Source organism: Budorcas taxicolor, chromosome 3 (assembly GCF_023091745.1).
Source record: "Budorcas taxicolor isolate Tak-1 chromosome 3, Takin1.1, whole genome shotgun sequence".
NCBI classification, from domain to species: domain Eukaryota; kingdom Metazoa; phylum Chordata; class Mammalia; order Artiodactyla; family Bovidae; genus Budorcas; species Budorcas taxicolor.
In genome coordinates this window covers 100,709,211-100,953,003 of record NC_068912.1, presented here as the reverse complement: position 1 = coordinate 100,953,003, position 243,793 = coordinate 100,709,211, and the positions used below count along the sequence as shown (strand labels likewise).

Genomic DNA, 243,793 nt, shown 5'->3' with positions numbered 1-243,793 from the left:
TGTTCAGCATTAGCGTGGCCTCCAGAGATGACAGGAAGCTTATGCCCTCAAGGACAGAGGCTCCTTCCAACTTTCTACTCTGCCATCTCTGCTGTTGGCTCCATCCTCAGCTGGAAGCACACCAGTGCAGTAGGTCCAGAACACATCCAGACTTGTCAACATTTCCAGAATCCAAGCTCCTGAGGAATGTCATGTCCAGAGAATGCTTCTCTCCTAGGAGTGAGAAAACCTTTCCTAGAAGCCCTGCAGCAAATGTCTTCTTAGTCTCACTAGGCAGATACCCATTCCTAAACCAGCTACTGGCAAGAAGGAAGGAATTTATATGATGGGCTCAGACTAATAATCTGAGGTGCAATAGAGGTTAGGGGGTCAACCACAATGCCTTCTCTCAAAGACTTCCTCCAGGAGGTGGGACTAGAAGCTAAAAGCAGGGATGAGGTCACCCAGGGAAGAGTGTTCAAGAGGAAGAAGCACAGAGGACCTAGGAACTTTAGTATATCCATGTTATGAGGGCTTCCTCACTGATGGAAGAGACTCATCATTAAATACAGTTGCAAATGGACTGGAATGTGAACACTCCAGCCTGGGTGTTGGAGGCCCAGGTGTATGTTAAAACCTGTATGACTGGGTAGGTTTCTTAAACTTTCTGCCTCAGGTTTCCTCTCTGAATAATACCCTACACATAGTAAATATCAAATAAATTCAGCTATTTTTTTTTATGGTCATCCACATTAGTATTATATTTAGGTGATGGGAAGACACTGGAAGGGAATTGACAGGCAAGTGTCCTGGACAGATTTGTGGCTCGGTTATATGGCTTGGGCAGGTTGTGCTCTGCACTGGGTTTCCTTTTCATGAGATCACTGCCAGCAACTCTCCAAGTTTCCCTCTGGCTGCCCCCAAGGTTGAACCCCACCAGAACCCTCCAGGCCCCAGCAGCATCTCTATAAAATCTGTGCGTTGGTTTTAGCTACACTCCTGTGTCTTGGAATCAGGATAAATTACTATCTCTCCTTTCACCCCTGTCTGCTTGCATTGTTGTCACTCAAAGAAATTAATCAGGTTTATTAAGCATGACCTCCCTTTTGTGAGCCTTGCTCCTGGTCCGCGGATCTGTACCTGTCTGCTGCTCTCCTAGCTCAGTTCCAGCTGGGGAGGCCTCAGCCTTTCTTGGTGTTCTGGTGGGGGCAGGGACAAGCAGCCGAGTGGCCACATCTTTTGTTATTTGCAGAGATTGACGCACTGGGCTGGATTGGACAAAGGCAGGATGCTCCGCTGTAGTGAGCACAAGGCTCTTTGTTGCCATGGCTGTGGAAGAAATAGGAATAGAAAGGATAAATGTTGCATCCAAATACACTAATAATTAACACTTAGCACCATGGATATAAAAAGCACTTAATGCTAAATTACTGTGATCATAATAGCTATTCTTCATTCAGCCTGACGCCATATGGCATCATGGTTTGGTAGTTAAGTGTGTGTGAACTGGAGCCTGACTGGGTCCAAATCCTGGCTCTGCTTTTTGCCAATGTGGGCCAGTTACTCACACTCCTTGAGTCTCAGTTTTGCATCTGTAACGCACAGACAGTGGAAGTACACAACCCATTGTGTTATGTGAGTTCACACTAAAAGCACTTAAGCATGACCTGCCACATAATAAGCACTCAATAAATATCATATTTTCATATAAATTGGTGGGCAAATTTAGACCTCAAAACAAACTTATGACATAGATGTTATTATTACCCCTATTGATTGATTGAGGATTCCAAGACTCAGAGAGGTTGAGTAACTTTCCTGAAGTTACCCAGCAAGAAATTAGCAGGACCGATTCTGACTGACCCTAAAGTCATGTGCTTTCTACCACACATGTCACTGTCTTCCACGAGCTCCTGGCAAGAGGCCCCACATCAATGTGATGGTGCAGTATTGGTGACTTTCACAACACTCTCTTTCATCACAGGTGGTACAGACCAGGTATTTTCAGAATGAAGGACAGAGGAGTCTTGTGGACAAGGCAGCTTAATCAAGGTTTCTCTATTCTTTAGCCTGGCTTCATGCCCAGACCCCCAGGCTTCCATATGTACAATGCCCAGTTCTCTGGTGGAAGGTGGAAGGCCAGCTAGGGAAGAGCAGAGACATAGCCCAGGTCTGTCTCAGGCACCATCCATCTGATGGCTTGGCTTGTAGAGAGGAGCCACAGGGCAGAACTTGGCCATGGGACACAGGCTACACCAATACCAGGTCTGAGCCCAAGATGGTCCAGGACAGATCTTGCACCCCAAAAGTAAATAAAGTAAAACAGCACAGCGCAAAGCACCTTCATGCCAAAGCACTTAAAATTCTTGAGGGATATCTACATTTTGGTTTTTTTTTTCATGTAAAAGAATCCAAGTCTGGCTTATCATACCTTCTGTGGAGTGGACATCTGGCTGCCAGACCAAAAAGTGCCCACAGGGCTCTGACCACTGTCTAGCCTAGTCAGGCCTCTGCCCATTCCTCCACACAACCAAAGTTAGGCCTCTGCTCATACTTCCACACAACCAACTCTTGTTATGTATTCAATAGCAGCTCAATTCCTAAATGACCACATGGGCAAAAATAAAACAGCCTTACAAATATCTCTGAGAAAGAGAGGCAATTGGCTATATCATTAATTGCAACCATTCACTGAGCCCAAACTCTGGGCAAGGCACTGTACTTACCATGACCCTTATCACAGGTCCTACCCATCCCTCACTTATCAAGTTTAAGTTTATGGCTAGCTCCTGATGGCTCCTCCTCTGTGATTCATGTTCAGATGTCCATTTGCAAGCAGGTAAGATGTGGCTGGGTTTACCCTTGACTCTGGGAAACACAGCCTTGAATATACAGCCTGGTGTCAGGAGAAGAGCCTGTGAAGGGGGCTCCCTAGAGTCCACAGGCTATGCCCACCTCTACTTCAAGACAGCAAAGACTTCTCTTGTGTGGACAGGAAAACTGTCAATGCTATGCGGATTCCCCCACTCCTACGCAGGCTCTGATCACAGACCCTCTTCCTCAATCCCTTCCACCCACACCTGCCTCTTGCCTCCTCCTCACACCCCAGGGGCTCTCAAATGGTGACCAGAGAAGGAAGGAAATGGCCAGGCTAAAGATTCAGTGAAAATAACAGGAGCTTTATACTTGGACAGACATGGGTTTGAATTCCACCATGTTATTTAATAGCTCTGTGACCTGGGCTGGTCACTTGACTTCTCTGAGTCTGTTTTCTAATCACTGAAAGGAGAATAATCTTCTGTACTCTTAGGGTTTCTGTGAGGATTAGAAAAGGTATATATCAGTATGTTATGCTCAGTGGCACTCAATAAATGGTAGATATTGTCAGATATAAATCGGTCTCTCTTTTAAAATTTGTCAGAAGATTTTATTTATTTATGGCTATCCTGGGTCTTTGCGGCTGTGCGGGCTTTTCTCTAGTTGAGATGAGCAGGGGCTATTCTACAGATGCACTGCGCAGGCTTCTCATCACAGCGGTTTCTCTTGTTGCCAAGCATGGGCTCCAGGGCACGCTGGCTTCAGTAGTTGAGACTCCCAGGCTCCAGAACACAGGTTCAATAGTTTTGGCGAAGGGGCTTAGTTGCTCCATGGTATGTGGGATCTTCCCCGATCAGGGGTTGAATTTGTGTCTCCCCCATTGGCAGGCAGATTCTTTACCACCGAACCACCAGGGAAGCCCTATAAGTTGGTCTCTTTCCATTCATTTAAAGTATATACACTTTCTCTCTCTAAATGCTTACAACCACCAGGCAACAGTCAGCCCACTCGTGATGCTGCTGTAAGGAGCTTGGCTGAGTTAGAGTATCTTTCCTGCTGGGCTTGGAGCTTAGCCTAGTACATATGTTGCAGTTTCAGCCCCTCTGTCCATGGTTTGGTGACCAATACTCTCGAGTTGCCTGAAGTTCAGCCTTGGGAAATCTGGTATGATTGGTCACCCTATCAAGACAGTTGACCCAGAGCAGATGGAGAAGATGTGAGACCTGGAAAATAGCTGGGATTCCCATAACCTCTCCCAGTTTGCTGGATTGATGAGCCAGACTGGGCATCAACTCCACCCTCCCTTCTAGGTTCCCAGCCAAAGCCTAGTTAAACTGAAGTCAAGGGCGACACCTAGAGTCTGTGTGAAAAACTGCAGTCTGGTAACCACCTACCTGGCCCTTGAGGCCTTAGTTGGTTAGTTCCTTTCAGTTCAGTTCAATTCAGTCGCTCTGTTGACTCTTTGCAACCCCATGGACGGCAGTATGCCAGGCCTCCCTGTCCATCACTAACTCCCAGAGTTTACTCAAACTCATGTCCATTGAGTCGGTGATGCCATCCAACCATCTTATCCCTCTGTCGTCCCCTTCTCCTCCCGCCTTCAATCTTTCTGAGCATCAGGGTCTTTTCTAACAAGTCAGTTCTTCACATCAGGTGGCATTAAAGTTTCAGCATCAGTCCTTCCAATGAATATTCAGGACTGATCTCCTTTAAGATGGACTGTTTGGATCTCCTTGCTGTCTAAGGAACTCTCAAGAGTCTTCTCCAACACTGCAGTTCAAAAGCATCAATTCTTCAGCGCTCAGCTTTCTCTATAGTCCAACTCTCACATCCATACATGACTACTGGAAAAACCATAGCTTTGAACAGATGGACCTTTGTTGGCAAAGTAATGTCTCTGCTTTTCAATATGCTGTCTAGGTTGGTCATAGCTTTTCTTCCAAGGAGTAAGCGTCTTTTAATTTCATGGCTGCAGTCACCATCTGCAGTGATTTGGGGGCCCAAAAAAATATTCTGTCACTGTTTCCACTGTTTCCCCATCTATCTGCCATGAAGTGATGGGACCGGATGCCATGATCTTAGTTTTCTGAATGTTGAGTTTTAAGCCAACTTTTTCACTTTCCTTTCATCAAGAGGCTCTTTAGTTCTTTTTCACTTTCTGCCATAAGGGTGGCGTCATCTGCATATCTGCGGTTATTGATATTTCTCCAGGCAATCTTGATTCCAGCTTCATCCAGTCCAGCATTCTCATGATGTACTCTGCATATAAGTTAAATAAGTAAGGTGAAAACATACAGCTTTGACCTACTCCTTTCCCAATTTGGAACCAGTCTGTTGTTCCATGTCCAGTTCTAACTGTTGCTTCTTGACCTGCATATAGATTTCTCAGGAGGCAGGTCAGGTGGTCTGGTATTCCCATCTCTCTCAAAATTTTCCAGTTTGTTGTGTACACATAGTCAAAGGTTTTGACATAGTCAATAAAGCAAAAGTAGATGTTTTTCTGGAACTCTTGCTTTTTCGATGATCCAGAGGATGCTGCCAATTTGATCTCTGGTTCCTCTGCCTTTTCTAAATCCAGCTGGAACATCTGGAAGTTCACGGTTCACATACTGTTAAAGCCTCACTTGGAGAATTTTGAGCATTACTTTACTAGCATGTGAGATGAGTGCAATTGTGTGGTAGTTTCAGCATTCTTTGGCATTGCCTTTCATTGGGACTGGAATGAAAACTGACGTTTTCCAGTCCTGTAGCCACTTCTAAGTTTTCCAAATTTTCTGGCATATTGAGTGCAGCGCAGCACTTTCACAGCATCATCTTTTAGGATATGAAATTCGTTAGTTCAGTAAATATTTATTATTGAGCTCTCACCATGTGCCAACCCTTGTATTAGGCACTAGGCACAAGTCCTGGGGGTCTTAGAAGACATCCTCAAACAAGTTAAATTTATGTTGAGACCTGAGGTTGGAGAAGGAAATGGCAACCCACTCCAGTATTCTTGCCTGGAGAATCCCATGGAAAGAGGAGCCTGACAGGCTACAGTCCATGGGGTTGCAAGAGATGGACACGACTTAGTGACTAAACCACAACCACCACCTACTGAGGTATTTGCTAGGTCAAGGCAGGAGAGCAAGAGTCTTCCAGGCAGGAAGAAATAGCAAAGACAAAAACTCTGAGTGGGAAGGAGCACAAAACATCCAAGAAGCTAATTACAGTATGAAGGAGGGAGCCAGTGATGACAATAGCAGTTGGGAGGGTTACTAGGGCCTATTAAAAAAAGTCAGGGGATTTTTGTCTTTCAGGGTTTTTCTTTTGGTCTTTACCCTGAGTGCAATCAGAACTTAGTGAAGGGTTTTAAGCAGGACTGTAACATAATAGGGTTTCCCCAGCGGCTCAGTGGTAAAAAAAATACGCCTGTAATGCAGAAGCTGCGGGTTCAATCCTTTGGTCGGGAAGATCCCCTGCAGAAGGAAATAGTAACCCACTCCAGTATTCTTGCCTGGGAAAGCCTACGGACAGAGGAGCCCGGCAGGCTACAGTCCACTGGGTCACAAAAGAGTCAGACACAACTTACCAATTAAACAGCAATAACATAATCAAACCTGCATTTTTCAAAGCTTACTCTGGCTTGGAGGTTATTAAGTCTAAAGCCAGGGAGGCGATTAGAAGATCACTGCAGTGTCCAGATGGTCCACAGTCTGGACCTGGATGGTGCAGGGAAATGATGAGAGATGATGGTTTGAGAGATGTTATGGAGACAAATGGGCAGAGACATGGTAATTGATTGGAGGTGAGGGTTGAGGAACAGTGAAGTTCAAAAATGACTTGCAGGTTTCTGGCTAGGATCACTGGACAGCAGTGGGACTGCTGCTGTGATGGAAGCACAAGAAGGAGGATGATGTTGGACACACGGAATCTGAGGGACCCATGGGACATCCACATCAAGATGGCAAATAAGCATGTGAATAAAGATTTGTTGTTGTTCAGTCACTAAATCGTGTCCAGCTCCGCAACCCCAAGGACTGTAGCACACCAGTCTCCTTGGTCCTCTACCATTTCCCAGAGTTTGCTCAAATTCCTGTCCATTGGGTCAGTGATACTACCTAACCATCTCATCCTCTGCTGCCCCCTTCGCCTTTAGCCTTCAATCTTTCCCAGCATTGGGGTCTTTTCCAATGAGTTGGCTCTTCACATCAGCTGGCCAAAGTACTGGAGATTCAGCTTCAGCATCAGTCCTTCCAATGAGTATTCAGGGTTGATTTCCTTTAGGATTGACTGGTTTGATCTCCTTGCAGTCCACGGGACTCTCAAGAGTCTTCTCCAGGTTAGGAAGAAGGAAATAATGTGGGGGTCATACACTTGCAGATGGTAACTGAAGCCCTGAGCAGCACCAACCTTTACAAGTGGGCAGAGGAAGACCAGGCAAGTATTATAAAAAAGTATTATAAAAGCCAGGGCCAGAGTGTTTCAGAAAGAAAAGTGTGGTCAACCCCATAAAACATTTCTGAGAGGCAGCGAGATGAGATCCGGAAATTGTTGACTAGACGACATGAAGATCATTAGTAACCTTAGATCCTTTTAAAGTGGAATGATGGAGAGAAGTCAAGTTAGAGTGAATTGTGCTGTGAACAGGAGGTGAAGAGGTGGAGAAAGTAACTGAAGCCAATTCTTTCAATAAATTTGGCTAAACTATCACAAGTTACCAGTGAGAGTGTGTGTGCTATGTCACTTCAGTCATGTCCAACTCTTTGTAACCCCATGGACTGTAGTCTGCCAGGCTCCCCTGTCCATGGGATTCTCTAAGCAAGAATACTGGAGTGGTTGCCATGCGCTCCTCCAGGGGATCTTCCTGACCCAAGGATCAAATCTTTTGTCTCCTGCATTGGCAGGCGGGTTCTTTACCACTGAGCTACCAGGGAAGCCCTAGCACTTCAGGCAGAAGGATGTGCTAGTAACTTCAAGAATGTGAGAGTGTAATTAGGTACAACTTTTTTGAATGGCAATTAGGCAGAACTTATGAAAATTAAAAACACACATAGTCTTTATCCCAACAATTTTACTTCTAAGAAGTTAGACTATAAATGTACTTTACCCATGTACAATGACTTACAGAAAGGATATTTACTGTGGCATTTTATAAATAGCTAAAGTGAAATACAACTAACACATTCATCAACAGGGGGCTGGTTAAATTAGCTGTAATACATCCATGCAACAGGATGTTATATGTCCATTAAAAAGAACATGTTAGATTGATATGTATTGAAATGGGTACATACCTAAGACTGGATTTATCAAGGAAAAAATTATGCCATATAAATGCTTGTATAAATGAACAGAAAATACTTTAAATGGATACATAAGAAACTCTTCATAGTGGTTACTTCTGCAGAGTAGTCAGTGTAAGAATTTTACTTTTCATTTTATGGTTTTTCTTATGTTTGGATCTTTATTGAGAGCAATGTACAATGAAAATTTATGTAATTTATATATCTATATAATAACTGATATAACTAGTTTTTTAATGGGCAGCAGACTTAAATAGACATTTCTCCAAAGAAGACATACACATGGTCAGCAGGCACATGAAAAGATGCTCAACATCGCTAATTATTAGAGAAATGTAAATCAAGACTACAGTGAAGTACCAACTCACATTGGTCAGAATGGCCATTATCCAAAAAATCATAAATGCTGGAGAAGGTGTGCAGAAAAGGGAACACTCCTACACTGGTGCTGGGAATGTAAATTGGTACAGCCATCATAGAAAACAGTATGGGGGTTCCTTAAAAGGCTAAAAATAGAGCTACCATGCAATCCAGCAATTCCACTCCTGGGCAGGTATCAGGGAAAGATGAAAACTCTAATTCAAAAAGATACATCCAGGGAATTCCCTGGAAGTCTAGTGGTTAAGACGGCACTTTCACTGCTGTGGGCCTGGGTTCAATCCCTGTTTGGGGAACTAAGATTCTGCAAACCATGAGGCATGGCCAAAACACAAGTAAACAAAAATCCCAAGAGGAAAAATGCACTGTAATGATTAAGAGACTAAAAAAACTAAAAAAAATTGTAAATTTAAAAAAATTTGAAATTCTATCCTCTCCATTTACCAGCTGTCTGATTTGCTGACTTGGCAAATTATTTAACTCTTCTTTGCCTCAGTCTCCTCATCTACAGTGGACAAAATTACAGTATTTTTGCTTAAATGAGTTAATGTGTGTTACAGAAGGTTTTGTTCTTATTACAAACATTCATTATCCATAATTAGATTAAAAGTAGGGCCAATGTCAAGTGTGTGTGTGTGTGTGTGTGTGTGTGTTCTTAGCAGATAGTAAAGTTCCTCATACATAGTATAACAAATATTTATTAAATAAATGAAATACTAGAAAGAAAAAAGTACTTGGAAAATCATTTTTTGTTCTCATTTTTTTACTTTGCATATGTTAGTTCCATGAAATAATGTTAAATAAAAAAATAATAATCTAGGGGACTTCTCTGATGGTCAGGGGTTAAAAATCTGCCCTGCCATGCAGGAGACATGGGTTCAATACCTGGTTGGGGAACTAAAAATACCACATGCCACAAAGCAACGAAGCCTGGGCAGTGCAAGCACTGAGCCTGCATGCTCTGGAGCCTGTGTGCCACAGCTAGAGAGTCCATGCACCTCAACAAAAGATCCCTCATGATGCAAGGAAGGTTTTGCATTACACAACTAAGACCCTCTGCACCCAAATAAATTTGTTAATGTGATGTGTATATATATATGTATACATACACAATGGAATATTAGTCAGCCATGAAAAGAATGAAATATTGCCATTTGCAGCAACATTCATGAACCTAGAGAATATCACACAAAGTGAAGTAAGTTAGAGGAGAAAGACAGATATTATATATCACTTATATGTGGAATCTTGAAAAATACAAAACAGAAACAGACTCACAGACATAGAAAACAAACTTATGGTTACCAAAGGGGAAGGGGATGGGAGGAGAAGGAAAATAATCTGAAAAAAAAAAAATATATATATATATATATAACTGAATCACCCTGCTATACACCTGAATCTAGCACAATATTGTAAGTCAACTTTACTTTCAGAAAACTTATTTTTACAAGTTTGACTGTGAAAGGGAGGAGAATTATACAAAAACAGTTGTAGAAGTAAGCAGGATAGAAGAGAAAGGAACAGTTTGGGTTCTTTTCTTTTTTTTAAGATGAGAGACAAGAGCAGTTGGCGGGGGCGGGGGCGGGGGCGGGGTGCAGATGACACATCTGACTACAGAATGGAAGATTCTAGATGACAGAGAACTATTGATCTCTTAAGAGGGAAAGAGTAAAGATATATAGGAGAGAGAGGAAAATCAGTAAAGCAAGTTCACTGATTTTACAGGGATTTCCAACTGTGCAGGGATTGTCACCCCAACTCTATCCTTTCCTTCACCACCTGTGTTGTTCATGCATGCATGTTAAGTAGCCTCAATAGTGTCCGACTCTGTGTGACCCTATGGACTGCAGCCCACCAGGCTCCTCTGTCCATGGGATTCTCAAAGCAAGAATGCGGGAATGGATTGCCAGTATCACATCAGTATCACTGATGATGTGAGTGTTGGTGGGATCCAGTGCCCTGGTTAGTCCAGCAGGTTTTCAGAGCCTGGTCCTAGGGCTATGGAAGTGAAAACACATTCTGCCACTCCCACCCTCCCAGGAAGCTCCCAATCTAGGGGTTTAATTAGTTGACCCCTGAACAACACAGGGCTTCCCAGGAGGCATTAGTAGTAAAGAAGCTGGCTGACAATTCAGGAGACATAAGAGTCACGGGTTCGATCCCTGGGTCGGGCAGATCCTTGGGTCGGGCATGGCAACCCAATCTAGAATTCTTGCCTGGAGAATCCCATGGACAGAGGAGCCTGGCGGGCTACAGTCCATAGGGTCACACAGAGTCGGACACAGCTGAACCGACAGCATGCATGCATGAACAACACAGGTGGCGAAGGAACAGACAGGGCTGGGGTGACAATCTCTGCACAGTTGGAAATCCCTGTAAAATATGCATATAACTTTATAGTCAGCCCCCCATATCTGCTGTTCCACATCCTCAGATTCAACATACCACGGATGATATACTAATACAGTATGTATTTATGTATGATGCCAAAACCATCACAAAGAAAAAGAAATGCAAGAAGGCAAAATGATTGTCTGAGGAGGCCTTACAAATAGCTGAGAAGAGAAAGGGAAAGCAAAGAAGAAAGCAAAAGATATACTCAACTGAATGCAGAATGCCAAAGAATAGCAAGGAGAGATAAGAAAGTCTTCTTAAGTAAACAATGCAAAGAAATAGAGGAAAACAAAAGAATGGGAAAGACTAGAAAACTCTTCAAGAAAATTATACCAAGGAAACATTTCAGGCAAAGACAGGCACAATAAAGGAAAGAAATGATATGGACCTAACAGAAGCAGAAGAGATTAAAAAGAGGTGGCAAGAATACACAGAAGACCTTTACCCAAAAAGGTCTTAATGACTCATATAACGATGATGGTGTAGTAATCACTCACCTAGAGCCAGATATCCTGGAGTGTGAAGTCAAGTGGGCCTTAGGAAGCATTACTATGAACAAAGCTAGTGGAGGTGATGGAATTCCAGTTGAGCTATTTCAAATCCTAAACAATGATGCTGTTAAAGTGCTGCACTCTATATGCCAGCAAATTTGGAAAACTCAGCAGTGGCCACGGGACTGGAAAAGGTCAGTTTTCATTCCAATCCCAAAGAAAGGCAATGCCAAAGAATGTTTAAACTGCACAGTTCTGCTCATTTCACATGCTAGCAAGGTAATGCTTGAAATCCTTCAAGCTAGGTTTCAACAGTACGTGAATTGAGAACATCCAGATGTACAAGCTGAATTTAGAAAAGGCAGAGAAACCAGAGATCAAATTGCCAACATCCGTTGGATCATGGAAAAAGCGAGAGAATTCCGGAAAACATCTAATTCTGCTTCACTGACTATGCTAAAGCCTTTGACTGAGTGGATCACAACAGACTGTGGGAAATTCTTAAAGAGATGGGAATACCAGACAGACCGCCTTACCTGCCTCCTGAGAAACCTGTATGCTGGACAAGAAGCAACAGTTAGAACTGGACATGGAACAACAGACTGGTTCCAAATTGGGAAAAGGTTATGTCAAGACTGTATCTTGTCACCCTGCTTATTTAACTTATATGCAGAGTACATCATAGGAAATGCTGGGCTGGATGACTCACACACTGAAATCAAGATCACCCTCAGATGTGCAGATGATATCACCCTAAAGGCAGAAAGTGAAGAGGAACTAAAGAGCCTCTTGATGAAGGTGAAAGAGAAAAGTGCAAAAGGTGGTTTAAAATTCAGCATTCAAAAAACTAAGATCACGGCATCTGATCCTATCACTTCATGGCAAATAGATGTGGGAAAAATGGAAACAGTGGCAGATATTACTTTCCTGGGCTCCAAAATCATGGTGGACAGTGACTACAGCCATGAAATTAAGATGCTTGCTCCTTGCATGAAAGCTATGACAAATCTAGAAAGCATATTAAAAAGCAGAGACATCACTTTGCTGACAAAGGTTCATATACTCAAAGCTATGATTTTTCCAGTAGTCATGTATGGATGGGAGAGTTGGACCATAAAGAAGACTGAGCATCGAAGAATCAATGCTTTTGAACTGTGGTGTTGGAGAAGACTCCTGAGAGTCCCTTGGACAGCAAGGAAATCAAACCAGTCAATCCTAGATGACATCAACCCTGAATACTCATTGGAAGGACTGATGCTGAAGCTCCAATACTCTGGCCACTTGATGTTAAGAACTGACTCATTGGAAAAGACCCTGAAGCTAGGAAAGATTGAAGGCAGGAGGAGAAGAGGACGACACAGGATGAGATGGTTAGATGGCATCACTGACTCATGAGTTTGAGCATACTCTGGGAGATGATGAAGGACAGGGAAGACTGGCGTTTTACAGTCTATGGGGTTGTATAGAGTTGGACACAATTTAGGGACTGAACAACAACAGTATGTATTTACTGAAAAAACCCCACATATGAGTGGACCTGCATGTAAGTTCAAACTCATGTTGTTCAAGGGTCAACTGTACTAACAACTGTCAATCAACTACACTCGCTCTCACCTCCCAGGCCTTTGTATAAGCTGTGTCCTCCACCTGGAGCATTTCACTCCCAATCTCCAACACATAAAGTTACCCCTCACCTTTTCAATTCCTACTTAACAATCTGGTCTCAACTTCCCCTGGAAGCCTTCCCTAGACCTCCAGACAATGTTAGAAGCAACAGTTTCTTCACTGGCCTCCCCAGTCTGCCCTGGCACCCCTCCAGCCTATTATCAACTCAGCAGCCAGCTAGGTTCAATGAAAATGCAGTCTGTCAGCCTTCATCTTAAAACCTCCAATGGCTTCCTATCTTGTTAGATAAGTGAAAGTGTTTTTTTTTTAAGTGAGTGTTAGTCACTCAGTCCTGTCAGACTCTCTGAGACCCCAGGGCCTGTAGCCCGCCAGGCTCCTCTCTGTTCATGGGATTCTCTGGGCAAGAATGCTAGAGTGGGTAGCCATTCCCTTCTCCAAGGGCATCTTCCCTACCCAGGGATCGAACCTGTGTCTCCCACATTGCAAGCAGATTCTTTACCATCTGAGCCACCACGGAAGCCCATCTTACTCAGAGTAAAAGCCAAAGTCCTAACAGGCTAAAAGCCCTCCTCCCTATCTTCTTCCAGCTTCACTGGTCCCTTGCTCCAGCACACCAGCCCCATTCCTGCCTCTGAGCCTTTCCGTTTGTTCCTCTTGCCCCCACACTTCCTTCAACAATTAATTAAAAAGTCACCAACTCGGAATTCTGACTTTTTACAACATGGATGAAACTTACAGGCATCATGCCAAAAGAAATAAACCAAACACACACTGCCCAATTTCATTTACATGAGGTACCCAGAGTAGTCAAAATTATAACAGAGACATTAAAATAGAATAACGGTTGCCAGCGGCTGGGGGGAGGGGCGAGTGGAGAATTGTCTACTGGGTAGCGCTTCAGCTGTGGGAAAAGGGTTCTGTACTTGGAAGAGGTGCTGGGTGCACAACACGAATGTACTCAATGCCATTGAACTGTACCTTAAAAATGGAACATGGTAAATATTATGTGTATTTTACCACACACAAACACACGCACAAAGTCACCTTCTTTAAGGTCTTCCAGGTCACTCCTTATAAAAAGTCAAGAATTCAAGGAGAACGGAATCACGTGGAAGAAAGGCGAGGGCAAAGCCAGAAAGGAGGGAGCCACACAGGGAGCCTCCTTGAAAGGGTGGGCGCCCGGAAGAGGCGCCGCCTGAAAGGCGGGACCTTCCCAGAGCGCGTTTCTGAGGAAGAGAGTGAGTCCGGAGCTTGGGAGGAGCGGGCTCCAGGAAGGGCGGAGTCGGGCGCGATCATGGAAGGGCGGTGGGGAGGGGGGGTGGGGGGGGAGAGGAGGGCGGGGCGGGGGAGAGGCCGGGAGGAGGGGGAAGGAGAGTTGAGAGGAGGGGGGAGGAGAGGAGGGCGGGGCGGGAGGGGAGGGGGGAGGAGAGGAGGGCGGGGCGGGAGGGGAGGGGGGAGGAGAGGAGGGCGGGGCGGGAGGGGAGGGGGGAGGAGAGGAGGGCGGGGCGGGAGGGGGGGGGAGGAGAGGAGGGCGGGGCGGGAGGGGAGGGGGGAGGAGAGGAGGGCGGGGCGGGAGGGGAGGGGGGAGGAGAGGAGGGCGGGGCGGGAGGGGAGGGGGGAGGAGAGGAGGGCGGGGCGGGGAGGGGGAGAGAAGGGGCGGGAGGGGAGGGGGGAGGAGAGGAGGGCGGGGCGGGGAGGGGGAGAGAAGGGGCGGGAGGGGAGGGGGAGGGGCGGGGCGGGAGGGGAGTGGGGAGGAGAGGAGGGCGGGGCGGGAGGGGCGGGGGAGAGGCGGGGAGGAGGGGGAAGGAGATTGGGGAGGAGGGGGGAGGAGAGGAGGGCGGGGCGGGAGGGGCGGGGGAGAGGCGGGGAGGAGGGGGAAGGAGATTGGGGAGGAGGGGGGAGGAGAGGAGGGCGGGGCGGGGAGGGGGAGAGAAGGGGCGGGAGGGGAGGGGGAGGGGCGGGGCGGGAGGGGAGGGGGGAGGAGAGGAGGGCGGGGCGGGAGGGGAGGGGGAGAGGCGGGGCGGGAGGGGAGGGGGAGAGGCGGGGCGGGAGGGGAGGGGGGAGGAGAGGAGGGCGGGGCGGGAGGGGAGGGTGGAGGAGGGGGGTGGGAGGGGCTTGAACGGTGAGAGCTCTCCTGTGGAAAGAGGCGAAAAGTGGGAGGGGAAGCGGTGGGGGAAAGAGCTGGAAGCTGCTGAGGAACCGAATTTCCTCTGAGGCAGAGGGCATCTCGGGTAGCCGGCTTCCTAGACTGAGCGCTCCACACCCCCCACCTCGACCTCTTCTGACCTTGTCGTTGTAGACGGCAGATGTGTTAGGCGTGGCGTCACCACCTCACCTCTAGGACCACGCGCCCTCGCGTACTACAGGCCGGTTTGCTCAGGTCTCCACCCTCAGCATCAGTAGCCCCAGTCAGTCAGTTCAGTCGCTCATCCTTTCCGACTCTGCGACTCCATGAACCGCAGCATGGCAGGCCTCCCTGTCCATCACCAACTCCCGGAGTTCACCCAAACCCATGTCCATTGAGTCGGTGATGCCATCCAACCATCTCTTCCTCTGTCGTCCTCTTCTCCTGCCCTCAATCTTTCCCAGCATCAGTGTCTATTCCAATGAGTCAGCTCTTTGCATCAGGTTGCCAAAGTATTAGAGTTTGAGCTTCAACATCAGTCCTTCCAATGAACACCCAGGACTGACCTCCTTTAGGATGGACTGGTTGGATCTCCTTGCAGTCCAAGGGACTCTCAAGAGTCTTCTCCAACACTGAAGTTCAAAAGCATCAATTCTTCAGCACTCAGCTTTCTCTATAGTCCAACTCTCACATCCATACATGACCACTAGAAAAACCATAGCGTTGACTAGATGGACCTTTGTTGGTAAAGTAGTCTCTGCTTTTTAATATGCTGTCTAGGTTGGTCATAACTTTCCTTCCAAGGAGTAAGCGTCTTTTAATTTCATGGCTGCAATCACCACCTGCAGTGATTTTGGAGCCCAGAAAAATAAAGTCAGCCACTGTTTCCACTGTTTCCCCATCTATCTGCCATGAAGTAATGGGACTGGATGCCATGATCTTAGTTTTCTGAATGTTGAGCTTTAAGCCAAATTTTTCCCTCTTCACTTTCACTTTCATCAAGAGGCTCTTTAGTTCTTCACTTTCTGGTGTAAGAGTGGTGTCATCTGCATATCTGAGGTTGTTAATATTTATCCTGGCAATCTTGATTCCAGCTTGTGCTTCATCCATATATTATACCATATACTATTTCTTTTAATCATAACAATCCCATGAACTAGGTACTATTATTATCCCTATTTTTACAGATGAAGAAACTAAGGCTCAGAGAGGTTAAGCAACTTGCCCAAAGTTATACAAGTGCTAGTCAGAATTGGAGGTGAATTTTAATACCAGGTCTTAATGGCCTCTGGAGCCCATGTTCTCAAAATCACTGGTGTGTGGAGTAGCACAAAGTGCCTTTCACCACTAATGACCAGCTTCCAGGTACTGACTTACTGACTGTAGGCCTGAACACTCAGCCAGGCCTTTTGCTAAGCCCTGTCTCCTTGTTGCATCCTTCTTCCTCTTGCCAGTGAAACTCAATAATAAGTTGTCACACCCGGCTGCCTGATAAAGGAGTCTCTTTTACAATGCCTCAGACCATAGCATCCGTCCCACCATCTCCCCAACCTTATGCTCCATGGGTCCTCTGAGGGCTTGTCTCACACTCCTCACTGAGCTTTTGCTTATGCCATTTGCCCTTCTTGGAATGCCCTTCCAATCCCTTCAAGAGCTACCAGTGAAGTTCCCAAAGAGTCCTAATTTCCTCAACCCAGGGATCTCACACTGTTCTGAATGACAAGACCAGCAGTGCCCCCACTAAGCTTCTCTGGCCCAGTACCCAATCAAGAAACTGCAAACAGCAGGGAGGGCTTGTTCAATCCTAAGGCTTTCCTGGTGGTTCAGCTGGTAAAGAATCCACCTGCAATTTAGGAGACCTGGGTTCGATCCCTGGGTTGGGAAGATCCCCTGGAGAAGGGAACAGCTACCTGCTCCAATATTCTGGCCTGGAGAATTCTATGGACTATTCCATGGGATCTCAAAGAGTTGGACAACTGAGTGACTTTCACTTTTCTTTCAATAGAGTCAGGAGGGTGAGAAAGGACACCCATGCAGCTATTCCTTTCAGATCCTGAGCCACTGTTTTTTGTTTTTCCCTCTAAATCTTGTTTAGGACAAGGAGGGTAAACCATATTAAGGGAGCAGTGGGGTTGAAAAAAGAGATGGAACTGAGAGATTTCCCAAAAGATAGATGCATGTAGTGAAGAAGAAATTCATAGGGCCTGGACTCCATCTTAGGCCTGGTCATGCTGATCATGCTCAGCCACCTTTCCAATGGACTCTGAACTCTGTGTTTAGTGCCTATGAAAACAACAACAGAAGGATAAGACCCACTCCAGACAGGGGAACCTTGAAGATCGTATCTAGGTTACTCTTCGCCTAAGAGAAAACATACACTAATCACCCTTTCCTCCATCCAGGCCATAAATTTTTCTGTATCAATCGGAGTGTAACCTCGGGTTTATTGATTATTGGCTAATTGTTTGACTGTTTGAGCACGTGAGCACATAGCACGTGAATGATGGGGTTATTGGGATTGTATTTTCCTTGGTTTATGTAAGTTTCAAGGAATTTGGAGTGGTGGGTTCAGACACATACACATGGGGTATAAAAGATTATCGCATATGCTGATCGGGGTCCTTGGCTAAGAGGAGACTCTGCCTTGGGGCCGCCGGTGTAATAAACTGCACTTCACTATCTGCATTGTCCTTCTGAGTGAGTTTGTTTCCTGGAATGTGTGGCTACATTAGGAGCTATATAAATGATCTATCTTCCTATAACATAAATTTCTCTGCACGACTTTGGAGAAAGAGTGAAAATTTGTAACTTAAAGCATTTTAAGTGTTAGGAACATTAAGACTTAAAAGCAAAATTCTCCAAATATTTTAAGCTAAAGCAGGAAAATTGCTAAGAAACTCCGTGCTTGTAGAGAGAAAATCCGGGCTTTTCCCCCAACTAGAGCTGATTCCCTTTGCTCTGAGGTTGGGACATGAATGGGAGCCCAATGCCTGGAATCTAGTGAAGGCAGCTATTGTGATCTCAAGAGTTGGGGGAAGGGAGAATCAGTGCCCAAGGGTGTGTGGCCCAGACAGAGGCCATGGGAAGGTCAGTGCTCAAGGGTGAGGCCCAGCCAGAGGCCTTGGGAGGGGGCAGTCCTGTGTCCCCGGGTTACCGTCTGCGACACAGGCTGAGCAGAAGGTGGAGCATGGCAGCTGCAGCCACTGGCTCCGCCCCTTCTCCCGCCCCTTCCCTGCCGTGCCTCCACGTGGTTCTCAAAAGCCGCAGCTCAGACTTGGTGGTCGCCAGGCAGCTCCAGTTTGCGGTAGCTCGGCAGCACGAACTGCAAGCCCCCAAGGGGGTCCGTCTGCGGCCTCTGCCAGAAGATCGAGGAAGGTGCTTTGCCGGCAAAATTGGACTCCACAGGCTTCCGACGACAAGACTGAGCGCCTCGGAGTCCTGAACAAGTGAGCATCCCCAGGGGAAGGACAGGCCAGGGTCGCCATCCAGACCGCTATGGCCGCGCCCGTCCGCCGTCTGTGTCATATTGCCTTCCACGTGCCGGCAGGGCTACCCCTCGCCCGGGATCTGCAGCGCCTCTTTGGCTTTCAGCCTTTGGCAGTGCGGGAAGCAGACGGCTGGAGGCAACTGGCTCTGTGCAGCGGCGACGCTGTCTTCTTGGTGAATGAGGGCGCGGGCCCCAGAGAGCCGCTGTATGGCCTGGACCCGCATCATGGGATACCCAGCGCCACAAACCTGTGCTTCGACGTGGCCGACGCGGGTGCTGCCGCCCGAGCGCTGGCGGCGCTGGGCTGCAGCGTGCCGGTGCCCCCTGTCAGGGTGCGAGATGAGCAGGGCGCTGCCACCTATGCCGTGGTCAGCTCGCCGGCAGGCAACCTCAGCCTGACTCTGCTGGAGCGCACTGGCTTCAGTGGGCCCTTCCTGCCTGGCTTTAGTCCTGTGCCCTTGGCACCCGGCCCGGGCTGGTTCAGCCACGTGGATCACCTGACCTTGGCCTGCAACCCCAGCAGCTCCCCAAAACTGATGCACTGGTTCCACGACTGTCTAGGCTTTCACCACCTGCCACTGAGCCCAGGTGAGGATCCAGAGCTGGGCCTGGAGGTGGCAGCAGGGTCTGGGCTTGGCGGGCTAAGGCTCACCGCCCTGCAGGGCCCTGTTGGCTGCGCTGTCCCCACCCTTGTGCTGGCAGAGCCCCTGCCAAGGGCCACCAGCGGACAGGACCAGGTGGAGCAGTTTCTGGCCCGGAACAGGGGACCTGGATTGCAGCACGTGGGGCTGTACACACCCAGTATCAAGGAAGCCATTGAAGGGGTGGCAGGGGCTGGGGGTCAGCTTCTGACTCCTCCTAAGGCCTACTACCAGCAGCCAGGCAAGGAGGAGCAGATCCTGGCTGCAGGGCAGGAGCCTAACCTGCTGGCCCAACAGGGAGTCTTGCTAGATGGTGACAGAGGCGAGTTTCTGCTTCAGGTCTTCACCAAGTCCCTGTTTGCGGAGGACACTTTCTTCCTGGAGCTGATCCAGAGACAGGGGGCCACTGGCTTCGGCCAGGGCAACATTCGGGCCCTGTGGCAGTCTGTGCAGGAGCAAGCTGCCAGGGTCCAAGAAGCCTGCAAAGGGCCCAAGCTGGATGCAGCCGGCTGTCCCGGTGCACTGGAAAGTTCAGCATAGGGCCTGCTGGAACTGAGGGACATTCACAGAGGCCTGGAGTAAATGCTTTTGTCTTTAGGGGCTTCCATCTCATCAGTACCTGCCAGAAGCTGAAACTCTCACAGGGGTCCAGAGAGGTGGGATTTTTTTAACTGTGAAGTATTTCTCATATTGTCTGTATCTAATATATATGCAAATTGTAAAGAATAGCAGAATTATATGATTAGGAAATTAAACATAATCAGTATTTCTGAATCCTCCTTATGTCTTTCTGACCTCATTTCTCTCCACACCTCCAATATTATGATTAAAAACTTGTTTTCCTGCAGTTTCGCTCCATATATAATGTATCCCTAAACAAATGATCTACATGGCAACCCACTCCAGCATTTTTGCCTAGAAAATTCCATGAATAGAGGAGCCTGGTGGGCTACAGTCCATGGGGTCGCCAAACAGTCACTGAGCACAGGAGTCTAAGGCAGAATAAATTCTCCTCTGTGCTTCCCTGCTCCCTAGGGAGAAGCCACTGCAGGAAGGAGGGGCTGAGTCAGGGCTAAGCCCAACCACCTGCTCTAGGGTGATAACGCAGCTCCAATCAGAGACCTGGCCGGCGAGCACTGGATGTAAGCCACTGGCAGGGGCTCCCTGCAGCTGCCTTCTCCCTTTCTGGGGTTGGAGGAGGACAGAACACCCCCCTCCTCCATTTGCCCAGGGCTGGCTAGGAGCTCAACAGAGGTCAGCACCAAACAGAGCTCTACCACTTTCTGGGTCCCTCAGAGGTGAGGAATGAAGGGGGTCAGGAGAGGGTGGGAAGCCTCCAGAATGACTACAAAAATAAGCATTTTATTAAACAGGATTCTCAGCAGGGTGGAGGCATCACTGGGCTGCAGTGTTGAGGCTGGGTGCATCAGTGGGGACGTGGGGCCGAAAGAAACTCTCCAGGACTTGCTGGCCTGGACTGGGCTTTTTCCGTTCGGACAGGGTGGCCACCTGGGATCTTTTGGAACCCTGTGCAGAAGACGAAGGAAGGAAACACCGAGGTGACAGTAGAGAGTCTTCCTTCCACCTCGCCCCCCCATACCACTGATCTAGCTCAGATTTTAGCCTTAATACTGTAAAGCTTCCATCCTGTTTCCAGTGTCTAACTCTTCAATCAATCAATTCTTTAAAAGGCAGCCTGAGGTAGTCTTCCTAATAGGCAAATCTGACTCCTCTCTCCACCTAAAATCCTTCAGGGCCTTCACTGGCCTGGGCCAGTCCTGCTAACAACTCCAACTAATTCAACAGCTCACAGGCTGTATGGTACTTCCACCTTGGCTCATACAACTCTTGGGCCAGGAAAGAATATCTTTACTGCTGATTCTCCTTCCAAACCTGGAGAAAATGATTTAGTTCTAGGACCTAGATTACCAGCTGCTTCTTCCAAGCATCCATTCCTGATTCTTGTCTCCCAGATAGAAATGATAGCTCCCCACTTCATATCCCACAAAACTAAGTACAAACATTTCACACACTGTGACTCTACTGTCTCCATCATTTGCTCCTGTCCCCTCTCTACCTGTAAGGTCTTCAGGTCAAGAACTATTCCTCTTGCCCCAGTGAACTCTGTCATGCAGACTGTTCACCCAAACATGCATCACTTAACTCACTGAAAACCTGTAGATTTGGCCCTGGGGAGAGATGGCTGGGTGAGGGCCAAGAGACTCACCTTGCAGGTGCCAGGCTGTTGGCCCTCATACATGCGGAATACCTAGATGAGAAGAGGGAAGTGCAGGGCTGGCATCTTTCCCACAAAGAGACAAACCTCTGTATTCTACCCTTAACTTCATGCCCCAGCCCTTTTGTTTAAGATATGTTTTTCATTTGTTTACATAGTAACAGGTTTACTCAGAACATGCAGGGAACAGGAAAAAACACAACAAAGACAGCAAAGGTAGTGCCTTTTTCATGGCGGTGGAGACAGCTGCAGTGTGAAAGTCCTCCCGGGTCAGCCAGCGAGCGCCAGGTGGTACAATGGTCACTGGGGTGTGTTCTTCCAGGACCTGACCGTATACTTGGTATGTCATCTTGATGTGAGAGAAGGTGTGGACCACCTAGGGGGTGCCAAGAGGCTGAAACAGACCTGGAGATGTGGCCACAGAAGTCATCATTCCTGGTCACTTCTCTCCTCACTCACCTGCCCCAGGTGCTGAAGGCGCATGTCCGGGAGGGGCCCCACCCAACTCTGCAGTTCCTGCAGCAGGGCCTCCCGCTGCTGCTGCCCTGAGGCTTCCGCATTCACACTCACCGATGGGAACTCCCACAGTCCTGCCAGCAGACCTGAGAGGAAGGGCAGCCAGGCGTGGGTGGGGCCTTAGCTGCTGCTGCCTCCATTTCTTCCCTGTTGCTCATGCCACCTCGCTGCACTCCCAGGGTCCAGGTACCTGAGTTGGGCCTCTGCACCAGCAGAATGCGGGCACCCCCAAGAGCCTTGGGCTGCTCCAGAACACAGATGGCAGAGCACGCCTCCCTGGGGGGCTTGCGGCTGGCTTTTCTGGGAAAGTTGGTTACTCCCAGGGTTTGGTCCCAGGGCTCTGTGGGAGGCGCACACAGTGGGCATTGTCCAGAGTTGGGAGCTGGGAAGAGAGATCAAGAGCCTCACTCAGGCCGAGTGGGCTCAGGTGCCAAGTCCAAAGAGCAGGTCTTTGCCCAGCTCTGTAGAATCTGACTCAGTTGTAGGGTAAAAGGGAATGAGGCTGCCACAGGCACCTCCCTGACAGCACAGGGAAGGGCTGGGGCTGCCACTCACCACACTCCTCCACATCACAACTGCCGGGCAGGCTCTGTGAGGCTGAGAGCTGCTCCCGCTCCACCTGAGAGGCACAGACAGGGCAGGATGCCACGGGGCAGTGGTCACTCCCTAGGACCCCTGATTGCCTCCCTTCCTTGGGCGGCTCACCCTCTGGCGTGCCCGGCACAGGCTCTGCACAGGGCAGTGGCTGCAGAGTGGGCGCTGCGGGGTGCACACTATGGCCCCCAACTCCATGGCTGCTTGGTTAAAGTCCCCTGGCCGGGCTGGGTCCACCAGCTGCTGGGCTAGGCTCCTACAAGAAGGGAATATTGCTCTGAGCCAAAGACCCTTTGGAGACACCTTTTCCAATCTTCCCCTTTACCCTAGTATCCTACCAGAGGTGCTGGGAGACAAGAGTGCTGCCAGGATCAGCACCTATGGCTCGGACACGGCACAGCACCCGTATGACGTTCCCATCTACCACTCCGGCGGCCTGGCACAAAGGAGTCCAGAGTCAGCCTGGTCTGGGAGGAAGGTGGGCACGTACAATATGGGGGTGGGTGGTGGGCTCACCTGGCCAAAGGCTATGGAAGCAATAGCTCCGGCTGTGTACCGCCCTACCCCAGGTAGGAACTGCTGCAGGGTCTCTGCTGTACGTGGCATGTGGCCCCCTAGCTCCTCTACCACCTGATTGGAATGGGAAGGTTCATGGTTACGAGGCACCCAAGGTCCTGGAGCTTCCAGACCCCTGGTCAACCCCTTACCTTCCGGGCTCCTTCCTGTAGCCACCGGCCTCGAGAGTAATAGCCCAGGCCGGCCCAGAGTTGGTTAACTTCCTGTGCGTGAGGTCAGAGGTCAGAGGGGTCAGGGATCGGTCCTCAGTAGTCCCCATTCCCCCTACCCTAGGGTGGTTCTCACCTCCAGGGAAGCACTGGCCAGGTCCTGCAGCGTTGGCCACTTCTACAGCCCGAAGGCAGACAAAAAGAGATGAGGCCAAAGGTGAAGGAAGTGGAGGAGGCCTTATTTTATCCCCACCCCCAAGGAGTCATCTGGGGTCTGGACCATGACTGACCCATCCCTTTGTTCCCGGAAGTCACCTGCATCCATCGGGTATAATAGTTGATCACCATGGCAACCTGGGTCTGCTGCAGCATGACCTCTGAGACCCACACTGGGGAAGAGGGGCTGGCGTGAGGACACCGCTGGCCGCCCTACTCTTAGCCCACAGCTCCTAGACCCCGAACCTGAGGTCGTCTAGGCAAAGCAGCCCTGCTCCAAGGAGATGTACTCACCAGCGTATGCCCGCCTGTCTAGGTCCACCTCACCCTCCACCTGCCAATGCAATCCCAGATGGACAGTTAGTGTGGAAGGCGCTGGGCACCAGTCTCCTACCCACCCCCTCACATCCATTGTCCTCCTACCAGCCTTCTCCAGGGTAGGTCCCGCTTCTTTCGGTCATACCAGCCCAGCAAGCTCTCCTGGAAGGCTGTGACCTCGGCCACATCTCTGAATAGATGGTATGGGGAGACAGAGGCCTGCAATAATGCCTTCTGCTGCCTGGCCGGCCCTGCTGGGGTTTCAGAAAACTCAGGGATCATCCCTGCACAGGCTGTGCACCAGAGGCCTGGTTTTAGGCTGTCCACTTAAGGCTTAAGTGGACACTCCCACTCCAATCCCTTGATTGAGCTCAGACCGGGAGGCTCCAGGGTTTCGTAGCCTACGTCAAGTTTCTAGCCTTTATTTCCCCAGGGAGGTACCCCTGGCTCCTTTGTCTCTGGATCATAATGAAAATCCAAGTTTCTGCCAAACATACACCTGTGGAGGGCCTTCCCATTCACAGAACACGTTCAGGCTGATAAACTCGTTGGATCCCATGAAAGCCAAGTGAGGAAGGAAATGCACAAACTACTGCTCCATGTCACTGATAGAACGCATCTTATACAGAGCAATTATCCCAAAGTACAGAGCAATTATCCCAAAGTACAGAGCAAAGTCAGAATTAGATCCTTAATTAGTCCCCTAATGACTTGATACATACCATGCTCTCTTCTCAGCCCGAATTTGCCCCCTTTCACGGCCAATTAAACCAGCCCCTGAGTCTGATTAGGACCCAGATCCTCACCACTGGGGGCAGACGGCTTGGCCTGGCTGCTGCCAAAGGCACATTTCTCCTTTCCCTCCTGGCTGGATGCCTGCTTCCTGCGACCACTTCGATTCCCCACAGCTGCTCGTGGCTTCTTCATGATCAGCTAGAACAGAATGGCCCAGCCAAAGTATGTCAGTCACCATGAGGCTGAATCTTAGGGTCCTGTAGAGGGTAAAGCTACCTCCCTCCCCACACCATTCATATAAAGTGTCTAGCTTTTCTCAAGCACCCCCCGGATGCTCACAGGCTTACTTACTCTTGGCTGGCTGTGGTACTGAGGTATGACCAGTAGGGCTGAACTTCTGCAAGTGGCCTTAGTAGAACCAGCATTAGTATACACCTGGAGACATAAATAAGAGGTCAGAGCTGGGCTGAGTCAAGGACCAAAGCCTCCTGTGCAGGAGCATATGTGTATCCCTGGGAGCTCAGGTGTAAGAGGTTTATCTCCTTAGAGATGTAGCACATTTACACTGAAACAGCTTTTTTTTTTTTTTTCCTAAATTTTAATTGGAGACTAGTTACTTTACAATATTGTAGTGGTTTTTGCCATACATTGACATGAATCAGCCATGGGTTTACATGTGTTCCCCATCCTGAACCCCCCCTCCCACCTCCCTCCCCATCCCATCCCTCTGGGTCATCCCAGTGCACTAGCCCTGAGCACCGTCTCATGCATTGAACCTGGACTGGTGATCCGTGAAACAGCCTTTAGTAATCATCTAGTCTAAACCTTCATCCTATAGAAAGGAGAAACCTCAGTGATGATTTTAAAAATAAAATGCAAAGGGAAAGAGAAAACAGAGAAACTAAGGATCAGAGAGGGTAAAAGATTTGCCTGAGAGCAGATGGCAAGTTGGGAAGAGGGGGAAATGAGCTATTTTTATTTCTAATCTTCTACTGATTCGGTAAATCACAGCTGCCTATCCACTAGTAATGAGAAAACATCTGGTTGATCTTCACTGCTCCCTAACTGTTCTGGCTGCTGATTTTACCTTTTATCTAACAGCTAAGTTAGTGAGTGTTATACATGCCAGAGTTCTTACTCAGTCTCTTTAACAATCTCATGAGGTATGTGCTAGGATTACCTCCATTTCAGTTACGAGGAAGCTGACGTTTGTGATCAAGCAACTTTTTGATTCAAACTCCAAAGGTCTGCCTGCAGAGCTATACTTGACTCTGCTGCAGTCCCTGCTGAAACTCTGGTTCAAACCCTCTCCTCAAACTTTTTGCTTCACATCTGATTTTCTCTTTTTTAAATTAAAGGGTAATTGCTTTACAGAATTTTGCTGTTCTCTGTCAAACCTCAACATGAATCAGCCATTCAGTTCAGTTGCTCAGTCACGTCTGACTCTTTGCAACCCCATGAATGCCAGGCCTCCCTGTCCATCACCAACTCCCGGAATCCACCCAAACCCATGTCCATCGATTCAGTGATGCCATCCAACCATCTCATCCTCTGTCGTCCCCTTCCCCTCCTGCCCTCACTCTTTCCCAGCATCAGGGTCTTTTCCAATGAGTCAGCTCTTCACATCAGGTGGCCAAAGTATTGGAGTTTGAGCTTCAACATCAGTCCTTCCAATGAATACCCAGGACTGATCTCCTTTAGGATGGACTGGTTGGATCTCCTTGCAGTCCAGGGGACTCTTAAGAGTCTTCTCCAACACCACACTTCAAAAGCATCAATTCTTCAGCGCTCAGCTTTCTCTATAGTCCAACTCTCACATCCATACATGACCACTGGAAAAACCATAGCCTTGACTAGATGGACCTTTGTTGGTAAAGTAATGTCTCTGCTTTTTAATATGCTGTCAGGTTGGTCATAACTTTCCTTCCAAGGAGTAAGCATCTTTTAATTTCATGGATGCAATCACCATCTACAGTGATTTTGGAGCCCAGAAAAATAAAGTCAGCCACTGTTTCCACTGTTTCCCCATCTATCTGCCATGAAGTGATGGGACCGGATGCCATGATCTTAGTTTTCTAAATGTTGAGCTTTAAGCCAACTTTTTCGCTCTCCTCTTTCACTTTCATCAAGAGGCTCTTTAGTTCTTCACTTTCTGCCATAGGGTGGTGTCATCTGCATATGAGGTTATTGATATTTCTTCTGGCAATCTTGATTCCAGCTTGTGCTTCCTCCAGCGCAGCATTTCTCATGATGTACTCTGCATATAAGTTAAATAACCAGGGTGACAATATACAGCCTTGACGTATTCCTTTTCCTGTTTGGAACCAGTGTGTTGTTTCATGTCCAGTTCTAACTGTTGCTTCCTGACCTGCATACAGGTTTCTCAAGAGGCAGGTCAGGTGGTCTGGTATTCCCATCTCTTTCAGAATTTTCCACAGTTTATTGTGATCCAAGCCTTTGGCATAGTCAATAAAGCAGAAATAGATGTTTTTCTGGAACTCTTGCTTTTTCGATGATCCAGCGGATGTTGGCAATTTGAATCAGCCATAGGTATACATATATCCCTCCCTTTTGAAACTCCCTTCCCATCCCAACCCTCTGGGTTAATACAGAGCCCGTTTGAGTTTCCTGAGCCATACAGCAAATTCCCCTTGCCCATCTATTTCATATATGGTAATATAAGTTTCCATGTTACTCTTTCCATATATCTCATCCTCTCCTCCCCTCTTCCAGTGTCCATAAGTCTATTCTCTATGTCTGTTTCTCCACTGTTGCCCTGTAAATAAATTTTTCAGTACCATTTTTCTAGATTCCATATATGTGTTAGAATACAGTATTTCTCTTTCTGACTCACTTCACTCTGTATAATAGGTTCTAGGTTCATCCACCTCTTTAGAACTGATTCAAATGTGTTCCTTTTTATGGATGAGTAATATTCCATTCAGAGAAGGCAATGGCACCCCACTCCAGCACTCTTGCCTGGCAAATCCCATGGATGAAGGAGCCTGGTAGGCTGCAGTCCATGGGGTCGCTAAGAGTTGGACACGACTGAGCAACTTCACTTTTCACTTTCATGCATTGGAGAAGGAAATGGCAACCCACTCCAGTGTTCTTGCCTGGAGAATCCCAGGGACAGGTGAGCCTAGTGGGCTGCCATCTATGGGGATGCACAGAGTCAGACACGACTGAAGTGACTTAGCAGCAATATTCCATTGTGTATATATACCACAACTTCTTTATCCACTTATGTGTTGATGGACATCTAGGCTGCTTCCATATTCTAGCTATGCTTCACACCTCATTTTCATCAAAAGAGCTTGCTTCTGCCTTCAGAAAAAAAGAACCAATGCATAAACTTCCCTCCATCTGCACTTTCCTTCTCCTTTATCCCATTATATGGAGGAATGTTCTCTCTTCTTCCTCCAATCCCATCCACAAGACACACCCACTTCCTAGCAAAAGTTCCTTGACCAAACTCACTGACTTCCATAATTCCTTATGGAGTGCCTACTATGTGCCAAGCAGTTTTAGGTACTTGGAATACTTCAATAAATAAAACATCAAAGGTTTGGGCCTTCATAGAGTTTATGGGGTCTACAAAAAATAATGCACAAAATCAGCCAATTATATAGGATGTTAGGTGATAAAAACTGGTATAAACAGTCAAAGTAGACTTGTGAAGGGGATAAGAAATAAGTGAGGGTGGTGGAATGTCGCAATGTTAAAGAACGTGGTCAAGGTGGGCCTTGTTAGAGCAATACTTGACCAATGACTTAAAGCAGTTAAAGGAGTTATTCATATGGATGACTACCTGTGGGAAAGGCATCCTGAGAAGCTAGTCCAAAGGCCCTAAGCAGGATTCCTGGTGTGTTTGTAGACTTAGGAAGTCAGTGTGGTTAGAAATGGAAGGGGTGAGTAGTCAGTGAGGTCAAAGAGGTAAAGAAGGGGAAACTGAAAGTGGCTCAGTCATTTTGTGACTGTAGCCCTCCAGGCTCCTCTATCCATGAACTTCTCCAGGCAAGAATACTGGAGTGGGTGCCATTTCAAACAAGGTGGGGGGAATAGGATTACAAAGTACCTTGTAGGCCACCGGAGGACTTTGGCTGTCACACCCATTGCTCTCAGGAGCCAATTCTCTTAATGTATCTTTGCGGGATACAAACAGCTCAACCTGCCTCATCCCCTCACCCACTGCACTCCAGCCATGAAAGTGAAGTCCCTCAGTCGTGTCCAACTCTTTGTGACCCCGTGGACTGTAGCCTACCAGGCTCCTCTCTCCATGGGATTCTCCAGGCAAGAATACTGGAGTGGGTTGCCATTTCCTTCTCCAGGGGATCTTCCCAACCCAAGGATCCAACCCATCTCCCACATTGCAGGCAGATGCTTTAACCTCTGAGCCACCAGGGAAGCCCAGCCATGTTTGCCTGAAATAGTTGCTTCAATTCCCAAAATGTCTGTCCACCTTGAGGCCTCACCCAGTTCATTTCCTCTGCTTGAACAGCTCTTCTGTTTTACCTAACATTTATTCACTCTTCAGGTCTAGACTTAAATGTCCAAATCAGATCCCCCCCCTCCAGTCTTACCCTCTTCTGTACTTCTCCATTGTTGCTCTTATACCAATCATATTTTCATGTTTATTTGTGATTCTTTGATCAGTGTCTGCTTTCCCCACTTAATTGTAAAATTCCATGAAAGAAACTTGGCTGTCTTTTGTTGACTGTTGTGCACAGTGCCAGGCAAATTGCATTAAAAGTACCCCTTTTTTCCAGAATGGGAGAAATCCAAACAATTCAGAACGATGACAAAAAGATTCAGTAGAGAGAAAGGATGAACTGGAAACAGCAAATAATCAGAGAGAGAAAAGGTTGAGTCCTTGGTGGAACTCTTGGGAAAGTTCTGCTCTACGGTAGGAACAACTCTCAGTAGCAGAAATTAAATCCAAAACCCCTCAGGAACAACTATAACTCCTAATTGCTTACAAGCTGTCACTGCTGGAGCCTAATTCAAGTCCTTATTATCACGCGCGTCTATTGTTTCAAAAGTGTCCCCGCCAGCGGTCGCTTTCACCCTCCGCAGCCTCATCTCCTGTCCCCCTCCCCGGCTCCTTTCACTTGCTGGAATGCAACCAGCTCGCCACCCTTCCTAGGAGCTTGCCTCTTCCCAAATCCTTTACCCCCCCGCACACTCTCTAGTCTGCATAACTCCTACGGTTGCTTTAAGCTTAGCTCAGGTATCATCTCATCCTCCACAGACATAAAAGCCCCAACCCCCACCCCGGGGCAGAGTCGATGAAGACAGCGTAACGCGAAAGCCTGCTTTCCCGCCGGGTCGCACGGGAAGAAGGAATTACCTCCCGCGTGATCTCCCGCGCCAGGCTCAACGGCGAACTCCAGGGGGCGTGGCCCCGGCCAATTTTGGCGGCGAGCAGATCCACGCCGGCCAATAGGATTCCAGCGCGCGCCAGGCTGCCTCTTCCGCACCAGACCCAGGAGATCTTAAAGGAAGTCTGACCGTTCGGCGATTCTGGGCATGAGACCCCGCCCCATCCCCGACTGCAGGAACCAAGACAGGAGAAGAAGCGGAAGTCCCCCGTGCCCAGTGACTGACTATACTGGCGAGGGACCCGTGGTGTCATGGCCGCCGAGAGTGACGATGGCGCAGCCTCAGCTCCCGCGGTCTCAGACGGTGAGTGGCTTTCCCAGGGGCCGTTTTCAAAGCCTGTGCGCTCCGAGGCAGCGGAGGGCCTCGGACTCGTAGTGCTAAGAAACCGGCCTCAAGTTTCAGAGGACTTGCGCCTTCCTTTTGAATCAGCCACGAGGAGACTACATGTCCCGGTGTGCACCGCGGTCCCACCTCCAAAAGCCTGGAGTGTTGGGCTAGTTAGGACCAGTGAGGGCATCTCGGGAGATGTAGTTTGGGGTTGAAAGCGCTGTTAATTGGGGGAGGTTGGGAGTTGTGGTCCACAGGAAGTGGGACCGATTGGGGCGTTATCTATTAGGCTCTGGCGCAAGCTGGCTACTGCCGCTTGTGGCTGAGGCACCATGGGAACGGTTACAGAGCGTTGTGGGATATCAACGGGCCTGAAGTCCTCAAACCTTGCAAAGTATTTCCTGCAGAATATGGGGAAAAGGAACCTCAACAGATTATCTAGTTCAGTCTTCCACTTTTACAGGTTTTGATGCTAAGGGGAAATATTTTCCTAGAATTTTACATCAACCACTGGAAGACCCAAGCTTTCTCTCCCCAAATTCAGGGCACTGTTCACTCCAATCCTGTGTATAAAGCATATGCAATATAACTCTTGAGGGGGAAGCTGCCCCTAGCCATGGCCTAGCTTGGTGTCTGTTCCCTTGGCTCTTTCCTGAGCATTAATATCCATCACCCTTCTTATCTCCAGATGGTGTCATCCAAAGCACAAAATCTGGGGAGGAGCTAGTAGTCCAGGTTCCCGTGGTGGATGTGCAAAGTGACAACTTCAAGGAGATGTGGCCATCCCTCCTCCTGGCCATAAAGACGGCTAACTTTGTGGCTGTGGACACGGTGAGAGCTAGGGAACTGGGAGAGCAGGTGGTGGTTAAAGGGCTGGTACTGCAGAACCTAACAGCTCTCCCTTTACTTATCCATAGGAACTGAGTGGGCTTGGGGACAGAAAATGTTTGCTGAACCAGTAAGTATAAGCCCTGATCTCTTTAGTCCTAGCCTTGCCAGGAAGGGCAGACCTCAACCCTGGAGTGGAGGTCACAGTCCTGGGTGGTTTGGGTCTTTCATGAGGCTAACTCCCAGCCACAGCCACCCCCAAACCCAACCCCAAGGTGCATCGAGGAACGTTACAAGGCCGTGTGTCATGCTGCCAGGACCCGTTCCATCCTCTCCCTGGGCCTCGCCTGCTTCAAGCAGCAGCCAGACAAGGTATGGGTTACTCTTACCCCCATCCCAGATCTGTGGCAAGGGAAGGAGGGATTAAGATACTGAGGAACATCAGCTATGAGGTTTTTTTTTCTCCTAAGGCTGGATGTAGCAGAATCTCTTTTTCTCCCAGGGTGAACACTCATACCTGGCCCAAGTGTTCAATCTGACCCTACTGTGCATGGAAGAGTATGTCATAGAACCAAAGTCTGTGCAGTTCCTGGTACAGCATGGCTTCAACTTCAACCGGCAGTACGCTCAGGGAATCCCCTACCACAAGGGCAATGACAAGGTAGATCTTCAGCCTTGAGACTGCCTCTTCTGTGAATTCATTTCTTACTACTCTAGGCTGGGTACACTGGGGAGGATCTGCTTCTTAGGGAGTATGGGGACTCACCAGTGACAGAGCTGGAGAAACAAGATTGATATACTGGTGAATAGCAGTAAATTAGATGAAAGCAAGGGAGAACTTTCCAGGTGAGGCTGCCTGGGACAGGTGTCCTGCAAAAGAGGTTCCCTAAGGCACTCTATCCTTCTTGATGACCCCTTTCTTTCCACCTAGGGTGATGAGAGTCAGAGGCAGTCAGTGAGGACACTGTTCCTGGAGCTGATCCGGGCCCGCCGGCCCCTGGTACTACACAATGGTCTGATAGACTTGGTGTTCCTCTACCAGAACTTTTATGCACACCTGCCTGAGAACTTGGGAACCTTCACTGCTGACCTTTGTGAAATGTTCCCCGCTGGCATTTATGACACCAAATATGCTGCTGAGTTTCATGCCCGCTTTCTGGCCTCCTACCTAGAATATGCCTTCCGGAAATGGTGAGGGACTGGTTGAGGGAACGGGGTGGGGCCTGGCATAAGCCTGATTATTTCATTCACTTAAGATATTCAGTGAGTGCCTACCATGGGCCAGGCACTGCTTTAGTGCCAAGGGTTCAGCAGTGAACAGAACAGACAAAAACCCCTACTCTCACGGAGCTTACATGCTAGTGGACCTATATCCTTTTGTTATGTTGCAGTGAGCGGGAAAATGGGAAGCAGCGGGCAGCTGGCAGCCCACATCTGACCCTGGAGTTCTGCAGCTATCCTTCTAGCATGAGGGCCCATATTGACTACCGCTGCTGTGCGCCGCCCCCCATCTATCGTACTCATTCCACCAGCATCTGTGACAACTTCTCGGTGAGCACACCTGTCCATTTACTGGGGAAGGGACTTTGATGCCTGGAAACCCTCTCTAAGCTTCTTTCCTACCTCTAGGCCTATGGTTGGTGCCCCCTGGGACCACAGTGTCCTCGGTCCCATGATATTGACCTTATCATTGACACTGATGAAGCTGTGCTGGAGGACAAGAGGCGACGGAGACGACGTAAGGAAAAACGGCGGAGGGCTTTGTTGGGCCTGCCTGGGAAACAGCCGTCTAGGGAAGCTGAAGACAGTCCTCCCACCAAGCAGGTCTGTAAGGACAACCTCAAGCCTGAGGAAACTGAGCAGGAGGTGGCTGAGGATGAGACTGGGACCCAGCCTGGCTCAGGGCAAGGTCACACAAATGACCTGGAGATGGAGCCTAAAGCAACAAGTGCTGAGACAACTGACATGGCCACCTCAGACGTGCCAGAAAGGCAAGTTACAACTGACATGGCCAACTCAGAAGTGCCAGAGAGGCAAGTCACAACTGACATGGCCACCTCAGAAGCACCAGAGAGGCAAGTCAGTCCTAACGCAGTGCCTGGGGATGGACTGCATCGGGCTGGTTTTGATGCCTTTATGACAGGTTATGTGATGGCCTATGTGGGAGTGAGCCAAGGATCCCAGCCTTGTAGCTCTGAACCATGGCTACCTGAATGTCACAACAAGGTATACCTGAGTGGCAAAGCTGTCCCCCTCACAGTGGTTAAGAGCCAGTTTTCCCGTTCTTCCAAAGCCCACAACCAGAAGATGAAGCTGGCTTGGGGCAGCAGCTGACCCAACTTCTACGCAGCACTCAGGGCTTAGGAAGAGAAGCTGAGAGTGGATCAGAGGGGTCTGGATCCCTTTAGCCTGTGAGTGACTTAATCCCAACTACTCGGGGAAAGGATGGGGTCCTGGCAGAGATACTGTTGCACTGCTCTGGCATTTCTGCCTTTACCCCAGAGGCTAAAGAACAAGGGTACAAGTAAGAAGGCTGACCAGCACCTGTAACACCGACTTTATTCATTTTTAAATCTCAAAGTGTCCTGGGAAAGTTTTACCAAAAAAAAAAGAAAATCAGAAACAAGATATGAAAATATCTGACCAGCTTCATCTTTGGTTATTTCTTATTGTGGTTCTATTAGGACAGACTGTTCCCATAGCTCCGGCCATAGCAGAAAGGGAAGAAATCAGTCCATGTATAAACCAGTTGGGTGTATCATGTGTCGACAAATTCACAGAGCAGGCCCTAGGGCCTACAAAATCAGCCCCACTCCCAACCACAAGGTTGAAAGTCTTTTAGGGCAGAACATTAAGACTCCTTCATAAATATGAAAATAGATTAATCAACTGGAAAAGATCTTTGAATAGGTTAGCTGAGAGCCACGACCACCACTCTGCCTTGCCTTGCATAGAAATGTAGTGACATGGTCTGGCTGTGCAGTAAGTGCAAACAGCAATTATTATTCAAGTGTCTTAGACATTCTGGCAAGAAGCACCCCAGTCTTCAGGTCTGAGAAATAGCCATGCCCTTTATGATCTCCTGGTCAGCTCCAGGTTCCATCCATTAGCTTATATGTCCCAGGAAAGGGCAAGAAACAGACCCGGGGTAGGAGAAGAACCTGGGGTAATAGCTGCCTGCCAGCTCACAGGAACTAGGAATCCTCTGGTCCTGTTGGGAAGTCTCGGGGATCTGGTGGGAGCCAGAGCTCCTTGCTGGATTTCAGAGGTTTCGTATCAGCCATTGGCCCTAACCAGGAATGTCTCTCATGGCTACTTCACCTCACATAGCCACTGGGCAGTGGGAGCCTCACAGATGAGTCTGGCTTGGCTTAGCTGGCGTGCTCTGTGGGCCCTGGGGAAGAGTCTAGGCTTTGCACCAAGGGGGCCCTGTGGCTTCAGCTGAAGGTCTGTCCCCAAGGTGAGGTGGGGATGAACTCTGCTCACCCATCCTGTTCTCCCTGGGTCCTCAGGCCCATGCCTGAGACAGAGAAGGGGACTGGAGCCGAGTCTCTTGGCCTTTCTTCTTCCACCTCCATCTCCTCAGGGTCACCTGCAAGGCATGGACTGACTCCCTGGGGCCTGGGCCCAAAACCATTTTCTTCCTGGGGGTTGGAGCAGTCCATGGCCTCATGGGCTGGAGCAGCTGGCTGGGCAGATGCTCGGAATGGTGGGATCTCCCTCACTCTGTACTTGTGACTGCTGAGGCGTGGTGGGGGCCCATCAGATAGTGATTCTTCCCGGCCCACAAACGGACAAGCCTCCTGATGCAAGAACTCGGGTGAACTAGGCAAAGAACGCCACCGGCGAGCAGGTGGGCCCAGGGGCTCCTGCCAGTCAGCCATGGGCATCGTTCCAGGCCCTGGTGCATCCAGGTCAAATACCAGGGAGATGACAGATTTGCTGGGCAGGTCAAAGAACTTGATCTTGCCACCTTTGAGGTCCTGGCGAGCACTGAAAGGGTTGATTTTGGGGGCTCGGGCAGCACCAACTCGCTGTGGCTGGTAGTAAGGATCCAAGACGTTCACTGTACGTGGGGGCTTATTGGAGAAAATGTCTGACTGGCTTCGAGACAGCCAGATGGTACGTTTTGGGTGTGGGGACTTAGGAGGTATCTTGTCATCCAGTAAGCTCAGTTGCTTCACCCCAGGTCCTTTCTCCAAGAGTCCTGAAGAATAGTGAGTCAAGTCAGCGTTTCTAGTCATAACAAACAGAAGCAGTATCTCGTACACAATGTGTTACCACTTGAGAAAGCAAAGGTAGATACTGTTGTCCCCATTCAACAATGAGAAAACAGACTCAGAAGGGAAGCGGTATGCTAGCGCAGAGCTCTATGACTTTTCCCATCATCCCCTGCTTTTTTGCCTTTCTTCTGTACATGGGATCCTGTGATCACAGCCCTAGAGTGGAAGCCCTTTTGCCCCCCCACCATCCTAATATCTTCCCATGGGTTCAGGCTGGACATTCTGGTTTCATTTCTTACCCTTGGCTGTGGGCTGCAGCTTCCTGTCCCTCTCCAGCTCTTCCTCCTGTAGGCGGCTCAGAATTTCCTCCAAGGTCTTCCCAATCTCCACAAAGGATGGGCGTAGTTTGGGGTCCATCTGTAGTCATCCACAGCAGCCATTAGCCCTGACCTCCTATCTTCCATCCCGAGGATGGCATTTGAGTCTTTCTGGCATCTTTTGAGAGTCAGATGTGTATCTAAGAGATCTTTTCTGAAGGTTCCAGACCATAAGACAGCCCCAGAGTGAAGGTCAGGGAAGATGCTATTGTCTAGTACCCTCCCCTATCACAGCAGCCTTTCTATGTCTTGTCCCCTTGTTTGGCATAGAACCCTCCAAAAGTGGGTGTTCACATTGGTTGGTTCTATTCTTTTGTTGAGTTCTGCAGCTAACATGTTTCTGGAAGCCACCTGGACCAGTCCCAGCTACGCCTTAGTCATAACTGGTAGGTGCGGCCCCAGACCTAAAATGCTAACAAGAGCCTTTCTTATGGGCCTTGGACCAGTTGGATGCATGGTCCAACTAAAACCTGACCAAAGCTCCATCAATATCCAAGAAAAGGTGTAGTAGGTTTACATTACAAGCTGAGGACTGGATAATACAAAGCAATTTCCCTTTCCTTGGTCCAAGGCTCTGGGTCAGAGTCCAACAGGCACAGAGGAAGGAACATAGGCACTGCCACTCATCATTGAGAAAGAAGTCCCTCATAAGGCTAATTAGCAGCCTCTCCCTGTGGTCCTAACCAGGTGAACAGGGTTCAGCCAGCCCCAACCAAAGCCCAGGAGAAAAAGATACTCACATTACAGCAGTTGAAGGTGAGCTGCAGGAAGTCTGGGGGACAGTCTCCCACCATGTGCTGGAAAGCATCATAGTCTAGCCCGAAATTCTGTGGATGGGTATGGTGGAGAAGGAGCAGGGACATGGGTAGACAGGTCATTAACCCCTCCACCCATGTTGGCCTGTTCAGGAGAGGTGGAGAACTGCCCCAGAGAAGAAGCCACAGACTAAGTTCCAGGAACTCCACCCCAAGAAAATAAAAAATTCCATGGCCTTGAAAGCAGCCCCATCCCAGTGGCACACTGATCCCCATCCTGGAGCTCACCTCTGTTCGGGGAAGATAGTCTGGATCAGCCTGGATGCGGGCGATGATCTCACAGAGGATGATACCATAAGAGAACACATCCGCCTGGTGGGTAGTGAGATCTCAGTTTCCCTCGATGGGGTAAGAGGTGGGGTTTCTGCCTCTCATGTTCACTAGCCCAGGCTTGGGCCCTACTGACCATGTGCTCAGTTGCCCAGTCATGTCTTAACTCTTTGTGACTCTGGACTGTAGCCCGCCAGGCTCCTCTGTGGGATTTCCCAGGGAAGAATACTGGAGTGGGTTGCTATTTCATACTCCAGGAGATCTTCCTGACCCAGGGATCAAACCCACATCTGCATTTGCAGGGGGATTCTTAACCACTGAGCCATCAGGAAGTGGAATGAAATACTGACCATATTTCATTCAGTTCATTCACCAGGCAGCTGACAGGTACCAGTGCTGATTTTGCAGGAAGGATATAGATCCTTACCCTATATGTGAAGGGTGATCCAAGATACTTTATGCTAAGAATGGATTCTACAGAGAATCAGGCCTTGGGGTCCCCAGACTCACCTTTTCATTGTAGGGCTCATCTCGGAGAACCTCAGGTGCCATCCAGAAGGGTGAGCCCACCACAGCTAGCTTCTCACTTCCCGTGCTGTGGGGTAAGATTGTATGGAAAATGAGCTTGCCACTGGTGGGTGCAATGGGAGATCTGACTATTGGGAATTTCTCTCCCCCAAGGATGGGCACACCAGAATTGACTGAATTTAGGGAGCTGAGATTGGGCTGTGACCAAGTCCTAGCCTCTGAAGAGGACGCTGGAGTTTTCCCCTTTGCCTCAGTCCCTTCAGTGACCCCAGCACCCATTAGGGCTACCCACCTGACATCAGGGATCTTCTCAGCCAGGCCAAAGTCAGCTACCACTGCAGAGTAACCATTTTCATCCCTCTTTATCAGGCAGTTCTAGGGTTCCCAAAGAAGAAGACATGCGGCTCAGAAGAGGGGACCAGCCAGCCATAGAGTTTCCCACCACCCCTCCCTACTACCACAAGGCACCTTGTCCTTTTGCTTTTTGGTGAAATCATGCTCTTGGGCTGACCCCAGTGGGGCTCTGATAGCCATGAGAGATGAATTAGGCCTGGATCTTGGGTGGCTGCCCTAGGATTCATACCATGCTCCAAACACAAATATTTATCTTTGTTTTCCATGTGCTAGGCACGGTTCTAAGTATCAAAGATAGCAGAGTGAATAGAAACCCTTGTTCTCTTGGAGCTTATAATCTAGTGGAAGAAGACAGGTTATCAGACCCTGACCTCCCTTCATTCTTCCCTCAGAACATAGACTCAAAGACCAGGCCTGACCTTGCCAAGTAATGTATGCACAGGACAAGTACCCAAGCCTATACCAACTTTCACTGCCCACAAGATCACAACCACCCTCTCCTCTGGCATTAAAATTCCATGATCTGGCTCTGTTCTGTGATCTGAGCCCCTGGTGCCCCTATGTACATATCTTCATCCAAACTTCTTACAGACAAGCCTGAACAGGCCCTTCAAACCTTTGCCTTTGCTTTTACTTTTTCTTTCTATTTGGAATATTCTCCCAATTCTTTTTTCCTCAGAAAATTTAGTGTGCTTTAAGGTAAGCTTACCTTTCCAGTCCTGACCTCTCTAGTTCTCACCTTCAGCTTTCTCAACTCCATTAACTCCTCTCTGCCACTTCCTCTTACAGCCTAGCAGAGAGGCCATCAGCCTCTCAGGGGCAAATTCGGGTTTGGGCCTTCCTCACAGTATTCAATTTATGAGAGAGGTTCAAGACAAGCTTGTTGAACAAATGCTGCTGTCTCCAGAGAAAGGATGAACCCAAATGACTTTAAACATAAAGCAGCAACGAGCTTTCCCCAAATATCATTCAAAATGGACCTTCACCACTCTGGCTCAGGAGGCGCCTCATTCCATCCCCCTTCCTCCAGGGGCAGCAGAGAGCAGGGATCCTTGGCTCACAGGGACATTTCTGGGACTGGCAAAGCCCTCTAGCCCTCCCCTCTTCCTCACCTTGGCACATAGTTGCCAAGGTATTGCTAAGTCACCTGGTTACTTCACATCAGGTACAAAGTAGTCCCTTACTCTGGCCTCTCTTTTTCTTGAGCTGGAAGCAGCCTGTGATTTCATTACCATCTACTGCCCTCATTTCCTGATAGACATAACTGTCCCTGGCTTCTAAGCAGGCCTGTCCTTGTGCTTGTCCTGGCTTCAGCCCTTCCACCAGTCCCCTGGATTGCTCAGTAATCTACCACCCCCAACCCAGCTCCCTGACTGTACAATCTATGAGAAGATGGGTTCTAAGCCAGCCTGTCTATTAGACAGCCAAAGTCTAGGCTATTGGGCACTGGCTTGTGAGGCAGTGGCGGCTCAGATCTGTTGCTTGTTTTCCTCCCCTCCCCCTGTTCTTTTATCAACAACTCAGGCTCCTGTCTCCAAGGATCAGTCTAAAGTCCTGTTTACTACTGGCTTTACAGCCTTCAGAAACAATCCTGTGAAATTCAGCTTAGGTGCAGCAGTAAGGAACAGCATGGCCGGTAGCCCTTATCAAAGCTGTTCAATTTCTGTCCCATCTTCACAGTCATGAAGCCCTCTCGTACACTCACCGTAGACCAACCATCCACGAGGAAGTGACTTACAGTAGCTTCTTGAGCCGCTGAAAGATGGCTACGGCAAGGTTGATCAGGGCCCCACAACATGGGTGAGCCTGCCTAGCCCAGTCTGCCTCTGATTTGGAATGTGACCCCTGCCTATCTTAAAGCTTCTCCATAGCCAGCAGCCAGGCACTGGAGCCAAAGACAAAGATGGAATACTGAAAACCAAAAGAACCAACTTTAGGAGTCTGTATCTGAGGTGATAAGGAAAATGGGGAGGAACCCTGACCAGGATTAGCTCCTATGGGGTTTTTCAATAAACTCCTGAGCCTGCCTTTAATGAGGTCTAGACTAGTGAAGTCTGGCTGGCAACACTTGCTGTTTTTACTTCCTCATCTCCCACCCCTTCTTCACTGGCTTCTGCTGGAAGTGTTCTCCCTGAGGATCCCTCTGAGTTCCATGGCATTAAACTCAATAGACAAAATCAGTCCTTAGTATTACTTGATTTTGCTGCTGTTGACATTGCTGATTATTTCCTTCAGCATTTTTATATATGATTCAGGAATCCTATCAATGCTGGGCATGTAGAGACTAAGCCATTGTGGTCCTGGAGCAAACAGACTAGCTATCACAGGCTAGTACAGGCTATTTCTGTTGCTTTTGATTCTTCTCTCCTGGCTTCTGTGACACTGTAGATTGCCTTCTCTACCTCTGGCTACTCTGAACACTCTAGGGCAGGCCCTTCCTCCCATCCCCCCCAAGGGTGATGGTCTCAGGGTTCTCCTAGGCCTACAGCTTGTGCTCTATTGTGGAGACTATTCACATTTCTTTTCTAATTACCACTTCTGTACTGATGACTCCCAAATGTATATCCTCAGCACTGACCTTTATTTCTCAATCTTCAGCTTTGCATATCCAGTCTATATGTGGACGACATTTGGATTATTCACACTGAACTCTATATATGCAAACATGAACTCATCTTTTTCCCCCAAAACTAAATCTCTAGCTGTATTCTTATGTCAGCTAGTACTGCCATTTTCCACCCAGTTTGCTAAGCTAGAAACTTGGGATTCACCTAGACTTTCCACTCTTAACTCCAAATAATTTTAGCTTCTAAATGTTTTCAAATTGCCCCCTCCTTTTTCATCCCCATGACTACTGCCTTAATTCAGGTCCTCCTCTGAATACTCCAATATTCCAAATGGTCTCTGCCTAGGCTAGGCTTGATCTCCATAATCCACCTTCCTCACTTCTGCCAGCACGATCTTTGTAAAATGCAAATCTGTGTTACTCACCTACTTAAAAGCCAGCAATAATATACTGTATGATTCTATTTCTATGAAATGTCCAGATTAAGCAAAGCTATAGAAACTGAAAAAAGATTAGTGGTTGCCAAAGGCTGAAGGGAGGGGAGAACAAGGCATGGGGTTTTCCTTTTGGAACGATGAAAAGATTTGAAATTAATAGTGGTGATAATTGAATATACTAAAAACCACTGAAATGTATACTTTGGAAGGATGAATTTTATTTTATGTGAGTAATATCTCAAAAAAGCTGTTATTTAAAAGAAGCCTACAATGGTTCTTCATTTCCTATCTAGAAAATAAAATCCAGGTTAGATAGTATATGATCAGACTCCTCTGCTTTCAATTCTTATCCCCTACCACTTCAGCCTCACAGTCTGCATATCATACTGTTCATGTCTCTATGCCTTTGTTTATGTCGTTCGTCTGATCTGATCTGGAATATAACCCCACCACATACACAATGTGGGTTGCCACACCCTCTTCCAGGGGCTCTTCCCAACCCAGGGATTGAACCCAGGTCTCGCACACCAGGGCTTCCCTGGTGGCTCAGTCAATAAAGAATCTGCCTGCAATGTGGGAGACTCGGGTTTGATCCTTGGGTTGGGAAAAATCCCCTGGAGGAGGGCATGGCAACGCACTCCAGTACTTATGCCTGGAGAATCCCCATGGACAGAGGAGCCTGGCGGGCTGCAGTCCAGGGGATCACAAAGAATCAGACATGACTAAGCAACTAAGCACACACACACAATACTTACTAAGTAGAATTCAATTTTCAAGATTCAGCTCATGCATCACCTTCTCCAAGAAGTCTTCTCTGTACCCTCAGGTTAGGTTCAATATCCTTTTCCAAAGTATCCTTTGCATTCTCTTCTCTCTAACCTTAGCATTTGACCTAAGTGTCTGTTTCTATAGTCCCTTCCTATAGCTATAGGCTGTACGCCATATACTCAAAGATTCAGCAAAGCAGCAATATCTTAAGAGCAAAGTGCCTTCGAGAATATTTCCTAGCTGCTTGTGCAAGGGAAAGACTGTCTACTTCTGCCTGTGTGGTACCTTACGAATTAATTGTAAAACACTATTCATAAACTAGTCCAAGTGATTCAAACAACCTTGTCAGGTGGGCAGATCTGAGATTTTTACATTTAAGATGAGAAAAGTGAAGCTTACAACTATGAGTGGTAAAGATGTGGGTCTCCTGATTCTAATAGGATCCCCCCCTAATGATTCTGACCTTTCCAGAGAAACTGGTTGAAAAGCTTTCCACTAGAGACAGCAAGGCTATGGCAGGAACACTGTAGTCTTAAGACAGAAGCAGAGGCCCAGACCCATGGAGAAGGCAGCACTGTTTGTGCAGGCAATACAGTAAGACCCCTTCATCTGGGATGCTAGCCCCCACCTCCAAAGCTGATTAATCCAAGGGCGCCTACTGTAATGCTTGCATTTCTCAACCAACTTGGACATGGCCACAGTACAGACTAACTACAGAGCATAAAATATGAACTCAGACCACTGTGCAGCTCTGAAGAACCCAGACTAATTTTCAGGCTGTGCAGGATACAAAGTCCATTAAGTCAAGCTAAAGAATGCTTTATTCAAAAGTATGCCTGGAGTAAGCAACAGACATAAGAAAGGCCCAGTCAGACTTCCCTGAGGTGAGAGGTGACCTTTTCTGGTTCAAAAAGGAGCCTAGGCACTGCTGCCGCCTGGCTCCCATTCCTCTTTGTCCTCACTCCTATTATAATACATCACATAGTAGCAGAGAGACTTACATGTCTGCCTCTTCAAAGGGCAGAGACTGATCCTATTATCTCTGTATCTCTAACCTAGCACAGACATGCAGAAAGAACTCGGCCAAAGTTTGTCATGTGAAAGTCTGACGAATAAAGCTTCTTTCGAAAGCAAGTGAAGAGGCACACACTAATCATCCATTTGACTCTCCATGATGAGGACCAAGCTGACAGATTCAAAAGGTGGCCGTGAACGCATTTCTGTAAGCCAGCACAAACCCTTCAGGACTGGGCCAGGGGAGACACCTGAGAGCAGATCCCGAGGGCTCCTAGGACAGCTGCACATCTGTACTGGCACTGGATGAAACCACCCAAACGGAGAAATGCCAGGTCCATTTGTAAGTGTTAGCTCTAAGCTAAAGCTATTTCTATAACAACAAAAACTGGCTTTCCGTGTACCAACACCTCTCTCCCCTTACCCCCAACAAAGTCACTCCATAAATCCAGTTAGAAAGAAAGTACTGATTCTATGTCTCAAGAAAGGTTAAAAGTTTCTTTTCACAGCACAGCCAGATCAGAGACTGAACTGCCCTCCTAAATGTCCCAAAGACAACTAGAGTCCAACTTGGAGAAGATTATCTGGTTTGCTCTAATGTGTCCTGTCCCTTCCTCTCCATTCCACCATAAGATCCTATACTTTCTCCATAGTTCTTGGGAAGTAATCTGCTCACATATCTGTATCTCCAACTTGACTTAGAGCCCATGGATGGTACAGATTAGGTTCCAGTAATTTCTATCTCCTCTAACAGCACAGTATAAGTGGTTCCAAAAGGCTGTTGATGGTTCTCATTATAAAAAATGACTACAGAGTGCGCTAACACACACTCTCTACATCCTCCAGCATTCAACTCTGTTTCTAATTCATGTTCTCTTCAGTCTCTGAAACTGTTCTCTTGAGTTTGATGTGTGACACAGGGAACCCAAAGCCAGAGCTCTGTGAAAATGTAGATGAGCGGGATGGGGAGAGAGCTGGGAGGGGCGTTCAAGAGGGAGGGGACACATGTATAGCTAATGCCAATGCATGTTGATGTATGGCAAGAACCATCACAATACTGTAATTATCCTCTAATTTAAAAATATATATATTTAAAAAACAAAGAAGCCCTCCTTAGCTGCCCTTAATAGCAAGGCTCACATACAATGGAATCAACTGCTTCTAGCCTGCATGTGGCTGTTGCCACTTCTTGATGGAGCTCAAGAACTGAATGTTTTTAAAGCCACACAACCTCCCATTTCCTTCTAAGTAATCAGCATTGCCACTGCACAAACCTAAATCAGCCTGTTTCTTAGAAGGAGTTATAAAATTAGACTGAACAGCTATATCTGACAGACTTTTCATTCTTGAAAACAGTGTTGCAGTAACCACTGATGTATGAATTCTACAAAGGCAATACTACTTTCAGTAGGCACTCTGGAAACTAGGATCCTCTCTGCCACTACTCTAGGCCCAGGATCATTTGGAAAATGGCATATGCTTCTCTCTGTCCTGGTTTACCCACCTGAAACACACTGCCACTATTTTAAATCCCTCTTATTAGCTCTGGTCTGAGAAGCCAGGGCTGATGTCAATAGCCTAGGGACACTAAGGGCCCAAGAACACTGAAGTCATTTAAAGAGGTGGAATAAAACTGGATGTGGGACTCAAAATCTCAGTTCTCAAGCAGATGTTCTGGCCTCTGTGCCATCAAGCACATTTTCTGCAAGAGGGCCAGGAAGCCTCTACTCTGACAGGCCCTATGTTAGGTGCTGGGGGGAAAAGGTGAATAAGAGCAGCACTTGAGAAACTCATGAGTTGGTGGGAGACACAGACACAGTATAACCATCAAATAACTGGAAGTGTACACACTAAAATATAGGTAAACCTTTTATTGCACTTAAAGAAATCAAACTCAGACGCAAGGCTGACAATGAGATAATTTGGAAATTTCAAAGCCCTGCTCTGTCCCTTTAGCCTTATTTTTCCCTTGGGCTTCTCATTCTTAGGGTCAATGTCACCACCATACAGGTCTCCTGGGTGGGGCTGCTCTGGTCTAGGTGTGAACATACAACCTCTCCTTAATCTCTGCAACACTGTGAGGCTGAAACATTTGGATAAAAGGGCAATAAATACAGTCTCTCAAATTGGATGGTCTGGCTTATAAAATGTGCTTGTTTTTCTTCAACTTGAGATTCCCTAAAGTGTAGTTCCCAGCCTGTCTTCCAGTTGCAAAGTCATTTGTTCTCACCACCACCTAAAGTTCAGATCCAAGAAAGTACACCCAGTAATACCAGAGAATTATTTCTCCTAAATTCCTAGTTTCTCATCACAAGCCAGCTGACATGGGAACACCCACCATCAACTAGGAAAACCAAAGGACAGTGGTCTTACCCTAAAGATCCAAAAAGGGTAGTCATTTTTACAATACATACAATATGACAAACCCAGACAGAACCATACTAGCACAATGGGATAAAATATTTTGGGGGCACAGAATGGAATATGATGAGTTCCTCCAGAAAACCTAGGTACCCTAGTCTACTGATTTTTTTTTCGCTGAAAATACATAATCTATAGCTAAACACTCAATTATAAAATGCTATGAACTTTTCTGCAAGGAGATCCAACCAGTCCATTCTGAAGGAGATCAGCCCTGGGATTTCTTTGGAGGGAATGATGCTGAAGCTGAAACTCCAGTACTTTGGCCACCTCATGGGAAGAGTTGACTTATTGGAAAAGACTCTGATGCTGGGAGGGATTGGGGGCAGGAGGAGAAGGGGGCGACAGAGGATGAGATGGCTGGATGGCATCACTGACTCGATGGACGTGAGTCTGAGTGAACTCTGGGAGTTGGTGATGGACAGGGAGGCCTAGAGTGCTGCGATTCACGGGGTCACAAAGAGTCGGACACGACTGAGCGACTGAACTGAACTGATGAACTTTTCTTCAGTTATCTGCCAACAGACTATCTCTGGTCAGAAATTATCTTTCTTGAATATTCCTTCATGCATGGTGCCAGGCACAGAAGACACTCATGTGGGTGTGTAGGAAATATCTGTGTGATTGATAAATAACTGATCATGACCTCCCTCCAGTTAGAAGACATGATACTCTCTGAGTAGAAAGCAACAATTTGATTTTAGTTGCATGCCCAAGGTAAGAGTATGCCATCAACTTGAGACAGTATCTAAGTTGATACAACCCAACCCATCTGCCAGGAACAGGTGCAGTTTTCTAAGTCTTGACTTTCTAAAACATTCTAAGGAAAGGGAAAAGGCTGATGAAGGGATAAGATACTACCTTCCAGCTCCCAGCTGTCTAGCTCTTGCTTATACCAATGAAGATAAAGGACTTCTCACAACCAGGTCTCAGCTGGTCACCAGATTCCACCAATCTACAAATGGCACTGCCACACCTAGAGCCCTACGAGCACTACTTAAAGCTATTTTCTGTGTAGTAGTCACAAACCAATGGCCAGGGTCCCTTGGGGACAGTACTGCTGTTTAGAACACCAGAACCATTCTAATGGGAGGTAGCCAGGGACTCACTGCTCTAGGTCTATTGGCTCTGAGAGCACAGCCTGCTTTTGTTCCCTTTGCAAACTTTTTCCTGTAACAGGTTTCCTTACCCCCTCATCCATGACATAAGAGCTGCGTGAATATGTATATGCATGTGCATATGCATGTGTTGAGGGTGCAGAATGAAGTGACCGCTGTTCTTGGATGGGTATAAAACTTCCACACACCTCCCCTGCATGCATGTGTGTGTGCTCAGTTGCTTAGTTGTGTCCGACTCTTTGTGACCCCATGGACTGTAGCCCACCAGGCTCTTCTGTCCACGGGATTTTCCAGGCAAGAATGTTGGAGTGGGTTGCCATTTCCTCCTCTAGGGGACCTTCCCAACCCAGAGATCGAACCCATGTCTCCTGCATCCCCCACATTGGCCGGCAGATTCTTTACCACTGAGTCTCCTGGGAAGCCTCATATAGCTCCCTAGGAGACTTTTAATTCAGCTTCTGAACACAAGTTATATTAGATGATTTACAGTTCCCGTATCAATGGTCCAACAGTACTATTTAAAAAAAATTTTTATTGGCATATATTTACAATGTTATGTTACTTTCTGCTGTACAGCAAACTGAATCAGATATATATATATCTCCACTCTTTTTGAGATTCTTTTCCCATATGGGTCATTACAGAGTACTGAGTAGAATTACTGTGCTATATAGTAGGTCCTTATTGGTTATCTATTTTTTATATATAGTAGTACAAACAGTACTATTTATATAAGCCTTGTCATGTGGTATCCTGTGCTACTTGGCCCTGAGGTGTCTGCCTTGTAGTATAGCCAACTTCCTCTAAAAGCAACTCTTTTCTAACCTGGTCACACAGCAATTTGGACAGCAAGAGAATACTACAGAGACCAGCTGATGCAAAAGAGGAACTGGCAGGATGGCAGAAACTCAATCACACAGAAAGAAAATGGGTCAGTACATTATGGCCTCTAAAACCTGTACTCAAGTGACTAAAAATCACAGAACCCCTGCTGGAGACCATGGGAGAGAATACAAAGAGGCAGGTTCCCACACGGCCTTGACTGCTGTCACCCCTAAAGGGCAAGAATCTCTTACGTGTTCTCGTGCCATCTACTCCTGCAACATACATTCAGTAGTGAGTGAAACCAAGAATAAAGGTTCTCAAGATGTATGTGCTGATGGACTCAACAATGAAAGGAACCTGCTGTGAGCCAAGTTTGGCTTTCTAAGGACTAGCTATACACAGTAATAAGCTGTATCTTCCATGATTAAATGTTGAATTTATAAGAGATCTCCAACATTCCAAAGTTCATTAATGACTGGTTTCTTAATGCAGTTTTCTTGGTAAGTGGGAGATAGTGTCTCAGAGAGTTGTCCAAGTAAAGCCTTCGTACCTTGGAGGTGAGGTCCCGATGGAAAATGCCTTTGAAGTGAAGGTAGCTGAGGCCCACTGCTATGTCATAAGCCAGTTTCACCCTCACAGTCCAGGGCAAATGCAGGTTACTGTCTAGCAACTGTTCCAGGTTTCCAGAGTTGATATACTGCAAAACAGAAGGAAAACCCAGCTACCATTTGTCAGCAACGTTTAGGGTGGGGGTAAAACTACTAGAGGGTAAACACCTAGAAGACAGAGTGTTGTGTTTTTTTTAAGTTACTGAGCAGTTATTCTGCATCTGGGCACTATGGTAGATGCTGCACCTTCCTTTGAGATCACAATCTATTAAGAGATATAGACAAACAATATCATGTAGTAAATGCTAAAAGATAGCTTTGTATAGGTGTGACAGCACAAAGGGTAAAGGTACAGACTCAATCTAGGCATGTCAGGGAAAGCTGCACAAAGGAACTGAGGAGTTCAAAGGATGACTTGGGGGAGCAGGAAAGAAAGTCCACACAGAGGGAGCAGCAGACATAAAGCTACAGGTTAAGAGTATGGAGTATTCGGAAAACTAATTTACTCAGTGTGGCCAGAGTACATGAGAGGTGAGGCTCATATCTTTGCTAAAGTATATGGACTTTATCCTGTCTATGGGGAACAAAAGAAGCCTTTCAAGCCAAAGAGCAACATGTTCATACTTGCTTTTTTAAGGAAAAGATTATTTCAGCAATGGTATGATGGATGGATTAGAGTGGAGTATATGGAGAAGGGAAAATAGGTTAGGAAATTATTGCAATAATCCTGGTGAAGGAAGAATGCCTGAGTTAAGGCAACAGTAGAGGCACTGGAACAGAGCAAGATTCAAGAGTTTAGACGGCAAAGTCAAAAAAACTTGATGAATGCCTTGATGAGGAGGATGAGAACAACGAAAAGTTCCTAGGTGGACTGCAGGCTATTGGCCCCTGTGTGCCATTATTAAATATCCAGAATATAGGGAGAGGAGGTTTTTAGAAGAGGCAATGTTAAAACACAGGGAGTACAACTAAGACATGCTGGGCTTAAGGACATATGGAGATACCCTATACCAAGTCAGTTTAAAGTTTGGGAGCAAAATCTGGGCTAGAGACTAACATTTAGGAGACAATGACATTGAGCTGAAGTAGTCACTGAGGCTAAGGAATGTATGGAATTGCCCAGGGTTTAACATGTAAGGTGGGAAATTAACAGAATCCCAAACAACTGGAACATTTACAGAAGCAGGCAGAGGAAGAACCACCAAGCAAGAATGTCACCACAGAAGCCAAAGAAGGAGAACATTCCAAAAGAGAAAATGACCAAAGTATCAAAATGCTACAGCTCAAGTAAGATGAGCCTGAAAAGTGTCTACTGAATTTGCCTCTAACAAGTCACCGGCAGGATTTGCCTGGTGGTCCAGTAATTAAGAATCTGCCTTCCAGTGCAAGGGATGAGGGTTTAATCCCTGGTCTGGGAGCTGAAAATCCCACATGCTCTGCCTCAACTGCTGAGCCCACACTCCGGAGCCCATGGGACACAACCAGAGAGAAGCCCATGCGTCATAACAGAAGATGCTGCGTGCAAGACCCAATGCAGCCAGATAAATAAATAAGAAGTCGCTGGCAACCATGGCTAGAGCAGTTTCAGTAAAGTGGTTAAGACCAGAATAAGACCAAAGTGAATTGAGGAGTGAGTAGGAGACAAAGCTAAGTGGAAACTACGTGAAGATATACTCGTTCAAGAAATCTGGCCGTCTGTCGTTCCTCAGTTCAGTTCAGTCGCTCAGTCGTGTCCGACTCTTTGTGACCCCATGAATCGCAGCACGCCAGGCCTCCCTGTCCATCACCAACTCCCAGAGTTCACTCAAATTCACATCCATCGAGTCAGTGATGCCATCCAGCCATCTCATCCTCTGTCGTCCCCTTCTCCTCCTGCCCCCAATCCCTCCCAGCATCAGAGTTTTTTCCAATGAGTCAACTCTTCGCATGAGGTAGCCAAGGTACTGGAGTTTCAGCTTTAGCATCATTCCTTCCAAAGAAATCCCAGGGCTGATCTCCTTCTGAATGGACTGGTTGGATCTCCTTGCAGTCCAAGGGACTCTCAAGAGTCTTCTCCAACACCACAGTTCAAAAGCATCAATTCTTTGGCACTAAGCTTTCTTCACAGTCCAACTCTCACATCCATACATGACCACTGGAAAAACCACAGTCTTGACTAGACGGACCTTTGTTGGCAAAGTAATGTCTCTGCTTTTGAATATGCTATCTAGGGTGGTCATAACTTTTCTTCCAAGGAGTAAGCGTCTTTTAATTTCATGGCTGCAGTCACCATCTGCAGTGATTTCGGAGCCCAAAAAAGTAGTCTGACACTGTTTCCACTGTTTCCCCATCTATTTCCCATGAAGTGATGGGACCAGATGCCATGATCTTCGTTTTCCGAATGTTGAGCTTTAAGCCAACTTTTTCACTCTCCTCTTTCACTTTCATCAACAGGCTTTTTAGTTCCTCTTCATTCATACCCACAAAGAGCTGCTTTGTTTTGTTTTGTTTTGTTTTAAAAGAGCAAATAAGACTATTCATACAGAGATAACAATAACAACAACAATAGCAGCAGCAGCTGCTATTAGTTGGTGCTTACTTTGTGCTAGGCACTACTCTGAGGACTTACCATTAATTACATCATTTAATCTTCACAAAACCCTAAGCTAAGTGTTCTATTATTCTCATTTCACAAGAGGTATTTGGAGGTTTAGCAACCTGCTCAAGGTTACCCAGTTATTAAGCAGCAGAGCCAGGGTTCAAACTCAGGCAGTCTGGCTCCAGAGTTCACGCTCTACCCCTGTATTAAATTGGAGAATAGAGGCCGTGGCACCTGGACCAGGGAGCCTCATGTAGAAGAGGAGCTCAAAATTTTTCGCTAATTAAATTCATGAATTTACTCAAACCTCACATGATGTATTATTTCCCTCCTCCTTCCAAGGAAGAAAAAGGGGCAAATTCCTCTAAGCCTAAAAATAAGCACCTCATACCTTTTCGGAGTGGGGGGTGATATTGGTTTTACAAAAGACTAGGGAGCCTAATGGGAGAGAAGACAAGAAATCTGAATTTTAGTCCAACTCTGCCTCTAAACAGCCATTTTACTTTGGACAAATCAACTAATGAGGCTTTCCTTCTGTTTTCCCATCTATACAATAGGTATGATAATCCATGATCCATATACCTCATGATGTTATTATAAGAACTGAATACAAATACATGAAAGTGCTAAGAAAAAAAATAATAGAAGTTTCATATAATTGTAGATTCTCTGATGTGGTAACATGAGTACCAAAACGAACCAGTTGGGGGCAGCATGAGGCAGCATTTCAGATCCTTGGATGAAGTAGATCAGGTTTGGCAAGGCAGAGAGAATGGCTAAAAAATACGCCAAATTTCTCAAAAGGGAAACCTGTTGATCTGCTTCATCTTGTTTGATAATCCACCTTTGGAAATCTCAAAACAAAGCATAATGACGGCATTAGCATAGCACCTTAGCCTCTTCACTCTAGTTGAATTTGTTCACGGTTCACATCTGAGGTGCCCATTTGCTAAAAGGAAAGTGAACTTGCAAATTCCAAGCTATAGAAGGGCAATGAAGCTGACAGCTAATCATGTAGACAAATTTCTCTAGCTCTGAGAGTAAAAAAGGTATGACAAGGTTGTAGTCCACTTGTTTGGCACCATGACAGTGTGACATGGAAGGCTTGACTTCAGCAGCTACTCAGGTTTCCCACTGAGGGCCAGGCAGAAAAGACAGGTAAAAAGCCTGTATGTGTACTCTCTGTGGGCCAGGGTAAGCCAGGACTCTTGGTTCAGACAAACGCATGTTTACTCTGTCCCACCACGTCTATGAAAGTCTGAGAAATCCACAGACCAAGCCACAGGGTGGAGAGCAGAGGAGAGAGGTGAGACAAGGTGAGGAATCACACTAGCTATTAGGCTCTGACTTTTCCAGACAAGATGGAAAAAAAGCACAAACCCAGGACCAGAGAAGGAAATCAAATGGAGTTTACTGTTACAACCCATTTCTCTTGCCTGCCTTCAGTGAATACTTCGGTGGGGCTGATAAACCTCTGGGGCTCTCAGAAACCACAACTTCTCCCTGTCTCAAGACCTTCGCATGTATGAGGAAAGGAAGTTTGAGATCTGCCAACAAGGAAGATTTCTAAGTTGCTACACACTCTGTGTGCCCATTAGTCGGAATATCCACTTCCCCATAAGCAACACCACATGCAGACTCAGCTGGTGTGTGCTCTGAACAAATCCCTCTGTGGGAAGCAGAGACAAGAACAACCGTCCCCACACATTCAGCTTTCTGGGCTGGGGATAACAGCCGCTTTGCTTTCATTTTCTTCCAGACCACTCCCTTGGGAGCTCTACAAACCAACTGAAGGCACTGGCAAAACATTTAAATACCTACCAGAGAGAGAAGATTTTATAATTTTTATTGTTGCTCTTTTTAACTTTCAAGTTCAGAAAACTATAATATCAGCCGATCAAATGTGTCAGAGGGACTTAATACCTCTAAGTGACTGTTCCCCAAGTTCACCTACACCAAAACCTGCTTCTCCTCCTCATGGTTTAATAAAATGTTAAGAGTTTCTGCCATTTCATTTGTGTGATACTTGATTTCATTAAAGACTTTTTTCTTAAAAGGCACTGAATAGACAAATATGTGTTGGTGACTGAACAATATTACTATGTATGTAAAAAATCATAAGCCACACTCTAGAAAATTATCAAAGGAACAGGTAAGCACACACTCAGTTCACCACTCAGGAATATCAGCTTATTTCTCCAAATACTTATTAAGCACTCCTCCCCTTCCTACCACCCCCATATGAGAGTAAGAACTTGTCCATTTACATCAACATTGTATCCCCCAGTGATTACAAGAGTCCCATCCACACAGTAAATGTGGGTATATAAATACTCAGTTTATACCATAAAGATGTTCATGAAAGACACACTGGTAAACAAATAATACTAGTAACCTTTTAGCAGAAGTAAATGCTTGGGGTATAAAAGTAGATATTGAAGAGTTTGGAAAGTTTCAGAGAAAAAGTAATATCTGAGTTGGATCCTAAAAGGCTGAGAATGGCTCTTTCCATATATCCCCTGTAGAGTCTGATGGTACCACTCAGACATAGACAGACACATAAACTTGTACATACAAAGAATATTCTGAAGCAGGACTAGGCAATACATACCTCTCCCTGAGGTAACATGCACTACACCCAGGACTCCTGTTCTAGATTCCTGCTGATTCTAATCATAACCTCATCCAATCATAACCAGTCAGAAGAACAAGAAAAAATGGTTAACCTTTCTTAACTCTGAATTATCAAAGTAGTAATATCTATAATCAAACAAACTTATCTGTGAATAGTAGTTCAAAGGCATATTCAGTGAGGTGCTAAAGAAAATATCAACTCTAAGAATTATTATTCCTTTGTGAAAAATCTACCCAAAAAGCCTAGAGCTAGGGCACTTACCTAAGGCAGATGAGTGTGCTGCCATTCCACTAACAGACATCATTTGCTGCCACCTAACTAGAGGGGTTGTCCCGAGGAAGATCCACCCACCTCTAACCGTACACCTATAGAAATACTGAAAACCTACTATGTGAAAACACAAAACTAAGCAGGGCCAATCTCTGCCCTTAGTTCACAGTCTAGTAGAGATGACACAAAAATCAATAATTTTTTTCACCCAGGACAATGACCAGATGTGCTTTAGAAATATCATTCTAACAGTAATGTAAAAACGGTACAGAACGGTCAGGAATTGAGGCTGGGAAAAGAGTTAGGAGGCTTCTGGAATCCAAGTGAGAAGCAACAAAGGCCTGAAAAAGACTGGGAGCGAGAATAGAAAAGAGGTTAATATCTAGAGACATCTCAGAGGCAGAACCAAAGTGATTTGGTGTTTAATCAAAGGCAGGGAAAAATAAAGAGAGATAAGATATACAAAGTATTAACATGTCTAGCACATGCTTAGCTTAGCTCAAAGTATACAACTCATTCTTTCCACTATTAATATCTTATCATTATTCCTCCCCTGGGTTACTCTACTAACTTTCGAAGTAGTCTTCTTTTCTTTTCCTTACATCTTGAATAGAGTTAGCCCTCCTTCCAATCCATTTTCCTTAATATATCCAAGATTAACCTTCTAAATGCCAACTTTAAGTCATTCCCCTTTTAAAATTATTCACTGATGCCCTATTACTCTTAGGATAAAATCCACAATCCTTAGCATGTCATACCAAGTCTTTCACTCCTGTTTATAAGGGTCTGATCCCTGCTTACTTGCACATTTGTGCACATTGCTGGCCCCATTACCTGGAATACCTTTTCCCACTAGGCCTGGCTCATCACCCATTGAGGATTCAGTTCTATTTCCTGGAAGCCCATATGCAGGGTTGGGAGTAATAAAGACATTTTATACAAAAGGAACACCAAGTGCAGCAATTAGTAGTTATTCCTCTTTATTTTCTTTCCCTGCATGAAGCATAAGCAGGGAAGAAGAATGAAGTTAAACAGTGAAGCCAGGCAGTGCAATATAGTGGTGAAGCCCGCATACTGCAGAGTTAGGCTGCTTCTGATTGAATCTCACCTCTGACTAGCTGTGTGACCTGGGTTGGTTACTCTTTAACATTCATCTATAAAATGGGAATAATAATAGAACCTAACCCATAGACTTATGAAGATTCAATGAATTGATTATCTGTGAATGTGACCTTATTTGAAAATAAGGTCTTTGGCAGATGTAATCAAGTAAAGATAAGGTCCTTCTGGAGTAGGATGGATCCTTAATCTAATATCTTAACAAAAAGAGGAGAGGAGACACAGACAAACAAGGAGAATGTCAGGTTACAGTGGAGGCAAAGATCTGAGTGATTTGTCTATAAGCTAAGGAACACCAAGAGAAACCATGAAGAGGCAAGGCTCTTCTTCCTTTAGGGCCTTCAGAGAGAGCAAGACCCTGCCAACACTTTGATTTCAGACTTCAAGCTTTCAGAACTATGAGAGAATAAACTTGTATCATCATAAGCCACTCACTTTGTGGTGCTTTGTTATGGCAATCCTAGGAAACTAATACATGACTGAAACTACATTTTAGAAAGCTCATGGTGTTAACAGGAGAGAGAAGGACCTAGAACGGAGGTTTAAAGGCCACTGCATCAGCCCAGATGAGAGATGACCAAACACCTGACTTATAGTGCTATTAAAGGCATGAAAAAGCAGTCTAGAGTTAGACTAAACAGAGGTAGAATCTAAAGGATTTAGCAACTGAGTGGTAGATATGAGAACTAAGGGAAAAGAGTCAAAGGCAACTCAGAGATTCCAAATAGAGGTGTTGATAGAAACAATGGGAAGAAATCCTACAATGTTACACACCAAAAGTAAGTCAGAAAGCCCATCAGAAACCAGCATCAATACCAAACAGCCAAAGCAGAGGCTTGTCCAACCTCTGTTCTTTGGATGGGCCCTCTGCAGAGGAGGGCCTGGGCCCCGACCTACTTTTCACTGAAGCCCAACAATGCCATTGTGCTGGTCACTGTATGTTTGTTGGTTGGCTCCAAACACAAAGGCTAGCAGACATCCCATCCTGCTGGCTTGGTTTAAAGAAGAAAAGAAAGCTTTGTTACTGCCCTGGGTAATTCCGGGACAGGCATCCCAAGAGCGCCCTGTGGGAGGCTCATGCTCTAAAGGAGCCCCCTGTTCTCAGCCCGAGGTTCCACAGCCACCACACAAGTGCACATCCACACATCTGCCAAAGCCTGAGTTTGCCACGGTTCAGCCTCCACTCCAGGAGGTCCACTGGGACCTGCGTGACTCAAGCAGGCAGCAGTAATGAACTGAGTCAAAGAGAAAGGGAACCCAAGATGTATTTCAGAATATTTAAATGTTGAACTCTCTCTGCCTTCATATATGCTTAATTACTATGCAGAATACTCTTCTCCCCCTTCATAGCTTTGCTAATTCTTATTCATCCGTCTAAACCCAACTTGAGTCGCTTATATTGGAAAGCATTTCCTGATACCCTATCCCATCCTTTGTGCCTCTTGGGCCCCCTGTATATATTTCTACCATTGTTTATCATATTGTACTATAACTTTGATGACAGGGACCAGATCTTTCTCAAGTTTCTAAGTCTAGTATCCAGTAAGGTAAATAATAAATCACTGAATTAATAAATGAATGATTAAGTACATTTAAATAATAGAGGCAAGTTTTAAGTAAGTTCCCTCTTTTATTAGAAGCCCTCCCATTTCTGTCATTACTGTAATTTAAGATCAAAAAGAGAGATGTGCTTTTAAAGGAATTTTCTGATAAATATCACGCAAAACAAACATTTAATAACGCCTACTTGAAGGCTTCTCAGATGGCACTAGTGGTAAAGAACCTGCCTGCCACTGCAGGAGACATAAGAGATGTGGATTGGGAAGATCCCCTGGAGAAGGGCATAGCAACCTGCTCCAGTATTCTTGTCTGGAGAATCCACGGACAGAAGAGCCTGGTGGGCTAAGGTCCGTGGGATCGCAAAGAGTCGACACAACTGAAGCGACTTAGCACGCATGCACTATATGGCAGATACTATGGTAGCAATAAATACAAAGCAAAATACAAAACAGCCTGTCTGGCCACTCAGTGGAAGGAAATTCTGAGGATCTTTTGATCAGTCTATCCGTAGACTCCTTAATGTGATCAGAATCACATGGACTTAAAAATATATCTAAGATCTCTTTTTGAAAATTAGAGAGGGCATTTCTTTTATCAGTAGCTGAAAAAGCCAAGTTAGAAGAGGCCATAAAGATACCACTCACTTTTTCCTCATACTTCCTGCAGACACTAAGTATAGCCCACTCACCACTTTAAGAACATGTTTGTTTAATGCACCTGAAGCAGTACGAGTGTTTTTCTACGCACATAAACTACTATAAACATCAAAATGACTGTTTACCCACAAGATTCAAAAAGTATGGCTAAACTTCTCCCACAGATCTTTAACTCTTACTGTAAACATCTCATAATCAAAATCAAATTTGTTTAAATAAAGTAAACATTAAAAGATAAATCTGTAAAACTAATCTTCTCAAAGAAATGAACTAAGATAACACTAAGACTATTTTATTTGCCCCATAACACTCTACTAGCAATCAATGGTCTCAGACATGATTTAAGATCAGCCTAGGTCTCCAGACTGCTCTATCCAGTCTGCTTTCCCATCCCCACCTCCATGATATCTTCACCAGCGACACAGTTATTAAGGTCATGTTTGAAAGCTTTCTTCTATACTTCAATAAAAAATTTTTTTAATTCAAATTTTAAAAAATAAATAAAAGCATTCTTCCCTCCAACTTGCTACCCCATATCTACTACAACCTCACATTTTCCAGATTCAGACAAGAACCTCTGACATTCACCTTGTGATTGAACTCACAGTGAACAAAGCAATCTGTTAAGGAAGACAACAGACCCTGCTTCCCCCTTCACCAGATCTCAGGAGTAAGGGCTTGACAGTGGACAAAGTGAAAATGGAAACCAAAAGAGGTTTAAGTTTCTAATTAAGATGATTTATATCAAAGGAAACTACAACATGGAAACTTACATTGCCATACGTAAAATAGATAGCCAATGGAAATTTGCTGTATGGCTCAGGGAACTCAAACAGGGGCTCTGTGACAATCTAGAAGGGTGGGATGGGAGGGAGATGGGAGGGAGGTTTGGGAGAGAGGGGACATAGGTGTCCCTAAGGCTGATTCTTGTTAATGTTTGACAGAAAACCACAAAATTCTGTAAAGCAATTATCCTCCAATTAAAAAAAAAGGTGGGGGGGGGGGGAGAGACTCTATCATCAAATGAGCCAATCATTTCTTCCACCTCTTCTGTCCATATCAACATACAACTTGACCTATGGATAAGGAAAAAGTCAAGCAAAGTTTAGAGGCAAACTATAAGCCCAAATGGTATCTTCTAGTGGCAAATGGTAGGTAGAGAGGCAAAAAGGGATGAAAGGTTTCCAATCTGCTATGTAGAAAACAGCTTCCCAACTCAACAATCACTCCAAGTGCAGGGAGAATTCTCCTCTAAAGGCTAAGGGTTAAATAGGTAACTAATTACCTGCAAGATCACAAAAATTCACAAAGACTAGCTGGAGTTATCGAAAGAAGGGGCGGGCAAAGAGGAGTCAGCCAGTTTTGGTTCAACTGCAGAGAAAACAGATTTAAGGTCTGGTGTATACATAGTGAACTTCCCAGGTGGCTCCGTGGTAAAGAATCCACCTGCTAATACAGGAGACACAGGTTTGATCCTTGGGTCAGGAAGATCCCCTGGAAGAGGAAATGGCAACCCACTCTAGTATTCTTGCCTGAATAACCCCATGGACAGAGGAGCCTGGTGGGCTATAGTCCATGGGGTCACAAAGAGTCAGACATGACAGTGACTGAGCACGCATATATACGTAAGTATCTACAGCTGTAAAGAAAGACAGAGAGCCTTTTCTTGGGTTTCAGACCATCTCAAATGTTGGAATTATGTGCCCTCTGTAATGACAGAGTAGAGAATTCCTGGGTGGTCTGGTGGTTAGGATGCCATGCTTCCACTGCAGGGGCACAGGTTCGATCCCTGGTCGGGGAACTAAGATCCTGCAAGCTACACAGGAAAAATGAGAAAGGAAATGAGAGAAATGAGATGATTAATCTTGAGTGAAGTTAAGTCTAGATTTTTTTCTATCAACATGTTCCAAATTATCTTTTCTCTATCAGTCACTGGACTCTCTGAGAAGCAGCTAACGCTAGTCTAAGGCCAACTCTCAATTCAAACAAAGCAGCAGATCTGGGATATTATATCACTCAAAGGGATTTTGGGGGTGCTAAATTCTAAGAAATTTTCCTAAATAGCTAAAAGTAGAGAATGACCAAGGTGCTGAATTCTGAATACTTTTCCAAATAAATTCAGAAGGTTCTAATGCACAATTAACTTCACTTCTTGAGTTCACTGAGATTCAATGCCATTGCTAGATCAGTGTAAGCCTCAATAAAAGGGAATTGAATTAATGAACAAATTAAGCATCTCCAACCATTTATCTACATATAGAGATCCCTTCTACACTCTCCATGAATCTACTCTCATCAGCTACCTCAGTCTTTAGAGCTTAGACCAAAAAGGTCTTGTCCACGGAAGGGCTTTAAGATGCAGTGATGTGTTATTCTTAAAAAGCTCAAAGGCTGAGTCTGGTCTTCCACAGCAAACAGACTATTCTGATTAAGTGTTATGCTAAAAAAAAAAAATCTCAGGTAATACATACATGGCTGAGTAGGCATTCCATCAGCATTCTGCAAATTTTCCAAATCTCAGTAAATGAAACAACCACTCACCTAGAAAATGGGCCTCATTTGATTCCTTACTCTTTTTCTTATCAAAGTCGCAAGACCTTGTGTTTCTATTTCTAAAAAAGACCTTTAAAAATCTTCACAGATACCACTCCAGTTCAAGCTACCCACATTCTCTCATATAATCCGTGTTTCTCCCCACTGGTCTCCTAGTCCTCACTTTTGTCCCTCTACAATCTATTCTCCACAGCAGCCAAAGTGCTATTTTTTAATGCAAATTGCATCCTACAGCTCTCTTATCTAAAATCTTTCAATTGCTTCCTGCTGTATTTAAAATAAAATTCAAAATCTTCACCATGGTCTATAAGGCTCTGTATGATCCAGCCTCTATCTCTCAAATTTTTAACATTCTTTTCTCTAATCTTCATGAATGTCTCCTTATCTTTTACGTATTCCCAGAAAAGTATTTCTAAGAAATTATGTACAGGATAAGTTAGTCAGTATCAACATAGGTACATTCTCCTTCCTGATTTCATGGATGGATCAACAATTTTTTCAAAGATGCTCATGAAAAAAACAATGCCCAAGGGTATGGAATAACAATATAATATGGTGGGATAGACCTGAAAGGCAGTCCATGCTAAACTCCACATCATACAATTGAAGTCCTTCTATAACATCCTTGCCTAGGGGGCAAAGTAACCCATATTAGCTTTGTAAAGAGAGTAAGTTAGGGAAGAGAATAATCACACTAAACACAACAGTCCCCCTTAACTGTGGTGCCCTCTTAACACTCCAAATTCCCAGCATCTAAGAATGTGATCTTTAGTTTCCTGAGCTTAATATAAAGGCAGTAACTGAGGAGGTCCCCTACTTCCTCTACCAACCCCATGCCCTTCAATGACCTGCTACTTACTTGTTGCTGGTGGTAAACAAAACAGAACATGGTCCCAGTCCTACTGGAATTGATATATGGGAGAGGGACAATAAACAAACATCAAATAAATAAAGAATTATATGTTATGATATGTGCTACAATGAAAAAGGGAAGAGTACTATCAAAGAGAATAATAATCTAAGTAATGATCTAGATCCGGGGGGAACTATTAGGAAAAGTCAATATAATGAAGTGAAAATTTAAACTAAGACTTGAAAATTGGGCTAAGTAGATAAAATGAAAGAAGAGCTTTTCAGGTACTATTTAATCTTATTCTCAGCTTCTTTTTATATAAGATAGCAACAATAATATCTACATCTCACAGGGTTATCAAGTTGTCACAGGGTGAAAAAAGAAAATGCATGCTAAACTTGACATTCTAGAAATATTAGCTACTTCTTTAATGAGCATGTGTGATTTCATAATCAGAAAAAAAAGTTATTTTTTAAAAGCATTCCTGACACTGCCAAGTACAACAAATTATTGGTTAAAAATTAAAATATTTCTTCATTCTAACACTTTAGTTGACTTAAAGATTTACTGGGCAAGTAATATGTCTATTGTTTTATTTCTAAGTCCAGTATTCAGTTCTGTTCCTTCTGAGCATATCAGAAACACGTTTGACTAGCTAGTCTGGGTAGAAAAGAAATTGCTGAGTGAATTAGTTACAGAAGGAAAGGATAACTATGCAAGAGGTCTTACAATTGAACAATTTAAGAAGCCATTTAGAAATTATTCCATTCATGAAGCAAGAATTCTACACATTCATACAGGTACTAAAAATCACTGGAAGATTTTTCTCAATTTCATTTTTTTGATGACATAAAATGTTTACTGTTTGCTTCCTTTCCTCCTTATTCAATCATTCAGCCAATACCTATAAAAGTATCTTCTAAACCTGGGATTTCTTTGGAAGGAATGATGCTAAAGCTGAAACTCCAGTACTTTGGCCACCTCATGCAAAGAGTTGACTCATTGTAAAAGACTGATGCTGGGAGGGATTGGGAACAGGAGAAGAAGGGGACGACCGAGGATGAGATGGCTGGATGGCGTCACCAACTCGATGGACGCAAGTCTGAGTGAACTCCGGGAGTTGGTGATGGACAGGGAGGCCGGGCGTGCTGCGATTCATGGGGTCTCAAAGAGTCGGACACGACTGAGCGACTGAACTGAACTGAACTGAAACATGAGGTACTGTTGGGAGATTAGGAGTATACAGATGAATGAGACACTATGTTTGCCATTATATAATAACCAGCAAGTGATTTTACAAAGCACTTTCACAGTTACCTCATTTGAACCTTGCAAGATCTTGAAACATTCCTGTCATCCTTTTCTACTGAATAAAGAAACCAAGCCCAGAGAATTTAACTAACTTGCCTTTGGCTATCTGAGATAGGGATCTGAACCCAAGTCTTTTGACCCTGAAGTCTGGGTTCCTCCTTTACTCTAGGAGCTTACACTGCTGCAAGGAAACTAAAGCAAAAATAACTTTAATGCATGGTGAAATGTGTAATAAGAGAGGTACCAAAAAAAAAAAACCCTGTAAAAGATCAATGAGGGAAACATTTCGACTACCTAAGGGAGAGGTAGGGAGGTGTAGCAATGGTAAGGAAACAATCAGGAAAGGTTTTATGCAGAAATAAGTGGCCTTTGAGCCAAGTCTTGAAGAGGGGGAAGATTTCCATAGGATAAAGGAAAAGAGTATTCTGGGTTGAAGAAATAATACGAATAAGGAGGCAGGAAAACACACACTGCATTTAGTAAACACATAAAGCCCAGTTTGCCTGAATTATAGAGTACTTGTTAAAGAGGAAGAGAACTAGAAGAAAACAGGCAGGATGATGCTAGAGCAGAGAGGACTGGATACCAGGCTAAGAGTTTACTTTGAGTTTCATGTTTTAACCCTAGCTGTGTACTAGATAACCTTCGGTGCCCTATTAATTTATTTTCAAATACAGATGCCTGGGTTTCACCCAAGACTTTAACTCAATAGGTCCTGTGTGAGGTCTCGGCATCTGTACTTTGTAAAAACTCCTAAGCAATTCTAATAAGCCACTGCTGCTGCTGCTGCTGCTGCTGCTAAGTCGCTTCAGTCGTGTCCGACTCTGTGCGACCCCAGAGATGGGGGCCCACTGTCTCTGGGATTCTCCAGGCAAGAACACTGGAGTGGGTTGCCATTTCCTTCTCCAATGCATGAAAGTGAAAAGCGAAAGTGAAGTCGCTCAGTCATGCCCAACTCTTAGCGACCCCATGGACTGCAGCCTACCAGGCTCCTCCGTCCATGGGATTTTCCAGGCAAGAGTACTGGAGTGGGGTGCCATTGAAGGTTAAAAACTGTGATTTCCAATGAGGAAATCACAAAATACTTTTGAGCCAGAAAATGCCACTGATTTTTTATTCATTCAATCAATCAACAAATATGATAAGCAGTTATCATTGTCAGGCACTATGAAGGAACAAATGGAGGCCAATGGAAACAAAACAGACCCTGACCTCAAAAAACTTATAATCTACATACAAAGTCAGTTCAGTTCAGTCACACAGTCATGTCTGACTCTTTGCAACCCTACGACTGCAGCACGCCAGACTTCTCTATCACCAACTCCCAGAGCTTGCTCAAACTCATATCCATCAAGTCAGTGATGCCATCCAACCATCTCATCTTGTCGCCCCCTTCTCCTCCTGCTCTCAATCTTTCCCAGCATCAGAGTCTTTTCTAAGTTCTTTTCAGTTCTTCACATTCGGTGGCCAAAGTATTGGAGTTTCAGCTTCAGCACTGTCCTTCTAACGACTATTCAGGACTCATTTCCTCTAAAATTGACCAGTTTGATCTCCTTGCAGTCCAAGGGACTTGGAAGAGTCTTCTCCAACACCACAGTTCAAAAGCATTAATTCTTCAGTGCTCAGCTTCCTTTGGGCTTCCCTGATAGCTCAGTTGGTAAAGAATCCATCTGCAATGTAGGAGACCTGGGTTCAACCCCTGGGTTGGGAAGATCCCCTGGAGAAGGGAAAGGCTACCCATTCCAGTATTCTGGCCTGGAGAATTTCATGGACTGTATATAGTCCATGGGGTCGCAAAGAGTCGAGCATGACTGAGCGACTTTCACTCATAGCCATCTTTATGGTCCAGTTCTCACATCCATACATGACTACTGGAAAAACCACAGCTTTGACTAGATGGACTTCTGTTGACAAAGTAATATCTCTGCTTTTTAATATGCTATCTAGGTTGGTCATAGCTTTTCTTCCAAGGAGCAAGCGTCTTTTAATTTCACGGCTGCAGTCACCATCTGCAGTGATTTTGGAGCCCAAAAAAATAAAGTCTGTCACTGTTTCCATTCTTTCCCCATCTATTTGCCATGAAGTGATGAGACCTGATGCCATGATCTTCGTTTTTTGAATGTTTTTAATTTTAAGTCAGCTTTTTCATTCTCCTTTTTCACTTTCATCAAGGGGCTCTTTACTTCCTCTTCGCTTTCTCCATAAGGGTGGTGTCATCTGTGTATCTGAGGTTATTGATATTTCTCCTGGCAATCTTGATTCCAGCTTGTGCTTCATCCAGCCGAGCATTTCGCGTGACATATTCTGCACAGAAGTTAAATAAACAGGGTGACAATATACAGCCTGACATACTCCCTTCCCAATTTGGAACCAGTCTGTTGTTCCATATCCGGTTCTAACTGCTGCTTCTTGACCTGCATACAGATTTCTCAGGAGGCAGGGAAGGTGGTCTGGTATTTCCATCTCTTTAAGAATTTTCCACAGTTTGCTATGACCCACACAGTGAAAGGCTGTGGCATAGTCAATGAAGCAGAAGTAGATGCTTTTCTGGAATTCTCTTGCTTTTTCTATGATCCAGTGGATGTTGGCAATTTGATCTCTGATTCCTCTGCTTTTTCTAAATACAGCTTGAACATCTGGAAGTTCTTGGTTCACATACTATTGAAGCCTAGCTTGGAGAATTTTGAGCATTACCTTGCTAGCATGTAAGATTACTTTGCTACATACATAAGCAAAGAGTAAATTAAAGTCAATGATAAATACTATGGTATTATGGAAGCATATAGGAGAGATGTCTAACTAATCTTGGGAGATTAGAAAAGACTTCCCAGAGAAAGTTACATCTAAGTTGAGTCCTAAAGGTTAAATAGGATTTGGCCAGGCCAATGAGAGACAGAAAGATTGTGTTCTAGGCAGAGGAAGAGCTGGGGCAGGGACCCAAAGGTGGCAAAGGTCACATCTCATTCGTGGAACTGAAGGAGAAAGAGGTTCAGTACAGCTGCAGTATACAACTCAGACAAGAACCAACAGATCAGAGAAGAACAAGCAGTGAGGACACAGAGATGGTGAGGACCAGGATTAGATATTTTGACTTTACTCTGAGGATCCAAAAAAGGGTTTATGAAAGGAAAAACAAAATTAGCTTTGCATTAAACATTGTGGTGTTGGCATAAAGACAGACATATAGACTAATGGAATAGAATAGAAAGCCCAGAAATAAACCCTCATATATATCAAAGGGAAAAGGACAGTCTCTGCAACAAATGAGAAATGGAGAAATGCAAGTCAAAACCACAGTGAGTTATCACCTCACACCCATTAGAATGCAACTATTCAAAAAAAGAAAGAAAGAAAACAGTAAGCTTTGAGAAGGATGTAGAGAAATTAGAACCCTTGTGCACTATTTGTAGGATTGTAAGATGGTACAATAACTATGGAAAACAATATGCTGGTTCCTAAAAAAGTTAAAAATAGAACTATTATATCATTTAGCAACTCTGCTTCTTGGTATACATCAAAAAAAAAATTGAAAATGGGGTCTCTGGGAGACATATGCACACCTTTATTCAAAGCAGTATTGTTCACAATAGTCAACAGGTGGAAGCAACCCAAATTTCCACAGATGAATGAATAGGTAAGTAAAATATAGTATGTATATACTTGTGATGGAATATTATTCAGACTTGAAAAGGATGGAAATCCTGTCACATGTTACAACATGGGTGAACCTTTAGGACATTAAGCTAAGAAAATGAGCCAGTCACAGAAAGACAACTACTGAGTGATTCCACTTTTTTTAGGTACCTAAGTAATCAAAATCATTGAAACAGACAATAGAACAGTGGTTATCAGGAACTGGAGGAAGAGGGAAATAGGGAGTTGTTCAATAGTACAGAATTTCAATTGTGCAAGACGAAAAAGATCCAAAAACCTGTTGCACAACAATATAAACATATTTAACTCCAATACTTTGGCCACCTCATGTGAAGAGCTGACTCACTGGAAAAGATGATGCTGGGAGGGACTGGGGGCAGGAGAAGGGGACAACAGAGGATGAGATGGCTGGATGGCATCACCAACTAGATGGACATGAGTTTGAGTGAACTCCGGGAGTTGGTGATGGACAGGGAGGCCTGGTGTGCTGTGATTCATGGGGTTGCAGAGTCAGACATGACTGAGCAACTGAACTGAACTGAATACTAACTATTGAATTGTAGACTTAAAAATTGCTCATATTGTTAAAAAATAGATTTGTATTTTAACAGGAACTCTGGCTGGCAATATGGACAATATGGATGCAAGGCAAGGAACAAGACTGATAGGGAGACTAATTTAGAAGGTTGTGGCAAAAGATGATGATAGCAGAAGGAACTTGCCTGAGGTGAATGGATTCAAGATAGGAGGCAAAATGGTCAGGACATGATGATTGATGAGATGTAAAAAATGGGAGAGGTCAAGGAGGAAGGGAAAGAGAACTAGTTTTAGAAAAGCTAAGCATTATACTAATATTTTTACAAGTTATTAATTAATTTAATAAACGTTATTAAGGAGCTACTTGTGCCAAGTACTTCAGAAGGCTTTAGACAATTGTTCTGCCACCTCCACAGAGCAGCTTCTCCTCTTGGAAGTTCATCTAAACTAGCCCTTGACACAAACTGTCTCCTTAATAACTATTTGTTGAAAAGGATACAGACACGAGCAATTACTATGAGAAGGTCAAGTGTATTAAAATGAGCATGTTGAGGAAAGAAAAGCTTATGATTCATTTTGGAAATCATTGATCTAAGAACCTACTATATAAGCAAGCAACAGTGACTGTGATAACAAGAGAAGACCAACATAAACAGCAAGGAAACACAGAGTAGAGTGATTAGGTATCAAGTGTAGGAATACTGAAATCCCCTGAAGTAGTAAGAATGTATGAGAGGTACATCCTCCCACCATTGTCCTATTTGCTACAGAATCCAAAGTAGGAGAAGCTCTTGAGTCAACACAGATCCAACTCTGATGAATGATACCACCTATCAAATTAAGAAAAACATACTTGTCAAAATTTCTGTTAGAAACAGGTTTAGCCTAAACTCACAAGGGGCTCTATGAATTCAAATGCCACACTGGTTTCACAGTCATGGAGAGGATTAAAAGAAAGATTAGCTAGAAGTCTCCTGAAACATTTTGTAAATTCTCTGTCCTATCACTATCAACCACTGAAAAGATTCATCAGTTGCCCAAAACAACCCTTAAGGCAGATGTCTGTGGGTAACAGCTTAATGGCTGGAAGTTCAAGTGTTGGGAAGCAGTGTCCACTCATTCACCTATTTATCCATTCACCCAACCAATATTTATTGCATGCCAGTTACGTGAGATTCAACAGTGAACAAAATAGCCAGGATCAAGGAGCTTAAAGTTGAGTAAATGGAATTATAGTCAGGTAGAACTTGACTCAATCCCAGGTCCACTACTTAGCTAAGAGATCTCAGGTAAATTAACTTCTTTTTGAGCCTCAGATTTCTCACCTGTAAAATGGGAAAAAACCACATATTCCATGGGATTGTATGCTAATGTATCCCCTCCACCCCAAAGGAGAGGCTTATAGGACCTGGGACACTTATAAGAAGCACAACTTAATGTTCTTCAGAACAGCTTAATGTTCTTCTTATAAGAAGAATAACAGAAATAATAGTAACAGAAAATAAATTATTTTTCTTATAATAAGAAAAATAGCTTAATGATTTTCATTATTATCACTCAGAAAGTAATACAAGCAGTTGAAAAACACCTCCTTCTAAATCAATAAAATGTTTTCTAGTGAAAAAGCTGATAAACAGGATCTGTACAAGGAAGGTATCTTTCAGAGCACTCCTTGAAATCCTGATGCTTTATGAAGTTATCTCCACTTCGATGTTCAGTAAATATCACAAACTCAATCTGTTCAAAATTGGCCTCTTGATTATCTTCCATCTTGTACCTCCTGAAGTCTTCCCATCTCCATTAACAGAAACTCTATCTTTCCGATGTTCAGGCCCAAAACTTCAGTTATCCTTGAATTATTTCATCTTCTCACTTCCTTCACCTACTGCATCAGGAAAGTTTGTTTTCTCTACTTTCAAAATAGATCTAAAATCACAAGGTTCACTGCTACCACTCTGGTCCAAGTCACCATTCAGTTCAGTTCAGTTCAGTTCAGTCGCTCATTCATGTCCGACTCTTTGCAACCCCATGAATCGCAGCACACTAGGCCTCCCTGTCCATAACCATCTCCCGGAGTTCACTCAGACTCATGTCCATCAAGTCAGTGATGCCATCCAGCCATCTCATCCTCTGTCGTCCCCTTCTCCTCCTGCCCCCAATCCCTTCCAGCATCAGAGTCATTTCCAATGAGTCAACTCTTCGCATGAGGTGGCCAAAGTACTGGAGCTTCAGCTTTAGCATCATTCCTTCCAGAGAAATCCCAGGGTTGATCTCCTTCAGAATGGACTGGTTGGATCTCCTTGCAGTCCAAGGGACCCTCAAGAGTCTTCTCCAACACCACAGTTCAAAAGCATCAATTCTTCGGCGCTCAGCCTTCCTCACAGTCCAACTCTCACATCCTTACATGACCACAGGAAAAACCATAGCCTTGACTAGACAGACCTTAGTCGGCAAAGTAATGTCTCTGCTTTTGAATATACTATCTAGGTTGGTCATCACTTTTCTTCCAAGGAGTGAGCGTCTTTTAATTTCATGGCTGCAGTCACCATCTGCAGTGATTTTGGAGCCATTACCTCTCACCTTTTTTGCATAGTCTTTATTTATTGCATGGACTCTGTTGCAATAGTCTCTCTTTAAACTAGTCTTTCTGCTTTCACCTTTGCCTCCTTTTCAGTCTATTCACCACACAGTTGCCAGGGTGATCCTGTTAAAAGGTAAGTCATATCATGTCGTAATTCTACTCAAAAACCTCCAAAGACTTCTCAATTCATCCTGAGTAAAAGAGGAAACTCTTACAATGGTCTATAAGGCACTTTGCAGGCTCTGGCCCATGTTTCTTCTCTGACTTCCGTCTACTACGATCCTTTTTCTTCCTACTTCCTTTTTCTTCCTGCAGCCACATCACTGTCTTCGGAGTTCTTTGACCACACCCAGCACCAGGCATTTCTCCCTCCGTATCTTTACACTTGCTGTTTCCACTGCCTAGAACACTCTTCCCCCAGATATTCACATAACTAGTTCCATTACCTCCTTAATTTTTATCTCTTCTGTGATATCTTCTCTACCCACACATTCAAAATTGTAAACCCCAGAGCACATAACATCATATATACAATTTGTTTCTTGTTTAGTCTAACTCCTCTCCCACCCCTGATGATTACAATGTAATTTCCATGAGGGCAGAGATCATCATTTGTTCATTATTATATTCTACAGTCTTCCCGTCGCTTAAATGGTAAAGAATCTGCCTGCAATGCAGGAGACCTGGGTTTGATCCCTGGGTCAGAAAGATCCCCTGGAGAAGGAAATGGCAACCCACTCCAGTATTCTTGCCTCGGAAACCCCATGCACAGAGGAGCCTGGCAGGCTATAGTCCACGGGGTCTCAAAGACTTGGACACGACTGAGCAACTAACACTACACTATATTCCCAGTACCTGGAATAGTGAAAGACACATAGTGGGAGCCAGTAAATTTGTTTCTTTAATGAGCTAGAGGCATGCTAGCAAATCAGGGGGAAACTTCTTTAAGAAAAAAGTAAATTAAATGAACTCTTCTATTATTTGTAGGTTAGGCTGCCAACCTCAAATTCTTGTTTCTCAAATGTCTTAGGGAGTTACTAAAAATAAGGGCAGAAAACATGTACCACAATTTATTTAGAGATTTTTAAAGTTACTAAATGACCAAACCAAAAGTTAAATAAAAGCTACATTTTTTTCAGAAGTAAAGAAGACGCCAACATGTATTCATAGGAATGCTTTAGCTATTTTAACATGTATAAATGGAATGAACTTCTAATTGTGAAAGGACTTGGATGTAACATTTCACACTATTTTTGATCGCTGGCTCTTTCCACTGGAGTTAATGCAGCTTCTACATGTACTATGGACCCAGTCACACAAGGTATCATTACACAGACCCTATTTAAGAGACTGACCTTCACTAGAGAACTTGGAATTTGACATAACTTGGAAAGTGGAAGGGAGAAGAGAGATAAGGGCATCCCAGGTCCTGGAAGGCATATCTAAGGCCGGCACGTGTAGAAGATAGCAAAGTGACCCACCTAACTAAAGGGAGCAATTTGAATTTTGAAATCCGATTAGAGAAAGTCTAGAATACTAAACAGAAGTTTTTAAACAGAAGCATCACATTATCAAAGTATGCCTAATGAAGATTACTTATGTAGTAACATATCAAACTGAAACAAAGGCAGACCAGGGACAAGAAAAGCAGCCACATGCTTGAAAGATAGAGGGCATGGCTATGCTGCCAAAGTTTACTCAAGGCAGGCACCAGACAACTTTGCATTTGGCTCAAGGTAAGTTAGACCAGGAGAATACTCTGTACTGGGTCACACAAAAATAAGAAAAGCAGTAGGCAAAACCAATGGCAATATCACAGCACACCAAGAAACTGGAATCAGGGTCTGGCTGCTCGTTTGTATAAATAATGCATGAGTTTGGTTACCGAACCCACAGAGTTTCCTTTCATTGTAAGCTCTCTGATTATATAAGGCTTCTTAGAGGTCTGACAGAAACCGACTCAGAAACAACACATATCAACCCACATAAACAAGGAAATTTCCAAAGTAACTCTTCTTTAATAAAGAAGGTGGGGAAGGGGGTAGAAATGGTGAGTGAGAAGAGGATGAGGGCTTTGTGAATTAAAAATTCTCTTCAGCCACTTGCAGGGCTAAACACTCCCTCATGAGTAAAGAGCATTTCTTTCAGTACCAAGTATCTGACTGGCTGAGGTGACTTTGCTGTAAAGAGGCCAAGCAATTGCTCTGTTTATAGCTGCCATGCCGTGTTCAGTTGCTTCAGTCGTGTCGACTGCGACATCACAGACTGTAGCCTACCAGGCTCCTCTGTCCAGGGGACTCTCCAGGCAAGAATACTGAAATGGGCTGCCATTCCAGAGGATCTTCCCAACCCAGGGATTCAATCTACATCTCCTGCACTGCAGGCAGATTCTTTATCACTGAGCCACCAGGGAAGCCCCCTTTTCATAGCTAAAGGGCTCTTATAGCCACGGTGGAAAAAAGAAGTTTTTCCATGGCAGAAATGGCAAGAAAGACCCCAAAACATCCTACCAATTCTTTTGCTGACTCCCTTGACCAGAGTATTGTCACTTGAGGCCCCTACCCCACAACCTTATACTCCATTCATCCACCAAATTCCCAATCTTCTAGGCACTAAAACATTCTATACAAAGAGGTCCCCCCAAAAAAAGAAGTTCCCCGAACTGTTTGATATGAGGATATTTCCCTCCTTGTGCTTAACAAAGTAAAAAACGAAAAATATCCCCAAACAAAAACAAACCATAAAAACCATTATGAGATGACATGTAATCTGTCTGTAAGCATCTCTCTCTCCTCTCTTTCTTTGACATCCCTCCTACCTGAATATGGAATAGAAAACAGCATGTAAGTAAGTTGGTGGCAGCTACTTTTTGATTATGAATGAAAGCCAACCTTAGGACGAAGCTGACAATGTAAGCACAGAACAAAGAAATGGGGATAGGTGGGGGGTCTCTGGATAACATCTATTTAGCTGCTGAATTAAACCAAGCTCTAACCTAATAAGCTGCTAGAATTCCAGTTTATATGAGTCCTTTTGTTGTTTAAGGCCATTTAACTATTTTGTTTCTTGCACCCAAATACATTATAATATATCCAATAACCAGAAAACAGCTTTCCCAAATAACAGAAAATATACAAAGTTAATCAAAAATGAATTCTACAAATACTACATGTGTTACACATACAAGAACCTGTGCTCAGGACTATGGAGAATACATAAGTAAATTAAGGACGGCATGTTGCAATGAAAAGAGTATCGACTTTGAGGTCAGATGAACCTAAATCCACAACCTACTTTGAGGAAGTCACTTAATTTCTCAAGCCTTAGTTGTCTCATCTATAAAATAGAAGAAACAGAACTACAGAATTGTGAGAACTATAGCTAATATATAAAGCACCAAGCATAGCACTCAGCCCACAGTGGGTGCTTAATAACTAGTAGTTATGATTTTTAAAATGAGAGCAAGTCTTTACCCTCAAGTAGGGTAGAAAAGACAAATAATTATAATGTGCTAACTGGGATGTTTATAGGGTATGAGATATTGCAACAAAGGTTCCAATTCTTCACCCCTTACTGAATCAATGTTCTTTGACACAAAGAACTTTGCAGTATGCTCCCAGTGTGGATTCAGGCATGTGATTTGCTTTGTCCAATCAGATATTAGCCAACCAAACTGGAACATAAGCAGAGTCATGAAAAACACTTGTACAAATGTGCTGGCACACTCTTGCTATTCTGGTATCATCTTAAGAAGGACAAGTCCAAGTTAGCCCACCAGTCCCAGAAGACAATGAGAAACAGCTGAAGCAAAGTGCCCACACAAAGCTCACCCTACAGCAGACCACCAGCAGACCTGCAGATAGATGACTGAGCAAGAGAGAGAGCAGCAAAACTGCCCAACTGGGCCCCTGGGCCCAGTTCAGCTTAGCAGAGCCTCCAGAGGTATGAGAAATAAATGTTTATTGTTGCATGGTTTTGTGGTTGAATATTACGTAGCAATAGCTAACTGACCATACGGTTCTATTTCTGTCTTTAAAAACCAAAGATTTCCACCTCCTTGATACTCGTGACTAAATGAAAGACAAGGTTAGGTCGTCTGAGTCAAAGACATACTTTGGGATTCTTAATTCAACTCATTAAACTCGAAAGTGCCTGATCTTCCATCAAACTGCTTTCTCTTTAACAAATATTAATTTGTTAAAAAATTAGAAGTCTATGCTTACTATAAGTAGTTAAAAAAAACACTCGTAAATGTCTGACTGTTCCAAGTTCAATTAATATTTACAATTACAATGAACACTTGTAGAAGTGGCTGAGGCCCAGCAAAGTCTGTATCACCATTGTATGTGAGAAATATTCTTCTTAATAATATCAATACTTTATAGGGATCAATAAGAGCTGTGCTTCTCTACTGTAATTATTGACAAACTATTTTGAGAGAAATAAGGAATGGTGCTCACGTTACTGTGGAGGATAGGCATTCCACCAATCAAGAAATATTTACTAAATATCATCCAAGTTCTAAGCAGTGTGCTTGATGTTATTAGTAATTTTCTTTATGATCCTTAGTGAAACCAAGAGCTGTGCTGTCAAGTCAAATTATTAGGCCATTAAACCAGAAATCTATGCCATAAAGGCCTTTATTGAGCCCCTTATGAAAACAAGCAAGAACATTTGGATATTTGGGCTTCATGACCTGTGGCCTATTAATATCATAATAAGATTATTAATATGATAAGTTGTATCAATATCTCATTCATTATACAGAAATACACTCACAAAGCACTTATTGTATCTTGCATATGACTATACACAAGCTACTAAGCAACAGAAAATATTATTTAAGTGCAACATGGCCAAAAGAATGTTGCACTACAATCATCCATTTCTGCCCTTTCTACTACATCTACTTTCAAATTTGAAGCATGGTCACAGGTTTTAAAGCATATTCTTATTTGTCAGTAAAACCAACACACAAGCTCTTCCAGTGAACTCACATTTCAGAAAACAATGATATAAACAGGGAGTGCAACAAATACTTTTACAAGTGTTTATCATTAGTGTCAGAGCTCTGGTGGATAGAAGGCTTGAGAGGAGAGAGTTTTGTCTTTGAGGAATATATATACTCACTTCTGAGAAAAGAAATACACAGAAAATATTTCTTGATCCAGGATGCTGGTTATGGGTGTGTTCATTTGTGAAAACCTAGTGAGATACACATTTTCCATATGTGTGCTTTCCTTTATACTTTGTAAAAGGTTTTAAAAGTTTAATGACATAAACAGCAGTACAGAATTAAGTACTAAATGAAAACTACTGACAATTCGAGGAGTTCAGGAGGGACTGGTCACTGTTAATGCTATAATAGTTAAAATGTATTAAGCAATTACTGTATGCCACCTACTGTGTTAAATAAGCATTTTACATCCTCATAGTATTCAGTGTGGTCATAATCTTACCAACAGCATTTGCCACAACTATGTAATTATTTCTTCCTCCTTGAAACCCTTTCCTTTCCATTACAGGCCAACACACTCCTGGTGTTCTTCCTATTTCCCTAGCTACTCCTTAATCTGCCTTTCCCACCAGACTTTAAAAATGCAAGTACTTTAACACTCAGCTACAGTCCTCTTCTCTATCTGGACTCCTTGGGATAGGCATTACTATTATTATTCCTGTCTCACAAATGAAACACTGTAGCACAGGGAGATTCAGTTATTAGATTCAATTAGTTATTAGGGAATCCAAGAATACTAAGAGATATGGCAATCAATACTACAGAGCCCATACTCTTCACTACCTCACTAACCCACTCTCTTTGGCCTTCCATACAAGAGGCAGGACATAGCTATACACATTCCACATTCCGGTGTTCTCAGTAATTGAGAAAAAAGACACTGAGTGAGGCACATGGGACCCTCCTTGATAATATATTAAGGATTAATTCCAGGTACCACGCCAGTAGGAAAACTAATGCTCTTGCAAATTCTGTTGAACAATTTTCCTTCTTAAATTCTTCACTTTTTATTCTGGTGCCTCTCAAAGAGAAATGTGAAATCATTCTAGAAGACAGAATCTGAAGAGTTTTCAAGAATACCTAGGAGCCTTATGAAGACCTACTAAACCTAGAATATTCTAGGAATCCAAATTTCTAAGAAGCGACCCAAGCAAATTATGAAGCTGGTAACCTAGTACCTGAATTTGGGAAGCATTTGTTTGAGAGGGGATTCCCTGGTCCTCAGAGACTAAGTAGTGACCACTACATATTTACCTGCCTAGAAGAGACTGAAAATGAAATGAGAATAGAGATGTAAACTCTACAAGGAGTACTTTCCTCCAGTCAGGAAACTAGAGCAGCAACAGTGGAATTTTAGATCAGGACCCCACACATTTCTTAATAGTCTGTGAATTTGTTGTCATGATACAGCATGCAGCCAAGTGACATCATCCCTTAGTTTAGGAGGGGGTCATCCAGGCAGCAACAACCAATATAATATTTGAGCACTCATTCCCAGTTCAGTTCAGTTCAGTCGCTCAGTGTCCGACTCTTTGAGATCCCATGAACCGCAGCACGCCAGGCCTCCTTGACTCATTCCCAGAGTACTCACCAAGTGCTATCAGCGAATCCAAGAGTATTAAGAGATATGGCAAACTGTCCCAAGGCTACAGAAGCAAGCTTTGTTAACAATGCCCCTTTTGCATAAACATAAATGAATACATATTTTGCATACGTATGCGAGTAACAATTAGAGTGGAACCATAAATGCTGAAACTAAGGCAAAGAAGTCACTTTAACATGCGTATTGGAGTCTTACCTCTGTGAGTGCATGCAACTGTCCTTGATGTACACACACACCCATGAACCTACAAAATAAACAGATTTTTTTTTAAACAAATGAAAAGGACATGAACTTAACTAGTGTAGTTGTGCATGCATTAGAGACAGTCCAACACCTGTAAAGTCTACTGTCCTGAATAACACTGTAGCTTCTCAAACTTTAATACCACTCTTGTAAATTCTAAGTTTATCATGAAATATCTGGCTGTGGCAAGACCCAGTGGTAAAAAGCATTGGTGGAAGAGGGAGGTGAGCAAGCCTTTAAAAACAGCATGGTATAATGAGACAAGCACCAAGCTGGAACCAAGGAAACTTGATACTGGTTTAGCTTGCCCATTATCTGTTTACATGCTCACACACACAAAAAGGTCACTAACCCTATGGTTTCCTCAGTTTGCTCATCTAGGAAGTAAGTAGGTTGAACTACCCAATATGAAGGTCTGTAATTTACAATCAATGAACTGGGGTTGGGAATACCCACATTAACTACAGGACAGAGAGCTAACTTCCTTAACATAAAAAGAACTCTTCTAAATATGTAACTTTAAAAAGAACCCAATAGAAAAATAAGCAAAAAGCATGTACATTAAAAAAAAATACAAAGAAAATTAAGAATAAAGGGCTAATCATATAAAAATGCACTCTCTCTCATAATGAGAGAAATGTATACTAAAACAAGGCGCTATTACTTTTTAAATCTACCAATGAATGAAGATTAAGAATGATAATGATTGGGAGAATTCCTCAAGATGGATCCAGTGGTTAGGACTCTGCTCTCACTGCAGAGGGTGCAGGTGCAATCCTTGGTTAGGGAACTAGGATGTTGCTTAGGAACGCAAGCCCAACAGGGCAGCACCCCCCAACCCCCAGAAAAGAGTGATAATGCTCAGTGTTGTCCAGAAGGGAAGGAAACAAGAATAGGAAATACTGCTGAGTTCTCAGTACAACTTTTTCAAAGGGTAATTAATTGATCATCCTGGCAAAAATTTTCATTACTCCAACAATCCACTTCTAGAAATTTATCTTACAAGTATAATCAATTTGGGTGAGCAAAAATTCACATAAAAGGACATCTACTTCACCAGTGTATGTGAATCTAAATACCCATCATATAAAAGACTTGTTAAATATTTACAGTATAATTCATACATTAGAATACTATACAGGCATTAAAAAAGAATGAAGTACTCCTTACGCATTGACATGACAATATACACAAAATATACTGCTAAATGAAAATGTCAAGCTTTAAAATACCATTTGTGTAAAAAAATTTTTATACATTAATAGAAAGTATCTAGAAGCATTAATAATAAATGGTACTGAGGGGGTAAAGGGTGATTTTTATTTTTTAGTGCACAACTTATGTTATATTTGAAGTTTCTTCAAACATCAGCTTAAATTTTTAGGTAAAAATAATTTTTAAACAAAAATCACAAATCAATTATTATGACTGATGATAATCATTAAGTGACAGAAGATAAATGATATAAAGCCAGTGACACTCAGGGCTTAGGTTGTCAAGAAAAGTCTCATTAACAATACCCACAAGGCCCAAGTAAGTTCTAGTTTAGAAGAGAAAAGAAAAGGGAAGAGATTGACTAAAGTGATAGTGAAGGCATAGCAGTGACTGTGCTCGAAAGGACCATAAAGCTCTATGAAGGCAGAGTCCAGCTCATAGCACCTAACAGTGCCTAGCAAATAGTTTGCTTACTCAGTGAATAATTGCTGAGTGAAAAGGAACTGAGTGAGGGAGAAGGCCAGCTGTAACATCACAGCGGTTTTAAAGACATGCTGCTCTAACCAAAATTACTAGTGTGAAAATTTCACAGTTTCTCCAAGAGGTGTTATCTAGACCACTGGTTTTCTCTAAGGGCATCCAGAGACATGATGGGGACTTGAGAAATGAAAAAAACCCAAGGAAATATTTAGGTAGTACTGAAAATAAGATGCAGGTTTCAATGACAGGCTAAAACTTACCTCTTGGGAATAAACAGGCTTAGGAATAAAAAGGAAGTGAGAGTAGTTAAAAGAGTTCTGGAAAAAAATAAAATAAAAGAGGTCCTGGATCTCCCTGGTGGTACAGTGGATAAGAATCCACCTGCCAATGCAGGGGACATGAGCGGGATCCCTGATCCAGGAAGATTCCACATGCCATGTGCCACAACTACTGAAGCCCACACATTTTAGTACCCACGAGGCCCAACTACTGAGCCCTCATGCTGCAAGTACTGAAGTCCAGCACACCTAGAACTCGTGCTCTGCAACAAGAGAAGCCACCACAATGAAAGTTTGCACACCACAACCAAGAGTAGCCCCTGTCTGCTGCAACTAGAGAAAGTCCACACAGCGATGAAGCCCCAGCACAGCCAAAAATAATTTAAAAAATTAAAAGTACAGAAAGAAGATAATTGACAATCTAGATAACGATTTAAAAAAGAGCTCTGAAGTTAGAAGGTGTAGGTTCAAATCTCATCTCTACTTGTTACTAGGCAAGCATTAGTTTCCCTCTTATAGGATAATAGTGTCCACAACGTAAGGTTGTTGGAAAGACTAAATGAAACAACTTTATTCACCAGTCAGTTTCTTTACTGTGAAACTCACTACCTAATATGGAAGAGAATGAGGTGAGGAATGTAGACAGGTAAAAGTTTAAAGAATAATTAACATAAGTAACACAGAGTGCTGGAAGACTGAATCTGGAATGCTGAATGTTTCTGGGCAGCATGGCATAGTGTCTTTGCAGATAAACAGCATCTGATAGCTTCAGTTTAACATCAGAAACCAGTTGGGTAAAACAGAGGAAGCTGTACTAGAACAAAGGAAATCCGGGCAAGATAAATGAGAAAACAATCAATCTGGGGGAGCTGAAGTTTTAGAGGTATCTTTTTTTCCCCTTATTAAAGACACTATTTTTTTTTTTTTGGTAATAATGTTTTTATTGAAGGACAGTTGATTACAATATTATATTCACTTCAGGTGTACAGCAAAGTGATTCAGTTATATATATATTCTTTTTCAGATTCTTTTCCCTTATAGGTTATTACAATATATTGAGTATAGTTCCATAGCTATATAGTAGGTCCTTCTTGGTTATCTATTTGATATATAGCAGCATGTATCAGAGAAGGCAACGGCACCCCACTCCAGTACTCTTGCCTGGAAAATCCCATGAATGGAGGAGCCTGGTAGGCTGCAGTCCATGGGGTCGCTAGGAGTCGGACACGACTGAGTGACTTCACTTTTACTTTTCACTTTCCTGCATTGGAGAAGGAAATGGCAACCCACTCCAGTGTTCTTGCCTGGAGAATCCCAGGGACAGGGGAGCCTGGTGGGCTACCGTCTATGGGGTCGCACAGAGTCAGACACGACTGAAGCAACTTAGCAGCAGCTTCAGCAGCAGCAGCATGTATAAGTTAAACCCAAACTCCTAATTTCTCCCCTTCTCACCTTTCTCTTTTGGTAATGATAAGATTGTTTTCTATGTCTGAGGGTCTATTTCTATTCAGTGTCATATGTGTGTGTGTGTATGTATGTGTGTGCATGTGTGTGTGTGTGTGTGTATGTATGCACATATATATCCTTTTTCAGATTCTCTTCCATTATAGGTTATGACAAGATACTGAACATAGTTCCCAGTACTATACAGTGGCTCCTTGGTAATTACCTATTTTGTGTATAGTAGTGGGTATCTGTTAATTCCAAACTCCTAATTGATCTCCCACTTTCCCTTTTGGCAACCATAGATTGGTTTTCTATGTCTGTGAGTCCATTTCTATTTTATAGATAAGTTCATTTTGTATTTTTTAAGAGTCCACATATAAGTGATATCATATGATATTTGCCTTTGTCTGACTTACTTCACTTAGTATGATAATATCTAGGTCCATTCATGTTACTGAAAATGGCATTATTTCATTCCTTTTATGGCTGAGTAATATTCCATTGTGTGTATATATCACATCTTCTTTACTGTAGAGGTATCTTTTAAAAAGGTCAGTATTCTTTAAGTGTTTGTACAGTTCCTCAGTCACCAGAATTATGAGAGTCAGTATTCTATTCATTTATTTAACAACTATTTGTTGAGTGGTCACTATGTGTAAGACATTAGGGACAGAACAGTGAATAAAACAAAGTCCCTGCTCTCAAAGCAGTTTCATTCCAGGGATCATTCTATTGGAAAGCAATTGTAATAAAAAGTTAAATGGATGTTTTGCAGAATGCAGTTAAATTGTTGTGCATAAATAGCTGTATCTAGTGAACCTCTTACAGGAAGGATGCTTCCCTGAGATTACATGGTATTTCTGCCTAAGGATGATTCTATTCTCATTATTCCACCATAGCAAAAAGAGGTAAATAACACACAATGTGCTTTTTTACAATTATACAATAAGCTTTTATTACAAAAATTTTATTACAATATTACAATAAGTAATATATAAAAGCTTCACTACAGCTTTCTAAACTATAAAGGGCACTAGCAGGGGTTAATAACTAAGGCCTACTACTTGTTTTTATAAAAATTTTATCGGAACATAAGCAGCAGCAGCAGCAACCATGGTATTTTCTGGGGCTGCTTTTGTGCTACAACAGCAGACTTGAATAGTTGTGACAGAGACTGTATGGCTTGCAAATACTGAAACATTTACTATCTCGTCCTTTACCAAAAGAGTTTGCTCATACTACTTTAAAAGACTGTTAGGAAGATAAAATGGGATCTTTCAGGTACAATATCTACCCTGTAATCAAATAAAGGTTAAATGTTTTTTTATTTTATTATTATTAACAATTCTAAATTATACCATCTCTTATATGACTATTAGAGTTACCTTTTCAAAACCTGAACTATGTAATTTCCTTCTTTATAAGCCTTCAATGGCTCCCTTCTGCCTATAGAATAAAGTCAAAATTCCTTACCACAGCATTTGAAACTTTCCATGATGTGTTCCAGCTTATCTTTGGAAGCTCACACTTTCCCATGAGCCTTACTCTTCACCCATTTCTCCCTTTCTTCTGCTTCTATCCTACAAATATATTTAAATTTACTCATCTTAAAAAATGCTTCCCTTGCCCCCTCTCTAATGGTTCAACAGTAAAGAATCTGCCTGCAATGTAGGAGATGTGGAGACGTGGAGCTCTGTGGGTTTGATCCTTGGGTCAGGAAGATTTCCTGGAGGAGGAAATAAATTTCTAATGGCACTCCAGCATTCTTGCCTGGAAAATCTCATGGACAGAGGAGCCTGATGGGCTACAGTCCATGGGGTTGCAAAAGAGTCGGACAGGACTGAGCAACCAAAACAACAACAAAAACAAAGCCCCCTCCCTAAAGTATGATCCTAAGTCATTCTTTGCATTTGTACCCAACCTTTAAGAGTAGGTTACATACACTATACGGCTTCCCTAGTGGTTAAGACAGTAAAGAATCTGCCTGCAATGCAGGAGACAGGGGTTCAATCCCTAGGTTGGGAAGATCCCCTGGAGGAGAAAATGGCAACCCACTCCAGTATTCTTGCCTGGAGAATTCCATGGACAGAGAAGGCTGGCGGGTGACAGTCCATGTGGTTGCAAAGAGTCAAGTCGGACACAACTGGGTGACTTAACAGTTTCACTTTACATACATATCTTTACACTATCTGGCTTCCCTGGTAGCTCAGCTGGTAAAGAATTTGCCTGCAACGCAAGAGACCCTGGTTTGATTCCTGGGTCAGGAAGATCTGCTGGAGAAGGGATAGGCTACCCACTCCTATATTCTTGGGCTTCCCTGGTGGCTCAGCTGGTAAAGAATCTGCCTGCAATGCAGGAGACCTGCGTTCAATCCCTGCATTGGGAAGCTCCCCTGGAGATCTTCATGGCTACAGTTCATGTGGACACGACTAAGTGACTAACACTTTCACTTTACATACACTATCTACATATCTTTAACCTTCCTTTGTTCCTACATTCATTATAACCTGCCTTCTGCCCACATAACTCTTTTTGAAACTTTCCTTACTGTGGAAGATTCAGAGTTTTATTTGTCTCTGCATTTCTAGTAACTAGTATAGTATCTTACACACAGTAAGCAAGATCTCAGTATAGATTCATTGAAGGGCATGAATGATTTTTATGACCTAGAAACTTAACTTCAAGCTCCTCCTTGAGCTGGAAGACTTCATTTACTTACAGAAAATTATCCTTCTAGGATCAGCTAAAATTTCATTTTCTCTGCAATCACCTTTAGGATGCCTTCAGTTAACATTAGTACTCTCTTTCTTCCTGGCTCCAAGCAGTGCTAACATCCTTCTTTGCAAGATTGCTCATTAGCATAACTCAAGAGATCCAAGGTCTGGAGTCTGCTTGGATTTGAATCCTGGCTCTGCTTACTGATGACCTCTCTGTATTTCAGGTTTTTTTCCACATGCAAAATGGAAATGTTGGTATTATCTAATCTATATGGTTATTGTGATGATTAAAATAACTTGAGCTCTTAGAACATAATATGCACTAGAGAATGTTAGCTATTCTTCTTTTTAACCTTTCTGACTTCTCCAGATTGGAATATAAGGAAGGCTTTTAAGAGTACAGAACTCATCTACTTTATTTCTATATACATACAATGCTTTGCACATAAGATGCTAAACAAGTATTTCTTGAATGAAAAGGCAATAATCACCAGATTAGTTTCACAACGTAAACTCATTTTATAAGAAAGAACATTTAGAGGCAGGTACAAGGCTAGAAAACCAAGAGGTATTTATTTTATTTCATCAAATATTTGTATAGAAGGGAGGCAATAGGATTTTATTAGCAAAACAATGGCTACATTCTAAAGTTAAGAGTCGTCTAGAAACTGAAAGTACTTGGTTTGAGGGTGATTTACCCTTGCTTCCCATGCCCTCAGACCCACCATCACTATTACCACACCACCCACAGAGATGTCACAGAGGACACGTTCAGGCAGGCATGGGTTCATATGACAGTCTTCCCCACCCCCTACTCACATCACCACATCATAGTGGTGTCGCACAATTCTACTTCTACGTGAAACTTTTCTGCTAGACCTTCTCAACCTCATTTCCTTTCTACCACCACCACCACCGCATCGAAAATGGTATTAAAGAGCTGGCAAGCTGAAACAGGCATTAGCTTTCTATTGGAAGAAGAGCTTGAGCAGAGCTAATCATTCGAGTTGCTATAAAAAGCATATACTTTTAAAAGGGAAATATTACTCATCCTTAATAGGGAAGTGATTTACGCCTAAAAAGGCATTTAATATATCAACAGTAAGTTTCCACTGATATTTTTATTGCTACTTTAATCAAAATCTAAACTGTGGCGGAAGCTGAAAATCTTTCTTGGTAAGAGACAGGATCTTAAAAAAAAATTACATTATGAATGATTCTAATTCTCCACTACCAACACTCAAAATCATGTAAGCTTAAATTATTTAGCTCAGAAAGAGGGCATTTTCTTAATGGATATGCTTGAGAGTGAGTGACAGATTACTCAAATTTGTTATTTTTAATTTCATATTACACACACATTTGCATTGTCTTTTACACCAGTGCTTTCTAAATTTTAATATGGAAACAGATCACCCAGAAGTTATATAAACTGCAGACTTTGATTCTATAAGTCAGGGGGGAACTGAAATTTTGAATTTCAGTAGCTGATCACTACTCTAAAGTTACTAAGACTATAACAGGAAACTCCCAACTCTGATACTACTGGTAAACTAGAGTTTGAAAGAAAGTTTCCTGTCTTTCCTGTAGAATGATTTACCATTCCCAATAAAGTATCATAACCACACTTTTCCATAACTTAGCTTTTTTCCTCAGACTGTTTCCAATGTTTAGAATGCCCCACCCTTCATTTCCACAGAGTTATATTCTGCCCCAAAGCTCATTTCCTTTCCCCAAAACAAATCTGGCTCTAAGTAGAAGTATTTCTGAACTAGCATGCTTCTGAATTACCAAGGCACTCCATCTACACCACACTGCCACATCATCATAATTTCCTACCTTTAACTTTTATAATATGCCTTATGTTTCCCTTAGGAGACCATAAGCTTCTTAAAGCATTCTCTTGAGTGGCATACGATAGTATATAAACACTTGCTGGATAATTTAAAACACAACTCTGATATTTCTGAGTGCCAGTTATGTGCCAGGCACCGGTAACGATCATAACAATGATAAGAACTAACTCAAAGAGTGCTTACCATCTAGGCACTGTTCTAAGCACTTTATGTTATATTCATTTAATCCTCATAATAACCCAAAGAAGTAATACTTTTATTAACCTGATCACATTGATGAAGAAACTGAGGCTCAGAGAAATTAAGTAACTTGTCCAAAGTCACACAGCTAATAAGTGGCAGAGTCAGGAGTCAAATCTAAACAGTGGGTTCCAAACTCTGTGGTTTTGTTGTTTTTGCGGGTTTTTTTGGCCGGGGGCAGGGGGCGGGTGTGTACCATGTGGCTTGGGGGATCTTAGTTTCCCCTACCAGGGATAGAATCCAGGGCCCCTGAAGTACAAGCATAGAGTCCTAACCCCTGGACCACCAGGGAATTCCCAAAGTCTGTGCTCTTAACCATGATGTTATAATACCTCTCCGTATAGTTATAAAGAGGATATAAAAATGAGTAAGACACAACCTGTTCACTTAAGAAGCTACTGGCTACTCAAAATAATTGTTGTGGCAGCTCAGAGCTCCTGATAAAAGTCCAAACTCCTTAGCATGTTATTCAACAGTCTGAATGATCTGACCCAAACCTCTCTTTCTTTATGACATCCATCTGCATTCTCTATGTTTTACTGTAGTTATATAACCAGCTTCTCCTAAATATGTCCTTCCACTTCCGTTTTGTTGCTGGAATAAGTCCATCTTTCTCATCAAAATTAATCTTTCTCTTCCCTATACACTCAAATTACTCCATTTAAACTTCTACTGTAACACTAACCAGGCTTGCCTTCTACATGTTTTAGCTATCTCCATCTTTTCCACTCATTTAGAAGATTCTTGAGGGCAGAGATGGAAGAGTATGGAAGAGATGGTTACTTGTTAACTTCCCTTTTCCTCTTGAAGTAGGCTACATTTCCCAGATGGTTAAGGTCATAACACTGAGTTCTGGCCAGTGGTACAGGGATAGAAGTGATTATATCATTTTCAGGCCTGTCCCATTAAAAACCTCAACATCATCCTCCATGCTTTCTTCCTTTATCTGCCAGCAGATGCACAGGATCCAATAGAGGAATCTGAGGCCCTGTCCTAGGTCAAAAGGAGCCCCCTTCAACCTCCACTCAACATGCACTGGATTAGAATATGAGTAAGAAACAGCTTTTAAGCCAATAAGATTTTAAGTTAGCACATCTGGACTAAATACACCTTACAGTTCTGTTTCTCTATATATACCCAAAACACTGCCTTGTTCATAATTAGTGTTCAGTAAATATTTAGAGTCCAATTAAAAGTTAAAATTCTTATTGCAGGGCAGAACCTTTCAAGACTCTACTATTAGCCAGCAGTCTTCAAAACTGGGGGTATGAGAGAAATTATTCATTGAAGTATGGGAAGAAAATTGAAATTTTTACTTTTTTTATACAAAAAAAGAGAAATGTTTACTAATATTTAATATGAGTTGATAGTAGCACCTGGGATGGGCTAAAAAATGTTTTCCTAATGGGATTCTACGGTAGACAGAAGATATCCAAAGATGTTCATGTCCTAATCCCTAGAACCTGTGACTATGTTAGATGGCAAGTAGAATAAATTTTAAAAACTGCAGGTGGAATTGACGCTGCTAATCAGTTGACTTTAAATTAGGGAGATTATCCTGGATTAGCAAAGTGGGTGCAGTGTAACCACAAAAGGTCTTCAAAGGTGGAAACAGGGAGGCATAAAAGTCAATATCAGAGGGCTATAATATGAAAAAGACTCAACCGGTCACTGCAGGCTTTGATGATAGAAGGGGACTACAAGCCAAGGAATGCAAAACAGTCGTTAGAAGTTGAAAAAAGTAAGAGAATAGATTCTCCCCTAGAGCCTTCAGAAAGGAATACAGCCCTCCTTGAATTTAGCCCAGTAAGATCTGTAAGATAATAATTTTCTGTTATTTTAAGCCATTAGGTTTGTGGCAATTTGCTACAGCGGTCCTAGAAAACTATCAGAAAAATCTAAGGGTCACTATTTTATGTTATAATGTTCACAGATCTAAGATAGACTTTGGGCTTTGACTCTTTGTAAAGAAGCATAAGGAAAATAATAACGTTATTTTCCTTAGTGGCATTTACATCTAGTAGGTCAAATATTTATTGAACTCACAGTCATGTATAAAGCTCAGAGTTAAACATTAAAGTTCAAATGTTATCCCTTCTCAAAAGTTTATTACCTAAATAAAAGAATAAGGGAGAGGTATGGTAACAGTCTAAAACACATCTATCCTTCTTCTAAAAAACAAAACAAAACAAAATACTGACACTACTATTTTGACTGGGACCTCTTCAATTCTGCATAACAGGACCTAGGAAGAGAAATGCAGCCACTGCATCAAAGCTGTCAAGAAAATTACTCTGTACTGCTCACCTACAATATACCTGGAAACTGTGCTAAGTGTTTTATAGGTACTACCTGATATGAAATTACCCCTATTTTATCATCTAGGAAAATAAGATTCAGAGTATTTAAGTGACTTGACAAAGACTAGAGAAGGTACTGGAAATTGGATCTATTTGGCTCAAAAGCCTATGTTTTGTTCTGTGATAATCAGTATGTATGAAAAAGGCCAGTAGATCAAGAATAATTTTATTTTTTATTCATAAAAAAGAACTATCTATCTGCAAACCAATGAAAATCTGACTAGTTTGCTTTACAAGCCCTTCTACTGCCAACTTTGAGCAGTAAAAATAGCACTCTTATTATAAAAGTTTTTCTGACCTGTACTGGTCTTTCCGGGAAAATGTCTGACTCCAAAGTTTGGTAAAAACAATTAAGAGGCCTGAAATAAACCTATAGCAAAATATTAGAATGTGGGCATTTTTTTTTTAATAATAATATGCTTTCTAAAAGGTCTGCATTTGAAACTTACTTAGATTTAAACCAAAGTTTTTCCAGAAGTTTGAATACATTTTTATCTTATTTCCTCACATAATTTTGGAAGGCAAGGCCCTGGAACATACTCCATGAGATTCCACTAAGCTGTAATGTGTGGCACTAAAAGGAACTGCTTTGCATTTTACTCCCAAATAAAGCAAAGATACCAACACACTCTCTTGGACTAGAAAAAATTACCAATAACCAAAAAGGAGAAGAGGCAGAAATGGCTCAAATCTTAAGTCCCAAAAGAGCTATGAATCCAGACCCATAAAAAAAGGAGTAATATCCTTAGGTAATTAAGGCTTGCTGGAGTTCAAACGTGTTTTAGAGGTATTACATCATGGAAAACTGGTTGTACTGGGTCCTAGATATGAAAACTCAGCTGAACTGACATTAACCACCAGAGCTCACATCAGGTGACACTGAGCAGAGCTGGTTCAGTCTGGTTTTCCCTTTTCTGCCCATAGCTTTTATAGTCCAATTTTAAGATTGCTAAAGGCAGAATAAATATGCCTCAGCCATCACTAGACTATGTCAATAGCACTACATATAATAACAAAAGGACGAATCAAGTTCATGTTCAAATTTTACTTTTTCTTAGTAAAACAATACAAATATCTAAAAAGTTAAAATGAGATCTGCTTGTTTATAAATATTATACCAGTATAATAAATATAAAATCCTAGATTTCTGAGAGAAAAATATCCTCTATCTTCAATAACAATTGAAAATAAAATGAGACTAAGAATGAATTCATTCTGTATTTTATTTCATAGAAAATTTTAAACCAGATTGCTCAAAACAGCCATGCAAGCAGCAAAATACCAAGTCTCCCACCAAAGGCAGAGCTATTAATAAATATATGGGCAGTGACTTCAAAATGTCCCCAACATGCTTCTGTTTGTAAACCCAGGAAGTTCAGAAGAGAACTAAAATCCACAAACCCAAGTATATAGATTGTCTCCCCAAGCACTGAAAAAGCTTCTTCCTCCTTCCCAAAATTATCTTTTAGCCTACAATTACTCATAAACTCACGCCAAAATAGCAAAATATAAACACAAACTTCAATTTATGTGAACATACTTTTGAAACTATACTCTCCCAATGATTTATTTCTTCCCCAATTCAATCCAACAAGCATGTATCAAGAAATACTATGTGCAAATACTTGTATTCTCCATTGATAAACGGAACACTTTTTCTTTTTCACTGCCTGTCACATATATATAAGCACAGTGCCAGGCAGTAAGGATCAAGTAAGGTCCGTCTAGTCAAGGCTATGGTTTTTCCACTGGTCAGGTATGGATGTGAGAGTTGGACTGTAAAGAAAGCTGAGCACCAAAGAATTGATGCTTTTGAACTGTGGTGTTGGAGAAGACTCTTGAGAGACCCTTGGACTGCAAGGAGATCCAACCAGTCCTTTCTAAAGGAGATCAGTCCTGGGTGTTCATTGGAAGGACTGATGCTGAAGCTGAAACTCCAATACTTTGGCCACCTCATGCGAAGAGCTGACTCATTGGAAAAGACTCTGATACTGGGAGGGATTGGGGGCAGGAGGAGAAGGGGACGACAGAGGATGAGATGCTGGATGGCATCACTGACTCAATGGACATGAGTTTGAGTGAACTCCGGGAGTTGGTGATGGACAGGGAGGCCTGGTGTGCTGCAATTCATAGGGTCGCAAAGAGTCGGACACGACTGAGCAACTGAACTGAACTGAGAGGCCACAGAAATAAACATAAATAAATCCTTCTTTAAGGCGCTCACAGACAAATAATGATAATAGTAGATAACATTTACTGAGCACTTATGTGTCAGACACTGTTCTAAATATTTTACAGGATTTACCTCATTTAATCTTTATGAAGATATGATGTAGTAGGTACTATTACTCTCTCCATTTTACAGACATGAAGACTGATTAAATGGCAGTCAGAAGTAGATCCTTAATCTTTTTTTTTTTTTTGCTTAACAAGTTATCTATTTATTGTTGTTTGAATCCTTAACTCTTAAGCTTTATGCTATACAGCCTCAATATATAATGCTTCAGATGATTATAACAGCAACAATAATAAAAATATAATAGTTAAGATTTAGTCCCTTGCATTGTGATAAGTTGTTTGTAGACATTATTTCATTTAATCATCTCCATAAAAGCAAGCAGGACCCTGGGCACACAAGCCTTTCAAACAGTTGCTAATCTGGGAAAGGAGGGGATGCTGAGACAAGGAAGGAGCAGTCAGGAAACAAAGGCTAGTGTTGCTATCCAACCTCTTGGCGGCTGCAGCTCTTCCAGCTGCCCCAACAGCCGCTGCCCCCTCGCAACAATAACAACTGTGTGGAAGGTGAACAGTCTCTGCCTCTGCCAGCCAGCCTCAACAGTTCCTGGGTGCAGCTCCCCAGAAATAGCAGCAATGGCAATGGTTATAACAATGGGGAAAATAGGGGGCTAGAACAGGTACCCTCCTCATCCTCTATCCACAATGGAGACATAGAGAAGATTCTTCTGGATGCACAACATGAATTCAGAGTAGTTCAAGAGACAGTTCGCACTGCAACAACCCTTCCCCACCAGAAGAGGGGGAGATCGTGTTTGATGGGAAACACAGCAGCAGGGACCGTAGCTCTCAGTCAGAAGAAACTGCCAAAGAGAGAGATGTGGGTGCACTGAAGAAAATCGCAGACTGGGTGTCCAGCTGGTCTAGCAGACCTGAAAACATTTTGCCTGAGGAGTCCCACTCAGGCACCCTAAATATTCCATTTCCTTAAGCATGAGGAAAAGTGGGTCCATGCAAAAAGGGGAGATTTTCTTTCTCCGCACAATTTCTTAAGGTATTCATTCCATCTCTCTTCCTTTGCCACGTTATGGCTGTGGAGGTAGGCACCTGCATTGGAAAACGACTCATCATGATTACTGCCAGTACCTACTGAAGGAAAAGAGCCCCTGGGAAAGCGTGTGACTTGTGAAGTGTGTATTGTCAGTAGTTTATTTGAACTTGAGACCATTGCGAGCATGACCCAACCTACACCCTGTTTTTATATATCCAAGTAGTTCCAGTAATTCTCAAATCCATTATTTTACTCAAACTCGAGGCATCGAGTTTAACTAATCTCATTCTCTTTTTGACCTAAAAAACACTTAGGTATTTCTTAACAAAGTTTACTGTTGTTGACCTTTATCATTTGTGATAGAAATTTTATTCTTGCAAGATTATTTCCATCTTTCTTTTTAAATGAGACCAGGTTAGCAAGTGACATAAAAGCTTTGTTGTTTTTCAAGACAAAGGCCAGTTTGAATTTATAGTTATTAAAAAAGAAAATAAACAAAAGAAGACACAATAAAAAATATCCTGGGCAATAAAAAATTATTTTAAACCAGAAAAGAGAGAGAGAGAAACAAAGAGCAGTTTGGGGGCAGGATCCTGGTTCCACCTCAACAGATAAAACATAGTATCTTTGAGCCCTTCTACAGAATTAAAATCTCCAACAAGTGGAAGATGTTAGCATTCTTCATTCCAGAGGAGATCATAGTTTGATTAATCTCAAGAAGACCATGAGAAGACCACCTAAGGCCAGATAAAAGAAGGACAAGCCCTGCACACACCTTGATCCTTATCAGCAACCCTGCCCTTGAACCATTGCTATAAATCTCACCAAATCTCCTGGACTGGGACACACAGCTTTTATTAGAGCATGAGCCTCCTGTGTCCCTCTTTGCCTGGCAAAGCAATAAAGCTATTCCTTTTTCCCAAAACTGTCTCCAAGATTTGATTCAGCACCACTGCACAGAGGCTGAATTTTTAAGAGCACCACCAACCTGGTACAGTAGTAATACTATTCTTTTCTACTTCACAGATGAGAAAACTGAGGTTATGAAGGTTATATAACTTATCTAAGGTCCCCTAACTATTAAGTGACAAAATCATCCTGAACCTCTCCTCTAAATTCCAGACTTGTTTACCCAACTTGCTCCAAGAGGAGCAACCCCACATTCAGGGAGAGGCAGCTGGGCAGGCACAGGAGGGCTGAGAGGAGCTACTCCACATTCAAGGTCGGGAGGGGTGGCCGTGAGGAGATACCCGTCATCCAAGGTAAGGAGCACCGGCAGCACTTTGCTGGTGCAGCCATGCCCCACATCCAAAGTAAGAGAAACCCAAGTAGGTGTAGCCAGAGGGCATCAGAGGGCAGACACACTGAAACCATAATCACAGAAAACTAGCCAGTCTGATCACACAGACCACAGCCTTGTCTAACTCAATGAAACTAAGCCATGCCCTGTGGGACCACCCAAGATGGGTGGGTCATGGTGGAGAGGTCTGACAGAATGTGGTCCACTGGAGAAGGGAATGGCAAACCACTTCAGTATTCTTGCCTTGAGATCCCATGAACAGTATGAAAAGGCAAGACGATAGGATACTGAAAGGGGAACTCCCCGGATCAGTAGGGGCCCAATATGCTACTGGAGACCAGTGGAGAAATAACTTCAGAAAGAATGAAGGGATGGAGCCAAAGCAAAAACAATACCCAGCTGTGGATGAGACTAGTGACAGAACCAAGGTCTGATGGTAAAAAGAGCAATATTGCATAGGAACCTGGAATGTCAGGTCCATGAATCAAGGCAAATTGGAAGTGGTCAAACAGGAGATGGCAAGAGTGAACATCGACATTCTAGGAACCAGCAAACTAAAATGGACTGGAATGGGTGAATTTACCTCAGATAACCATTATATCGACTACTGTGGGCAGGAATCCCTTAGAATAAATGGAATAGCCATCATGGTCAACAAAAGAGTCTGAAATGCAGTACTTGGATGCAATCTCAAAAACGATGAATGATCTCTGATCGTTTCCAAGGCAAACCATTCAATATCACGGTAATCCAAGGCTATGCCCCAACCAGTAACGCTGAAGAAGCTGAAGTTGAACAGTTCTATGAAGACCTACAAGACCTTCTAGAACTAACACCCAAAAAAGATGTCCTTTTCATTATAGGGGACTGGAATGCAAAAGTAGGAAGTCAAGAAACACCTGGAGTAACAGGCAAATTTGGCCTTGGAGTACGGAATGAAGCAGGGCAAAAGCTAATAGAGTTTTCCCAAGAGAATGCACTGGTCATAGCAAACACCCTCTTCCAACAACACAAAAGACTCTACACATGGATATCACCAGATGGTCAACACTGAAATCAGATTGATTATATTCTTTACAGCCAAAGATGGAGAAGCTCTATACAGTCAGCAAAAACAAGACTGGGAGCTGACTGTGGCTCAGATCATGAATTCCTTATTGCCTAATTCAGACTTAAATTGAAGAAAGTAGGGAAAACCACTAGACCATTCAGGTATGACCTAAATCAAATCCCTTAATCTTCCACTACAGTGGAAGTGAGAAATAGATTTCAGGGACTAAATCTGATAGACAGAGTGCCTGATGAACTATGGACAGAGGTTCGTGACACTGTACAGGAGACAGGGATCAAGACCATCCCCATGGAAAAGAAATTCAAAAAAGCAAAATGGCTGTCTGAGGAGGCCCTACAAGTAGCTGTGAAAAGAAGAAAAGTGAAAAGCATAGGAGAAAAGGAAAGATATAAGCATCTGAATGCAGAGTTCCAAAGAATAGCAAGGAGAGATGAGAAAGCCTTCCTCAGCAATCAATGCAAAGAAAGAGAGGAAAACAACAGAATGGGAAAGACTAGAGATCTCTTCAAGAAAATTAGACATACCAAGGGAACATTTCATGCAAAGATGGGCTCGATAAAGGACAGAAATGGTACGGACCTAACAGAAGCAGAAGATATTAAGAAGAGGTGGCAAAAATACACAGGAGAACTCTACAAAAAAGATCTTCATGACCCAGATAATCACGATGGTGTGATCACTCACCTAGAGCCAGACATCCTGGAATGTGAAGTCAAGTGGGCCTTAGAAAGCATCACTACGAACAAAGCTAGTGGAGGTGATGGAATTCCAGTTGAGCTCTTTCAAATCCTGAAAGATGATGCTGTGAAGGTGCTGCACTCAATATGCCAGCAAATTTGGAAAACTCAGCAGTGGCCACAGGACTGGAAAAGGTCAGTTTTCATTCCAATCCCAAAGAAAGGCAATGCAATGCCAAAGAATGCTCAAACTACCACACAATTGCACTCATCAAACACACTAGTAAAGTAATGCTCAAAATTCTCCAAGCCAGGCTTCAGCAATACATGAACCACGAACTTCCAGATGTTCAAGCTGGTTTTAGAAAAGGCAGAGGAACCAGAGATCAAATTGCCAACATCCGCTGGATCATCAAAAAAGCAAGAGAGTTCCAGAAAAACATCTATTTCTGCTTTATTGATTATGCCAAAGCCTTTGACTGTGTGGATCACAATAAACTGTGGAAAATTCTGAAAGAGATGGGAATACCAGACCACCTGACCTGCCTCTTGAGAAACCTGTATGCAGGTCAGGAAGCAACAGTTAGAACTGGACATGGAACAACAGACTGGTTCCTAATAGGAAAAGGAGTACGTCAAGGCTGTATATTGTCACCCTGCTTCTTTAACTTCTATGCAGAGGACATCATGAGAAATGCTGGGCTGGAGGAAGCGCAAGCTGGAATCAAGATTGCCGGGAGAAATACCAATAACCTCAGATACGCAGATGACACCATCCTTATGGCAGAAAGTGAAGAACTAAAGAGCCGCTTGACCAAAGTGAAAGAGGAGAGGGGAAAAGCTGGCTTAAAGCTCAACATTCAGAAAACTAATATGGCATCTGGTCCCATCACTTCATGGGAAATAGACGGGCAAACAGTGGAAACAGTGTCAGACTTTATTTTGGGGGGCTCCAAGATCACTGCAGATGGTGATTGCAGCCATGAAATTAAAAGACACTTACTCCTTGGAAGGAAAGTTATGATCAACCTAGATAGCATATTGAAAAGCAGAGACATTGCTTTGCCAACAAAGGTTCGTCTAATCAAGGCTATGGTTTTTCCAGTTGTCATGTATGGATGTGAGAGTTGGACTGTGAAGAAAGCTGAGTGCCAAAGAATTGGTTCTTTTGAACTGAGGTATTGGAGAAGACTCTTGAGTGTCCCTTGGACTGCAAGGAGATCCAACCAGTCCATTCTAAAGGAGATCAGTCCTGGGTGTTCATTCGAAGGACTGATGTGGAAGATGAAACTCCAATACTTCGGCCACCTGATGCGAAGAGCTGACTCATTGGAAAAGACCCTGATGCTGGGAAAGATTGAGGGCAGGAGGAGAAGGGGATGACAGAGGATGAGATGGTTGGATGGCATCACCGACTCAATGGACATGTGTTTGGGTAGTCTCTGGAAGTTGGTGATGGACAGGGAGGCCTGGTATGCTGCAATCCATCGGGTCGCAAAGTGTCAGACATGACTGAGCAACTGAACTGACTGACCTCAATTCTTCCCCAAATCCTCCAATAGAACTGCAAAATTTTTCTGAACATGAATGTCCATCCTGTCAAACACATCTGGGAATCTATAAATTCTTTCCTCAAACTCCACTGCCCAATATCTCTCCTGAAGTTCTTGATCCTGCCACTCCAGTTTAGACTGCTTTTCTCTAGACTATTGCTCAGCAGTCACCCTGGGACTTGCTATCACCCTTCTTTCCAGATCTTATGCCTTTTTATTTTTATGTGTTGTTTTGTTTGCCCCCTTACTTTTGATGGGGGTCATAGTCCAGCAGCTTCATAAGAAACAGCTCACAAGAGGTAACATTTTCAAAACCGTGCATGTCCGAAAATGTCTTTACTCTCCTGCCTGACTGGTAGTTTGACTGGATAAAGAATTCTAAGAAATAATTTTCTCTCAGAAAGCATTGTTCTACTGGTAGAGCTTCCAGAGCTGGGTTTTGGTTTTTTTTTTTTTTTTTTTTTTTAGATTTATTTATTTATTTTTTGGCTGTGAGTCTTCGTTGCTTCATGTGGACTTTCTCTGGTTTCCACAAGTGAGGGCTACTCTTCATTGCAGTGTGCAGGCTGCTCATCTTCTCTTGTTGAGCAGCACAGGCTCTAGGTGCAAGGGCTTCAGCAGTTGCAGTATATGGGCTCAGCAGTTGTGGCCCATGGGCTTAGCTGCTCCAAAGCATGTGGGATCTTCCCAGACTGGGGAATCAAACCTGTGACCCTTGCTTTAGAAGGAGGATTCTTAACCACTGGACCACCAGGGAAGCCCCCAGAGCTGGTTTTGAGAAGTCTGATACCATTTGAATTTTCAGTCCTTTATATGGCCTCTGATTCTCTCCATCCCTATGCTGTCGAAGTACTTAGAATCTTATTTTTATTACCCATATTCTAAAATTTCACAACTATATGCTCTGGGATGGGCCTTTTTGTCATTCATTGTGCTGGGCACTTAGGAGGCCCTTTCACTTTGGAAGTTTATGCCCCTTGGTTGTAGAAAATGTTCTTGTATTAGTCAAAAACAGACTTCCTAGATTAATCCTTTACTTTTTAATTCTTTTCTCTCTTATTTTCCGTCTTCGGTTTTTTACCATTAATGGATGATTTCCTCTTTATCTCCTTGGCAGGCCAATCAAATATGTAAAACCATAAACAAAGAATCATATAAAACTATATATAAACATATAATCATATTTTAAAATTTTCAAGAATCTTTATGGTTAATTACTCCTATTTTACAGTATATTATTATTTCATAGATGCAGCTCCTTCTCAAACCTCTCCTAGAAGAAGTATATTTAGAAGATAATCATTAGTTTTTTTGCTGGTTATACTTCAATGTTTTCTTCTTTTACTTGGGGCTCTTCAATTTCTCCAAATCTACCAGTTTCCTGGCAGATGAGGGTGGGATGGGGATAATTCCTACCTGCTTAAGAATCAAAGGATAGAAGAGGACCAGAAGTCTCAAGAGCCTCACCATTCAGTACATAGACAGTCCCTTCATTTCCCTCTTCTTAGGATAACATTCCTTCTCCATCAGCTGTCATACTAGATGCTTACCTAGTATGAAGCATGTATGGTTCAATTTTTTTCCAAAAATAAAAATTCACCTCTTGTTGAGGTAGGTGAGACTTAACTGATCAATTGCAATGAGTGGAGATGGTGACTTTTAGGCCCAGTTACCCCTGAAAAGACTTTCAATAGTCCTCCTGTTTTCAGCCCAAGCCTGACATCCACCTTCAGTTCCAGAGCTGAACTGTAGGTTTTGTAGGTTTCTGTGATGCAAACTGGCTTGCTTCTATCTAGCATCTACCTCTATAGACACTACCTTCAGGGAACTCACGCTATCTGAAGGCTATAAACAATAAGTAAACAAATAAACAAGATATTTTCAAAGATGATAAGAATGATGTAGACAAAGCATAATAATGAGGGGGTAAAGAGTGATACTGGATGGCTATTTTAGACAGGCTAGTCAACAAAAGTCTCTTTGAGGATGGGATATCTCAGAAGAAGCATGCTAAATGATTCTGGAACAAAGACATTATAGGAAAAGGGAAAAGAAAGTACAAAGACCCTGAAGTATGAAAAACGTTGGTGTATCTGAGAAACAAAAAGGCCAGTGAGGGTGGTTAGGATGGTGTAAGCTAGGAAAGAGTGATCAGAAATAAGGCCAGGGACTTCCCTAGCGGTCCAGTGGTTAAGACTTTGCCTTCCAATGCAAGGGGTGCAGGTTCAACCCCTGGTCGGGGAGCTAAGATCCCACATGCCTCGTGGCCAAAAAAAACATAACCTCATAGCTAAAAAACATAAAACAGAAGCAATATTGTAACAAATTCAATAAAGACCTTAAAAATGGTCTACATTTTAAAAAAAGAAGAAGAAAATAAGGTCAGAGAAGCAGATAGGTCAACTCATTTAAGGTCTTTTATGCACACATCTCAATATCAAAGCCCTGAGTTTAGACTTCATTTGAAGAGTGACAAGAAGTCATAGAAGGAAATTCAGCAGAGGAGGATGGTATGATCTGATTTACCTTCTTCAAGTTCAAACTGGCTACCATGAAGCAAGAGGGGATCTGGGAGATCAACTAAGACTGTTGAAGTAGGATGGTGGCTATGAAGGTAATAAGTGGTAATCAGACTCAGGGAATATTTTTTAAATAATGCTAAACTACTTGAAGGTTTGAAGCAGGGTATAAAGGAAAAATATTAAAGATGACACCTAGGGTTTTGGCATAAGTAACAGATGAATGGTAATTCCATTTGCTGAGAATGGGAGACATCTAGAAAGTAAAACATGTGAGTGGGATAGGAAATATGATCAACAGTGGCCCAAAACAGGTGCTCAATAATTGGTACCCATTGTTTATATTAACAATCATCTTACATTGTATGTCAATTATATCTCAATAAATTTGTTAAAAATCACCTTTTTTCTGGGGTTACACTACTTCACTATCCACAGACAATGACATAAATAGTACTGAAGCTTATTCCACATTTATTTTAAACAAAAACGTTCTGGTTATATGAAATTAGAACTCAGACTCAATTCATAAGTTATCAGACTTTCTAGCTTAGTACAGAGAAGAGAAAACAATATTAGGGGAAACCAAAGCCCAGAGGTCAAATAACTTGTCCAAGAGAACACAATTAGGAAATCACAGAGTGCATAAGAATGTGCATAAGAATAGCTGAAGATAAGGCTAGAAAAACAGAGCAGACATTAGCTGTCTGTCTAAAGGATTTCTGATTCAATTCTGAAATAAATGGGAGCCACAAAAAGTTTTTAAGAAATGTTCAGTCGCTAAGTTGTATCCAACTCTTTGTAACCCCATGAATTGCAGCACACCAGGCTTCCTTGTTCTTCACTATCTCCTGGAGTTTGCTCAAATTCATGTCCATTGAGTCAATGATTCTATCTAACGCACTCATCCTCTGCTGCTCTCTCCTCCTTTTGCCTTCCCTTCTCTTCTCCTTTTGCTTTCCCAGAATCAGGGTCTTTCCCAATGAGCCAGGTCTTTGTATAAGCTATACGGTTAGAGCTATGTATCAGGAAAAGTAAAAAGGAGGGCAATTCATTCGAGGCAAAAGTGAAGAGGACTGAACTGACAGATGCATAGGGGAAGAAGAAGATGCTAAAGTCATTGAAAGTTTAAAATCAAGAGCTTAGTTTCTGATTAAAAGCAAGGAATAAAAGGAATAACTAGAGATGAGTTTGGGATTTTCATAATGGGTAACTGGAAAGACTGCTATCTTAATAATGAGGTTGGGAAAATACTCTGACACATCCTCATAGCATTAGCAGATATTAGTCTGTTTCCTAGGCATACAGTTTGCTTCCTAAGGTGACCATCTGGGAGATAACAGCCCTCTACTTTTCATCTATTCACCATGGTATTACCTAGCATGGGGTTGGACTGAGTAGTTCTAAATAAATATTTGGTGATTTGAAAGCATATTCTTCATTTTAACAAAATGGCAATCATATTGTTGAATATGGATTCTGAATAAAAATAGGTAGATAGGAAAATAAATTCAGAATGTGGCCTAAAAAGAAGTAAACATGAGATTGTCAACAAGGAGTCTAAAAGAAATATTAAATTTCTCATGGCGTGAAGAATAACAAAGAGGTATGAGAACAAATCTTGGTACAGGTCCTCAAAAAGGCCATTGGGGAGTGGAAGTGAGCAGGGCACAGAATTGGATTACAGATCTTTGAGCATAAGACTTCCTGGCATAAACAACCTTATTCACAAGAGGTCCAAACTATCGGTCCCTGCCCTCAACAAAGCATTTTACTGTTCTTTTTTTCAACCGATAAGTTAGAGCAACTGATGATAAAACAATCTTAACCGTATCCATGTATTAAAAAAATACATACACACAAACAAAATATACACATCTACTTGCCTCTGTGTCTCACCAGGGCCACTCTCTTCCTTCCAACTAGAAATTTTAGGAGGGAGAAAGATAAAAAGAAAAGAGGAAATAGGGAGGCTGGGGTCAAGAAACAGAGAGAAATAAAACTGCAAAGGTTCAGCTCATTCACTCATGCTGGGCACAGAATAGCTGTGCCAGCAGAGGACCAATTCATGCCCAGAGGATCAGATGCCCACCATCTGGCAGCACATGCAGATAGCTTACACCTTCAAAATCACTAATGCAGCAATTTTCAACTTTTTCTTTGTTTTTAAATAGGAGATCTTTCCTGCAAAACTCTTAGATGGAAGTTCAGTATAAAACAGCTTCTCTGGCTGGATGAAGCAGAGATGGAAACTGAAAGGCTCATCTGCTCAGCCACCTCCCTCCTGAGGTTAAGCCCCTGAGGGTTAAGCAAGTTGGTGAAAACCCTAGGGTTCCAAGAGATGGATTCTTCCCAATTTAAATCCCATCTTGAAGGAAAACTTTGGTGCATATTTCTGTCTCAGCTTTTGTACCTCTAAAAACAAACTAACCTATACTAACAGCTTGAAAATAGGCTAAGAGCCATACTAACAAATAGGAACAAAAAATTTGAATCACAAAAAATATTAAGTATGAACAGTAAATTTCTAAGACAACTAGAAAAGCATTCATAGAGAAGGAAATGGCAGCCCACTCCAGTAGCCTTGCCTGGAAAATCCCATGGACAGAGGAGCCTGGTAGGCTCCAGTCCATGGGGTCGCAAAGAGTCGGACACGACTGAGCGGCCTCAGTTTCACTTTCCTCACCTCCTACTCTTCTCTGTCTATAAAAGAAACTGGCATTCAGACCCAGATAAGATGATACGCAGGGGCACTAGCCTGCCATCTTCTAGGACGCCTAGCTTTCCAATAAAGTTGTATTCCTTGCTTCAGCAAACAAACAAAAAAAAAGCATTCAGTTCAGTTCAGTCGCATAGTCGTGTCCGACTCTTTTGTGACCCCATGAATTGCAGCACACCAGGCCTCCCTGTCCATCACCAACTGCCAGAGTCCACCCAAAACCATGTCCATTGAGTTGCTGACGCCATCCAACCATCTCATCCTCTGTTGTCCCCTTCTCCTCCTGCCCTCAATCGTTCCCAGCGTCAGGGTCTTTTCAAATGAGTCAGCTCTTCGCATCAGGTGGCCAAAGTATTAGAGTTGCAGCTTCAAAATCAGTCCTACCAACGAATACCCAGGTCTGATCTCCTTTAGGATGGACTGGTTGGATCTCCTTGCAGTCCAAGGGACTCTCAAGAGTCTTCTCCAACACCACACTTCAAAAGCATCAATTCTTTGGCATGCAGCTTTCTTCACAGTCCAACTCTCACATCCATACATGACTACTGGAAAAACCTTAACTATAAGGACCTTTGTTGACAAAGTAATGTCTCTGTTTTTTAATATGCTGTCTAGGTTGATCATAACTTCCCTTCCAAGGAGTAAGCATCTTTTAATTTCATGACTGCAATCACCATCTGCAGTGATTTTGGAGCCCCCAAAAATAAAGTCAGCCACTGTTTCCACTGTTTCCCCATCTATTTGCCAGGAAGTGATGGGACTGGATGCCATGATATTAGTTTTCTGAATGTTGAGCTTTAAGCCAACTTTTTCCCTCTTCTCTTTCACTTTCATCAAGAGGGTCTTTAGTTCTTCTTCACTTTCTGCCATAAGGGTGATGTCATCTGCATATCTGAGGTTACTGTATTTCTCCCGGCAATCTTGATTCCAGCTTATGCTTCCTCCAGCCCAGTGTTTCTCATGATGTACTCTGCATATATGTTAAAGAAGCAGGGTGACAATATACAGCCTTGACGTATCCTTTTCCTGTTTGGAATCAGTTTGTTGTTCCATGTCCAGTTCTAACTGTTGCTTCCTGACCTGCATATAGGTTTCTCAAGAGGCAGGTCAGGTGGTCTGGTATTCCCATCTCTTTCAGAATTTTCCGCAGTTTATTGTGATCCACACAGAAAAGCATTAAAGAAATAAAAATTCTAAGAATTTGAGACTGGAACACAGTTATGCATCCTCAGTTCAATTCAGTTCAGTTGCTCAGTCGTGTCCGACTCTTTGCGACCCCAAGGAGTGCAGCACACCAGGCCTCCCTGTCCATCACCAACTCCTGGAGTTCACTCAAACTCATGTCCATCGAGTCAGTGATGCCATCCAGCCATCTCTGTTATCCCCTTCTCCTCCTGCCCCCAATCCCTCCCAGCATCAGGGTCTTTTCAAATGAGTCAGCTCTTCGCACCAAGTGGCCCAGAGTACTGGAGTTTCAGCTTCAACATCAGTCCTAGGGACTGATAATAAATGCTTCTACTGCTATGGGACTCCTCTGGTTAACAAAAGCCAAGAGGACTCTGCTTGCTCTAGGCCCCCTTGATAGGATAATTTCCTTCTATTGTATTCAAAATATACAATGAGAGTAAAGGCATGAAAACATGAAAGATAAAAACAACTAGAACTTCTTTTAAAAAGTAATCCACTTCCAGGCTTTTAACTGCACTATACTTGAGACAGATGGGTTATGCAGGACAAAAAATGTCACCATCAAAATGCAAACCCACCATGGTTAATAATCATTATAATAATTTTCATGTATTATATGCTTACTGTGGATTATAACAGATCTATAGACTTTATATACATTATCTCATTTGTTGGCTTATTGTGAAGATCAAGATAGAATTAACATTACATTTTATATGTTAGAAAACTTAGCTCACAGCCAAGAATATGATTTTTTATAAGTTAAAAGGGAAGGGTGTGTCATTCCTGAACAACGAGGCAAAAAAAGACAGGCTGAGAAAGCAGACCAAGGAGACATCAGAATAGGAATGGTATTCAACAAGAGCAAAGATGTACATAGACTGAAAGCCCAGGATTGTCCAATATAGTAGCTGCTAAGCTTCCTGTGGCAATTTAAATAAAATCAAATAAAAAATTTAGTTCCTTCTTTGTACTAGCCACATTTCAATGCTCATCACCACATGAAGCTATTGAACAGCACAGATAAAGAACATTTCCATCATTTTAGAAAGTTCTATTCTATTCAATAGCATCACTCTAGCAGAAAACTCTTGAATGTATTAGAAACAGCAGTAAACCCTCAACAAATGTTTGGTGAGTGAATGAATGATAAAAGACAGATGGGATGCAGTGAGCCATTTAAAGAACTAGCCAGAGGAAAAGAAACTAATAATAGCTAACATTTACTGGACACTTAACAAAAACCAAGTACTATTCCAAGGTGCTTTATATGGATTAAATTGATCCTCAATAACAACTCTATGAGGGATTTAAGGTCATTATCCTCATTATAGATGGGAAAACTAAGGATGTCAGAGGTTAAATAACTTTCCAAAGATCCAGGATTTGAATTCAGGCAGCTTGATCTGGAATCCAGAGCCTCTATTTTTAATCAGTACACTATAGTATTCTACTTCTTTATATAACAACTACATCTTTAAACTCTGCTGTCAGGAAATAAAATTTGTTTAGAGTTAATCTTCCCATGCAATTACCAGTCAAGTTCATAGTGAAGAGAATAAAAACAGAAGTGATGAATAAAGAAGATTGGCAGAATATATATCAAATGTTAATACGAGCTTGATGCCCAGATGCTGAGATTAAGGACCATTTTTTATTTTCCTGTTTTTGAGAATACTATTTTCTCAATGATCCACAGTGATGATGTATCAATAATAATAAAACACTATTTTTTAAACAAGATGAAAATATAATCAGCTTAAAAATTCCTAAGCAGAACATCAAATCAAGACTCAACCATCTCGAGGAAATGGCAACACACTCCAGTATTCCTGCCTGGGAAATTCCATGGACAGAGGAGCCTGATGGGCTACAATCCATGGGGCTGCAAAGAGTTGAACACAGTTTAGCAACTAAACAACATATACTATATACTGTATACTATACATTAAATAGTAGGAAAAAAAAAAAAAAAGACTCAACCATCTCAAACACTGTAGATGTCCCCTAACTGATCTCTTGGTCACCAGTCTCCCCATCATTAAACCATTTTGAATTTGCCATTAGCTACCCTCTGTCATCTAATCCCTGTTCAGAATTCAACACATAAAACATAAAATAAAATCTTCTTGGCTTTGGGCAAAATATTTCTGCATAGAATGGCCCAGCTCTACCTTTCCACATTTATCTACCAATGCTATCCTGTCAAATCCTTTAGGAGAGACATGACAGAAAAAGTTCTTCTAGGAGAAACATGGTAGAAAGTGTCCTACCTCAAAGTTACAGACCTCAGACAACACATAACCTCTTGGCCTCAGTTTCTTCAATGGAGAAAAATTGTGAAAATTAAATCTTTAAACAGGCAAAACATCCAGCATACAAGGAAGACTTCAATAAATGGTTTTCTCATTGCTTTTATTATTAACAAAATGTTTTTTCAGTCCAATAAATTGCTCTATTTACTTCCTGACCAGATCACAAAAATAATCATAGTAGATATCTTAGTTCATCCTTTGAACAAGCTGTTGATCTAGTCTTCCCTGTGGCCAGCATCTCTACCTTCAATAAAACGGGTGGTCTTTTTCTTCATTCCACCTCATGGAGAAGAGAATTTGAATGGCCAAAGGAAGTTGTTTCCTTCTTTGAAGAATTTTCCAACAGTATGGGTCTTATAAATCAGATCCTCCATGTAGATAATGCTGTATTTACCAAGACATCAGGCAATCCATGTGTTATCTGTCAGGGAAATTTGCTTCTTGTTGATTTTGTCATAACCACATCTGCAGATCAATTCATCTACTGACTGCAGGTTCAGTTACCCCCACGCAATATATGGTTCCATGGTCCTTGGCATGTTAAATGGAGCATAGTTGATCTTAACGAAGGTGCCATTGAAGACTTGACAAAGGTGAAGAGGTTGCATCGTCTTTCAGATCTGTGAACTGAACAACACCGATGCCTCTGATCCTGACGACAAATGCCAGTTTGGGCTCTGCAGGTGCATAGAAGCTGCCAGCTTTTCTTGCCATTCTAGCCATCAGAATCTCAGTTCTGTACATCTGCCTATAGTCTTTGTGAGAGCACTTAGCTTCTTTACAGATAAGCTTCATTCCTTACCTTTTGAAGGATCTTTTGGGCAAATTTCTTTCATAGGCACTTGATATTCAGCTCTGCAAAATTCCTTCCCATTTCAAACATATATTTGTTTTCTAATTTTATTTATTTTGTGCCAGTCATAGTGGCAGCACACACAATCTTCCATCTTTGTTGCGGCATGTGGGATCTTTTACTTGTGGAATATAGAATCTTTAGTTGTGGCATGCAGGATCTAATTCCCTAACTAGAGATCAAGCCCAGGCCCCCTGCATAGGGAGCGAGGAGTCTTAGCCACTGTCCACCAGTGAAGTCCTCAAAATTCCTTCATTTTTTCTTAAGGGTTTCAGTAGGAGCATTAGTTTTCTCCTCTTCTGCATACTCCAGAGCCAAATGGGCTTTTAATTCACTGACTCCTTAAAAAGCTTTGTACTTTTACCTTTATGCTTTATTTGTTATTATTTTGTTCCTTTCTGAGTTTCTAGAAGACTCGTGAAAGTCCCTTGGACAGCCAGGAACTCAAACCAGTGACTTAAAGGAAATCAACCCTGAATATTCATGGAAGGACTCATGCTGAAGCTGAAGCTCCAATACTCTGGCCACCTGATGCAAAGAGCCAGCTCACTGGAAAAGACCCTGATGCTGGGAAAGATTGAAAGCAGAAGGAGAAGGGGAAGACAGAGAATGAGATGATTGGATGGCATCACCAACTCAATGGACATGAGTTTGAGCAAACTCCAGGAGATAGTGAAGGACAGGGAAGCCTGGTGTGCTGCAGTCCATGGCGTCACAAAGAGTCAGACACAATTTAGCAACTGAACAACAACAACAATTTTGTTCCTTTCTGAGTTCCTTCCCTATCTTCTAAAATCCTATTAAACTTCACGTTCCAATTTTAGTCGATCTCCTCCAAGAAAGCTTTCTGGCTCTACCAAGGGAAGTCCCCAAAGTTGCCTTATTAAATGCAGTTAATTACCAGAAAATTGTTTCAATAGGTAGAAAAAGACCTACAGCACAGCTAAATTCCAGCAAGACAGCTTCAGCATGAAACCTGGAATCCCTCTTTTCAGCTATTATTACTATTCTAACAAGTCTCCAATAATGTTTCAGCTTTCTCACTGATCTCTGGAAGGAAGGAAAAGCCATTACCTAAGGATGTTGGGATGGGAGAGTCTATTCATGAGCTGCACTTCTTTCAGCATGTTTGCCCGGTTACTGCTCAACGTGTTCATCTTAAGAGCCATCACCTGGCCAGAAGCTCGGTGGCGCACCTAGAAAATAAGATAGAACAAGAGACTCAAGGACAGCAGCTATATATGAGGTCAAAGTCTCCACATGTAGAGCATGCTGAGATGTTTTACTGCCAATTCAGATAAAACAGACATGGTAAGGGATGTTTTTCTATAAACTCTGATTACATAAGGGTTTCACATCCGTTAACAAAGATGGATTTATTCCTTTGAAGACCAAAACTGTTTCATATTAAGCTGGCTAGAAAATACATGATTATACCTCAAGAAATCATGACTTCTTACTTTGCTGTCCACCTGAAACTATCACAACATTGTTAATTGGCTATACTCCAATACAAAATAAAAAGTTTACTTTAAAAAAAAAAGGAAAAAATCATGATGTCTTAAAAAAAATACCTTAGAGAAAAATGGGGAAAATGTATTAGGCTGGTTCCTCACGGCCAACGCTTCTGAGCCTTAAGACACTAACCGGAGAGTCTCTTTCGTGGAGTTTTAATTGTGCAGAGAAAAGATTCATTCACAAAGCTTATGTAACATTTAATGAACTATAAAACTGTCTTTATAGGACACTAAACCCACATCCTCAAAATCTCTCCCAAGCACCATAAAATGTGTGTCTATACAGAAAATATTATTGCATATTAAATATAGAAAGAAGGCAGTGGATCTTCTGGACCTAATATTGAGTAACGCAACCCAAAGTTCCTTATAATCATTTACAATCAAGTCAGATACAAAAAACCTGAGCCACACCACTTACACCATTACCCATATACACAGAGCAAAGTCTACTTCTAAAACATTCATCCACTATAGAACTCAATCTATTTTACATGTAAAAATATTATTTTATAATTTCAATGCACACTCCACAGGTTTAAAAAACTCAACACTTCACCTGCAAGAAAATTAACTATGTTTTCAGTCTCCAAAAGTAGTCTCAGTAGTATCAAAATGAGAGAGAATCAAAATGAGAGACTAACAAAATGACAGAAAATATTTTGTCTTAACCAAAAGAAGCTCAATTATTCACTTAGATATGTGTTTCCCACTGAGCAATTATGAATGAGGCTGTAGAAAAGTTACAAAGTACCAAAGACCTCATTACTTACTAGTTAAAAAAAAATTCATTTCAGATCATATACAACAGGGACATGCCATGCACAACTGTCATCATTTTATGGACTTTCAGAGTATCATTTCAGGATATTATTTCTACTTCACCAAGTGGAAATTCCAATAGAAAACACAAAAATCTACTTAACTCTTCAATCTCCAGAAATTCTTTGACAGGACAACAGCCTCAGAAGTTTAGTATAGCTATTAATATAGGACAGACAACACAGTTTTAAGCTTATCTTAAAACTCAAAGAAACAATGTTTCAGAGTGTCTAGACAGAAGAAGGGGAAGAAGAATTAAAACACTCAGAGCCACAGGAACCCTGATCAGAAGAACTGAGCACAACACTGGCTTCTCTCCCCTCTTCTAGATCCCTGAGTGAGATTTGGAACCCAACTCTCTTCCTAGTGCATCAATGATTCTGTTGTCATGTACCTCGTGACTGATGAAAGAGAAGTGGCTTTCCTTTTCAGATCCTGGGTGGATAAGTTAAAAGAGACATTTATTTACAAAGAACACACTGACAGTATTTTTCCAGCTTTATTTACAGAAGACACTGTTTTTTCATAAGGGCTCTCCATTCTGAAAGTCATTCCTCTTTTTTTTTTTCCATCATCTGAAAACTATCACTCTTGAGGTCTTTTTTTTTTTTTAATGTTTGCTTTTAAGAAACTTTGATAAAACAATGTGTGAAATTTAGGGATAAAAAGTTGTTTCAAATTAATCATAAAAAAACTCTACTTCCTTAAACAACTGGACAAGGATATGAACATGTTCATAACACTGTATATCTTTCATGTGCATAAAATATTTTCCTCTTTCTTCTGGCCCCTCAAATTCTACCTATCTTTGAAGGCCATACTCAAATATCCCCTTCCGGTCTGACATCTTCCTTGTCTGTCTCTAGGAACTGTTTGTGGTTTCCTTCTTCATACTGCCTCAGAACAACAGTATACCACTCAAGACATAGTTCTGTGCATAAATATATCCTCACTAGGCTACAAAGCATTTTGAGACCAGGATCTATATTGTATTAATTTTTATTTTGCAGTGCCTAAATAAAAGGCCTGGCACATCATAAGAGCGCAATGAAAATGAAAACAACAGCAAGAACGGTTAGTTAAATGATACTTCTAACATAGTTTTTAAGGGCCAGTGCATCATTCATTTATCCAGGTAATTTCTTTCAGGGTAGTGCTTTTTTCTTTTTCTCTTTTTGGTGGCAGAGGTACGGGGGGAGGATATAAACAGAAAAGCAGTACAAGATTTGGCTTAAATTTTCTCGAATTAGCCATCTCGAAAAGGACAAACAATAAGCAATTTGACCAGTCAGTAAAGAAAGAGAATAAAGACTCAAATATATCACAAGAGGTATTTATATGAATGTTGACGCACTTAGGGGAAAACTTCATGGGACTTCAGTGAAACTTCCAAGAATTAATTGATTTGGACAGATTTTTGAAGCACAAAACTGACTACAGGCGATAAAGAAAAAGGTATCATCCAATACAGAGGTCCACAGGACTTCCCTGGCAGTCCAGTCCAGTCCACATTTCCAATTCAGAAGACGTGGGTTCAATCCCTGGTCAGTGAACTAAGATCCCACGTGCCCAGAGCAAGGCGAAAAGAAAAAAAAAAAAAAAAACATAGAGATCCACTAAACATAGGGAACCTGTCTAAATCCAGAAGGATCTTCATTCCACGTTGTCAAAACCACAAAAATTTGTTAGCCCTCAAACCTTAGATTTTCAGAATAAAGGGAAGGTCAATTTCTGCTTAAGTTTGTCCTCTATACATAGATCATTGTTACTACTACTAAGAGGATTTCCAAGAGACTGATATCTTTAAATATCTTTTTTAAAAAAATTAAAAACAGAATTGCCATATGATCCAGCAATTCTACTTCTAGGTACAAACCCAAAAGGACTGAAAAAGGGTCTCAAAAAAATATTTGTACACTCATGTTCAAAACAGCATTATTTATAATAACCAAAGGGCAGAAGCAACCCAAGAGTCCATCAATAGATGAACAGATAAACAAAATGTGGCACATGAGGGAATGTTATTCAGCCTTAAAAAGGAAGGAAATCTTGTCATATGCTATCACATGGATGAACCTTGAAGATATTATAAGTGAAGTAAGCCAGTTAGGAAAAGGCAAATACTTATGATTCCACTTATATGAGGTTCCTCGGACAGTTTAATTCAAACAGAAAGAATGTAGAATGGTGGTTGCTAGGGGTTGCAGGGAGGGGAGGAATTCAGAATTGTTTAATGGGTACAAAGTTTTAGCCTTGCAAGATGAAAACAGTTCTGGAGAATGGTGACACAAAAATAGGAACTGAATTGTACACTTAAAAATGGTTACGATGGTAAATTTTATATATACTTTACCTCAAGTATAAATAAAGGAAGGAAGAAAAGAAAGAAGAGATAGAGAGGGAAGAGAAGAGAATCACCAAGGTAAGAAAATTACTATCCCTCTTTGAAGCTTTCTGTTGTAAAATAAAGAGAATGATAGTCTCTATCTTATTTGGAGGATAAACTGATGTTGTTATGTTAAAGAAACAAAAAAATGTGTATAAAGTACTTAACATAGTGCCTGGCACATAGTATTCAGATAAATAGGTATTGTTTTTAATAAAGATAAGAAACTATATGTTCATAATAGTTTAGCATATCAGGTGATTTTAAGATGATATAGAAAATGTATACCTGTAATTTTAAGTGAAAAGAGCAATATTCAAATCTGTATTGGCCTCCAAGATGATTTATTTATCACAAAGGGGAAAAGGTAACCTTTACAATGGAGAGATCTGGCAGCTAGCACCTTAATCAAGGGTTTATAAATTCAGTTATTAGCAAAAGTGAGACATGCAACATTATCAACCTTCTGAAGCAATGAAACACACTTGCCAAATGTTTACTCAAATCTAATCATAAGAAACTGACTCATCAGAAAAGACCCTGATGCTGAGAAAGACTGAAGGCAGGAGGAGAAGGGGATGACAGGATGAGATGGTTGGACGGCATCACCAACTCAATGGACTTGAGTTTGAGTAAATTCTGGGAGTTGGTGATGGACAGGGAGGCCTGGCATGCTGCAGTCCATGGGGTCTCAAAGAGTCGGACATGACTGAGCGACTGAACTGAACTGAATCATAAGAAAAAAATTAGACATATTCAGAATATCTAAAAGACAACTGTACAGTACTCTTCAAACAAACAAAATGTGGGGGAACATTTTAGATTAAAAAAAATTTTGGCCATACCTCATGGCATGGGGGATCTTAGTTCCCTGACCAGGGATCGAACCCATACCCTCTGCAGTGGAAGCACAGAGTCTTAAGCACTGGACTGCCAGGGAAGTCCTAGAATATTCTAGATTAAGAGAGATTAACATTCATAACCACTGAAATGAAGCAGATGAAATCTTAACTGAATTCAGGGTCTAAACGTTGTAAGACTTTTTGGAGGCAAACAGAAAATTTTAATAGAGACTGTACATTAAATTATTTTACTGAATTAAGGTTAATTGTCTAATGTATAAATAATGATATTATGACTTTGTAAAAGAACGTATTCTTAGAAGATACATACTAAAGTATCTAAGTGTTATGATGTCTGCAATTTGCTTTCAAGTGGTCTGTCAAAAAAAATACAGATACATAAAGCAATGTAGCAAAATATTAACAACTGATGAATCTAGATGAAGGGACTTACAGGAGTTTATTGCATTATTCTTTCGATTTTCTACAGATTGAAAAAGTTTTCAAAAGTTGGAATAAACAAGTAAAAACTGAATTTTATTTCCTTACATGAATTTAGGAAATTAGGAAATAAAGATTCGCTTTTAATTGTAGGGAGAAAAATTCTGCATATGGCATATGCCTAAGTTTTTGTCAAAACAAAAAGAAGTAGAAGTAAGTTTATAAAATATTAATGATGCTTGTCACTGACAGTAGATCAATGATTTTTTTCTTGCTTTTGTTTCTTCATTTTCTACTTTCTTCCATAATGTACTTGCCTTAATTTTCTAATAGAAAACATAGCTTTTCAACTTGAATTTATATTCATTTTTAGCTAAATAAGTAATACATGCATATATTTTCTTTGTAACACATTTAAACAATATGCATAAGTAAAGTCCCATTTGACTATCAGATTCATTAATCCCAATCTTCTGTGCTCATTCCCAGAAGCTGTTATTATTGCAAGCTTAACTAGTACCTTTCTGGGCCTTTTACAGAATGCACTGAGCAAAACAACAACAAATCACTGGTGTGTATAACGTACACATGATCTACATGAGGGATATATTATGTGTATCAGAAGATGAAAGCTCTACAAAACAGAGGCTTCTTTCAACATGCTCAGAAGTCCAAGTACCCTATATGTCTTTTTTTTTTTCCAAGTACCCTATATGTCTTAAGTCCTAAGAATATTTCAGTAATAAGCTGAAACAAAAAAACAAAAAAGCCATAGATACCATTACCACAATGAGAAACCCGAGAACCAAAACAAAGAGTAGCCCCTGCTCACTGCCACTAGTGAAAAGCCTGACCAGCACTGAAGACATAGCAGAGTAAAAAATAATTAAATGATTTTTAAAAATAATAATGATTTTTTTTTAATCAAAAAAACAAAAACAAAAAATGATGCACAAACAAAAACTACAAACTAAGCTAAGAACTAAGAGTTGGCCAAGTGTGTGCATGCAGCTTGAAAGTAACTGATAATATTTCATTAGTCTTTTCAGTCACATTCAAATAGCAAATACTATCAGTCCAGTTCAGTCGCTTAGTCATGTCCAACTCTTTTGAGCCCCCACGGACTGAGCACACCAGGCCTCCATCACCAACTCCCGGAGCTTACTCAAAATCATGTCCATTGAGTCGGTGATGCCATCCAACCACCTCATCCTCTGTCGTCCCCTTCTCCTCCCGCCTTCAATATTTCCCAGGATCGGGTCTCTTCAAATGAGTCAGCTCTTCTCGTCAGGTGGCCAAAGTACTGGAGTTTCACTTTCAACAGTCCTTCCAATGATTCAGGACTGACTTCCTTGAGGATGGACTGGTTGGATCTCCTTGCAGTCCACGGGACTCTCAAGAGTCTTCTCCAAAACCACACTTCAAAAGCATCAATTTTTTGGCACTCAGCTTTCTTTTTAGTCCAACTCTCACATCCATATATGACTACTGGAAAAACCATAGCTTTCACTAGATGAACCTTTGTTGGCAAAATAATGTCTCCGCTTTTTAACATGGCGTCTAGGTTGGTCATAACTTTTCTTCCAAGGAGTAAGCGTCTTTTAATTTCATGGCTGTAATCACCATCTACGTGATTTTGGAACCCCCAAAATAAAGTCAGCCACTGTTTCCCCATCTATTTGCCATGAAGTGATGGGACTGAATGCCATGATCTTAGTTTTCTGAATGTTGAGCTTTAAGCCAACTTTTTCACTTTCCTCTTTCACTTTCATCAGGAGGCTCTTTTTTTAGTTCATCTTCACTTTATGCCATAAGGGTGGTGTCATCTCCATATCTGAGGTTATTGATATTTCTCCAGGCAATCTTGATTCCAGCTTGTGCTTCCTCCAGCCCAGCATTTCTCATGATGTCTTCTGCATGTAAGTTAAATAAACAGGGTGACAATATACAGCCTTGAAGTACTCCTTTCCCTATTTGGAACCAGTCTGTCGTTCCATGTCCAGTTCTAACTGTTGCTTGCTGACTTGCATACAGATTTCTCAAAAGGCAGGTCAGGTGGTCTGGTATTCCCATCTCTTTCAGAATTTTCCACAATTTATCCACACAGTCAAAGGCTTTGGCATAGTCAATAAAGCAGAAATAGATGTTTTCCTGGAACTCTTGCCTTTTCTATGATCCAACGGATATTGGCAATTTGATCTCTGGTTCCTCTGCCTTTTCTAAAACCATCTGGAAGTTCACTGTTCACATACTGTTGAGGCCTGGCCTGGAGAATTTTGAGCATTACTTTACTAGTGTGTGAGATGAGTGTAACTGTGCAGTAGTTTGAGCATTCTTTGGCATTGCCTTTCTTTGGGATTGGAATGAAAACTGACCTTTTCCAGTCCTGTGGCCACTGCTGAGTTTTCCAAATTTGCTGGCATATTGAGTACAGCACTTTCACAGCATTATCTTTCAGGATTTGAATTAGCTCAACTGGAATTCCATCACCTCCACTAGCTTTGTTCGTAGCGATGCTTTCTAAGGCCCACTTGACTTCACATTCCAGTATGTCTGGCTCTAGGTGAGTGATCATACCATCGTGATTATGAGTCATGAAGCTCTTTTTTGTACAGTTCTTCTGTGTATTCTTGCCACCTCTTAATATCTTCTGCTGCTGTTAGGTCCATACCATTTCTGTCCTTTATCGAGTCTATCTTTGCATGAAATGTTCCCTTGGTATCTCTAATTTTGTTGAAGAGATCTCTAGTCTTTCCCATTCTGTTGTTTTCCTCTCTTTCTTTGCATTGATCACTGAGGAATGCTTTCTTATCTCTCCTTGCTATTCTTTGGAACTCTGCATTCAGATGTGTATATCTTTCCCTTTCTCCTTTGCTTTTCTCTTCTCTTCTTTTCACAGCTATTTGTAAGGCCTCCTCAGACAGACATTTCACTTTTTTGCATTTCTTTTTCATGGGGTGGTCTTGATTCCTGTCTCCTGTATAATGTCATGAAGCTCTGTTCATAGTTCTCAGGCACTCTGTCTATCAGCTCTACTCCCTTGAATCTATTTCTCACTTCCACTGTATAGTCACAAGGGATTTGATTTTGGTCATATCTGAATGATCTAATGGTCTTCCCTACTTTCTTCAATCTAAGTCTGAATTTGGCAATAAGGAATTCATGATCTGAGCTACAGTCAACTCACGGTCTTGTTTCTGCTGACTGTATACAGCTTCTCCATCTCTGGGCTGCAAACAATATAATCAATCTGCTTCTGGCATTGACCATCTGGTGATGTCCATGTGCAGAGTCTTCTCTTGTCTTGTTGGAAGAGCGTGTTTGCTATGACCAGTGCGTTCTCTTGGCAGAACTCTATTAGCCTTTGCCCTGCTTCATTCTGTACTCCAAGGCCAAACTTGCCTGTTACTCCAGGTGTTTCTTGACTTCCTACTTTTGCATTCCAGTCCCCTATGATGAAAAAGACATCTTTTTTGGGTGTTAGTTCTAGAAGGTCTTGTAGGTCTTCATAGAACTGTTCAACTTCAGCTTCTTCAACATTATTGGTCAGGGCATAGGCTTGAATTACTGTGATACTGAATGGTTTGCCTTGGAAACGATCAGAGATCATTCTGTCGTTTTCGAGACTGCATCCAAGTACTGCATTTTGGACTCTTTTGTTGACTATGATGGCTACTCCATTTCTTTTAAGGGATTCTTGCCCACAGTAGTAGATATGATGGTCATCTGAGTTAAATTCACCCATTCCAGTCCATTTTAGTTTGCTAATTCCTAGAATGTCAATGTTCACTCTTGCCATATCCTGTTTGACCACTTCCAATTTGCCTTGATTGATGGACCTAACATTCCAGGTTCTTATGCAATATTGCTCTCTATAGCATCGGACTTTGCTTCTATCACCAGTCACATTCACAACTGGATGTTGTTTTTGCTTTGGCTCTATCTCTTCATTCTTTCTGGAGTTATTTCTCCACTGGTCTCCAGTAGCATACTGGGCACCTACTGACCTAAGGAGTTCCTCTTTCAATGTCCTATCATTTTGCCTTTTCATACTGTTCACAAGGTTCTCAAGGCAAGAATACTGAAGTGGTTTGCCATTCCCTTCTCCAGTGGACCACATTTTGTCATACTATCATTTTCCATATATAAATCACCATGCTAGCTGCTGAGAAGGCTTTTACATATCAACATGAGACATCAGTTTGTCAGATCTCCCAGCAATCCTTGTTTCCCAATTGCAAAGTTATCTTGTTGCTCTCCAGCTTAAAATTCTTCAGTGGCTCACCACTACCTGGAGAACAAAGTCCAAACTCCTTTTAGCAAAACTAAATCCATCGACTTCTCCCTGTATATTCCCACCATCCTCTCCCCTTCAGTGCTCAGTGTGTGCTCAATCATGTCTGATTATTTGTGACCCCATGGGCTGCAGCCCACCAAGTTCTTCTGTCCATGGAATTTTCCCAGCAAGAATACTGGAATGGGTTGCCATTTCCTCCCCTAGGGGATCCTCCTGACCCAAGGATCAAACCCGAGTCTCCTGCATGGTAGGCAGATTCTTTACCACTGTGCTACCTAGGAAGCCCTCTTCTCCCCTTACCTTTAGTTATTATATACTAATACTTGTAATTATTTCTAAATGCATCACCCTCTCCACTTTTCCTTTCCTTGACACATTCTATTCTCCTTGCCCTGATGTAATCCTCAACCCCCTAAGCCCTATCCTAATCTCCCTTCCAAATTCCTTTCAATTATTCAAGTTATAAGAAACATCATTTTCCCTGAGAAAAATCTCACTTCAAGAAAAGTTAGATGGTTCCACTCTGTTTTCTTAATACTCTGTTCTTATTTATCTCTGTTACAGCACTTGCATATTTTTTCAAAACGTTTATTTGGCTGTGCCAGTCTTAGTTGTGGCACTTAGGAGGTCCATTTTCGTTGCAGCACACAGGATCTTTAGTTGCGGCATACTGGATCTAATTCCCTTACCAGGGATCAAACCTGGACCCCCTGCATTGGAAGAGCAGAGTCTTAGTCACTGGACCACCAGGGAAGTCTCAGCACTTGCATATTGTATGCTCTTAGTCTGTCCACTTATCTCCAATATATCTAAGGGCAGTTCTGGTTCAAAGAGGCAACTAGGAAGATCCAGAACTTACCTCCTCCCAAAGACACAGAATCTACATTTGCATATGCAACAACTTCCTATACACTTAAGGGGAGTTCAGTTCAGTTCAGTCGCTCAGTCGTGTCCAGAACTGCCTTATTCATTATTCATTTCTTTATTCCAAGAATAGCTATTCAGCTCCTCCCACCATCCACCCGCAATACACACCTTCTGATAAGCAAGACTTTTCATATGGACAAACCTAGATTTTCGTCAAAATTCATTAAAAGCTAATCAGGAAAGAAAAGCATGGCAATTATTATTTAACTATCAACAGACACTAGTAGATTGCAAACTGTAGACTGAAAAGGCAGATTACTGGTTATACACAATCTTACGGCCACTAGTTATTACTCTACCCATTTTTATCCCATTCAAGTAAGCATATTAACATGCAAGTGAGAATGACAGGAAACATAGTTGCTATTGTTTAGTCACTCAGTTGTGTCTGACTCTTTGTGACCCCATGGACTGCAGCCCACCAGACTCGTCTGTCTATGGGATTCTTCAGGCAAGAATACTGGAGTGGGTTGCCATTTCCTTCTCCAGGCGACCTTTCCAACCCAGGGTTCAAACCCGTGTCTCCTGCATTGGCAGGTGGATTCGTTACCACTGAGCTACCAGGGAAACCTCAATTGGGGTGGCTCTGTGTGTGTGTGTGTGTGTGCGCTTAGTCGCTCAGTCATGTCCAACTCTTATGACCCCATAGACTGTAGCCTGCCAGGCTCCTCCATGGGATTCTCCAGGCAAGACTACTGGAGCGGGTTGCCATTTCCTTCTCCAGGGGTGCCTCTAATTCAGCTCTAATTTATATTTTTCAAATTAAATTATTTGCATATGCTGGTACTTCAATCATTTAAAATAACAAACTACATGCAATAACTTCAGCTTTAGCAATGTGGTATGAGACCAAATTGAGAAATTCTTCTCTGGCACAGTGCCTAGCATCTAGTAGCTGACTACTCAAAAACTGTTTGTTGAATTTAAATGGTTAACTTGAGTCAGGACACTTATTTTCTAGAGGGGAAGAAAAGCATAAGCCTCTGACCAGCTCACAGAAATACTAAAGGGAGAATTAAGTAATAAAAACAACAACAGTGTAAGAGCTGTAACAAAGTAATTAATCATAAAGTTAACTATTAGATGAGTGGCTTAGGACTTCCAGCCAAGAAGTCACAGTGAGCGTACAGTATAGAGTAAGCTGGTATAGCAGCATTAATATTAGGCAAATAAAGTTTAAACAGCAGTCTTCAAAGGAGGCTATAACACCTCACTTCAGAAGTGTTTTTGAAGTTTTCGGGTGAAATGTTTTGGTTCTAACAATGACTGGGGGGCAGGGAGTGCTGCAGGCCTGAGATGCTAAGACATCCTGCAGCTACAGGACTGTAATGCACAAGGAAGCATTGTTCCATGTGCTGTAGAAAATGCAAATGTCTTACCAGATATTCATGCAAATAAAGAACATATTTATTATTATCTACGCTTGGGTTCTAACTCCATTTTACATTAAAAACAAAGTCACTTTGCATGGTATTAGTATATAGTGAACTTCCTAGGAATGCAACTAACTACCTGTAAATTAAGGAAAATTGCTTTTTGTTTTGTTGAGAATATCATTAAGAATTGGTCCTCATTTCAGAAAATCAGACCACCAATGACAGTGCTGCTCCTGAATCCCAATATAACACTTCTGTATCAGATCAATTTGCAGTTTTTATATTTATGGTGATTTATTTAGCCTTAAAAAAAAACCACTTTTTATTTTGTATTGGGGTATAGCCAATTAACTGGAGAAGAAAACAGCAACCCACTCCAGTTTCATGGGAAATCACATGGGCAGAGGAACCTGATGAGTTGCAGTCCATGGGGTCACAGAAAGTCAGAGACTACTTAGTGACTAAACAACAGCAACACCATAGCCAATTAACAATGTCGTAACAGTTTTCGGTGAATAGTGAGTGCAGAGACTCAGTCATACATAAATATCTATTCATTTTTCCCCAAACCCCCCTCCCATCCAGGCTGCCACATAACACTGAGCAGAGTTCCATGTTATTTATTTAGCCTTTTTAAAAATATCAAACATACATAGGACTTTCCTGGTGGTCCAGTGGTTAAGAATCCTCCTGCCAGTGCAGAGGACATGGATCTGGTCCCTGGTCCAGGAATATTCAACATGCAGGGCATGTGTGCCACAACTGCTAAGCCTGTGTGCTGCAGCTACTGAAGCCTGCCCGCCCTAGAGCTCAAGCTCTGCAACACGAGAAGCCGCCACAACGAGAAGTCCATGCACCACATCTAGAGTAGCGCCCTCTTACCAAAGCTAGAGAAAGCCTGCGCACAGTAATCATGACCCAGCACAGCCATAAATAAATAAATACAATTTCAAAAGTATATATGTATAAAGTGTATTTTTGCTTTGCCCACAAATTTATCATTGTGCCTATTCTGCCAACTTTTTTCTCTAATGAAACATTCCAGATTAAATGAACATCTGATAAACCTGGCAAAGATATATTATACCTCCTTAATCAACCTGTAATTTGTCTTGGCAAGCTATTCCTATTTCAACTGAAGTTCCTCTTTCCTTTTATCACATACAAATAAGTCTGGTCTATTATTATACTTTTATTCTAATATTCTATGGCATCTCTGTTCTTTTTTTTTTTTTGCATGGAGTGGTTTCTGTCTTCTCTTAAAACTAGAACTAGTCATGCTTAAGGTAAAAGCATCTAACTATTTTAATATGTATTCCAGCATAGTCAGGCCCCAAAATGTGCATACCGAAATCTGTATTTTTACTAATTTAATTTTACTCTTCTTTTATCATACAATTTTATCAATGATGTTTACCATTGATCTTATATAAGTATAATTATAAACAACAGAACCACTGTTCCCTATCAATTTCATGTCGGGTAGTTAACAGTTAGGTTTTAAAAAATTGTTATAACAGCTAAATTTATACCACTTGCTATATACTAGGTTCCGTTGTATAACTGCTTTATATATTTTAACTCAGCTAATCCTCAAAATAATTCTATGAGATATTACTAACATTTCCCATATTACAGCTATGGAAACTGAGGCAAAGAGAGATTAAATAAGACTTTTTCAGAGCTCCAGCAAATGGCAGAGCCAGCATCTTAATTCAGATAATGCAAAGAACAGTGGACCTGAAAGTGTTCAAAACAAGTGGTCTAAGAAAAAAGCACTGCATGCACGAGAAAACAATTTACCAAATGCATGGATACTACATCATAATGATTGAGTCACATTCTCAGACCACCATGAAATAAAATTTAAAATCAACAGTAAAGAGATCATTAAAAATAAGCATAGTGGGCAATACTAATCGTTTACCCAACATCTAACGTCCCCTTTTCTTGACTAACGTAACTCCAATTAGGTGGCTTAATTAATTAAACTATTCAATCTTCCCTTCCCTGCAGCTAGGATGGACAGATGTCCTAGTCCTAGTAAGGACATGGAAGTGGAAATTGCTTGGTGAAGGATTCTGGGAATGCTAATGTTTTCCTGACGCAATTGTTCTTTTTATCTGCTGAAGCACAGATGTGGTACTTGCATCAAGAGCAAGAGGACAAAAGCCACACACAAAAGAGAGCTAGTGGAAGCCTAGATTGTTGATGACTTCCTCAAGCAGTTATAAAGCACAGGAATTTCTCAAGATTTCCTGAGAAAAATTAATATCTTATTTGAATAAGATAGTGGTGTTCTGATTTCTGTAACATACTACCAAAGACAATCCTAACTGATCTGTAAAATATTAAAAATAAATAATTTAGAGTTCAACCTAAAGATTCTAGGAGGACTTCCCTGGTGGTCCAGTGCTTAGGCATCCACCTGCCAATGCAGCGGGCATGGGTTCAATCCCTGGTCTGGGAAGATTCCGCATGCTGCGGGGCAACTAAGCCCAAGCTTAGCAACTACTAAGCCCATGTTCTAGAGCCTGTGCTCTGCAATAAGAGAAGCCACTGCAGTGAGAAGCCCACACACCCAAACTAGACAGTAGCTCCTGCCTGCTGTAACTAGATAAAGGCCTGTGAGCAGCAATGAAGACCCAGAGCCCCCAAATATTAAGAAAATAATAATAAAAATAAAGATTCTAAGGAAAAAAGAAAGGATAATAATAAAGACAAAAGCAAAAGTTAATGAAACAGAAAATGAAAAAATAATAAAGAGGGTCAACAAACCAAAAGCTGATTTGGGACAAGAAAAAAACATATAAAGAAACATATCTCCAGGGGCTTCCTTGGTGGCTCAGTGGTAAAGAATCCACCTGCCAATGCAGGAAACACGGGTTCAACCCCTAGTCTGGGAAGATCCCACGTGCCAAGGAGCAACTAAGTCCATGCACCACAACTACTGAGCCTGTGTTCTAGTAGCCGCAACTACTGAGCCCACATGCTGCAACTACTGAAGTCCAAGTGCCTAGAGTCCATGCTTGGCAACAAGAGAAGCCACAGTGAGAAGCCTTCACATCGCCACAAAGAGACCCCCAGCCCCCACTGTCCAAAATTAGAGAAAAGCCCATGCAGAAACAAAGACCCAACACAGCCAAAATAAATAAATAACAAAATTATTCAAAAAAGAAAACATATCTCCTGAAATCTTTCATTTTCAGGTCACTGCTTACCTTTCTAGACTCATTACAGGCTTGCCACTTCTTTCCATGCACGCAGCAGACATGAACTAAACCCAATTTTTCACTCACCACTCTGAGAATACTCCATGCTCTTATTCCCCTGTGCCTCCACAAATGCTTTTCTTCTTGCTTGAAATACCCTTTTCCCTGGCTGTCTTCCTAACAAGCTCTTTCTTCTAAAAAACTCACTGGTGGCCTCCTCTGAGAAGCCTTCTCTGACTCCTTTAAACAAAGTTTGTACTGGTGGCCCATATTAAATTCCTTGGCACCCTTTGCATACTTTCACACACTTATTAACTATATATTAAGTAATTTGAGGCTCTTGCTACAGGCTCTGTTTTAGCAAGTACTATATTTTAAATATATTTCCTTTTTTTCACCCTTAAGCAAAGAGCTCATTTAGGGTGAAATTTTATTCATTTCTCTATCCCTAACACTAGCTCAATGTCCTATACCTAATGAGCTGCTGCTGCTGCTAAGTCGCTTCAGTCATGTCTGACTCTGTGCGACCCCATGAACGGCAGTCCACCAGGCACCGCCGTCCCTGGGATTCGCCAGGCAAGAACACTGGAGTGGGTTGCCATTTCCTTCTCCAATGCATGAAAGTGAAAAGTGAAAGTGAAGTCGCTCAGTCATGTCCGACTCTTCGCGACCCCATGAACTGCAGCCCACCAGGCTGCTCCGTCCATGGGATTTTCCAGGCAAGAGTACTGGAGTGGGTTGCCATTGCCTTCTCCGATACCTAATGAACACTAACTATATATTTGCTGAGTAAATGAATGAATGATTAAGATAGCAAATAACTGCAATATTTATTACATGCTCGAAGTATCAGCCTTATGAGATCTCAAAGAGGAAGCAACCAACCCTCTTACCTTCCTTATTGCAAAAATAATATGCTTTAAGATATTTTGGGCTTTTATGGGCTCAGTTCGAAACAGAACACAGTTTCTAACCACTGGACCCCCAGGGAAATTCTAAGATCAGTGTTTTATATCTCTCACGTGCCTTCACATATATCAACGTCAACAAAAATACACCCATACACTGAGTGAATCCAAGCTGTACATACAACTTCTGTGCTTCCAGTTTTTGTTTTTCTAGCTGGATTATCAATTAAGGTGAAGGATCTTGGGAACATAGCAGTACACACACAGTAAAACTCTCAACCTGATAAATTATCCCCTGACGTTAACTAGTGCTAAGTTCATCCCCCAGAGACATCTGCAAAGTTCTTTACTAATCAGTAGCCCAACTTTCCACATCAGCTCTGGAGGAAATAGTAAATGGATGGAATATGGCCAAAAGCTACAATCATACATTACTGTGAGTGAACCTTAAGAATATATGTGATACAAATAGTCTCCTTTAAAACATATCATTTTACCCCAAAACCCTGAACCTCCCCATGAGTGCTCCCTCTCTGAAACCTCACTGTACCTCACAGAGGTTGCAAAACGAGATAAATGCAACAAGAAAAACAGCAGGAAATTTAGCAAGAAGCAGTTTTGACAGACAGCAAGGATATGTAACAAGGACCATTTCCAAGGTGCAGAGCCCTAAGAAGCCTTGGACTGCTATCATCCTTTCTCCCAGGGTTCTCAATGCTAAACTCCTTTTCAAAAGGTGGTGGGAGATGGGAAGGAACTTCTTTCCTCTCTATTCTCTTTTGTAAATCTCTGTAATACATTGTTAGCCCCTTGGATTCAGCACAGGCAAAAAAAATAAATAAAATTATTTTTAAAAAATTAAAGAAGAATTAACAATTAAAGAAAAATTAAAGAAGAATTCTGGTGGGTCAGTAGCTAAGACTCCATGCTCCCAAGGCAGAGGCCCCAAGTTCAACCCCTGATCAGGAAATTAGATCCCACATGCCACAACTAAGAGTTTGCATGTGACAAAGAAGATCAAAGATCCTGCATGCTGCAACTAACATTGGGTGCAGCCAAATAAATAAAAATAAATAATTTTTAAAAGAATAGTTAACTGCAACCTAAATATAATGATGTTAGATAAGACTCTAACCCATAACTTGCTAGGAGACTCCCATGTTTGCTGGCTTTGAAGAATCAAGCTGCAACATGGAAAAGGAAATAGCAAGGACCTACAGCCTTCAATTCAGCAATCTGACAGGAATTGAATGATGCCAACAACCACATAAGCTTAGCAGCAGATCCTTCCCCAGTTGAGCCTCATATAAGACAGCTGCCCTAACTGACGCCTCGATTGCAGCTTTGTGAGCTTCTGAGGCAGGGGACCCAGCTAAGTCATACCTGGACTCTTGAACTACAGAAACAGGTATAATAATATGTGTTCTTTTTAAACCACTGCATCAGTGGTAAAATTGTTATGTAGCAATAAATAACTAATATACTATCCTTCCCTTTGTGTGGCAATTACCCTTGTACTTAATGTTAATATAAGTGATTACCATTAGATTATAATTTCTACAAGGTCAGGATTAACAAGTTTTAATCATCTCTGTATCTCAGCACTTAACACAGTGTCTGGTGTGAACAGATGGATAGATGGATGAATAAATGCCTACTCTGTTCCAGGCATAATGCTATATCTTAGAGAAACCAAAGGTAATTAAGACGTAGTCCCTGTTCTTATGGAGTTTGAAGCTAAGTAGGATGACAAGACACTTAATCAGATGATTTCAAAAGACTATGTTAAAAGTAATATAGGCTTCTGTGAAGACACAGAACATGGGCTTTTAACTCAGACTGCATGGGTCCAGGTACGCGAGAGGAGAAAATCTTCTACAAACAAGGTTGTGGGGGGTAAGATCAAATCAGTGCACTACGAGTACTACTCTCTCAAGACTGACATCATTATCAATAACGTCTTCAGAATATAATCTAGTCCCAAAATGACAAAGTATTCGGTATGCTGCTGCTGCTGCTGCACTGCTTTAGTCATGTCCAAGTCTTAGCAACCACATGGACTGCAGCTCACTAGGCTCCTCCGTCCATGGGATTTTCCAGGCAAGAGTACTGGAGTGGGTTGCCATTGCCTTCTCCCGAGTATTTGGTATAGCAGGATTAAAAACAAGGAGCCACACTTCTTACAATGTGAGAAGACACATTTTAGGTACTGTATTAGTTACAAGAAAATCTGATATCAAAGAAATTCAATTAATCTTCTAAAGGAATGTTTGGGGATTCTCAATAGATCAATAAAATCAAGATTTATATTGATCAGGCAACATGATCTTATGTATAGAAAATTCTAAAAAAAAAAACTACAAAAACTATTAGAATTAATAGAAGAGTTCAGCAAGGTTATAGGATACAAGATAAATATATAAAAATCAATTGTTTTCTATACTGTGTTGTGTGCGTCCATAGTCGCTTAGTTACATGTCAGACCCTTTGCAACCCCATGGATTGCAGCCCGCCAGACTCCTTGGTCCAAGAGGACTCTCTAGGCAACCCACTGGAGTGGGTTGCCCATGCCCTCCTCCAGGGGATCTTCCCAACCCAGAGATCAAACCCAGGTCTCCTACACTGCAGGTAGATTCTTTATCATCTGAACTACCAGGGAAGCCAGTTTTCTACACTAGGAATAAGCAATCAGAAAATGAAATTAAGGACATAATTTTCCTACAACAAAACTGCTAGAAACAAAGACTGAGAACCTTAGGACTTTGAACCCAAGGTAGCTGGAGCATTATCCTTATAGCACATAAAGTTTCCTTCTAGAGGAGGCAAAAAGGTTGCTGCTCTGACTGGGTTTTTCCCTACAGTATCCCTTGCTGTCACTCTGGAAGACACCAACTGACTTTTGCCTGACACTGACATTCTCAGTTTGACCTCAGCCACTGCATCCTTCCAACACTTACACTCCTGAAGTTAAAGAAAGGGTCCTCATTGCTTGAGTATAAAAATCCTCCCAAGTGAAACATCACTCTTAGTTTTCTTTTTAAACCCCCTTTCACTGTAATAATTTCTGTTTTAATAAAATATTCCTTTTTTTTAAGACCTAGGAAGGAAGGGAGGAACACAGAAAGAAAGGAAGAAAAGAAAGAAAAGAAGACAATCACACTTACAATAGCACCAAAAGTTAAGAGCTGAAATGACAGAACTATTAGAAGAAAACATTAGGGGAAATCTTCACCACATTGCATTTGGCAACAATTTCATGGATATGACATCATAAGCACAAACAACAAAAGGAAAGCTATAAACTGAATCTCAACAAAATTAAGAACTTTTGTGCATCAAAGGACACTACATAAAGAACTACAACTCAACGAAAACAACCCAAGTTTAAAAAAAAACGAAAGAAAGGAAGGAATATGCAACAGATTAAAGACAATCTCTTCAGCAACTGGGGTTGGGAAAGCTGGACAGCTACGTATAAATCAATAAAATTAGAATACTCCCCTCACACTATGCACAAAAATACTCGCTTAGTATCATGCTTAGTGAAATAAGCCAGAGAGAAAAAAAGACAAATACTATATTTTATCACTTACTTGTGGCATCTAAAAAAAAAAAAAGTAGTGAATAGAACACACAAAAAAAGCAAAACAGACACAGATAGAGAGAACAAGTTAGTGACTACCAATGAAGCAAAGAAAAGGTGCAAAATAGGGGCAGGGAATTAAGAGGTACAATCACCATGTATAAAATAAACTACAAGCACATTATCTATAGCACAGGCAATATAGTCAATTTTTATAATAACTATACATGGACTATAATCTATAAAAATTGTAAATCTCTATGTGGTACACCTGAAACTAATATAATATTTTAAATCAATTATTATCTCAAAAAAAAAAAAAGCTCATGAGATACTACTTCACACCCAGTAGGATGACTATAATAATGAAAAAATTTTTAAAAATAAACAGAATAGTAAGTGTTGGTGAGATGTAGAGAAACTGGAACCCTTACACATTGCTTGCAGGCATGTAAAATGAAACAGCCACTGTGGAGAACCTCAGTACCTCAAAAAGTAAAATGAAATTACTATATGACCCAGAAATTCCACTTCTAGATAGACAGCAAAAGAATTAAAACAAGTGCTCAAACAAATACTTGTATACAAATGTTCACAACAGTACTATTCACAATAGCCAAAAGAAGGAAACAATCCTAATGTCTAGCAACAAATGACTATATAGACAAAATGTGGTATTTCATACACTGGAACATTATTGGGCTATAAAAAGGAATGAAATGTTAATACATACTATAACACGGATCAATGCTGAAAACACTATGCTAAATAAAAGAAGTCAGTCATAAAAGTCACATATTGTATGATTCCATTTATATGAAACCTCCAGAACAGGCAAGTCTATAGAGATACGAAGTAGAACAGTGTTTGCCTGGAGATGGGGGAAGGGAGGAACGGACAATGACTATTAATAAGTACAGGATTTCTGTTTAGAATGATAAAAATATTTTTAAATTAATGGTGAGAGATGTACAGCCATGTAAATATACTAAAACCCACTATATTTTGTATTTTAAAAAGAAGAATTTTATATTACCTGAACTATTTCTCAGTAAAGTGCTTATTTAAAAAAAAAAAAAAGTACCCTGATACTTTGTTCTGGAATAGGATTCCAGGTTTTATAGGTTTCACAATATACACTAAAATACAGAACTATCTCATGGGGGTACTTTAGTTATCTCAAGAGACTGGAAAAGTCATCAGCCTACAAATCTTCCTTTCAATTATATTTCCAAACAAAACAAGGACTAGCATAAGAAGAAATTAAGAGCCTTCTCCTGTAGCCCAACAGAAATACTCTTAATGTGAAACTGAAAAGGTTGTCAGCCACTGCTACACTGGAGCTGAATAGATTTTCCACTTAACAGAGGTAAGAGATTGGGGCCATTGTGCCATTTGGTTTTACATTCTTTTCTCGTTACAAATGTACATACAAACACTCATGTCACCTCTATTTACACATACCTCAGTTCTTCCCTAAACAGATTTCACTAACATCCAAAATATCTAAGTCATTTTCTTAGAAACAACTGAAATTAATCTATTTTATAGTATTTTTAAAATAAGAAGATTAACAGTCAAAAGAACTCTCTGAAGCTCACAAATTGTTTTAAGTGTAAATCCAACCTATTTTGCTTCTAAAAGGGTGTTTTTTCTAATTTCAGTAACAGATGTTTTATATATCTTTCCTAGTACTTTTAGGTCAGGGCTTTATAACCTCAGCACTATTAACATTTTGGGCCAGACAATTTTTGGTGGTGGATGGCTATCCTGTGCATTGTAGAACTGTTAGTGGTATCCTCTACCCACTAGATGCCAGTAGTACCCCCTGGCCAGTTTTGACAATTAGTGGTATCCTCTACCCACTAGATGCCAGTAGTACCCCCTGGCCAGTTTTGACAATTAGTGGTATCCTCTACCCACTAGATGCCAGTAGTACCCCCTGCCCAGTTTTGACAATATCTCCAGACATTGCTAAATATCTCTTAGGAAAGCAAAACTGACCCCAGTTGAGAACAACTGCCCTAGTTCATCAGTCTTAATTATTTCCGGACTTCCCTGGTGGGCCAGTGGCATCCACACTTCCAATGTAGTGGGCCTGGGTTCAATCCCTGGTTGGGGAAAATCCCACATGCCACATGTTGTGGCAAAAAATAAGGAAAATGACAAATTATCTAATTGTGACTCATGGGGCTAACGAATCACAAAGTATACAATAAATACCATGAGGTTTGATAGTCATGGCTTTCTATCCTTCATAAAATATAGCCTAGTAGTCTTTGTTACTTATCTAAAGACAGGCTTCAGAACTAAATTGAACAGATAATATAACTAAAATCTATTCTTAAGGAGGAATGACCAGAAGGTGCTAAATCCTAAAACTGAACTATTTCAAAGGAACATAAATAAGCTGCATAAATCCACATTCTTGGGACTTCCCTGGCGGTCCAGTGTCTAGGGCTCCTTGCTGCTGCTGCAGGGGGCACAGGCTTGATCCCTGGTCAGGAAACGAAGATCCTACATGCCATGTGGTGCAGCCACAAAATAAAAAATAAAAAGTTCACATTCTTTAATATGAAGTCATCCATCAGCCAGTTTTCTTTTGCTATCTAAGGCAACTAAACGTCCTTAAGCTACCTGCATAATTTATACCTCCCACACCAGAAGTTAAATATTTTCTTTTATTGCTACTGATACATTTTTTATTTAACCTGACCTTTAAAGCTCTGTAATCATCTGTACTTTGGTAATCAAAGATAAAAACTAACCATCACCTAGCTGTGCACTACAGAGCTATTAGACCAGAGGTTGGAAAACTTTTTCTGTAAAAGGACAGACAATAAATATCTTGGGCTTTGAAGTTATATAGTCTCTGCTGTAACTACTCAACTCTGTCACTGTAGCACAAAAGCAGCCGTAGAACATACATTACCAAATAAGTGTAGATGTGTTCCAATAAAACTTATTTACCAATGCAAAAGGCAGGCAAGATTGGTCCAAAACCCTGTATCAGAATACTACATGTGAGAAAAAATAAAAATATTGATTCCTCTCTTTCCCAATGATGTTTTCATCATAAAATTAAACTAATAACTTTCTAAAATACCATAAAATACAATTAAGTTTTGTTGTTGCTGTTCAGTTGCTAAGTCATGTCCGACTCTTTGTGACCCCATGGACTGCAGCACACCAAGGTCCTCTGTCCTCCACTATCTCCCAGTGTTTGTTCAAATTTATGTCTATTGAGTCTGTGATGCTATCTAACTATCTCATCCTCTGCCACTGCCTTCTCCTTTGGCCTTCAATCTTTCCCAGCATCAGGTTCTTTTCCAATGAGTTGACTCAGCTGGCATCAGGGGGCCAAAGTATTGGGACTTCAGCATCAATCCTTCCAATGAATATTCAGGATTGATTTCCTTTGAGATTGACTGGTTTGATCTTCTTACAGTCCAGGGCACTCTCAAGAGTCTTCTCTAGCACCACAGTTCAAAAGCATCAGTTCTTCGGTACTCAGCTTTCTTTATAGTCCAACTCTCACATCCATACATGACTTCTAGAAAATCCATACTTTTGACTATACAGACTTTCATAAGCAACATTATTTCTAATATGCTAAGTTTGTCATAGTTTTCCTTCCAAGGAACAGTATCTTTTAATTTCATGGTTGCAGTCACTGTTCACAGTAAGATTGGAATTCAAGAAAATAAAATCTGTCACTGCTTCCACTTTTTCCCCTTTTAACTAGCTTTCTTCAATTAACAAGCTGCTTTCTCCTATTTAGTAACAGGCATTCACAGTGGGATAATGCTGGACCCTATTGCTTTAAATGAGGAAAAAGAGCCAACTATGAAATCAGGCTCAGGATTGAGATTTGTACTATACCAGTATACAGAAGCCTGACCCAAGAAATTAAAATAAATCCTTTAGGTTCAGATCCAGAACCTAAACGAACCCAGCAGAAGCAATGTCAGACCTGTATATTAAAATACACCCACAACCTTGAAAACTGCAAGGTAAAACCTATCTCCCTGAATATAGGCTCTCAATATAAAATTATAAATCACAGAAAAAATGAAATACCAGCAGGTCAAAAGACCAAATAGTAAGGTATTCACACCCTAAGATTTGCAACTAATCTGAAAGGGACAAAAAACAAACAAAACAGTTTAATGGTCAAAATTTACTCATCTCTATGCAAATCTACTAGAAAACCTATAATAATAACATTCTCTTTTTTCAAATTTTTATTTTTTCTTGGTTGCATTGGGTCTTCGTTGCTGTGAACAGGCTTTCTTCAGCTGCAGCAAGCAGGGGCTACTCTTCATTGCAGTGCACAGGCTTCTCACTGCGGTGGCTCCTCTTGTTGCGGAGCGTGAGCTCTCTGGGCACAGGCTTTAGCAGCTGCAGCATGTGGGCTCAGTAGTTGTGATTCACGGGCTTAGTTGCTCGGCAGCATGTGGGATCTCCCCAGATCAGGGATCAAACCTGTGTCCCCTACATTGGCAGACAGATTCTTAGCCACTGGACCAGCAGGGAAATATCAACAATAATTTTCTGGTAAAATATAATTACTGAAATTGACATAGAAGAAACAAAAATTTATACAGATCAGTTAAACTAAAAGGATAGAAAAAATTTTCAAAGTACTTGGCCAAGATTTGACAGAAGAATTCAATCAAATATTCAAGGAGTAAATTATTCCAATATTTCAATTGTTACAAAGCATAGGGGAAAAAACTTCTGAATTATTTTTATGAAACAAGCACAACATTCCTAACAAAACCTAAAAAGAGAAGCATGAAAGAGAAAAACACAACCTATTCTCATAAATATTTGGATATAAATACCCCAGCAAAAAGAAGTTAGCAGCTCATTAAACAATAATATACCAGGAATGCAAAGATAGTTTACTATTAGACTACTTACTAATATAATTCACTTTACTGATAGCAAAAGACAAAAATACATGCATCATCATACGTATTACAGTTCTTCAGAGAAACAGAACCAATAGGATATATACAGAGACAAAAAGATTTATCACAAGGAATTGGCTCACACAGTTATAGAGCCTGATAAGTTCCAAGATCTGCAGTTGGTAACATGGAGACCCAGGAAAGCCAAAGGTGTAATTTCCGTCTGAGTCTGAAGCCCTGAGAACCAGGAGAGCCAATGGGATAAATTCCAGACCAAAACATGGCATGGCAGTTCAGTTCAGTTCAGTCACTCAGTCATGTCCGACTCTTTGTGAACCCATGGACTACAGCACGCCAGGCCTCCCTGTCCATCACCGACTCCCAGAGTTTACTCAAACTCATGTCCATTGAGTCGATGATGGCATCCAACCATCTCATCCTCTGTTGTTCCCTTCTCCTCTGGCCTTCAATCCTTCCCAGCATCAGAGTATTTTCAAATGAGTCAGGTCTTCGCATCAGATGGCCAAAGTATTGGAGTTTCAGCTTCAACATCAGTCCTTCCAATGAATATTCAGGACTGTATTTCCTTTAGGACGAATTGGTTGGATCTCCTTGCAGTCCAAGGGACTCTCAAGAGTCTTCTCCAACACCACAGTTCAAAGCATCAATTCTTCAGTGCTCAGCTTTCTTTATAGTCCAACTCTCACATCCATACATGACTACTGGAAAAACTATAGCTTTCACTAGATGAACCTTTGATGGCAAAGGTCTCTGCTTTTTAATAAACCTTCAATAAAATCTTTAATAAAAGGTCTCTGCTTTTTAATATGCCATCTAGGTTGTTCATAGCTTTTCTTCCAAGGAGTAAGCATCTTTTAATTTCATGGCTGCAGTCACCATCTGCAGTGATTTTGGAGCCCAAAAAAATAAAGTCTCTCACTGTTCCCACTGTTTCCCCATCTATTGCCATGAAATGATGGGACCAGATGCCACGATCTCAGTTTTCTGAATTTGAGCTTTCAGTTCAGTTCAGGCACTCCAACGTGCCTGACTCTTTGCGACCCCATGAACGGCAGCATGCCAGGCCTCCCTGTCCATCACCAACTCCCGGAGTTCACCCAAACCCATGTCCATTGAGTCGGTAATGCCATCCAACCATCTCATCCTCTGTCATCCCCTTCTCCTCCTGCCCTCAATCCCTCCCTGCATCAGGGTCTTTTCAAATGAGTCAGCTCTTCACATCAGGTGGCCAAAGTACTGGAGTTTCAGTTTCAACATCAGTCCTTCCAATAAACACCCAAGACTGATCTCCTTTAGGATGGACTGGTTGGATCTCCATGCTGTCCAAAGGACTCTCAAGAGTCTTCTCCAACACCATAGTTCAAAAGCATCAGTTCTTCGGAGCTCAGTTTTCTTTATAATCCAACTCTCACATCCATACATGACCACTGGAAAAACCAAGCCTTGACTAGAAGGACCTTTGTTGACAAAGTAATGTCTCTGCTTTTGAATATGCTATCTAGGTTGGTCATAACTTTTCTTCCAAGGACTAAGCGTCTTTTAATTTCATGGCTGCAGTCACCATCCACAGAGAATTGGAGCCCCAAAAAATAAAGTCAGCCACTGTTTCCATTGTTTCCCCATCTATTTGCCATGAAGTGATGGGACCGGATGCCATGAGCTTAGTTTTCTAAATGTTGAGCTTTAAGCCAACTTTTTCACTCTCCTCTTTCACTTTCATCAAGAGGCTCTTTAGTTCTTCTTCACTTCCTGCCATAAGGGTGGTGTCATCTACGTATCTGAGATTATTGATATTTCTCCCAGCAATCTTGATTCCAGCTTGTGCTTCTTCCAGCATTTCTCATGATATACTCTGCATATAAGTTAAATAAGAAGGGTGATAGTATACAGCCTTGACGTACTCCTTTTCCTATTTGGAACCAGTCTGTTGTTCCTTGTCCAGTTCTAACTGTTGCTTCCTAACTTGCATACAGATTTCTCAAAGGGCAGGTCAGGTGGTCTTGTATTCCCATCTGAATTTTCCACAGTTCGTTGTGATCCACACAGTCAAAAGCTTTAGCATAATCAATAAAGCAAAAGTAAATGTTTTTCTGGAACTCTCTTGTTTTTTCAATGATCCAACAGATGTGGGCAATTTGATCTCTGGTTCTTCTGCCTTTTCTAAATCCAGCTTGAACATCTGGAAGTTCACCGTTCACATTCTGTTGAAGCCTGGCTTGCAGAATTTTGAGCATTACTTTACCAGCATGTGAGATGAGTGAAGATGGCAAGCCCAAAGCCTAAGAAGAGGCAGTATTTCAGTTTCAATCCAAAGGCAGGGAAATACAGATATCCCACCTAAAGTAGTCAGGTAGGAATTCCCTCATCACAGGAAAGTCACCCTTTTAGTTCCTTTTGGGCCTTTAAATGATTGCTCAGGTGGTAAAGAATCTCCCTGCAATGTAGGAGACCAGGGTTCAATCTCTGTCTCAGGAAGATCCCCTGACACAGGGGAGTGGCAACCCACTCCAGTTTTCTTGCCTGGAGAATTAGCAGGCTACACAGTTCATGGGGTTGTAAAGAGTTGGGCATGACTAAGTGACTAATGTCCACATTAGGGATGGCAATCTGCTTTACTCAGTCTACTGATTCAAATGATAATCTTATTCAACATGTACTCTCAGAGACATACTCAGAATAAAATTTGACCAAATATCTAGGCACCATCTGGCCCAGTTAAGTCAACATATAAAATTAACCATCATGCTAGAGATTTTGAAAAGACATACAGTAAAAGTCATCATCCATACTGCATAAAAATAGTTCTTAACAAAATAGGAGGGTTTTTTTATTACAATTTTGAAGATCGAACAGAAAAAGAAATATCTACTTCAGCCCCCAAATCATATCATATTTAATTAGAAAACACTACAGGTATTCCCATTAAAGTCAGGAACAAAGACAAAGATGTCAAATACCAATATTATTTAACACTTTAGGAAGTATTAGTCAATGCTGTTTATTGAGAAAAAGTGAGATAAAAAATGGGAAATAAATTTATCATCATTCACAGATATGACTATATATCTGGGAAATCAAAGTGAATCAACTGAAAATCTATTGCAAACATTAAAAAAACTCAGTACACTGGATGCATCAAAGATTAATGTGTAAAAATTAGTAGTCTTCACAAGCAAACAACAAACAGAAGATATAACAGAAGTGCAATTGACATTTACAATTGCAGCAGAAAAAAATGAATATCCAACATCAGAAGAAATGTGGAATTTTTTCTTAAATTTTTAATGTCTACAAAGAGACACAAAATACTTGAACAGATGAAAAGATATGCCATATGCTTATATAAAAAGATAATAATTCTCTAAATTAATCTATAAATTTACTCAAATCTCAATAAAAGGGTAATAGGATTTTTTTGGAGAAGGAAATGGCAGCCCACTCCAGTGTTCTTGCCTGGAGAATCCCAGGGATGGGGGAGCCTGGCGGGCTGCTATCTATAGGGTCGTGCAGAGTGAGACAGGACTGAAGCGACCTAGGAGCAGCAGCAGCAGGATATTTTTAGAAACCAACAAACGCATTTTAAAACTCACAATAAAAATAAGGAAGAATTGCCAAGAAAATTCTGAAAAGGAATAATACTGACGAAGAAGACTAGACTAACCAGATATTAAAAAAAAGTTGAAATGATTAAATTATTATAACAGTGTATTATGGTAGACAGGCCAATGCAACAGAATAAAGTCTAGAAAGACACCAAAATACATACTGAGGAAAATTCAGGATAGAATAAAAGTGACACTTCCAATCAGTGAGAAAAATATTAAATATACATTAAACGTTGCTGGTACAACTGAGTAGACATCTTAAAAAACAAATTCCAGATAGATCAAACATTTAAACATAAGTAGTAATACCATAGAAGTGATAAGAAAAAAATTATAATGTTATTTATAACATAGGAGTATAGAGAGCTTTTTTAATAATAAAAGAAACAGAAGGCAATAAAAAATAAACTGAACTATTTCTACATTGCAAAAATTGTTAAAAACTAACTTAAAAAGCACTACAATCTTAGAAAATATAATTCATAGCACACATAAAAAGAAGTTCTACAAAACTAAGATACTTGTAGAAGAATGAGTACTATACGCCATGTAGAATTCTAAGCACTCAGGATACAGCAGTGCAGAGTTAAAAAGAGATTTAAAAAAGAAACCTGCCCTCATAGAACTTACACTACCTCTACCATGGAGCAGGTAAGTAAGTAGGTAAATAATAGATAACTGATATATAAACATGCACACACACATACACATACAGACTATACACGTATTTGCCTACATAAGTACAAAATATCTCTAGAAGGACATGTAAGAAAGCACTAAATACCAGTTACCTAGAGAGAAGAAAACTGAGGGGCAGAAAAAAGCAAATGATTTTTCACTGAATAACCTTTTACACCTTTTAAGTTTATACTATGTGATTTTTAAAATAAATTCAATTAAAATTACACAAAATTAGATGTTCAAAGAAAAGCAGGAACAGGATATTTGAAACAAAAGAGAAGTGCATTTAAGAAACACAAATAGAAAGTCTACAAAACTCTCATCACAAGAAAAAAAGAATCTGCAAATACATGACGTGATGGACGTTAACTAAACCTATTATGGTAATCATTTCACAATATATATTCATATGAAATCATATTATACACTGAAAATTAATACACTGTTATATGCCAACTGTATCTTAATAAAATCTAAAAGAAAAAAGCCAAAAAAAGAGAAAGTCTAGAAAAAAAAGAAAAACATAGCAACTGAAATTTAAAAATCTCAAAAGCAGTTTGAATAATAGAGTAGGCCCCAAATGAAAAGAAAGTAAATAGGAAAACAGACTGAAAATCACCACCACACTCCCCCCTAAAAAAACTAGCACAAAAAGGCAAAGAAACAAAAACATGAGAGAAAAATTAAGAGACATGAAAGATAGCATGAGACAATCCAATATACATGTAATGGGACCTTAAGAGGCCAAAGAAAAGAGCAGAATTTTAAAAGATAAAATGTCCAAGAATTTTCTAGAATTTAAGACACATGGTTCTTAAAATGAAGGAATAAACCACATTCTAAGCAGAATAAATAACAATAAATCAGCTCTGAGACCAATATAATCAAAACCGAACAAAGAAGAAAAAATAATTCTAAAGGCTGATTAAAAAGGGTAAACAACCAAACTAACAACTAACTTAGCGACAGCAGAGGTGAACTAAAAAAAGAAAAAAGGGAAGAATAATTTTAATGTGCTGAAGAAAATACTGTCCTAAATTCTATACTCATTAAAATATCATTTAAGAGTTTATGCAGTGTAAAGATAGAATAACAATAAATATAAACAGATTACAATTTCTCTGTCTCTTTATGGGCAAATTTAATTTTGGATCAAAAAAATTAAATATAAAACTATTTCACAGGACATACATAAAAAATGTACTATCACAGACAGAATAAAAATAGAGATAGAAAAAGACATCCTGGGAAAATAATAACCAAAACAACAGATAAATGCATATAGTGAGGAAGAAGGTACATAATATTGATATCAGATAAAGCAGAAATCAAAGCTAACAGCATAAAGTGGGACAAAAATAGAAAACTAGCATTTATAAAATATACAATCTATCTACAGTGTACAATCCAATAATAAACAAGAATTTCTATTAATATATACTTCACAATATGGACTATAAACAAAATAACCACACTGACAGAAACACAAGGAGAATCTATAAACACATTAGGAAATATTAATAGACATTTTTCAAAGAAATAGATTAGACTATAATAAATAAGGTCATATAACATTTGAATAACAATACAAAAGCTTAATCTAATAGAGGTACACAGAACTTCATGCAATCAAACAAAACAGAAATTCATATTTGTTTCAAATATATTTGTGGCATTCAAGAAAATCTGACCTTGTGCTATATCAAAACAAAATCTAAATTATATTCCAGAGGCTTTCTTGATGGTCCAGTGGTGAAGAATCTGCCTTGTTGGACATCCCTGGTGGTTCAGTGGTTAAGAATTCGCCTTGCACATGGGCACATGGGTTTGATCCTCGGTCCAGGAAGATTCCACATGACACAGGGCAGGTAGGCCCTTGTGCCACAACTAATGAGCCTGAGCTCCAGACCTTGCAAGCTGCCACTCACTACTGAGCCCACGTGCTCTAGAGTCCCTGAGCCAAAACAAGAGAAGCCACTGCAAAGAGCAGCCCGCACACTGCAACTAGAGAAAGGCTGCCTGCAGCAATGAAGACCCTACACGGCCAAAAATAAATAAATAAACAACTTTGTTTAAAAAAAAAAAAAAAGAATGTGCCTTGCAATGCAGAGGAATCAGGTGCAATCCCTGGTCTCAGAACTAAGATTCCACATGCCGAGGATCAACTAAGCCCCCGTAGACCACAACCACTGAGCTCTTGTGCCACAACTCAAGAGTCCCTGCAATGCAACGAAAGATCCTGCATAATCCAATTAAGACCCAACACAGGACTTCCCTGGCAGTGCAGTGGATAAGAATCTGCCTCCCAATGCAGGAAACATGGGTTTGATCCGTAGTCCAGGAAGATTCTACATGCTGTGGAGCAACTTAACTCATGCACCACAACTACTGAGCCCACGAGCCCTCCTAGGGACTTCAGGCCACAACTACTGAAGGCCGCGTGCGTAGAGCCTGAGCTCTGCACAAGAGAAGCCACCACACTAAGAAGCCTGTGCACCACAACAAGTAGCCCCTGCTCGTTGTAACTAGAAAAAGCCCACAGGCAGCAACAGAGCCAGAGCAACAAAAAAAAATACTTGAGATAATTAAAAAGAGCCAACTCAGCCAAATAAGTAAATATTTTAAAAAATAAATTATACTCCAAAGACAGATTTCATATAAGCCATTTTCTGTGATCATGATGCACTAAAATTAGAAATTAAATATCAAACAATTACCAAAAAGAAAATTCACCATGTAGACTTTTTAAATTTTCATTTAAATAATTCTCATATCAAACCAAACTACATTTAGAAATGATGAGACCACACTGAAAACCTGTGATATGGCCAAGTCTAGAGGAAACTTTAAAGCTTAAGTGTATATACAAGAAAATAATAAACACTGGGAAAAACTGAAATAAGAATAAAATTCAAAAAGCTACAAAAAGAACAAAACATCACTAGATCTAATAAGAAAGTAAATGAAAGAAAGTAATACAGATATAAGTAGAAAATAGTGAACCATAACACAAACAGAAGATAATCAGAAGAATCAAAGGTAATATTCTGACTGCCAGGTTCTGCCCAAGGTGGAGTTATCAACAGGTGTGGAAACAGACAAACTTCCCTGGGACAGGTACAAGGGCAAAGGCAGGACCAATGAGACTTCATAGCTATCCCCACAGGTCCCGGAATCCTATATTTCTTAAGCCTTCAGTTTATCAATAAACGATACCTCTTTTTTTTTCCCCCGTTTTTGGCCACATCATGTGGCTTATGGTATCTTAGTTCCCTGGCCAGAGGTTGAACCCAGACCTTGGTAGTGAAAGCACCAAGTCCTAACCATTGGATCGCCAGGGAATTCCCAACTAGCTCAATTTTTTTTAAGCAAATCCTTTGAGAAGAAACCTAAAATAAACTTGTGTTGTTTTATTTTTTAAATAGAAGACACAAATAAACCATATTAGAGGAAGGAGGCAGATATTGATATGGTATTAATTACACTTAGGTTTGGCTGCAAACAAAGGACCAAATATTAAGTCTTAAGATTTTTTTCTTACAAAGAGACTCCAGGAGATAGTACAGAACCAGGCAGCTCTCCCATGTAGGCATGGAAGATGCAGGCTCTGTCCTGTTGCTCTGCCACAGATGGCCTCCATTTGTAGGGTTACACTATGATCAAAATGTACAACAGCAAATATGAAGGAAAAATGGATATAAGAAGTGGCAAAGGAAGAATTCCAAAAGCTCCCATACGACAATTCTGCTCATATCCTATTGGACAGAACTACTCATATAGTTAAACCTAGCTATAAGGAAAGCTAGGAAATGGCATCAGTGTGTCCAACTAAAAGATCTATTAATATGGAAGAAGGAAAACACAGCTATTGTGGAAACAAAAAACCTGTGCCACATCAATTACATGAAGTATTTATGCCCACAAATCCAAAAATTTAAGTAAGATTAATTATATCCTAAGAAAATAAAATTAACAAAAATTACTTAAGAAAGGAAAGATCCCACACAATGTGAAGCAATTAAGCGTGCTCTCCTCAACTAATGAACCAACATGCTCTGGAGCCCACAAGACACAACTAGAGAGTCTATGCACCTCAAAGAAAGATCCTGAATGAAGCAACTAAGACCCAATGCAGTCAAATAAATAAATAAATACTGAATGGAAAAAAAAAATTTTTTTTTTTGGCCATGCCACAGGGCTGGTGGGTTCTCAGTTCCCCAACCACAGATAAAACACAGGCCCGGCAGTGACAGCACCAAGTCGTAACCACTGGATGACAAGGGAATTCCAGGCACAAAAGAACAAATATTATAATTCCATTATATGAGGTTCCTAGGATAGACATATTCATAGAGACATTAGGTAGAACAAATATTAACATGGGCGAAGGGTACTACAGGGATTTTTTTTTTTAATGCATACAAAGCTTCCATTTTGGATGATGAAAAATTCTGGACGAGTGGAAGAGGCTCCTATGTTATTTTAATTTTTGATCAGTATGGATTATTTTCATAGTTAAAATAAATAAAATATCTTGCAAGTTAACAGATAGCTCAAGAGGAGTTTACAATACTACTCAAGATCCACAGTCCCCTGACAAGGCAAAGCCTACTTCCTAATGAAACACAGCTGTGAACTCTGCAGTGAAACTGACCCTCAACAAGACGATATGAGAAAAACTGTGGCATCACTCACCTTGAACACTTCAGAGAAGAAGCCAGACCCTATTTTTTCACAGGTGAAGTCATCTAAACGTGTCAGTCTGGAAAAGGCACTTATAAGAGCTCGATATGAGGAGGGCCAAATTCTTCCCACTTGGGTCATGTTCCCATCCCCTCCACTACCTCCTTCAAAATCCTCAAGACGCTCCACACGTGGAGGAAATCCTGCAATTGAATTCCGTTTGCTCCGATCCATAGTCTTCAATTATCACTTGTTTCTTCTTTTAAGAATGAATTCCATACATAATAAGTTTTTGTTGAGTTTTACTTCTCTTCAGGCTTGACACTAAACAAGAGATCAAAATAATATTTCATTAAAACCATTAATAAAAATTAAACACATGCATACAGTATAATAGTAATGTAAAAGTACTGCCTCTCTTAGTCTAGTTACTGATTTTCAGATCTAAAAAACACCTTATGCCTTTACCTTCAAAAAACAATGATATAGCCATGATTTATTGAGCACCTACTATCTAGGAAACAGTATGAGAGTTGTACATATGTTATGTCATTTGATTCTCAAGTAACCCATGATACAAAGATTATAATGCTTATTTTGCAGAGAGGTCAAATAATCATACAGTCACTAAATGACAGAGATAACACTAAAATGCCAGACTGTCTGATTCAAAAACTTGTACTCTTGCCAATGCCCTTCACAGTCTCACATAATTTTCTCTTCATTTGAAAAAGTCAAGTTCAAATATATAAAACAAGGATGATAAATATTTTACATTTTAAAATTATATAATTTAAAAAAAAAACTATATCCAAAGGCAATTTAAAAAGCCACTCTTGATTAAACAACCCAGTCTAGCAGAAATGACCACAGAAGGCTCTACCATTCTGGTACCTGATGAACAATAAAAACAAAAGCCCACTTTTTCTTTTAGTCCGTCTCTACTACTTTTTCCCACAAGAATAAATTATATTTAGGTTTAATTAATCCATTTTGAGTTTAGTTTTGTGTTTGGTGTTAAAGAATGTTCTAATTTAATTTTCTTACATGTAGCTGTCCAGCTTTCCCAGCACTTATAAAACTCTTACAGGAAAATATAGGCAGAACACTTGACATAAATTACAGAATTACTTTTTCAATCGATTTCCTAGAATAATGGAAATAAACAAACGGGACCAAGTTAAACTCAAAAGCTTTTAAACAGCAAAGGACACCATAAAAAAAAAAGACAACCTACAAAATGGAAGAAAATATTTGCCAACAATGCAATGACTAAGTGATTAATCCCCAAAATTTACAACAGCTCATACAGCTCAAAAAAAAAAAAAAAAAAAAAAAAAAACAGAAGATCTAGACAGACATTTCTCCAAAGACATACAGATGGCCAAAAAGCACATGAAAAGATGCTCAACACTGCTACTTATTAGAGAAATGCAAATCAAAGCTACATGATATCAGGCTTCCCTTGTGGCTCAATGGTAAAGAATCTGCCTGCCAATGCAGGAGACATGGGTTTGAACCCTGATCCAGGAAGATCTCTTATGCTGCGGAGCAACTAAAAGCTGTTCACTACAACTACTGAGCCTGTGTTCTGGAGTCTGGGAGCCACAACTACTGAGTCCACGCGCTGCAATTAATGAAGCCCAAGTGCCCTAGAACCCATGTTCCACAAGTGAAGCCACCACAATGAGAAGCCCTTGCACTGCAGCTAGAGAACACACCCTGCCTGCTGCAACTAGAGAAAACCTGTGCAGCAACAAAGACTCAGCACAGTCAAAAATAAATAAATTTATATATATATATATATATATATATATATATATATATATATATCACCTCACACCAGTCAGATAAATACTGGACAGGGTGTAGAAAGAAGGGAACTCTCCTGTACTGTTGGTGGAAATGGTACAGTCATTATACAGAACAGTATGGCGGTTCCTCAAAAACTAAAAATACAGCTACCATATGATCCAACAATTCCATTCCTGGGATTTTTCTCGAACCTGAGAAAACCATGGTTCGAAAGGATACATGCACCCTAATGTTCATTTCAGTGCCATTTACAATAGCCAAGACATGGAAGCAACCTAAATGTCCACTGACAGATGAATGGATAAAGATGTGGTACATATATACAATGGAATATTACTCAGCAACTAAAAAGAATGAAACAGTTAGGACCAACCCAGACAGCATATTAAAAAGCAGAGACATTACTTTGTCAACAAAGGTCCGTCTAGTCAAGGCTATGGTTTTCCCTGTGGTCATGTATGGATGTGAGAGTTGGACTATAAAGAAAGCTGAGCACCGAAGAATTGATGCTTTTGAACTGTGGTGTTGGAGAAGACTCTTGAGAGTCCCTTGGACTGCAAGGAGATCCAACCAGTCCATCCTAGAGATCAGTCCTGGGTGTTCATTGGAAGGACTGATGTTGAAGCTCAAATTCCAATACTTTGGCCACCTGATGCAAAGAGCTGACTCATTGGAAAAGATCCTGATGCTGGGAAAGATTGAGGGCAGGAGGAGAAGGGGATGACAGAGGATGAGATGGTTGGATGGCATCATCAATTCAATGGACATGGGTTTGGGTGGACTCCGGGAGTTGGTAATGGACAGGGAGGCCTGGCGTGCTGCGGTTCATGGGGTTGCAAAGAGTCGGACACGACTGAGCAACTGAACTGAACTGAACTCAGTGCTATTTGCAGCAACCTGGATGGACTTCGAGGTATCATACTAAGTGAAATCAGACAGAAAAGACAAATTTCATGTGGTATCTCTTATATGCAGAATCTAAAAAATATATGATATAAACAAACTTATTTACAAAATAGAAACAGACTCTCAGACAATGAACTTATGGTTATCAGAGGAGAAGGGGGAGGGGGAGGGATAGATTGAGAATTTGGGATTGACATGCACACACAGCTATGTTTAAAATAGATAACCAATTAGGACATACTGTATAGCACAGAATACTCTGTAATTCCCTAAACAGAAAAGAATTTGAGAAACCATACACACATATATGTATAACTGAATCACTTTGCTGTACACCTGAAACTAACACATTATTAATCAACTATATTCCAATATAATAAAAATTAAATTAGTATTGAAAAAAACATTTTAAAAAGAATCAATTATGAGTCCTATGCAAAATACTACATTGTGATCCTACAATTAGTGAAATGCTTTTGTAAATGTTATGAATACCTAACTCAGACTACCTCTACCAACCTCCAATCATGGAGAATTAGTGGCAGGGCTCACAAGACCATCCTTATACTATGCCCCTGATGTAGTGAAAGCTGGTGGCCTTCTACCCAATATGGACCAATCACATTTCCTTTCCTGGCAATTTGGAATTGGAATTAAGATATTCCAGCCTCAGTCTGGCTGCTTTCTAAAATGAAAGCAATGTAAACTCAGGAGATGTTGTCCATGTCTATTTTCTACCATGCAGCCTTGAAGGCACAAAAAGCCAAGGGACTGAGGCCAATTTGTAAAGAAAAAAAGAGACAGCAAGAACTTCTTGATTTTCCTAATGTGTTCTATCTAGTTCCTGATTCCTGAGGCCTAACTGCATCCTGGCAGTTAAGGTTTCACAAGCTATCCCCATATCTTTAAATTACTTTTGCTTAAGCTAGTTTCACCAGTCTTCATAGAAAGAAGCATAATCCAAGTTCCTAAAGTACCTCTACTGAACTTCTGCCAAGAAGTGGCAACAGATCACCAGTTCAAAAATTTAACATTATAAGATGAACATTTTTAAAATTTTACAGCCAAGAGAGACCATAAAGTTCATTTTATACTTGAATAAACACAAGGACCAGAAACTGGAAATTATGTGCCCACAGCTCTAAGTTATTTACTAGCAAAGCTAGACGTGGAATCAAGGATAGCGCATCTCTAAAAGTTGATCATCTGCTTCAAAATTACCCAAGGATTTTGTTTAAAACTCAGATTCCTAGGTCTCAACCTTGACCTACTACTCACTCTTGGAGTGAGGCCTGGAAATTTTACCAAGTTTCCCAGAAATTCTAATGTGCACTAAGAGTTGAAGATCCTCTACAGCAAGGAAGGAGAATATTAACAGCTTATAAAAAACCTTTTTTTAAAAAACCACCAAGAATTTCACAAGCATTTTCTCATTTAATCCTCAAAATATACCACCAAGTAGGTGTATTTTGAGGATTTTTTTGAGGATTTTCCCCAAGTTACAGAAAAAGAAATGTAGGCTCAGGAGTTAAAGTAACTTGTCTTAGGAAAAACAGCTAGTAGAATCAGCACTGTAATCAAGGTCCACCTAGCACCAAAGCTCAAGCTTTCTCCATTTCATTATTACTTAGTTCAGTGTTTTTTCCACTAAGAGAGTTTAAAAGTTCAGCTAGTCATCTGCATAGAAAAGAAAATCAGGACTTGAGTGCAGAAGGTGGCCAGGCCGATTACAATTTAGACAGAGATGGAAAAGAAAAAGAAACTTTAGAAAAATACAGAATGGGAGGAAATATTTTCAAAACAAGGAAACTGACAAGAAATTAAAAGAAACTTTACAAAAATACAGAATGGAAGAAAATATTTTCAAAACAAAGCAACTGACAAGAAATTAATCTCCAAAATATATAAACAGTTCATCCAACTCAATAGCAAAAAAAAGAAAAACTCAATCAAAAAGTGGGCAGAAGACCTAAATAGACATTTCTCCAAAGAAGACATACAGATGGCCAACAGCACATGAAAAAATGCTCAACATCACTATTTGAGAAATGCAAATCAAAACTACAATGAGGTATCACCTCACACCAATCAGAATGGGCATCATCAAAATATCTACAAACAATAAATGCTGGAGAGGATATGGAGAAAAGGGAACCCTTCCCTACCCTGTTGGTGGGAATACAAATTGGTAGAACCACTATGGAGAACAGTATGGAGGCTACTTTAAAAACTAAATATAGAACTACCATATGATCCTGTAATCCCACTCCTGAATCCAGAAAAAATTATACTTTGAAAAGATATACACACCCCAATGTTCACTAAAAGACTATTTATAATAGCCAAGACATGGAAGTAACCTAAATGTTCACTGACAGAGGGATGGATAAAGAAAATGTAGCATATGTACACACACACACACAAAGAAGTATTAGCCATAAAAAAGAAAGAAATAATGCCATTTGCAGCAAATGGATGCACCTGGAGATATCACGCAAACTGAAGCAAGCCAGACAGAGAAAGACAAATATGATATCACTTATATGTGGAATCTAAAAAAAAAAGAGAGAAAGATACAAATGAACTTATTTATAAAACAGAATAGACGCACAGATATAGAAAACAAATTTATGATTATCAAAGGGGAAAGGTGGGAAGGGATAAATTAAGAGCTTGGGATTAACAGATATACACTGCGATATATAAAACACATAATCAATAGGGCCTATTGTATAGCACAGGGAACTTATATTCAACACTTTGTAATAACATATAAGGGGAAAGATTCCAAAACAGAATAGAGATATATACATGTATAATGGAATCACTGTGCTATATTCCTGAAACTAACACAATACTGTAAATCAGCTGCTGCTAAGTCGCGTCAGTCGTGTCTGACTCTGTGCGACCCCATAGATGGCAGCCCACCAGGCTCCCCCATCCCTGGGATTCTCCAGGCAAGAATACTGGAGTGGGTTGCCATTTCCTTCTCCAATGCATGAAAGTGAAAAGCGAAAGGGAAGTCACTCAGTCCTGTCCGACTCCTAGCGACCCCATGGACTGCATGCAGCCTACTGAGCTCCCCTGTCCATGGGATTTTCCAGGCAAGAGTACTGGAGTGGGTTGCCATTGCCTTCGTAAATCAGTTATACTTCAATAATTTTTTTAAAGAAAAAAAAGATATATATACCCCAACGTTCATTGCAGCACTATTTACAATAGCCAAGACATGGAAGCAATCTAAGGCCTTCAACAGATCAATGGATAAAGATGATGTGGTATAATGTGCAATTTTAAAAAAGGGTATAAAGGAACTTTTTTACAAAACAGAAACAGAGTCATAAATATAGAAAACAAACTTATGGTTACTAGAGGGGAGAGGGTGAGAGGGAAAATTGGGAGATGTGGATTGATATATGCACACTACTATATATAAAATAGAGAACTAATAAGGACCTCCTATATAGCGTAAGCGGAGAAGGCAGTGGCACCCCACTCCAGTACTCTTGCCTGGAAAATCCCGTGGATGGAGGAGCCTGGTAGGCTGCAGTCCGTAGGGTCGCTAAAAGTTGGACATGACTGAGTGACTTCACTTTCACTTTTCACTTTCATGCATTGGAGAAGGAAATGGCAACCCACTCCAGTGTCCTTGCCTGGAGAATCCCAGGGATGGAGGAGCCTGGTGGGCTGCCATCTATGGGGTCGCACAGAGTTGGACACGACTGGAAGCCCCCTTGTACATTTTAAAAATACATTAAAAAATGAAAATGGTATCATTCTATAGGGATAGTCCTATAATTTTGGGGGTAACTTCTTAAAAATTGTTTTCAGTTCAGTTTTAATGATACCGTGAACTATAACTTGCTTCTTTCCACTTCCACTCAATATTGCTTTTTTTACCCTATTTTATTTTTTAAACTATTCCTTTTAATTGACGCTTAGTTAACTTAAAATGTATTGCTTTTAGGTGTATAGCAAAAGTGATCCAGTTTTACATATATGTTTCTTTATATGTTTACATATAAACTCTCAGCGACCCCATGGACTGCAGCCTACCAGGCTCCTTCGTCCGTGGGAGTTTCCAGGCAAGAGTACTGGAGTGGGGTGCCATTGCCTTCTCCGACAGAGCAGCTGGGCCTGGGCCAACTGTTAAGCCCGTGCTCTGGAGCCTGGGAGCCACAGCTGATGTGCCCGCTGGCAGCATCTACTAAGGCCCACACCCCTGGAGCCCCTGCTTTGCAGCAAGAGAGGCCGCCACAGTGAGAAGCCCACGAACGGAAACCAGAAAGTGGCCCCCACTTGCGGCAATTAGACAAAGGCCCGGGTTGCAGCAAAGACCCAGCACAGTCAAAAGCAAATAAATTAAATAAATAAATAAATAAAAATTATTAGACTAAGCCTGAATGCCTCAACTACTGAGCCAGTGAGCCACAACTAGAGAGCCCACATACTCCAGAGTTCTCACACCACAGCTAGAGAGAAGCCGGCATGCCACAACCAAGACCTGATACGGCCAAAATAATTAATTTTTAAATACATACAAAATAACATATATTTATAGAGAAGCAGGATTGCTTAAAGGTACACACTTGCTTCATTTGGGAGTTGACTGCCACAGACCTCAGGAGAAAATGCACCTTGCTTTTGCAGAGATCAACATAGTTCAGCAATGCCCAAGCTTCTTTTTCAGAGAGGTGAACCTCAGCTTAGAGGAAGGGCCAAGGAGGCTTCCACACTGAAGGTGACATGGAGAAGAGGTAGTAATCACATGGGAGCCAGCTCAGGGAACAAATGGAGCGCATGGCCACCTGCTGCTTCCCTGTGCCCTGCCAGGAGAGCGCTGTAAAGCAGAGGCATCCAGGTTCCCAAGCAGGCACCAGCAACACCTCCAAAGCAGACTCCGAGGGCTCCCTGCTGGCAGGGACCTGAGGAACCTGAGGATGAGGTTCCAAAAGTAATCCCTGCAGAGGCTAAGAGTCTAATCAGGAATAAAAGTAGACAAGCAGGGTGGGGAGTGGGAAACGGGGCTTGGTGTATGTATGTGTGTTCAGTCTTGTCTGACTCTTTGCAATCCCATGAACTGTAGCTCACCAGGCTCCTCTGTCCATGGAATTTTCCAGGCAAAAATACTGGAATGGGTTGCCATTTCCTTCTGCAAAGGTATACATGATTAAAGTATAGCCTCCAGACAAACCTGGCTTCAAATCCTCGATCTGTAGCTTGCAGCTATATGAACCCAGCCAAGTTATTTTAAAACCTCTACATAATTTACAAAATGGAAATAAACTAGTACCTGCACTATATGGACTTCTCCGGTGGCTCAGATGGTAAAGAATCTGTCTGTAGTGCAGAAGACTCGGTTTGATGCCCGGGTCGGAAAAATCCTCTGGAGAAGGGAATGGCTACCCACTCCAGTATTCTCACCTGGAGAATTCCATGGATAGAGGAGCCTGGTGGGCTAGTCCATGGGGTCTCAAAGTCTAACATGACTGAGCAACTAACACTTTCACTTTATACTTCCTGTAACATTTTCTATGTATTAATTCATTACAGTCACCATAAGGTTATTGGTTAAATGAACAGTGTCTGGCAAGTAGTAAGCATTCAAGCCCATTAGTTACTATAATTATTATTTTGTTGCTGTTGAGCCGCTCAGCCCAGTCCGACTTTTTGTAACCCCATGGACCACAGCATGCCAGGCTTCCCTGTCCTTCACCATCTCCTGGAGCTTGCTCAAACTCATGTCCATTGAGTCAGTGATGACATCCAACCATCTCGTCCTCTTTCACCCCCTTCTCCTCCTGCCTTCAATCTTTCCCAGCATCAGGGTCTTTTCTAATAAGTCAGTTCTTCCAATCAGGTCACCCAAGTATTGGAGCTTCAGCATCCATCCTTCCAGTGAATATTCAGGACTGATCTCCTTTAGGATGGACTGGTTTGATCTCTTTGCAGTCCAGGGGACTCTCAAGATCCTTCTCCAACACCACAGTTCAAAAGCATCAATTCTTCAGCGTTCAGCCTTCTTTATGGTCCAGCTCTCACATCCACACATGACTACCGGAAAAACCATAGCTTTGACTAGACTGACTACTGTCAGCAAAGTAACATCTCTGCTTCTTAATATGCTGTCTAGGTTGGTCATAGCTTTTCTTCCAAGGAACAAGCGTCTTTTTTATTTCATGGCTGCAGTCACCATCTGCAGTGATTTTGGAGCCCAAGAAAATTAACTCTTTCATTGTTTCCATTGTTTCCCCATCTATATGCCATGAAGTGATGAGACTAGATGCCATGATCTTCATTTTTTGAATGTTGAGTTTTAAGCCAGCATTTTCACTCTCCTCTTTCACTTTCATCAAAAGCCTCTTTAGTTCCTCTTCGCTTTCTGCCATAAGGGTGGTGTCATCTGCATATCTGAAGTTATTGATATTTCTCCCAGCAATCTTGATTCCAGCTCTGCTTCACCCAGCCCAGCATTCTGCATGATGTACTCTGCATATAAGTCAAATAAACAGGGTAATAATATACAGCCTTGAAGCACTCCTCTCCCAATTTTGAACCAGTCTGTTGTTTCATATTATCTTCTAACTGTCGCTTCTTGACCTGCATACAGATTTCTCAAGAAGCAGGTAAAGTGGTCTAGTGTTCCCATCTCTTTCAGAATTTTCCACAGTGATCCACACAGTCAAAGGCTTTGGTGTAGTCAATGAGGCAGAAGTAGATGTTTTTCTGGAACTCTCTTGCTTTTTCTATGATCCAACAGATGTTGGCAATTTGGTTTCTGCTTCCTCTTTTTCTAAATCCAGCTTGTGTATCTCAAAGTTCTCAGTTCATAGACTACTGAAGCCTAGTTTGGAGGATTCTGAGCATGACCTTGCTAGCATGTGAAATGAGTACAATTGTGCAGTAGTTTGAACATTCTTTAGCAGTGACCATCTTTAGGATTGGAATGAAAACTCACCTTTTCCAGTCTTGCGACCACTGCTGAGTATTCCAAACTTGCTGGCATACTGAGTGCAGCACTTTCAACAGCATCATCTTTTAGGATTTGAAATAGCTCAACTAGAATTCCATCACCTTCACTAGCTTTGTTCATAGTGATACTTCTTAAGGTCCCTTTGACTTCACATTCCAGGATGCCTGGCTCTAGGTAAGTGACCATACCATCCATCATAGTTACCCGGGTCATTAAGATGTTTTTTTGTATAGTTCTTCTTTAAATTATTATTTAAAGGTACATATTTATAGTAAATGTCTAAAAGCAAGAAGTAGAAAGCCAGTCACTAAATTCATCGTAGTAGTTGCCTTGGTGGCAAAGAAGAAAAATGAAATAAGGAAAGGAAAAAAGGAGACTTGTATTATAGCAATAATGTTTTGTTCGTTTTTATTAAAATATCAGAACAAATACGTTTGCTAACTTTATTATTTTTTCACTAACTTGCTGTTATTGTTGTTCAGTCGCTAAGTTGTGTCTGATTCTTTGCAACTTCCCATATATTGCAGTGCTCAAGGCTTCCTTGTCCTTCACTATCTCCCGGAGTTTGCTTAAAGTCATATCCATTGAGTTAGCTCAGTTCAGTTGCTCAGTCATGTCCGACTCTTTGGGACCCTAAGGACTGCAGCATGCCAAGCTTCCCCGTCCATCACCAACTCCCGGAGCTTGCTCAATCACGTCCAAGGAGTCAGTGACACCATACAACTATCTCATCCTCTGTCGTCCCCTTCTCCTCCTGCCTTCAATCTTTCCCAGCATCAGAGTCTTTTCTAATGAGTTAGTTCTTCGCATCAGGTGGCCAAAGTATTGGACCTTTCAACTTTACCATCAATCCTTCCAGTGAATATTTAGGGTTGATTTCCTTTAGGATTGACTGGTTTGATCTCTTTTCTGTCCAAAGGACTCTGAAGAGTCTTCGCCAGCACAATTCAAAACCATCAATTCTCTGGCACTTAGCCTTCTTTATGGTCCATGTCTCACATCCGTACATGGAAAAAACATAGCTTTGACTATATGCACCTTTGTTGGCACAGTGATGTCTCTGCTTTTTAATACACTAAGTTTGTCACAGCTTTCCTTTCAAAGAGCAAATGTCTTTTAATTTCATGGCTACTGTCACCGTCCTCAGTGATTTTAGAGTCCAAGAAAATAAAGTCACTGCTTCCCACTTTTCCCTCTTCTATTTGCCATGATCTGATGGGATTGGCTGCTATGATATTAGTTTTTTTAATGTTGAGTTTTAAGCCAGTTTTTTCACTCTCCTCTTTCACCCTCATCAAGAGGCTCTTTAGTTTCCTTTCATTTTCTGCCATTAGAGTGGTTATCACCTGCATATCTGAGGGTGTTGCTATTTCTCCCGGCAGTCTTGATTCCAGCTTGTGACTCATCCAACCTGGCATTTCACATGATGTACTCTACACATAAGTTAAAAGAGCAGGGTGACAATATACAGCCTTGTCGTACTCCTTTCCCAATTTTCTTTTTTTTTTTTTTCTTTCCCAATTTTCAACCAGTCTGTTGTCCCATGTCCAGTTCTGACTGTTGCTTCCTGACCTGCATACATGTTTCTCAGGAGGCAGGTAAGGTAATCTGATATTCCCATCTCTTTAACAATTTTCCACAGTTTTCACTAACTAATATTTGTTAATACTGGGTGATATTATATTGTACTTTTTTCTATATTTAACTTTTCTAATAAAAAAAGAATTTTAAGTTTGTTTTGTTTTGTTTTGTTTTCCAATACAACAGCTATGCCATATGCTCTGGCCAAAACAAAACAACTGACAATAATTTGGCAAATAAATAGCATCCCAATGTGCAAGCCAAGTCTCACAATTCTCAAACTTTTATTCTGCAACAGTTCAACCGTAGTTCTTGGTCCAAGGAGCATTTATATTTTAAGCTAAAAACTCAAAAGCACTGGGAGAATTTTTGGATAGCTTCCCTTATTCAAATCCACACACTCAAAATATAAAAACACTCATGAAAAACACTGATATTTAGTTGTAGAGCCCTTATTATATGCTAAAGCAATACTAATTACTAGACAGTTGAGGGAGGTGAGTAGGAAAAAGTACAGTCCCCTTACGGGAGTAAGAACTTTATTAATCCATTTTGGAGAAGTGCTGAACATGGGAAAACCTCCAAACCATGCCTTCTGCTCCCCTGGCCAACATACTGAATGACCACATTTTAATAAATGAAACCAACCAAGTTACAAATAGCTTTCAATTTAACCTAATAAATTTTAATTCAGCCATAAAAGGCAGCAAAGGTATGTATGAACAGACTCTAAAACCATATGCTGTTTTTTTTAAATCTGAAAATGACTAATTTTAAAATGAGACAATACATTCTTTGAAATGTGTGAGATTTTATGCTATTTTCAGACTCTGGATTATTTCTCTTGGTGTCATTTATGGAATATTACCTTTTGATGTTAATGGTGCCCTTTAAAGTACGCATTTTGGGTAGAACAGAAAAAACAACTACAGTTACTCTTGCTATTGAGGCTATTTGATTCAAGAGATGACACACTGATGATCAAGAATAATGAATTTTTAGCTTGTAAAAGCTTGAAATTCCTAAATGGAAGCTGATGATACTGTGAGCTGCTTCACTAAATATATCCGAGCGAGACTCCCAGTGGTTCTCCATTAAGGGCATGTGAAATTTAGGGGGAAGGAGGCTCTTCTCAGGGTGGCGCTATCGTCACAGTGGCGGGGGTGTGGGGTGGGCACTTTTGGCATTTTAGTGGGCAGGCCCAGGGAAGCTAAATGTCCTACAATGCACACAACAGTCCTGCACAACAAAGAATTGTCTTGCCCTAAATGCCAATAGTGCCCCTGTTAAGAAGCACTGTGTGAGAAAAGCTTAATCAGTTTTGTTCTTAAACTAGGAAACAGCCTTCAGCACTCTTTCAAAAATGCCAAAATCACGTGCTTACAAGGACACAAAGAATTTTTTAGTGTGTTCTCAACTTCAATACTTATAAACTGGGAAGTTCAGAACTTTTTCCCTTTCCCATAAGCAGGTTTGTCTTTTCAAAGGCTAATTTTCACTTATCTTGGGATTGATTTCTTTTTCACAAAGAAAGTACAATTAAAAGCTTTTATTGGAGAAACTAATTGGAAAAGCTGTCAATGAAAAAGTCAGTGAACTAAATATCCTATAAGATACATTACATCTTTCCAAAGTAGGAATTCCACAAATCATTTTCCAGAGAATTAAGAAACTTTCTTAGGACTCCCAAGTAGACCATACACTCATCCACAATGCTTCTGGAAATAATAACCACAATCACCATTTACCATAGGTCATGGATTCTACCAAGTGTTTTTGCATTTGCTATCTCTAAGCTTTATGACTCTTGAGAGTCTTCTGGACAGCAAGGAGATCCAACCAGTCCATCCTAAAGGAAATCAGTCCTAAATATTCATTGGAAGGACTGATGCTCAAGCTGAAACTCCAATACTTGGGCCACCTGATGCGAAGAACTGACTCACTGGAAAAGACCCTGATGCTGGGAAAGATTGAGGGCAGGAGGAGAGGGGACGACAGAAGATGAGATGGTTGGATGGCATCACCAACTCATTGGATATGAGTTTGAGTGAACTCTGGGAGTTGGTGATGGACAGGGAAGCCTGGCCGTGCTGCAGTCCATGGGGTCTCAAAAAGTCAGACACGACTGCGTGACTGAACTGAACTGAACTGAAGCTTTATGACAACTCTGCAAGATAGGTATTATCATCTCCATTTTTTAAAAAAGAAATTACAACACTGAGAAATTAAATTCAAATAAACATGGCTCAGCTGGTAAAAGATCTGTCTGCAATGCAAGAGACTACCTGCAATGCAAGAGATGCCTGCAATGCAGGATACCTGGGTCCCATCCCTGAGTCAGGAAGATCCCTTGCAACAGAAAACAGCAACCCACTCCAGTATTCTTGCCTGGGAAATCCCATGGACAGAAGAACCCACTTGGCTATCGTTCATGGGGTCACAAGAGTCAGGCACAACTTGGTGACTACACCACCACCACCAGCAACAGGCTGTATTCAAATTCAGAGTTCTAATACCAAACACTTCCACTACAGCATGTCTCCTCCAGAAAAATAACTATATTTCTGTGAAAAACTGTTCATTAGCTAGGTACAAAGCTACTATTATTCCCCACCCTAACTTAACAGAGACTAAAGAATATACAGACAAGAGCTTCACTAGCCTCTGGAGCAAAAGCCTTCAGTCATTTAACCACATTCCACGGGCATAAAAATTAGCATTGGCTTAAACAGACTATTTAAAGAAAAGAGGCCAAGCTGACAGGAAAGATATGCAAACTCCCAATCAGTCCTTCTTTTCCATTCTAAAGTACAGTATTAGTTGTTTCTTACCCTTTCATTCCACAAAAATGAAGCAGATGAAACTTCACAACAACGCAGATGCAAATAAAATCCTGTAACACACTGAACAGCTATCAACCATCAGGTAACTGGATATGGCCAACTGTCAGCCAGCAACCATAATCTTCAACATCCATCCAAAAATGGAATCGTGTGCACACAGTTGGTAATGAAGTTCCACAAAGTGAGTAAAAAAAGATTTCTGAAATTTTTATACCCTGGGTATAAAAAGCGGAAAAAGAATGCAAACACAATATCCTGCTATCCTAATTACACTTTGTTTTCTTTCTATCATCATAAAAATTCCCTAACTAATTCAAAATAAATGAAGGATTCATCATGAGTAAGATGGAGCCCAGAAAACTGGCCATTTTCCAGAGATGGAAAACTGATAAGCACATTAGCTATATATCAAGACCAACCACATGGCAAATCTATATCACAGGTCTACTCAGTTGCTATCCTTTCTATGAACCAACATAGCAAATACAGACACATTTCAGGATGACTGACTAATTAAAAATAAAAGCAATACTGCTGAACTTGCCATCCTGCTGTGAAATAATGAGTTGCAGTTTCCATTCAAACCAAAAGCAATCTAACATAAAAACTGGCATCCCCTATTTAATTAGTCATGAGTATACACAATGGCATATATTACTGCCAGACAGATCAAAAAGCCAGTTCTTAAAACTGTATTGTCTCTTTTGGATAAGCATATTATATGCTGTTGTAACTACAATCCACCAGGCCCTAGGTCATGACATAAAACAGAAACTTAGGTTGAAAGTTGTAAAGGCATTTAGAGGTTAACTAGTCCAATCTTTCCAATATTCATTGGAAGGACTGATGCTGAAGCTGAAACTCCAGTACTTTGGCCACCTGATGCAAAGAACTGACTCGCTGGGAAAGATTGAAGACAGGAGGAGAAGGGTTGACAGAAGATGAGATGGTTGGATGGCATTACTGACTCAATGGACACAAGTTTGAGCAAGCTCCAGGAGTTGGTGAAGGACAGGGAAGCCTGGCATGCTGCAGTCCATGGAGTCGCAAGGAGTCGGACATGACTGAGCAACTAAACTGAACTGAGTCCAATCTTTCAGCCAATTCAACAATCCCCTCTATTAAAAAAATCAAATGTTAGGTACCCACTAGGTACAGGGCATTGAGATATGTGCTATAATATTTACAGAGCATTTACTATAATCCAGATATTCTTCCAAGTGCTTTATATTTAATATCCATATCAGTCCTATAAAACAGATACTACAGTTGATCCTTGAACATTGGTGGGGTTAGGAACTCTGACCCTCGATGCAGTTAAACATATATATATATATATATATATATATATATATATATATATATATGGTCCCCAAGTTCCTCCACATCCAACCAGTCTCAGATCATGTGTACCATAGTATTTACTATTGAAGAATATATGCATATAAGTGGACCCATGCAGCTCAAACTCATATTGTTCAAGGGTCAACTGTATTAGTATCCCTGTTCTACAAATGTGGAAACAAAGACATGACATGAAGGAATTACTTAACTTGCCCAAATTGTTAGAGCCAAGAAGTGGTAGAGCCAGAAATTCAAATCCAGAGCCTATGTCATTAATCACTATACTATTACACCTCTGCGAGGACATAGAAAACTGAATAAAACATGACTCCATCCCTCCAGGAACTTAGTCTCTCAGGAAAACACATGTAAATCAATAAGTACAATATAGCATACTAATTGTTAGTGACAGGTTAGAAGTAAGGAGGGCTTAATACTTACTGTTCTTACTTGAGGGTGAAGAAGTAAGAAAGGAAATATGTGATTTTAAAAAGGAGAACAAGAACTTTCCCAGTGGTCCACTGGTTAAAAATCTGCCTGCCAATGTAGGAGACACAGGTTCATCCTGATCCAAGAAGATTCTACATGCCACGGAGCAACTAAGCCTGTGTGCCACAACTACTGAGCCCGTGCTCTAGAGCCGACAGGCTGCAGCTACTGAAGACTGTATCAGCTCACACTCTGCAGGAAGCCCATGCATTGCAACTAAAGAGTAGCCCCAACTTGCTGCAACTAGGGAAAGCTCATGCACAGCAACAAAGTCTCAGAGAAGCCATAACTAAACCAATTTTTTTTTTAAGATGAACAGAATAGGAATTCCCTGGAGATCCACTGTAGCCTGGGTTCAATACCTGGTTGGGGAACTAATATCCCTCAAGTCATATGGTACAGCCAAAAAAATTTTTTAATAAAAATCATAAATAAAATGAAATTAAAAGATAAACAAAAAACCCAAAGCAATCTACCGATTTAATGCAACTCCTATCAAATTACCCCTGACATTTTTCACAGAACTAGAATAATTCTAAAATTTACACGGATCCTCAAAAGAGCCAGAATAGTCAAAGCAATCCTGAGGAAAAAGAACAAAGCAGGAGGCATAACCCTCCCAGACTTCAGACAATGCTGCAAAGCTACAGTAATCAAAACAGTAAGGTACTGGCACAAAGTCAGACCTATGATTAGTGGAACAGAATAGACAGCCCAGAAATAAACCCACACACTTTCAGTTAATTAATCAACAAAGGAGGCAAGAATATACAACAGAGAAAAGATAGTCTCGTCAGCAACTGATGTTAGGAAAGTTGGTCATCCACGTATGAATCAATGAAGTTAGAACACTCTGTCACACCATGCACAAAAATAAACTCAAAATGGTATAAAGACTTAAATATAAGACATGACACCATTAAATTTTTAGACAAGAACATAGGCAAAACATTCTCTGACATAAATCATACCAATGTTCTTAGATCAGTCTCCCAAGCTAACAGAAATAAAAGCAAAGTAAACAAATGGGACCTAATCAAACTTATAAGCTTTTGCACAGCAAAAGGAAATCATAAACAAAACAGAAACGCAACCTACGAATTGAGAGAAAATATTTGCAAACAATGCAACCAATAAGGGCTTAATTTCCAAAGTATACAAACATCTCATATAACTCAATAACAGAAAAACAAACAACTCAGCCAGAAAATGGGCAGGGAACTTCCCTGGTGGTCCAGTGGTTAAGACTCCATGCTTCCTTTTCAGGGGCACGAGTTCAGTCCCTGGTCACGGAAGATCACACATGCCCCATACCACCAACTCCACCTCACCAAAAAACAGAAAATGGGCAGAAGATCTAAGCAGACATTTCTCCAAAGAAGACATATAGATGGCCAACAAGCATATGAAAAGATGCTCAACATCACTAATGATCAGAGAAATGCAAATCAAAACTACAATGAGGTATCACTTCATGCAGGTCAGAATGGCCATCATCAAAAAGTCTATAAATAGGGACTTCCCTGGTAGTCCAATGATTAAGACCCTGAGCTTCCAATGCAGGGGGCACTGATTCAATCCCTGTCAGGGTCACTAAGATCTGGCATGGCATGCAGCATAGTCAAAAAACAGTCTGCAAACAACAAATCCTACAGAGGCTGTGGAGATAGGGAACTCTCCCACACTGTTTGTGGGAATACAAATTGATACAACCACTATGGAGAAGAGTATGGAGGTTCCTTCAAAAATTAAAAATAGAACTACCCAATGATCCTGCCATCTCACTCCTGGGCATATATCCAGAGAAAACTATATAATTCAAAAAGATACATGCACCTCAGCAGCCCTGTTTACAATAACCAAGACAATGGAAGCAACCTGAAAATGTTCATTGACTTAGCACCTACGGATATTCCAGTTTCCCAAACTAGAAAAATGAGTCAGATGTAACCATTTACTGAATTGCTACTATGTTCCAAAGCCCAGTCTCTTTCCTGCCTCCTTAGCTGAGATTAGACTAAGAGGTCAAGGGACCATCAACACATACAGGACAAAAAGAATAAAATGAAAAGGAGGCATGTCACACAGGCCAAAGGTGGGAATGACAAACATATCAAAAGTCACAAACCAGTCAAACAAAATGAAGAAAAGTGTCCACTGGATTGGAAACTACAGAGGCCAGAGTTAGCTCAGCCTACTGAAACACTACCACTAGTGAGCTCTCTTTGAGCTCACTAATTCCTTCATCAGCCTGTTCTACTACTGGAAAGTTCTGATTGTTACAAAGTTCCCCCTCCCCACCCCAAGGAAAGAAAAGCATAGAAAAAGCACAGTATGAGGACTTCCCTGGTGGTCTAATGGTTAAGACTCTGAGCTCCCAATGCACGGGGCACAGGTTCGCTCCTGGTCAGGGTACTAGATCCCACAGGCCACAACCAAGACCAGGCACAGTTAAATAAATGTTAAAAAAAAAAAAAAAGAAAGAAAGAAAAAGCATGCCACGATATTCAAATTCCAACTCTGAAGGAGAATTAAGAATATTAACAACCAAAACAATGATACTTGATTGAATCTTGATTTGAACAAAGTAGGTATAAAAGACAACTGGGGAATTTTTAATAAGGACTACTATTAGCTGTTAACAGAAAGTTATTATTAACTTAAGTGTGATAAAGATATTAAGATTATATAAGACCTATTTTTGGAGATACACACAGAAATAGAAGTGAAATACACACAGAAATAGAAGTGAAATATCATGTCTATATTTGTGCTAAAATACATCAGAAAAAAAGATGTAGCAAATTTTACAAAATGTTAATAATTGTTAAGATACTGGTGACAGGTAAATGGGGGTTTTGTTATATTTTTATCATGATAATAACAAAAACAAAAAAGGCTTCAGAAACAAAAGATGATAAACTTTTTTGTCAATTAAAAAAAAAATCAAGCAAATGAATGAAGCACAGAGCTCACAAACACCAACAACAGAAATGGAAAAACCAAATGGTCTTATGTTGTATGAATGACTTCTTGCTGCTTAGAATAAAACTTCTAATAAAGTACCATATACATATTCAAAAAATGTGCTTTCTAAAACAGCTTAGAAACTAATAAAGAACCTAATGTATAGCACAGGGACCTCTATTCAATATTCTATAATGGTTTAAATGAGAAAAGACTCTAAAAAAAGAGTGATTATATGCATATGTATTACTGATTCACTTTCATGTACAGCAGAAACTAACACCATACTGTAACAATGTAACATAATATTGTTAATCCACTATACTCTAATAAAAATTAATTTAAAAAATAAAACAGTTAAGAGGAAAGAGCAGAAAATATACAATGCAAACTGTGCTAGATAATTAAAAAATGACCCAGTGACAGCAAAGATACTGAGATTGAAAAAGCATGTAAAGATAGATAAAATTTCATGAAATGAGAGTAGTCGGGGGGGACGACAATTTTTCTAAAATAACATACTGTTACGTATTATTTAAAACATATGTATGTGACCAAATTAAAACAAGTTTAAAAAATTCTGAGTGAATGATCTTAGGGGTATTAATTAACTTCTCCCCTAATTTACAAATTAAAGGTAAATATTAACTATATTTCACAACTAAGGTCCGTCTAGTCAAGGCTATGGTTTTTTCAGTGGTCATGTATGGGTGTGAGTTGGACTGTGAAGAAGGCTGAGCGCCGAAGAATTGATGCTTTTGAACTGTGGTGTTGGAGAAGACTCTTGAGAGTCCCTTGGACTGCAAGGAGGTCCAACCAGTCCATTCTGAAGATCAGCCCTGGGATTTCTTTGGAAGGAATGATGTTAAAGCTGAAACTCCAGTACTTTGGCCACCTCAGGCGAAGAGTTGACTCATTGGAAAAGACTCTGATGCTGGGATTGGGGGCAGGAGGAGAAGGGGACGACCGAGGATGAGATGGCTGGATGGCATCACTGACTCGATGGACTGAGTCTGAGTGAACTCCGGGAGTTGGTGATGGACAGGGAGGCCTGGCGTGCTGCGATTCATGGGGTCGCAAAGAGTCGGACACAACTGTGCGACTGACCTGAACTGAACTGAGTTGTTATGAAAATTAAATGAGAACATACTAAGGAATTCTAAAAATGCATATATGAAGGGACTTTCCTGGTGGTCCAGTGGTTAAGACTTTGAGCTCCCAATGCAGGGGGCATAGGTTCAATCCCTGGTCAGGGAACTAATTCCCACATGCCACAACTAAGAACGTGTATGCTGCAACTAAAGATCCTGCATGCCGCAGCTAAGACCCAGTGCCACTAATATAAAATTTTTTTAAATGTATATATGAAGCACAAGGCAAAGTCCTAACACACAATAAGCATTCAATAAAAATGAGTTTCCTTTCCTCTCTCTCCCCAACTCCAACCTTAATCCTAGTTCTGGATGCTGCAAGTATATAACAAATTAAGTCTGGTTTTCTTCTTTATGATACCTTTTCAGTTACCAAGTTTTCTCCAGGGCAGATGCATACAAGCCTTTCAGGTCTCCTATGGAACAGGGCATCAAGAGCTTCCTGGTCACCTTCTTTAAAGTAGAGCCTTAATTACCCTCCAAACCATCAAAGCCTCTCTAAAACACAATAGCAAAACATGTACATGATATTACATATGTGATCCAACTAGGAGAGAATTGAGAACTATTATTTCCAATAACCTGTAATCTGGATATAAAAAGCTTTGTTTCCAATCTTTTTTTTTGGCTGCACCATATGGCTTGTGGGATTTTAGTGCCCCAACCAGGGACTGAACCTGGGCCCTCAGCAACGAGACCATGGAGTTCTAACCCCTGGACTGCCAGGAAATTCCTTCTGATTTTCCTTTTTTTTTTTTAAATTTATTTTTTTCAAATCCTTGTGTCATGGACCGACTTTCAATAGACTGCAGTGAGAGAGCTGCTCTGCTACCCACAAAATCCCGACCCAGAAGCAAGTCGTCTACGAATGGTTTAGCACCAGGTTCCCCACAAACATGCGGTGCATGATGGGCAAGAGGCTCATCTTCTAAGTACACCAAATGTATCTAAAATTTTGTATGCTGAAACATGAAGCTTGACACAGGATAAACTCATATTGGACCCTATTTAAATAAGCTGCATGCTAAAGTACTAAGAGGATGTATGAATATGCAGAATAACCTCTATTTTGATAAAATTTCTCTCTTTTTTTTTTTTTTGGCCACTCAGCTTGTGGGATCTTCATTCACCACTAGGGACTGAAGTGGGGCCCCTGGCAGTGAGAACACAGAGTCTTAACCACTGAACTGCCAGGAAATTTCCTGATAAATTTTCCTATTTGAATTTAAGAAGACCACTTAGGTCAGTTAGGCAACTCACCTCTTCTCTTGAGTTAGAAGGCTATTTAAGAGACTGGGGAAAAAAGTCAAGATAAAAGAGGAAGTTAGGTTCCTGGGGTTAGGGCAGGCTCTTCTACAGTTTACATCACAAAGTTGATGTCAAAGGAAAAATCTGATAAAAGGCAAAACAAAATTAGTAATATGAAATATTGTCAAAAAGTATTCACCAAAAATATTTTATATCAATCTTATTTCTCTCCCAAATGTATCATTTCTACTAAAGGGAATACTTTACAGCCATTAAAAGTGACACTTAACTATAAGCACATAAAATATATATATACAAGAATGTATTAACTTACATGCTGTCAGTAACAGAAAAAAAAAACAACTGAAGACAATCCAAATATCCATCAATGGGTTAGGTTAAATAAACAGTAGTATATCCAAATAATGTATTATATAGTCATTCAAAGAATGAGATAAGTTCTATATATACTAACATGGGGAGATGTTCAGTTTCACTGTCCAGTGACCATAGTATGTTGCAAAACAAAATGTATAGTGCAATCTTATTTTTATTTTTTAAATATAATAGTAAACATTAATATATATCCAAAAAACAATTTAGAGGCACTCATATATTAAACTGTCATCTTGGTGGAAGATATGATTATATAAGACTCATTTTTGTATGGAATACATTTCTGTTCAGTTTTTTTTTTTCCACAATTATCTTGCATTGATTTTGCTTTTAAAAATTTAGATTAACAGTATTGTAAAGTAAAAGAAAGTAAAAATAAAATTTAAAAAAAAATTTAGATTAAAAGGTTAGAACTAAAAATCACCCTTTTATCCCTACCACCACAGGAGCTTAAATGACATGAGACGATATTTACAATATATGTTAAATGGGAAGAGGGAAGGGCAAAAATACAAAACTGAATAATCAATAATTATATAAAATTATGCACTGGAAAAAAGGAATTATAGCAAAGTGATAATGTTGTTTTGGGTGGAAATGTATGACTTATTCTTTACTCTTACTCTAAACTATCTGTAATACTATATTGATAATAAATATAGCAAAATGTAAATAATTTCACAATCAATGTATAATGAACCTGAGTCTCTGAAAACACTCAATTATGAGTGTATAGAAATGCAAATATAAAAGAAGTAGTAATTCAGTTAAGTTCATATTAACTACAGCATGCATGCATGCATGCTCAGTTGCTTCAGTTGTGTTTGACTCTGCAACCCAGCAGGCTTCTCTGTCCATGAGATTCTGCAGACATGAATACTGGAGTGGGTTGCCATGCCCTCCTCCAGGGGCTCTTCCCTACCCAGGGATCTGCATTGCAGGCAGATTCTTCACCTACTGAGCCACCTGGGAAGCCCAACTACAGCACACTACCTGGCATTTCTTCTACTTTCTGATAGGGATTTGCTTCCTTAAAAGATTTTCTTTCTGATTTAAATTCAGGAAAAAAATTCCAGTTCAAAAATAAAAATGTATTCTTTAATGTAATTATGGAGCTTTAAGAGGACTTTTGCAGGGTGTTTTTGGTTTGTTTCGGGAGGGTTTTTTTGACCATGCCATGCAGCTTCCCCCAACAAAGATCAAACAGAGTGCCCTGCACAGAAAAATAAGTTCTAACCACTGGATAACTATTAACAAAAGGTATTTGCAAACAATGCCTATTTTCATGGGTCTTCACTCTGTGTGTGTGCATATTTTCCAAATAAAGGGTCATATTCCAGTCTGAAATGTTATTTGTTTAGATACAATTTTGATAACATTTCTATTATTTCACAGGCATAAAAGATTTCAACATCATTTCAGACTAGAAAGAAGGAAGCACTGAAGAAAGTGGGGAAAACCACTAGACCATTCAGGTATGACCTAAATCAAATCCCTTATGATTATACAGTAGAAGTGACAAATAGATTTAAGAGATTAGATCTTACAGAGTGCCTGATGAACTATGGATGGAGGATCGTGACACTGTACACGAGACAGGCATCAAGACCATCCCCAAGAAAAAGAAATGCAAAAAAGCAAAATGGCTGTCTGAGGAGGCCTTACAAATAGCTGTGAAAAGAAGAGAAGTAAAAAGCAAAGCAGAAAAGGAAAGATAGAAGCATCTGAATGCAGAGTTCCAAAGAATAGCAAAGAGAGATAAGAAAGCCTTCCTCGGCAATCAATGCAAAGAAAGAGAGGAAAATAACAGAATGGGAAAGACTAGAGAGCTCTTCAAGAAAATCAGAGATACCAAAGGAACATTTCATGCAAAGATGGGCTCAATAAAGGACAGAAATGGTATGGACCTAACAGAAGCAGAAGATATTAAGAAGAGGTGGCAAGAATACACAGAACTGTACAGAAAAGATCTTCACAACCCAGATAATCACGATGGTGTGATCACCCACCTAAAGCCAGACATCCTGGAATGTGAAGTCAAGTGGGCATCACTACAAACAAAGCTAGTGGAGGTGATGGAATTCCAGCTGCGCTATTTCAAATCTTAAAACATGATGCTGTGAAAGTGCTATACTCAATATGTCAGCAAATTTGGAAAACTGAGCAGTAACCACAGGACTGGAAAAGGTCAGTTTTCATTCCAATCCCAAAGAAAGGCAATGCCAAAGAATGCTCAAACTACCGCACAACTGTACTCATCTCACACGTTACTAAAGTAACGCTCAAAATTCTCCAAGCCAGGCTTCAACAATATGTGAACTGTGAACTTCCAGATGTTCAAGCTGGTTTTAGAAAAGGCAGAGGAACCAGAGATCAAATTGCCAACATCCACCAGATCATCAAAAAACAGAGAGTTCCAGAAAGGCATCTATTTCTGCTTTATTGACTATGCCAAAGCCTTTGACTGTGTGGATCACAATAAATTGTGGAAAATTCTGAAAGAGATGGAAATACCAGACCACCTGACCTGCCCTTTGAGAAATCTGTATGCAGGTCAGGAAGCAACAGTTAGAACCGGCCATGAAACAACAGACTGGTTCCAAATAGGAAAAAGAGTACGTCAAGGCTTTATATTGTCACCTTGCTTATTTAACTTATATGCAGAGTACATCATGAGAAACGCAGGGCTGGAGGAAGCACAAGCTGGAATCAAGATTGCTGGGAAAAATATCAATAACCTCAGATATGGAGATGACACCACCCTTATGGCAGAAAGTGAAGAAGAACTAAAGAGCCTCATGATGAAAGTGAAAGAGGAGAGTGAAAAAGCTTAAAGCTCAACATTCAGAACACTAAGATCATGGGATCCAGTCTTGTCCATGGCAAATAGATGGGGAAACAGTGGAAACAGTGGCTGACTTCATTTTTGGGGGCTCCAAAATCACTGCAGATGGTGACTGCAGCCATGAAATTAAAAGATGCTTACTCCTCGGAAGGAAAGTTATGACCAACCTAGACAGCATATTAAAAAGCAGAGACATTACTTTGTCAACAAAGGTCCGTCTAGTCAAGGCTATGGTTTTTCCAGTGGTCATGTATGGATGTGAGAGTTGGACTATAAAGAAAGCTGAGCGCCGAAGAATTGATGCTTTTGAACTGTGGTGTTGGAGAAGACTCTTGAGTGTTCCTTGGACTGCAAGGAGATCCAACCAGTCCATTCTAAAGGAGATCAGTCCTGGGTGTTCATTGGAAGGACTGATGTTGAAGCTCAAACTCCAATACTCTGGTCACCTGATGCGAAAGGCTGACTCATTTGAAAAGACCCTGATGCTGAGAAAGATCGAGGGCAGGAGGAGAAGGGGATGACAGAGGATGAGATGGTTGGATGGCATCACCGACTCAACAGACATGGGTTTGGGTGAACTCCAGGAGTTGGTAATGGACAGGGAGGCCTGGCGTGCTGCGGTTCATGGGGTCACAAAGAGTCGGACACAACTGAGCGACTGAACTGAACTGAACTGAGACGGAAGCAAACTTCAACCTGTAACAGTTCACACAACACATGACAGTTTAAAAAAGTCAACATTTATGATGGTTAAAAGAAATTCATTGACATCTGTTGCATATAAAATATCTTAGCTTGGTATTCAAAGCCTTTGCTCTGCTAAAACTGGCCTAATTGTTATACCCCAGATTTAACCCTTCTTTCAGGTGTAGCTTTCCCCTCCTAACTCGGCTTAAATGATGTTCACCTCATTCAGCTGTTGTATTCAACATCTTCTTGGTCTTCCTAACTTTACTGTCACACCTCTCCCAATTTACTCTCCAAAACGAGTAAATCTGAGAATTTTTCATGTGTGACACAAAGGCTCTTATTTGGCCCCTCCCCACATCTCCAGCCTCATCTATCTGTATTCCTTTACCCACAGACACAATCTACTACAAACATAGAGAACTATTTGTAGTGCCCTACTCATACTTCAGTGCCTAGAAGGAATATTCCTTCTCTCTGGCATGTTTTTCTTGAGCTCTTCTACGTGGCTCTCTGGGGATCATCTCATATGGGAAGTGTTCTCTGAGTCTTCAATCTCTGCTAGTGCCTTGCAATCTCTTGCTAATGCCTTGCACAAAGCTCTGTTATAATAGTTATCATACAGTATTTTAATGGCTGCTTATCTATCCCTTTCATTGGACTATGAGCTCCATGAGGACTTAGACTTGAACTTACTCACCTCCAAATGAGTATGGCATAAAAATATTAATATTACTGTATGAATAAAAATTTACAGTGGGAATAAAGTAAAATAAATAATTATGTCATTGAAATTTCATACCTTCTATATAAAAACATATTCATCCATTCATTCATTCAGTCAACAAATATTTATTTAGCACCTTAAGGGCCAGGCACTATGCCAAGCCATACAGAGCTAGTGATGACAATATAGACACATACACAAAAAGAATCCTGAGAGTCTTTGAATTTGGGGAAGATATGAATAATTTAAAATCATCTCTATTTCCCAATTCCTTCTTAACGAACATGCATTAGTTTTATAATCTCACACACATACAAAGTGAAAGGTCCTCCCAAATTACAAATTCCTACCAATCAGTAAGAATATAATGCCCAAAGTAAATAATGTGCAAATTTGCGAACCATAGCTAATGCAAAAGCAAAACAATTTTTAACACCTTTTAGACAGATTCCAGTTATACCTAATACAAAAAAACAAGATTAAGTACGCAAAAATACTTCATGATTTCCACAGTGCCTACTTTCGAAAAAAAAAAAAAAAAACCATGCAAACTGTCCAAGAAAAACACTGACCACAAGATCAATACCATCCTAGTTTCCCACACTGCAGAAAAAAAAAAAATTGTCATCCTATTCCATTTAATTGGAGGAGGAAATGGTAACCCATTCCAGCATTCTTGCCTGAAGATCCCATGGACAGAGTAGCCTGACGGGCTATAGTCCACAAAGGTGCAAAGAATCAGACATGACTGAACAACTAAGCACATTCCATTCAATGCAGAAGAGGTGACATCCTCCATACAATTTGTTCAGAAGACAAATTAACAAACACCATATTTCATCTGTATAATGATTTACAGTTTACAGTTCACTAAGCACTTTGACCTTTACAACAATTCTGTTTTCTTATTCCCACTGGACAGATTAAAAAACTAAGGGTTGAGATGAAGAAGGTCTTTCTAACTATGACTCAAAACCAAAAGTCATAAAAGAAAGGACTGATAAGCTTATCTACATAAAAATCTAAAAGTTCTGCATGGGAATAAAAGAAGTCAGAAGACAACTGTCAAAATGGGAAAATATCTGCAATACTTCAGACAAAAAAAAATTTTATTTTATCATCTTATCATACATATATATGATACACAGTACATAGTACACATAGTATTAGTCATTCAGTCATGTCCGACTCTTCGGACCCCATGGACTGTAGCCTCTGTCCATGGAATCCTCCAGGCAAGAATACTGGCGGGAATTTCCCAATCCAGGAATCAAACCCAGGTCTCCGGCATTGTAGGCAGATTCTTTTTTTTTTTTTTCTTTTTTTTTTTTTTTGTAGGCAGATTCTTTACTGTCTGAGCTACCAGGCAAGCCCATATACATATACAAATACGCATATATTACGAATCAAGAGAAAGAGATTTACAGAACAGTAGGAAAGAGATCTATGACTCAAAAGAAAAATAGGTAAAGAATTTAGACACATATTACAGAAATATGAGTGATCAAACAATAAAAAAAAAAATCCTTGATCTTAATAACATAATATTTTAAAACTTAAAACTACTGTGAGCTATCATTTTTCTCTATCACACTGGCAAAAATTCAAGTCTGATAACAGCAAAACTGACATAACACTGATAACACTGATCACACTGATCCTAGAGCCAGAGTACTTAGCTTGAGTTTCTGCCACAGTAGCTGTGTGATTTGGGCAAGGCATTTAAATTTTCTACTCATTAAGCATTCTTCTGAAAAATGGAGATAATAATTGTACCTAACCCAAAGGAGGTTATTAAGATAAAATGAAGTAATGTATATAGAGCACTTAGTATCTGGAACACAGAAAGCACCATATAACTGTGATAACAGTTAATGTTGGTGAGTGAACAGGCAACATACATTTTGGAGCAACCCCAAAGGAAAGCAATTCGGCAATATATTTCATAGTTATAAATGCATATATCGTTTAACTTAGAAATCCCACTTTCTACAAAGTCATCCCACAAGTGGCCTTACACACGTGTAAGATGGCAGGCATATGTTCAACGGTCTCCATCACAGAACTACTTATAATATCAAAAGACTAGAAGCAACACAATAAGGAACTATTTGACTAGAAATAAATTATGATACATCCATTCAATGAAATACTATGCAAAAAAAATTTTCTTTTAAAAAGCAGGAGTTCCCCAATGACCTAGTGGTTAGGAATCTGGGCTTTCACTGCCATGTCCCAGGCTCAATCCCTGGTTGAGGAACTGAGATCATGCAAGGTGAAAGATGTGGCCAAAAAATAAACAAAGGGTAAGAGCAAAAACCGTAAAAATAAATTACATTTTAAAAATTAAAAAAGCAGAAACTATGTACTGAACTGGAAAGATCTCTAAGATATATTAAGTAAAAAAGTAGTTTGGGGGTAACAGTTTCAAGGTGCAGAACAGTGGGGACCATGGACTAACTTCTGCATGAAATGTAGAAAAAATTAGATTACATATCCATATTTGTAAGCATTTGCCTAAAGAAAGTCTCAAAAAATGTAAAGAAACTAGTAAAAGCAGTCAGGAAGGGAGCATGGGAGGACTAGGCATAGGAGTGAGAATTTTGCTGCTTACATAAAATATATAAATGGGCAACTAACTATTTGAATGTATTACCTTTTCAAAAATTAATTTTTAAAAAAAGCTCAGAGCATACAAACTTTGCCTACAAGCATATAGTTAATTATAACAGGATGAATTACAATTTTTTCACACTGTCTTTCTGAAATTTTCAAGAATGTAAGATTTAAAAATTATCACAGGACTCCCCTGGTGGTACACTAGATAAGACTCTGCTAGCCAATTCAGGGGCACAGGTTCAATCCCAGGTCTAGGAACTAAGCCCATGCACTACAACTACTGAAGTCTGTGTGCCACCACAAGAGAAGCCACTGCAGTAAGTCCGAGCACCACAAGAAGAGTAGCCCCCAGCCGCAGCAACTAGAGAAAGCCCGCGCAAACGTAAAAAAGACCCAGTGCAATCAAACATTAAAAAAAATAGTCACAAGTGAGACTTCCCTGGTGGTCCAGTGATTAAGATTCTGCATTTCCACTGCACAGGGAACTAGCATTCCATATGCCACACGGTGTGGCTATAAAATAATAATAATGATGATGAAGTTTTTAAAAATAAAAATAAAAATTATCACAAGGAAGTTTTTCTCTGAAACAACCACTCCCTCAACAAAAGTAACACCAGTGTGACCACACTGAAGTCATCTCCATATGATGACTTGGAAAATATATATAACAATGTGAGTCTAAAATATTCACCATCACCTACACTATTCAGTGCAATAATTGGGCTTCATTTCCTGGAAGACAAAATTCTCATAAAAGCCCTTATCATAGGTTTCAAATTCCAATACAACATTCATTTTGCAGAAAAATGAAATATACGACACAGGAATTATATTCGTAAAAACTTTCACATGGAGAAAGAATCATTAAAGCAAGTCAGCTTTCTACTCTAAATAAGCTGGAGGATGAGTACATATAAATATGAAAATGTGTAACTTTGGTTTTACAAATAAGTACAAAATGTTACTGGGGATAATGGGTTGGAGAGTCCTAGCCTAGCTTCTCAACATACACACTTTTAAACAGAACTAAACAGGCCTGAGTTCAATCCCTCAGTCGTGCCCGATTCTTTGCGACCCCATGGACTGCAGCATGCCAGGCCCAAAATATTCCAAATTACAAAAGACTGTTTGAGACCACCATCCCAAATATATATATACCTGTATGAGAGAATACATCATACATCGAGTGTATCAAGTATCTGAGGATCTCAACATTAATTCACATACAAGCACGCAAGTACATGTACCACCTAGTACTTCTTTTGAACAAGTGACAAGGAATGTCCAACTCAATTTTGGGTCCCTTGGGGTTTCCCTGGTGGCTCAGTGGGTAAAGCGTCTGCCTGCAATGCGGGTGACCCAGGTTGGATCCCTAGGTCAGGAAGATCCCCTGGAGAAGGAAATGGCAACCCACTCCAGTGAGCCTGCAAAATCCCATGGCCTGAGAAGCCTGGTAGGCTACAGTCCATGGAGTCGCAAAGAGTCGGACACGACTGAGCGACTTTACCTTTAATTATGAGCAGCCCCGCATATAGGACCCAGCATCTCCTCTGTTCCACTTCCTGCTTCATAGTGAGCAACTACGACATCCATATTGATGACATAATATCTGTCATGTCCCTTATCCTCCCACTAGTTCAATAATCTTTATTCCCCTTCAACAGCATTGAGACAGTTACATCTTGTTTTTAGTTTTTACCTTGAAACTATATTTATATTGAACTCACAGCTTTCTCATTTTGTATCTCTTACAAAACCTAGTCTTCAACTACCTTTCTGATTATCTCCTTATTCTCCAAGTACACTAGCCCCAGTGAACGTTTTATTTCTTATAGCCCCAGCTTGGACCCTCAAAGTCCATCACATCTCCCACACTACCATTAGCAATGTAAAATTACTCTCCATTTTATCTTTCTTTCTTGTAAATTCCACTTCTGGATCCACTCAATCATCTTTTTTGCCCTCTTGCTCTTAGGCTGCTGAAGAAGTATAAAATCCATGGTGCTAGGCCCCATAATTATAAATATTACTGGACCTACATGTGGTTAGCAATTTTTTGTTTGTTTAATCCTTAATCCATCCCTCTTTCATGTTCCATTCAAGATTTCCAAGGCCATAAAACTCAAGCCAGAAACTCATAGTTCCTTCAGTCTTCGAAGATAATTGACTTCTCCACAGATAACTGAGCACAGCAAGAAAATAAGACCACCTTTAAACTCGCTCACTTTCCTTCCATCCAACCACATCAGTATCCATACTTAATGTCTATTCTTGTGGTGTCAAAACATGAAATGCTCAACATATTAAAATTTCCCCTTATAAATAAAGTTTCCCTTCAACCTACAAAACTGTTTCATTCATACTAAGAAAAACACACATGTGCCATAGTGGAAAGAACACAGGTTTCAGAACTAGACTTTTTTCAAATTCTTGCCTATAGCCTTCCCAACTATAAAAGAGGGATACTGCTGATATTAAACAAGGCTGTTGTGATCTATAAAGCATCTTTATGATACGCAACCTATAGAATAACCTCAACAAAGGTGTTTCAATACTATCAGTTTTCCTTCACAACCACAGACAGTTGTTGAACAAGGAATTTTACTCACTGTTCCACATTTGTTTCTCAGTCCATCATGATCTGATTACTGCCATCCATCATTCCCACCATCAAGCTATCTAAAGTGTCTTTCAAAGAAAACAAATGATCTCCTAATTACTAAATTCAGTGGTTTCTTCCTAATTCTCATTATACTGGTATCATACACTGATAGTTACCCTCTCCCTTCCTGGGATCCTTTCTTCCTTTGGCTTCCATCATAATGCCACTCTGTTCTAGTTCTTGTCCCATTCTTTTAACCTCTCTTTCTCAGTCTACTACCCTACAAATAATGATATTCTTCCTGGTCCACAGCCCTTTTCATCTCTTCTTTCAGCATTACCATCCCATACTAAGGCTTCAAATATCCTGCATATATTCTTAGTTGACCCTCAAATATATGTATCCAGTTCCAAACTCTCTCCCAACTTTCAGACCCAAATTTCCACAATACTACCTGAAAAACACCTCAAACTAAACTTGTCCAAAACCAAATTCATTCCCTTCCCTCATAACTGCTCCTTTATTCTCTATTTCAATTAATATTACCAATCCATCCCATCAGTCACGTTAGAAATCTCCCACTAATTCTCTCCACTTTGTTTTGAGAGCACATGGAATTGCATACCATTCTCTTCACTCTCCTCTGACTTGGATTAGCACATTACTTTCCAAACTACCTAGGCTGTCTGCCTCCAAGTCTTCACTTTGAATTCTTCCTCCATATTTTCACCAGAGATAATCAACCATACCAAAATCCTGTTTACAAAAGCTTTAAAAGCTCCCCATACCTACGGAATAAAGTCCAAATTATTTAGCAAGGTTCCCCACCCTGCCCAGAGGGATAAACTGACAGGTTTTTATTTTTAAATTCAACAAACCCGGTTTCACTTCTAGCTATATCTGAATACTGGCTTAGTCCGGATTGTTCAAAGAAAAGGAGAAAAGGCAAAGGAGGGAAAAGGAGAGATTGGGATAAAAGGGATGACAGGGGAGGACTGAAAAGGAGCTAGTAGTGCCTGAGGGGAAGAAAGTATCTTTCGAGGGTAGAAATGGATGAGGGAAGATTATGTTTGATAAAAGTCTGAGAGTCCAGATCTCCGTCCGAGCCGACAGGGTGAAGCTTAAGGTCTCAGACACAGGAGTTCTCCGAGGAAATGAAGCAGTCCTGAGTCTCTAAAGTGGGAAAAGTGCCTGAGAGGAGTCGGGGACTGGGTAACATTTATGAACGAACTTCTCATGGGTTCCGGGCCTCTGAAGAGGGCAGAGAGAAGGCGCGGGGGCAGGGGGGAGAGGGGGAGCTGTCCCGGGACCCTGAGGGAAGTGAAAAGAGTAGGGGAAGGGGCCAAGGAGTGTCCCCAGCCGCTGAGAGAAGGGCCTCCGGGAAGTGAAGGACTTCTGCCAGTGCTAAAACACCCGAGCACCAATGCTCCGGAGCCCAGGCGGGTAGCAGCCGCGCGCGCGGGCCGGGTGCCCTGGGTTCGTGCCCCACGCGCTCTCTTGGCGTTACCTGAGGCAGGACTGAGCAGCGAGAGGGGTGCCTGCGCAGGCAGGAGGGGGAGGCGAAGGCAAAGAGGGAGCATAGTAGCCCTCACTGCTCGGAGGCGGCAGCGGCTCTTAGCCTGCGGAGGCGGTGGGGGTCCCTCTCGCAGAAGCCGGCGACTCGGCGGGGCCAGCGGCGGCGGAGGGCGAGGAGGCTACTGCCATGACCCCCCCAGTCGGGGTCGCTCCCTCCGCTTGTTCGGCGGGGCCAGGAGGATGATCCGGCCGGAGAAGCAAAGAGGGCAGCTGGGAGCGCCGCTAGGCTCCCTGGCCGCGAGCGACTGAAACGCCTGCCCCGCAGGGCAGGGGAGTTTGGGGCGGGGTTTAGTTAGCCCCGCCCCTCACCTCAAGCCCTCCCTCAGAACAGCCAATCAATCGCTAATCCTTGAAAAAAACGAGCTGGTGAAATTGCCCAATTAGCGCTAGGAATACCACGTGGTATGAGGGCGGGCACAATGGGCGTTCAGAGAAGCCAATCATCAGCCCAAAGCTCCAACTCTGGAGGACTAAGGGAGCCAATAGGAAGAAAGTAGAGGTAAAAACAGAAGAAGCAGTGTGTGGAAAAGGCGGAACCAAGGGCGGAACCAAGGAGGAGGGAGGGAATACACCTGGGGGAAACCCAAATCCAGGAGCCTCTCAGAGGGCGGGACAGTAAACACAAAATGGGCCAATCAAAATGCCAAACATATAAGCTCTTGGTAATTGATAAAGCCAACAGAAAATGAACTCGACTGGCGCGGCTTCTGGGTTGGAGAAGAAACAGCTGAGTAAGAACTATCTGAGTAGGCAAAAGCTGTACGAACGCAGAGTCCGACAGGATCTCAGTGTAGTGTGGGGAAAAAACTGATGTGAATATTAGCGACTTGAGATAGTAAGAGCAATGAATATAAATGCTGAGCGAGTAACTCATCTAAACTAAGAGATTCGATTTGGTGAGGGCCTCTTGGAGGAGGGAACCCTTGAGCTGGCTTGAAAACAGGGCAAGGAATAGAATTTTGTTCAGCTGTTCAACAGGTACATATTTCCTCTTGTTTTCCCTATGCCTGAACCTCAAGCAGTCATAATCTCATGCCTGAGCAGATTGGAATAGGATGAGAGCTTCCAGGGGAAAAAAGCAGGTAAAGAAACAAAGGAGTATGGACCTTCTTGCACCAGTGCTCCCTAGGGTTGGAGACCTCCTTTCTGACATCTTTAGGCTTGCCTCCTGCAGGGTCTTCCTGCTGGGTCTTGACAGATGAGTGGAATTTGAATAAGTGGAGTGGTGTGCATTCTTGATGGCAATAGTGTTTAAGAAAAGGGACTTCCCTCGTGGTCCAGTGGCTAAGATTCCACAACTCATAATGCAGGGGGTCTGGGTTCAATCCCTGATCAGAGAACTAGATCCCGCATCCCACAACTAAGAGTTCCCATGCCACAACTAAAGATCTCACTTGACTCAAATAAGACCCACGTACAATCAAGTAAATTTTTTTTCAAAAGAAGTTTAGGCTTCCTAGTTAGCTCAGTGGTAAAGAATTTGCTTCCCAATGCAGGGGATGCAGGTTCATTCCCTGGGTCAGGAAGACCCTCCCTAAAAGAGGAAATGGCAACCCACTCCAATATTCTTGCCTGGAGAATCTCATGGACAGAGGAGCCTAGCAGGCTACAGTCCATGGGGTCCCAAAGAGTTGGACACAACTGAGCACGCACACTGTGAGTTAGGAGATAAGAATGGAGAAAAAGTTTAAATGTGAGTTCAGTTTAAGTGCCAGACTTGTCCTTTCTTTTTTATGCTGTGAGAATTATCAAAGGTTCTTTAGCAGGAGAGTACCTTAACAGGATACTGTTATAGAAAGATGGATAGCTCACAGGATCTCTAAAGGGAGAAAAGAGATCAACAACATTGGCCCAGTTTCCTTGGCCAAAAGCCTTTTCTGTATCATTCTTCTGGCAACAAATCATGTGCTGCCACCTGGTGACAGTTCAAATACCATTGTTCCACATTGCTATGGCAGCCCTGGCACCCTTACAAACCTGTCTTCCACAGACATTGATGCGAAAGAGTTGATAAACAGAGCACTGGTAGCAAGTAGATTAAATAATATCATTATGCCAGATGTATCACCTCCCCAGTGAAAGATGTAAAACACAGGGTTTCCTTGCCCTGCTTCAGTAGGAAGATGAGCCTTGATGGGAAGGTTTGGGGGGTTTTGAACAGCTTATATTTGACCCAGGTCTGATTTTTGTCATTCCACTCTCATTAATCTCCCTAATGCTGAAGGGAAAGAAACCCTGAGGATTGCCTTATAGCTATTCAGGTGTCAGAGGCCCACTCTTCATGACTTGACTGCTAGTTAACTCAGGGCCTTGAATGTACCCCATAACGGGAGATAGTTCCTGCCCTCCTCACCTCAGCCTTTTATTATGCTTTTGTTTCAGATAACTGTCTCCTCTTCCTAGCTAGATTGAGCTAAGAGCTGGGAGTCCACTGCACACTTTTGTTGTTGTTCAGTAGCTAAGTCTTGTCTGACTCTGCAACGCCATGGACTGCAGCACACCAGGCTTCCCTGTTCTTCACTATCACCTGGAGTTTGCTCAAACACATGTCCATTGAGTCAGGGATGCCATCCAAACATCTCATCCTTTGTCGCCCTCTTCTCCTCCTGCCTTCAGTTTTTCCCAACATCAGGGTCTTTTCCAATGAGTTGGCTCTTCACATCAGGTGGCCAAAGTATTGGAGCTTCAGTTTCAGCATCCGTTTCTGCCCTACTCACCCCCAGCCTTTTATTGTGCTTTTATTTCAGGTAACTGTCTCCTCTTCCCAGCTAGATTGAGCTAAGAGCTGGGAGTCCACTGCACATCTTAGCTCAGGACAAATACATACCAGGACTGGTATGCATTAAGTTCAAGAAACATCATCCACTTGTGTTAAGCAACTATACTCCACTAAAAATTAATTTAAACAAAGGAATGCCTTTGAGTCAGTTCTGATGAGGTGGATGAACCTAGAACCTATTATACAGAGTGAAGTTAAGTCCGAAAGAGAAAGATAAATATCATATTCTAACGCATATATATGGAATCTAGAAAAATGATACTTAAGCATTTACTTACAGGGCATAAATGGAGAAACAGACATAGAGAATAGACTTGGAGAGAGGGAAGGAGATGGCAGGCTGTATGGAAAGAGTAACATGGAAACTTACATTACCATAGTAAAGACAATGGGAATTTGCTATATGGCTAAGAAAACTCAAACAGGGGCTCTGCATCAACCTAGAGGGGTGGGATGGGGAGGGAGATGGGAGGGAAGTTCAAAAAGGAGGGAATATATGTATACTTATGGCTGATTCATGTTGAGGTTTGACAGAAAACAACAAAATTCTGTAAAGCAATTATCCTTCAATAAAAAATAAATTATAATGTTACAAAAAAGTTTTAAAAAGAAAAATCCACTTAGTGGATAAATAACATTATTTTGGCTATGTTTAGCAGAGGAAGAGACTTCATGAGACCTCAGTGAGATGCTACTACTTCTAGGGAAATCTTAGGATGCACTGTCCAGAATACAAAGCCCAGGTAAGGAAAAAGTAAAGCTTCCCTTACCTGCCTAGGAAGACATCCTTTCCAGAGAGCATCCAAGCGGAGGAAGGATCAGAACCAATAGCTAAAAAGCATTTTTTAATATAACAGGAAATATCAGAGTATCTAACTCCTAGTAAGTACTGAATCATAAAATTTGTTTCGGTTAATAAATACAGACATGTATATTTACTAGGCTACAATTCAGTCTAAACTATTTTTTTACTAGAGGTCCCAGTCAAAAAATCCTGAAAGCCACTGGATTAAAGGTTGAGGCTGAAAGAACGACCAAAGAGGAAATTGCTACAGAATCACAGCCTGGGCTGCTGAGGATGAAGAGATATAAAGGGGCCAGAGAGAGCCTCAAGAGGCAGGAGCTGAAAGAAAAAAAAAAAAAAGAGGACTCCTTCTATTGCCCAGGTCAAGGGCCCACCAGAATGTCTTGTCCTCCTCTGCATCCCCACAACAGTACTGCCCCGAGCACTGGCCTACCTCATTCTACCCATCAGACTGGGAGATTCCATCTCCTTCTGTAAGGCTCGGAGAACCGCACTCTGAAAATGACATTCAGGGACAGCCTCTAGTGGACTGACAAAGTTTATTATCCAGCTGTGTAGTTTTATGGTCTCAGGGAACAGAGCATAAAGCAGACTTGCACGTAGCCTTTCTCGATAAACTTCAAAGCATTCAAGCATAAAATACAGTTCCCACTGCCCAAGACATAACATAGCTTTGGCGAAACTCTAAAGGGAGTCTTATCATGAAACAACAGTCCTTGCTCCCAGAAACAGGTGGTCAGAAGGAAGCCTCTGAATGCTTCAAGGCCAGGCGTATGACCCTTCGTCATCCGTTCCCAGCCTTGGGCACTCAGTGAACGTTCATAACCCTTTGTTATGCTCGTTCCAGCTTCCAACCTTCGTGATGAGTGGAGCAAATACATTTTCAGTATTTGCTTAAAGCCTTCCAGCTCCTCCACATCCTTCCAATTTCCACTGAGCACAGGGTGTGTACTCAGAAGATACAATCATAAATGCCCATGAACTTGGATTTCAGAGAGGTGGCAGGAAGCAGTCAAGTAAACAGGAGGAAGACAAGGTACAGCTGAGCCTATCCCATGTGGGTGCTGATTCACAAACACAGGAGTTCAGTTTAGTCGCTCAGTCGTGTCCGACTCTTTGCAACCCCATGAATCACAGCACACCAGGCCTCCCTGTCCATCACCAACTCCCGGAGTTCACTCAAACTCATGTCCATCAAGTCGGTGATGCCATCCAGCCATCTCATCCTGTCATCCCCTTCTCCTCCTGCCCCCAATCCCTCCCAGCATCAAGGTCTTTTCAAATGAGTCAACTCTTCACATGAGGTGGCCAAAGTGTTGGAGTTTCAGCTTCAGCATCAGTCCTTCCAATGAACACCCAGGACTGATCTCCTTTAGGATGGACTGGTTGGATCTCCTTGCAGTCCAAGGGACTCTCAAGAGTCTTCTCCAACACCACAGTTCAAAAGCATCAATTCTTTGGTACTCAGCCTTCTTCACAGTCCAACTCTCACATTCATACATGACCACTGGAAAAACCATAGCCTTGACTAGATGGACATTTGTTGGCAAATTAATGTCTCTGCTTTTTAATATGCTGTCTAGGTTGGTCATAACTTTCCTTCCAAGGAGTAAGCATCTTTTAATTTCATGGCTGCAATCACCATCTGCAGTGATCTTGGAGCCCCCAAAAATAAAGTCTGACACTGTTTCCCCATCTATTTCCCATGAAGTGATGGGACCAGATGCCATGATCTTAGTTTTCTGAATGTTGAGCTTTAAGCCAACTTTTTCACTCTCCTCTTTCACTTTCATCAAGAGGCTCTTTAGTTCCTCTTCACTTTCTGCCATAAGGGTGGTGTCATCTCAGGGAGGGTTAAACCATTTTATTGCAATTGCCAGACAGGGATGGACAGGCAGTGACAAGCCTCAGTAGGGAGGTCAAACAGCAACTAGATCAAGAGGGGAGGGGCAGGCAACTCAGAAACAGGACCTTGGAGGGGAAGGTGAGCAAAGAAGACTTCATCCTACTACATTACAAGTCCTTACAGGTCACTTAGGAGTATCTTGGGGCCCTTAAAGAATAGGTCCTCTTGCTCAAGGCTCTGGGCCTGGAGCTGAAAGCTGCTGGGCTCCGGGTTAGAAAGGGTATGCCTCTGGAGATCTATGAGGAGAAAAAGGGGAAAAAGAACAAATCATCAGCAAGCACTGTGTTACACACAGACCTAGACTTGGGCCCTATTGGGGAGGGGCATACAGGCATGATGGGATAAGGAGCGACAGAGGTTGATGGATTTCCAAAGAAAGAGGCAGAGACCCCATTCTATCCAGTGTCAAACAATTAGGCAGCTGGCATCCAAGCACCACTCAGATTCAGCCTCCTGCCTTACCCTCACCTAGCTTCCTTAAAAGTTCCCAGCTACTGTTACTGTCCAGAAGCCTGACTTCAGAGCTAGATGAAGAAAGCGACATGGCGAAGGTGGGCAGTCTGGGCAGCTTAGATTGAAGGACATGAACGGAAGTCCTGCAAAGGGGAAACAATCAGAGGTAGACATGGTGACAGTGGGTTAAAGGGGCCTTCCCAGCACAGACCTGACCTGTCCTTGAGGCTAGGATTCCAGTCTCTTCCCCCTTTATCCTCTAAATACAGAGATACCTCAGAGACACTGTGTGAAGTAAAGAAAATGTGCAGTACTGCCCATATAAGCTATAACCCCCTACCATACCTTCCGTACCAGCTCATGTCAAATCTGAGATAGCTGAACTTTGGTCCCCAATGCCTGGCCTCTGTGAGCCAAATCCTTTCCACAGCCATAAGCACCCACATCCCCTCACCTGAGGAGGTCATGCTCCTGCCGGGCATCCTGGACCTCTGTTCTGACAGCCTCCAGGGTGTGACCTTTGCCATCCTGGCCACTTTGCAGCTGATCCAATACCTGCCATACCATAGGGTCAGGTAGGATCAAACCTCTACCTCTCCAGGAGGAGCACCTGCCTCCCCATGATTAGCCTCTTGAGCCCACTTGGAGCCCTCATGCGGACAAAGATAGTTTCTTGTGTCCTTTAGCAGAGGGCTTGGGAAGAAGAGCTTTGGAGGGAGGTGGAGTCAGCACAAGGAAGAGATGGAAAGAGATAGGAGTAGGAGAGGGTATCCTGGCCTGCCCGCAAAACAGGATAGATAGAGAAAGGAAGGGGCCTTCAAAGGGAGAGATGAACAGATAGGTCTGATCCTGGTCCTACCTTCCAGCTGCAGGCCTGAGCTTGCCGCCTCTCAGTTATCTGTTTCAGTAGCAGCTCCTGGTGCTGGCCTGCAGATGAGAGAAAATGTGAGGGAACGTCTCCAACTTCCTTCCTTCCCCTTCCCTGCCTTGCGCCCAGCCTGGCACTGAAAACGGACAGATACATTCTGGTCCAGCTACCAGGCAGTTTCCAAGCTGACTGGAGAGACACACTCACACCATATGAGAAAAGACAAAATACTTGGCCAGGTTTCTGGGTAGCTCAAGCTGTCAAAGGTATGGTCGTTTATTAGGAAAGCAAGAAGGCTTTTCAGAAAAGGGAACAGGTGAATTCATACGCACCCTCAATCTTTTACTCACTCAGCTGGTCCCGTAGCAACTTTAGTTCCTCCCGAAGAATCTGTGACTCCTCGCACAGCAGTTGCCGCCTTCAGGGATAATAGCAATGTCATTCTAAAGCCAATTAACAAGCCTAGAGGAGGCTACCAGAGTACCAGGAGTTCAGGGCTGAAGAAGGCAAGGTTTTGCCCATCACTTACTCATTCTGAAGCTCTTCGTGAAGGCCACTGGTGGCACTGCACTTCTGCGGTCCTGTCTGTATTTGGGCTTGGGCCTGTTCCTGCACTTGGCTTCGAAGGCCCTGCAGTTCCCTTCTCATCTCTTCCAGAAGTTGCTCCAGGAGAAGGACCCTTTGCTCTGGGCCGCCCTGCAGCAACCTTAGTGATGCTACAGTGAGACAAGTAGGGGATCAGCCCCCTAAGAACTTCACACACGAGCCTGTAGACTCCACTTGCAAATCAAGACACAAGTGCACAGACAACAGAAGAGCCACAAAATGTGCACACACATTTGAGGCTGTGTATATGAAGAAAAGAACGATCAGATACCTTCCAGGGCAGAGATCTGGTACTTCTGCTGCTCTCGCTCTTCCAGCAGGCCCTGGACAGCCTGCTGTAGTGCTTCAGTCACCTACCTAGGCAGAAAAACCCCATCAGCTCCCCAAGCACTGGTAACCTCATCCCACACTCACACAAACCCCAAATATACACACCTCAGGAGTCCATGCCTCACCTGAGCCTGGGATCGAAGCTGGGATCGTAGCATAGTAACTTCAACCCAGAGAGAAGATGTACTGTGGGCCTCAGCCCAGTTTAGCCTCTCTGGAAATACAGGAGCCTCTAGAGCCCAAGCCTTTTGAGCTTGGATTCCTGACTGAGTAGGCAAGTGATGAGGGGAAATCCAAGTCCCAGCCAGGTCTCCTGCTGAGGGAAAAAGGAAGAGACAAGTGCAAAGCCCATTAGGCGGAGGAGGGAACAGACGTTTCTTTTTTTTTTTTTTCAGATGTTTCTTCAGGAAAAGAAAAAGTTGGAATTTGGAAGGAACAGTGGATAACACTGGAAAGAAAGGCTGAGGGACAATATTTACCCCCGGTAGAGACTCCAAGTGGATACAGCCGTTGCTAAAAAGAAACAAATGCACAGGCCAATGAGTTCTGTTTTGCAATCTATTAACCCACATCCCCTAAACAGGGGGGCGGGGGACTCAGGCGGCCCCTCACCTTAATCCTGCTCACATTTCGGTCCGTAGCATTGAGAAGCGCGTCGAGCTGCTCAGACCAGCTCAGGGTCCTACTCATAGCCTGCGGCAGGGGTCTGGCTCCCTGGCGTCTTGTGCCCTTGCTCCCCACACTGTGGACACCAAAGACACAGCCCAGGGAAGACAACAACGTAAGCTCTAAAGAGGTGAGTGAGGGGATGCAATACTAAAGGATAGGAAGCAATAATCAGACCAAAACTGAGCTTCTGGGACTAGTCGGGGGAGTGGCTTCCTTGCGGAACTAGGGGAAAAGCGGGATGCCCTGATAAACAGATATCAATTGGGAATTTAAGATGCTGAATCTTGGTTTAGACTCAACTCTGGCGCCATAACACCGAAACTGTGCCAGTGACCACTACCGCCGCCCAGTTCAAACATTATGGTAGGCCAGGACTGGCCTCTGCGGCGCCACTTGGGAAATTGAGTTCTCCTCTATTGGAGACAACCGGCGATGGAAGCTACCGAACTACGTTTCCCTGGAAGCAACACGCGCAATCACAGTGCCCCCCCCCACCGTGAAGCTTGCCGGGAAACCGAGTTTTTCTGCTTCTGTAGTTGATGCCTCTACGAACTGAATGAACTACGTGTCCCAGGATGCGTCGCGCAGAGACGACACAGTCCCGCAGCTGATCCACGTGGCTCTAGGGAAATGGAGTCCAAGCTGTCTCAAAGCGTGAAGTCCCGAGTAACCTTGAGACTCCATTCCCCAGCAGGCTCAGTGTGTAACGTGCACTATGGAGCCGCTAGTCGCAGAGCTGAAGCAGAAGATTGAGGACACGTTGTGCCCTTTTGGCTTCGAAGTTTACCCCTTCCAGGTTGGTTTATCCCTGCTGCGGTGCTAGGGCGAAGTGTATGGATGGCTTCGGTGCCACTGACCTGGGGCCCGTGAATTTTCTGATCTTTCTCGAGCTCCTCTGGCCGCGTGTCCGTTTGAAATTGTCGAGACGGGGCGCTTGGGCTAAATGGGTAGAGCAGCGTTGCAGGTGTGTTTTGTTGTTATTGTTCAGTCGCTCAGTCGTGTCCGACTCTGTGATCCCATGGACTGCCCCACTGCCAGGTTTCCCTGTCCATCAACAGTTCCCAGAGCTTGCTCAAACTCATGTCCGTTGAGTCAGTGATGCCATCCAACCATCTCGTCCTCTGTCGTCCCCTTCTCCTCCTGCCTTCAGTCTTTCCCAACATAAGAGTCTTTCCAATGAGTCCTCTCTTTTACCCTCCTACAATGCTGTATTGATGAGTGGGAGACACCATGTGATCCAGTAACCTTGTGGTTTTGTCACCTAGGTAATTTAAAGGAAGAAGGGGATCTGTGGAGCCAGAGTCACTTTGGAAGCTTCCTGAAGGAGTTTAGGAGAGGGCAAGGTCTGGGAATGTTTGTATGGCTCATGAGCAAAGGGCATTCTGGATGTTGAACAAGCGAACAGTTGGCTTGGTTGTTCAATCTACCTGCGAAAGGTTACATTCATGATGTTGCCAATCCATCAATGCTGGGCTGGGTTTAGAAACTGTACACTGGCCTGACACAGAAGTCTGGCATCAGGACCTACCCTTATTCACATAGGTCCATCTCCCCCCACATCCAATGCCCTCTGCACTGAGCCCTGTGCTTAGTGCAGGGCTAAATCAACTCAACCTGAGCCTTTTGCCTGATGCTTAAGAGGCCACCCTTTCCACTTCCCACTGAGTGACATACAGCAATGCTGGGAGAGGATTATAGACGAAGAGGTAGTTGGGTCTAGCCTCAGTGAGGCTTCCCTGGAAAAAATGGAGTTGAGCTATATATGAAAAGATAGATTGGAAGGAAGGACAGTCATGTATATCTCAAATATCAGAAATAGCTTGAGTAAAGGTATGGAGGTAATGTTGGATGGCAGGTGTGGGAGAGATTGGAGATGCCTGTCTGATATAATCAAGAAGACCTTGGTAGTAGGAGCTGTGGTATTGAACAGTGTGCCATTTACAGCCCTGCCAGTCATCCTATGTTCCTACTTCTCTCACCTTCCCAGCGCCACATAGTCATCCACAGCAATCTTTAGGAATCCGTCTCCTAAATCTGTTTCCTAAATTCAACCTGTCTATTGTATGGATGTGAGAGTTGGACTGTAAATGAGGCTGAGCGCCGAAGAATTTATGCTTTTGAACTGTGGTGTTGGAGAAGACTCTTGAGAGTCCCTTGGACTGCAAGGAGATCCAACCAGTCTATTCTGAAGGAGATCAGCCCTGGGATTTCTTTGGAAGGGATGATGCTAAAGCTGAAGCTCCAGTACTTTGGACACCTCATGTGAAGAGTTGACTCATTGGAAAAGACTCTGATGCTGGGAGGGATTGGGGGCAGGAGGAGAAGGGGACGACCAAGGATGAGATGGCTGGATGCCATCACAGACTCGATGGACCTGAGTCTGAGTGAACTCTGGGAGTGGGTGATGGACAGGGAGGCCCAGTGTGTTGCGATTCAGGGGGTCGCAGAGTCGGACATGACTGAGCGACTGAACTGAACTGAACTGAATGCTCTGGTTCAGCCCACTATTAGTCATTTGGATTTCTGCAGTAACTTCCTTGCTGTCACTTTGCCTCTATTCCTTCCTCTACACTGCAGCCAGGTTGATCTAAAATTGATCATGTCAGTTTTCTTCTTAAATTTTCAATGGCTAACCCCTCACTGTCAGCAAATTAGACCCATATTCCTTCAATTGGTATTCAAAGCCAGTCACAGTCTCATTCTTACTGATCTCTCCAGCCTTCTCTCCCTCTGCTCCCCTCCACAGATGCTTCATTTCTATCAAACTAGACGATTTGCTATTCTCCAAGTATGCTTTGCATTTTTTGCCTCTTTGTTTATGCTGGGACCTGTTTAAAACACACACCAGATTCTCCCTCTCCACCTCAGCCTGTAAGTTACCTTCCCAGCCATCAAGACTCAGCTTCCAAGAAGCCTTTTCTAATTCCAGAGGACCTTCATTGGCCCTGTTATTGCACTAACCACAGTACAATTTCTTTTGTCTTAGTTGTTTATGAATTCTTTGCCTCTCTATTGTAACTCTGTCAGATGAGTCCCCCACAAACACATATAACACAGCATCAGGAGAATTTCATTGTTTGAATAAGAAGGAAGCTGGACAAGATGCATGAAACCTTGAATGCCAGGCCAAGGTGTGGGCCTGGCTAAGGCCTAAGTTGGCCCTCTTGTGTGGCCTAAATTATCTCTCTGTTCCAGGTGGCATGGTACAATGCACTCCTGCCTCCAGCCTTCCACCTGCCCCTGCCAGGACCTACACTGGCCTTCCTGGTACTCAGCACACCTGCCATGTTTGACCAGGCCCTCAAGCCCTTCCTGCAGAGCCGCCACCTCCAACCACTGACTGACCCTGTGGACCAGTGTGTGGCCTACCACCTGGGCCGAGTTAGAGAGGTGAGCAAGGCTGGCTATAGCCTCACCCAGCTTCCAAACTTGCATCTGCTTCTAGTTCTTCTAAACTCAGTGTAGAATCTAGACTTATGACAAGGAGCAGAAGGCTATCCTAAAGCCTTCCCCGGCAGAAGGCTATCCTAAAGCCAGCCTTGACATTGTGATCTCTCCCCATTCTGCCTTCTCATCTCAGGTTTAGCCACCCCCTCTAGCCAACCAGGTCTGAAATGGATCGATCTCACCTTTCACTGATGGGCAACTTGATGAGCAGACTTCCCTTGACCGCCAAGTGAAACAGGAATAAGCCCCAAAATTCTCCATGCATCTCCCACCTGTCTTTGCCCTAGACCTGGGAGCCTTATAGGGTCTTTTGAGGACAGAACAGGACCCCTGCACTACATACTTTACACGTATACATCAATACGTACACATACACGGGGTCTCCCCAAAGCTGGACCGTCTTCCTCCGCACTGGGCCTCTGGAGGCCAGAGCCATAAGAGAGGTTTCTGAACAATCCTAAACAGAACTATCATTTTCTTCACACTGGAGCCTCCAGTCCCACTCCAAGTTTAAGGTCATGACTTTAAACATGACTTCTAAGGACAGGGCCATGTTAACACAACTGAAGGCTCTGTTGAACATGATCATGATTCCTATTGTGCTACAAGTCTTCATCTTATCTTCTATCCCAGAGCTTCCCAGAGCTGCAAATAGAAGTCATCGCTGACTACGAGGTACACCCCAACCGGCGCCCCAAGATCCTGGCCCAGACAGCGGCCCATGTAGCAGGGGCTGCTTACTACTACCAGCGACAGGACGTGGAGTCTGACCCTTGGGGGACCCAGGTCAGAGGGCAAGTATGAGCAAATAGGGGCTGAGAAAGGAAATGAAATAAAATTCCATCAAGATTTCAAGTCCCAGGAATTCCCTGGTGGTCTAGTGGTTAGGATTCCAGGTTTTCACTGCAATGGTCCCAGTTCAGTCCATCATTAGAGAACTGAAATCCTGTTAACCACGTGGCACAGTGAAAAATTGAAGTCCCATTCTTCCACCTTCCCTGGGTAAAGGAATTGCTGGGCACAATCCAGGACAAGAGTGCACCATGGTCAATGATCCAGTTCCATGATTTGTCTACTTGCAGACACATCAGGTCAGAAAAAGTGAGGTGTTAGTCAGTTAGTTGTGTCAAACTCTGCTTTGCGATCCCACAGACAGTAGCCCACTAGGCTCCTATACACAGAATTCTCTGGGCAATACTATATAGAGTGGGTTACTGTTCCTTTCCCCAGGGGATCTTCCCAATCAAACCCAGGGATTAAACCCGTCTCCTTCACTGGCCGGCAGTTTACCATCTGAGCCACCAGGGACCGGGTTAGAGAACTAGTCTGTTATTCTTTGTGACAGAATGGAGCAGGTAGAGCTGCGATTAAACCCACGGTGCGACTGGGAAGCTGAGGCTCAGCTTAAGGCAACTCTCCCTGAGGTCAGTGACTTCATGAAAAGTTGACGGAGTAAGGGAGCCCAGCCAAGACTGACAGAAGTTCACGTGTGTGTATATGCAGCACAGCTTGTGGGATCTTAGTTCTTTGACCAAAGATAGAACCTGGGACCTTGGCAGTGACAGTGTGGAGTCCTAAGCATTGGACCACCAGGGAATTCCCTGACAGGCTCACATGTAGCATCACTGTCTGTTGAATAAGAAGTAAGTGAACTAGCTTGCATTGATGGTAGTTATTGGTACCTAGGACCACCATGACCTTGCTTTCTTTTTACCCTCTCCCCAGCACATAGCAGGTGTGTGCATACATCCCAGATTTGGGGGCTGGTTTGCCATCCGAGGGGTGGTGCTGCTGCGAGGAATAGAGGTGCCGAATCTGACACCCACAAAGCCCGTTGACTGTGTACCCACAAGAGCTGACCGCATCACCCTGCTCGAACGCTTCAATTTCCATTGGCGTGACTGGACTTACCGGGATGCTGTGACACCTCAGGAGCGTTACTCAGAAGAGCAGAAGGCATACTTTTCCACTCCTCCTGCCCAACGCTTGGCCTTACTGGGCTTGCCTCAGCCCTCAGAGGAGCCTAGCTCTCCATCCCAAGAGCTTCACTTCACTACACTCTTAGCCAAGAAGCCTCAGAATCCCAGAAGAGGCTGGCTCAGTCCCACAGTTTCCCCACCTATATCCCCTGGACCCTAATACCTTCCCTGCCCGTGGGATCCTCATTTAGGGCAGTGGCACCTGTTAAAAGACTTTTACACTACTATTAATATTTCACCAGGTTAGAAACTTATTTTGAGTATAAAATGATTATTTTTGATAAAGAATTCTAGTAGAGATCTTAAATGAAAATAACAAGGCTCAGGAAGTTTGGTTAAGACCAAAGTAGATCCAGACCTCGCACCTGCCTTGGAATGTGGGATTGCTACCTGTTACCATTTCTCTGCAGTGCTTCAAAATGCTGCCTGTTACAGGGTGTGAGGACTATCCCCTCAATAATAATACCTGCTTCATAGGGTTATCATGGTGACTGAATAAATGTGAAATTGCTTAGCATACAGTAAGCTGTTGTTGAAGGCCCTGGGAATCCTGTACTACTGCCCACAGGTAGGCTGGGCTTGTGGTGGGGTATGGTATCCGGAAGGGCACATACTAAAGGATCTTCAGTTGTAAATCTGCCCTAACCTTGGGCCCAGGAAGAATCCACCTTCACCCCATTGACAACCCTCCCTCAGAACACAGATATGAATGAGAACAAGTTCAAAGTGAGTGAAGTCGCTCAGTCGTATCCGACTCTTAGCGACCCCGTGGACTGCAGCCTACCAGGCTCCTCTGTCCATGGGATTCTCCAGGCAAGAGTACTGGAATGGGGTGCCATTGCCTTCTCCAACAAGTTCAGTCGCATCCAAATCTTTGCAACCCTATGGACAACAGCACGCCAGGCTTTCCTGTCCATCACCAACTCACAGACCTTACTCAAACTCATGTCCGAGTTGGTGATGTTCTCCAGCCATCTCATCCTGTCATCCCTTTCTGCCTTCAATCTTTCCCAGCATCAGGAAAGATGGGGCTTCCCTGATAGCTCAGTTGGGAAAGAATCCACCTGCAATGAAGGAGATTCCTGGGTTGGGAAGATTCACTGGAGAAGGGGAAAACGCTACCCACTCCAGTTTTCTGGTCTGGAAAACTCCACGGACTATAGTCCATGGAGTTGCAAAGTCGGACAGGACTGAGCGACTTTCACTTTCATAAGGACAAGAACTACCCTTAAATCAAGGCTGGAAATCCAGGGAAGCCAAGAGGTGCTCACCAATGTTCTTTGGACACAAAAGCCAGCCCTGGGTTTGTCTCCCCCTTTCAGTTCCAAAGGTACCTAAAGCCTATAACTCTGTAATCTTTCGTAGATGCAGTCAGGCATTATCCAGGTTTTCATGCAGCCCTCCTAGTACTGTAAGTGTCAGGCACTCATTGCAACCCAGCTACAGCATGAACTGCAGCCTCAGCTGATCCTGTAGCAGGTCTTGCTCTTTTCCCTGTTGTCTCTGTACATTTCCCTCAATGTCATTTCACGATTCTGAGGCAGCTCTCACACCTCATTTTCTCCCAAAGTGGGAAAACAGACTAAATTCTTAAAATCAAAGGCTAATGCTCCCTCCACCACCCATCCGCCAATGAAGAATCAACAAGGTCTCATTTCAAATTTAGTAAAACTACAAAAGATCAAATGATACCCCCTTACAGTATACATCAGTTGGCCTGGCTCAGGTCATTCCATCCAGAGGAAGAAAGGCTGGCATCCCCAACCCCTGCAGGAAAGGCCCGTCCTGTCCCACACATCCTGGTGGAGTGTAAGATCATGGTTTTAAGCATGAAAATAGGACAAAAGAGGTTTTGTTTTCAAGGCCGCCTACTGCAGCCTGGCCCTAAAATGACTGAGTGCTCACTTCTGCTTAGAGAAATATTCTTTGCTCTTCTGGACATCAGGCTTGATGGTATCACTGCCAGGCTTCCAGCCAGCTGGGCACACTGCAAGAGAAAGGGCACTGATTAATAACCGGATCACTGGTAAGCTTCACCCTCCTAAGGACAACTGGATGCCTCAAAACCAAATCTGAGCCCTAAAGGGCTACAACAATCAGGTGCCAGGAGGCCTATCCTCCAGTCAGAACATTCAGCCTTTCAGTACAAAACTAAATATGCAAGTTAATCCTCACCGTAGCCTGAATTACTATACTTAATTTGTTCACGAAGTAACCGAAATTTAAAGAAATTAACAGCTTCAACTTTATGCCATTCTAAAAACAATCTAACCATGTACAGCAAAATATTTGAGATTTTGTTAACAGTGGGTAGTAACATGGGTACTCATATGCTCTCTGTAATTTTATGTATGTTCCAAAAATGCACGTTTTAAAAAATAATCTTCAAAAGATGTTCTGGAACAGCTGAATTTCCACATGTACAACAATGATGCTGGTCATCTATTCATACCCTATACAAGAAATTTACTTAAAAACACATTAACAACCTAAATATAAGAGCTAAAACCATAAATTCTTTTTTAATGAAGGATAATTGCTTTACAGAATGTTGTTTTCTGTCAAGCCTCAACATGAGTCAACCATAGGTATACATGTCCCCTCCCTCCCATCTCCCTTCCCATTCCATCCCTCTAGGTTGATACAGAGTTCCCTGAGACATACAGCAAATTCCCTTTTGCTATCTAATTTACATATGGTAATGTAAGTTTCCATCTTACTCTCTCCATACATCTCACCCTCTCCTCCCTTCTCCCCATGTCCGTAAGTCTGTTTCTCTGTCTTATATAAATTTTTGGGTACCATCTTTCTAGCTTCCTTAATATATATGTTCATATACGATATTTATCTTTCTCTTTCTGACTTACTTCACTTTGTATAATAGGCTCTAGGTTCATCCAAAAGTCCATAAATTCTTTGAAGACAACTCACAGAATGGGAAAGAAATATTTACAAATAGTATCTAATGAAGGATTGATAGCCAAAATTAAATCCAAACTCCCATAATTCAACAACAAAAAGACAATTCAAAAATGAGCAAAGGACTTGAAAAAAGATGTATCTCCAAAGATATACAAATGGTCAATAAACACGTGAAAATATGCTATCACTAGTCATTAGGGAAATACAAATCTAAACCACAATGAGATACCACTTCATATCCCCTAAGATGGCTATAGTTTAAAAAGAAAAAAAAAAAAGACAGAAAGTAAATGCTGGGAAGGATATAAAGAACCCTTGGTATTGCTGCTGCTGCTGCTGCTGTTGCTGCTGCTGCTGCTGTTAGTGAAGATATAAAATGGTACAGGTGCTGTGGGAAAGTCTGAAAATTCCTCAAGAATCTAAACACAGAAGTACCATAGGACCCAGAAATTCTACCCCTATGTATTTATTCAAAGTAACTAGAAACAAGGATTCAGATATATTCACCAATATTTTAGCAACATTATTCACAATAGCCAAAAGGTGGAAAAAACCTGTTAACAGACAAAATGTAGTATACATATGAAAACTGAAAGTTGCTCAGTCGTGTCCAACTCCTTGCGACTTCATGGATTGTAGCCCGACAGGCTACTCTGTCCATGGGATTCTCCAGGCAAGAATACTGGAGGGGGTTGCTTTACCCCTCTCCAGGGGATCTTCCCCACCCAGGAATTGAACCTGGGTTCCTGCACTGCAAGCAGATTCTTTCCTGTCTCAGCCACCAAGAAGCATACATGCACATTGAAGTATTATTCAGCCTTTAAAAAGAATGAAGTTCTGATACATACTACAGCCTGGATAAACTTTTGAGAACCTTGAAAACATTATGCCAAGTGAAAGAAACCAGATACAAATGGATAAACATTTTATGATTTCACACACATAAAATATTTAAGATAGGTAAATTCATAGATGCAGCAAATTGAACAGAAGTTACAAAAGGCTGGAGGGAAAGGGGAATGGTGAGTTATTTCTTCATGGTTACTACTACTACTACTGCTTATTTGGGATGATGAAAAAGTTTGAGAAATAGTGATGATAGATATACAACACTGAATATAACTAGTGCCACTGAATTATACACTTAAAAAGGTAAATTATATCATATATAACCACAGTAGAAACTGACCAAAAAAAGTGACTTACCCCCATACCCAAGAAAAATACAAGCTAAAAAATGACGAAGTTAGGACTGTGTAAACCCTAACACTAAGCTGCTGCTTCTATCAGCTGGCTCTTCAGAGACAGGAAGGCAGCAGTTTGTCTTCATGTTCCTTAACTCTGCCAAACAAGAATGCCTGAAACACAAAGGGGCAAAGGGGCAGGATCCACAGAAGGTCCTGCTTGTTTCACTAAGTAACTGCCTTCTATACCCTTGGTAAGCAAAAGGTCTGAGTTTGAATCTCTCAAACACTTTATGCAGAAAAGCATAACCTTCAGTCTTTCCTATGATCCTGAGTTAGCAATGGTCCCTGGAAAAACCTGAGGAAAGTGAGATAAGGGGAGCGATCTCTGATATTCCACTCTTAACCTGGTGTTTTGTCTTGCAGGAGACATGTAGTCACCAAAGTCCAGGAACGAAGCAGCAAAAGTCTTGCTTTCTCAAGTGAGAGAAGCAAAGCCCTTTTCTTCCCCTTTAAGAATGTCATAGCCTCAGAGGTCAGACACTACAAATAGCCGTTTGGAAACAAGGTATGATTGCACTTAGCTGCTTTACAAAATCTCCATTTGATCCTTACATAGTCATTGGCTTTAGTGCCTCCAAAGGGTTAGAGCACAGGTCATAGTATAAACAAGCTTCTGAGAATAAAGAGCAGCATAAAATCAGCGACCAGACCCAGCAGTTTACCACCAGGGAAACCAAAGATTCTTCTGTCCAGGAAGAAAACACAGCTTTAGAAGAGCCCAGTTACAAACCACGACACAAAGATAGAAGGAATAATGAGGCAGAAAGAAGAACCTTGACAACTTAGTATCCTTGCACTAAGGCCTCTTGGCACTTAAGACTGTACCAATAATCAATGACACAGGAAAGAAAGATCCACACGTGGACTCATAGCCAACAGTGCTGGTTTTTAGAATATGAAGCTCAGGAGAACTGGCTGAGTCCCACATTCACCAGCTTTCAACAGAACCTGAAGTACAACTCTCCCCAACACAGAACGCTCTCAACAATGCCTTTCTCATCATTTTAAACTATGTAAAAAAAGGAGGGCTTTGAATTTTGATCCCAGTTCTACCATTAACTGAATACATGCAGTGTTTAAATAGTGGTTTATTGGTCCTAAAAATAGGAACACAGGGGCTTCCCTGGTGATTAGTGGTGAAGAATCCGCTTGCCAACACAGGAGACATTTCCATCCCTGACCCAGGAAGATCCCACATGTCACAGAACAACTAAGCCCGCGCACAACCATGGAGCCTAATTTTAGAGCCCAGGAGTCACAACTACTGAAGCTTGAGTGCCCTAGAGACCACAGTCCACAAGAGCCCCCACAATGAGACGCCCTCACACTGCAACTAGAGAGTAGCCCCCACTCGCCAACTAGAGAAGAGCCCAAGTAGCAACGAAGACCCAACAGAGCCAAAAATTAATAAATTTTTTAAAAATTTAATTTTTGAAAAATTAAAAAAAATAAGAACATAGGATTTATGTAAAAAATTTCTTTGTAGTATTGTCAGTTCACCCTTTTCTCTGCTAAAATGTAATACAGGTTAACTCAAAGATCCTCCCCCCAAAAAAGTGTAAATTCAAGATAAAAGAAATTTTAAAGAAAAATAGGAACGTAGGATATACAAATATCAGATCATTATGTGGTACACCTGAAACTAACATGTATCTCAATTTTAAAAACAGGACTGTAGGATTATTTGTCAAATAACATGACAGCACCTCATAGAGTGCTTGATATCCACAGGCACTCAAACACTAACTATCATATTATAAGCCATTAAAGACTGCACACAGAAAGCTGTGCTTGTTTTAGTGGGATGGGAAGCAGCAGAGAACAAGAGTGTTGAGAAGCAAGCTTCACAACTCATGAAACCTTGGGTTCAAGAGTCTATCCCAGTAAAAATTAATTTAAAAGTCTATACTACACATGCAAGGGAAAGTCCAATAAAGGGCCAACTTTGCCACCCATTCCTCAGCTCCTTCCATCTTTGTTCTGAACCATTCTCCACCAGAGGGCAGCCTCAGCAGCTGTCTGCTTCAATCCAGAGTAAACCCTACAACATACTTCTGCAAATGGTGCCTTCTGATTCCCATTACCTACTTGCCTTCCACTCCAGCCAAACTAGTACTTTCGGGTCCCCCAAACACCACTAATCCAGACTCTTAACTTTCACCTCCTGTAACTCATGAGATCTGAATTGAACAGTAGCAGTGATCACAACTATTTTATATCCTCAATTACATTAAGCTGGGGTGGCTGGGTGGGGTTCAAGATCCCCTTCCCCCTACATATCCAGCACTTGCAGCAGACTGAGGAGTTGTTCTTAAAACTAAACTCTTAGTTGGAATACGGTGGTCTCATTACAAGCAACAACTCCACTGGGCCAAAGTGGGGAGTTTTCAGAAGCTACAGTCTTGTAAACTGAGAGCCTGGGAGCAAGCAGTTCAGGACTTTATCAAAAACACTTCAAGGAGACTATTTCAGATGAGAAGGACCAGAGCAGTAAGAAAGACCTACACTCTAACGAATGCTAGACAAAAACCATATAATTGAATCTTCTCAGTAATGTTTAGATTTTACAAGGACAGACTCACAAAAACATCTTTAATCCTGAAACTTCTCGAAGGACCTTGAGATTTCATCTCAAACCCTCTTGCCCTAATCCCTCCTCAAAAAAATTTTTATATTGAACATTTATATAATTTGGTATTTGGTGACTATAATTCTTATAGATACAAAAAATATCCTGCACAACAGAATGAATTTTTAAAAGACAAAAATGTTAACACCTATGAGATCCTCCTACACTTTAACAAGTTGAATCTGCAGCAGTAATTCTAAATGAGCAGGGTAGAAGCTGGGAATACACAGCTGGAACAAAAAGCCTTTATATTCTCCTCCCCAAGCTTTTCTATTACCTCACCCCCACAACCCACTATAATCCAGAGACTGCAATTTCTTAAAGAGACATAATAACCCTTTTCCTATCTGATAGACTTTGTTCCCACCGTCTTTCCCACCCTATCACTCCACTGTCCTGTCACCAGGCAAACTGGCTTACCTTCCCCATGTTTGTCAGTAAACTGGAAGGCCTGAACTAGTCTCAGTGTCTCATCCACAGAGCGGCCAACAGGAAGATCGTTTATGGTGATCTGTCGAAGGATACCTTTATCATCAATAATAAAAAGGCCCCTGCAAGAAAATATTAAAGGTCAGAGGGAGAGATAGTACAGTTTTAGAAATTGCTGTTAGAGTAAATCAGCAGAAACTGGCCTTCCCCTTAGGTCCTGCATAAAGAATGAAACCATTATGCCATCCACCTTAAACTTACACAGTGATGTATATCAATTATTTCTCAACAAAACAGGAAAAAAAAACAAAATAAGAAATGTCTCCACAGATCACAGCTCTACTTATAAAAGATCTTCAGCCAATCAGCCAGTTTCCTGGTGCATATGTACCTGAATGAGATGCCTTCATCGGCCTTTAAGACCCCATAGTCCTGAGCAATGGTGCGCTTGGGGTCTGATATCAAGGGAATGTTCATGGGTCCCAGTCCTCCTTGTTTTTTGGGTGTGTTGATCCTATAGTAAAAAAAACACATACGATCACACTCATTCAAATTCTTCTGTAACAAAAGCATTAACTGTGTCTATCCTACCCCAACGTTGCTAATCTAACTCCCCAGAAAACTTTAAATTTTTTCCATCAGTAAGTGGTGGTTTAGTGGCTAAGTTGTGTCCAACTCTTGCGACCCCATGGACTGTAGCCTGCCAGGCTCCTCTGTCCATGGGATTTTCCAGGCAAGAATACTGGAGTGGATTGCCATTTCCTTCTCCAGGGGATCTTTCCAAACCAGGTATTGAACCTGGGTTTCCTGCACTGCAGGCAAATTCTTAACAACTAAGCTATGAGGGAAGTCCAGCGGTAAGTGGCTGAGGCCAATTAAAATCACCAGGGTACACTCAGCTGCAACCCAAGCTGCTTTTCCTCTGCTGCTAAGTTATAAGAGCAACAAGAGGAAGTCAGAGCATTTGCACTCCTTCCATGAGGAGCCAGAAGTCAATACTTGAAAAAGTCTATTGCCAAAGCCTTCTGGTTCCAGTTGCTGCTTAAAAGCTCCTATGCCTGGACTTCCCTGGTAGTCCAGTGATTAAGACTTCTACCACGTTTCCACTGCATGAGGCACAGGTTTGACCCCTGGTTGGAGAATTAAGATCCCACATGCCACACAGCACAGCTACAAAAAAAAAAAAAAAATCCAGAATAATTTTCTAAAATAAGCCCATGCCAAATGGACCAAGAGATTTACCATGCCAGGTGACAGAAGTGAGAATCCACAGAAGCACCAATTACTTGGCAGTTCAGTTTCTTAAATTCTTCTGCCCTATCACTGAAAGCAATGATCTCCGTGGGGCACACAAAGGTGAAGTCAAGAGGGTAAAAGAAGAACACAACATATTTTCCTGAAAAAAAAAAAAAAAAAAAAAGCCTGTTACCCTTTGAAATAGACTTCTTGTTTTGCAGAGAATGTAAACCTAAAGACATTTTCCTATGGGAAAAAAGAAGCCTTTTTTTTTTTTTTAAACTGATGGCAGACAACTGTTAAAAAACCAAGATGCGCAACACAGATGATGCCTAGCAGCTATTGTAGAACCTCGGCCATAAGAATTTTCCTTCTTCCATGTTAGCTGCCAACTACAGATAAGCACTGTTCAGTCTAATTTTGATCTTCTCTGAGTAGTTAAAATTAACACAAACACCAAGTTCTTCTGTGAAGAAAAGAAAAAACAAGGATGCAATCATCTACTGCCAATACTCATATAATCAGTGCCCAGAAAGAGCTGAATTGCTGGATTCTCTGCCACAAGGCAACAAGACCAAGAAGAGAAAGTCAGAGCCTCTGCTATTCTTCCACAGTGAACCACAGTTAACGTGATAGGTAAGGTTTAAGTGATACCTAAATCGCCACAAACATGGTTCAAATAAGTCTGATAGGATGCACAAGCAAAGAAAAAATTTCTAAGACAAAAGTTCCCAAAATTCTCCTGGTAGGTAATAGGATTTCTAGTTGGAATTTTATTAAAGTCATTCTGATTACCAATTGAAGTAGATCTTCAACCTGTCAAGCAGTCTCTCACCAACAATTCCAAATATTCACATTTCCAGATACCAGCAATGTTTCAAAATCAAAATATGCTGGTCCTTCTGACATTCACTTCAACCTTCCCCCAGGGTTTTGCTAACAAGCTTCAGCAGGTCAAGCCCAGGAGGGCACAGAGCAACTCTTCCTAAACCTCATGCCTTTACCCTTGGGCCAGGGTCACCTCCCTATGGTACTACTTACTTTGTTTGCCAGGAGGAGCTTTCCTGCATAGGGCCCCACTTATCTGCTCTCATTCCAACCAGTATGTGGAATTTGTTAAGAAATCTAGTCATAGGTTTTACCCAAAAGCTAACTCTATGAACTGCTATATCACCAAGTAAGGTATACTTGACGCCTGAGTTCTTAAGTTTAAATTCTAGGAAATCTGTATTTTGAACTGTCCCAGAATACCTTGCTATTCTAGGACAGTAAAGTAAAAAGATCCTCATTAGTATTTGCCTGGTTTCTACATGAAACTACTTAACAGAAAGAAGAGCTGTTCCAATTGTGACATCAATTCTTCTCTGGGGGAAAAATGTCAAGGGAATATACCTAAACCCTCAATCATGACACACATTTTGTAAACTGAACAGTTTCACAGCTCCAAAGACTTGAGCTCTGAGACTTTAAATTGTCCAAGGCTTTAAACTGTAACAAGATAATGAGTGTATCTCCAGTAAAATAAGTGAGGAGCAATATTGGGAAGATAATTGAGATATTATGTCCAGATATAATGAAGTAGGCACATGCCTTCTCCAGAAGTAGTTTGGACTTGGAGATCTACCCTATGTTCACTGATGATAATCACCACTTCAATAGGAAGGCAACAGCCTCTTATCCTAAAGACAAATGAGATGTAAAAATCATTTTACACTCAAACATGACAAGAGATAGAGAGTGAACAAGCCCTCCCTAGACTGTAATATAATTTCATATTAATGAACTTAATTACTCTTACCTTTGTAGTCAGCTAGGCTGATATCCTTGAACTGACCATCTGGCATAACAGCTGTTGCTTTGAACTGGGGGGCACGGTGCCCAATTTTGGCATTTCCTGAAGACATATTGCTATCAGCTGGAAAAGATGAGAAAGTGAATTAGAAACAAGTCTTACTTTTCTAGATAACAACCTTCATCTACTTAAGAGACTAAGCTGTAGAAATTGTCCACTGGTCTTGAATATACACATAAACTTTTATAACAGTAAGAAACATGAACTGAGCTTTCCAACTTTTCAAACAAAAATATTACACATCTCTGAATCGCACCTCTGTTTTCATTTTTGAGGGGAGGGACTGTTCATTTAAGACCTTTAAATTTTTATTGGAATATAGTTGATTTACAATGTTTTCATTTTAAAATGGGAATTTCTTTATAAACTGAACTCTTCCTGTTCCTGAACCATCATCAGTACAATTGCATTTTCCTGTGTACGTTTATTATACAGGTGTACAAAGAGAAGAGGGTGGAAACTCTCAAACCTGGGCCCAAATGTGCAATGCCATAAACACTAAGCACCCAAGCCTCAGAAGCTGCCATGATGCCCTTTCCCTGGACTGCACCTCCATCTGCCTTCAGAACGTGGGAAGCACACGTTCTTTCTCTGGGTAGATTTCCCAAGACACACACCCTAAAGCCAATCCAATTTTTTTAAGAGGCCAAGTCCAAGATTATGGCATCTCTCAATTTCAAAATTCTAAGTGTTGTGTTTAAAGCCCAGAAGTCCTTTCAAAAGTGAGTTTACCAAGGGACCAAGATCCTGGAAAAATGGTTAGAACAAGAGTCAATTTATTGCCAAAAAGCAATGTAACACTGGATTCACCCTGGTCAAGAACATGGTAAGATTTAACCCAGTAAGTCATCAGTTTGATAATCCCAAGAAACTAACTTTTCAAGTCCCAAAATTCTTGGTTCATAATACTACAGCCAAAAGAAAGATTGAACATCGACTGTGACAATTTTTTTTTAACCGCTTAACACCTATAACAGCAAACCAAAAAACCCAACCAAACACAGGAAGTGACCCTAATATACATGTCCTCCTTATTCAAACCTTTTCCAAGGGATCCCCACGTCCACTAAAGCACGACCAAGAGCGGGAGGCGGGGAAGCTGCTGGAGTTCCACCGGGTGTGTCCCCTTCAGGAAATCGCCCCTTGAAGGTCCCTGGTGAAAGCCACTCCGCCAAAACCCACTTCTTGTACCCTCCCTGCCACTCCCATCATCACCCCCACCCTAGCATCTCAGAAAGCTCCAGAAGAGTGCTCAGTCTTCACCGAGGACATTTAGAATCACTACAAACCCCATTCTGCAGGTGGAAAAATAAAGACGGAGAACGGAATCTTAGTAACTTTCCACACCTGAAGACCGGGAACAACCTCTCCTTCTACTACACGATCGACGGATAGCCCTCAGTTCCTGATCAGTTTGCAGATTCACTCGAGAAGTTTCCCTTACCCGCCCGTCAGGAGACTCCATCACCACCAACCCGCCCAGACGCCACGCCAAGCCAATCAGCGCTTTCTGCTTGTATTGCTGGGGGTAGGGGAGACTCAAGCTGCCGTTAGCCTCGGGTTTCAACCTCGTCCCCGCACCCAAAGGAGCCCCACACGAGGGTCGCTTCGCCTGGCCGCCTTCTTTGTCCGAGGAGCCCAGCTGAGTTCAGCGGGCCCCGAGGAGAAGACGGGAAAGGTGACGAGCGGGGCGGGGGCGCTGCCCTCATACTCACCAGTTCCAGAGAAAGAGGACCGATACCAGCGAGGAAGAAGACGCGCAAGGCGTGCGCGGGGCGCTGCCTTTATAGCCTGTAAGGCTCTCGCGAGAGTCAGGGCGGGCCGGGGGTGCAGGCGGGGGAATGGGGAGGGGGATATGGCCAGCACACCGCCGGGACTCGACGTGCCCCGCCAGGATGACTCAGCGCTTTCCCCTGCTGGGGGCGGGCTCCCGCCCTTAGAGTATCAATCCCCCTCCCGGCCGCCGACGGTTGAGGTCTGAGTTTGAGGCGTTCTTTCAGTCCTTTCAGAACACGAACGCCGCCTCCTTGTTCGTAAGGCCCAAACCAGGGTACGGGCACTCGCTGCTGCTCACGGAAGACTACGTCTAACCAAACCCTGAGGAGAACGATCTCTTCAAGTATTTCTGAAATATTCCGCCCCTATTTCCGCAGCCTCTGCTCTAGTACTGATCCTCCGTGTGTGTGTGTGTGTCTGTGTGTGTCTGTGTGTGTGTGTCTGTGTGTCTGTGTGTGTTAGTCGCTCAGTCGTGCCCGACTCTGCGATCCCATGGACTGCAATCCACCAGGTTCCTCTGTCCATGAGATTTTCCAGGCAAGGATACCGGAGTGGGTTGCCATTTCCTTCTCCAGGGACTGATCCTCCGTAACCCTCATTATTTAGACAGCCTCTCTTATTGTTCTTCCTTATAACAGGGTTGTTGCATTCCAGCTCCCCTGCATGAGTGCCTTTCCCATTCACTCCACTGCGGCTGGAGGAAATCTTTCTGAAATTTGATCTAATTCATTCACCGCTCTGATTTGTGGTTCTTAGAAACTGGGGCTCTGTCTTCCTGGGTTAAAACTCTTGTTATTTTATGTGTGGCCTTCAGGCAAGAGTCTTAATCAATCAGTCTTAACTTTTCTCGCCTGTAAAATGGGAATACTATGAATTCTTTGTTGAGATCATGTCTAGCTTATTTAGCTATTCTCACACATAAAAGTGTTAGCTGTTGTTTTTAGTGTAACTCTTCTTGCTCCTCTGTTGTAACTCCCAGGACAGAGAGTAACTGAAACCTCAGGCTTTTGTTCGAACGTGCAGAACCTGTTCTCTCCTATTTGGCCTGCAGAAAACGTGTCAGCTGAAGCATTACCTTCTCATGAAACTCTTCTGACTTTCACTGATCCTCAGAATTCATTCCATCCTTTCTGCTCAAACAGTAGCCTGCTTGGTCACAACCATCTCTGCGCCCTCAAGTCACAACATAGCATCGGATATAAAATAAAGAGTATTGAATACATATGTTAGGTAGTTAGAATAGGAAACAGGAGTCCAGAATGGCTGTGGCTAAAAGACAAGGAAGGGAAAAGCCCGCGAAAATAGAATAAAGGAAGGTTGAGGACTGGAATGAGGACCTCAGGTGGAACAAACAGCACTCCAGGCTAGCCCAGTTTACACAGGGCAGGCCCAGGGGGAGGAAAAAACATAACACATAGTACTGTGTTCCCCTTTCTGCCCACAGCCCCCACTACCTTATCTCCTTTGGAGCTTATAGCAGAATAAAAAATAGGGAAGTGCTGTGTCATTCTGATTGAGCATCTCAAAATTTTTTCGCATTTATCATCCTACCGCACAACAGTAGTGATTTTTTTTTCCTTTTTTTCCCTCTCTGCCTGAGATGAACAGTTATTTGGTCATTACTCATGTCCTTCTTTTTTTCTTTTTAATTGGTCATAGCCATCCATTACTGTGCTCAATCAAATTTTATTGTTTTTTTAATATCTATAATATTTTCCTTTATTTATTTATTTTTAGTTGTGCTGGGTCTTCGGCACTGTATCTGCTTTCTTTACTTGCTCTGGGGAAGGGGGTTGCTATGCTTTGTTGTGGTGAATGGGGTTTTTATTGAGTTGGTTTCTCATGTTGCAAGCACAGACTCTAGGCATGCAGAGTTCAGTAGTTACTGGCCCAATGGGCTCAGTTGCGTTTTAGCATGTGTGATCTTCCTAGACCAGGGAAGATCCGTAATTGAATCCATGTCGCCTGCATTGGCAGGCAGACTCTTATTCACTGCACCACCAAAGAAGGCCCTCATTTACTTCTTGAGGGTTCAGGGGAAAAAAGACATTCAGAGTTTAGTGTTTTTGTGTAATCAGTCACTCAGTCCTGTCCCACTCTTTTGCGACCCCATGGACTGTAGCCCACCAGGCTCTTCTGTCCATTCTTTTGTCCAAGGGAATTTCTCAAGCAAGAATACTAGAGTGGGTTGCCATTTCCTTTTCCAGGGGATCTTCCTGATTCAGGGATCAAACTTGCAAATCCTGCATTAGCCTCAGAGCTTAATAGTGGATGGTTATTGCTGTTAAACCAACAACACACAGTCCTACTTCACCCAGAAGAAAATTGCCATTTATTGTATCTACCATATGTCAGGCCCTGGGCTTGGGCACTTGAGTTTGTCTTATTTAAGAACCAAGAATTATCCTGGCCCAGGGAAATATTAATATCCAGTTCTTGTGGGAATATAAAAAAAGAAATAGGACAGTTCTAACAAGAGAAGAAATCTATTGAATGCATGTGTAGAGTCTCTTTCCACAGAGAACTGTAAACATTTTGGAAATGGGGGCAGGGGAACTTTATCCTTTTACGGGACCTCTGTCCTCCCTGTTCACCAGTAGTTCTGGGAAGGATTTTATGTTTTATTTATATTTGTAGTACCAGAGCCCATCATGCTAACTGGCCTAGGAGATGTGCTTAATTAATTTTGGAAGGCACTACAGATTTTTGAGATGTGGAGTTGACTTACTTGAACTACATTTTAAGATGATGATTCTAGCACCTGTGTGATGGATAAACATAGTGACTAGGAGACAGGAGACCAACTGGGAGGCTACTGCAATAGTCCAGATAAGAGAAGTCTCACAGGGACTTCCCTACTGATCCAGTGGCTAAGAATCTGCCTTTCAATGCAGGGGGGCACAGGTTCGATCCCTGGTTGGGGAACTAGGATCCCACAGCAATTGTAACTAGTAATGAGGGGCAACACTGTGAGCAACTAAGTGCTTGAGCCACGTCAAAGATCCCAAGTGCTGCCTCTAAGACAGAATGCAGCCATATCTAACTAACTAACTAAATATTTTTAAAAAGAAAAAGAGAAGTCTCAGAACTGTAATGACATTGGCAGCAGGAAGGGAAGAAGAAGAGAAAGTATGTTTATACAGGCTTTTGGATTAATTGCATTTAGGGTGAGAGGAAAGAGGAGGTTCAGTCTGATTCCTTGGGTTTATAGGAACACGTAGGAGGAGACAATTTTAGGTTAAAAATAGCAATGAACATTTGTTGAGTACTACCTGTTTTATAGATGAGATGCCTGATGCCCAAAGAATTTAAGTAGATCATCTAAAGTCACAGCTGAGTGGTGCTGGAGCCAGACGCCATCCAGACCAGCAGAGCCACCATGTTGCATGTGAGGCAGATGTACCATCTACATAGACCATAATGTGGACGATGCCCCCTGGAGATGTGCCTTGCAGTGGTTTGGCCAGGCTGACTCTGGAGTCTACCTCATTACTGACTCCTCTCTTAAAGGAGACAATAATCAGTTTGGTTTGAGGCAAACAGCACTGAGATGCTCACAAGACATCCAGGTAGAGGTATCCAGAGTTGCCTTTTAGAGATGAACATTTAAAAATCAACAGCACAGAGGTTTAGTTACATATTTATTGTTTTTCTATTTATAGGAGGCCTATTCTCTACTAGGTAACAGACATGCAAAGATATTCAAAATACCATCTATTGAGGTGTTTTGAAGTACCACTAAAAAGTTAGCTAGGGCTTCCTCCCTGGTGGTTCAGTGGTTGAGAATCTGCCTGCCAATGCAGAGGACACAGGTTCCATCCCAGGTCTGGGAAGATCCTACATGCTGCAGGGCAACTAAGCCAACGCACCACAGTTACTGAGCCGCATGCTGCTGCTGCTGCTGCTAAGTCACTTCAGTCGTGTACAGCCTGTGAAATGAAACTACTGAAGTCTGCACACCCTAGAGCCCATGCTTTGCAACAAAAAAAGCCACCGCAATGAGAAGCCTGCACACCACAACTAGAAAGTATCCCCCACTTGCTGCAACTGGCAAAAGCCCTCAAGCTGCAACTGGAAAAAGCCCTTGTGCAGCAACAAAGACCCAGGACAACCAAAAATAAATAAATGAATAAAAATAACTTTTAAAAAAAGTTAGCTAAGGAGAAGGAGTTAGCTAAGATCCAACCAATCCATCCTAAAAGAAATCAGTCCTGATTATTCATTGGAAGGACTGATGCTGAAGCTAAAATTCCAATACTTTGGCCACCTGATGTGAAGAACTGACCCATTGGAAAAAACCCTGATGCTGGGAAAGATTGAAGGTGGGAGGAGAAGGGGACGACAGAGGATGAGATGGTTTGATGGCATCACCGACTCAATGGACATGAGTTTGAGCAAGCTCCGGGAGTTGGTAATGGACAGGGAGGCCTGGCGTGCTGCAGTCCATGGGGTCGCAAAGAATAGGACACGACTGAGCGACTGAACTGAACTGAACTGAACTGAAGGAGAAGAAAAATGTGGAATGAGTTCCAGGCAGAGAAAACAGCAAAAGAAGTGGAAAACAATATGTTTGGGGAAGCACAAAAAGTTGAATATTAGTAAAATGTAAATGCCAAAGTCTAGAATGTAGAGACTAAGAACACAGAGATTCTTTATGATGTACCCCATAAGCTAGGCTGAGGAGCTTGAATTTTATCCCAGGGGGCAAAATTGAATATGGAAGTATAGAAAGACAGTAAGAGTTTTGAATAGGAGTATAACCACATCAGGTTGTATTTTTATCATTCTGGCAGCTGCAGCAAAAATAGATTTAGGGGACCAAGAGATAAAGGATAAGAGAGACCAAGAAGGAAGCTATAGCCATGACTGGGGGAAAGAGGTCAAGAGCCTGAGGGAAGACAGTAGTGCCAAGCATGGAAAGATGGGGTCAGATGGCAGAGTTTGCAAGATCTGAGCATCAGGTACAAGAATTAAAAGAGAGGAGGGAGTCAAGGATGAGTCCCAGGGAAACTGGGTGAAGATGATGCAATTCGAAAGAGATAATGAGTCCACTTCAGGACATGCTGAATTTGAGATTCCAGGAGGAGATGGGCAGGGGGATGCTGGAAATGTAGAAACTTGAGTGTAAACCTGTGGAAAGGCAGGGACCCTGCCTATCCTGTTCGGCACATTATAACTCTAATACTTAGCAGCATGCTTCCAGGCACATGATAGGTACAGTAGATATTTGTTAAAGGAATTAATGCATTACATTTTCTGGCATAATTTGTGATATCAAGGATATCTGAAACTGTAGGAGAAAATGAAATCCCTAAGAAAGTGGAGAGAGGGGAGCCAAGACCAGAATCTCAAAGATTTTCTATGAGGCTAAGAGGAGGGACAAAAGCAGTTAAAGGAAGTTTAAAAAACATACCCCAAAGCAAACCAAAAAAATGCAGCATTTTGTGCTCAAAGGGTCATTCATGAAGATGGACTGTTTCTACCCAGAATAATTTCCTTTGATCTTCACCATCAGCATTGAAGTTTATTGTACCTGGCAAAGGATAACAAAAAAGCAAACAAACAAAAAAAGGGATGAGTTATAACAGGCCAGTCAGTATGTAGGTATATATGCCATCCTTGAGATTTACTGCTGAGTTTTCTCTAAAATCCTTTAAATTAAAAAAAAAAAAAAAATCTGTTACTAAGTTGCTGGTTGCTAAGGGCTTTAAGTGGGGCTTTATTAAAAAGAATTGCTTCAGGTCAGGGCAGCTGCTCAGTACTGCCCTTAACATTTTTCTCTGTCTAGTTCAAATAAGGATGACTCTCTGCTGGGCAAAGCACCGGTTCCCAGCACAGTTCTTTAAAAGATTTAGTTCTCTCCATCTATTAAAATAGTATTCTCAAACAAAAGTAACATTAGGTCCCTTATGAAAGGAAAAATATTCATGAGGACCCCCAATGTTGCTTTGATTTATTAAACTTAATTATTTAACTTTCATTAATTTTATTTCATTTTTAAAATTCAGAATTATATGTGTGTGTGTGCATGCTCAGTAGCTTCGGTTGTGTCCGACTCTTTGCAACCCTATGTACTGTGGCCCACCAGGCTCCTCTGTCCATGGAATTCTCCAGGCAAGAATACTGGAGTGGGTTGCCATGCCCTCCCCCAAGGGATCTTCCAGACCCAGGGATTGAACTTGGGTCTCCTGCATTACAGGTGATTCTTTACTGCTGAACCATAGGGGAAGCCCCATATATACGTATGCTGCTGCTGCTGCTAAGTCACTTCAGTCGTGTCCGACTCTGTGCAACCCCATAGACAGCAGCCCACAAGGCTCCCCCGTCCCTGGGATTCTCCAGGTAAGAACCCTGGAGTGGGTTACCATTTCCTTCTCCAATGCATGAAAGTGAAAAGTGAAAGTGAAGTCACTGAGTCCTGTCCGACTCTTTGCGACCCCATGGACTGCAGCCTACCAGGCTCCTCCATCCATGGGATTTTCCAGGCAAGAGTACTGGAGTGGATTGCCATTACCTTCTCCAGGGGATCTTCCCGACCCAGGGATTGAACCTGGGTCTCCTGCCTTGCAGGCAGACGCTTTAACCTCTGAGCCACCAGGGAATTAAGTGGCCTGAGATGACCCCTAAAAATGGTGCGCTATTCACTTGACCCAGAAAACCCCACAAAATCATGCAAATCAAGAGGTTCAAATCTTTGTGTTCACTTTAAAAACACTCGTGAAACTGCCCAGGCCATAAAGGGTGTGCATATCCGAAAAGCCACCAAGTATCTGGAGGATGTCACTTTAAAGAAGCAATGCGTGCCATTCCATTGTACAGTGGTGGAGTTGGTAGGTGTGCACAAGCCAAACAGTGGGGCTGGACGCAGGGTCAGTGGCTCAAAAAGAGTGCTGAATTTTTACTACACATGCTCAAAAATGCAGAGAGTAATGCTGAACCTAAGGGCTTAGATGTAGATTCTCTGGTCATTGAGCATATCCAAGTGAACAAAGCCCCCAAGATGCGGTGCAGGACTTACAGAGCTCACGGTCGGACCCACCCCTACATGAGCTCTCCCTGCCACATTGAGATGATCCTTACTGAAAAAGAACAGATTGTTCCTAAACCAGAAGAGGAGGTTACACAGAAGAAAAAGATATCCCAGAAGAAACTGAAGAAACAAAAACTTATGGCCCAGGAATAAGTGCCGCAAAAGATAAATGCAAATAAAAGTAAAAGTGTTGGTTGTCTTAAAAAAATAATAATAATAATTTCATGGCTGCAATCACCATCTGCAGTGATGTGTATATATATATATTTTGCCACATAGTGCAGCATTCAGAATCTTAGGTCCTTGACTGGGAATCAAACTTGTGTCCTCTGCCTTGGAAGCACAGAGTCTTAACCACAAGTCCTCCAGGGAAGTCCCTATATTCAGAATATTTAATATTTTGATAGGTTAAGCAATATTGAATATAATTTAAAATACTGTTTCATGAAAATGTTCTTCTTGTTTATCACTACTGTACTTGCTGCTGATGAATTATTGCCAGTTATAATATACAAAATGAGTTTATTTTAAGCAATACCCTTCATGAATATGGTCCTGATACTATTATAGTTCATCACCTCCTGGGTTCTGCATACTTTTACTGGCCAACACATGTGTTGGTGACTCAATTCTCCTATTACCTTTCTCTGTTCAACTAGCCATGAAACTGGTTCATAGTGTTTTTTGACATCGTCTGGCCCTCACTTAACTTAAAGCAGTAGTTACCTCACAGCACTAATTTGCTGTGGTGGACACAGTTAACCGACTCATCAACAGCAATTGCCCTCTTCTTCATATTAGCTAGATGCAACAGGTAAGGTAATTCAATATGAGTATAAAGCAGATGTGAAGAAGGCAATGGAAACCCACTCCAGTACTCTTGCCTGGAAAATCCCATGGACGGAGGAGCCTGGTAGGCTGCAGTCCATGGGGTCGCAAACAGTCGGACAGGACTGAGTGACTTCACTTTCACTTTTCACTTTCATGCATTGGAGAAGGAAATGGCAACCCACTCCAGTGTTCTTCCTGGAGAATCCCAGGGACGGGGGAGCCTCGTGGGCTGCTGTCTATGGGGTTGCACAGAGTTGGACACGACTAAAGCGACTTAGCAGCAGCAGCAGCAGCATAAAGCAGATGTCCCAGAGCAATGAGTATCTTAACCTTAGGACTTGCTAACCTAATAGCAACCTGTCATAAACTTATAAACCATTAAAGTTAAACCTGTAAACCATTAAAGTTAAACCTATAAACCATTAAGTTTAAACCTATAAACTATTAAAGTTAAATCCAACTCTGTGACCCCAGGGACTGCAGCATGCCAGGCCTCCCTGTCCATCACCAACTCCCAGAGTTTACTCAAACTCATGTCCATTGAGTCAGTAATGCCATCCAAGCACCTCATCCTCTGTCGTCCCCTTCTCCTCTGGCCTTCAATCTTTCCCAGCATCAGGCAGGGTCTTTTCATATGAGTCAGCTCTTCGCATCAGATGGCCAAAGTACTGGAGTTTCAGCTTCAACATCAGTCCTGCCAATGAACACTCAGGACTTATCTCCTGTAAGATGGACTGGTTGTATCTCCTTGCAGTCCAAGGGACTCTCAGGAGTCTTCTCCAACACCACACTTCAAAAGCATCAATTCTTCGGCGTTCAGCTTTTTTTATGGTCCAACTCTCACATCCATACATGACTACTGGAAAAACCATAGCATTGACTAGACTTTGTTAGCAAAGTAATGTCTCTGCTTTTTAATATGCTGTCTAGGTTGGTCATAACTTTCCTTCCAAGAAGTAAGCGTCTTTTAATTTCATGGCTGCAGTCACCATCTGCAGTGATTTTGGAGCCCCTGTCTCCACTGTTTCCCCATCGAGTCCCCCATGAAGTGATGGGACCAGATGCCATGATCTTCATTTTCTGAATGTTGAGCTTTAAGCCAACTTTTTCACTCTCCTCTTTCACTTTCATCAAGAGGCTCTTTAGCTCCTCTTCACTTTCTGCCATAAGGGTGGTGTCATCTGCGTATCTGAGGTTATTGATATTTCTCCTGGCAATCTTGATTCCAGCTTGTGCTTCCTCCAGCCCAGCATTTCTCATGATGTATTCTGCATGTAAGTTAAATGAATTAACCTAAAGTTAAATGCTTTAGTGTAATTGTAACCACAAATACAATCATAGAAATAAAAATCTCAGGGTAGTATTTAGTTATGAGTGCATCCAGATAATTTTTAAAAGATTTATGTTAATTTTTTAAATTGTCACTGAAAGAAAAACAGTACATTTAACAGCTCTCAAAGAATACTTCAATCCTTTAATTTACAAAATTATATTAGGGGTACACAAAGGCCTACAAATCCCAACAGAAATACTGTTATCAAGGATATGTTTGTTAGAATTGAATACAGCTGCAAGTAACAGACAACTCAAATAACAAGCTCAGTCAGATAGAGGATTAATTTTTCCCATTTAATAAGTCAGCATCCAAGGCTCCTCTCAGGAACCCCGAGTTTTCACTTTCTCTTCCCAAATCTCTAGCATGCAGCTTTTATTCTTACAATTACCTTATAGTCACAAAATGTCTGCTCTGCCTCCAATCTTATACCTATACTCCAGGCAGGGAGAAGGGAAAAGGCAGCCAAAAGTAGGTGTGAACTCTAAATGGGGAGGCAAAGCATTCCCAGAAAGCCTGTTTATATAGTATTCGCCTGAGTATGTGCACGACTGCTCCTAGCTATAAGGGAGTCTGGAAATTGTGTCTATTAATTGGGCATTCTGCCAATCCAAACACAATTGTGATTCTGTTAGGAAGGAAGCGGGGGAGGGAGGGAGAAAGGATATTAGACAGGCAACTGACCTCAATGAATAGGACAACAGAAACAGGATTCTGACTATAACCATGTAACAATGTTGAAATGCCAGAAAAAGAGACTAAGTTATATATTTTTCCTACTTTTGCTACAGATGGCAATTTGTTTTATTAAACTTCCAAATTTCTACATTTTCAATCAGATTCCAAACCTTAAATTCATGTATGATTTGATATCTGTTATTCTTCCATGATTATCCTGTTTTATGTTAAGCTGTTGGTTATAATTAAATGAGGCATATGTTTAGAATATCAAATTCTTGATTTTAGGCTCAAGTTTTCACCCCTCCATACCTAACTAAAAATCAACATCAAACTTGTTTCTTCTCTCTCTCTTTTAAATGTTTATTTTTTTGGCTGAAACAAGTCTTGGCCGCCGCATGCAGGATCTTTAATTGTGCCATGTGAACTGTTAGTTGTGATATATGGGCTCCAGTTGGCTGACTAAGGATTGAACCCAGGCCCCCTGCACTGGGAGAGCAGTCTTAGCCACTGGACCACCAGGGAAGTCCCTGATTTTCTTTCTCTTCCTCCATCGTCCTTCTCCTCCAATTTTAGGAGAGCTGGAATAAACACACAGATATATCCAGACCAGAACAGTAAAGCAGAAGGAAGTGCCTGAACTGGGTCAACCATGGTGCAGCTGTAAGTTAGACTTGTAGAGGAATGCAATCTGTGTTCATAGAATTAAAATTGATTTTTCACCTCTAACTACCTTGTGTATCAGGAACTAATGCTCAAATCCTCATCCACCCCTGCTCCCAACCAAATCTTTACAAACATAAGTACTTATCAGTTATTTCTCAACTGCAGTGCCATCAACATCATGAGTCTGATAATTTTTTGTTGATGGAGGGGCTGTCCTATACACAATTAGATGTTGAGCAATATCCTAACCTCCAGATGCCAGTAGCACCCCCTCCAACACATTGCCAAATGTCCCCTGGGGACAAAACTGCCACAGGTTGAGACCCTCTCAGCTAGAGAAAGTCAATAGACAACTTGAAGACTCCTGGCCTATCTAAACTTCTGGTTCGTTTATCCCAACTGGTAGGGTCTTCTCTGCCTGGAAGCAGGGAAAAATACATTTTATTTCTTTCATGTATTCATACTTTACTTCTAGACATCTTGGCCAAAGCTTCCAGAAAAGAGTGCCTTGCTCATCAGAAGAATGGCAATTAGGAGAACAATGATGTTAAGACCAGAAAGACTCACACCCATTGTAATGACTCTTTTGGCTTTTTCTTCCGAGCACTTCTCTGTCAGTGACAGCTGGGAAAGGGAAACAAAGGATTAAAGGATCTGAGAAAGCACACAGATGGAAAAGGAGAGCTCTACCTCTGGGCAAGGCCTCACTGATTCATTCCTAGCCTCAACCACACCTCCGACCACAAGCTGGAGTCCCGCCTTTCCTGGAGTCCTTAGTCATGTTCCCCTGACCCTCTGCAAGCTATAATTCTGCAACTAAAGGCATGTCCACATTCTTTCCTGCCACCTTCCCCCGAGGAACAACAGGGCTGACAAGCAGAACCCGGTTGGAGAACTCGTAAGACCGGAGCTGGATAGGAGGCAGGGCCATCTCAAATGTTTGAACCATTTGGGCCACTGACCTAAGAGTCTAGCTAACCTGCTTATAGTGTGTAGTTTACCAAGCCAGAGTAAAAGTTGGCCCTTTCTGGACTTCCCTGGTATTACAATGGGTAAGAATCTGCCTGCTAATGCAGGGGACCTGAGTTCGATCCCTGGTCAGGGAAGATTCTACATACCGTGAAGCAACCAAGCCCGTGCACAAGTAATGCCACAACTACTGAGCCTGTGTGCTGCAACTACTGAAGCCCATGCACCTACAGTCTCTGCTCCGCAACAAGAGAAGCCACTGCGATGAGAAGCCCGTGCACCACAGCCAAGAATAGCCCCGACTCTCTACAACTAGAGAAAGTCCATGCACTACCCCGAATTAAACTAATTAATTATTTTATAGCTGACCCTTTCTGGTTCTGAAGTAACATAATGAACAGCTCTTAAAATATTTCTCTCTCCTAAGTCTTCTCTTCTTCAATGTAAGTAGCCCTATTTCCCTAACAACTCCTATGTGACTTGATTTCCAACCCCCTTGCTGATATCTCCCCACAGCATTTAGACTGGCAAGCTTTCAGCATAATGTTTCTTATCTTGATACACAGGCCGTATACCCATCTAATGTCTTGTCTCTCCTTCCTCACATACAGCACGAGCTGCTCTAACCATAAAGCACTGTGTGCAATCCTGGAGTGTATCATGATGTTACAGATCTCCCATATCCTGTTTGGTGACTCTTGGTTGCCTGCCTCCTGCTTATCTCTCAGAATTGGGCTAAAGTGTTACCATTCGGGGACACCTTTCCTGACAAGCTCTCCATTCTCAAACTGATTTTCTGTGCTCCTCCCTCTTTATTTCCAGCATACCTTGTGCTTATTTCTGTCACAGCTAGCATTTATCACATCATTCTGTAATTACTGATTTTTTTTCCTCTACCCTCAGTGACCATGATCTTAGTGAATTAAGGTTACGGTGATAGTAAGTACTTTATAACACTGAAGAGAAAACAGATTGAGAAGCATTGCATTGGACTGCCATTCCTCGAGGGCTGGGCCACATCTTCACCTTGCCCTCTGCAGCATCCAGAGGGAAGCATGATCTGGAAGCAGCTAGTGCTCAGCGAATGTGGAGTATGCATGAATGCCTCAGACAGAGGGAACTGATCTCAGGTGGCCAATCATACATTTGGTGATCTTATCTTTGAGTGTCATGAGGATACTCATGACAGGTTTCTTATTTCTGTCAGGAGCAGAGAAAGTGCTCAGTGGGTGCTTGTTGAACTGATGTCTCAGTTGCCCCATTGTTAAGAACTAAGGTTCCTGCTCCATTCTACCTTAGGCTAGCAAGATCAAATATAAATAAAAAACAGCCTTCCCAAGTATTTAGTATTACTTTCTGAGTTTCCTGGGAGCAAAGAGTATTATGAGTCAGCTCCATTAAAATTGAGTCAACCATATCTACTTTGGTCTGAACAGTGGCCTGGAAAACTGACAGGATAGAGGTTCACTTTTTAAAAACAATTGAAGTATACTTGATATACAATATTTTGTTAGTTTCAGGTGTGGTATATAGTGATTTGACATTTACACATATTATAAAATGGTCACCATGATATCTAGTTACCATCTGTCCCTATACAAAATTATTACAATATTATTGACCATATCACTTATGCTTCATATTACATCCCCATAGCTTATTTATTTTCCAACTGGAGCTTTGTATCTTTTAATCCTCCTCACCTATTTCATCCCCAACCTCCCTTCTGGAAGGCAATTATTTTCTATACCTATGAGTCTGTTTTTGTTTTGTTTATCTGTTTGCTTTATATTTTATTTTTTGGCAGCATCCTAGTTCCTCGACCAGGGATTGAATCCGAGCCCCCTGCAGTGGAAGCACAGAGTCCCAACCACTGGACCACCAGAGAATTCCCTCTTTTAGTTTTTAGATTTCACATATAAGTGATGTCATACAGTATTTGTCCTTGTCTGATTTATTTCACTTTAGCATAATACCCTCTAGACCCATCTATATTGTTGCAAATTGCAAAATTTCATTTTTATGACTGAGTAATATTTATATATATATATATCATATATATCACAGTATATATACCACATCTTCTTTATACATTTATCTATCAATGGACACTTAGGTTGCTTCCATATCTTGGCTATTTTAAATAATGTTGCAATGAATGTTGGTGTGCAGATATCTTTTCAAATTAGTGTTTTTGTTTCCTTAGGGTAGGAGGGAGCTTTACTTATATGGAATTAACCTGGGCCTGAGAATTGCATTGTGACTTCTGTCCTTCTCCTTTCCAGAAAAAAAACTGCAGACATTTTTTTAAGTGTATAAGAATTGGGCCCCTAGTACCTTAGCTGGGAAAGGCCAATGTGGGGATTTTTTTTTGTGGGCGCGGGTAGATTTTCACTGGAGACTTTTGTTGTTGTTGATGTTTTAATATTTATTTATTTATATTTATTTGGCTGCACTGGATCTTAGCTGCCACAGGTGGGATCTAGTTTCCTGACCAGGGATCAAACCTGGGCCACCTGCATTGGGAGCACAGAGTTTTAGCCACTGGACCACCAGGGAAGTCTCTCACTGGAGAATGTTTTGATCAGTAAGTGTTATAAACTGGATTTATTACCTCAGACCCAAAAGGGTTTCCAGATGGGGCCTGGCCAGGGAGTTCCAGAGCTCTAATTAGCTACTAATTGGCCATTTAAGTATCAATAATAACAGCTTGGTTTGTCCAGTGTTCAGATCCTAAAATATTTCATCTGATGAAGAAACTGTTTTCCTTGCTAGTATCTAACAGGAAGTCCAGGCTTATGCTGAAGCTTAATTAGTGTTTATTTACTCTTATTTCTGAAGACCTTGAAATCTTACAATCCTATCACCCCTCAGAAATGGACTTGAGTATCTCTCCCCTAATAGAACACAACCAAGCAGCTTAACTACAGTTGGTCTATGACTAAAAGGAAAGCCTTATCGCAAAGGCTTATCTGCTCAAGACCCTTAGAAAAAGGAAATCAGATTCACAAAGTCCAGCACTAGCAGAGCCCAGGCAAGTCACCTTCACACCCTAATGAAGTGGGAAAGGCACCAAAATATACCCAAGGCTTTGGGTATATCCTCATCCTCTTTCTGCTGGTGAAGGAAATCCAGGCTCCAATGCAGGTATCTGTCATAGCTGTGACAGAGATTAAGCAGAAATGCCCATTCCATTCTGGGCTCTGGGCTCAGGGCCAGTCTCCTCCCTCATTATATACAACCTTGATCCAGAAGCAGGAACTGGCACCTGGGCCTTCTGAGGCCGTAAGAGTTTGATCTTTGAATCTGAATGAACTGAACACAGCTAGGGCCAAACCTGCTTTTGGTGACCTCCTTTCTGCTCTTTTTTTTCCCTCCACTCAACAACACATCCTGGACACTTTTCTACAACAGTTACAGACCTACTTTATCCTGTGGCTGTATCGCCTTTATTGTGTGGATGCACAATAATTTGTTTTGCCAGTTCCCTTTTTATGAACCCTTGGGTAAATTTTCTTTTCTCTAAACAATACAATAAACCACCTTGTCACTTTTATTGTTATTATTTCCTTTGACTAAATTCCTTAAAATTCCTGGATGAAAGGGAAAATCAGAAAAGATGCACACTAAAATTTTAATATATATTACCAAATTGTAGAAGGATTATACTATTTTGTACTCCCATCAACAACAGTGTGGGAGTAGGTCCCTTTTTTCACACTGTCTCCAACACTGGGGCTGGCTTGATCTTTTTATTTCTTTCTTTCACTTTTATTTTTTACTGGTTGCCCTGGGTCCTTTGTTGCGCACAAGGGCTTTCTTTAGTTGTGGTGAGCAGAGGCTACTCTTTGTTGTGATGCACAAGCTTCTCCTTGCTAGGGCGTCTCTTGTTTGGAGCACAGGCTCTAGGCACATGGCCGTCAGTAGTTGTAGCACACAGGGTATCGCCCCGAGGCAGGTAGAATCTTCCCAGACCAGGGATCAAATCTGTGTCCCGTGCATTGGCAGCCGGATTCTTATCCACTGTGCCACCAGGGAAGTCCCAATCTTTTTAATTTTTTCAATCTGACAGGGAAAGTAATCTGTATTTCTTTCATTGCTAGTGTATTTAAATAATCTTTTTATAGCCATTTTTCTTTCTTCTATTGGGAACCACCCTGTTAAGAATTTTGTCTATTTTTATCAAAATATTCTTAATTTATTTTCTGTCAGTTCTTTACAAAGTAATACTTGAACCCTTCAACCATTAAATGGTGCAGACTCTTCTTACTGTCATTTGTCTTTTTGTTTATGCTGTCCTTTGCTGCAATTTTCACTTTTATCTGTGAAAACTGTCAACATTTTCCTTTATACTTTCTAACTTTGGTTTTAAAGTTAAGGAAAGCCTTTCCCACCCCCAAGATAATGCAAATATTCTCCTATTTCTTCCTTTAGTATTTTAAAGATGTTTTTATTTTATATTCAAGCCTTATTTTGTTATTTATTTCTTCTTGGCTGTGCTGTGCAGCTTGAGGGATCTTAGTTCCCTGACCAGGGATCAAACCCTGAACCCTGCATTGAAAGCTTGAAGGTACCAAGTCCTAACCACTGGACCACCAGGGAATTCCCATATTCAAACTTTTAAAGCTCCTGAAATTTATTTCTGCGTCTAGTACAAGGTAAGAGTCTAAACTTTATCTTTTTTTCCAAATGGTTAGTCAGTTATCCCAGACATTTTAGTGTGGTAATTAAGGCTCTTTATGAACTGGTCTCATCTTACCTCTCCAGTTTCATCTCCCACTTTTCTCTCTGGAACTCTGTGCTCTCTTTTTATCAAATCACATGTAGTTCGTGGAATTAACATCCTACTTCACCCCACCACAACTTAACACATGTTAGTTTCTCTGTCCAGACTGTCCTTCTCCAGCTCCGTTTAGCTCCCTGACCAACAACTATTTCTTTAAAAATACTTTATTTATATATCCTTTTGGCCGCTCTGGATCTTTTAGTTGTGGCACACAGGATCTTCGATCTTTATTGCAGTGTGCCTGATCTTTAGCTGCAGCATGTGAACTCTCAGTTGCATCATGTGGGATCTAGTTCCCTGACTAGGGGTAGAACCGAGGGCCCCTGCATTGGGAGCACAGAGTCTTAGCCCCTGAATCACCAGGGAAGTCTCCCCAACCAACAGCTATTCAGTCTTTCAGAAAACTCCTGGCACATGGTAGGTATCATTAAATGCTTGTCAGTGAATAAATCAATCACTTCTACCCACTTTTAGCACGGAGTGGCCTCTGTGGTAGACATATGCAATGGAAGGATGTAAAATTGGGAAGTGAAGTTGACAGGGGAAATCCGAACTGCCATATGACTTAAACTGTCTGCTTCCTGCCGTGGTTCTGCTCTTGTCTTACCAGCCCTGCCCACAGTACTTACTCCTCTTCCCCACCCTTTTCCAGTCCCAGACCAATAGTTTCAGTTGGCTGCAGCCTCATTTCCACCACTGAACTGCAGCATTGACCTTTGTGCCTGTGTACCTCTGCCCTGATAGAAGTACAGCTGGAGCTCTATATGAATATGTGTGCACACAGGTGTGTGAGTGTGTGAGAGAGAGAAAGAGACAGAGAGAGTGCAACCCTTCTGCAGAGTCCCTTTCCATTCAGGAGTGCTGCTATATTTCTCAGATCTGGGGAGGAGTTTTAGCATCTTCACTGGCTGGGGAGGGGACTGTTGCAAACCACACCCGCCTAGCCTGCAAACAGTCTATTGGAAATACAAACAATAATCACAACCATTCACCAAATCCCTACTATGTACTGTCAGACATTTTACTTCCATTGTTTCCTTTAATCCCAAAACATATCAGCAAGGTAGATATTAAAATCTCTATTTCAGGACTTCTCTGGTATTCCAGCGGCTAAGATTCAATGCAGGGGGCATGGATTGGATTCATGGTCAGTGAAGTTTCACATGATGTGCAGTTAGGCAAAAAAAAACCCCTCTATTTCATAAATAAGGAAATATGCCCAAGGTACAGGAAGGATTTAAACACAACTGCACTTAAACAACCCTAGTAAAAAAATAAAAAAAATAAACGACACTTGTTCTGGTTAATTCACAACCCGTATAGTTGGGCATTGCAAGAGGGCATCAGAGGGCAGACACACTGAAACCATACTCACAGAAAGCTAGTCAATCTAATCACACTAGGACTACAGCCTTGTCTAACTCAATGAAACCAAGCCACGTCTGCAGGGCAACCCAAGATGGGTGGGTGATGGTGGAGAAGTCTGACAGAATGTGGTCCACTGGAGAAGGGAATGGCAAGCCACTTCAGCATTCTTGCCTTGAGAACCCCATGAACAGTAAGTATGAAAAGGCAAAATGATAGGATACTGAAAGAGGAACTCCCCAGGTCATTAGGTGCCCAATATGCTACTGGAGATCACTGGAGAAATAACTCCAGAAAGAATGAAGGGATGGAGCCAAAGCAAAAACAATACCCAGCTGTGGATGGGACTGGTGATAGAAGCAAGGTCCGATGCTGTAAAGAGTAATATTGCATAGGAACCTGGAATGTCAGGTCCATGAATCAAGGCAAATTGGAAGTGGTCAAACAAGAGATGGCAAGGGTGAACGTCAACATTCTAGAAATCAGCAAACTAAAATGGACTGGAATAGGTGAATTTAACTCAGATGACCATTATATCTACTACTGTGGGCAGGAATCTCTCAGAAGAAATGGAGTAGCCATCATGGTCAACAAAAGAGTCCAAAATGCAGTACTTGGATGCAATCTCAAAAACAACAGAATGATCTCTGTTCATCTCCAAGGCAAACCATTCAGTATCACATTTATCCAAGTCTATGCCCCAACCAGTAACGCTGAAGAAACTGAAGTCGAATGGTTTTCTGAAAACCTACAAGACCTTTTAGAACTAACACCCAAAAGAGATGTCCTTTTCATTATAGGGGACTGGAATGCAAAAGTAGGAAGTCAAGAAACACCTGGAGTAACAGGCAAATTTGGCCTTGGAATGCGGAATGAAGCAGGGCAAAGACTAATAGAGTTTTGCCAAGAAAATGCACTGGTCATAGCAAACACCCTCTTCCAACAACACAAGAGAAGACTCTACACATGGACATCACCAGATGGTCAACACCAAAATCAGATTGATTATATTCTCTGCAGCCAAAGATGGAGAAGCTGTATACAGTCAACAAAAACAAGACCAGGAGCTGACTATAGCTCAGATTATGAACTCCTTATTGCCAAATTCAGACTTAAATTGAAGAAAGTGGAGAAAACCACTAGACCATTCAGGTCTGACTTAAATCAAATCCCTTGTGATTATACAGTGGAAGTGAGAAATAAATTTAAGGGCCTAGATCTGATAGAGTGCCCGATGAACTATGGAATGAGGTTCATGACATTGTACAGGAGACAGGGATCAAGACCATCCCCATGGAAAAGAAATGCAAAAAAGCAAAATGGCTGTCTGGGGAGGCCTTACAAATAGCTGTGAAAAGAAGAGAAGTGAAAAGCAAAGGAGAAAAGGAAAGATAAGCATCTGAATGCAGAGTTCCAAAGAATAGCAAGAAGAGATAAGAAAGCCTTCTTCAGCGATCAATGCAAAGATATAGAGGGAAACAACAGAATGGGAAAGACTAGAGATCTCTTCAAGAAAATTAGAGATACCAAGGGAACATTTCATGCAAAGGTGGGCTCAATAAAGGAGAGAAATGGTCTGGACCTAACAGAAGCAGAAGATATTAAGAAGAGGTGGCAAGAATACACAGAAGAACTGTACAAAAAAGATCTTCACAACCCAGATAATCATGATGATGTGATCACTCACCTAGAGCCAGACATCCTGGAATGTGAAGTCAAGTGGGCCTTAGAAAGCATCACTACGAACAAAGCTAGTGGAGGTGATGGAATTCCAGTTGAGCTCTTTCAAATCCTGAAAGATGATGCTGTGAAAGTGCTGCAGTCAATATGCCAGCAAATTTGGAAAACTTAGCAGTGGCCACAGGACTAGAAAAGGTCAGTTTTCATTCCAATCCCAAAGAAAGGCAATGCCAAAGAATGCTCAAACTACCGCACAATTGCACTCATCTCACATGCTAGTAAAGTAATGATCAAAATTCTCCAAGCCAGGCTTCAGCAATACGTGAACCATGAACTCCCTGATGTTCAAGCTGGTTTTCGAAAAGGCAGAGGAACCAGAGATCAAATTGCCAACATCCACTGGATCATGGAAAAAGCAAGAGAGTTCCAGAAAAACATCTATTTCTGCTTTATTGACTATGCCAAAGCCTTTGACTGTGTGGATCACAATAAACTGTAGAAAATTCTGAAAGGGATGGGAATACCAGACCACCTGACCTGCCTCTTGAGAAATCTGTATGCAGGTCAGGAAGCAACAGTTAGAACTGGACATGGAACAACAGACTGGTTCCAAATAGGAAAAGGAGTACGTCAAGGCTGTATATTGTCACCCTGCTTATTTAACTTATATGCAGAGTACATCATGAGAAACACTGGGCTGGAAGAAACACAAGGTGGAATCAAGATTGCTGGGAGAAATATCAATAAACTCAGATATGCAGATGACACCACCCTTATGGCAGAAAGTGAAGAGGAGCTAAAAAGCCTCTTGATGAAAGTGAAAGAGGAGAGTGAAACAGTTGGCTTAAAGCTCAACATTCAGAAAACGAATATCATGGCATCCAGTCCCATCACTTCATGGCAAATAGATGGGCAAACAGTGGAAACAGTGTCAGACTCTATTTTGGGGGCTCCAAAATCACTGCAGATGGTGACTGCAGCCATGAAATTAAAAGACACTTACTCCTTGGAAGAACAGTTATGACCAACCTAGATAGCATATTCAAAAGCAGAGACATTACTTTGCTGCCTAAAGTCCGTCTAGTCAAGGCTATGGTTTTTCCTGTGGTCATATATGGATGTGAGAGTTGGACTGTGAAGAAAGCTGAGCGCTGAAGAATTGATGCTTTTGAACTGTGGTGTTGGAGAAGACTCTTGAGAGTCCCTTGGACTGCAAGGAGATCCAACCAGTCCATCCTGAAGGAGATCAACCCTGGGATTTCTTTGGAAGGAATGATGCTAAAGCTGAAGCTCCAGTACTTTGGCCACCTCATGCGAAGAGTTGACTCATTGGAAAAGACTTTGATGCTGGGAGGGATTAGGGGCAGGAGGAGAAGGGGACGACCGAGGATGAGATGGTTGGATGTCATCACTGACTCGATGGACATGAGTCTGAGTGAACTCCGGGAGATGGTGATGGACAGGGAGGCCTGGCGTGCTGCGATTCATGGGGTCGCAAAGAGTCGGACAGGACTGAGCGACTGAACTGAACTGAACTGAACTGATAGTTGGTCAGCCTCAAGGTTGGAGGTTCAGGGCTATGAGATTCCCTGTTCCCCAGCCTGACATTCCAGAAACTCCACAGCTGCTATCCAGCTTCTTTTTTCATTTTTTATTTTTACCATTGCAACTTTTTATTTTATACTGGAGTATAGCCGATTAACAATGTTGTGATAGTTTCATGTGAACCGCAAAAGGAGTCAGTCATACCTTTGTAAACTCCGCTCCCATCCAGGCTGTCACATAACATTGATAAGAGTTCCTTGTGCTATACGTCCTTGTTGTTCATCCATTTTAAATATAGCAGTGTTTACATATCAGTTCCAAATTCCTTTGCTATCTCTTCCTCCCATTCTTCCCCCTACTATCCAACTCCTTGAGTAGTACATTTCTGTGCACAGTCTTACTGATCAAACGACCTTTCTTGATCTTGGTGAAACAGGCACTCTCTTTGAAATCAGCCACATTTTTTTTTTGGCCTCTCCACAAGGCTTAAGGGATTTTAGTATACCAATCAGGCAAACCCAGGGCAATGAAAGCACGAAGTCCTAACCAGGAGAATTCCCTGAAAGTGAAAGTCACTCAGTGGTGTCCAATTCTTTGCAACCCCGTACTATACAGTCCATGGAATTCTCCAGGCCAGAATACTGGAGTGGGTAGCCTTTCCCTTCTCCAGTGGATCTTCCCAAACCAGGGATAGAACCAAGGTCTCCCGCATTGCAGGCAGATTCTTTATCAGCTGAGTTATCAGGGAAGCCTGAGCCATCAGGGAAGCCTGAGCCAACATTTTTAATCCTATCTTCACTATTTTGTTATTTTAAGCAAGTCACTAAGCCTCTCTAACACTCAATTTACCCCACTTTAAAATAAGAATAATAAAACCAACGTATTGGACTACCAAGAGGATTAAACGAGATACAGGGGATCAGGAGGCATCAATCACTTTAAAAAGTATTTGTCAGGGAAATTTCCTGACAGTCCAGTGGGTAGGACTCTGCTTTCACTGTTGAGGCCATGGATTCAATTTCTGGTCAGGGAATTAAGATCCCTCAAGCCATGTGGTGCAGCCAAAAGAAAAAGTATCAGTGTGCCCTCCGATCTGAGGCAGATGACCAATGCTCTCTTGCCTACTCAAAAATGTTGCTATTGCAAGTATTTTCTCTTTCTCCTGAACTGTCAGTATTTCTCACTCAGATGGATCAACATATAACCTGCCATACTAGTGTGTCTGCCAATTCAGGGGGAAAAATAATCCCACCTTTGACTTCATTACACATCCGACTACCATCCCATTTTGCTATAGCAAAATTCCTAAAAGAGTTATATCCACTTTGTCCACTTCTTCTCCTCCAGTTATTTTCTTAAATTGCTGTAAATGAGCTTTACCTATACCACTTCACTGAAACATCTATTGTTGAGATTGCCGATGACTGCCATTATGCCAAACCAGTAGTCACGCCTCATTCCTCATCCTAAATGACATCCTGGCAGCATTTGTCCTGGTTGATTATTCTCTCCCTAAAAAGCTTTCTTTACATGACTTCTGGGATTTTTGGTTCTCCTGAATTTTCTTTCATCTATTGGTTGCTTTTCCTGGGTCTTTTTCCTGACTTCTAAATATTGCAGGGCCATCCGGAAGAGAGTCTTTGGTCTTCATTTCTCTTATGTCTCATTCATTCCCTAGGTGAGCTCCTCCAGGTTCAAGACCTCAGACATCATTTATACAGTCCAAACTTCATCCCTGGGCTCTGCATTCATACACCCAAAGCCTCCTTGGTTCCCATCTTTTATGCTATATAGACATTTTAAACTCAATTGTCCAGAAAGAACTCTTTTCTCCCTACCACTCGCATACTGCTTTTCCAGTTTTCCCCATTTAGGAAAAGACATCAACATTTGCCCAGTTGCTCAGGTCAAAACATCAGGGTAATCCTTTATACCTCTCTCCCTCCTTATCTCGGAGAAGGCAGTGGCACCCCACTCCAGTACTCTTGCCTGGAAAATCCCATGGACGGAGCAGCCTGGTGGGCTGCAGTCCATGGGGTCGCTAAGAGTCAGGCACGACTGAGCGACTTCACTTTCGCTTTTCACTTTCATGCATTGGAGAAGGAAATGGCAACCCACACCAGTGTTCTTGCCTGGAGAATCCCAGAGACAGGAGCCTAGTGGGCTGCCGTCTATGGGGTCGCACAGAGTCGGATATGACTGAAGCGACTTAGCAGTAGCAGCAGTAGCAGCCCTCCTTATCTATCAATAATAATGCATCCTGGGACTTCCCTGGTTGTCTAGCAGTTAAGACTTGAAGCTCCCAATGCAGGGGACCTGGATTTGATCCGTGGTCAGGGAACTAGATCCTTCATGCTGAAACTAAAAGATGCATGCCACAACAAAGATCGAAGATCTTACATGCCATAACTAAAATCCAGCACAGCCAAATAAATCTAAAATAATAGTAATAATAACCCACCCAGTCAGCTCTCTCTTCAAAATGTATGCCAAATCTGACCACTTCTCACCACCTTATTACCTCCACCCTTTTCTAAGTAATGATCATCTCAAGTATGGTTTACTTTTAGAGCGTCCTAACTATTCCTCACATAGCCATCAAGGATGCAGGCTTGATGCCTAGGCAAAACTTACTTGGTCACTGCAGCCCAGGGAATTTTTGTTAGGGAATCCTAGCTTAGGGGATCTTACCAGCATTTACAAACTCAGAAAGGACTGATATATAAATTAGAAAATCAATATACTAATCACCATGGAAAGATTTCTTTTCAAGAATGCGTATATGTTCCTGCCTGCCCTCCAGAACACTCTCTTCTAAGCATTAAGAAATATAGAGGACTTTGCTGGTGGTACAGTGGATGGGAATCTGCCTGCCAATGCAGGGAACATGAGTTCAATCCCTGGCCCAGGAAGATTCCACATGCCCCAGAGCAACTAAGCCCGTGCACCACAACCACTGAAGTCCAAGCATCTAGACCTATGCTCAGCAACAAGAAAAGCCACAGCAACAAGAAGTCGCAGCACTGCAATGAAGAGTAGCCCCCACATGCCACAACCAGAGAAAGCCCTAGTGCAGCATAAAAAAATAATAATAATTAATTTAAAAAATTTTTAAATATAGAAAGCAGAACATTAGTAAGAATTTTGCTTTGATGTATGTGGAATTAGGGAAAAGGCCATGAAGTGGTTCCAAGGACTAATCCCCTCCAGGTTAAGGAAAACCATATGGTCTCTCAAGTCCACCAAGCCCCCAACAGAAGTGCCTTGCCCAATGACTCCCTCCCTTCCATAGTAATTTATAACATCTTGATTCCATTGTCGTTGTTGTTGAGTCGATAAGTCAAGTCTGACTCCTTGTGATCCCATGGACTGTAGCCCTCCAGGCTCCTCTGTCCATGGGAATTCCCAGGCAAGAATACTGGCGTGGGTTGCCCTTTCCTTCTCCACAACCCAGGGTTGGAACCTGACCCAGGGATGGAACCCATGTCTCCTACTTGGCAGGCAGATTCTTCCCCAATGAACCACCTGGGAAGTCCAGTTATTGTCATTCAGTTCAGTTCAATCACTCAGTCATGTCCGACTCTTTGCGACCCCATGAATCGCAGCACGCCAGGCCTCCCTGTCCATCACCATCTCCCGGAGTTCACTCAGATTCACGTCCATTGAGTCAGTGATGCCATCCAACCATCTCGCCCTCTGCCATCCCCTTCTCCTCCTGCCCTCAATCCCTCCCTGCATCTGGGTCTTTTCCAATGAGTCAACTCTTCGCATCAGGTGGCCAAAGTATTGGAGTTTCAGCTTCAGCATCAGTCTTTCCAATGAACACCCAGGACTGATCTCCTTTAGGATGGACTGGTTGGATCTCCTTGCAGTCCAAGGGACCCTCAAAAGTCTTCTCCAACACCACAGTTCAAAAGCATCAATTCTTCGGCGCTCAGCTTTCTTCACAGTCCAACTCTCACATCCATACATGACCACAGGAAAAACCATAGCCTTGACTAGACGGACTTTAGGCAGCAAAGTAATGTCTCTGCTTTTGAATATGCTATCTAGGTTGGTCATAACTTTCCTTCCAAGGAGTAAGTGTCTTTTAATTTCATGGCTGCAGTCACCATCTGCAGTGATTTTGGAGCCTAAAAAAATAAAGTCTGACACTGTTTCCACTGTTTGCCCATCTATTTCCCATGAAGTGATGGGACCAGATGCCATGATCTTAGTTTTCTGAATGTTGAGTTATTGCCATTAGAATGGTGTTAATTAAGTTTGTCCTTACGTACCCTATGACAGATTATAGTTTGTTAGAGTTGTAGCAGAAGTTTGCAGTCCTGGTGCTTTTTCCCTTTGACTTCGGAGGCAGGCAAGGATCGTTCACTTTATTCTAGTGATGAAGTACCTCCCTAACTCAGACTCTTACAACACAGGCTTAGGCCTTGTGCTAACCAAAACTGCATCTATTTATTATGTTTTACCCAATTAATCTTCCCAATGTATTCCTCTAATTGGTTTTTTGTTTGTTTTTTTCCCACTTAGAAACCTTTACTATCTCTGCAAAGTCCAAACTTCTTGGCTAAGCAGTCAATGTTCTACATGAACCTACTCTCCAGCTGAAGTGGCCCTCTGGCTAAGCATACTTTGGTTCTTCTTGTCAACCTGACTTTGCTAATTAATGTTCGAAAATGTTCCCTCCTTCCATTTCAGCCTATTAAACTGATACAAACATCATGGGAAAATACAGTCTCTAAAGTAATAGCTTTCAATCTTTTTATAACTTATGTCCTATGACTCACTTTCCAAACACCCTCAATTCCACTATTACAGAAGTTCTTTAAAAATTTATTTTCCCCAGGAACTTCACTGGAGGTGCAGTGGTTAAGACTCCAAACTTTCAATGCAGGGGGTGTGGGCTCCGCTGCCAAACAAACAAACAAAACCTATTTTTCTCACATTCACAAGCATCATGGAGAATAAACAGAATTTCTATGAATTAAATCACAAATAAATAGAATAATTATTTTAGTAGTTTAGACTACAGAACAATTCAAATCATAAACACACATACAGAAAAACCCATAAACACAAAAGTAGGTAATAATTTCTCATATGCTATAATAGTGACTTATTAAGTAATTGGACTGTTGTTTTTGTATTTTCAAAAGTTGCAATAAGGGGCTTCACTGGTAGCTCAGTGATAAAGAATCCATCTGCTAATGCAAGAGACACAGGTTCGAACCCCAATCCGGGAAGATCCCACATGCTGCAGAGTAACTTAGGCTGTGCGCCACAACTATTAAGCCTGTGCTCTAGAGCCTGGGAACCACAACTACTGAAGCCTTTACACCCTGGAGTCAGTGCTCCACAACAAGAGAAGCCACCAAAATGAGAAACTGGCGTCCCAACTAGAGAGTAGTCCCACTCCTCGCAATTAGAGAAAAGCCTGTGAAGCAACGAAGACTCAGCACAGCCAAAAATAAATGAGTAAATAAAATTACTTTTTAAAAAATTGCATAAACATTGTAAATAAACTATACTCCAATACAAATTATTTTTTAAAAGTTACAATGAAAATATGTATTGGTTTTATAAAGGAAGCACACTATTTTTTTTAAAGAAAAGGAATACCTAAGTATGATATCTTTTGTTTTTGCTTTTTTTTCTTTCAAGTATTATATCTTGGTTGAGACCACTCAAAAGTCAGACACTAAGACTAGTACTTAGGTACAGATCATTTATTTGGGAAACGCCCCTAAGAATTAGAAGGAAGGGAGTGGGGACATAAAACAGAAAAGGGGAAAGGATTAATACATCAACTACTTAATACTATGGGCAACCAGAATCAATCCATGTAGGATTCTTCTGAAAAACTCTGGAAACCACATCTCAAAATTATCCCAGTGAAGGCTGGGGAGGCTGGAGTATTACTCCCAGGCCCCTTTCTTTCCATTTTCTGAGGGTTTCCTGTGGAAACCATAACTCCCTCACATTTTCAGATTGCAGCCTCACACAGCTGAGCTGCCTTCCACAGCATGGAGAAAGCCCTGGGGCAGCAAAGCAGAGAGACACCATGGTACACGGTTGACGCTGTAAGTTACTGACCTCAGTCATGTTAGATCAGGCAGGTTGAGGCATTACCCAAATCTCCTACAACAAGAAAGACAGAATAATCATTGGAAAGTTCTGTGCCCAAGAACTCGCTTCTATTTCCAGCTGATGGTAACCACACTCGTGTCTAGAAGTGTGTGCCTTCTGTCGGTGGTACTCTCAAGAATCGCTGACCTACGAAGGCCCGGCTCTAGTCACTGCTAATCCCTACTAGTTTGTTACTCCTTTGAGTGCATGTTGGACCATATGTGCAAACAATTTTCAGAAGTTTATTCACTGAGCCCTTAGTATGAACCAAACATCATGCTTAGCAGCAGGGTCACAGAGATCAACAACTCACTGCAAGAGGCAAAGGAGTGTCCTGGAAAAAGCATCCTTGCCTTCGTGACTTTGGAGTTATAGATGAAGGTTGCAAGAGTTCCATTTACTGTGTGAGCTTCAAAATCATTTAGCCTCTTCTCAACTGCAAAACAAGGATAATGGTCGCTACTTTCAGGGTTGTTGTGAAGATTTAGCAAGGTAATTTCTATGACATATTCAGTACAGTGCCTGATACATATAGAAAGAGCCCAATAAATATTAGCTATTTTTTGCTATTTAAAATGGTAGCTAGGAATTCCCTGGTGGTCCAGGGGTTAAGACTTCATGCTTTCACTGCCAGGGCCCAATTTCAGTCCTTGCTCAAGAAACTAAAATCCTATATGCCTCATAGTTAGGCCAGGGGGAAAAAAAATTAATTAAACAATAAAAAGATAGCTAAAGCAAGCTTCCTAAACCGATCTCTGGCCTCAAAGATATGGTCCCAGTCCTGTGGGTAACATAGGATAGAGCACAGTCTTAGTTCACAGTGAAATATGGTACAGTGGAGTCATGCACAGGAGCAATGTCATGCTGGGAAATGAGGGGATTAGAGCTTGAACCTAGACTGATGAGGAAGGAGTCTGCCTGGTACAGCTCTGAGGGCCTGATGGCAGCCTTGCTCCCTCAGCAGGCTCTTATATTGGGTCATAGGATCCAAGGAGCTGAGGAAGAGAGTGATGCCTCTATATATAAATCCAAGGACACTCCCAGTAGCTACTGAGGCAGGAAGTCTCACTCTTAGGGAAAATTAGTCAAGTCTTGTCAAGCTGTATCATCCATTTGCTGGAAGTTTCTGCATCAAGGGCTGGTTTCTGAGCTGTCCAGTGTTTAGAAATGATTCTGCCCTTTAGGGACATTCATGAATTGGAAAGAATTCAGCTGTTCCTTAAATATACCCTGCCCTGTACTATTATGTCACTAGAGGGTCAGCTCGAGAAGGCAAGGTCTTATTTATGGTATCCCCAGCAACCTAGCAGAATACCTAGCATGTGGCAGGGGCTCAATAAGTGGTAGATGAATGGATGACTACTGAATAAAAAAGCACTCAGCCATGAGCACGTGAAGGTGAGCCTAGATTTAAGGTCTCCGTTTCCTTCCAGGAATTCTGACAGATAAGCGGTTTGCATCCACGAGTTTGAGAGGCCCTGCTGAGGGGCAGGTCAGAGGGTATGAACCTCTCTTCATGCTCTTGTCTCAGGTTCCTTTCATCTGATAAGGCATTTAGGCCCCTGCTTCTCCTGGCTATAAGTTTCCGGAGTGGCCTTTTTATTGTCTTGATTTGCATAAGGCTCCTCTTGAATTTGAACTTTGTTCTTGAATTCTCAGGTAATCCAATCCAAAGTAAGCAGGAACTGCCAGCAAATAAACCACTGCTATAGATAGACTCAGAAACTTGGAAAGAGGCCATTTCCTCATCCCTTTGACCTGACCACATTCCTCTCAGATTCTATTATAGACACTTCTGCCAAATCCTGAAATGCTCAGTGAAGCAGGGCTGAGAACTTGTCCCTCTCACCTAGTAGTCCAGAGTGGGCCGTGCCATCCTCACTCCTAGGAGACCCCTCTTACTTTCCAACTCTTCATCTGTTTGAGCCTTGTCTCCCCTGCATTCCATGACGCTGCCTTTGTGCACCCATCTCGGGGTCTGCTTTCCACCTCTTTTACTTTAGCCCCTCTGAACTGTGAACCTTAAAGCCAGAGGACAAGTCTGATCCATTTTTGTGTTCTTCTTTGTGCCTAGAAAAAGACTAGGTGCTATAGTCTGAATGTTTGCCTCTCTGCCTCTCCACTCTCATTAATATGTTGAAATTCTAGTACCCAAGGTGATGTGGTAATTCCCATGGGGTATCTGGGAAGTGTGTAAGTCATGCGAGTGGAATTCTTTATAAAAGAGGCTCTGGAGAGATCCCTTGCCGATCTGCCATGTGAGGCATACAATAAGTCTATGATCTAAAAGAGGGCCCTTACCTGATCATGCTGGACTGATCAGGTAAGTCCCTGACCTTGGACTTCCATCCTCCATAATGGTTGGCAATGAATTTCTGCTGTTTGTAAATCACCCAGTCTGCAGTATCTGAAGCAGTCTGGAAACAGACTAAGATAGTAGTGCTTCGTAAATTCTCAGTAAATGTTAGCTAAAAGCATGATTCCTCCCGTTATTCTCTCTTCGTAGCTTTTCCACTTTCTTCCACTGGACCCTTCCCTTAGCACAAGTTCATGTTCAAATTCCCCATATTGTGAAAAACTCCCTCTATCTGCTTTTCTCTCAAGCCACTAATCCATCACTTTCCTTCCCTTCTTTATTTTCTTGAGAAGTCTGCCCTCTGGTTTTCCACATCTTAATCTCCTCTTCACCCCTAAATCCAAGCCATCTGGCTCAGGATTAACCAACCATTCCACAGAGCCAGCTTTCCACAAAGTCACCAGTGATTTTCATGCCAATTGAATTCAAAAGTTTCTGCTGTGAAAATTAGAGATCATAAATGTAAAGAGTATGGCAGATAGTAGATGCTTAGTAAAATGGTAATTATTCTTACCTGTCTTAGTTTCCCTAACATTACTCACTTCTGGTATCTCTTTTAAATCATTTTCCCCTCCTTCTCGCCACTGATTGTAAAGTTATATAGTTTTATCCTAGCCTGTTGCCCTGGAAAACCAAAGCTCAGGGCAAAATTTACATGCTAAGGCTTATTGTGATGTTCAATAAACAATATTCAGGACAAAAATAAGGGAAAATCAGGAAGGAAGGGAAAGAAAAGTCAAGGTGGTGGTCTAAAGAGCTAGCCACAGATTTATAAGATACAGCTAATTGCTTGGTTATATAGGACTGAGAGATCATGTAAAATGCCTATATCGTGTCTAGGAATCATTTCTCTGGGAGAGGAAGAGAAAACTGCTGACTCTTCCCTTCTATCTTGCATGGGTCAACTTCCTGATACCATGTGTGTGTGCTAAGTCCCTTCAGTTATGTCCGACTCTGTGTGACCCTGTGGACTGTAGCTGGCCAAGCTCTTCTGTACATGGGATTCTCTAGGCAAGAATACTGGACTGGGTTGTCATGCCCTCTTCCAGGGGATCTTCCTAACCCAGGATCAAACCCACGTCTCTCGCGTCTCCTGCATTGGCCGGCAGGTTCTTTACCACTAACACCACCTGGGAAGCCCTGAATGAAACATTAACTCCCTTGTACTTCCAGATTATATCCTGAATCCTCAACGCAGTCTTGGGAGATTGATCTCAATCCATAGGAAGTGATTCAGCTTATTTTGGCAGTGGTGTTGAGTGAGATTTTCTGTGGATCTGGTTAAGTCAGACCTGAGTGTCATAGCTGCTGCAGCTCCTGCTACAGCAGGTGCAATAAAGAAAGGACAGAAGTCTGGCCCACATAACTGGGGAAGCTGAAGCAGGCTACTGCATCAGGAGACAGGCTCACTGTAAAGACTAGCTCTCCACCGAGCGGCGAGGCAAGAAGCAGGTGGGTCCAAGTGAGTCTGGAGAGGTATTAACTGGATTCAATCAAGAGCTATGTTTCAAAAACTTGATAAACACAGAAGAAAGACAAAATAACCTATTTATCCAGAAGTCAAAAGCAATGCTGCAATTATTTTGGTATTGCAAAAGACTGGTATTTTCCAATCTTTTTCCTTACACATATAGGTTTTTCTTTTTTTAATTTGAAAGGATTTTCTTACTTTCTGATTGGAGTGTAACATATGGAAAGTGTACCGATTAAGTGTATAACTTGATAAATTTTCACAAATTTAATGTTTCTTTTTAAATTAAATCAATAAATAGATAATTACTATCACCCCACAAGTTTCCCTTCTTGCCCATTTCCAGTCACTGTATCTCTAAGGGTAATCACTATCTTGACTTCTAACAAAACAGATTAGTTTCACTGGTTTTATACTTTATAAAAATGAAATTATACAGTATATATACGCTTTCATGTCTGTTTTATTTCACTCAACAGTAAGTTTGGCAAATTTATTCTTGTTGAGTGCAGGAGTAGTTAATTCCTTTTCACTGTTGTATAATATTCTACTTCCAGCATTTCTATTTAGCCCTTTTTGGCTCTTTTTCTTTCATGTCATTGCATTCTTCTTTTTTTTTTTACTTGTAATATTTTTACTAAATTCATATTAAATGAAAAAAGATTGCTAACACCATTCATATAATATGCATTTTGAAAGTAAACTCAGATAAAGGATTTTCTTTTTTAATTAATTTATTTTTAATTGAAGGATAATTGCTTTACAGAATTTTTTTTTTTTCTGTCAAGGCTCAACATGAATCAGCCATAGGTATACATATATCCTCTCCCTCTCAAACCTCCCTCGTGCCTCTCTCACCATCCCACCCCTCTAGGTTGATACAGAGCCCCTGTTTGAGTTTCCTGAGACATACAGCAAATTCCCATTGGCTATCTATTTTACATATGGTAATAGATAGCCATACTCTCTCCATACATCTCACCCTCTCCTCCCTTCTCCCCATATCCATAAGTCTGTTCTCTATTTCTGATTTTCCATTGCTGCCCTGCAAATAAATCCTTCAGTACCATCTTTCTAGATTCTGTATATATGCATTCATATACGGTATTTATCTTTCTCTGACTTATTTCACTCTGTAAAATAGGCTCTAGGTTCATCCACCTCTTCTGATTCAGTTTGGGTTTATGGGAAGCTAAAGACTGTTTCTGGTGGTCTTAGGGAAGGATTGTTTCTCACTCATTTAAGAGCTCTCAGAAGTTAGTTCTCTAAAGAATGTGGTAGCTGATATGAAGGCTAGAAGTGTCATAATCATTTGCCACCATGAGGATGGTGATGTGATACCGACTTCAGGATGAAGATGTGAGATTGAAAAGCAGAGAGAAGGACTCGTCGGCGGCCACAGCGCAGACCCGACTTCACTTGCTCGCAGTTCGCTCCGCGCCCTCTGCAACCATGTCTGACAAACCCGATATGGCTGAGATTGAGAAGTTCGATAAGTCGAAATTGAAGAAAACGGAAACGCAAGAGAAAAATCCACTGCCTTCGAAAGAAACGATTGAACAGGAGAAGCAAGCAGGCGAGTCGTAATGAAGCGTGTGCCGCCAGTATGCACTGTACATTTCACAAGCATTGTCTTCTTATTTTACTTCTTTTAGCTGTTTAACTTTGTAAGATGCAAAGAGGTTGGATCGAGTTTAAATGACTGTGCTACCCCTTTTCTCATCAAAGAATGGAGAACTACTGACAACGTAGGCCGCGCCTTCCTCTCCCATCTGCCTGTGTGGCTGGCAGGGAAGGAAAAGAACTTGCATGTTGGTGAAGGAGGAAGCTGGGTGGGACGACAGTGAAATCTAGAGTAAAAAGCTGGTCCAAGGTGTTCTGCGGGCTGTAAAATGCAGTTTAATCAGAGTGCCATTTTTTTTGTTGTTCAAATGATTTTAATTATTGGAATGCACAATTTTTTAAATATGCAAATAAAAAGTTTTAAAACCTGAAAAAAAAGAAAGAAAGAAAGAAAGAAAAGCAGAGAGAAGAAATGGAGAGAAAATGGGATCCTGATGACATTGTTGAGCTGCCGGATCAAACCAGGCTTGAAGCCTGTCTATGTGAGCTCATAATTTTCCTCTATTGTTGAAGCCAATTTAAATTGGGTTTTCTGTTAAGGGCAACATAGAGTCTTAACTTATCTATGGGTCAGTACAGGGAGCTTTGGAAACACAGAAGAGGGGCACATAACTCAGTCTGAGTCAATCAGGGCGAGAGAACTAATTCTTAGGTAGATTGTAAGGAGTCTGGGTCCCTCAAGGAGGAACGGATTGGGGGCCCTCAAAGAGGAGAAAGGGGTCCAGGGTTCTTGAGGAAGAGAAAAGGACAAACATTTTTTTCTACATTCTTTTGTCTTAATCATAGAAAATGTTTTTTCTTTATGCCCAGAGCTAATGGCTCAAGCTCTGTATGTTTTTCCTCAAGCTCTGGACTAATGATTATACAAGAGTGAACGTCAACATTCTAGGAATCAGCGAACTAAAATGGACTGGAATGGGTGAATTTAACTCAGATAACCATTATATGTACTACTGCGGGCAGGAATCTCTCAGAAGAAATGGAGTAGCCATCATGGTCAACAAAAGAGTCCGAAATGCAGTACTTGGATGCAATCTAAAAAACGACAAATGATCTCTGTTCGTCTCCAAGGCAAACCATTCAATATTACAGTTATCCAAGTCTATGCCCCAACCAGTAATGCTGAAGAAGCTGAAGTTGAACGGTTTTATGAAGACCTACAAGACCTTTTAGAACTAACACCCAAAAGAGATGTCCTTTTCATTATAGGGGACTGGGATGCAAAAGTAGGAAGTCAAGAAACACCTGGAGTAACAGGCAAATTTGGCCTTGGAATGCGGAATGAAGCAGGGCAAAGATTAATAGAGTTTTGCCAAGAAAACGCACTGGTCATAGCAAACACCCTCTTCCAACAACACAAGAGAAGACTCTACACATGGACATCACCAGATGGTCAACACCAAAACACCGAAATCAGATTGATTATATTCTCTGCAGCCAAAGATGGAGAAGCTGTATTCAGTCAACAAAAACAAGACTAGGAGCTGACTGTGGCTCAGATCATGAACTCCTTATTACCAAATTCAGACTTAAATTGAAGAAAGTAGGGAAAACCGCTGGACCATTCAGGTATGACCTAAATCAAATCCCTTATGATTATACAGTGGAGGTGAGAAATAGATTTAAGGGCCTGATGAACTATGGAATGCGGTTCGTGACAGTGTACAGGAGACAGGGATCAAGACCATCCCCATGGAAAAGAAATGCAAAAAAGCAGAATGGCTGTCTGGGGAGGCCTTACAAATAGCTGTGAAAAAGAGAGAGGCAAAAAGCAAAGGAGAAAAGGAAAGATAAAAGCATCTGAATGCAGAGTTCCAAAGAATAGCAAGGAGAGATAAGGAAGCCTTCTTCAGCGATCAATGCAAAGAAATCGAGGAAAACAACAGAATGGGAAAGACTAGAGATCTCTTCAAGAAAATTAGAGATACCAAGGGAACATTTCATGCAAAGGTGGGCTCAATAAAGGAGAGAAATGGTATGGACGTAACAGAAGCAGAAGATATTAAGAAGAAGTGGCAAGAATACATGGAAGAACTGTACAGAAAAGATCTTCATGACCCAGATAATCATGATGATGTGATCACTCACCTAGAGCCAGACATCCTGGAATGTGAAGTCAAGTGGGCCTTAGAAAGCATCACTACGAACAAAGCTAGTGGAGGTGATGGAATTCCAGTTGAGCTCTTTCAAATCCTGAAAGATGATGCTGTGAAAGTGCTGCACTTAATATGCCAGCAAATTTGGAAAACTCAGCAGTGGCCACAGGACTGGAAAAGGTCAGTTTTCATTCCAATCCCAAAGAAAGGCAATGCCAAAGAATGCTCAAACTACCGCACAATTGCACTCATCTCACATGCTAGTAAAGTCATGCTCAAAATTCTCCAAGCCAGGCTTCAGCAACACATGAACCCTGAACTTCCTGATGTTCAAGCTGGTTTTCGAAAAGGCAGAGGAACCAGAGATCAAATTGCCAACATCCACTGGATCATGGAAAAAGCAAGAGAGTTCCAGAAAAACATCTATTTCTGCTTTATTGACTATGCCAAAGCCTTTGACTGTGTGGATCACAATAAACTGTAGAAAATTCTGAAAGAGATGGGAATACCAGACCACCCAACCTGCCTCTTGAGAAATCTGTATGCAGGTCAGGAAGCAACAGTTAGAACTGGACATGGAACAACAGACTGGTTCCAAATAGGAAAAGGTGTATGTCAAGGCTGTATATTGTCACCCTGCTTATTTAACTTATATGCAGAGTACATCATGAGAAATGCTGGACTGGAAGAAACACAAGGTGGAATCAAGATTGCTGGGAGAAATATCAGTAACCTCAGATATACAGATGACACCACCCTTGTGGCAGAAAGTGAAGAAGAGCTAAAAAGCCTCTTGATGAAAGTGAAAGAGGAGAGTGAAAAAGTTGGCTTAAAGCTCAACATTCAGAAAACAAAGATCATGATATCCGGTCCCATCACTTCACGGGAAATAGACAGGGAAACAGTGGAAACAGTGTCAGACTTTATTTTTTTGGGCTCCAAAATCACCGCAGATGGTGACTGCAGCCATGAAATTAAAAGACGCTTAGTCCTTGGAAGAAAAGTTATGACCAACCTAGATAGCATATTCAAAAGCAGAGACATTACTTTGCTGACTAAGGTCCGTCTAGTCAAGGCTATGGTTTTTCCAGTGGTCATGTATGGATGTGAGAGTTGGACTGTGAAGAAGGCTGAGTGCCGAAGAATTGATTCTTTTGAACTGTGGTGTTGGAGAAGACTGTTGAGGGTCCCTTGGACTGCAAGGAGATCCAACCAGTCCATTCTGAAGGAGATCAACCCTGGAATTTCTTTGGAGGGAATGATGCTGAAGCTGAAACTCTAGTACTTTGACCACCTCATGCGAAGAGTTGACTCATTGGAAAAGACTCTGATGCTGGGAGGGATTGAGGGCAGTAGGAGAAGGGGACGACCGAGGATGGGATGGCTGGATGGCATCACGGACTCGATGGACATGAGTCTGAGTGAACTCCGGGAGATGGTGATGGACAGGGAGGCCTGGCGTGCTGCGATTCATGGGGTCGCAAAGAGTCGGACACGACTGAGCGACTGAACTGAACTGAACTGATCTTGCTCGAGGACATGTTTCTCCTTCTTAACAGGAACCTTCTGACTAATCTTGTTATCTTCAGAGGTATGTTGTGGGAGTGGGCCTGATAAGACCTTTCTATTGTTCTAATCTTGTTAATTTAACATGTATGTTGTTGGATGGGTCTGGTAAAAGTATATAAGGCCTTGAGAAGACTAGCAAGTGGGGCATTCTCCATCCCCCTTCTGATATCTATTTCAGAAACTTTTTCTGTCCTTTTTCACTGTAATAAAACAAAAGCTGTGAGTAACCAAGCCTTGTCCCTGATTCCGAAGCTGAATCTTCTTCAGAGATCACAAATCCGACACCATTTGCTGTAAACTATCAAGGGGGGGCTTCCTCAGTAAAGATGTCTTGGAAGTAGGGGATATTTAAAAGAAAGTGTGTTGTAAGTAGGAAGCGCATATGCAAAGACCCAAAGTGAGAGAAGACATGATGTGTTTGGGAAACCATTCACCATCCTCACCATCCTCATATGTACTCAAGCTGGAAACCCAGGAGTCATTCCAGTGTTTTTGTTTTTATTAAAGAATAGTTAATTTACAACGATGCACCAATCTATGCTGTACAGCAAAGTGACTCCGTTATACACATATGTACATTCTTCTTTTATATTCTTTTCCATTATAGCTTGTCATAGAATATTGAATATAGTTCCCTGTGTTATAACAGAAACTTGTTTTCTACTCCATCCTAAATTAACAGTTTGCATCTATCAACCCCAAACTCCCAGTCCATCTCTCTCCCTGCCCCCCTTCTCCTTGGCAACTACAAGTCTGTTCTCTGTTTTTTTTTTAATCTCCTACATCTAGTGGATCACATTACATCTAGTGCTGCCAATTCTACTCCTAAATATTTCTAAAATGTGTCTCTACTCCATGCTGAGAGTGTGAGCTGCTGTCCTAAGACAGACTTTGGACGAACACCCTCCATAGACAGCATTGTAGGCTAACTCAGAAGGTGAGGATGGTCCTGAAATATGGGAGTGGTTAGTTTTTATGGCTGGGTAATTTCATAGGCTAACAAGTTGGAGGGTTATTCCAACTATTTCAGGGGAGGGGGTGGAAATTTCAAGAATTGGGCCATCACCCACTTTCTGGTCTTTAATGGTCAGTCTTGAAACTGTAATGGTACCTGGGGGTGTGCATTTAGTATATGTTAATATATTATAATGAATGTATAATGAGGCTAAAGGTCTACAGGAGGTCAAATCTTCCACAATCTTGGGCCTAATAATTTCTAACCAGTTTTTGTTGCATCCTCAATGGCTACATCATTCTCCTAAAGGTTGTGCCTTGACTCTTCCCTCTTATCTCAGTTCCTCTTACATTTTATACAATACCTGAATCATCTCAAAAAGATGTGAAAAAACATATTCACAGTGTAGTATAAAATCCTAATTTGACATTTCCTCTTTCCATCACCTTTTTTTGAGTTACCTATGATTTACTTCTCCTTGTAGCCTCTGATACTATTTTTACTCTCTTGTGTCTGTTAGAGTTCTTTAGCTGTAAGCAGCAAACACTGGCTTTATTTAACCAAAGAAAAAGAATTTTTTGGAAGGCCATAGGAAAATTGCAGGATCAAAGGGAAGGCATGGCATGGGATTGACAGAAACCAGATGACTTCAGGGAGGCTTCCCAGATGGCACTAGTGGTTAAGAACCTGCCTACCAATGCAGGAGACAAGAGATGCTGGTTCGATCCTTGGGTGGGGAAGATCCCCTGTAGGAGGGCACGGCAACCTATTCCAGTATTCTTGCCTGGGAAATTTCACGGGCAGCAAAGCCTGGTGGGCTATATAGTCCATAATGTCTCAAAGAGTCAGACATGACTGAAGCAACTTAGCACACACACAGGTGACTTTCAGTTCAGTTCAGTCACTCAGTTGTGTCTGACTCTTTGCGACCCTATGAACTGCAGCACACCAGGCCTCCCTGTCCATCACCAACTCCTGGAGTTCACCCAAACTCTTGTCCATTAAGTTGGTGATGCCATCCAACCATCTCATCCTCTGTCGTCCCCTTCTCCTCCTGCCCTCAATCTTTCCCAGCATCAGGGTCTTTTCAAATGAGTCAGCTCTTCGCATCAGGTGGCCAAAGTACTGGAGTTTCAGCTTCAACATCAGTTCTTCCAGTGAACACCCAGGACTGATCTCTTTTAGGATGGACTGGTTGGATCTCCTTGCAGTCCAAGGGACTCTCAAGAGTCTTCTCCAACACCACACTTCGAAAGCATCAATTCTTTGGCGCTCAGCCTTCTTCACAGTCCAACTCTCACATCCATACATGACCACTGGAAAAACCATAGCCTTGACTAGACGGACCTTTGTTGACAAAGTAATGTCTCTGCTTTTTAATATGCTATCTAGGTTGGTCATAACTTTCCTTCCAAGGAGAAAGCGCCTTTTAATTTCATGGCTGCAGTCACAATCTGCAGTGATTATGGAGCCCAAAAAGTGAAATGTTGCAGACTTAGTTCATCAGGATGCCACTTCTACTGGAGAGACAGTGGGGAGTAATCTGGGCTATAAACAAATGATGGGGAAGAAACTTCCCCTGTGGAAGAATCCACCTTCCAATGCTGGGAGCCAAAATTGGATCCCTGGTTCGTTAACTAAGCTCCCACACGCCTCACAGAGTGGCCTAGAAAGAAATAAGCTTAAAAAATGATAAGAGTCTCGCTGGCAGAGTACAGAGGCGCAGGTAGGAAGTGAGGGAGAGAAAGAGCTACACCAGGACAAACCTGCTTCCTGTCCATTCTGCCAAGGAAAACAAATTCAAGACACCTTTGAGTCCGAACGGTAAAGCTGTTTCAAATCTCAGAACTGCAATTTAATAGCTATCTGACTGTGAACAAGGTACAGCCTGCTAAGTCTGCACAATCTGTAAAGTGGAAGGTGAATACTTTCCTCACAGGAGACTGACTGCAAGTGCGTTGGATGCTGATTACAATGAAAAAGAAAAAATCAGAGTTGCATGTTTAAGATTTGTGCGTTGTTCTGTATGTATTAATGAATAAAAAAATATTGACAGTCTAAACGTTGAATTATGTTTTATTCGGTGGAGAGAGGGAAGAGCCCACTGCAGAAGAAGCCGCCATGAGGACGCCGGATTCTCCCTCTGGCTGGAGAAAGAGCCGGGACCGCCCAGAGCCGCCTGACAGGCGGCGCGCGGTGCAGTGTGGGCCAGGCAGAGGCGCGGCCTAGTCCCGCCCTCGGGGCAGCCTACGTGACCCTAGGCGCGTGTATCCTTTACGCGGGAGTTCGGCAAACCAGGGGTGTGCAGTGTACAAGCTCCACAGGAGGACACGCTGTGTGGCCCCACGTTCCGCAGGATGCTCGTGGGCAATCCACTCATCACCGTCCTGCGGAACGGATGGTGCAGCCTCCTAGCTCAGGCTTCCACTCCTCAGCTTCTTTCTGGACGTAGGGGCGGGGTCCACCACGCGCGTGATGCTGAACGCCCGGCCCCCGCCACTCCTCTGGGAGGAGCCTCCTCGTCACTGCCAGGCTTAAGTCCCTGCATCAAGCGCAGGCGGGTTTCTCCTGCTGGCCACCTATCCCGGAAGCTGAGGCTCACTTGGTGGCTAGCCCGGCTAGCTGGGAAGCCATACCACCCTCTTACCCTCTGTGCCGAGGTGAGTCTCTCCTCTGCTGCCCTATTTCTTTGGCGCAGTGGAGATGGCCTCGAACCTTTACTCCAGATGTGTCCGCCCCCTTGTTTGGAGCGAAGAGCAAATGGAGGCGGCCACACTTGGTTTCGGATTTGCGCTTCCTCTTATTCTCTAAATGATCTTGGATAAGTCCTCAGTTTCTCTGGCCCTCAGTTTTCTCAGCGGTAAAATCAGTTCCTACATCAGAACTGTAGCAAGAGTTAAGTGAGATAAAGCTCTTAAAAGCTACATGCACCGATTGTAGGTTTTGGTTGCCATCTTCCTTTTTTGTTTGCCCATCGACACGGTTTTTCCAGGAAATCTGGCTTTCTCATGGAATCGCAGATTCCATAGGAATTATGAAATTAATAAAACCTGACGTGGCAAGAGGGGCGTGGGTTCGCAAGCTTTGGGACCTGCCTTGGGTTTGGGAAAGCCAGGGCATGTTTCTGTTTTGCCCGAGTGCTCTTTCAGACTGAAATCTGAACCTTCACCGGATGGGGTTATTATTAATTAACTCTTTCCTTCAGCCTGTCCATACTCAGGGCTGCATGACCTCCCTTAGAAGAGTCTTGAGGGTTCTGGTCAGTCTTGTTACTGCCCCCAAGGTCTCAGATTTCTTATCTGTAATACAAGAGCAATGCCTAATGGAATAATTTTTTTTTTAATCGGAGATGGTAAAGTGCTTTGTTATTTTCCAGAAATCGTTGTTTCCAGGTTGTCTAAGCAGTAAAGAAAGAAGGTGATGGAGGCAGTGACTTTCTCAGATGCACCTCCAGCTGTCAAGATCTCCCCTGTTTGCCTGTGTGTGGGGTAGGGGAAATGGGAAGCAGGCACTGTAGCAGCTACCAGGTTAGACAGATGACAGGCCCTGACCTTGAGGAGTACTTAAATTTCTGAGGGAAAATGAGCACACAAATGCAGTGTTGTGCACAGCTGTCAGTACATGGGAGGAGCCAGAAATTTAAAGCTAGCTGAAGGGTGAGCTGCAGTTAGCCAGCCAAAGGTGGGACTTGTGCAGAAGGGAAGTGTGCAGAGGCCTGGAGTCAAGTATGGTGGCTGCTTCTGCAGAGTCTGGAATATGTTGTCTGAAGTGAAGAGGTGGAGAGGTGGGGGAGGTGGGAGCCAGGTTATAAAGGGTATTACTAAGGAGTCTGGACTTTACCCTGGTGGTAGGAGAGAACTACTGGAAGAGAGCCTGGGAGTCACATGGTCAGATTTGGGGACTGCTTTGTTGGGGAGAGGGGCCTCACTGGATCAGAACAATCCCTGGTTCTGGGAAGGGTGGTCACAGCTGGAGCAGTGGCCCTGGAGGTGGATATGGATGGGCTGGGTAAAGATTTAAAGAGTATATATTTTAAAATTCTTTTCACATACATCAAGAAGTCCAGAGAGTGGTACTGCAGTCTTAGGTGTTACATTACAGTTTAGAGCAAACTATCTTTTTAAAAATATTTACAAGTATTACAGGATTTTTAACCCAGCCAGATAGACCAAGTCTTGGCCACTGTTTCATATTTAAGGTGGCTTTCCGTGCTGGCGTCAAAGTTCAGGAGAAGCTATAATCCTCTTCCTGTTACCTGTCAAAACCCTAATCTTATAATACTCAGAATTGCCTCAAACAAACTGAAATACTTTAGACGGCTTTTGTAAGACCCCCATGGATTATACTGGGAACGTGTGGTCTGGTTTGCTTTCACGCTTGTCATCCAAGGCCTTGAGTCCTGGGGAGACAGAGTGTATAGAACAAAGAACATGGTCAGGCGCTGTGCAGAGGACTTTAGGCATAATATCTCTTCAAAATGGAGGAGCTGAGATTCAAGCCCAGGTCTGTGCAACTCCAGAACTTAAACTATTTCCTCGTGCTCTGTTGTTGGGTTTGATAAGTTTAGTTTTGGATATGTTAAGTCTCATACCTGTAGGATATACTGGTGGAAATGTCCAGAGGGAGGTGAATATGTAGAACTGGGGTGGGAAGAATTAGTGATTAAAGTCATCACTGAAGCTTAACTAGGGAGCGAGATGGGACTGAGGACAGAACCCTGCTGCTGCTGCTAAGTCGCTTCAGTCGTGTCCAACTCTGCGACCCCATAGATGGCAGCCCACCAGGCTCCGCCGTCCCTGGGATTCTCCAGGCAAAAACACTGGAGTGGGTTGCCATTTCCTTCTCCAATGCATGAACGTGAAAAGTCAAAGTGGTGTCGCTCAGTCGTGTCTGACCCTCAGCAACCCCATGGACTGCAGCCCACCAGGCTCCTCCATCCATGGGATTTTCCAGGCAAGAGGACTGGAGTGGGGTGCCATTGCCTTCTCCGAACCCTGAGGCACACCAGTATTTTTTGTGGGGGAAGGTGGCAGAGAGGGAAGGCCTATGCAGCCAGGGAACACTCATGTGAAGACTGCTGCTTCTTCCTGTGTTTTCAAGTTTCTTGCATCCTGGCAGCAACTACAGAGCACTTCTCTGAGAAGGGAAGACTAAGCCCCAGAGAGGAGGAACCTAGGCAGTGACCTGGGATTAATAAAACCTGAGTCCTGATACCGCCCTCACCCGCCCCCCTATACACTCAGCTTCTCTTTCTTTCCCACCTTGAACCTCTCCCAAGATAACATGGGGGTGTCTGAATGCTGCTAGAGGTCCAGCTAGGCAGATGCTGACAAGCTCAGAGCCTTTTAACACAGGGCTAGGCTGAAAGGCTGATGCACAGGCAGAAGATAAGGAAGTCAGGAGCTGGCAGAGGATGACTTCCTGTCCTCTGATAGAGAAAAACATCTATCTTCTGCCTTCCATCTGTCCTTTGGAGCGTTTGTTCTTTGAAGATCTGTGTTCACTGTTTCTACCTCTGATCCCTGGCCCCCAAGCCTTAGCCTTTTTGGTTTTCAGTTTCAGCTGCAAAAGAAAGGGGAGAGGCAAGCTTCAGGTTTCTTCTTCCTTTTCCCCCAGGCCAGGTTTTTGTTCACACTCTCAGCCCAGGTGTAATTTCAGAGCCAACCCTTGTGTTCTGAGAAATCTGGCAGAGGCCAAGAGGCCGCAGGTTGAAGATCAAGCCCAGGAAACCAGCCACAGTCCCTGGTAGCAGCTGGCAAGCTAGTTCCTCGGGTGAAGTACAGACATGTTTGCCTGATCCTGGACAGTTTGTGTCCCTGAGAAGTTTGGTAACAGAGAGTATTGCCCTCAGTGGTCCATGGTTTGCTGCCCAAAGTGAACTGTTTTTATTTTAGCAGAAAGAGTGGTCTCCAAAAGGTTGTGTGTGTGTGTGTGTGTGTGTGTGTGTGTGTGTGTGCGCGTGCGTGCTTAGTCAGGTCCGACTCTTTGCTACCCCGTGGACTGTAGCCCACCAGGCTCCTCTATTCATGGAATTTTCCAGGCAAGAATACTGGAATGGTTTGCCATTTCCTACTCCAGGGGATTTTCCTGACCCAGGGATCAAACCCGCAGTTCTTTTTTAATCTAAAAACTAAGATACTTCCCTTGTAAGAGCCCACTCAGGCCTAGTAGCACGGCTGCTCAGACCTCTGTGAGAGGGACTCAGTCTCTGTAGTGCTAACAGTCTCCTGGAACGTTCATCTCATCCTTCGATTCTGTCACCTGGTCTCCCTTTGTCTCATAAAGGCCTTTGCTTATCTTACACTGGCCTGAGACCTCATGTAGTCAAGGTTGAGTACTTCTGGGGAGCCACCTCGCCTTTGTTTTTAGGCTTAAGAGCTCTTTAACCAGACCCTTAGCCTGGTGAAAGGAAGGGCAGCCAGACTGGTGGTCCTGTTAGTGTTTATCTGGGAGTTACTGGCTTTGGTTGGTTCTGGGCACCCTGTCTCAGCTGCCTTTGCTCCCAGGCATATACACATGACCCAGTGTCTGTTCTTATGTCACCTCTGTGCCCCCTTCCTCCCATGTTTTACAGGAGGCTTGACCAGTCTCCCCAACAGCAACACTGACCCTCACACCATTTTCTTCCTTCTGTGTTTCAAGGACAATGGCAGCTTCCTGTATCCTCCTACATACTGGGCAGAAGATGCCCCTGATTGGACTGGGCACCTGGAAGAGCGACCCTGGCCAGGTGAGGGATGGGGGCAGAAGAAGGGGGTTCTTGCCCCTCTTCTAGGGAAAAGGCACTATTTGGGAGAGGGTGCTTATGTTTTCTCTATCACCCCCATTCCTATACTTCACATCCGGTAGGGATAAGCCTGGAGGGCGGTGGGAAGAAACAAGGGAAGAAGGGACCCATAATGAGCTCTTGGCTTCCCCAACTGATCCAGAGCAGTGGTTAAGGGACCCAGCAGGGCCTCAAGCATAGGAAGCAGCCCGTTCCCTGATGATCTGCACTGAATGCTGTGGAGATGTGGGACTCCTTTGTGCCTGACACTGGGCTGACCCCTGAGGTACCATTTATCACCCTGTGCTGTGATCATGTCTTCCGTTCCACATTTGGTTCCTTACACACAGCAGGTTGTTGTTATTCAGTTGCTGAGTCCTGTTCAACTCTTTGCAACTTCTTGGACTGCAGCATGCCAGGCTTTCCTGTCCTTCACCATCTCCTTGAGCTTGCTCAGACTCATGGCCATTGAGTCGGTGATGCCATCCAACCATCTCATCCTCTGTTGTCACCTTCTCCTCCTGCCATCCCAGTATCAGGGTCTTTTCCAATGAGTCGACTCTTTGCATCATGTGGCCAAATTATCTGAACTTCAGCCTCAACATCAGTCCCTCCAATGAGTATTCAGGATTGATTTCCTTTAGAATTGACTGATTTGGTCTCCTTGCAGCCCAAGAGACTCTCAGGAGTCTTCTCCAACACCACAGTTCAAAAGCATCAATTCTTCAGTGTTCAGCCTTCTTTATGGTCCGACTCACATCCATACATGACTACTGGAAAAACCATAGCTTTGACTAGACAGACCTTTGTTGGCAAACTAATGTCTCTGCTTTTTAGTACACTGTGTAGGTTGTCATAGCTGTTCTTCCAAAGAGCAAGTGTCTTTTAATTTCATGGCTGCAATCACCATCTGCCCAAGAAAATAAATTCTGTCACTGTTTCCATTGTTTCCCCATCTATTTGCCATGAAGTGATGAGACTGAATGCCATGATCTTAGTTTTCTGAATGTTGAGTTTTAAGCCAACTTTTTCACCTTCATCAAGAGGCTCTTTAGTTCCTCTTTGCTTTCTGCCTTAAGGATGGTGTCATCTGCATTATTGATATTTCTCCTGGCAATCTTGATTCCAGCTTGTGCTTCACCCAGCTGGGCATTTTGCATGATGTACTCTGCATATAAGTTAAATAAGCACGGTGACAATATGCAGCCTGATACAGGTGACAATATGCAGCCTGATACAGGGTGACAGTATATAGCCAGATGCACACAGCAGTATCAGGGTTTAAAGAACAACTCAGTCAACTGTTTATACCAAAGGTCAGCAGACTGTTTCTTAAAGGACAAGGTGGTTAATAATTTAGATTTTGTCAGACAACTTGCAAAATGCAGGTGGTTATGTACTTATATAACTATTTAAAAATATAAAACTTGTTCTTAGCTCAAGGGCTGAAGAAAAAACAAAAGGCAGCTGCTAGCTGAAGTTTAGTAACCCCTGGTATAGACCTTCCAGCCCAGGGGAGCCTGGGAATGAAAACTTGCTTTCCTAGATGGACACAGTTAGAGACTCAGCTCCCACCTGTGGTGGAGCAGCTCCCACTTGGGTGTTCCTTGTTCTTGGAATCTGAGTCAGAGTTGAGAGAAGTTTGGGAGGAACTCTGGCAGGGATAGTGGCCTCTTTCATCTGGGATTTAGGCTGGGATTGGTGGCGTGGTTGAATGAACCCTGTCTGCCTTTTCTCCCTTTGCTTTCCTTCCTACAGCTGCCTAGAGTCTGGTGCTGTAGGCAGACACTGACACCGCTTGTGACAAGCCCAGGAGCTAGATGAAGGCTGAGGGTGGAGGCCAGAGCCAGGGCCAAGATGGGGTCAGGGATGGAGGAGTGGGAAATGGGATGGAGCAGCGTCGGTGATAAGGGCACATGTCCGGATAGTAACTGCACCTAAATGGGGATCTTGAGTTGCAGGGGGCCTAACACCCTTGGATCTGCTCCTAATGCCATGTTCCTAGTCTGGTTTTTAACAAATTGACTGACCCATCAACCTTCTTGGTGCCTGCTTTATTCTCTTCTGGTGGGGGACTCTGGGCCCAGCTTCCATCTCACTTTTCCACCTTCCTTAGTTTTCTCTTCTCCCTCCCTCACCTCTTCTGTTTGTCTGAGCCATGGTCTACATGGCTTCCCCTTTAAATATATACATATTTTTTAAATGGAATTTAGATTTATATATATATATATGTGATTTTTAAATTTACATTTTCTGGGCTGCACTGGGTCTTTGCTGTGCACAGACTGTCTCTAGCTGCAGCACAGTGAGTGGGGACTGCTGTCTAGTTATGGTGCATGGGCTTCTCATTGCAGTGGCTTCTCTTATTGTGCAGCATGGGCTCTAGTCTCCCCAGCTCAGTAGCTGCAATGCACAGGCTTAGTTGCTCCATGGCATGTAGAATCTTCCTGGACCAGGGGTGGAACCCATGTCCCCTGCTTTGGCAGGTGGATTCTTAACCACTGGACCACCAGGGAAGTCCCCCATGACTTCTAAGCATCTGTCTCCATGTGGCCTTGCTCTAGGAACTACTTACCTGTGTATCACGTTTCCCTAACTAGCTCCTCAGGGTTGGGACCTATCTCCATGACTATACTTCTGCTTTCTGTCCTATCAATGTGTCCATCCATCTTCTGAGCATCTAGCAGGGAGCATATCGTTAGTTTTTGTTGGGCCCTGCTGAGATCGCTTGGATAGGAAGAAACCTTGGAAGTTAGTGGGGGGGAGGAAAAAGGGTTTGGGGTCTCCACAGAGACTTCTGGTCCCCAAGACTGGAGCCATCTTCTATCTTCTCACTTCCACTGTGTGGATGACTACAGTGGTAAATTCCTGCCCCCTCCCCCCATCAGTGACCCTCAGGAGGGCAGTTTCTGGTCCAGACCAACAGAGTTAAAACTTTTGCTTTTCTCACCTGGCAGGTTAAAGCAGCTATTAAGTATGCCCTCAGTGTAGGCTACCGCCACATTGACTGCGCTGCTATCTATGGCAATGAGACTGAAATCGGGGAAGCCCTGAAGGAGAATGTGGGACCTGGCAAGGTGAGGACTGGGGCTACAGAGAGGTGGGGTGAGAAGACTCAGAGGCTGGGGCTAAGGGCTGACTAGAGGGATCTGGCATCAGCTTCCTTCTAATTCTTCTCCCAAAGGTGAGGGTGGGCAAGACTGGGTGCCCTTGGCTCTTCTCACTGTGGACTCTGTCCCCTGTCCCAGTTGGTGCCTCGGGAGGAGCTCTTTGTGACTTCCAAGCTGTGGAACACAAAGCACCACCCCGAGGATGTGGAGCCCGCCCTCCGGAAGACACTTGCTGACCTGCAGCTGGAGTATCTGGACCTGTACCTGATGCACTGGCCTTACGCCTTTGAGTGAGCCTTGCCAGGGTCTTCATCTAGGAATCGGGCTGGGGGAGTCGTGTTAGTAACTTTTTGTAAGTTATAGGAGCAGAGCAAGAGAGGAGCACTCAGTCTTTTCTGCTACAGTCTAGCTACAGAAAAAAGGAGTGCCACTTCACATGGCATGTATCCTAGGGTGTATACAGATGAGTCCTCCTGCTGCCTTTTACATTGGAGAAATGTTCTAGCTTTTGCTGCGTTCGGCCTTGGGGTTACAGTAGAGTAAGCTCCCACAGAGGGTGTGGGAGGAGACGACCATAGCTCCATGCTCTGTACTTGAAGAAGACTGTAGGCGCCTACAGTGCACTTTCCCGAGGCGGGGCAGAGGGAGTTAAGGATGACTTCCCAGAGGGGAGGGGATGTAATCTGTGCCTAGGAAGGAGAGAGGGGGGATGGGCATTCCATATGGAGTTAACACTTGGATCATGACCTGGAAAGGTGAAAAACCATGCTTGTTTCTCATTCTTGGCCCTCTACCCTTTCTGGGCTTCGATTATGGGATGTAGAATGGCTGGACAGGCAGGTAGACAGGCGCCTACATGCCCATACCTGGGGGGCTGTCTTTCACTCAGGCGAGGAGACAGCCCCTTCCCTAAGAATGCTGATGGGACTATACGCTATGACTCCACCCACTACAAGGAGACCTGGAGGGCTCTGGAGGCACTTGTGGCTAAGGGGCTGGTGCGGGCTCTGGGCCTGTCCAACTTCAACAGTCGGCAGATTGACGATGTGCTCAGCATGGCCTCTGTGCGCCCAGCTGTCCTACAGGTGAGCACAGCAAAGCAGATCAGTTGGTTTGGGGATGGTGTGCATGTATGTGTGTGCGTGTGTGCGTGCGTGTGTGTAAATGAACATGAGTGGGCAGATGATGAGTTTACTTCAGGAAATAGCTAGAAAGTTGTCAGAAGTGTTGGTGCAGAAATCCTCTG

General features: G+C 42.2%; 8 protein-coding genes and 1 pseudogene across 14 annotated transcripts in view; 5 read left to right on the top strand and 4 right to left on the bottom strand.

Annotated features, from left to right (window-relative positions):
* Positions 1-18,593: 18,593 nt before the first annotated feature.
* HPDL (4-hydroxyphenylpyruvate dioxygenase like) lies at positions 18,594-19,766 on the top strand. Its single transcript, XM_052636831.1, has one exon. It carries the CDS (start codon positions 18,594-18,596, stop codon positions 19,764-19,766), a length of 1,173 nt encoding a protein of 390 aa, XP_052492791.1.
* Positions 19,767-20,613: 847 nt separating this feature from the next.
* Positions 20,614-30,354, bottom strand: MUTYH (mutY DNA glycosylase). 2 transcript variants are annotated; one of them, XM_052636821.1, is made up of 17 exons: positions 29,917-30,354; positions 24,918-25,001; positions 24,638-24,764; positions 23,937-24,085; positions 23,808-23,847; positions 23,613-23,686; positions 23,434-23,475; positions 23,280-23,351; positions 23,089-23,202; positions 22,911-23,008; positions 22,684-22,828; positions 22,534-22,597; positions 22,169-22,360; positions 21,922-22,064; positions 21,686-21,838; positions 21,454-21,495; positions 20,614-20,753 (listed from the first exon to the last, which is right to left on the bottom strand). In XM_052636821.1, the coding sequence occupies exons 1-17, from the start codon at positions 30,199-30,201 to the stop codon at positions 20,622-20,624; spliced, it is 1,956 nt and encodes a 651-aa protein (XP_052492781.1). In that variant the 5' UTR covers positions 30,202-30,354; the 3' UTR covers positions 20,614-20,621. The 2 variants fall into 2 exon arrangements, with proteins under 2 accessions (XP_052492781.1, XP_052492782.1); XM_052636822.1 differs by having other exon boundaries at positions 23,937-24,082.
* Positions 30,038-33,749, top strand: TOE1 (target of EGR1, exonuclease). 3 transcript variants are annotated; one of them, XM_052636829.1, is made up of 8 exons: positions 30,038-30,251; positions 30,964-31,106; positions 31,193-31,233; positions 31,421-31,475; positions 31,606-31,764; positions 32,035-32,294; positions 32,495-32,654; positions 32,733-33,749. In XM_052636829.1, exons 1-8 carry the CDS (start codon positions 30,200-30,202, stop codon positions 33,435-33,437), a joined length of 1,575 nt encoding a protein of 524 aa, XP_052492789.1. In that variant the 5' UTR covers positions 30,038-30,199; the 3' UTR covers positions 33,438-33,749. The 3 variants fall into 3 exon arrangements, with proteins under 3 accessions (XP_052492789.1, XP_052492790.1, XP_052492788.1); XM_052636830.1 differs by having other exon boundaries at positions 31,379-31,475; positions 32,146-32,294; XM_052636828.1 differs by having other exon boundaries at positions 30,039-30,251; positions 31,379-31,475.
* Positions 33,651-169,885, bottom strand: TESK2 (testis associated actin remodelling kinase 2). Of its 4 annotated transcripts, XM_052636824.1 has the most exons (11): positions 169,592-169,885; positions 136,901-137,212; positions 103,746-103,867; positions 74,550-74,598; positions 47,370-47,516; positions 37,609-37,691; positions 37,299-37,383; positions 36,747-36,830; positions 36,444-36,530; positions 35,626-35,743; positions 33,653-35,310 (listed from the first exon to the last, which is right to left on the bottom strand). In XM_052636824.1, the coding sequence occupies exons 2-11, from the start codon at positions 137,120-137,122 to the stop codon at positions 34,586-34,588; spliced, it is 1,722 nt and encodes a 573-aa protein (XP_052492784.1). In that variant the 5' UTR covers positions 137,123-137,212; positions 169,592-169,885; the 3' UTR covers positions 33,653-34,585. The 4 variants fall into 4 exon arrangements, with proteins under 4 accessions (XP_052492783.1, XP_052492784.1, XP_052492787.1 ...); XM_052636823.1 differs by having other exon boundaries at positions 33,651-35,310; positions 36,444-36,830; XM_052636827.1 differs by lacking the exon at positions 47,370-47,516.
* A 5,392-nt stretch (positions 169,886-175,277) lies between these two features.
* Positions 175,278-178,096, bottom strand: CCDC163 (CCDC163 homolog). The gene is made up of 6 exons (XM_052638075.1): positions 178,019-178,096; positions 177,886-177,919; positions 177,000-177,186; positions 176,821-176,888; positions 176,462-176,529; positions 175,278-175,385 (listed from the first exon to the last, which is right to left on the bottom strand). The coding sequence occupies exons 1-6, from the start codon at positions 178,094-178,096 to the stop codon at positions 175,278-175,280; spliced, it is 543 nt and encodes a 180-aa protein (XP_052494035.1).
* A 610-nt stretch (positions 178,097-178,706) lies between these two features.
* MMACHC (metabolism of cobalamin associated C) lies at positions 178,707-184,211 on the top strand. The gene is made up of 4 exons (XM_052637248.1): positions 178,707-178,871; positions 181,271-181,465; positions 182,156-182,308; positions 183,248-184,211. Exons 1-4 carry the CDS (start codon positions 178,791-178,793, stop codon positions 183,659-183,661), a joined length of 843 nt encoding a protein of 280 aa, XP_052493208.1. The 5' UTR covers positions 178,707-178,790; the 3' UTR covers positions 183,662-184,211.
* A 939-nt stretch (positions 184,212-185,150) lies between these two features.
* Positions 185,151-195,663, bottom strand: PRDX1 (peroxiredoxin 1). Its single transcript, XM_052636777.1, has 6 exons — positions 195,532-195,663; positions 193,763-193,879; positions 191,971-192,124; positions 191,120-191,242; positions 190,720-190,850; positions 185,151-185,488 (listed from the first exon to the last, which is right to left on the bottom strand). The coding sequence occupies exons 2-6, from the start codon at positions 193,866-193,868 to the stop codon at positions 185,403-185,405; spliced, it is 600 nt and encodes a 199-aa protein (XP_052492737.1). The 5' UTR covers positions 193,869-193,879; positions 195,532-195,663; the 3' UTR covers positions 185,151-185,402.
* Positions 195,664-202,221: 6,558 nt separating this feature from the next.
* On the top strand, positions 202,222-202,775 carry LOC128044736 (60S ribosomal protein L17-like; annotated as a pseudogene).
* A 32,428-nt stretch (positions 202,776-235,203) lies between these two features.
* AKR1A1 (aldo-keto reductase family 1 member A1) overlaps positions 235,204-243,793 on the top strand; it is a 10,271-nt gene continuing 1,681 nt past the window's right edge. The window contains exons 1-5 of the mRNA XM_052637436.1: positions 235,204-235,331; positions 239,314-239,401; positions 242,395-242,514; positions 242,686-242,837; positions 243,437-243,632. Of these exons, the coding sequence (XP_052493396.1) occupies positions 239,318-239,401; positions 242,395-242,514; positions 242,686-242,837; positions 243,437-243,632 (552 nt within the window). The 5' untranslated portion in view covers positions 235,204-235,331; positions 239,314-239,317. The remainder of the gene's footprint in view (positions 235,332-239,313; positions 239,402-242,394; positions 242,515-242,685; positions 242,838-243,436; positions 243,633-243,793) is intronic.

Bases quoted from the DNA above. Each gene is read 5' to 3' on its own strand.
- TOE1 (XM_052636828.1), top strand. From the start codon at position 30,200: ATGGCCGCCGAGAGTGACGATGGCGCAGCCTCAGCTCCCGCGGTCTCA. The intron at 31,476-31,605 runs GTATGGGTTACT...TTTTTCTCCCAG, and splicing joins TCAAGCAGCAGCCAGACAAG to GGTGAACACTCATACCTGGC. The intron at 31,765-32,034 runs GTAGATCTTCAG...CTTTCCACCTAG, and splicing joins ACCACAAGGGCAATGACAAG to GGTGATGAGAGTCAGAGGCA.
- CCDC163 (XM_052638075.1), bottom strand. From the start codon at position 178,096: ATGAGTAGGACCCTGAGCTGGTCTGAGCAGCTCGACGCGCTTCTCAAT. The intron at 177,187-177,885 runs GTAAATATTGTC...GTCTCACTGTAG, and splicing joins ACTTGGAGTCTCTACCGGGG to CATCACTAAGGTTGCTGCAG. The intron at 176,530-176,820 runs GTGAGTAAAAGA...TCTCATCTGCAG, and splicing joins GTTGCTACGGGACCAGCTGA to GCCAGCACCAGGAGCTGCTA.
- HPDL (XM_052636831.1), top strand. From the start codon at position 18,594: ATGGCCGCGCCCGTCCGCCGTCTGTGTCATATTGCCTTCCACGTGCCG.
- PRDX1 (XM_052636777.1), bottom strand. From the start codon at position 193,868: ATGTCTTCAGGAAATGCCAAAATTGGGCACCGTGCCCCCCAGTTCAAA. The intron at 191,243-191,970 runs GTAAATCTCTTG...TTTTTACTATAG, and splicing joins CACTTCTGTCACCTGGCATG to GATCAACACACCCAAAAAAC. The intron at 185,489-190,719 runs GTAAGCCAGTTT...TTTCTCTTGCAG, and splicing joins TACTGACAAACATGGGGAAG to TGTGCCCAGCTGGCTGGAAG.
- TESK2 (XM_052636823.1), bottom strand. From the start codon at position 137,122: ATGGATCGGAGCAAACGGAATTCAATTGCAGGATTTCCTCCACGTGTG. The intron at 103,868-136,900 runs GTGAGTGATGCC...CTTATTTTCTAG, and splicing joins TCTTCTCTGAAGTGTTCAAG to GTGCGCCACCGAGCTTCTGG. The intron at 36,831-37,298 runs GTGAGTCTGGGG...ACTACCCACCAG, and splicing joins ATGAGCCCTACAATGAAAAG to GCGGATGTGTTCTCTTATGG.
- MUTYH (XM_052636821.1), bottom strand. From the start codon at position 30,201: ATGACACCACGGGTCCCTCGCCAGTATAGTCAGTCACTGGGCACGGGG. The intron at 22,065-22,168 runs GTACCTGGACCC...CCTTCCTCTCAG, and splicing joins GGTGCAGAGGCCCAACTCAG to GTCTGCTGGCAGGACTGTGG. The intron at 20,754-21,453 runs GTGAGTCTCTTG...TCTTCTGCACAG, and splicing joins AACAGCCTGGCACCTGCAAG to GGTTCCAAAAGATCCCAGGT.
- MMACHC (XM_052637248.1), top strand. From the start codon at position 178,791: ATGGAGCCGCTAGTCGCAGAGCTGAAGCAGAAGATTGAGGACACGTTG. The intron at 178,872-181,270 runs GTTGGTTTATCC...TCTCTGTTCCAG, and splicing joins TCGAAGTTTACCCCTTCCAG to GTGGCATGGTACAATGCACT. The intron at 181,466-182,155 runs GTGAGCAAGGCT...CTTCTATCCCAG, and splicing joins ACCTGGGCCGAGTTAGAGAG to AGCTTCCCAGAGCTGCAAAT.